Source organism: Erythrolamprus reginae, chromosome 7 (assembly GCF_031021105.1).
Source record: "Erythrolamprus reginae isolate rEryReg1 chromosome 7, rEryReg1.hap1, whole genome shotgun sequence".
In the NCBI taxonomy this organism is placed as follows: Eukaryota; Metazoa; Chordata; class Lepidosauria; order Squamata; family Dipsadidae; genus Erythrolamprus; species Erythrolamprus reginae.
In genome coordinates this window covers 24,754,081-25,037,104 of record NC_091956.1, presented here as the reverse complement: position 1 = coordinate 25,037,104, position 283,024 = coordinate 24,754,081, and the positions used below count along the sequence as shown (strand labels likewise).

Here is a 283,024-nt window from a genome sequence, read left to right as displayed (position 1 = left end):
AACTGGGCATAGCTAGTTTAATGAAAAGGACTAGAGGAGACATGACAGCAGTGTTCCAATATCTCAGGGGTTGCCACAAAGAAGAGGGAGTCAGGCTGTTATCCAAAGCACCTGAGGGGAGAACAAGAAGCAATGGGTGGAAGCTAAACAAGGAAAGAAACAACTTAGATCGAAGGAGAAATTTCCTGACAGAACAATTAATTCGTGGAATAGTTTTGTCTCCAGAACTTGTGACTTCTCCAACATTGGAAGTTTTAAAGAAGATGTTGGACAACCATTTGTCTGAAATAGTGTAGGGTGTCCTCCTGCATAAGCAGGGGGTTGGACTAGAAGACCTCCAAGGTCCCTTCCAACTCAGTTATTCCGTCCTATCCTATCGTAACAAGGAATTCTCCAGCACTGCAGGCCAAATAAATTTTGGGTTCAATTGTTCTCATAAATCAGGGACTACCTGTAGACAAAGGAGGCCTCTTCTAACCACAAATATTAAATATCATCAATGAGATTATGTTGAATTTACACTGTTATTATTCTATATTTTTTCTTCCCAGCATAAGATGAGATGCTGTGGGATTTTTCATCTCATATTTAGCCTCCTCCTCCCTCCCTCCCTATCTATCTCTCATCTATCCATCCATCTACCCATCCATCCATCTATCTATTGCATTTATATGCCACTCACTCCAAACGGACTCTGAGCGCCTAACAACAGGTAATAAATACAATTTAAGTAAAAAACCAATTAAAAATCACTAAAATCACATGCATTATAAAACCATACTTGCAACAATCAGTCTTAATTCCAGGCCTGCAGGGAATTTAATAATAATAATATTATTATTATTATTATTATTATTATTATTATTATTATTATTATTATTATTCAAAAAGAGGGCAGTGAAAATATTTACTGACCCCTCACGTCCTGGACACAAATTGTTTCAACTCCTGCCCTCAAAACGTGGCTACAGAGCACTGCACACCAAGACAACTAGAGACAAGAACAGTTCCTCCCCCCACCCAACACCATCACAACAAATAATTCCCTCAACACTGTCAAATTTTTTATTAAGTCTGCAGTTCTGGTTTCTTCTCATCATTCCTATCATCCTTTTCCTCCCCCTTAGGACTGTATGTAACTTGTTGCTTGTATCCTAATATTTTTATGAACATTGATTGTTTCTTCATTGCCTATTTGACTCTGTGACAATGATTAAGTGTTGTACCACATGATTCTTGACAAATGTATCTTTTTCTTTTGTGCACACTGAGAGCCTCTACACCAATGACAAATTCCTTGTGTGTCCAATCACACTTGGCCAATAGAAGAATTCTATGAGGAAATAATTCAAAAGAATTTTATTACCTGACGTAAATAATAGCCTCCCACGCCTTATTTTTTCCACACGCGCGTGGCTCCCACAGCGGTTGGAGGGCGGGGCGGCGGGCGGGAGGCGGAGCTGCCCAGTCGGCGCCTTCCTCAGCTCCGGGAGATTTAAAAAGTGGGAGCGTTCTAAGTCTCCCCCCCCCCCCTCCAAACCGTCGCGAACGAGCGGCAGAGCGGCGGGTCGAGGAGACGAGAGGCGCCACGAGGGGGCCCAGCGCTTGCCGGACCCGGCCGGAGCAGCTCCCCTGGCCCGCGAACGGCCACAGCAGCGGCAAAGCCCGTCACCTCAGTGGGAGGAAAGCCGGTCCTGGGACGCCTTGGTTGCTGCTCGCGCTGCTGGCTTGTTTTGGGGTGAGCTCCTGCAGAGGTAAATAAGGGGGGAGGGGGGACAGAGTCCCTGGAAATTCATTTTAAACAGAAGCCGCAGCAGAAATAAATCTTCAATAGAACTAGGATATAGGATTTCTTCACATAACGTAGGGATTATAGCTTTGAGATACCAAGTGGGTCAAGCAATTGGTATTTTCTTTTCTAAATATTCTCTCCCTTCTCTCCCTCCTTTGATCCATAGAGACATGCTTGGAGGAAGGAAAGGGGGGAGGGAGGTAGCAGGAAAGCCTAAAAATCAGGAATTGGTCGGTTGGAATATATGATATTCCCTGATTAGAACTTTCTGTATATAGTAATTAAACAAACGCACAAATAATAAATTCCTAGGGGCAGCTTCCACAGCAGATTCAACAGACTTAGACAAAATTATATGTTGATTTAATAAATACCCATTTCCCAAATTTGATCAGAACGCAGGAGGCAATAATTAATAGGCGGGAACTACATAAAGCAATGCCTCATCCTTTCTACATATACTAATATATTCCTACAACCCCCCTCAGTTATTTTTGAAGTCAGATTTATTTCCAGTCTTGGTAGCCAGCTAAAACAATAAGATGAATTTTTGTTGTATTTGTATGTTTGTTCATCAGTGAAGACTCTTCAGGGGAACAGTAGAATCTCCTCTTGTCCATGATTTCTCACTCCTCTGCATTTATTTTATATGGTTCAATTTCCTTCATTTTCTTAAAGCAAACTAAATTTGGCCTGAATTTTGAAAACAAAATTCCTTTGTTTTAAAAAGTTTTGATCCAAAATAGGGACCTGGTAGAGGCTCTGTCAACTTTTTAACACAAAGATCTTCAGAACAATAACTCTATGTTAACATCTATGTAGTTTATAATACAGGTATTCATAAATATAGAAGTTTTCCAAGGCTGTTTTTAATAAAATGAGTTTGGCTTGAAGAAATCAATAACTTTAAGCCAACCATCAAGTCTCAATTTACACCACAATGCAATATATATTTATGATTGACTTAACATGAATAGGATGCCAAAGAAAATTATAGTGACCCTAATCTGGGAGAAGAAACACAATATTAACAACAAGCTTAAAGAAAGATTGATAGAAATAACTGTAAACTTCGACTTCACCCATAGTAACCAGAAAATATGGTCACCATTATGGAAACTAGGAGCAGTAAGTTTTACTTTCTGGTTAAATGTTTCTTTAGATCATGTGTGTGTGTGTGTGTCAAACTCAATTTCATTGCGATCTGCATCAGGATTGTATAAAATAAAGAAACTTCTTAAAAAATGGAAACTATTATTAGCATTAACTCATTCATTTTCTTAAATTGTTTATCATTACAGGGGCTGGCCAATTTAATGGACAAGCCGTGTGTTCTTCAGCTCAGTTTGGTAAATCATTATTTTAGAAAAAAGTTTTATTTTAAAAATAATGTTAAGATTAGCCTTCATTATTCAATATCTTTGTGAAAAATGAGAGCATATAAAAAAACTGAACATTCCTTCAGAACTGAAGAAGATTCTTGGATGAGAAGCAAAATGTCTTCAAAGAAAAAGCACCTTGGGACAACCGTGACTGAGAATATCCAGAGTTTTAAAAAGCAATATAAATTCTATTTCTACAGGTAAAACATCATAAAAAAGATGAAATGTTTCCCCCCTCATTTCAGTCCTCTACTACTATATTTGGCTAGTGTCTTCAACAGTTGCCCTATTAATGTACAGTACTTCCCCTCACCCAATAAATGACAAAAATATCTAGCACTGTAATAGTCCCTAAAATTGTAAAATTTTTGGAACAATTTGGGAAACATCTGACCTATGAGTTGAATGGCAAGGCCATCTCCTGTTAATAAATTAAATTAGCCAAAGATTTTTGTGCCATTGCAGCTATATAAGCTATATAATTGCAGCTTAAAATAAACCACTCTAAACTCCACTGCAAGAAATATGACGTTAGTAACTGAGTAGTTGATGCATGGAACTTACTACCAGACTCTCTAGTATCATCACCTAACCCCAAAAACTTTACCCTTAGACTATTCACTCTTGACCTCTCCTGATTCCTAAGAGGTGAATAAAGGGTGTGCATAAGTGCACCAGAGTGCCTTCTATCCCCTGTCCTAATGTTTCTCTTTTACTAGAATCAGGTATATAATATTATTATATCTCGGTATACCACCAATACGTACATGAAAAAACAAACAAATAAAAATAAACAAACAAATAAATAAATGTGAGGTTGCCTATGGGTGATTATCTACCTCAGTTGGTCTAGGGCAGTGATGGTGAACCTTTTTTGGTTCATATGTGTGTTTGTGTGTGTGTGCGCTAGCACGCACGCACACATACCCACACCCCTTCCCTTCATGGTGCCCTTGCGCATGCGCGCAATGCCCCCATTTATTTTTCTTCGGATACATTTCATGTATTCAATTCATGTTTATACTCATGTAGTAGCTAATAATTGGTTGACAAAAATAAGCAAATAAGTAAAGATCGCATGAAGAGTTAGTACCACTTTAATATGCCTTGGTAAGACCACATTTGGAATACTGCATCGAATTGTGATGGACATGATACAAAAAAATGATCTTTAGACTCTAAAAAGAACACAGAGAAGAACAACAATGATTAAGGGTGGACTGGAGGCTAAAACATAGGAAGAATGGTTGCTGGAATTGGGTGATGTCTCATCTAGTGAAAAGAAGGACTAGATGTGACATGATAGATGTTCCAATACTTAAGGGGCTGCCACAAAGAAGAGAGAGTCAATCTATTCTCCAAAGCACTTGAAGGCAGGACAAGAAGCAATGGGTGGAAACTAATCAAGGAGAAAAGCAACCTAGAAATAAGGAGAAATTTCCTGACAATTAGAACAATTAGTCAGTGGGTTGACTTGCCTCCAGAAGTTGTGGGGATTTTAAAGAAGAGATTGGACAACCATTTGTCTGGATTAGAATAAGGTTTTCTGCCTGAGCTGGGGTTTGGACTGGAACAGTGATGTCGACCATTTTTTGGCCTACACCCATAATTGAATTTAATTGAATTTATTTGACTTCTATGCTGCCCAATCCCGTAGGACTTAGGGCGGCTTACAAAAATAATGCAATGTCCACCCCTTGCATGCGCACAACACCCCCTCCATGCTGAGCTACACATATGCGCCCAGGCCTCACTGAAGCCTCCGGACTTCTGCTAGGCCCATTGGGCTGTTTTTCGCTCTCCCAGAGTTCATGAAAGCTTCCTGTACGCTTGGGAGGGCAAAAAAGGGCCAATGGGCCAATCGTAAGTTTACTTCTGGCCTTGAAAACATAGATAATTCTAGAAGTACTTATTTGGTCTCCTTATGCCTGAATATTTCTTGTTGGGGCATAACAATATAATTATTTTTTGAATTAAATTCTTTTCATGGTAGCTTAATTGACTATCAGAACAATATAGTTGTTATGAGTAGGTATCTTTTTTTCTTGTTTCTTCATTTGACTTTATTTAAATAACATTAAGATGCCATTTCAAAATCCTACATACATCTGTTTCTCCAGAGTCTAGTGACTTTATGAAATTAATAAGCAAGAAATTATGTAGGATATGATACAATTCTGGGGCTTTAATATTAAAGTGCTACTTATCCACTTAATTTTGAATAGTAAATTCAAACAAGAAATACAAAATGAGAGCTTCAACAGAGGCATACTTATCTGCATTCTGGATAAAACTTTTCTGTGGAATAACTTGTGTTTCAATTTCTAGTCATTGCTACAATTTATTGCAAAAAAAAAAAACCAGAAATGGAAAGCAATAAATATTTAGAATAACTGGTAAAGTACTTTCATACATGTTCACATTATTTGGCAAGCATCTATGTCTACCAATTAACACTTTAACTATCTTGACATCTTTTTTTGGTAATCTCAGATTTATTTTATACATAACACAATAGAGTGTAGCCTTAAAATATGGATTATTTATCTTACTTAGCAAAAGAGATTGTTATTACTATTTTCCTCTTTCCACAGATCAGTGAAGGCGCAGAGTGTATATTTATTCCAAAACGGCTATTTCTGGAAAAAGCAACTGCTAAATCCTGGCAGACAGCATTACCGTTGTTCAGCAGTTACCCCACAGAGAGTATGATCCAGGAGAGTTACAACTTACAGCAAATGTGGAACAGTTACAAGAGGAAACTTATTAAAAAGCGCCTTAAATGGCATCAAAAGTAGCAATGGCTGGTAAATATTTATTTATTTTATTTATTTATTCTATTTTTATGCCGCCCTCCTCCTTAGACTCAGGGCGGCTTACAACATGTTAGCAATAGCACATTTTAACAGAGCCAGCATATTGCCCCCACAATCCGGGTCCTCGTTTTACCCACCTCCGAAGGATGAAACGCTGAGTCAACCTTGACTTGGTGATGAGATTTGAACCACTGACCTACAGATCTACAGTCAGCTTCAGTGGCCTGCAGTACAGCACTCTACCTGCTGCGCCACCCCTGCTCTGATATATATATATATATATATATGTGTATATATGTTACAAGCCAACCGTTTCTCCTGATAAGAAAATAATTGTTTGTGAAAATATAACTTGTGGGAAGTTAACACCCTCCTGGAAAAATGAAATATCCTAGGAAATATTAAAAAGGAAGGATATTATATAGAATATCCCTGGAAACATGCTTTTAGGCCAGTGGTTCTCAACCTGAGGGTTGGGACCCCTTTTTGGGGTCGAATGATCGTTTCACAGGGGTCGCCTAAGACCAGGGGAAAAGACAAATTTCCCATGATGTTAGGAATTAAAGCTTCTATTCTGGCATCTTGGAACATAGTTTTACAATTCGACCAATCAGGCGTTTACAGTGGGGTTGTCCGTCTGACCTTAAAGCTCTGTTTGTAGAATAGGTGTTGATTGCTTACCTGAACGCCACTTCTCGTATGCTGAACGGGTACAGCAGTCACGTGGGTTGCTCACTGTCCAATCCACATAGGACCGAGCCTGTCTTTAAAAAGATTGCTGGATCCTCCCCTTCCCCAGAATTTGCGAATCCGTAGACTTAGGCTCAAAAAGTGGTGGCTCAAATAGTGCTCTATTCTCACAGATAAGAAAATAAGGAAAAAAAGGCACAACCATAGTCAGAAGTACATAGGGAGGGAAGTGACTGCTGTTCCCGCTCAGCGTACGAGAAGAGGTGTTCAGGTAAGCAATCAACGCCTATTCTCCGTACTGAAAGAGCGGGTCCAGCAATCACGTGGGACATACCCACTAGATGTGTCCCTAGGGAGGCTATCATGAGAGATAATGGACTGGAGGACTTTTCTGCCAAAGGCAGCATCCGCTGAAGCGTAAGAGTCAATTTTACAGTTCTTATGAAGGAGTTGGGAGAGGCCCATTTGGCCACCTTGCAGACATTTTCCAAGGGTGCTTGAGTTGCAAGCTGCTGTTGTAGCTGCACTTCTTGTAGAATGTGCCATGAAACCTTGTGGAACATTGAGGGATGCTGACTCATAAGCTTTGGAGATTGTCCCTTGGATCCAACGGCCTAATACAGTGGACGAGACCTTGGCCCCCAGAGATCTGGGCTGGAAGGCTACGAATAAGGCTTCTGACCTACGAAAGGTCCAGGTTCATTGGATATAAATCCGCAGAGCTCTAGTGAGATCCAAAGTGTGCCATTTGATGGAGAGATGGTGGTTTTGGTTGGAGCAGAAGGAAGGCAATACAATGTCCTGGGATCTGTGGAACAAGGAACTGACCTTTGGTAGAAAGGTGGGGTCGAATCAATGCACTACTTTGTCCGGATGAAACTGGCATAAGTCCTGGCAAATGGAAAGAGCCGATAACTCAGAGATGCGGCTGGTGGAGGTGATTGCCACCAGGAATGCTACCTTGTAGGACAGGTGTCTGAAGGAATCGGAACTTAGCGTTTTGTATGGTGCTTGAGTAAGAGAGTGCAGTACTCGAAGTAAGTCCCAGGATGGATATCTGTGGACAGTGGTAGGCCTGAGATTTGAGATGCCTCTTAACAGCTCTTGTATTTCAGGGAAACTACATAGCGGTTGTCTTCGGGGTCCTGCCAGGATTGAGGATAAGGCTGCTAGGTGCCGCCGGATAGTGTTGGCTGAGAGACCTAGATGAAAGCCTTTCATGAGGAAGGACACGATCCTGTGAATGGGGATACAGAAGGGAGAGAGGCAACACTGGTGGAATTTAGACCAGGTATGGTTGTAGATCCTGTTGGTAGATATTCTTCTATATTTTAGGATCACTTCCACGACATCTGGGTCATAATCTGGAAGGTCTAGGTCAAGCCTGATAACAGCCAAGCGGTGAGGTGGAACCACTCCAGGTCTGGATGGTGAGAGACCTCCTGCTCCCCGAAACGGGGAGTCACCAGGGGCCTGGATGGATAGCCACTGAAGGTCTATGAACCAGGGCCAGCGAGGCCAGAGAGGCTATCACTATCACCTGAGCCTGCTGGAGGAGAATCTTGTGGATTAGGTCTAGCAGGATTGGAATTAGTGGGAAGGCGTATAGGAGACCTGGAGGCCAAGAAGTTCTGAGTGCATTGGTTGCTTCTGCTCCCGGGAACAGGAATCTGGAATAGAACAGAGGGACCTGAGCGTTGGTCGCAGTCGCGAACAGGTCTAGTGACGGGTGATGGAATTTAAGGCAGATCTGCTGGAATAGGTCCACATGGAGACTCCACTCTCCTGGGTCCAGAGTTGAGTGGGAGAGCCAGTCGGCCTGCATATTGAGGATTCCCGATATGTGGTTGGCCGACAGAGAGTGCAGATGTCTCTCTGCCCAAAGACCCAGTTTCAGTGCTTCCTGCATCAGGCCCTTGGACCGGGTGCCTCCTTGCTGCACATGTGGCTCTTTATAGCCATATTGTCCATTAGGATCAGGACATGTCGGTTGAGGATGTGTGGTTTGAACCTCTTGAGGGCTAGCAACACTGCTTTCAGTTCCAGCCAATTGATTGGCTTGGTTGACTCCTCCGTTGACCACGTGCCTTGGGCTATCAGGCCCGGAGCGTGAGCTCCCCAGCCCACCAGACTGGCATCCGTGGTGATTGTAAACTGGTCTGGAATCCTGAATAGGGATCCTTTGTCCAGGGTGGAGGAGTTCCCTGGCATGGAGACGTGCCCAGGGAATGATGCCAATACAGGACACCATCTTTCCCAGTAGGGAAGACAGGGAGGCGATTGAGACCTTTCTTTGGTACCTAATTTGAGAGATAAGCTCTTTGATTCTGATCTTCCTTTCAGTAGAAAGGAAAACCTGAGATAGGTGGGAATCTATGACTGGCCTCAGGTGCTGAAGGGAACTGGAAGGATGAAGCTGACTTTTTTTGATATTGATGGAGAAACCGTGCTCCTGTAGGATAGACATGGATAACTGAAGATCTGTATGAGTGCCTTCCTTGTAGGCACCGTGAACTAAAATGTCATCTAAATAACACAAAATATGAATGGGGGTAGACCGGATATGAGTCGCTAAGGAGCCCAAGAGCTTAATAAAGACTCGAGGGGCCGAGGACAGGCCGAAAGACATGGCCCTGAACTGATAGTGTTTTCCCTGAAAGGCAAAGCAGAGGAATTGTCTGTGGCCCTTTAAAATGGGTATATGGAAATAAGCCTCCGTAAAGTCCAAGGAAGACATGAAGTCCCCTGGGTGAATGGATGCCAGGATAGAAGATAAGGAATGCATCTTGAATTTTATCTATTTAATGTAGTGGTTCAATCTTTTATGATCCAAAATGGCTCTCCATCTTCCGGGGGTCTTACGGACCATGAAGAGGATGGAGTAGAAGCCATGTCCTCTCTGAGAGGATAGAACCGGCTGGTCAGCTCTGATAGTAAGCAGATGTTGGATCGCTTCCTCCATGCGGAAACGGGAGGAAAGGGATCTAGGAGAAGGGCAAGAGATGAAATGTTTGGGGGGAATGGAGATGAACTCCAATTCAATTCCCCATTCAACTGTGGAAATAACCCAGGGGTCCTTACAGGTATGGCGCCAGCTGGAAGCGAACCAGGTCAAGCGCCCCCCAATGGGGATTGAGTGGTCATTAGCACCTGGACCTTTTTGAGGCCCTCGAGGAGGAGGAGCCTCTTTGATATCGAGACTCTCTGCCCCTGGGAATCCTGTCTGATTGGGGACAAAAGCTGGAATTATACTGACCTGAGTTCCTTTGAAATGCGAACCCCTGATTTTGTTGGCAATTTGACTGCCAAAAGGGCTGAAGCATTTTAGTAGCCTTCTTGGTAGTAGTACCCAGGATTTTCTTCTTATCAGTGGTTTTTGTAAGTAGAGGATCAAGTAAATCACCAAATAATAGCTTACGATTTAGAGGACCCAACGAGAGCTGCCACTTCTGCCTCACTCCCGCTTGCCAACGGCGGTGCCAGAGGCAGCCACCGATTTTGCCGCAAATCTAGAGGATTGCAGGGTGGCGTCCGCTACATACTGGGCCACTGCGAAGACCTTGTTGAGGTCCTGCTGGCCCCTCAAGTCATCGGGAGGAATATGCTATTGAAGTTGTTGTAACCACAGAAGCATTCCCTGAATAGTTTAGGCATGGGGATGACCTCAGTATCTTCCTGCTCCTCCAGGAAGAAGAGGAGATTTTCCTCTTGTGGAGCTGCAGAGGTCGGTGCAGGTTTGTACTGGCCTGTGGCTGCCCTGGCTTTGAGCAGTAGAGACTGAAAGGGAAAAATAGTAGAGGATGGGGGAGTCTTGATTTGTGATTCTTCATCCTCAGACAGGCCTTGGAAGGGGTCATCCCTGTCTTCAGGACCGTCATCATCCTCATTCTCCTTGGAGGATTCAGAGTCTGGTTCTTGTGGGACACTGTAGGTTGAGAAGGAAGTCATGGGTCTGAAACAAGAGTGACTACGAGGATGGGGATGCACATTGATGGCCTTGAATTTGGTATCAATAGCTTGAGATAAGACATAAAACATAGATTGCAGCTCAGGAAGGTTAGGAATAGAAGCAGGTAAATCAGAGGGAACCCTGTGGGCCCTGGAAGGTTCAGGCTCTAAGGGACCCTGATTCAAATGGACTGGTACCTCTGGACCTAAGCCCCATAAATTAGGTTGGGGTCTATTTAGGTTTGGCTCATCCAAGCGCGGGGCCTGGACGGCGGGCAAGCATCGGGAGGGCCTCACCGTTGCCTAGCCGGGGAAAAGTTCCCCTCCCCGCAATCTGGGACGGCGTGGCCATTAACAAGTTAGTGCGCGGGGGGGGCCTGATGGCTTGTTTACTGTCCCCTCCAGACGCTCTTGCAGGGCTTCCAGGCTTCCCGCGGGGCAGCGAAGAAGCAAAAAAACAGCACTCTCCCGCTCTCTCTCCCCCTCTCTTTCTTGCTTTATTTCTCTCTCTCTCACCCCTTTCTATCTCTCCCTCTTTCTCTCTCTCTCTCTCCCTCTCCGCTGCAGACCCCCCCCACGCCAAAAGTGCCCAAACGTGCGCAAACCTCACCGGGGGGGGGGGGGGAGAAGCAAAACGGCACTGGAGGGACCAAGACGGTCTGCAGCTGAGCGTCTGGAGGAGGAGGAGGCGGAAAGCCAGGGGGCGGGGAGGGAAGCAATTGGCCAAATTCTTTCTTGCCTTTAGGGAAAGGAACTGTTGCTGCTCTGCCATAGGGTGCTTTCCTCCCCGCCCCCTGGCTTTCCTCTTCCTTGCCGCCGCCAGACGCTCAGCAGCAGAGTGGAGGGGAGATTCGGGAACTTAGTATATAGATGGTAAAATCTCGTACGCTGCCGCGGGCCGGGCAAATGGCCTCAGCAGGCCGCATCTGGCCCACGGGCCGTAGTTTGGGGACCGTTGGTCTAAAACCAAAATTTGAGAGAAGCAATAGTCTAAACCAATTGATTCTCAAGAGGAAGGGGACCCAAGCTCCTAGGCCAAAGAGCGTCTGCCACTCAAAGACAATCTGGATCAATCCTGGGTACCTCTGGTTGAGGAGCCTAGCACAAGACTAAAATCATGAGACTGTCACAGCCTACTCTGGGTCGCACGGTGGACTGTAAGGTGCCAAACGGCCTGTGTGTGAGTGGGCTGCTGGTGCCGGTGTTACTGGACGCTGAGGGCCTTCACGCCAAGAAAACTCAATAAAGAGTCAGACTAAGTCTAGGGGACAAAAAAAGCGCCCTTGTAAAACATCCCACTCCGCAGGAGGTAGCAGAAGCAAACACTAGTCAATTAGTAATAAAAACCTCCCAACGGGGCAGATTTAGCAATAGATAAACTCAGCCGGCTGCAGCGATGAGGCAAAGCAATTGCGCAATTAACTAAAAGCCTCATTATGTCTTCTCCTCTCAGAGTTGAGCCCAGGAGGGCTGGCTGGAAGCCAAACTGCTTTGATTACCGATAAGAACAAACTAATTACTTATCTTTTCTGTTGATTTTAGGGGGAAGAAGAAAAAGGGAAGCTGTTTGGAGAGGAGCTGAGCCACCACGCAGCCTGCCGGTAGGAGGACCAAGCGAATTCTGGGGAAGGGGCGGATCCAGCAATCTTTTTAAAGACAGGCTCGGTCCTATGCGGATTGGACAGCGAGCAACCCACATGATTGCTGGACCCGCTCTTTCAGTACGGAGAATTGGTGCTAGACTTGTGGTTGGGGATCACCACAACATGAGGAACTGTATTAAGGGGTTGCGGCATTAGAATTTATTTATTTATTAATTATTTAGATTTGTATGCCGCCCCTCTCCGCGGACTCGGGGCGGCTCACAACAAGACACAACAAATCGTAACAAATCCAAATAAATTTAAATATTTTAAAAAGTTTAAAAAGAATGCTTGAGAACCACTGTTTAAACAGAAAAAAAGACTCACTCTTAGTAGCTCCCACCTTTGTCAATGTGCCATTAAGGAATGGTGCAGCTCACTCATTCCCCACACCTTTGTTAATAGCCTGGACCAGTCTATTCTACATAACAAAGATCTATCTCCTTCAGCTAGCCATATATTAGGAATTGCCCAAAGCCCTTTCATTACATCATCACCCAGCAAGGCTCAGCCTACAGAGTTACCCCTACCAGACTACCACATGGGAGTCTGACAGCCAATCACTGCTTTTCTTGCCCAGGAGCAGCAGGGCCCAAGAATGGGCATAAAACAAAGAACTCTCAGCATCTCTTCCCTTCTTTCTCTCCTTCAACATACTTGAAGCAGGTGATCTATCTTGTCCTTCCCCGGACTTCAGACCATGTTGCCCTGCTGTCCTCTATTTAACCATCCTTCCAAACGGACCCATGCTTCCAGTGTCTTTTATTGCCACTTGGAACCAAACCCAGAAAGATATGCATGTATGAGTGGATGTGTTTTACGATACTTCTACGAGGGTTATCTGGAAAGTAAGGTTACAAGGCACATAGTTCTCATGGGGATAGACTATCCAGAAAGATAGTCCTTACAAAAAACTATGTTTTTTAAAAAAAACATATTTTAGTTTCTTTTCTATATTGTAAATGGGTTGTTATTCACTGGTGTTATTACAGTATATCAGTTTTTGAGATGTTGGTAAAAATATCTTTAAAAGATCTAAGGGGTGCACATTGGCGTAAGATGTGCAATTATTAATTTATGGTAGAAATAAGAGTTAGAAATATTTTTTTTCTGTGTATATGAAATATAAAGAGAAATCTCTGGAATCCATTGGGATTATGTCATATTACGAGGGTTATCCAGAAAGTAAGGTTGCAAGGTATATAGCTCTCGCGGGGAATGTTTGCGGGGGAAGTTGGTATTACTATCGTGTTGCGGGAAGCCAGCAGAAGAGAACGAGCAGTGCCAGTGGTCAGTAGATCATCGACTAGTGTTGTGGTGGAGGTTAGAGATGAAGTATTCACATCAATTCCCATCAATGTATGTATTATTTCCACTACTAAGCTTTGTGATGCTGCAGTTTTTCTTCTTCCTATCACTAATATATCTGAAAAAGGTTTTATCTCCCTTCTTCACAGATTTGGCAATTTCTTCCTCTTTTGAGGCTTTAGCAGCATATATTATCTGTTTCGCCTCCTTCTGTCTCATTTAATACATTGTCAGAGTCTGTCATCTACTTCCAGACTCTTTATACCTCCTATAGGCAGACTTTTTTTCATTGACCTTGCATCATTTTTAACCATAGCGGTTTAGAAACATAGAAGACTGTGAGGGTAGAAAAAGAACTCATGGTCCATCTAGTCTGCCCTTATACTACAGTAGAGTGATCCCTCGGTTAGCGCGGGGGTTACGTTCCAAGACCTCCCGCGCTAACCGATTTCCGCGTTATACTGGATGCGGAAGTAAAAACACCATCTGCGCATGTGCGCCATTTTTTTCATGGCCGCACATGCGCAGATGGTGGAGTTTGCGTGTGGGCGGCGGGGAAGACCAAGGGAAGGTTCCTTCAGCCGCCCAACAGCTGATCTGCTCCGCAGCGCGGAAGCAGCGAGGAGCCGAAGATGGGGTTTCCCCGTTGCCGCGCTGCGGAGCGGATAAGGTGTTGGGCGGCTGAAGGAACCTTCCCTTGGTCTTCCCGCCGCCCAGGCAAAGGGGAAACCCCAAGATCACTTGCCGCTTGCCGCTTGCCAGTCCACGCCCCCCTGGATGAGCGGCCCCGCATGGCCCCAGCGCCGGACTCCGTTGCCGAACGCCGAAACCGGAAGGGGCGAGGTGGGAGGGGGGGAGAACGGGAGGCTCAGCATTCCGTCAGTCGCAGCGCTGGCTGTCAACTTTTCTTTTTAGCACTGGGGAGGCAAGTCAGCTCCTGCCCAGTTTTAAAAAGAAAAGTTGACAGCCAGCGCTGCGGCTGACGGAATGCTGAGCTTCCCGTTCTCTCTCCGCCCCCTCGCCCCTTCGCCCCCCTTTGTTCCTAGGAGAAGTGCTGGTGAGGAGCAGAAGGTCTGTCTTGCCTCAATCCCCAGCACTTCTCCTAGGAACACAGGGAGGCGAAGGGGCGAGGGGGGGGGGAGAGAAAACGGGAGGCTCAGCATTCCGTCAGTCGCAGCGCTGGCTGTCAACTTTTCTTTTTAGCACTGGGGAGGCAAGTCAGCTCCTGCCCAGTTTTAAAAAGAAAAGTTGACAGCCAGCGATTGTTCCGCTGCCGCCAGCATGGCCTGGCTGGCAGCGGAAGATGTAACGGAGCCCACGGGGGATTCGCCTTCCTCCCACCCGCAGCCGAGACTGATCGTGGGCTCCTTCGCAACCTCGGAGAGCTTCCAGGGCATGAAAGCTCACGAAAACCAGGAAGCTCTCCGAGGTTGCGAAGGAGCCCACGATCAGTCGGCTGCGGGCGGGAGGAAAGCGAATGCCACGGGGCTGGGCTCGGCTCCCCCCTCGGCTCCCCCCCTTACCAGCCCCGCCGCGGAAGGCTCCATTCTGTTCCCTGCCGGCCCGATTGAGCGGCCGGCGGTCTCCATTCAGGGAACAGAATGGAGCCTTCCGCGGCGGGGCTGGTAAGGGGGGGAGCCGAGGGGGGAGCCGAGCCCAGCCCCGTGGCATTCGCTTTCCTCCCGCCCGCAGTTGACGTCCACCCCCTCCTCGGTGTCCCCGGCACCCAGCGTCCCCACGCCGCCTCCACCTCCCGGTAATGCGCCCGACCTCTGCCTCTCTCTTTCTCTCTCATATACCACGCCGGCAACAGGGAGAGAAAGAGAGAGAGAACTAGCGTGGACTTATTTTTTATTTTTTAATATTTTATTTTTTTAATTAATATTTTTTGAAAAACCCTGTTGCAGCGTTTCGCGCTAATCGAGACCGTGCTAATCGAGGGATCACTGTAGTCCCTCCCTTCACCTACTGCGGCTTCACTTCATCGCGGGTTTCTGAGGAAGTCGATCGGCAGATTTAAACAGCCCGCCGAACTCGATCGGCAGGTTTTTCAAAAAAAAAATTAAAAAATCTTAAATTGTAAATACAGTGGTACCTCAAGATACGAACCCCTCGTCTTACGAACAACTCGAGATACGAACCCGGGGTTCAGAAAAAATTTACCTCTTCTTACGAACTTTTTTCATGTTACGAACGCCAAACCCGAACTTCCGGGTTGGCTTCGGGAGGTTGCTCAGCCCCCCAGCCCGGCTGTCACCTTTTAAATCAGCCGTGCAGCTCCCCAGCAGTCTCCGAAAGCGGTTTGCTCTCCATGTGTCCCCAACCTTTCACGGAGGGTTTTCCACCTCTCCTCTTCCCAGTTTGCTCTCCATGTGTCCTCAACCTTTCACGGAGGGTTTTCCACCTCTCCTCTTCCCAGTTTGCTCTCCATGTGTCCCCAACCTTTCACGGAGGGTTTTCCACCTCTCCTCTTCCCAGTTTGCTCTCCATGTGTCCCCAACCTTTCACGGAGGGTTTTCCACCTCTCCTCTTCCCAGTTTGCTCTCCATGTGTCCTCAACCTTTCACGGAGGGTTTTCCACCTCTCCTCTTCCCAGTTTGCTCTCCATGTGTCCCAAACCTTTCACGGAGGGTTTTCCACCTCTCCTCTTCCCAGTTTGCTCTCCATGTGTCCCCAACCTTTCACGGAGGGTTTTCCACCTCTTGAAAGGTTGGGGACATATGGAGAGCAAACTGGGAAGAGGAGAGGTGGAAAACCCTCCGTGAAAGGTTGGGGACAGAAGCTGCCCAGAAGCTGAGAGGGAAAGAGCGAGAGGGAAGGAGAGAGAGAGGAGGAGAGGAAGAGAGAGAAACAGATAGAAAAAAGAGAGGAAGGAAAAGAGAAAGAAAAAGAATGGGAGTAAGGAAGAGAGAAAGAAAATCAAAATCTAGTTTGAAACTAGCTCAACTATTTAAGCGGCATTTTGATATTGATAGAGTTGCCCTATTATGAGCTCACTGTTATAGACACACAGTACAGTATTTTATTTTGAAATTCTCTGAGGCAAAACAGGGTGGGTTTTTTATTTGTTTGTTTGTTTGTTTGTTTATTTATTATTTCTGTGCCGCCCAGTCCCGAAGGGACTGCCGCTCAGACACTATACTTTTCTGCCCACTCCCCAAAAAAATTAGAGGCAACACTGGTGGGAGGCACTGTTCTCCAGTGGTTCTCCTCCTACCTCTCCGGTCGGTCGCAGTCGGTGTTAGTGGGGGGTCAGAGGTCGACTCCGAGGTCTCTCCCTTGTGGGGTGCCTCAGGGGTCGGTCCTCTCCCCCCTGCTATTTAATATCTACATGAAACCGCTGGGTGAGATCATCCAAGGGCATGGGGTGAGGTATCATCAGTACGCTGATGATACCCAGCTTTACATCTCCACCCCATGTCCAATCAACGAAGCAGTGGAAGTGATGTGCCGGTGTCTGGAGGCTGTTGGGGCCTGGATGGGTGTCAACAGACTCAAACTCAACCTGGATAAGACGGAGTGGCTGTGGGTTTTGCCTCCCAAGGACAATCCCATCTGTCCGTCCATTACCCTGGGGGGGGGGATCATTGACCCCCCCGGAGAGGGTCCGCAACTTGGGCGTCCTCCTCGATCCACAGCTCACATTAGAGAACCATCTTTCAGCTCTGGCGAGGGGGGCGTTTGCCCAGGTTCGCCTGGTGCACCAGTTGCGGCCCTATCTGGACCGGGACTCATTGCTCACAGTCACTCATGCCCTCATCACCTCGAGGTTTGACTACTGTAATGCTCTCTACATGGGGCTTCCTTTGAAAAGTGTTCGGAAACTTCAGATCGTGCAGAATACAGCTGCGACAGCGGTCATGGGCTTACCTAGGTATGCCCATGTTTCACCATCGCTCCGCAGTCTGCATTGGCTGCCGATCAATTTCCGGTCACAATTCAAAGTGTTGGTTATGACCTTTAAAGCCCTTCATGGCACTGGACCAGAATATCTCCGAGACCGCCTTCTGCCGCACGAATCCCAGCGACCGATTAGGTCCCACAGAGTGGGCCTTCTCCGGGTCCCGTCAACTAAACAATGTCGGTTGGCGGGCCCCAGGGGAAGAGCCTTCTCTGTGGGGGCCCCGACCCTCAGGAACCAACTCCCCCCAGAGATTAGAACTGCCCCTACTCTCCCTGCCTTCCGTAAACTCCTTAAAACCCACCTTTGTCGTCAGGCATGGGGGAACTGAAACACCTCCCCCGGGCATCTACAATTTATGTTTGGTATGTTTGAGTGTGTGTTTGTTAGCAAAATGGGGTTCTTTTTAAATATTTTAAATTATATTTGGATTTGTTATGAATTGTTGTGTTGTGCTGTGAGCCGCCCCGAGTCTGCGGAGAGGGGCGGCATACAAATCTAAATAATAAATAAATAAAATCTGAGTTCTTTAAAAACTCTGGGGTGGATGCTATCTGGACCCATTGCCTTATTTATCTTTAATCGTTCACGTTCTTCTAAGACATTGGCTTCTAAGATCACTGGAGCTGAATCCGTACTGCTGGAAGCAATGCTATATCCATCTATAGTATTATATTGTAAGGTGTCTTTTGAGAAAACTGAACAGAAGTAGCTATTCAAATGGTCAGCGATCTCCTTATTCCCATCAATGCATGTATTATTCCCGGTACCAAGCTTCGTGACGTTGCAGTTTTTCTTCTTCCTATCACTAATATATATATCTGAAGGTTTTATCCCCCTTCTTTACAGATTTGGCAATTTCTTCCTCTTTTGAGGCTTTAGCAGCATATATTATCTGTTTCGCCTTCTGTCTCATTTTATACACCTCTCTATCAGCTATATTTCCAGACTCTTTACACCTCCTATAGGCAGCCTTTTTTTCATTGACTGTAGCCCTTACATCATTGCTAAACCATAGCGGTTTGTTCTTCCTTTTACCTTTAATTATTTGCCTTACATACAGTCCAGTAGCTTTTAAGATGGCCTTTTTTAATACGGTCCACTGGGTGCTCGCTCCTGCCATTTTATCCCTCCTCTTTAATTCATTATTTAAATATTCCCCCATTGCATTAAAATTAGTTTTTCTGAAATCCAATACTTTGGTTGCAGTATAGGATTGTTCACCATCAGTTTTTACATCAAAACACAAACATAGATGGTCCTTTTACCTTTAGTTATTTGCCTTATATACAGTCCAGTGGCTTTTAAGATGGCCTTTTTAATACAGTCCATTGGGCACTTGCTCCTGCCATTTGATCCCTGCCCTTTAATTCATTATTTAAATATTCCCCCATTCTATTGAAATTTGTTTTTTTGAAATTCAATTCTTTGGTTGTAGTATAATGAGATATGACCAGAGATCAGCTGTTGCAATGAATAGTTTTATTTTAGGAAAAAATCTGTAGAAAAGGAGGGCAAATTGAAGGCTTAGAAAAATTTGAGAAAAGTCCATAAATATTGCACTTTCTTCTAATACTAGAACTTGAAGCAGTGTATTTTTTACTGCTACCAGTTGTATGTACACCTGGAAGAGTTTTGAGGAAACAATTCAAGTGAGTCGGTTTTGATGAAAAGATTGAAGTATGACAGCCTTGGTTTTGACTTCAAGTAATATTGTAGAGAGAGGGTGGGTCAAGGAGTTTTGTTTTTTTTATTATTGCAGGGTGAGGGTCGGTCAAGGAATTGTTGCAGTTCTTCCAACTGCTCTGGTGGTCTTTCTGCAGCTCTTCTCCATAAATAAGCCCCATGGGGAAAGTTCAAGTCAGGTTCTTGGCTCTCGAGGAAGCACCATAACCAGCTGGTTCCTCGGGTCAGTGTTCAGTCCAGGTATTCTTTTCTGGAGAGACCTAGTAGAACCAGCTACTAGATTCCCCATCCCCGACTTCCACTCTGATCACCAGGCATCAAGCCACAGGTGACAAAGGCTATTGATGATGTTTCATGTGTGATGCCAGGTGATCAGAGCGGGAGAAGGACTGGTCGCACAGGTGGCAGTGTAACTGGAAATGGCCAGTGTGTTGTTGGTAATGGGCTCGCATTTCCTCAGGGCAGGAAAACCTCATTCGGCAGCCTTGAAAATTACAATAGAACATATCTGTTTGGGGAGAAGAGGGGAAAGAAAATGATATGAGTGACCACAAGACCTGGTCCTCCTTCTTAAGGGATCTCTCATTTTAATTTGCTAAAACGAGGCCTTACCCTTGTGCGCCTTGAGATGAGAGCTCTTCTTTGTTTTCCCGCAGCCATGTGTTTCCACTGGGGAGGAAGGTGGGGTGATGGGGATCCTGGAGGGAGAGGCTAGGTCTTCGTCGGGGTCGCCCAATTCAAACATACTTCCTGTGCGCGCCGTAGAAGGCCTGGCCGGCGGTGGAGACCATTTGTTGGGGCGAACCAAAGGCTCCAGCTGCGCAGGCCTAAGGTTTTTAAGTCTCCATAAAGACTCCCCGCCCGGTTTACCCGGGGGTGGCCTGGGTGTTAAGCCCCGGGAGTTTTCCATGTAGACAATAACAATCCAAGGAAACGTAAGTTTCTTTTGGTGCTCGCGATACCTCTCCTACTCGCCTCTAGGTATCAGATGGCCCAAACCCAGACGGGGCAGGACATTTATACACTCACCCCATTATCCCCCTCATCCCCCTGGCTCATTTTGATCTTGAGGGGACAAAAGGTGATGCCACAGGCGCGATTGTCTCCTCTTGGGTTACAGGGGAGCCCAGCTAGTCCTGGGGAGGTTAAATCCTGGACCAAAAATGGTAGTAAAAGCTGCTTATTGGACATGGAGTTAATCAGGATTTGCAGACTGCTAAGATCTAATAAAGTCAACTCCAGGTTACTACAATATTAGTCGCAAGGTGAAAATGTCATAGAAGAAGTAACTTTATAAGCCAAATTATTATTTTCTCCCAAGCCCACAAAAGAGTCTCTTGAAGATTAAGCTTCAGGAGTTTATTACCTTTCTGATGTATATGTCCAAAAGCAATATATCCTTTGAGACTTCACACAATATTAAAATAAGCGCTTCCATTTAATACATGTGTATAACATATTGTTTCTTCCAATTTGTTTTGAAAAGGGTAGTTTTATTTTTAATGTACTGGAATATTTTGTTGTTGTTTGCTATATTTTAGTAGACATCATTGTAAAATATTGTTAACCATATTAGTTCTGTTGTTTTAATCAGTTTGAATATCTCGAGCAGCTTCTTAAATATGTTTATAGTTTTATTTTTTATCATCGAGGGCTAATTAAAGAAAATGAATCCATTCACATCTAGATAGGGAAATTCAAAGACAATCACCAGAAATTGGGAAAATGTGATCCAGGAAGATACTGTCATCTCACACTAAGAGGACAACATGAAGCAACATTTTTAACAACGAGTCCTGTTGGGTGACATTTTTCCCTTCTAACTGAGTCCTTGGCAGACTCCCAACGCTTTTATCAAAATGATGGAAGCAATGTCATAGCACAAAACCTGCCTTTTTCATACTTATATGTAATGTCATGATGCTCATGCAAGGGCAGAACCTATCACATCAAGTCTCCCAAAGCCCTTTACAGATTTGCTATATATGTAGCTTTCAGGATGGGCGCAGTCACTGAGGCGATTCCCATATAGAACAATATGATCTTTAATAAGTTAATACAACAGTAACTTTGATAATACATATAACATGAACTGAGGCAATTCTTGTTGACAGCTCGCTTATATAGGCGGCAGGCAAACCCCCCATAACTAATCACAAGCTCTTATGGGGACAAATCAAAGGATCAAGCTGTGCGGGCCTTGGGTTTTTCAATCGCCGCAAAACGTCCCCGCCTGGTTTATTGGGGGGGGGGGGCTGAGGTGTTAATCGGCGGGAAATTTCCATGTAGATTCAATGAAACACAAAGTTTCTCTGAGCTCATGTAAAGCGATACCGCTCCCACTCGCCTCTAGGTATCGGATGGCCAAAACCCGGGTGGGGCGGGACACTTATACACTTACACCATTATCCCCCTCATCCCCCCGGCTCATTTTGACCTTGGGGGGACAAAAGGTGATGTCTTTGAGCCTCCCAAAAAACGCCGCTGAAGGGATTCCTACTACGTTCTGTGCCCAAACTCTCTTCAACATGCCCCTGGATTCCTGCTACGTTCTGTGCCCAAACTCTCTTCAACATGCCCCTGGATTCCTGCTACGTTCTGTGCCCAAACTCTCTTCAACATGCCCCTGGATTCCTGCTACGTTCTGTGCCCAAACTCTCTTCAACATGCCCCTGGATTCCTGCTACGTTCTGTGCCCAAACTCTCTTGAACATGCCCCTGGATTCCTGCTACGTTCTGTGCCCAAACTCTCTTCAACATGCCCCTGGATTCCTGCTATGTTCTGTGCCCAAACTCTCTTCAACATGCCCCTGGATTCCTGCTACGTTCTGTGCCCAAACTCTCTTGAACATGCCCCTGGATTCCTGCTACGTTCTGTGCCCAAACTCTCTTCAATATGCCTCTGGATTCCTGCTACGTTCTGTGCCCAAACTCTTTTTAACATGCCCCTGGATTCCTGTTACGTTCTGTGCCCAAACTCTCTTCAATATGCCCCTGGATTCCTGCTACGTTCTGTGCCCAAACTCTCTTCAATATGCCTCTGGATTCCTGCCAGTAGGAAATAGGGAAGGCGATGGAGACCTTTCTTTGGGATCTGAACTGATATTAGTTCTGTTGTTTTAATCAGTTTGAATATCTCGAGCAGCTTCTTGCTGTTTAGTTAAATATATGTTTATAGTTTTATTTTTTATCATCGAGGGCTAATTAAAGAAAATGAATCCATTCGCATCTAGATAGGGAAATTCAAAGACAATCACCAGAAATTGGGAAAATGTGATCCAGGAAGATACTGGTGGTGGTGGGGAAGAGATAGTTATTCTCCACTGCACTGGGAAGGAGAGTCCAACATGGGTAATTACCAATCCTATTGGTAGAGACTGAGTTAATTTAAATATTTAAATGCGAGGTAATCACCGCCCCTTAGCAGCCCCCAATACCTCAGTTTTAAAAACTCAGTCTAAGAGTAGAGACTTGAGTTTTTTCCTCTGTTAAAATAGTAGTAATTGTTTAATAATTATTTGAATAAAATAACCTGTTTAATGTTGTTTTTCTCTCTTCCACTACAGATCTCAAGATTGAAGAGGAAAATGTGACAGGGGTCTCTGTCCTCCGTGGACACCACCCCCATCGGTTTTCTCCCTGGGCTTCCCTTCCCTCAGCGGGTACAATGCCGATCAGGGAGCGACCCAGCCTGGGGTCACTGGCCTCAGTGGCCAAACCTGGCTGGCAGCCGAAGGTGAGGGGGTCCGTCCCCCTCACTGGGAGGCTTGTGGAGCGGCTTCGCTACGTTCCGGAAGGACTTGGCGCGGCGCCAGCGCCTCTCAGCTGTTCGGCGGTGAGGAATAAAGCCGCCGCCGCGCCGCTGTGATCGCCGTCCTGGGAGCCTTGAAAGCCGCTCGGTTCGGCGAAGAAGGCATTTGGAGTCAGGACGGTGGGCTCTCTCTCCCTCCATTGGGGGCAGTGATTAACCCCGAAGGGAGAAGGCGGCGAGATCGCGGGACCGCCATTTTAGGCGATGTTTTTCCCGCGCCCGCCATTGCTGCAAAGAGACGGTTGGGCCCGTCCAATCAGCAGGCTGAATTGAGGCTGCAGGGCGCATGTCTGATTGGCTGAGGTGCTTGGTCACCATTTTGTGAGAGTTAATTGTGAGCAGTAGGTGCCCTCCGTGACTCTCAAGGCTCGTTACTAACGTTAACAACTGTTAATTGTAAGTAGCCATGGAAGATAAAATCTCTGAGAAAGCATCTTCCCCCAGCGTGGTGCCCAAGGATAAGGGCAAGCCAAAGCCCAAAGAGAAATCCAAGACTTCATCTTCATCTCTTAAAGAGGCAGAGAGAAGAATTAGGGCACTAGAACAGAGGCTGGAGGCAGCCATTTTAACACCAAAAATAGCCTCGCCTCTCCCTGCGCAGTTGGGGCTCCAGGCCAGGGATTTCCAAATTCCTCCCCCTGGGATGAGACCAGCAGAGACCTTGTCTGAGAGGGATTGGTCCCCAGAGAGACAGAGCCCTTTTATGTCTCAAGCTGTCCATTCAGCCTCAGGCCTTAATCAACCTAGGCCTGCTTCTGCTACGCATTCCTTAAAAAGTGGGCCTACAGCAACATTTACACCCACTGCGGCTGGACTCAGGGTACACCCTGACACCTGGCAACAGATGTCCCCAGCTTTGCAGGAGCTTGTTACGGATGCATATTCGCAGGGGATGGCAGCAAAGGTGCAGACCACGCAACATTCTTGCCCAGCCAAAAATCCTTGGTCAGTACCGCCCCTCTCGGGTATGGGGTCCTGGATGGAAGAGCCTTCCCAGATAGAGGACACCGAGAAGGAGTATGATTTCTCGGATGACGAGACCGCTCCTGAACAACCAGTGGTAGCGGGTCTCTTCAAGGCATCCTTTTTTAAGGTTCTACTTCATAAGGCAAAGCAAACGGCCGACCTGCCAGGTCCTGCCAAAGCTACAGATTCCACTGATGATCCTAAACCATCCACAGTTCTCTTTAAAGAACCCCAGCCCGAGACTGACCATGTGCCATCCTCGGAGATTTTTAGGCAAAGTATTAAGCGCCCCTGGCAGACTCCAGCAGCAGCTCAAGGTCCTTCGGTGATGGAGAGGAAATTCTACACTCTGGATGACGATATGGAAAAGCTGTTGGAGTTTCCGCCGATTGACCAGCCGGTAATGACTCTGATTTCAAAGGCTTTGGTTCCCTCTGAGTCTGGTGATAGTTTGAAGCCAGAGGACAGAAAGGCGGAGATTTTATTGCGTAAGTCGCATCAAATGGCCAGTTGGGGGTTTCGGGCAGCCGAGGCTGCCTCCTTTTTCAATCGTGCCTCCATTATATGGCTGCAAGAGGTACAGGCCCGTCTAGGCCCAGAGGATGGCCGATTACGACAGGACATCAGTAAGCTATTAGCGGCAGCAGAATTCTCTGCGGATGCTACCCTCCATGCAGCGAAGTTTTCGGCTCGAGGGATGGCGACTTCCCTGGCTTCCAGGCGACTCCTTTGGCTAAGAAACTGGCCAGCGGACCTGAAGTCCAAGTGGAACCTGGCTTCTTCCCCATATCAAGGAGAAAAACTGTTCGGGGAAGCTTTGGAGCCGGTCCTCATTGAGGATAAGGACAAACGTAAGTCCCTCCCCCGAGCATACAGGCGACAAGAACGGCGGGCTAACCCCTATAATCGTTGCCAGACATTTCGTTGGGATTCCTCTTCGTCGGTGGGTCAGAATGTCAGGCCATTTCAACAAGGCCAATATGGTCAGTTGGGATTTCGGAGTGACCGTCAGGCCCTTCAAGACCGCCCGAGGGGATATCAACAGGCAAGACGACCCTTTAGGGGAAACCAAAGGGGCTTCAAGCGCAACTCTAAGTGACTTGGCTTCGCTAGCGCCCATAGGAGGCAAGCTAAGACTTTTCAGTGCCTCCTGGAGAAGTATCTCCACCGACAAATGGGCGATAGCCACAATATCTCAGGGGTTGCGTCTGGAGTTTCTTCAGCCCCCACCGCATCGGTTTGTCCAATGTCCATCAACACGAGATCCGCTGAAAACACATCATTTGCAGCAGGAGATAGACCATCTTTTGAGTATCAAGGCGATAGAGAGGGTGCCCGAACATGCCAAAGGCACGGGGTTCTATTCTATCGTTTTCCTCGTGCCAAAGGCATCAGGAGGGTACAGGATGATCCTGAATTTAAGATCCCTGAATGCCTTCATCCGATATCGGAGATTTCAAATGCACTCTCTCCAAACGATTCTCGCCGCTATTCGTCATCACGACTTTCTAACGTCAATAGACCTGAAAGATGCTTACCTGCACGTTCCTGTCTGGCCGGCCCATCGTCGCTTTCTCAGGTTCTGCCTGCACGGTACCCACTACCAGTACCGGGCGATGCCGTTCGGTCTGTCCTCAGCGCCTCGGACATTTACAAAGCTGATGGACATCTTGACGGCGCATCTCAGGGCCCAGTCTATACGGGTGATGGCATACTTGGACGACATCATCGTTATGTCCAAGTCACTGCCCCAGGCTCAACAGGATTTGACTCTTGTACGGCACGTCCTGGAGCGACATGGCTATACCATCAACGAGGAAAAGAGTCACCTTTTTCCTTCTACAAGCATCCAGCATCTAGGGTCTATTATAAATACCACACAGGACACGGTGTCTTTGACACCGGAAAGGCTCCTCAATATTCGGCGATTGGTCAGCAATCTGTGTCGACAACATCATACATCGCTGTCCATGCTGTCCAAGGTACTTGGGACGCTCGTATCATCCATAGGAATCGTACCGTGGGCTCGACACCACATCAGGAGTCTCCAATGGTTCCTACTGCCGTACCAAAAGATCAAGGTGAGCCATTCACACCGGCAGGTGAGGCTTCCACCATACGTCAAACAAGCACTGAGATGGTGGTTGTCCCCAGCGTTGTTCCGGGGTTCCCCGCTCCACAGTCACGAACGTTTGGTTCTGACTACAGATGCAAGTCTGTCGGGCTGGGGGCTCACATGGGTCCTCATATGGCCCAGGGACTATGGTCTCAGGACGACCTGTCTCCTATCAACATCAATTTCCTGGAGCTCAGGGCAGTGTTTCTGGCACTTCGAGCGTTTACTTGCTGGGTTCAGGGCAGAGATGTACTGGTCTTAACAGACAATGTGGCGACCAGGGCCCACCTCAATCATCAGGGGGGCACAAAGTCAAAGCGTCTCATGCTGGAAACTACGGCTCTTTTCGATTGGGCCGAACTTCACCTGGCTTCATTGACGGCGGAGCACATTGCAGGGACCAGCAATGTGCAAGCGGACTGGCTGAGCAGAGCGACCTTGGATCCGTCGGAATGGCGACTCGCTCCGGTTATCTTCAACAGCATAGGCCGCCGGTTCGGGGTTCCATCAGTGGACCTCTTTGCAACCCCGGACAACGCCCAATTGCCCAGGTTCTATACCAGGCTTACAATGCCGGGGGCGGAAGGGGTCAACGCCCTGCTGTCTCCCTGGCCCAAGGGTCTGCTTTACGCATTTCCACCAACATGCCTTATTCAAAGAACATTGGACAAGATGGTGCAGGAGGGAGCAGAGTTGATCTTGATGGCTCCCCACTGGCCGAGACGCCCTTGGTTTGCAGACCTGGTGGCTTTCTCTGTGTCTCCCCCGTGGAGGATTCCGGATTCCGTAATATCGTTGAGCCAGGGGTCAGTGTGCCATCCGAACCCTCAATGGTTCCAGCTGACCGCCTGGCACTTGAGAGGGTCAGGTTGAGAAACCAATGTATACCGGACAATGTGGTATCTACTATGCAGGCTGCTCGTCGTTCGTCTACAGTACGAATTTACCAGGCTACATGGGCGGCCTTTTGTAAGTTTTGCTCAGAGCATTGTTCTGACCCTCAGCAAGCTTCGGTTATTCTGGTGTTACAGTTCCTGCAAGCAGGAGTTGATAGAGGTCTAGCACCAAACACCTTGAAAAGACAAATAGCGGCTCTCGCGACCATTGTACATGTGCCTCAATCTCGTTCGTTAGCACAACATCCTTGGGTACGGGATTTTATTAAAGGAGCAGTCAACTCCCACTCACCTCGGATACACAGGTTTCCGACTTGGGACTTGTCTCTTGTACTGAAGGCTCTTACTGCACCTCCCTTTGAACCGCTAAGATCTATTCCACTTCGTCTGTTAACATTTAAAACGGCATTTCTTGTGGCAATCACATCTGCGCGCCGAGTGTCCGAATTGTCGGCCCTGTCTACTCGATCTGACCTGTGCGTGTTTCACTCCGACAGAGTGGTGCTCAGACTGGACCCGACCTTTATACCCAAGGTCAACTCTGGTTTTCACAGATCGCAGGAATTGGTCCTTCCTGACTTTTGTACACACGGCCAACATCCTTTGGAGTTGAGATGGCACAAGGTGGATGTTAGGAGGGCCTTAAAGATTTATATCAGAAGGACTGCTGAGTTCAGGAAAACTGACAGGCTGTTTGTGTCATTTGCTCAAAGATCTATGGGACTTGGGGTCTCATCTAAATCCATTAGTCGCTGGCTTAAGGATTGTATTGCAGAAGCTTACAAAGCTAGGTCTCAGTCGCCTCCGACAGGCATAACTGCGCATTCCACCAGAAGTGCGGCTGCGTCTGCCGCATGGAATACCCAAGCATCTATTGAAGACATTTGCAAGGCAGCGACTTGGGCTTCGGCTACAACCTTCATCCGTCATTATAAACTGGACTCGGTTGCTTCGGCTGAAGCTTCCTTTGGGAGACGTGTGTTACAGAGGGTGTGTTCCTCTCCGTCGACCGTGGCACAGCCTTTTCCCTCCCAAGGGATGTGAACTTTGGTATATCCCATGTTGGACTCTCCTTCCCAGTGCAGTGGAGAAGAACCGTTGTACATACCTGAACGGTCTTCTCGATGCACTGGAAGGAGAGTCCAAACCCACCCGGCGTAGTTGCCAGGTCGCCGGAGTATTTGGGTTGCGAGGTTTCTACGTTAATTGTTATATGATTGAAGTTCAATAAATTGTGTTACCTCTATACTGTCTTCGTTTTTAAAACTGAGGTATTGGGGGCTGCTAAGGGGCGGTGATTACCTCGCATTTAAATATTTAAATTAACTCAGTCTCTACCAATAGGATTGGTAATTACCCATGTTGGACTCTCCTTCCAGTGCATCGAGAAGACCGTTCAGGTATGTACAACGGTTCTTCCCCCCATGCCTGGCGACATAGATGGATCTTCAACAGAGTTGAGAGTTTGGGCACAGAATGTAGCAGGAATTAATTAATTCCTCCAAGTATTAAAGATTATATTGTTCTATATGGGAATCGCCTCAGTGACTGCGCCCATCCTGAAAGCTACATATACAGCAAATCTGTAAAGGGCTTTGGGAGACTTGATGTGATAGGTTCTGCCCTTGCATGAGCATCATGACATTACATATAAGTAGGAAAAAGGCAGGTTTTGTGCTATGACATTGCTTCCATCATTTTGATAAAAGCGTTGGGAGTCTGCCAAGGCCTCAGTTAGAAGGGAAAAATGTCACCCAACAGGACTCGTTAAAAATGTTGCTTCATGTTGTCCTCTTAGTGTGAGATGACAGTATCTTCCTGGATCACATTTTCCCAATTTCTGGTGATTGTCTTTGAATTTCCCTATCTAGATGTGAATGGATTCATTTTCTTTAATTAGCCCTCGATGATAAAAAAATAAAACTATAAACATATTTAAGAAGCTGCTCGAGATATTCAAACTGATTAAAACAACAGAACTAATATGGTTAACAATATTTTACAATGATGTCTACTAAAATATAGCAAACAACAACAAAATATTCCAGTACATTAAAAATAAAACTACCCTTTTCAAAACAAATTGGAAGAAACAATATGTTATACACATGTATTAAATGGAAGCGCTTATTTTAATATTGTGTGAAGTCTCAAAGGATATATTGCTTTTGGACATATACATCAGAAAGGTAATAAACTCCTGAAGCTTAATCTTCAAGAGACTCTTTTGTGGGCTTGGGAGAAAATAATAATTTGGCTTATAAAGTTACTTCTTCTATGACATTTTCACCTTGCGACTAATATTGTAGTAACCTGGAGTTGACTTTATTAGATCTTAGCAGTCTGCAAATCCTGATTAACTCCATGTCCAATAAGCAGCTTTTACTACCATTTTTGGTCCAGGATTTAACCTCCCCAGGACTAGCTGGGCTCCCCTGTAACCCAAGAGGAGACAATCGCGCCTGTGGCATCACCTTTTGTCCCCTCAAGATCAAAATGAGCCAGGGGGATGAGGGGGATAATGGGGTGAGTGTATAAATGTCCTGCCCCGTCTGGGTTTGGGCCATCTGATACCTAGAGGCGAGTGGGAGAGGTATCGCGAGCACCAAAAGAAACTTACGTTTCCTTGGATTGTTATTGTCTACATGGAAAACTCCCGGGGCTTAACACCCAGGCCACCCCCGGGTAAACCGGGCGGGGAGTCTTTATGGAGACTTAAAAACCTTAGGCCTGCGCAGCTGGAGCCTTTGGTTCGCCCCAACAAATGGTCTCCACCGCCGGCCAGGCCTTCTACGGCGCGCACAGGAAGTATGTTTGAATTGGGCGACCCCGACGAAGACCTAGCCTCTCCCTCCAGGATCCCCATCACCCCACCTTCCTCCCCAGTGGAAACACATGGCTGCGGGAAAACAAAGAAGAGCTCTCATCTCAAGGCGCACAAGGGTAAGGCCTCGTTTTAGCAAATTAAAATGAGAGATCCCTTAAGAAGGAGGACCAGGTCTTGTGGTCACTCATATCATTTTCTTTCCCCTCTTCTCCCCAAACAGATATGTTCTATTGTAATTTTCAAGGCTGCCGAATGAGGTTTTCCTGCCCTGAGGAAATGCGAGCCCATTACCAACAACACACTGGCCATTTCCAGTTACACTGCCACCTGTGCGACCAGTCCTTCTCCCGCTCTGATCACCTGGCATCACACATGAAACATCATCAATAGCCTTTGTCACCTGTGGCTTGATGCCTGGTGATCAGAGTGGAAGTCGGGGATGGGGAATCTAGTAGCTGGTTCTACTAGGTCTCTCCAGAAAAGAATACCTGGACTGAACACTGACCCGAGGAACCAGCTGGTTATGGTGCTTCCTCGAGAGCCAAGAACCTGACTTGAACTTTCCCCATGGGGCTTATTTATGGAGAAGAGCTGCAGAAAGACCACCAGAGCAGTTGGAAGAACTGCAACAATTCCTTGACCGACCCTCACCCTGCAATAATAAAAAAAACAAAACTCCTTGACCCACCCTCTCTCTACAATATTACTTGAAGTCAAAACCAAGGCTGTCATACTTCAATCTTTTCATCAAAACCGACTCGAATTGTTTCCTCAAAACTCTTCCAGGTGTACATACAACTGGTAGCAGTAAAAAATACACTGCTTCAAGTTCTAGTATTAGAAGAAAGTGCAATATTTATGGACTTTTCTCAAATTTTTCTAAGCCTTCAATTTGCCCTCCTTTTCTACAGATTTTTTCCTAAAATAAAACTATTCATTGCAACAGCTGATCTCTGGTCATATCTCATTATACTACAACCAAAGAATTGAATTTCAAAAAAACAAATTTCAATAGAATGGGGGAATATTTAAATAATAAATTAAAGGGCAGGGATCAAATGGCAGGAGCAAGTGCCCAATGGACTGTATTAAAAAGGCCATCTTAAAAGCCACTGGACTGTATATAAGGCAAATAACTAAAGGTAAAAGGACCATCTATGTTTGTGTTTTGATGTAAAAACTGATGGTGAACAATCCTATACTGCAACCAAAGTATTGGATTTCAGAAAAACTAATTTTAATGCAATGGGGGAATATTTAAATAATGAATTAAAGAGGAGGGATAAAATGGCAGGAGCGAGCACCCAGTGGACCGTATTAAAAAAGGCCATCTTAAAAGCTACTGGACTGTATGTAAGGCAAATAATTAAAGGTAAAAGGAAGAACAAACCGCTATGGTTTAGCAATGATGTAAGGGCTACAGTCAATGAAAAAAAGGCTGCCTATAGGAGGTGTAAAGAGTCTGGAAATATAGCTGATAGAGAGGTGTATAAAATGAGACAGAAGGCGAAACAGATAATATATGCTGCTAAAGCCTCAAAAGAGGAAGAAATTGCCAAATCTGTAAAGAAGGGGGATAAAACCTTCAGATATATATATTAGTGATAGGAAGAAGAAAAACTGCAACGTCACGAAGCTTGGTACCGGGAATAATACATGCATTGATGGGAATAAGGAGATCGCTGACCATTTGAATAGCTACTTCTGTTCAGTTTTCTCAAAAGACACCTTACAATATAATACTATAGATGGATATAGCATTGCTTCCAGCAGTACGGATTCAGCTCCAGTGATCTTAGAAGCCAATGTCTTAGAAGAACGTGAACGATTAAAGATAAATAAGGCAATGGGTCCAGATGGCATCCACCCCAGAGTTTTTAAAGAACTCAGATATATGATTGCTACCCCCCTGACTGATTTATTTAACCAATCCCTGTTAACAGGAGATGTTCCTCAGGATTGAAGAGTGGCCAGTGTTGTGCCTATCCACAACAAGGGCAGTAGAGAAGAAGCTGGTAATTACAGGCCCAACTTTCTTCCAAAATGCCCCGCAGTTGCTGCTACTTTCACTGCCTGTTCTCTCTCTTCTCCAATGCCTTGGCCATGATCGTAGCAGAAGGGATGGGGGGGTGTAGACCCTGCATGGCAAAGCCTGGTTCCAGTTCCCTTGTCATCATCAGAGTGTCCAAACTTAAAAGCGCTTGTTTTGGCTGCTGCTCGCAGCAGCAGTAGCCGGGAGAGAAGCGAGGTTTCGCAAGAAGAAAATGGTTCGTGAGATGAGGCAAAAAAATCCTGAACGCCCGGTTCGTATCTCGAGAAGTTCGTATGAGGAGGTGTTCGTAAGACGAGGTGCCGCTGTATATAAATTTCTACTGAGATACAAAATTGAAGAGGAGGTTGTTAAAGAAACAATGATCAAATGGGAAAAACATTTTAGATACAATATAGAATTGGAGAAATGGGAAAAAATGTGGGTAACATATATAAAATTAATAATTTATTTATTTATTTATTTATTAGATTTCTAAGCCGCCCTTCTCGAGGCAACTGAGGGTGGTGATAATGTTGACAGTATTCAAGGATATTGTGAATAGGCATTGATTGCTCACCTGAACGCCTCTTCTGATACACTGAACGGGTACAGCAATCACATGGGTTGCTCGCTGTGCAATCTGCATAGGACCAAGCCTGTCTTTAAAAAGATTGCTGGATCCGCCCCTTCCCCAGAATTCACGAATCCATAGACTTAGGCTCGAAAAGTGGTGCCTCGAATACTGCTCTACTCTCATAGATAATAAACGAAGGAATAAAGGTACAAGCATAGTCAGAAAGACATAGGAAGGGAAGTGACTGCTGTACCCGGTCAGCGTACGAGAAGAGGCGTTCAGGTAAGCAATCAACGCCCATTCTCCGTACTGTAGGAGCAGGTGCAACAGTCACATGGGACATATCCAATAGATGTGTCCCTAGGGAGGGATTAGTTGGCTATCGTGAGTGATAACGGATTGGAGGACTCTCCTGCCGAAGGCAGCATCCACTGAAGCGTAAGAGTCAATTTTATAGTGCCTTATGAAAGAATCGGGAGAGGCCCATGTAGCCGCCTTGCAAACTTCCTCCAAGGGCGCTTGAGTTGCCCAGGCTGCTGATGTGACTGCACTTCTTGTAGAATGTGCCGTGATGCCTTGTGGGACATTGAGGGATGCTGACTCATAAGCTTTGGAGATTGTCCCTCGAATCCAACGGCCTAATACGGTGGATGAGATCTTGGACCCCACAGACCTGGGGTGGAAAGCTACGAATAGGGCTTCTGACCTACGAAAGGTCCTAGTACGGTAGAGATAAATTCAGAGAGCTCTAGTAATGTCTAAAGTGTGCCATCTGACAAAGAAATAGTGGTTTTGGTTAGAGCAGAAAGAAGAAATATAATATCCTGGGATCTGTGAAACATGGAGCTGAAGTTTGGTAGAAAGGTGGGGTCCAACTGAAGGACTACTTTGTCCAGATGAAATTGGCATAAGTCCTGGCGAATAGAGAGCAACGCCAGCTCAGAAATGTGCCTGACGGAGGTGATTGCCACCAGGAATGCTACCTTGTAGGACAGGTGTCTGAAGGAAGCAGAATTTAGCGGTTCGTATGAAGCTTGGGTAAGAGAGTGTAGAACTCGAGGTAGATCCCAGGATGGATATCTGTGAACAGTGGAGGGCATGAGGTTCGAGATGCCTCTTAACCGTTCTTGTCTTTCAGGGAAACTGCCAGGACTATGGATAAGGCTGCTAGGTGTCGCTGGATAGTGTTGGCTGAGAGACCTAGGTGAAAGCCTTTCATGAGGAAGGAAACGATTATCTGCATGGGAATACACAAGGGGGAGAGGCCTTCCATAAGAACACCACTGGTGAAATTTAGACCAGGTATGGTCGTAGATCCTATTGGTAGATATTCTTCTAGACTTTAGGATCACTTCCACGGCGTCTGGGTAATAACCTCGGAGGTCTAGGTCACGCCAGGTAACAGTCAAGCTGTGAGGTGGAACCACTCCGGGTCTGGATGGTGAGAGGCCCCCTGCTGCAACATATCCTCCAAAGCGGGGAGTCACCAGGGGGCCTGGACGGATAGCCGCTGGAGGTCTGCGAACCAGGGTCGGAGAGGCCAGTGAAGGGGGTATCAATATCACCTGAGCCTGCTCGAGGAGGATCTTGTGGATCACGTCTGGCAGGATTGGAATTGGTGGGAAGGCATATAAGAGACCTGGAGGCCAAGGGGTTTTGAGTGCATTGGTTACTTCTGCTCCCGGGGATGGGAATCTGGAATAGAACCGAGGGACCTGAGCGTTGGTCGCGGTCGTGAACAGGTCTAGCGACGGGTGACCGAATTGAAGGCAGATCTGCTGGAATAGGTCCGGATGGAGACTCCGCTCTCCTGGGTCCAGAGTTGAGTGGGAGAGCCAGTCGGCCTGCACATTGAGGATTCCCAATATGTGGTCGGCCGACAGACTGCAGATGTCTCTCTGCCCAAAGACCCAGTTTCAGTGCTTCCTGCATCAGGTCCTTAGACCGGGTGCCTCCTTGTCTGCAGATGTGGCTCTTCGTAGCCATATTGTCTGTTAGGATCAGGATATGTCAGTTGAGGATGTGTGGTTTGAACCTCTTGGGAATATGGAAATAAGCCTCCGTAAAGTCCAAGGAAGATATGGAGTCCCCCGGGTGAATGGATGCCAGGATTGAAGATAAGGAATGCATCTTCAATTTTATGTATTTAATGTACTGGTTTAATCTTTTAAGATCCAAAATGGCTCTCCATTCTCCGGAGGTCTTAGGGACCATGAAGAGGATGGAGTAGAAGCCAAGTCCTCTCTTAGAGGATGGAACTGGCTGGATAGCCCTCATAGTAAGCAGATGTTGGCCGCCTCCTCCATGCAGAAACAGGAGGAAAGGGATCTAGGAGAAGGGCAAGAGATGAAATGTTTTGGGGGAATGGAGGTAAACTACAATTGAATCCCCCATTCAACTGTGGAAATAACCCAGGGGTCCTTACAGGTATGGCGCCAGCTGGAAGCGAACCATTGGGGATTGAGTGGTCATTAGCATCTGGACCTTTTTGAGGCCCTCGAGGAGGAGGAGCCTCTTTGATATCGAGACTCTCTGCCCCTGGGGATCCTGTCTGATTGGGGACAAAAGCTGGAATTATACTGACCTGAGTTCCTTTGAAACGCGAACACCTGATTTTGTTGGCAATTTGACTGCCAAAAGGGCTGAAGCATTTTAGTAGCCTTCTTGGTAGTAGTACCCAGGATTTTCTTCTTATCAGTGGTTTCTGTAAGTAGAGGATCAAGTAAATCACCAAATAATAGCTTACGATTTAGAGGACCCAACGAGAGCTGCCACTTCTGCCTCACTCCCGCTTGCCAAGGGCGGTGCCAGAGGCAGCCACCGATTTTGCAGCAAATCTAGAGGATTGCAGGGTGGCGTCCGCTACATACTGGGCCACTGCGAAGACCTTGTTGAGGTCCTGCTGGCCCTATCGGGAGGAATATGCTGTGGAAGTTGTTGTAACCACAGAAGCATTCCCTGAATAGTTTAGGCATGGGGATGACCTCAGTATCTTCCTGCTCCTCCAGGAAGAAGAGGAGATTTTCCTCTTGTGGAGCTGCAGAGGTCGGTGCAGGTTTGTCCTGGCCTGTGGCTGCCCTGGCTTTGAGCAGTAGAGACTGAAAGGGAAAAATAGTAGAGGATGGGGGAGTCTTGATTTGTGACTCTTCATCCTCAGACAGGCCTTGGAAGGAGTCATCCCTGTCTTCAAGATCTTCATCATCCTCATTCTCCTCAGAGAATGACTACGAGGATGGGGATGCACATTGATGGCCTTGAATTTGGTATCAATGGCTTGAGATAACACATAAAACATAGGAATAGAAGCAGGTAAATCAGAGGGAATGCTGTGGGCCCTGGAAGGTTCAGGCTCTAAGGGACCCTGATTCAAATGGACTGGTACCTCTGGACCTAAGCCCCATAAATTAGGTTGGGGTCTATTTAGGTTTGGCTCATCCAGAGACAAGACAGATACACCTGAGGGAGACAGATCAAGGGGATCTGGGGGTTCAGGTGAGCTAACATGTACTTGGGCCTGCACTCTTAAGCGTTTAACTGATTGTTCATGAATTTTTAGAGTGCTTTATCCCTTCTTTTATCAGCTTTCGTGGGCCTGGCCATTGGGGGAGGTGCAACTGAGGAGGACGAGGCCTGAGGAATGATTTCAATTTCATCACCAGTAGGCCTAAGGTCCTGAGTATTTCTGGAAAAAGTGCCTCTCTTGGGAATAGAAGAAGCCACGGACTGAACAAATTACAGGGACAAGGTCTAGAGCCAAAATTTGGGAGAAGCAATAGTCTAAACCAATTGATTCTCAAGAGGAAGGGGGCCCAAGCTCCTAGGCCCAGGAGCGTCTGCCACTCAAAGACAATCTGGATCAATCCTGGGTACCTCTGGTTGAGGAGCCTAGCACAAGAGTAAAATCATGAGACTGTCACAGCCTACTCTAGGCCACGCAGTGGACTGTAAGGTACCAAACGGCCTGTGCGTGGGTGGGCGCTGGTGCCGGTGTTACTGGACGCTGAGGGCCTTCACGCCAAGAAAATTCAATAAAGAATCAGACTAAGTCCAGGGGACAAAAAAAACACCCTTGTAAAATGTCCCACTCTTCAGGAGGTAGCAGAAGCAAACACAAGTCAATTAGTAATAAAAACCTCCCAGCGCGGCAGATTTAGCAATAGATAAACTCAGCCGGCTGCAGCGATGAGGCAAAGCAATTGCGCAATTAACTAAAAGCCTCGTCATGGCTTCTCCTCTCGGAGTCGAGCCCAGGAGGGCTGGCTGGAAGCCAAACTGCTTTGATTACCGATAAGAAGGAACTAATTACTTATCTTTTCTGTTGATTTTAGGGGGAAGAATTAAAAGGGAAGCTGTTTGTTTGGAGAGGAGCTGAGCCACCACGCGGCCTGTCGGTAGGAGGACCAAGCGAATTCTGAGGAAGGGGTGGATCCAGCAATCTTTTTAAAGACAGGCTCGGTCCTATGCGGATTCGACAGCGAGCAACCCACGTGACTGCTGGACCCGCTTTTTCAGTACGGTTAATTGGTGCTAGACTTATGGTTGGGGATCACCACAACACGAGGAACTGTATTAAGGGGTTGCGGCATTAGAAAGCTTGAGAACCACTGTTTAAACAGATAAAAGATTCACTCTTAGTAGCTCCCACCTTTGTCAATGTGCCATTAAGGAATGGTGCAGCTCACTCATCCCCCACACCTTTGTTAATAGGCTGGACCAGTCTATTCTACATAACAAAGATCTACCTCCTTCAGTTAGCCATATATTAGGAATTGCCCAAAGCTCTTTCATTACATCATCACCCAGCAAGGCTCAGCCTACAGAGTTACCCCTACATGGGCAATCACTGCTTTTCCTGCACAGGAGCAGCAGGCCCCAGGGGCAGGGCCCAAGAGTGGGCATAAAACAAAGAACTCTCAGCATCTCTGCCTTCTTTTCTCTCCTTCAACATATTTGAGGCAGGTGATCTACCTGCTCCCTCACTGAATTTCAGACCATGTGGCCCTGCTGTCCTCTATTTAACCATCCTTCCAAATGGCCCCATGCTTCCAATGTCTTTTTTTCCCACTTGGAACCAAACCCAGAAAGATATGCATGTATGAGTGGATGTCTTTTACGATACTTCTACGAGGGTTATCCGGAAAGTAAGGTTAAAGGACACATAGTTCTCATGGGGATAGACTATACAGAAAGATAGTCCTTACAACAAACTATGTTTTTTTAAAAAACATATTTTAGTTTCTTTTCTATATTGCAAATGGGTTGTTATTCACTGGTGCTATTATATCAGTTTGGGAGATGTTGGTAAAAATATCTTTAAAAGATCTAAGGGGGGTGCACATTGGCGTAAGATGTGCAATTATTAATTTATGGTAGAAATAAGAGTTAGAAATATTTTTGTGTGTGTGTGTATATGAAATATGAAGAGAAATCTCTGGAGTCCATTGGGATTATGTCATATTACGAGGGTTATCCAGAAATAAGGTTACAAGGCACGTAGCTCTCATGGGGAATGTTCGCGGGGGAAGTTGGTATTACTATCGTGTTGCGGGAAGCCAGCGGAAGACAATGAGCAGTGCCAGTGCTCAGTAGATCTTCCTTTTACCTTTAGTTATTTGCCTTAAATACAGTCCAGTGGCTTTTAACATGGCCTTTTTATTAGTCCAGTGGGCGCTTGCTTCTGTTGTTTTATCTCTGCCCTTTAATTCATTATTTAAATATTCCCCCATTTTATTAAAATTTGTTTTTTTTTTAATCCAATACTTTGGTTGTAGTACAGAATTGCTCATTTAACCACAAACATAGGTGATCACTGCAACTGACGTTTTCTCCCACCTTAACCTCTGAAACCCAGTTCCCATTCGTAAAAACTAAATCTAGAATATTCTCCCCTCTAGCTGGTGTCTTAACCAGCTGTGCCAGAGCTGCTCCTGTAAAGGCCTCTACTATATTCTTACTTTTGCATGTAAGAGCACTAGGGATATTCCAGTTAATATCAGGCGTATTGAAATCACCCCTAATCACAATATCTCCCTTTACTGCCATTTGGGTAATTCCGTCCACCATCTTGTTGTCATAATCCTCATATTGCCCTGGAGGAGGCCTATAGATCACCCCAAATCTAAACGCAGAGTCTCCAGCTCTTTAACATGTATTTTGAATGAGTGTTGCTTTTAGACTTTCCTTAACATAAATGGCTACTCCACCTCCCCTTCTCTCTACTCTACCCTTCCCATACAATGCAACTGACCTCTTAGGAATCTGGAGAGGTCAACCATAGATAATCTAAGGGTAAAGTGTTGGGGGTTTGGGGATGACACTATGGAGTCCGGTAATGAGTTCCACGCTTCGACAACATGGTTACTGAAGTCATATTTTTTACAGTCAAGTGTGGAGCAGTTAATATTAAGTTTAAATCTGTTGTGTGCTCTTGTGTTGTTGTGGTTGAAGCTGAAGTAGTCGCCGACAGGCAGGACATTGCAGCATATGATCTTGTGGGCAATACTTAGATCTTGTTTAAGGCGTCTTAGTTCTAAACTTTCTAGGCCCAGGATTGACTCTTAACTCACAGAGCTTCTTGTTGACACTTCAAGCATTTGTGCACATTACCCGAAGAACGTTATTATCATTATTTGTTTGTCCCTTATCCTCAACAACTACATCTATTTCATTTACAGCTCCCTTTTCATAAATTTCAACAAACTGATTTATCCTCGTTGTCCGGGGACAGAAATCATCCACGTCGGTTACATCTCTGTCCCCTTTACCTAGTTTAAATACCTGTCCAAAAAAGTTCTGAACTCCTCACCAAGCACTTGGGTACCTCTGTATGATGGATGCAAACCATCCCCAAACCATCTCACTTCTCTTTTCCTCTCTTCCTCCCCACTGCTTTCCTATTTAAAATATTTAACAGATTAACAGAGTTGGAAGGGACCTTGCAGATCATCCCAATCAGGAGATCCTACACCTGCCTCGACCTAGGATCATTTATTTTTCTGTATTTTGGACCTTGTTTTATCTCATTTCCCCCTCCTCCATGTCTAATGGTCTCTCTGATGTAGTATTCAATTTCTTTCAGCTTTAGGCCAAAGAAAGCTTAGGTGTTCACACCCTGAGTGCCATCTACAGGACATACTGTATGAATACTTAACGTCTGACTATGACAGGGGTAGGCAAAGTTGGCTCTTCTATGACATGTGGACTTCAACCCCCAGAATTCCTGAGCTAGCATGATTGGCCCAGGAATTCTGGGAGTTGAAGCCCGCAAGTCATAGAAGAGCCACCTTTGCCTACCCCTGGAGTATGAGATCTGATTTTCCTTTCTCCCTGAGATTTTCCTGTACTCCATCAGCTTCTTAGCTAGTGATCAAAATAACAGATTCCACTTTTGATGAGATATGACCACAGATCAGCTGTTGCAATGATTGGTTTTATTTTAGGAAAAAAACTGTAGAAAAGGAGGGCAAATTGAAGGCTTAGAGAATTCTGAGAAAAGTCCATAAATATTGCACTTTCTTCTAATACTAGAACTTGAAGCATTGTACAATGGTTTTACTGCTAGCAGTTGTATCTACATCAGGAAGAGTTTTGAGGGTGCTACCAAAATAGCTATCAAGTAAACTAAACATGAGACTCAAATTATAGACTTGAGAGTTTTGCTACCGAGCTCTGTTCTACGGTGCAGCTGAGACATTGGTTGAACCACAAAGCAGCTTTAAGGCAAATGTTGTTCACCTCCTCAATAGACTCTCAGCAAATGGCTTTTAAATAAGGGTGAAAGACACATCAATGCAAATGCTTTATTTTAGAAAAGTCTTTTTAAAAAAAACAGTTTTCAGAAAATATTTATTTAAAACAAAAGAATAGGTAGAGGGGGCAAAAACATATTTTATCTCCTGTTTATAGTCCAACTTCAGTATTTCTAGTAGAGTTTAAGGCACACTTTGAGTGTATAGCATAGTTTTGGCATGTTCTCAAAGAACGTCCTGTCCACACTTCTGTCTGGGTTTTTGTTTTTTTTTGGAACTCGTTTTCACAGTCATAAATAGTCTTTTCTCCACCCTATAAATAATTCTCGGCACAATTCAAGTGAGTCGGTTTTGATGATAAGACCGAAGTATGACAGTCTTGGTTTTGACTTCAATATTGTAGAGTGAGGGTCGGTCAAGGAATTTTGTTTTTTTGTTATTGGAGGATGAGGGTCGGTCAAGGAATTGTTGCAGTTCTTCCAAGTGCTCTGGTGGTCTTTCTGCAGCTCTTCTCCATAAATAAGCCCCATGGGTAAAGTCCAACACAGGTTCTTGGCTCTCGAGGAAGCACCAGAACCAACTGGTTCCTCGGGTCAGGGTTCAGTCCAAGTATTTTTTTCTGGACAGACCTAGTAGTACCAGCTACTAGATTCCCCCCATCCCCGACTTCCACTCTGATCACCAGGCATCAAGCCACAGGTGTCAAAGGCTATTGGTGTTGTTTCATGTGTGATGCCAGGTGATCAGAGCGGGAGAAGGACTGGTCGCACAGTTGGCAGTGTAATTGAAAATGGCCGGTGTGTTTTTCGTAATGGCCTCTCATTTCCTCAGGGCAGGAAAACCTCATTGCACAGCCTTTCCAATTACAATAAAACATCTTCTCATCTGTTTGGGGAGAAGAGGGGAAAGAAAATGATATGAGTGACCACCAGACCTGGTCCTCCTTCTTAAGGGATCTCTCATTTTAATTTGCTAAAACGAGGCCTTACCCTTGTGTGTTTTAAGGTACGCCTTGAGATGGGAGCTCTTCTTATATGTTTTCCCGCAGCCATGGCACCTGTGCGTCGCCGTCTGTTTGTGTGTTTCCACTGGGGAGGCAGGTGGGGTGATGGGGATCCTGGAGGGAGAGGCCTGCTACTAGATTCCCACCGGCCCCGACACCTACTCTGATCGCCAGGCATCAAGCCACAGGTGTTAGAGGCTACTGGTGTTGCTTCATGTGTGATGCCAGGTGACCAGAGCAGGAGAAGGACTGGTCGCACAGGTGGCACTGAAATCGACAATGGTTGGTATGTTGTCGATAATCACGGGTCATTTCCTCACAGCAAGAAAACTTCCATCCGCATCCTTCCCAGTTGCAATAATAGAGTTTTTCACCTGTTTGGGGAGAAGAGGGGAAAGAAAATGATAAGAGTGACCATCAGACCTGGTCCTCCTTCTTAAGGGATCTCATTTCTCTCTTTTTAATTTATTAAAATTATGCCTTCTAAATGTATTTGTAAATGAGCCAAGGTAGCACAATGAGTAGAGTGCAGTACTGCAGGCCACTAAAGTTGACTCCTAGATCTGTCGGACAGTGGTTCAAATCTCACCTTCCAGTTTGACTTAGCCTTCTATCCTTCTAAGCTGGGGAACATGAGGATCCGGATTGTGGAGGCAATAAGCTGGCTATGATAAAAAGTGCTGCTGCTAACATGCTGTAGGCCGCCCTGAGTCTAAGCAAAAGGGTGGCATTAAATAATTGAATAAATAAATTGAATAAATAAATCTACCTTGCTCTCTATAGGAAAGGCAGCCAAAGCATTGTTTCTGTAAAGGTCAAAAATGCCTGTGGCTTTTTGACAGCTGTATGCCTCACATCTGTCCATGTGATGTGCTCCCCTCCTGCCATGTACTCCCACAGGGCAGGTGAAATACCCCTTTTGAACTCAGCTGTACCAGCTTCATGGAAATAAATACATGGCCAAACTACTTCCCAGTCCGTTGGGTTCAAATCCTTGCCTTCCTTTTCCCTCCTTAGACACAATAAATTGATTCCTTACCCTTCTGTGTTTGAAGGTGCGCCTTGAGATGGAAGCTCTTCCTGTAAGTTTTCCCGCAGCCATCATAAGTGCACCTATGTGTCGCAGAGCCTCATAGGCGACCACTTTGGGCGAGGCAATGCCCATGAAGTAATAGCCTTCCAAGCCGCAGGACAATTGCTGGGAGAGGAGAGGAGAGAAGTGGCCACTGGTTAGTGGTTCAACCTGAGACACTGGCCTGACCCGGAGAGGGGTCAGGGTTTTCGTCTCCCCCCCCCCCCCCCAAAAAAAAAAAAAAGAATTCACGTCACGAAAATTAACCTCACAAAGGAGTGAGGGACAACAGAGGCCACCTTCCCATGAGACCCCCCTCCCCGCTCTCGAGTTGAGTGGAGAACCCCCCGAAGGCAGGGGGGATGCAAAGCTTCCACGCTGCCCTTTTCCCCATCTCCCGAAGCAAGCAGCGCTGCCTCTGAGCACATGCAGAGCGTGCACCGTTCCACCCACCCATCCACCCAGCATCCTACCGTCTGTGGGGCCGACTCACCTGGCAAGATGGGCGGCTGTCCGCCTTGTGGAAAGAGGCAAGGGATGGTAAACGGGGGGCTATGTCTGCCTCGGAGTTGCCCAATCCAAATAGACTTCCCGGCAGTGCCGTAGAAGGCCTGGCTGGTGATGGAGAGCATTTAAATTGTGCCGAGCTAGCGTGCAGGCCAACAGCGCGACCTGATGGGATATGTCTCCGAGGCAGTGGGGTGTCGCTGGGGGGACGTAGAGCGATGACGCCTGCCTCTTTGAGGAGGCATAAATTCAGCTCTCCTAGAAAAGGAGGAGCGCCAGAGTTAGGGTGGCCCTGGTCTTCAGGTGCTGGCGAATCTCCTCGCCATCAGCGGGGAGTCCATCCTTCCAAATGGCCCCATGCTTTCAGTGTCTTTTTTCCCACTTGGAACCAAACCCAAAAAGATATGCATGTATGATTGGATGTGTTTTACGATGCTTCTACGAGGGTTATCTGGAAAGTAAGGTTAAAGGGCACATAGTTCTCATGGGGATAGACTATCCAGAAAGATAGTCCTTACAAAAAACTATGTTTTTTAAAAAAACATATTTTAGTTTCTTTTGTATGTTGTAAATGGGTTGTTATTCACTGGTGCTATTATATCAGTTTGTGAGATGTTGGTAAAAATATCTTTAAAAGATCTAAGGGGTGCACATTGGCGTAAGATGCGCAATTATTAATTTATGGTAGAAATAAGAGTTAGAAATATTTTTTTAATATGAAATATAAAAAATACTTTGAGTGTACAGAATAGTTTTGGCATGTTCTCAAAGAACGTCCTGTCCACACTTTTGTCTGGGGTTTTTTTTTTTTTTTGGAAGTCCAGTTTTCACAGTCATAAATAGTCTTTTCTCCACCCTATAAATCATTCTTGGCACAATTCAAGTGAGTCAATTTTGATGATAAGACCGAAGTATGACAGTCTTGGTTTTGACTTCAATATTGTAGAGTGAGGGTCGGTCAAGGAATTTTGTTTTTTTGTTATTGGAGGATGAGGGTCGGTCAAGGAATTGTTGCAGTTCTTCCAAGTGCTCTGGTGGTCTTTCTGCAGCTCTTCTCCATAAATAAGCCCCATGGGTAAAGTCCAACACAGGTTCTTGGCTCTCGAGGAAGCACCAGAACCAACTGGTTCCTTGGGTCAGGGTTCAGTCCAAGTATTTTTTTCTGGACAGACCTAGTAGTACCAGCTAGTAGATTCCCCGCCGCCGTCCCCCACTCTGATTGAAAGGCATCAAGCCACAGGTGTCAGAGCCTACTGGTGTTGCTTCATGTGTGATGCCAGGTGACCAGAGCGGGAGAAGGACTGGTCGCACAGGTGGCACTGAAATCGACAATGGTTGGTATGTTGTCGATAATCACGTAGAAGTAGAAAATGGCTGGTATGATTTTCATAATGGCAGGTCATTTCCTCAAAGCAAGAAAACTTCCATCCGCATCCTTCCCAGTTGCAATAATAGAGTTTTTCACCTGTTTGGGGAGAAGAGGGGAAAGAAAATGATAAGAGTGACCATCAGACCTGGTCCTCCTTCTTAAGGGATCTCATCTCTCTCTTTTTAATTTATTAAAATTATGCCTTCTAAATGTATCTGCAGGTCTGTGGTTCAAATCTCACCTTCCAGGTTGACTCAGCCTTCCATCTTTCTAAGGTGGGTAAAATGGGGACCCGGATTGCGGAGGCAATATGCTGGCTCTGATAAAAAGTGCTGCTGCTAACATGCTGTAGGCCGCCCTGAGTCTAAGGAAAAGGGTGGCATTAAATAATTGAATAAATAAATTGAATAAATAAATCTACCTTGCTCTTTAATCCTAAGAACGTCCTGTCCACACAGTTTTCACAGTCATAAATAGTCTTTTCTCCACCCTATAAATCATTCTCGGCACAATTCAAGTGAGTCGGTTTTGATGATAAGACCGAAGTATGACAGTCTCGAGGAAGCACCAGAACCAACTGGTTCCTCGGGTCAGGGTTCAGTCCAAGTATTTTTTTCTGGACAGACCTAGTAGTACCAGCTACTAGATTCCCCCCGTCCCCGACTTCCACTCTGATCACCAGGCATCAAGCCACAGGTGTCAAAGGCTATTGGTGTTGTTTCATGTGTGATGCCAGGTGATCAGAGCGGGAGAAGGACTGGTCGCACAGTTGGCAGTGTAATTGAAAATGGCCGGTGTGTTTTTCGTAATGGCCTCTCATTTCCTCAGGGCAGGAAAACCTCATTCTGCAGCCTTGCCAATTACAATAAAATATCTTCTCATCTGTTTGGGGAGAAGAGGGGAAAGAAAATGATAAGAGTGACCACCAGACCTGGTCCTCCTTCTTAAGGGATCTCATTTCTCTCTTTTTAATTTATTAAAATTATGCCTTCTAAATGTATTTGTAAATGAGCCAAGGTAGCACAATGAGTAGAGTGCAGTACTGCAGGCCACTAAAGTTGACTCCTAGATCTGTCGGTCAGTGGTTCAAATCTCACCTTCCAGTTTGACTTAGCCTTCTATCCTTCTAAGCTGGGGAACATGAGGACCCGGATTGTGGAGGCAATAAGCTGGCTCTGATAAAAAGTGCTGCTGCTAACATGCTGTAGGCCGCCCTGAGTCTAAGCAAAAGGGTGGCATTAAATAATTGAATAAATAAATTGAATAAATAAATCTACCTTGCTCTCTATAGGAAAGGCAGCCAAAGCATTGTTTCTGTAAAGGTCAAAAATGCCTGTGGCTTTTTGACAGCTGTATGCCTCACATCTGTCCATGTGATGTGCTCCCCTCCTGCCATGTACTCCCACAGGGCAGGTGAAATACCCCTTTTGAACTCAGCTGTACCAGCTTCATGGAAATAAATACATGGCCAAACTACTTCCCAGTCCGTTGGGTTCAAATCCTTGCCTTCCTTTTCCCTCCTTAGACACAATAAATTGATTCCTTACCCTTCTGTGTTTGAAGGTGCGCCTTGAGATGGAAGCTCTTCCTGTAAGTTTTCCCGCAGCCATCATAAGTGCACCTATGTGTCGCAGAGCCTCATAGGCGACCACTTTGGGCGAGGCAATGCCCATGAAGTAATAGCCTTCCAAGCCGCAGGACAATTGCTGGGAGAGGAGAGGAGAGAAGTGGCCACTGGTTAGTGGTTCAACCTGAGACACTGGTCTGACCCGGAGAGGGGTCAGGGTTTTCGTCTCCCCCCCCCCCAAAAAAAGAATTCACTTCACAAAAATTAACCTCACAAAGGAGTGAGGGACAACAGAGGCCACCTTCCCATGAAACCCCCCTCCCCGCTCTCGAGTTGAGTGGAGAACCCACCGAAGGCAGGGGGGATGCAAAGCTTCCACGCTGCCCTTTTCCCCATCTCCCGAAGCAAGCAGCGCTGCCTCTGAGCGCGTGCAGAGCGTGCACCGTTCCACCCACCCATCCACCCAGCATCCTACCGTCTGTGGGGTCGACTCACCTGGCAAGATGGGTGGCTGTCCGCCTTGTGGAAAGAGGCAAGGGATGGTAAACGGGGGGCTATGTCTGCCTCGGAGTTGCCCAATCCAAATAGACTTCCCGGCAGTGCCGTAGAAGGCCTGGCTGGTGATGGAGAGCATTTAAATTGTGCCGAGCTAGCGCGCAGGCCAACAGCGCGACCTGATGGGATATGTCTCCGAGGCAGTGGGGTGTCGCTGGGGGGACGTAGAGCGATGACGCCTGCCTCTTTGAGGAGGCATAAATTCAGCTCTCCTAGAAAAGGAGGAGCGCCAGAGTTAGGGTGGCCCTGGTCTTCAGGTGCTGGCGAATCTCCTCGCCATCAGCGGGGAGTCCATCCTTCCAAATGGCCCCATGCTTTCAGTGTCTTTTTTCCCACTTGGAACCAAACCCAAAAAGATATGCATGTATGATTGGATGTGTTTTACGATGCTTCTACGAGGGTTATCTGGAAAGTAAGGTTAAAGGGCACATAGTTCTCATGGGGATAGACTATCCAGAAAGATAGTCCTTACAAAAAAACTATGTTTTTAAAAAAAACATATTTTAGTTTCTTTTGTATGTTGTAAATGGGTTGTTATTCACTGGTGCTATTATATCAGTTTGTGAGATGTTGGTAAAAATATCTTTAAAAGATCTAAGGGGTGCACATTGGCGTAAGATGCGCAATTATTAATTTATGGTAGAAATAAGAGTTAGAAATATTTTTTTAATATGAAATATAAAAAATACTTTGAGTGTACAGAATAGTTTTGGCATGTTCTCAAAGAACGTCCTGTCCACACTTTTGTCTGGGGTTTTTTTTTTTGGAAGTCCAGTTTTCACAGTCATAAATAGTCTTTCCTCCACCCTATAAATCATTCTTGGCACAATTCAAGTGAGTCAATTTTGATGATAAGACCGAAGTATGACAGTCTTCGTTTTGACTTCAATATTGTAGAGTGAGGGTCGGTCAAGGAATTTTGTTTTTTTGTTATTGGAGGATGAGGGTCTGTCAAGGAATTGTTGCAGTTCTTCCAAGTGCTCTGGTGGTCTTTCTGCAGCTCTTCTCCATAAATAAGCCCCATGGGTAAAGTCCAACACAGGTTCTTGGCTCTCGAGGAAGCACCAGAACCAACTGGTTCCTTGGGTCAGGGTTCAGTCCAAGTATTTTTTTCTGGACAGACCTAGTAGTACCAGCTACTAGATTCCCCCCGTCCCCGACTTCCACTCTGATCACCAGGCATCAAGCCACAGGTGTCAAAGGCTATTGGTGTTGTTTCATGTGTGATGCCAGGTGATCAGAGCGGGAGAAGGACTGGTCGCACAGTTGGCAGTGTAATTGAAAATGGCCGGTGTGTTTTTCGTAATGGCCTCTCATTTCCTCAGGGCAGGAAAACCTCATTGCACAGCCTTTCCAATTACAATAAAACATCTTCTCATCTGTTTGGGGAGAAGAGGGGAAAGAAAATGATATGAGTGACCACCAGACCTGGTCCTCCTTCTTAAGGGATCTCTCATTTTAATTTGCTAAAACGAGGCCTTACCCTTATGTGTTTTAAGGTGCGCCTTGAGATGGGAGCTCTTCTTATATGTTTTCCCGCAGCCATGGCACCTGTGCGTCGCCGTCTGTTTGTGTGTTTCCACTGGGGAGGCAGGTGGGGTGATGGGGATCCTGGAGGGAGAGGCCTGCTACTAGATTCCCACCGGCCCCGACACCTACTCTGATCGCCAGGCATCAAGCCACAGGTGTTAGAGGCTACTGGTGTTGCTTCATGTGTGATGCCAGGTGACCAGAGCAGGAGAAGGACTGGTCGCACAGGTGGCACTGAAATCGACAATGGTTGGTATGTTGTCGATAATCACGGGTCATTTCCTCACAGCAAGAAAACTTCCATCCGCATCCTTCCCAGTTGCAATAATAGAGGTTTTCACCTGTTTGGGGAGAAGAGGGGAAAGAAAATGATAAGAGTGACCACCAGACCTGGTCCTCCTTCTTAAGGGATCTCATTTCTCTCTTTTTAATTTATTAAAATTATGCCTTCTAAATGTATTTGTAAATGAGCCAAGGTAGCACAATGAGTAGAGTGCAGTACTGCAGGCCACTAAAGTTGACTCCTAGATCTGTCGGTCAGTGGTTCAAATCTCACCTTCCAGTTTGACTTAGCCTTCTATCCTTCTAAGCTGGGGAACATGAGGACCCGGATTGTGGAGGCAATAAGCTGGCTCTGATAAAAAGTGCTGCTGCTAACATGCTGTAGGCCGCCCTGAGTCTAAGCAAAAGGGTGGCATTAAATAATTGAATAAATAAATTGAATAAATAAATCTACCTTGCTCTCTATAGGAAAGGCAGCCAAAGCATTGTTTCTGTAAAGGTCAAAAATGCCTGTGGCTTTTTGACAGCTGTATGCCTCACATCTGTCCATGTGATGTGCTCCCCTCCTGCCATGTACTCCCACAGGGCAGGTGAAATACCCCTTTTGAACTCAGCTGTACCAGCTTCATGGAAATAAATACATGGCCAAACTACTTCCCAGTCCGTTGGGTTCAAATCCTTGCCTTCCTTTTCCCTCCTTAGACACAATAAATTGATTCCTTACCCTTCTGTGTTTGAAGGTGCGCCTTGAGATGGAAGCTCTTCCTGTAAGTTTTCCCGCAGCCATCATAAGTGCACCTATGTGTCGCAGAGCCTCATAGGCGACCACTTTGGGCGAGGCAATGCCTATGAAGTAATAGCCTTCCAAGCCGCAGGACAATTGCTGGGAGAGGAGAGGAGAGAAGTGGCCACTGGTTAGTGGTTCAACCTGAGACACTGGCCTGACCCGGAGAGGGGTCAGGGTTTTCGTCTCCCCCCCCCCCCCCCCAAAAAAAAAGAATTCACGTCACAAAAATTAACCTCACAAAGGAGTGAGGGACAACAGAGGGCACCTTCCCATGAGACTCCCCTCCCCGCTCTCGAGTTGTGTGGAGAACCCCCCGAAGGCAGGGGGGATGCAAAGCTTCCACGCTGCCCTTTTCCCCATCTCCCGAAGCAAGCAGCGCTGCCTCTGAGCGCATGCAGAGCGTGCACCGTTCCACCCACCCATCCACCCAGCATCCTACCGTCTGTGGGGCCGACTCACCTGGCAAGATGGGCGGCTGTCCGCCTTGTGGAAAGAGGCAAGGGATGGTAAACGGGGGGCTATGTCTGCCTCGGAGTTGCCCAATCGAAATAGACTTCCCGGCAGTGCCGTAGAAGGCCTGGCTGGTGATGGAGAGCATTTAAATTGTGCCGAGCTAGCGCGCAGGCCAACAGCGCGACCTGATGGGATATGTCTCCGAGGCAGTGGGCTGTCGCTGGGGGGACGTAGAGCGATGACGCCTGCCTCTTTGAGGAGGCATAAATTCAGCTCTCCTAGAAAAGGAGGAGCGCCAGAGTTAGGGTGGCCCTGGTCTTCAGGTGCTGGCGAATCTCCTCGCCATCAGCGGGGAGTCCATCCTTCCAAATGGCCCCATGCTTTCAGTGTCTTTTTTCCCACTTGGAACCAAACCCAAAAAGATATGCATGTATGATTGGATGTGTTTTACGATGCTTCTACGAGGGTTATCTGGAAAGTAAGGTTAAAGGGCACATAGTTCTCATGGGGATAGACTATCCAGAAAGATAGTCCTTACAAAAAAACTATGTTTTTTAAAAAAACATATTTTAGTTTCTTTTGTATGTTGTAAATGGGTTGTTATTCACTGGTGCTATTATATCAGTTTGTGAGATGTTGGTAAAAATATCTTTAAAAGATCTAAGGGGTGCACATTGGCGTAAGATGCGCAATTATTAATTTATGGTAGAAATAAGAGTTAGAAATATTTTTTTAATATGAAATATAAAAAATACTTTGAGTGTACAGAATAGTTTTGGCATGTTCTCAAAGAACGTCCTGTCCACACTTTTGTCTGGGGTTTTTTTTTTTTTTGGAAGTCCAGTTTTCACAGTCATAAATAGTCTTTTCTCCACCCTATAAATCATTCTTGGCACAATTCAAGTGAGTCGGTTTTGATGATAAGACTGAAGTATGACAGTCTTGGTTTTGACTTCAATATTGTAGAGTGAGGGTCGGTCAAGGAATTTTGTTTTTTTGTTATTGGAGGATGAAGGTCGGTCAAGGAATTGTTGCAGTTCTTCCAAGTGCTCTGGTGGTCTTTCTGCAGCTCTTCTCCATAAATAAGCCCCATGGGTAAAGTCCAACACAGGTTCTTGGCTCTCGAGGAAGCACCAGAACCAACTGGTTCCTTGGGTCAGGGTTTAGTCCAAGTATTTTTTTCTGGACAGACCTAGTAGTACCAGCTAGTAGATTCCCCGCCGCCGTCCCCCACTCTGATTGAAAGGCATCAAGCCACAGGTGTCAGAGCCTACTGGTGTTGCTTCATGTGTGATGCCAGGTGACCAGAGCGGGAGAAGGACTGGTCGCACAGGTGGCACTGAAATCGACAATGGTTGGTATGTTGTCGATAATCACGTAGAAGTAGAAAATGGCTGGTATGATTTTCATAATGGCAGGTCATTTCCTCAAAGCAAGAAAACTTCCATCCGCATCCTTCCCAGTTGCAATAATAGAGTTTTTCACCTGTTTGGGGAGAAGAGGGGAAAGAAAATGATAAGAGTGACCATCAGACCTGGTCTTCCTTCTTAAGGGATCTCATCTCTCTCTTTTTAATTTATTAAAATTATGCCTTCTAAATGTATCTGCAGGTCTGTGGTTCAAATCTCACCTTCCAGGTTGACTCAGCCTTCCATCTTTCTAAGGTGGGTAAAATGGGGACCCGGATTGTGGAGGCAATATGCTGGCTCTGATAAAAAGTGCTGCTGCTAACATGCTGTAGGCCGCCCTGAGTCTAAGGAAAAGGGTGGCATTAAATAATTGAATAAATAAATTGAATAAATAAATCTACCTTGCTCTTTAATCCTAAGAACGTCCTGTCCACACAGTTTTCACAGTCATAAATAGTCTTTTCTCCACCCTATAAATCATTCTCGGCACAATTCAAGTGAGTCGGTTTTGATGATAAGACCGAAGTATGACAGTCTCGAGGAAGCACCAGAACCAACTGGTTCCTCGGGTCAGGGTTCAGTCCAAGTATTTTTTTCTGGACAGACCTAGTAGTACCAGCTACTAGATTCCCCCCGTCCCCGACTTCCACTCTGATCACCAGGCATCAAGCCACAGGTGTCAAAGGCTATTGGTGTTGTTTCATGTGTGATGCCAGGTGATCAGAGCGGGAGAAGGACTGGTCGCACAGTTGGCAGTGTAATTGAAAATGGCCGGTGTGTTTTTCGTAATGGGCTCTCATTTCCTCAGGGCAGGAAAACCTCATTCTGCAGCCTTGCCAATTACAATAAAACATCTTCTCATCTGTTTGGGGAGAAGAGGGGAAAGAAAATGATAAGAGTGACCACCAGACCTGGTCCTCCTTCTTAAGGGATCTCATTTCTCTCTTTTTAATTTATTAAAATTATGCCTTCTAAATGTATTTGTAAATGAGCCAAGGTAGCACAATGAGTAGAGTGCAGTACTGCAGGCCACTAAAGTTGACTCCTAGATCTGTCGGTCAGTGGTTCAAATCTCACCTTCCAGTTTGACTTAGCCTTCTATCCTTCTAAGCTGGGGAACATGAGGACCCGGATTGTGGAGGCAATAAGCTGGCTCTGATAAAAAGTGCTGCTGCTAACATGCTGTAGGCCGCCCTGAGTCTAAGCAAAAGGGTGGCATTAAATAATTGAATAAATAAATTGAATAAATAAATCTACCTTGCTCTCTATAGGAAAGGCAGCCAAAGCATTGTTTCTGTAAAGGTCAAAAATGCCTGTGGCTTTTTGACAGCTGTATGCCTCACATCTGTCCATGTGATGTGCTCCCCTCCTGCCATGTACTCCCACAGGGCAGGTGAAATACCCCTTTTGAACTCAGCTGTACCAGCTTCATGGAAATAAATACATGGCCAAACTACTTCCCAGTCCGTTGGGTTCAAATCCTTGCCTTCCTTTTCCCTCCTTAGACACAATAAATTGATTCCTTACCCTTCTGTGTTTGAAGGTGCGCCTTGAGATGGAAGCTCTTCCTGTAAGTTTTCCCGCAGCCATCATAAGTGCACCTATGTGTCGCAGAGCCTCATAGGCGACCACTTTGGGCGAGGCAATGCCCATGAAGTAATAGCCTTCCAAGCCGCAGGACCATTGCTGGGAGAGGAGAGGAGAGAAGTGGCCACTGGTTAGTGGTTCAACCTGAGACACTGGTCTGACCCGGAGAGGGGTCAGGGTTTTCGTCTCCCCCCCCCCCCCAAAAAAAGAATTCACGTCACAAAAATTAACCTCACAAAGGAGTGAGGGACAACAGAGGGCACCTTCCCATGAGACCCCCCTCCCCGCTCTCGAGTTGAGTGGAGAACCCCCCGAAGGCAGGGGGGATGCAAAGCTTCCACGCTGCCCTTTTCCCCATCTCCCGAAGCAAGCAGCGCTGCCTCTGAGCGCGTGCAGAGCGTGCACCGTTCCACCCACCCATCCACCCAGCATCCTACCGTCTGTGGGGCCGACTCACCTGGCAAGATGGGTGGCTGTCCGCCTTGTGGAAAGAGGCAAGGGATGGTAAACGGGGGGCTATGTCTGCCTCGGAGTTGCCCAATCCAAATAGACTTCCCGGCAGTGCCGTAGAAGGCCTGGCTGGTGATGGAGAGCATTTAAATTGTGCCGAGCTAGCGCGCAGGCCAACAGCGCGACCTGATGGGATATGTCTCCGAGGCAGTGGGGTGTCGCTGGGGGGACGTAGAGCGATGACGCCTGCCTCTTTGAGGAGGCATAAATTCAGCTCTCCTAGAAAAGGAGGAGCGCCAGAGTTAGGGTGGCCCTGGTCTTCAGGTGCTGGCGAATCTCCTCACCATCAGCGGGGAGTCCATCCTTCCAAATGGCCCCATGCTTTCAGTGTCTTTTTTCCCACTTGGAACCCAACCCAAAAAGATATGCATGTATGATTGGATGTGTTTTACGATGCTTCTACGAGGGTTATCTGGAAAGTAAGGTTAAAGGGCACATAGTTCTCATGGGGATAGGCTATCCAGAAAGATAGTCCTTACAAAAAAACTATGTTTTTTAAAAAAACATATTTTAGTTTCTTTTGTATGTTGTAAATGGGTTGTTATTCACTGGTGCTATTATATCAGTTTGTGAGATGTTGGTAAAAATATCTTTAAAAGATCTAAGGGGTGCACATTGGCGTAAGATGCACAATTATTAATTTATGGTAGAAATAAGAGTTAGAAATATTTTTTTAATATGAAATATAAAAAATACTTTGAGTGTACAGAATAGTTTTGGCATGTTCTCAAAGAACGTCCTGTCCACACTTTTGTCTGGGGTTTTTTTTTTTGGAAGTCCAGTTTTCACAGTCATAAATAGTCTTTCCTCCACCCTATAAATCATTCTTGGCACAATTCAAGTGAGTCAATTTTGATGATAAGACCGAAGTATGACAGTCTTGGTTTTGACTTCAATATTGTAGAGTGAGGGTCGGTCAAGGAATTTTGTTTTTTTGTTATTGGAGGATGAGGGTCGGTCAAGGAATTGTTGCAGTTCTTCCAAGTGCTCTGGTGGTCTTTCTGCAGCTCTTCTCCATAAATAAGCCCCATGGGTAAAGTCCAACACAGGTTCTTGGCTCTCGAGGAAGCACCAGAACCAACTGGTTCCTTGGGTCAGGGTTCAGTCCAAGTATTCTTTCCTGGACAGACCTAGTAGTACCAGCTACTAGATTCCCCCCGTCCCCGACTTCCACTCTGATCACCAGGCATCAAGCCACAGGTGTCAAAGGCTATTGGTGTTGTTTCATGTGTGATGCCAGGTGATCAGAGCGGGAGAAGGACTGGTCGCACAGGTGGCAGTGTAATTGAAAATGGCCGGTGTGTTTTTCGTAATGGCCTCTCATTTCCTCAGGGCAGGAAAACCTCATTGCACAGCCTTTCCAATTACAATAAAACAGCTTGTCATCTGTTTGGGGAGAAGAGGGGAAAGAAAATGATATGAGTGACCACCAGACCTGGTCCTCCTTCTTAAGGGATCTCTCATTTTAATTTGCTAAAACGAGGCCTTACCCTTATGTGTTTTAAGGTGCGCCTTGAGATGGGAGCTCTTCTTATATGTTTTCCCGCAGCCATGGCACCTGTGCGTCGCCGTCTGTTTGTGTGTTTCCACTGGGGAGGCAGGTGGGGTGATGGGGATCCTGGAGGGAGAGGCCTGCTACTAGATTCCCACCGGCCCCGACACCTACTCTGATCGCCAGGCATCAAGCCACAGGTGTTAGAGGCTACTGGTGTTGCTTCATGTGTGATGCCAGGTGACCAGAGCAGGAGAAGGACTGGTCGCACAGGTGGCACTGAAATTGACAATGGTTGGTATGTTGTCGATAATCACGGGTCATTTCCTCACAGCAAGAAAACTTCCATCCGCATCCTTCCCAGTTGCAATAATAGAGTTTTTCACCTGTTTGGGGAGAAGAGGGGAAAGAAAATGATAAGAGTGACCACCAGACCTGGTCCTCCTTCTTAAGGGATCTCATTTCTCTCTATTGGTGTTGTTTCATGTGTGATGCCAGGTGATCAGAGCGGGAGAAGGACTGGTCGCACAGGTGGCACTGAAGTAGAAAATGGCTGGTATGATTTTCATAATGGCGTGTCATTTCCTCAGGGCAGGAAAACTTCATTCCGCACCCTTGCCAATTGCAGTAATACAGCTTCTCATCTGTTTGGGGAGAAGAGGGGAAAGAAAATGATATGAGTGACCACCAGACCTGGTCCTCCTTCTTAAAGGATCTCTCATTTTAATTGATTAAAATTATGCCTTCTAAATGTATTTGTAAATGAGCCAAGGTGGCACAATGAGTAGAGTGCAGTACTGCAGGCCACTAAAGTTGACTGCTAGATCTGTAGGTCAGTGGTTCAAATCTCACCTTCCAGGTTGGCTCAGCCTTCCATCCTTCTAAGGTGGGTAAAATGAGGACACGGATTGTGGAGGCAATATGCTGCCTCTGATAAAAAGTGCTGCTGCTAACATGCTGTAGGCCACCCTGAGTCTAAGCAAAAGGGTGGCATTAAATAATTGAATAAACAAATTGAATAAATAAATCTACCTTGCTCTCTATAGGAAAGGCAGCCAAAGTATTGTTTCTGTAAAGGCCTTCCATCCTTCTAAGGTGGGTAAAATGAGGACACGGATTGTGGAGGCAATATGCTGCCTCTGATAAAAAGTGCTGCTGCTAACATGCTGTAGGCCGCCCTGAGTCTAAGCAAAAGGGTGGCATTAAATAATTGAATAAATAAATTGAATAAATAAATCTACCTTGCTCTCTATAGGAAAGGCAGCCAAAGCATTGTTTCTGTAAAGGTCTTTTTTTCTGGACAGACCTAGTAGTACCAGCTACTAGATTCCCCCCGTCCACGACTTCCACTCTGATCACCAGGCATCAAGCCACAGGTGTCAGAGGCTATTGGTGTTCCCTCATGTGTGATGCCAGGTGATCAGAGCGGGAGAAGGACTGGTCGCACAGGTGGCAGTGAAATAGAAAATGGCCGGTGTATTTTTGGTAATGGCGAGTCATTTCCTCACAACCAGCAAACTTCGATCCACACCCTTCCCAGTTGCAATAAAAGAGTTGGTCATCTGTTTGGGGGGAAGAGGGGAAATAAAATGATATGAGTGACCACCAGACCTGGTCCTCCTTCTTAAGGGATCTCATCTCTCTCTTTTTAATTTATTAAAATTATGCCTTCTAAATGTATCTGTAGGTCAGTGGTTCAAATCTCACCTTCCAGGTTGACTCAGCCTTCCATCTTTCTAAGGTGGGTAAAATGGGGACCCGGATTGTGGAGGCAATATGCTGGCTCTGATAAAAAGTGCTGCTGCTTACATGCTGTAGGCCGCCCTGAGTCTAAGGAAAAGGGTGGCATTAAATAATTGAATAAATAAATTGAATAAATAAATCTACCTTGCTCTTTAATCCTAAGTAGGAAAGGCAGCCAAAGCATTGTTTCTGTAAAGGTCAAAAATCCCTGTGGCTTTTTGACAGCTGTATACCTCACGCCAGAGTCGGGACGGCCCTGGTCTTCGGGCCCTGGTGAATCTCTGCCCGCCATCAGAATAGAATAGAATAGAATTTTTATTGGCCAAGTGTGATTGGACAAACAAGGAATTTGTCTTGGTGCATATGCTCTCAACGTACATAAAATAAAATATACATTTGTCAAGAATCATGTGGTACAACACTTAATGATTGTCATAGGGGTCAAATAAGCAATGAAGAAGCAATATTAATAAAAATCTTAGGATATACGCAACAAGTTACAGTCATACAGTCAACATGGGAGGAAATGGGTGATAGGAATGATGATAAAAACTAGTAGAATAGAAGTGCAGATTTAGTAGAAAGTCTGACAGTGTTGAGGGAATTATTTGTTTAGTAGAGTGATGGCGTTCGGGAAAAAACTGTTCTTGTGTCTAGTTCTCTTGGTGTGCAGTGCTCTGTAGCGACGTTTTGAGGGTAGGAGTTGAAACAATTTGTGTCCAGGATGTGAGGGGTCAGTAAATATTTTACCCGCCCTCTTTTTGACTCGTGCAGTATACAGGTCCTGAATGGAAGGCAGATTGGCAGCAATTGTTTTTTCTGCAGTTCTGATTATCCTCTGAAGTCTGTGTCGGTCCTGTTGGGTTGCAGCACCAAACCAGACAGTTATAGAGGTGCAGATGACAGACTCAATGATTCCTCTGTAGAACTGAATCAGCAGCTCCTTGGGCAGTTTGAGCTTCCTGAGCTGGCGCAGAAAGAACATTCTTTGTTGTGCTTTTTTGATGATGTTTTTGATGTTAGGTGACCATTTTAAGTCTTGAGATATGATAGAACCTAGAAATTTGAAGGTCTCTACTGTTGATACTGTGTTGTCTAGTATTGTGAGAGGTGGAAGGGTGGAAGGGTTTCTCTTAAAGTCTACCACCATTTCTACGGTTTTGAGTGTGTTCAGTTCTAGATTGTTCTAGTCACACCACAAGGATAGTTGTTCAACTTCCCGTCTGTATGCGGATTCATCATTGTCTCGAATGAGTCCGATCACTGTTGCATCATCTGCAAACTTCAGTAGTTTAACAGATGGATCGTATGAGATGCAGTCATTAGTGTATAGAGAGAAGAGGTCTTGTTGCCCATGGTGAGGCAAACCAAAGGCTCTAGCTGTGCGGGCCTCAGGTTTCTTAATCTCCGGAAAGACTCCCCGCCTGGTTTACCTGGGGGTGGCCTAGGTGTTAAGCTGCGGGAGTTTTCCTTGTAGAAGATACAAGGAAACGTAAAAGTTTCTTTTGGTGCTCGTCTGAAGAGATATTACGATACCTCTCCCACTCGCCTCTAGGTATCCGATGGCCAAAACCCGGACAGGGTTTGTGTCGTGGTCCGTTTGTGGGATGAAGAGCGCTGTCCTTTCGATTTGGTTTCCCACATTTCCATTGGGGAGGCAGTTGGGGTGATGAGGATCCTGGAGGCGGAGACCTGACGGGACGCTCTGGTCAAAGAGTCCATTAGGAGAGGGTCCATGGGGGTACTGAAGCTGCGGAAAGGGGGTCGTTGGGGTCTTCCACTTGATGTTCATACAATTCTGGGACTGGCCTAGGTCAGGCAGAGCTCATAGGTGTCCACTGGGCGAGGCAATGCCCATGAAGTAATAGCCTTCCAAGCCGCACGACCTCCCACGACGCCCCTTTTTTCCCCCATCTCCCAAAGCAAGCAGCACTGCCTCTGAGCGCGTGCAGAGCGTGCACCGTTCCTCCCACCCATCCACCCAGCATCCTACCGTCTGTGGGGCCGACTCACCTCGCAAGATGGGCGGCTGTCCGCCTTGTGGAAAGAGGCGAGGGATGGCAAACGGGGCTATGTCTGCCTCGGGGTCGCCCAATCCAAATAGATTTGCCGGCAGTGACATAGAAGGCCTGGCTGGTGATGGAGAGCATTTAAATCGCACCGAGCTAGCCGCAGGCCAACGGCGCGACCTGATGAGATACATCTCCGAGGCAGGGGGGTGTCGCTGGGGGAGACGTAGAGCGATGACGCCTGCCTCTTTGAGCAGGCGTAAATTCAGCTCTCCTAGAAAAGGAGGAGCGCCAGAGTTAGGACGGCCCTGGTCTTCAGGCACTGGCAAATCTCTGCCCTCCATCAGCAGGGCCTTGTTGCCCGTGGTGGGGCGAACCAAAGGCTCTAGCTGCACGGGCCTCAGGTTTCTTAATCTCTGGAAAGACTCCCCACCCAGTTTACTCGGGGGTGGCCTAGGAGCTTCTTCCGATTTAGGGTAGTTTTATTTTTAATGTACTGGAATATTTTGTTGTCGTTGGCTATATTTTAGTAGACATCATTATGATATATTGTTAACTATATTAGTTCTGTTGTTTTAATCAGTTTTAATATCTAGAGCAGTGTGAAACACTGAGCTTCTTTGCTGTTTAGTTAAATATACGTTTATACTTTTATTTTTTATCATCGAGGGCTAATTAAAGAAAATGAATCCATTCACATCTAGATAGGGAAATTCAAAGACAATCACCAGAAACTGGGAAAATGTGATCCAGGAAGATACTGTCATCTCACACTAAGAGGACAACATGAAGCAACATTTTTAACAACGAGTCCTGTCGGGTGACATTTTTCCCTTCTAATTGAGGCCTTGGCAGACTCCCAACGCTTTTATCAAAATGATGGAAGCAATGTCATAGCACAAAACCTGCCTTTTTCCTACTTATATGTAATGTCATGATGCTCATGCAAGGGCAGAACCTATCACATCAAGTCTCCCAAAGCACTTTACAGATTTGTTGTATATGTAGCTTTCAGGATGGGCGCAGTCACTGAGCCGATTCCCATATAGAACAATATAATCTTTAATACGTTAATACAACAGTAACTTGGCTAATACATATAACATGAACTGAGGCAATTCTTGTTGACAGATCGCTTATATAGCTGGCAGGCAAACCCCCCTCAACCAATCACAAGCTCTTATGGGGGCGAATCAAAGGCTCGAGCTGCGCGGGCCTTGAGTTTCTCAATCGCCGGAAATACTCCCTGCTTAGTTTACCGGGGGTGGGGTGGGCTTAGGTGTTAATCGGTGGGAATTTTCCAGGTAGATACAAAGAAACGCAAAGTTTCTCTGAGCTCGTGTGAAGCAATATCATAATACCGCTCCCACTCGCCTCTAGGTATCGGATGGCCAAAACCCGGGCGGAGCGAGACATTTATACACTCACCTCATTATCCCCCTCATCACCCCGGCTCATTTTGACATTCGGGGGATAAAAGGTGACATCTTTGAGCCTCCCCAAAAAAACGCCACTGAGGGGAGAGGAGTCCCCTATACGTCACAGGCGCGATTGTCTCCTCTGGGTTAAAGGGGCGCCCAGCTAGTCCTGGGGAAGTTAAATCCTGAACTAAAAATGGGAGTAAAAGCTGCTTGTTAGACGTGGAGTTAATCTGGATTTGTAGACCACTATGTATTTTACCAATAAAGGAGGATATTTGTTCCTCAGGGGTTGAAATAAGCTGCAAATTTCAACCGAGCACTTCAACAACTGTCGCCTCGAGAAGGGCGGCATAGAAATCAATCAATCAATCAATCAATCAATCAAATAAATAAATAAATAAACTGCTTTGCCTCCAAAAGTTGTGAATGCTCCAACCCTACAGAGTATTTAAGATGAGATTGGATAACAAGTGGTCTGAAAGATATCTTGTAGATGTTGTATCTTATTTAACAGAAATTCATTTTTAAAATGTGAGAGAAAATAGCACCAAAGACTTTTTGTCCCTTTGCCGCCGCCGTTGACATTCCGCCCGGCAACCCATTTACTGGCAGCCGCAGCATCTTTTTACTATGAGTATATCTTCTCTAACCTTCATTATGTATTTTACTATGTGTATACCCACTAAAACCCTCAGTGTGTAATGGACAAAATTAATAAATTAATAAATAAATAATTTTTTGGGCAGCGGCTGTCGCACCGTGTGAGCACCCACACAGCCTGCCCCGCGCACGGCCGCTCCAACCGCCTCAGCGAACATTCCTCTTGAGAGCTACATGTCTTGTAATCTTACTTTCTGAATAATCCTTGTAAAAGCATCATAAAACACATCCATCATCCATGCATTCATATATATACCAATAATTTTCTGTACTTGAATGTAGGATTCATGTCTGCTCATTGTGCCCAGTACTGCACAATGGATTTATTCACTGGTGCTATTATATCAGTTTGTGAGATGTTTGTAAAAAATATCTTTAAAAGATCTAAGGGGTGCACATTGGCGTAAGATGTGCAATTATTAATTTATGGTAGAAATAAGAGTTAGAAATATTTTTTTTATATGAAATATAAAAAAAACTTTGAGTGTACAGCATAGTTTTGGCATGTTTTCAGAAAGAACGTCCTGTCCACACTTTTGTCTGGTTGATTTTTCTTTTTGGAAATCCAGTTTTCACAGTCATAAATAGTCTTTTCTCCACCCTATAAATCATTCTCGGCACAATTCAAATGAGTCAGTTTTGATGATAAGACCGAAGTATGACAGTCTTGGTTTTGACTTCAATAATGGAGGATGAGGGTCGGTCAAGGAATTGTTGCAGTTCTTCCAAGTGCTCTGGTGGTCTTTCTGCAGCTCTTCTCCATAAATAAGCCCCACGGGTAAAGTCCAACACAGGTTCTTGGCTCGCGAGGAAGCACCATAACCAGCTGGTTCCTTGGGTCAGGGTTCAGTCCAAGTATTTTTTTCTGGACAGACCTAGTAGTACCAGCTACTAGATTCCCCCCCGGCCCCGACACCTACTCTGATCGCCAGGCATCAAGCCACAGGTGTTAGAGGCTACTGGTGTTGCTTCATGTGTGATGCCAGGTGATCAGAGCGGGAGAAGGACTGGTCACACAGGTGGCACTGTAATTGAAAATGGCCGGTATGTTTTTGATAATGGCCGGTCATTTCCTCACAACCAGAAAACTTCCATCCGCACCCTTCCCAGTTGCAATAAAAGAGTTGGTCATCTGTTTGGGGAGAAGAGGGGAAAGAAAATGATATGAGGAAAGGGTCCATGGGGGTCAGGCAGAACCTCATAGGCGCCCACTTTGGGCGAGGCAATGCCCATGAAGTAATAGCCTTCCAAGCCGCAGGACCATTGCTGGGAGGGAAGAGGAGAGAAGTGGCCCACGGTTAGTGGATCGACCTGAGACACTGGCCTGACCCAGGGAGGGGTCAGTGTCGTTCCACCCACCCATCCACCCAGCATCCTACCCTCTGTGGGGCCCACTCACCTGGCAAGATGGACGGCAAGGGATGGCAAACGGGGCTATGTCTGCCTCAGGGTCGCCCAATCCAAATATACTTCCTGGCAGCGCCGTAGGCCTGGCTGGTGATGGAGAGCATTTAAATCGCGCAGAGCTAGCCGCAGGACAACGGCACGACCTGATGAGATACATCTCCGAGGCAGGGGGGTGTCGCTGGGGAGACGTAGAGCGATGGCGCCTGCCTCTTTGAGGAGGCGTAAATTCAGCTCTCCTACAAAAGGAGGAGCGCCAGAGTTAGGGTGGCCCTGGTCTTCAGGCGCTGGCGAATCTCTGCCCTCCATCAGCGGGGTCTGGTTGCCCGTGGTGGGGCGAACCAAAGGCTCTAGCTGCATGGGCCTCAGGTTTCTTAATATCCGGAAAGACTCCCCGCCCAGTTTGCTCGGGGGTGGCCTAGGTGTTTCTTCCAATTTGTATTGAAAAGGGTAGTTTTATTTTTAATGTACTGGAATATTTTGTTGTCGTTGGCTATATTTTAGTAGACATCATTGTGATATATTGTTAACTATATTAGTTCTGTTGTTTTAATCAGTTTGAATATCTAGAGCAGTGTGAAACACTGAGCTTCTTTGCTGTTTAGTTAAATATACGTTTATACTTTTATTTTTTATCATCGAGGGCTAATTAAAGAAAACGAATCCATTCAGATCTAGATAGGAAAATTCAAAGATAATCACCAGAAATTGGGAAAACATGATCCAGGACAATACTGTGATCTCACACCAAGAGGACAACATGAAGCAACATTTTTAACAATGGGTCTTGCCAGGTGACATTTTTCCCTTCTAATTGAGGCCTTGGCAGACTCCCAACGCTTTTATCAAAATGATGGAAGCAGTGTCATAGCACAAAACCTGCCTTTTTCCTACTTATGTGTAATGTCATGATGCTCATGCAAGGGCAGAACCTATCACATCAAGTCTCCCAAAGCACTTTACAGATTTGTTGTATATGTAGCTTTCAGGATGGGCGCAGTCACTGAGGCGATTCCCATATAGAAACAATATAATCTTTAATACGTTAATACAACAGTAACTTGGCTAATACATATAACATGAACTGAGGCAATTCTTGTTGACAGATCGCTTATATAGGTGGCAGGCAAAAACCCCTCAACCAATCACAAGCTCTTATGGGGGCAAATCAAAGGCTCGAGCTGCGCGGGCCTCGGGTTTCTCAATCGCCAGAAATACTCTCCGCCTAGTTTACCGGGGGGGGGGCCTTAGGTATTAATCGACGGGAATTTTCCAGATAGATACAAAGAAACGCAAAGTTTCTCTGAGCTCGTGTGAAGCGATATCGCAATACCGCTCCCACTCGCCTCTAGGTATCGGATGGCCAAAACCCGGGCGGAGCGAGACATTTATACACTCATCTCATTATCCCCCTCATCACCCCGGCTCATTTTGACATTCGGGGGATAAAAGGTGACATCTTTGAGCCTCCCCAAAAAAACGCCACTGAGGGGAGAGGAGTCCCCTATACGTCACAGGCGCGATTGTCTCCTCTGGGTTAAAGGGGCGCCCAGCTAGTCCTGGGGAAGTTAAATCCTGAACTAAAAATGGGAGTAAAAGCTGCTTGTTAGACGTGGAGTTAATCTGGATTTGTAGACCACTATGTATTTTACCAATAAAGGAGGATATTTGTTCCTCAGGGGTTGAAATAAGCTGCAAATTTCAACCGAGCACTTCAACAACTGTCGCCTCGAGAAGGGCGGCATAGAAATCAATCAATCAATCAATCAATCAATCAATCAAATAAATAAATAAATAAACTGCTTTGCCTCCAAAAGTTGTGAATGCTCCAACCCTACAGAGTATTTAAGATGAGATTGGATAACCAATGGTCTGAAAGATATCTTGTAGATGTTGTATCTTATTTAACAAAAAATTCATTTTTAAAATGTGAGAGAAAATAGCACCAAAGACTTTTTGTCCCTTTGCCGTCGCCGTTGACATTCCGCCCGGCAACCCATTTACTGGCAGCCGCAGCATCTTTTTACTATGAGTATATCTTCTCTAACCTTCATTATGTATTTTACTATGTGTATACCCACTAAAACCCTCAGTGTGTAATGGACAAAATTAATAAATTAATAAATAAATAATTTTTTGGGCAGCGGCTGTCGCACCGTGTGAGCACCCACACAGCCTGCCCCGCGCACGGCCGCTCCAACCGCCTCAGCGAACATTCCTCTTGAGAGCTACATGTCTTGTAATCTTACTTTCTGAATAATCCTTGTAAAAGCATCATAAAACACATCCATCATCCATGCATTCATATATATACCAATAATTTTCTGTACTTGAATGTGGGATTCATGTCTGCTCATTGTGCCCAGTACTGCACAATGGATTTATTCACTGGTGCTATTATATCAGTTTGTGAGATGTTTGTAAAAAATATCTTTAAAAGATCTAAGGGGTGCACATTGGCGTAAGATGTGCAATTATTAATTTATGGTAGAAATAAGAGTTAGAAATATTTTTTTTATATGAAATATAAAAAAAACTTTGAGTGTACAGCATAGTTTTGGCATGTTTTCAGAAAGAACGTCCTGTCCACACTTTTGTCTGGTTGATTTTTTTTTTGGAAGTCCAGTTTTCACAGTCATAAATAGTCTTTTCTCCACCCTATAAATCATTCTCGGCACAATTCAAATGAGTCAGTTTTGATGATAAGACCGAAGTATGACAGTCTTGGTTTTGACTTCAATAATGGAGGATGAGGGTCGGTCAAGGAATTGTTGCAGTTCTTCCAAGTGCTCTGGTGGTCTTTCTGCAGCTCTTCTCCATAAATAAGCTCCACGGGTAAAGTCCAACACAGGTTCTTGGCTCGCGAGGAAGCACCATAACCAGCTGGTTCCTTGGGTCAGGGTTCAGTCCAAGTATTTTTTTCTGGACAGACCTAGTAGTACCAGCTACTAGATTCCCCCCCGGCCCCGACACCTACTCTGATCGCCAGGCATCAAGCCACAGGTGTTAGAGGCTACTGGTGTTGCTTCATGTGTGATGCCAGGTGATCAGAGCGGGAGAAGGACTGGTCACACAGGTGGCACTGTAATTGAAAATGGCCGGTATGTTTTTGATAATAGCCGGTCATTTCCTCACAACCAGAAAACTTCCATCCGCACCCTTCCCAGTTGCAATAAAAGAGTTGGTCATCTGTTTGGGGAGAAGAGAGGAAAGAAAATGATATGAGGAGAGGGTCCATGGGGGTCAGACAGAACCTCATAGGCGCCCACTTTGGGCGAGGCAATGCCCATGAAGTAATAGCCTTCCAAGCCGCAGGACCATTGCTGGGAGGGAAGAGGAGAGAAGTGGCCCACGGTTAGTGGATCGACCTGAGACACTGGCCTGAGCCAGGGAGGGGTCAGTGTCGTTCCACCCACCCATCCACCCAGCATCCTACCCTCTGTGGGGCCCACTCACCTGGCAAGATGGACGGCTGTCCGCCTTGTGGAAAGAGGCAAGGGATGGCAAACGGGGCTATGTCTGCCTCAGGGTCGCCCAATCCAAATATACTTCCTGGCAGCGCCGTAGGCCTGGCTGGTGATGGAGAGCATTTAAATCGCGCCGAGCTAGTCGCAGGACAACGGCGCGACCTGATGAGATACATCTCCGAGGCAGGGGGGTGTCGCTGGGGAGACGTAGAGCGATGGCGCCTGCCTCTTAGAGGAGGCGTAAATTCAGCTCTCCTACAAAAGGAGGAGCACCAGAGTTAGGGTGGCCCTGGTCTTCAGGCGCTGGCGAATCTCTGCCCTCCATCAGCGGGGTCTGGTTGCCCGTGGTGGGGCGAACCAAAGGCTCTAGCTGCATGGGCCTCAGGTTTCTTAATATCCGGAAAGACTCCCCGCCCAGTTTGCTCGGGGGTGGCCTAGGTGTTTCTTCCAATTTGTATTGAAAAGGATAGTTTTATTTTTAATGTACTGGAATATTTTGTTGTCGTTGGCTATATTTTAGTAGACATCATTGTGATATATTGTTAACTATATTAGTTCTGTTGTTTTAATCAGTTTGAATATCTAGAGCAGTGTGAAACACTGAGCTTCTTTGCTGTTTAGTTAAATATACGTTTATACTTTTATTTTTTATCATCGAGGGCTAATTAAAGAAAATGAATCCATTCACATCTAGATAGGGAAATTCAAAGATAATCACCAGAAATTGGGAAAACATGATCCAGGACAATACTGTGATCTCACACCAAGAGGACAACATGAAGCAACATTTTTAACAATGAGTCCTGTCGGGTGACATTTTTCCCTTCTAATTGAGGCCTTGGCAGACTCCCAACGCTTTTATCAAAATGATGGAAGCAGTGTCATAGCACAAAACCTGCCTTTTTCCTACTTATATGTAATGTCATGATGCTAATGCAAGGGCAGAACCTATCACATCAAATCTCCCAAAGCACTTTACAGATTTGTTGTATATGTAGCTTTCAGGATGGGCGCAGTCACTGAGCCGATTCCCATATAGAAACAATATAATCTTTAATACGTTAATACAACAGTAACTTGGCTAATACATATAACATGAACTGAGGCAATTCTTGTTGACAGATCGCTTATATAGGTGGCAGGCAAAAACCCCTCAACCAATCACAAGCTCTTATGGGGGCAAATCAAAGGCTCGAGCTGCGCGGGCCTCGGGTTTCTCAATCGCCAGAAATACTCTCCGCCTAGTTTACCGGGGGGGGGGGCTTAGGTATTAATCGAGGGGAATTTTCCAGATAGATACAAAGAAACGCAAAGTTTCTCTGAGCTCGTGTGAAGCGATATCGCAATACCGCTCCCACTCGCCTCTAGGTATCGGATGGCCAAAACCCGGGGGGAGTGAGACATTTATACACTCACCTCATTATCCCCCTCATCACCCCGGCTCATTTTGACATTCGGGGGATAAAAGGTGACATCTTTGAGCCTCCCAAAAAAACGCCACTGAGGGGAGAGGAGTCCCCGATACGTCACAGGCGCGATTGTCTCCTCTGGGTTAAAGGGGCGCCCAGCTAGTCCTGGGGAAGTTAAATCCTGGACTAAAAATGGGAGTAAAAGCTGCTTGTTAGACGTGGAGTTAATCTGGATTTGTAGACCACTATGTATTTTACCAATAAAGGGAGATATTTGTTCCTCAGGGGTTGAAATAAGCTGCAAATTTCAACCGAGCACTTCAACAACTGTCGCCTCGAGAAGGGCGGCATAGAAATCAATCAATCAATCAATCAAATAAATAAATAAATAAATAAATAAACAAACAAACTGCTTTGCCTCCAAAAGTAGTGAATGATCCAACCCTACAGAGTATTTAAGATGAGATTGGATAACCAATGGTCTGAAAGATATCTTGCAGATGTTGTATCTTATTTAACAGAAATTCATTTTAAAAATGTGATGAGGACTTTTTGTCCCTTTGCCGCCGCTGTTGTCATTCCGCCCGGCAACCCATTTACTGGCAGCCGCGGCATCTTTTTACTATGAGTATATCCTCTATAACCTTCATTATGTATTTTACTATGTGTATACCCACTAAAACCCTCAGTGTGTAATGGACTAAATCAATAAATTAATAAATAGATAGTTTTTTGGGCAGCGGCTGTGGCGCCGTGTGAGCACCCACACAGCCTGCCCCGCGCACGGCCGCTCCAACTGCCTCCGCGAACATTCCTCTTGAGAGCTACATGTCTTGTAATCTTACTTTCTGGATAAACCTTGTAAAAGCATCATAAAACACATCCATCATCCATGCATACATATATATACCAATAATTTTCTGTACTTGAATGTAGGATTCATGTCTGCTCATTGTGCCCAGTACTGCACAATGGATTTACCAAACACAGTTCAGCTATTACTTAAGCAAAAACCTCAATTAATCTGTCTACATTGAGAAAAGATAAAAGGTGTAATTTCTTGACTTATAAAAATGGTTACTTAAATTGTAATATATACTATGCCCTTCTTTCTCTCTTACCTTTGTGAAAAACCACTGATTAATTAAATGGCAAGTAATTCACATTTGCATGACTATTTCTCTTTCAAAATTATGTAAATATAAGTTATACTCTAGCCTTATTTATTTTATTTTATTTGTTAATTTATTTACTGTCTACCTTTATTATTATTATAATTACTGTTATTCCAGAACTCTTCACCCCAGCCTACAATTTGTTTTTTTCTCTTGATTATAATTTGGTTATAACCCATGCTAAATTATAAATCTGTTTCCATAATTGATGATACTTCCAGCACACAATGACCATTGACTAATTATTTCCATCTGGAAAGTTACCATTCATAATTTCCAATCCTTGTTTTTTCCCCCCAAAGTAGTAATTTAATAAACATACAAATATAAATATGTTATTGGCAATAATCCCAATTATATGCAGTTTTTATTCAACTATTAAATAAACTGCTATTTATTATAAACTTGATGTCTTCTGAATGTATATAACGCATTAACTAAGATTGGGGAAAAAAGGTTTTGCTAACTGAGAATTGTGTTCAAACGGCAAACATATATTTAGCACATAAAAAGCTTATCCCATATATCAGGGGTGTCAAACACAATTTCATTGTGGGCCACATCAGGGTTATGTTTGTTCTCAGAGGGACAGGGGTGGTGATGGGGTGTGGCTAGTGGTGGCCATGATCGCGATGGGCATTTGACACTTTTTCCCCCCTTTGCATTCAAAACAACTTGTATCACAAGGACAATTGTAGTATTTGTTTTATATTCTCATCTGTAGTGTCCATATGATTTGGTCAATATCTGGCAGCCCCTCCAAAGAAGAAGGGAAGGTATTTTCTCTCCAAGGGGCCTTCTGTTCCCTAATCATCCATAATAGTGACTTGAAGGGTAATACGCAGCGGTGGGCTACAAGCTGGAATTGCTAAACTAAATTGTTCTCGCTGCCGCAGCTCATAAGTACTTGCAGGGCCAGTACGATTTTGCTTCTGCATCTGTAGAGGTAGCAAAATTGCGCACGGAGCCACAGGTGCGCCCATGTTTCAGGGAGGGTTTTTTTGCTTCCGTGCATGCCAAAACATGGGTGTCCCTGCGGCTCCGTCCGCGATTTTGCTACCTCCACAGGTGCAGAAGCAAAATCGTGTTGGCCCCACAAGCACTTATGAGCCGCGCGGCGAGCACAATTTAGCGTTCCAGCTCGTAGTCCACTGCTGGTAATACGGTTATTTCCTTGATGTTTTGCTGGGGTTCCCTATCACAGTTTGGCAAGGAAAGTCTTTTCATTCATTATTTTGCTATTGTGCCATTTGCTGTGCAAAGTGCCATTGACTGAAAGCTGACACAGACTAGAACCATTGTGAAAGCCTAGTATTCATTCATTCATTCATTCATTTATTAGATTTGTATGCCGCCCCTCTCCGTTGACTCGGGGCGGCTAACAACAATAATGAAACAACATATAACAAATCTAATATTTAAAACAATTAAAAGACCCTTATTTTTTTTTAAAAAAACCGAACATACACACAAACATACCATGCATAAATTGTATAGGCCTAGGGGGAAGGGAATATCTCAATTCCCCCATGCCTGACGACAAAGGTGGGTTTTAAGGAGCTTACGAAAGGCGGGGAGGGTAGGGGCAATTCTGATATCTGGGGGGAGTTGGTTCCAGAGGGTTGGGGCTGCCACAGAGAAGGCTCTTCCCCTGGGTCCCACCAAACAACATTGTTTAGTCGACGGAACCCGGAGAAGGCCAACTCTGTGGGACCTAACTGGTCGCTGGGATTCATGCGGCAGAAGGCGGTCCCGGAGATATTCTGGTCCAATGCCATGAAGGGCTTTATAGGTCATAACCAACACTTTGAATTGTGACTGGAAACTGATCGCCAACCAGTGCAGACTGCGGAGTGTTGGTGTAATATGGGCATACTTAGGGAAGCCCATGATTGCTCTCGCAGCTGCATTCTGCATGATCTGGAGTGGTATACCAGTGATGGTGAACCTTTATTTTTTCGGGTGCCAAAGGGGTGCATACATCCACACCCATAATGCCTCACACACATACACACACACACCATGCATGCTCATAGGCCTCACTGAAGCCCCTGGAGTTCAGGGAGGCCCATTGGGCTGTTTTTTGTCTTCCCCAGGCTTCAGGAGAGCGAATAACGACCCAACGGGCCTACCAAAAGTTTGGAAACGAACTTCTGGTAGCCCCATTGAACTCATTTTTTTCCATCCACAGTCTCCGAAGACTTTCCTGAATCCTGGGGAGGGTAAAAATGGCTGCCCTCCGCCCTCCGTAAGCCCAAAAATCAGCTGACGCGCTGGAGCTCATATAGCGCAACACCTCACACGCCCTGTTATGAATAGAATAGAATAGAATTTTTTATTGGCCAAGTGTGATTGGACACACCAGGAATTTGTCTTGGTGCATATGCTCTCAACGTACATAAAATAAAATATAGATTTGTCAAGAATCATGTGGTACAACACTTAATGATTGTCATAGGGGTCAAATAAGCAATGAAGAAGCAATATTACGGTAATAAAAATCTTAGGATATACGCAACAAGTTACGGCTTGTTATGGCTCCACATGCTACCTGTGGCACGCGTGCCATAGGTTCGCCATTATGGTGGTAGACCATCAGCATAGCTTTGCTAGGAGTTCAACCATTTTAGGAAATCAATATCAGAATGATGGCAGATGAGGCTGTCTGGTAGCCAGAAGGGAATGGGCTGGCCCACGGCTGCTTGAAATGGTCAATATGGACTACTATGAGCCCACACGTTATTCGTCAACTGATTTTGCTATGGGGGAAGCATAACAAATTTTAACAATCCCTTGTAGCTGCCACTGAATGCTTTTGGCTTTGGGGGATGGGGAAACTGTTTCAATGGACGTGGAACAAGTTGAAAAGACAGTTATATGATATGGCTAAGAAAAGTTGCCAGGGCATATTGGTATCATGGCAGGGTCAAAGTGGGAAAACCCAAAACTTATGCTATACATCTACTGGCATGGGGTTTTTTTAAATTTCATAAGCCAAGTAACAGCACAGAATCTTGAAATGGTGGGTGGATATATCTCTTGCATGTGAAGAAAAATAACTTGAAATCCTAACTTTAAAATAAACCATTTGAAATATTATCCTCAGGCTGTTTTTGGTTTTCCAAAAGTAATCAAGTCCCATATGACAATTCTTCCAAATCACCTGAAGTTGTTAACCGATACCCCTGATTTAAGCCACTCTTTTGCCTGGGAGGTTTTGTTTTATTTAGCTTTCTCTTTAGAGAGAGATTCCGAAGTTAAAAATGAAGAATGGGACTGAATTTGATCCAAAATAGTTCTGTGCAAGTGATTCGATTTAAACTGTGAGACAGTGAGAACTATTTGTTAATATATGAGCAGAGTAATCCTTCTTTACCAAGGTACTCTGTGAGTCCCCCCGAGTTTTCAGAGAGGGGCGGCATACAAATCTAATAAATAATAATAATAATAAAAGGTTGTGCACGCACAGAAACATTTAAATTGAGATTAGTTGTGAATAACTACTCAGCCACACACAAATGTATTAACTTGAATTAAAGTTTACCTTGAGAAATAACATATTCAGATAAACAGTCTGAATATGTTATAAGTCTCCAATGTATTTAAATATATAAATGTATATAAACATTATATCTCTGTATACCACCAATATGTACTTGGCAAAACAAATAAATAAAAATGAATTTTTTAAAAAATATCTTTCTTACCCGTTGTCTTTGTCATAATCAGCAAACAAAGATATCAAACCTAAAAACATTTTAGCTGTAATATATAACTAAATACAAAGATTGCAGAGCTAATCTATCAGTGAGTAGCCATTAACAGGGAGTAGCCATACAAAGAGAAATAGCTCCCTCTTGTGGCAATCTGCAACACTTGCAGTCAATATATTGCCAACCCAACAGTTATGGACAGAGTCCTAACACTTAATGGTGGAATGGCTTCTCTTCAGATGTGGGTGAAATTGGGGAGCTGTTTGTGTAGCGTGGTATAAGGGTTCCTTGCTTGAGCAGGGGAATGGACTAGAAGACCTCCAAGGTCCCTTCCAACTCTTATTCTGAACTGAATACATTACTAGAGGTGGGTATCCTCCATGAAGTTTAAAATTGCAGTTGCCTTCTTTGCAATCACATTAGTGCTATTATTCAGTTTGCAATCAATCACTTCTGAAATCTTTATTCATCAAGGAAAGCTCCATTCTACAACTGTGCATTTGACTTCTCTTTCCGAAGAACCAGTCTTTTATTAACTTTTCATTAGTGAGATTGTTCCTTGTGGCATATCATATAATTCTACCCCCTTTTGGAAAAATTCAGTCCTCCCTTATTTTAATTCAGATACCCTCTATGACAGGGATCCCTAACCCGTGGACTACGGCCCACTAGTGCAGGGGTCTCCAACTTTGGCAACTTTAAGCCTGATGGATTTCAACCCCCAGAATTCCCCAGCTAGGGGATTCTGGGAGTTGAAGTCCGCCAGGCTTAAAGTTGCCAAAGTTGGAGACCCCTGCACTAGTGCACTGTGAGGGGTTTGGAACACGCACATCCTCACTTGCTCAAACACGGGTTAGCACTCATGCACGCTCCTTTTAAGTGAGCCACAGATGTGCTTGCACGCCACATTAACAAATGGAACTGTGCATGTGTGCACTTGCCATTTGCTTGTGCGGAATCATTTCCTGGAAACTTTGGGGAACTCTGCTCTACAATACTGCCAGTGAAGGACTACCAATTTTTTTACTACCACACTGTGGCCGTGGCTTATGCAGGATGCCCTGCATTTTCATTCAACATCTTTCAGTGTAAGTTGGGTGCTCTGGGGTGGAGTTCGATTTTCACTACCCATCTGGGCAGTAGCCCACTCCTGAATATTTCTATTTCTGATACCTTTTAACAATCTCCTTCCTTATCTTTATTTTCAACAACCGATATCCTTCCTTTGCTATAATAATAATAATAATAATAATAATAATAATAATAATAATAATTCATTAGATTTGTATGCCGCCCCTCTCCAAGGACTCGGGGCTATATTCAGATGGTGAAAGTTATCCCACCGCGTCCCTTTCATATCTTTTTAATTAATCTTGCTTTCCAGTACCAGAACTTCAAGTTCGTTTTGATTTTTTTCCCTGTTCTTTGAGCACTAACCTAGACAAGAACGTTCTTGATGAAAGCCAATATTCTATTTTTATTTCTCATGTGGTATAAGAGGCTCCATTTCAGCCACATTTCTATTTTTTACGGGGCATAAATCATTATTTTGCTTCTTTGGTTTTCACGCTTATGATGAGCTCTCTCCTCTCATATCCTCTTGCAGCGCTTCCTTTCTTTCAACCGATGAGTCTTCATCCTTTCTCATCAGCTGAAGTGTGGTCACTCATTTCCAATCCATTGACTGTTTCTTCAAGCACTTTTAATGTTTGCTTATACTCAGTGGTGGCCTGCCACCGGTTCGGACCAGTTCGAGTGAACTGGTAGCTCCAATGATTAATTGCCTGCTCCCACCCCTACAGTATCCTGTCCTATATTTCCTTCTTTCTGGCTCAGCTGATTCGCGTGGCACAGGTGATTTCTGCGCCTCTGCTGTTCTACTTACCGTGGCTGCCTTAAAAGATAGGCAGCTGAGCTTCAGTGGTACCTCTACCTAAGATCACCTCTACTTAAGAACTTTTCTATATAAGAACCGGGTGTTCAAGATTTTTTTGCATCTTCTTAAGAACCATTTTCTACTTAAGAACCCGAGCCCGGAAAAATTTCCCAGGAAATTTGAAACCGGCACGAAGGCCCGACTAGTTTCCTACCATTCCCCCTTTAATCCCTGCCATCTTGGGCTTTTCTGGGCTGCCAGAGGAGCCTTTTGGTGGCTTAAGGAGGCTTTGGCAGTCCAGAGTGAACAAAGCATTTTCCTTTCTCTGGGCGCTTAGAGAGGGAGTAAACCTCTGCCAGTGCCCAGAGAAAAGAAACGCTCCCTTCGCTCTGGGCAGCGACTGTCCTCCTCTTCTTCCTCTTCCTCCTCCCATCTAAATTCCGAGCTTTTATTTCTTTCCTAATGGGTTTATACGCATAATTTGCCTGCCCCAAGTCTTCAGATAACGGTGGCATACAAATCTAATTTATTATTATTATTATTATTATTATTATTATTATTATTATTATTTGTATTTACATTGATTCCTATGGGAAAAAATTGCTTCTACTTACAACCTTTTCTACTTAAGAACCTGCTCACGGAATGAATTCAGTTCTTAAGTAGAGGTACCACTGTATTTTGAATGCTGCATTACAAGGCAGTGGTGGGCTGTTACCAGTGTGGGCCACTCTATAGAGTGGTAGTAAAACTGAGGATGCGTGTGCATCTGCGTGTGACCAACGGGCCATAGCTTGGAGACCCATGAACTAGACTCTCCATGTTTACCAACCAGATATTCCATGCCCTCATTCTTACCTTCCTGCATTCAGTGACTAATTGATTGCCAGTATATTTTGGAAACCAGAGCTGCAACAGCAAAGGATGTCTGGCTACCTGGTTGTTGACACATCTGGAGAGGGACTGCGGGGAAGTGTGGTGGTTGGGTCAAAGCTGTTTGTTGGCACATGTTCTGCCTTTATGCTATTTGGGTGCATAGCTGCCTTGCTATCTCAGCCTTTCATAGAGTGGCATTCAAGTTGTAAATAAATAGTTCATTTTACATTGCATTTTGGTACAATATTTAGTTTTAAAAAGGTCTGCCAAAAAGGGATCGGAAATAAAATATTTAGGGATTTGCCTAACAGTGAAATGCTCTACAATTAAGGAAGATTATTACGAAAACTTACAAATCTCACTCTTAGGAAGGATCAATATGATTAAAATGAACATGAATAATTCCAAGAGTACTGTTTTTGTTTCAAGTTATTCTAATCAAATTAGGCAAAGACTTTTTCAAAAAATTAAATAAATTACGGTAGTCACCAAATTTATATGGCAAAGGGAAAAAATTCAGGATTAAATTAAAGCTCTTGCAGGACACCAAAGATAAAAGAGGATTGGCTTTACCGGAGTGGGAAATGTGTTACAATGCAGCTACTTTAATTTGGCTTAAAGTTTGGATCTAACTAAAAAATAAAAGAATATTAGTTATAGAGGGCCATGATCTGCAAACGGAATGGCACACATTTTTATATGATGAGAAATATAAAACGCAGTTATTTCCAAAGACATATAATACGAAACACTATTTTACAGACCTGGGAAAAAATAAAAAAGAATCACTATATAAAAATCCCAATGTGGATATCACCAATTGAAGCAGTGATGTCCAAATTTAATAGCCATTGACAAAATGATTAGATATAAGGATTTGTTTAAATGAATAGATAGTGTATTTTTCAGAGTATAAGATGCACTGGAGTATAAGACACACCTTAATTTTTCGGGAAGGAAAATAGGGAAAGAATAATCTGCCTACCAGTTATTCATCTGACTAGTCTTTAGTCTGGTCAGCTTCAGCACACTAGTTTGCTGATTTTGAGCCTACATGCTTTTTATTCAGTTTTTAAAACACCTCTCTTCAAAGAGAAACAATGAGAAAATCAGGCAAACAACGCTTGTTTTGCTAGCAAAGCACAGGAGATCACTTCATTTGTTAGCACCTTATTAGGGCTGAAAAAAAGTGGAAGATTGCTTGTTAGCAAAGCACGGAAGCTCAGCTGATTGTCAGAGAGAGCAGCCATGAAAGAAGCAGACAAAGGAAGATAGCTTAGCTAGTAAAGTACGGAAGATCACGTTAGCACTTCCTTAGGGCTAAAAAAAAGAGAAACATTAGTAAAAGAGAAACATTAAGATCGGATGGAAGGCATTCTGGTGCACTTATGCACGCTCCTTACTGAACTCTTAGGAATCGGGAGAGGTCAACAGTGGATTGTCTAAGGGTAAAGTTTTTGGGGTTAGGTGATGATACTACAGAGTCTGGTATGATTTCCAAGCATCAACTATTCCGTTACTAAAGTTCTTTTCCTGCAGTTGAGTTTAAAGCGGTTTACTTTAAGTTTGTATCTGTTGTGTCTCCTGTATTGTTGTGCTTGAAGCTGAAGTAGTCATTGACAGGAAGGACATTGTAGCAGATGATTTTATGGGCTATGCTTAGGTCATGTTTATGGTGATATAGTGCTAAGCTTTCTAAACCTAGGATTTTAAGTCTAGTTGCATAGGATTCAAAGTATAAGATGCACCACTATTCACTGTAAGCTGTGCGCATGCGCATGCGCCCCCCAAATACCCCCCACGCACCCTTTTTCACGGGCGCGCACTCCCCATCTCCCTGCCAGCCTGCGGGGGGGGAGGCGCCGGCAGTAGACATGGGTGGAAGGAAAGGGAGCCGCGGCTGCCCCTGCCTCCCCCACGGTGCCTCTGGCCCCCTCACGCCCCTGGCCTCTCGCCGCTGTCCCCCGCCCGATCCGCCCCCTCTCAGGCTTTCTCCTCCTCCACCTCCTGCCTGGGGCGCTACTTCTCCTGCGGCGGTCGCTGTAGCGGCTGCAGCTTCTCCTCTTCATCCGCGCTCCCAACCAGGGGGCTGCGAGAGAGGGTTTTCTCCACGCGCTTTGGGAATGCCCGCCCCGCCCCTCTCGCAGCCCTTTTGCTGAGAGCACTTTCGTCCTGGACTTTCAGCAAGGGGGGCTGCAGTAGAGATAGGGCAGGCGTTCTCACAGCGGAGACCGGCAAAGGTGATTTTCAATGTCAGGCGCATGGGTGCGCGCGCTCCCCATCCCCCTGCTAGCCCGCTCGGAAATATTAAAAATAAGAAAAACCTTTCGGCCTTATTTTGGCCTCATCAGCTAGCCATATCCACTGGGACTTGAACCTGCAACCTTTGCCTTGTAAGGCAGAGAATTATCCTCTAGGCTACAGTATCCAATTCCTTCAGCTCTGCACCAGGGAAGGGTTACATATTTTTGTGTCGAATCACCCTGGTGTATTGAAGGAACATCACAGCTCCTTTTTTGCCTCTCGGCCCAACCCAGGGCCATTTCCATATGCCGCCCAGTCCCAAGGGGACTGCCGCTAAGACACTATACTTTTCCGCCCACACCAAAAAAAAATTAGAGGGAACATTGAGTTGCACCCAAATTTTCAGCCCCTTTTAGGGGGTAAAGAGTGTGTCTTATATTCCGAAAAATAAGGTTAATTTGAAAACAAAACAACAATTGGAACACAATCTATGCAGAAGAGTAGATTGGTGGACATATACCCAAATCCAATCTAAATTTAAAGAGGACAAAAGATTATATAAAAGTCAGAAAGATCAGCAAGAATTGGATAAAATTATACAAGGAACTGAGGAAAAAATAATTAGTGAAATATATAAATTTCTTCTGAGGTACAAAATTGAAGAGGAGGTTGTTAAAGAAACGACGATCAAATGGGCAAAACGTTTTAGATACAATATAAAATTGGAGAAATGGGAAAAAATGTGGGTAACAAATATAAAATTGATAATTTATTTATTTGATAGATTTATATGCCGCCCTTCTCAAGGCGACTCAGGGCGGTGATAACGTTGGCGGTACTCAAGGATATTGAGAAACACATTGCAGCAAAGTTTGACAGCTAACAAAACCAGAATGGTAGGATTAGAACAAGCAGCGCTTCACCCAAGATCCAACACAGGACGAAAGCCATTAGCTACAATAGGAATTGCCAACACCCTATTAGAAACACAAAGCACATATTGCACAAATCCCAAACTTCAAAGTTACAGAAACTATAAACATCCATCCACCTATTCAGCTAGTTGGTCAGCTGTCCCAGAACCACACACTGCTGGTGTTCTGTTTCATCAATAAAACAACCTTCTTTCCAATCATAAGTGCATAAGGGCGTACATAAGTGCACTGGTGTGCCTTTTGTCCCCTGTCCAATTGTCTTTCCTTTCTTTCACCTATCTTATATATTCTCTTCCTTTCATATATCCTCTCCTCTAAGTTCACTTTCACCCTCTTTTATATTATCACATGTCTATTTTCTTCCTATGTATTTATGTATTGGAAAAATGAATGAATGAATGAATAAATAAATAAATAAATCAGCCTCCATGTTCTTTCCTGCGTCTTTCTCCCAGCTTAGAACTGAACCAGATGAATTTTCCTTCCAACAAGAGGAAATACCAGCAAAAAACAACAAAATCCCACCTCACCAGCCGGTTTTTTTCATAAACAAGTCTATAATGTGCTACTGCCCATGGATAATTTTTACTTAAGAAGATCAAAAATTATTCGTGCAGAACCACTTTAATATACTGAAATATGCTTGATAACCAAGTGGCCAAAGCAGATTTATTTATTTATTTTCCCAAAATGCAAAACGGATAAAATTTGTATTCAAAGCTGTAAAGAGCTGATCTAATAAATAAAGTCATCTCCAAGTTACTACAGTATTAGTCTCAAGGTGAAAATGTCATAGAACAAGTAACTATATAATATAGTACAGTGATACCTCATCTTACAAACCCCTCGTCATACAAAGTTTTTGAGATACAAACCCGGGGTTTAAGATTTTTTTGCCTCTTCCTCCAAACTATTTTCACCTTACAAACCCAAGCTGCCGCCACTGGCATGCCCCGCCTCCGGACTTCTGTTGCCAGCGAAGCGCCCATTTTTGCGCTGCTGGGATTTCCCTGAGGCTTCCCTCCATGGGAAATACCACCTCCGGACTTCCGTGTTTTTGCGATGCTGCAGGGGAATCTCAGTCTACGGAGAGGGGCGGCATACAAATCCAATAAATAAATAAAAAACGGGTGCTTCGCTGGCAACCGAAGTCCGTAGGTGGGGTTTCCCAGCAAGGGGAGCCTCAGCAAAATCGCAACATCACAAAAACACGGAAGTCCGGAGGTGGAGTTTCGAGGACTTCTGTGTTTTTGTGTTGCTGCAATTTCATTGAGGCTCCCCTCGCTGGGAAACCCCACCTCCGGACTTCCGTTGCCAGCGAAGCATCCGTTTTTGTGCTGCTGGGATTCCCCTGCAGCATCATAAAAACATGGAAGTCCGGAGGTGGGGTTTCCCATGGAGGGGAGCCTCAGGGGAAACCTAGCAGTGCAAAAACGGGTGCTTCGGCTGGCAAAAGGGGTGAGTTTTTGGCTTGCACACATTAATCGCTTTTCCATTGATTCCTATGGAAAACATTGTTTCGTCTTACAAACATTTCACGTTACAGACCTCGTCCCGGAACCAATTAAGTTCGTAAGACGAGGTATCACTGTATATTTATTTATTTATTTATTTATTTATTATTTGGATTTGTATGTTACTATGTAACTATATTATTATTTTCAACCGAGCCCACAAAAGAGTCCTTGAAGATTAAGCTTCAGGAGTTTATTACCTTTCTGATGTATATGTCCAAAAGCAATACATCCTTTCAGATTTCACACGATATTAAAATAACTGCTTCCATTTAATACATGTGTATAACATGATGTGTCTTCCGATTTGTATTGAAAAGGGCAGTTTTATTTTGAATGTACTGTACTGGAATATTTTGGTGTTGTTGGCTATATTTTAGTAGACATCATTGCAATATGTTGTTAACTATATTAGTACTGTTGTTTTAATCCGTTTGAATATCCAGAGCAGCTTTTTGCTTTTTAGTTAAATATTCATTTACACTTTTTCTTTTTATCATCGAGGGCTAATTACAGAAAATGAATCCATTCAGATCTAGATAAGAAAATTCAAAGACAATCACCAGAAATTGAGAAAACGTGATCCAGGAAGACACTGTCATCTCACACCAAGAGGACAGCAATATTTTTTTAACAATTAGTTCTGCTGGGTGACATTTTCCCTTTCTAACCGAGGCCTCGGCAGACTCCCAACGCTTTTATCAAAATGATGGAAGCAATGTCATAGCACAAAGTCTGCCCTTTTCATACTTATATGTAATGTCATGATACTCATAAGCAAGGGCAGAACTTATGTCACAACACTTTCATAATTCTTCCTCACATCAAGTCTCCCAAAGCCCTTTGCAGATTTGCTGTATATGTAGCTTTCAGGATGGGCGCAGTCACTGAGGCGACTCCCATATACATAAGTATAATCTTTAACGGTTAACACAACAGTAACTTGGCTAATGCACATAACATGAACTGAGGCAATTCTTGTTGACAGCTCGCTTATATAGCTGGCAGGCAAAAACCCCTCAACCAATCACAAGCTCTTATTGTTCCCGCTCCTAGAGCAGCCCCTGGTGGCCTTCTGGTACATAACATGATTGTTCTTCCCAGTTGGACAGTAGAAGTCATTTGTTACAGCAACGTCTGCACTCAAATGAACTAGTTGGCCTCTTACATCATGGTGGCATGGTGTGTGTGTGTGTGTGCCTTTTGCCCTCCCTTGCCTCTGGATGCTTTTCTCGAGCCTCCAGGAGGGCAAAAATTGCCTCTCCAGAGTCCAGAAGCAGTGTTCGCCCTCCCGAAGGCTTGAGAAAAGCATCCCGAACTTCTGGTAGGCCTGTTTTTTGCCCTCCTCGAGCCTCCGCACACGCCTTCACTTTCCTGCATCCAAAATGGGCCGCATGGGGACTCCTGGGAGGGGGTGGGTTGGATTGAGCCAGCCAGGAGTAGGATTTGGGGGTTCTCCGAACTGCACAAAATCTTACCTGACAGTTCTCCCGAACGCCTGTGAACCCCCAGCAGCCCATCCCTGATTAAAACTGTTGGAAGATGTTCTCTAAATTAAAATTCAGAGATCTGCAGTTACAGAGTCGACATTTTTTCTGGTCCAGTGTTGGCGAACCTATGGCACAGGTGCCACAGGTGGCACGTGGAGCCATATCAGCTGGCACGCGAGCCATTTCCCTAGCTCATCTCCAACCTGCATGTGTGTGCCGGCCAACTGATTTTAGGCTCGCACAGAGGCTCTGAGAGGGCATTTTTGTCTTCCAGAGAGCCTCCGGGGGATGGGGGAGGGCTTTTTACCATCCCCCGGTTCCAGACCCTGGGTAGGGCAAAACACGAGCCTATTGGGCCCACCAAAAGTTGGGAAACAGGCCACTTCTGGCCTCCAGGGGGTGGGGGGAAACTGCTTTTGCCCTTTCCAGGCATTGAATTATGGGTGTGGGCACTCGCACATGTATGATAGCGTGCACATAGGCTCTTTTGGCACCTGAGGACAAAGGTTCACCATCACTTTCCTTGGAGCTCATCTGCTGGGTTGGAGGCTATGTAAAGGATTCTCTTTGTCTTCATACAGCAAACGATTGTCATGTTCATTGAATATTATTTGCTGTCTCCTGAAAAGATGGAGATAGCTGATTAATATCATAATCAGCTTCATTTTGCCAGACAGTTCTTTTGTTGGTTCAGGAAGACCATGTGTAGGAATGACGTTGCTTTTTACTGGGGAGATAACCGGCAGGCCCTGTGCCTTTGCAAGGGATTCGGCAATGTGATTCAATGGAACAACTAAGAATTTGTGATGCATATAGAACAGGGGTGTCAAACTCAAGGCCCGGGGGGGCGGATCTGGCCTGCAGAGTGCTTAGATCTGGTCCGCAAACCTTCCCTGGAAACATCTGTCCTCCCGAGTTTCTATTTTTCTGACAGAGGGTTGCAGGAGGCCATCACAGCCAAAAACGGAGTTTGGGATCCCATTTTCACCGGCAGAGCACTCAGGTCACCAGAGGTGCCCCTACAAGTGATATCAAGCTGGCCATGCCCACCCTAAACCCACGAAGGCAAACAACCCTGATGTGGCCTCCAATGAAATCAAGTTTGACACCCTGATATAGTAGGACCCTCCCAGTAGCATTAGGTAACCAGTAATGAGAAAAAGTTATGCCTAAGACTAAGAGCTTGCAGGACGCAGGCAATACTTGGACGGTGCAACTCAGTGATTGTTTTTTTTAACTCAGGTGTCAAAAGGCCATGTGTGTGTGTGCAATAGAGCATGTGCACATGCTTACACCCATAATGCAATGCCCACCCATCCCTGCGCATATGCGCACAATCCCCCCTGTGCGCTGTCCCCCATGCATGTTTGCAGGCCTCACGGAATCCTCTAGACTTCCAGTTGGCCCACTGGAGCATTTTTTGGCCCCCCTTCAGGCTTCAGGAAAGCCTCCAGAGCCTATGTTGGCAAAAAAATGAGCCAGCGTGGCGAAGCAGGTAGAGTGCTGTACTGCAGGCCACTGAAGCTGACTTGTAGATCTGAAGGTCAGCGGTTCAATTCTCCACTGCATCTGGAAGGAGAGTCCAACATGGGTATTTAACCAATCCTATTGGTAGAGACTGAGTAAAAAATTAGCATAATAATAGGTACCGCCCCCTTGCAGTCCCCCATGAGCTCAGTTTTAAAAACTCAGTCCCAGAGTAGACATACTGAGTTTTACTTAAGAAATTTGACTGTTGTTTACCAGTTTAATCTTGTTTCTTTTGTCTCCTTACAGATTTGATCAGCGTTGGAGGAAGGGGTCTCTGTCCTCCGCGGACAACACCCCCAACGATCTCCTTAGGGGCTGCTTCCCCCCGAGGGAACTGCCCCCAAGAGGAGCACCTCAGCCCGGAGTCCCTGGCTCCAGCGGTCAAACAAGGGCTGCGAGCCGAAGGTGGGGTGGTCCGCCCCCCCCCCCCACTGGGAGGCTCGAGGAGGACAATTGCCCCCGGAGGGGTTTTCGAACAGCGCCGGAGCCCGGATCAGCTGTTAAGCGGCGAGAGGGAAAAGCCGCGGAGGCTACCGCCGCCGCCGCAGCCGCCAGAGCTAAAATCGCCGCGGCTGGCCTGTGAGAGGTCCATCGAGGACCAGACAACCGAGAACGGGCTGGGTGAGCCCGAATAGGCGGCGAAAGCGGGGGGTAAGCGCAAAAAGCCCACGAAAACGCTGGGCAGCGCCATTTTGGAAAGACCCCCCCACGGAGCGCAAAGGCGCCAACCGGAAGGGCTTCCGGCAGCTGAGAGGCACAAATTGGGCTTCGGCTCTACTGCGCAACCGCAAGGGTGAGACCAGCAGCAGCAGCCATTTTTACTATTAGTGACGAAGCTGCTGAGAGGCAATTTTCTGGGCAATTCATCTGATACAACCACCGGAGCTGTGAGTACAATGGATGATAAGCCCAGTGCCGAGAAAGCCAGCTCCCCATTGGTGAGCAAGGAAAAGGCTAAGGGGAAGGATAAGGAGAGGTCAAAGCCCTCCCAGTCCCCTGCTTCGGTGGCCTCATTGAAAGAGGCAGAAAAGCGCAGAAAAGCGCTGGAGAAGAAATTGGAGGCAGCATTACACCCCTCCCCCTCGCCAGTACCATTGGCTCAGAGGCAGGCAACCACACCTGAACCTATGACTCCACAGTCAGCCTTTGGACACATGGGGCCCCTTCAAGAGGGTGACTGGTCCCCAGAAGGGCAGTTCATGACATTGCCACAGGCCCCATCTCCAGCATTGTCCTGGACTAGACCTGAACCTTCAGGGCCTCCAAGAAGGGGCGCCCAGGCACCTTCGGCTACGTTTACCCCTACAGCGGCTGGGCTGCGATCCCAGACTGGTTCATGGCAACACATGCCTCCAGATCTACAGGAGATGTTCACGAATGGCTATGCTCAAGGAGTGAATGCCGGGGCAGGTCAGCATGTGAACCGTCCACAGACTCAAGCAAGAAACCTTTGGCCAGTACCGCCCCCCTCGGGCTTGGGGTCTCTTTCAGAGGATCTGGATTTTGGCGAGGACAGTGACAAAGAGTACGAGTTCTCAGAGGATGAGAACACCCCAGAGCAGCAGCCAGTGGCTGGCCTGTTTAAACCTACACTGTTTCGGACCCTACTTTTCAAAGCAAAGCAGGTAATGGACCTGCAGGGAGCTGCCAAGACACCTGAAGCAGAGACCGGCAAGACATCAGCTTCCCTTTTAAGAGAACCCCAACCCGAGTCGGACCACATCCCAGCCTCGCACATTTTTGTTGAGGGAGTTAAAAAGCCCTGGCAGCACCCCGCAGCGGCCCAGGGGCCTTCGAATTTGGAGCGAAAGTTCTACACATTCGACGAGGAGGTGGAAAAACTTTTGGAGTTTCCCCCCATTGACCAGCCGGTAGTCACGCTGGTTTCTAGTGCCCTGGTACCGTCAGAGACGGGGGAAAACTTGAAACCAGAGGTCAGGAAGGCGGAAACCCTATTGCGCAAGACCCACCAGATGGCGGGCTGGGGTTTCCCAGCGGCTGCCGCGGCCTCCTTCTTCAACAGGGCCTCTATCATGTGGCTCCAGGAACTGCAGTCACGCCTCGGCCCGGAGGAGGCCAGACTTCGCCAGGATATCAGTAAACTGCAGGCCGCAGCTGAGTTTTCCGCCGATGCCACCCTACACGCAGCTAAGTTTGTCAGTAGAGGCATGGCTACTACACTGTCGTCACGCCGACTGTTGTGGCTAAGAAATTGGCCAGTGGACTTGAAATCAAAATGGCGCCTGGCATCAGCCCCGCTGCAGGGATCAATGCTCTTCGGCGACATTCTGGATAAAGTCCTCATTGAGGACAAGGACAAGAGGAAGGTCCTCCTTAAGTCCAATAGACGCCAGGACCGTCGCTTTACTCCCTACACTAGACGTCAGAACCCACGTTGGGATTCTTCTACCGGACAGGGACAGGCGCAGAGAGGTTTTCACCAGAACCAATATTCCCAACAATCGTTCAGGAGTGATCGTGGATCCTATCAGGATCGTCCAAGAGGTTTCCAGCAGTCCAGGCGGCCCTTTCGGGGAGGCAACCAGAGGGGATATCGTCGTTCCAAATGACTCATCCAGGCTCCTACCATTAGGGGGGAAGCTGCAACACTTCAGCCCCTCCTGGCTACTCACTTCCTCGGACAAGTGGGTACTAGCCACCATATCGGAAGGACTTCGTCTGGAATTCATGGGACCTCCTCCTCATCGATTTGTAAGTTGCCCGAGGCTTCGGGACCTGCACAAGAGACAGCAGATCCACAAGGAGATTGCCCATTTATTGGAAATACAAGCCATCGAACAGGTACCTCGGCAAGAAGTAGGCAAGGGATTTTATTCCAGGATCTTCCTGGTACCCAAGTCTTCAGGAGGATACCGGATGATACTGAATTTGAAACAACTCAATATCTACATCAAATACAGGAGATTCCACATGCACTCCTTACAGACTATTCTTCCCTCGATACGCTCCAGGGATCTGTTGACTTCAATAGATTTAAAGGAGGCCTACCTCCACGTGCCTGTGCACCCGACACACCGGGAATTTCTCAGGTTCTGTTCAGAAGGCGTCCATTACCAATACAGGGCAATGCCCTTCGGCCTTTCCTCGGCCCCACGGACTTTTACCAAGTTGCTGGACGCCCTGACGGCCAACCTTCAGTCTCATTCCATCAGACTGATGGCCTACCTGGACGACATAATTATCTTGTCCAGGTCCCCCGGGCAGGCCAGAGAGGACCTAGCCAGAACAATACGGACATTAGAAGCACATGGCTTCACTATAAACGTGGAAAAAAGCCAGCTGTCTCCGGCAACCAGACTACAACACCTGGGTTCCATCATCGATACCTTATCAGGCAAGGTAACCCTTTCTCCCGAGAGACAGGAGAATATTCATCGCCTGGTTTCCAACTTGGTCCGCCTCAGACGGGCCCCACTGGCACTGTTGTCAAAAGTGCTGGGAACGTTGGTGTCGACCATAGGTATAGTTCCCTGGGCCAGGCACCATATAAGAGGCCTCCAGTGGTTTCTCTTACCAGCTCAGAGAGCCAAGGTCAGTCACTCACAAAGGACTATCAACTTACCAAAGAGAGTCAGAGAGTCGTTGAAGTGGTGGCTTACCGAAGCAATTCAGGAAGGCTCCCCCTATCGCACTCAGGACCGTCTCATTCTCACCACAGACGCCAGTTTATACGGATGGGGTGCCCACCTGGGACGACATATGGCCCAAGGACAATGGACGGTGGAGGAACTGGCTTCGGTCAATATAAACTTCTTAGAACTAAGGGCAGTGTTTCTAGCCCTACTGGCCTTTGCCCCCATAGTGGAGGGCAAACACATACTTATCTTAACAGACAATGTAGCGACCAGGGCCCACCTGAATCACCAAGAGGGCACAAGGTCACAACGACTTATGGAGGAAACTACGATGCTTTTCAACTGGGCCGAGACCCATTTAGCATCACTGACCGCAGAACATATCGCAGGGATCAGCAATTCCACAGCGGATTGGCTCAGCAGGACTACCCTGGACCCATCAGAGTGGCAACTCGATCCAGACCTGTTCTATCAGTTGACCCAGAGGTTCGGGGTTCCCTTAGTGGACCTATTTGCCAGCAGCCAGAACACCCAGCTCCCGCGGTTTTTCACACGCTTTCCGGACCCAAAGGCAGAAGGGACCAACGCTCTACTGTCACCTTGGCCCCCCGGCCTCCTGTACGCCTTCCCTCCCGTGAATCTCATCCCGAGGGTGGTGGAGAAGATTCTTCAGGAGGAAGCGGAAGTGATCCTACTAGCACCGCACTGGCCACGTCGGCCGTGGTTCGCGGACTTGGTGGAGCTTTCAGTGTCACCCCCGTGGAGAATCCCGGATCAGATCATCTCGCTGAGCCAGGGGAATCTGCAACACCCAGATCCCCAATGGCTGCACTTGACAGGCTGGCACTTGAAAGGCATAAATTGAAGCAGATGGACTTACCGGAGAAGGTCATAGATACCATGCAGGCTGCCAGGCGCCCATCGACTTCACGGATTTATCAGGCAACCTGGGCAGCATTTTGTAACTTTTGCAACAAAGATTTACGTGACCCTAGGGAAGCTTCTGTAATTACAGTTTTGGAATTTTTACAAGCAGGGGTGGAGCATGGCCTAGCCCCTAATACCTTAAGAAGACGGGTGGCAGCCCTAGCCACCATGATTCAAACCCCAGAGTCTCGTTCATTGGCTCAGCATGCTTGGATTAGAGACTTTATTAAGGGAGCCATGAATAAACATTCCCCGCCTGTCAGGAGATTTCCATCCTGGGACCTCACGTGGGTACTTAAGGCCTTAACTAAACCTCCCTTTGAACCGTTGAGGTCTATACCAATTAGGTTACTTTCCATCAAGACAGCCTTCCTTGTGGCTATTACATCTGCACGCAGGGTGTCGGAGATATCGGCCCTATCTGTGAGACCTGACCTCTGTGTCTTTTACCCAGATAGGGTGGTCCTTTGGTTGGACCCCACCTTTGTGCCAAAAGTGAACACGGCGTTCCACAGGAAGCAGGAACTAATTCTCCCGGATTTCTGTACTCATGGGAGTCATCCGTCGGAGCTGCTGTGGCATAAGGTGGATGTCCGAAGGGCTCTAAAGATTTACATTAGAAGGACGGAGGAGTTCCGTAAGTCTGAAACTCTCTTTATTTCATTTTCTGAATATAGGAAGGGACTTGGACTATCGGCAAAATCCATTAGTCGTTGGATTAAGGACTGTATTTCGGAGGCCTACAGGGCCGGAGGACACACAGTTCCGGAAGGATTGACAGCGCACTCAACCAGGAGTGCGGCGACCTCAGCGGCTTGGTCTACTCAAGCATCAATAGAGGACATTTGTAGGGCTGCAACCTGGGCAGCCCCTACGACGTTTATTAGACATTACAAGTTGGACTCCTTTGCTTCAGCGGAAGCAGCCTTTGGCAGGAGGGTTCTTCAAAGAGTTTGTGTTTCTCCTAAGTCCCTAGCTAGACCTTCTCCCTCCCATGGGCTTTAAAGATCTTTGGTATATCCCATGTTGGACTCTCCTTCCAGATGCAGTGGAGAAGACCCGTTGTACCTACCTGAACAGTCTTCTCGATGCACTGGAAGGAGAGTCCAAACCCACCCGGTAGTTGAAGTTCAGGGACACCGGAGGTTGGGTTGGTTTATGAGTTATTGAATTGTTCAATAAAAGTTGGTTATCCTCTTAAGTGCCTTTCATTTTTAAAACTGAGCTCATGGGGGACTGCAAGGGGGCGGTACCTATTATTATGCTAATTTTTTACTCAGTCTCTACCAATAGGATTGGTTAAATACCCATGTTGGACTCTCCTTCCAGTGCATCGAGAAGACCGTTCAGGTAGGTACAACGGGTCATCTCATCACCGGCTCAAGGTTGACTCAGCCTTCCATCCTTCCAAGGTAGGTAAAATGAGGACCCGGATTGTGGGGGCAATAGCCTAGCTCTGTTAAAAAAAGTGCTATTGCTAACATGTTGTAAGCCGCCCTGAGTCTAAGGAGAAGGGCAGCATAAAAAAATCGAATAAATAAAACAGGCCCCATGAACTTCCAGTAGGCCCATTAGACCTGTTTTTCACCATCCACAGGCTCCGGAGGCTTTCCTGAAGCCTGGGGAGGGTGAAAATGGCTTATTCCCACCCTCTGGAAGGGAGAAAATCAGCTGGCCAGCTTTCACATATGTGCTGGAATTGACTTAGGGCGATTTATTTATTTATTTGTTTGGATTTCTATGTCGCCCTTCTCTGTAGACTCCGTAGGCTTTGTATGTCCTCAGATATGGCTCTGAGTGCCATCTGTCGCACGCGTGCCATAGGTTCGCCAACACGAACATAACTGATTTGATACAAGGCAATTTTTTTCCCCACTGCCTGGCAAAATGTTAATTGGTGTAATGAGGCCTCAGCAAAAAACCATATTCTTTTCCTGGTTACAATCTAAATATGGCTCAGCTTGACGCAAGATATAAACAACGTGCCTTAGTTATTGGACAGCAGTATTGACTTCCATTCTATAGTAGCTCTTTGCAGTGGATAAATAAGAAGCATTCACACTTTTGAAAATTAAGAGGAAAAAATATTCTACTTGAAAAAAAGGAAGATACGTATGAAGAACACTTGAGAGGCAGATTTGGCTGATACTATTGATGTAAACCGGCATAGAAAGTGTTTTTTATAGACTTGCCTTCCATTATTACAATAAAAAAATCAATATACAGTGGTACCTCGAGATACGAGTTTAATTCGTTCCGGACCTGGGCTCTTAAGTCGAGCAGCTCTTATCTCGAACGACTTTTCCCCATAGGAATTAATGTAAATAATTTTAATTGGTTCCAGCCCTCAAAAAACTCACAAAGTTAGTCTAAATTATGCAGAAAGACATGTTTTTAATGAAGAAATGTACATGTACATATAAATGAATAATGAAGTTTCTTTCACTTAACTTGTAAACTTTCTTAAACTTTTAAATTTACATATGTTCAACTTCTCTGCCACCCAATCCTGTAGGACAGAGGTCCCCAACCCTTTTTGCACCAGGGACCGGCTTTAAGCGATCAAGAGAGGAATGGGTGAATGAATGGACGGAGGGTGGGAAGGAAGGAAGGAAAGAGGGAAGGGACAGGAACAGAGGAAGGAAGCAAGGAAACTTATGAAAGGGGAGAGTAAGAGAGGAATGAGTGAAGGGAGGGAGGGAGGGAAGAAGGTGGGAAGGAGAAAGAAAAGAAGAAATAGAGGAAGGGAAGGTAAAAGAGAGAAAGAAAAAGAGCAAGAAAGAAAGAAAGAAAGAAAGAAAGAAAGAAAGGGGGAAGGGACAGGAACAGAGGAAGGAAGCAAGGAAACTTATGAAAGGGGAGAGTAAGAGAGGAATGAGTGAAGGGAGGGAGGGAAGAAGGTGGGAAGGAGAAAGAAAAGAAGAAATAGAGGAAGGGAAGGTAAAAGAGAGAAAGAAAAAGAGCAAGAAAGAAAGAAAGAAAGAAAGAAAGGGGGAAGGGACAGGAACAGAGGAAGGAAGCAAGGAAACTTATGAAAGGGGAGAGTAAGAGAGGAATGAGTGAAGGGAGGGAGGGAAGAAGGTGGGAAGGAGAAAGAAAAGAAGAAATAGAGGAAGGGAAGGTAAAAGAGAGAAAGAAAAAGAGCAAGAAAGAAAGCTGCAAGCACCCCCCCGAGCCCCCCAGGCCGGCTGCAACCTTTTAAAACACGTGCGCCGCTTCGAAAGCTGTCTCCTGAAGCCGAACGCGTAAGTTAGCGTTTGGCTTCAGGAGACAGCTCCTTGGCGCTTGTATCTCGAATTTGGGCTTGTAAGTAGAACAAAAATATCTCTCCCCTCCCAGCTCTTATCTCGAGTTGCTCTTAAGTAGAGCAGCTCTTATGTCGGGGTTCCACTGTACAGTGGTACCTCTACCTAAAAACGCCTCTACTTACAAACTTTTCTAGATAAGAACTGGGTATTCAAGATTCTTTTGCCTCTTCTCAAGAACCATTTTCTACTTACAAACCCGAGCATCCTGGGAGGAAACAGGGCCAGAAAAGGTGGGTAGAAGCCTCATGTGGGGCCTTTCTAGGTAGGAAACAGAGCCTCCACTCTCCCTTTCCCTAATCGCACACATTATTTGCTTTTACATTGATTTCTATGGGAAAAATTGCTTCTTACAAACTTTTCTACTTAAGAACCTGGTCACAGAATGAATTAAGTTCATAAGTAGAGGTACCACTGTATTAATGTTTGCCGCTCACTGTCTGCATAGGACATGAGAGAATGCCATTCCGTTTTTCCCCGTTACATTACTGTATATCAGCGGGTGGTTGCTCCCACTTTGGACCGGTTCTTAGAACTGGTAGCGATGGCAGGAGGCTCAGCCCTCTTGGCCGAGACGCTTCTGCGCATGCTCAGAAGTGTTGCACATGAATGCAAGCGTGTGCACAAACCAATAGCAAAATCATTTACAACCACTACTTCTGTATATGTCTACTTGATTGCGGAAGTTTGGCTTACACGATGCTTTACTTGCGACATCAAAATTTTAATATAATTCTATCTATCCTTTTTCATGTTCATTAATAAACTCTTCTTACGGCTGAAATAAAAAGGGAACACCTTCTCCCTGGGCCCCCTGGATATGACAAAGTCCGGTTTTTCCATTGACACAATCCTATCAAAAGCTTTTCTCTTCTGACAATAAAACTTCCCAATCCCTTCCTTGCTGAAAGGAATAGAGCATTGCTCGCCTTAAAGCAGGCCGAATAAAATAGGAGAACATTAAAATGAAGATCTTGACCCAGTTATTCAGGAGTCATTAACTAGGCAAAATCTGATGAAGCATTTTTTAAAATCCAAAATGAAATGACATTCAGGAGGAGCTCAATGAGACTTGCAAAATCAATGTCTCCCCGATTAGATCAGCAATTCTCAATTATTTTATGTTACACTCCCTCTAGGAAGAAGTAAACATTTCGCCCTCCCAACTCTCCGCTGTGAATGTAAATAGTCCTCAAATTGCGCCCCACCACGAGACGCACATCCTACCTGACACTTGTATCAGTGTCGCATTCCTTGGCGTTGTATCCAGGGAAGCCTGTTCTAAAAGAAAACATATTGGAATATTCATTTCTCCAATGGACGCCAGAAATTTTTTTTTTAAGAAAGTTTGTCAGAAGTTGGTATTGAAACAGGGCAAATTTGCTTAATAATTTGATTCAAAATACCAGTTATCCTGGTAAAACAGAAATCAATAGGGATGATTTTATTAGATGTGAACAATTTACCTCATTTCCTGTTAATTTAATTATATGCCTTCTCCCTGTACCCCTAATTTTGTATATCCTCTAATTATGGAAGAAGGGCCATGGTTTCTGGTAATATGGAGGGATATCCTGTACCCATTAATGGGCCGCATTGAGAGAACTACACTGTTGTCGGTAAAGGATGCAAGTATAGAGTGTGTGGTACATCAAGTTTCCAAATAATGATTTGGGTCTGTGCCGACTGTGATATAACCAGACCAGAATATAATTATTGTTGTTTTTCTTTTCTAAGTACATGGTTCACCATTCTTCCCAACGCCTCCTGTCTAAGGAAGAAAGCAATGACCATACCAAAGTGTCCATTACCAATATCTGTCTCACCAAACATACGGTCATATTTTGTATATTGTGTGGGATTATTTTGCACCTGTATTTGTAAGTAGTAGACAATTGTCATGGAGCGCACAAAAAAGTGCTGTCTTGTGTGGGGCGGTGGGCATAAGAACTGAGGTGATTCAGAAGTTGCCTTGAACATAATTTTAATTCCTTAACAACAGCAACAACTGGGAACAAGAACACCTGACAGAAAACTGAATGCCGTTACTGGTAGGGGACAGTGCACTGATAGTGGCCACACAAAAATTGCACAATCTGGAGGTCGCTACTGGTGCACCTTCCCCTATCGTACCGGTAGCAACCTACCATTTGCACAACCATTTTTCTGAAGTGATAGAGGGTTTCCTGCCTAAGCAGGGGGTTGGACTAGAACAGGGGTAGGCAAAGTTGGCTCTTCTATGACGTGTGGACTTCAACTATAAAGCCCTTCATGGCACAGGACCAGGGTATCTACGAGATCGCCTTCTGCCGCATGAATCCCAGCGACCGGTTAGGTCCCACAGAGTGGGCCTTCTCCAGGTCCTGTCATCAAAACAATGTCATTTGGCGGGGCCCAGGGGAAAAGCCTTCTCTGTGGCGGCCCCGGCCCTCTGGAACCATCTCCCCCCAGAGATTAGAATTGCCCCCACCCTCCTTGCCTTTCGTAAGCTCCTTAAAACCCACCTCTGCCGTCAGGCATGGGGGAACTGAGATATTCTTTCCCCCTAGGCCTTTACAATTTATGCATGCTATGTTTGTTTGTAGGGATGTTTGGTTTTACAATAAGGGTTTTTTAGTTGTTTTAGTATTGGATTTATATGTTTTTTATTACTGTTGTTAGCCGCCCCGAGTCTACGGAGAGGAGCGGCATACAAATTCAATCAATCAATCAATCAATCAACTCCCAGAATTCCTGAGCTAGCATGATTCTGAGAGTTGAAGTCCACAACTCATAGAAGAGCCTACTTTGCCTACCTCTGGACTACAAGACTGCCAAGGTTCTGTTCTGTTCTGTTCTACTCTACTCTATTCTATTCTATTCTACTCTAAATACTATTTTTCAGTAAAAGCTCAACCACATTTGAGATCTAGTTTCCATGAAATTCAGAGTTCCGATGCTTAGCAATCACACCGAGATTCCATAAGGGAGATTAGGGCATGTGCTTTGGTGTCTGGCTGGGTTTAATTCCTTCATGCAATTAATTTGCAGATCATGCAGGAATAAACACATCCTTATTAAAAGGATATTTCCAGTTTTAGATTGCTCATTTTGAGTGCTGATTTTTTGTGGCTTAAACAGACACAATCCTGGCAGATTCTGACATTGATCTTATTTTTCAAATCTATGTTGGTTTTTTTTTTTAAAAAACGTTGCCAGTATATTCTTGGGGGATTGTGAGGGATCACACCACAGGATTAGGGTTCTCTAATAGCTCTTCTGAGCTCCATATATCTATAAGAGAAGAAAAATACAGACAACACATTGCAAAAAGTGAAACTGACCAGGCTTTTCTGGTGTCCCAAAGTCAGATGCAGGAACCACTAGATAGCAATTTCTTGATGCCCCTGCCTGTTACATTATCCTCTGTAGACAATTATGTAGAAGCCTATGCTGTATACTTCTACAATGTTCCAATTTCCTATTTACCCCTATGCCCACCCCTGCACCTACCCCATTGCCACGGTTCCTACAACTTACTTGTTTATAAAATGTTTCCTAGCCCACACGGCTAAGCTTGCCTCTGTTAATTAAATTTGCCTGCTATCTGGAGATAGTCAGCAATAAAATAAGAATCTGCCCTATTTTTGTATAAACTTATTTATTTATTTATTTGATTTCTATGCCGCCCAGTCCCAAAGGACCCAGGGTGGCTTACAACAATATAAAAAAAATACAAATTACAATAATAAAGAAGTCAAATATAAATATTAAAACAAAAAACCCTTGTTATAAAACCCACAACTCAAACAATCCAATCAAGACACAAACATACCATTCAATACGATTCGGCAATGACAGATGTAAATATTCATCGCCCCCAGGCCTGCCGGCAAAACCAGGTCTTCATGCCCTTTCGGAAGGTCACTTGTTGTTGTTGTTAGTTGTGAAGTCTTGTCCGACCCATTGTGACCCCATGGACAACATTCCTCCAAGAGATCCTCTGGAGTCCATTTAAGCTCACGCCGACTGCTTCAGGGACTCCATCCATCCACCTCATTCTCCGCAGTTCCCTTCTTCTTTTGCCCTCAATCTTTCCCAGCATTAAGCTCTTCTCCAGGGAGTATAAACTTACTCCTGCTTTATAAATTTACTCCTGGTTAAGAAACTGGTAGAACCCATAACAATGCCAAGTTGGTGGCATTTCTATCCACATGTTTTTATCACTGGGAAGACTGACTCAAGCAAACATGAGGCATGGAGTTTGCTTACTGTATATAGGCAGTCCTCGACTTACGATCACAAATGTCAATTCTGTTGTTAAGTGAAAAAATTGCGAAGTGAATTTGTCCCATTTTATAACTTTTCTCACCAAAATGTGTTAAATGAATCACTGCAGTTGCTAAATTAGCAACCATATTAAATTAGCAACTGCAGTAATTCACTTAACAAGTGTGGTGAGAAAAGCCATGAAAATGGCATAAATTCACTTCACAAATGGTTATTAAGCAAAATTGGGATCTGCATGGAATTTGCTCATCAGACGGTCGCAAAATGACTCCTGAACACTGCAACCGTCATAAATATGGGTCAGTTGTCAAGCATCTGAATATAAATCAGCATGGGGATGCTGCAATGGCCATAGGTATGAAAAGCCACTAAGTCACTATTTTATTTTATTTTATTTTATTAAGTTTTTTAAAAAAAAAATATTTATTGAACATTAAAAAAGAACATTAAAAATACACAATATAACAATATGAATTGTACAGAAAAGACAATAAAGATTAGAAATAAAGAAAATAAAGTAGGAAAATTAAAGAAAATAAAAGATTAGAGAGAAATAGAGAGAAATATTATGTCAACTATGTAGATGACATTTCAATCACATCAACCTATAATTTCAGTTGTATGGTAGCTGTAGATTTCTCCTCAGTTTTAGTTATTTGTAGTAACATTTGTTGGTTAGATTTAGTGTGTAGGTATAATTTTTAAATGTTAATTATATTTTATCTAAGTAAATGGTATTTTGGGGTCACTATTTTCAGTGCTGAAATTTCAAACCAGCGATGGGTTTCTCCCAGTTCTGACCAGATCATCTGAATCATTAGCGATCCACTGGTGACATAATTTTGGTGTCAGGGGTCTGATTCTTTCTTTGACGGCCCATAATCATCTTTTTTCCTGAATTTTCAGCTGATGTTACTGTCTTTTGATGGCTTCTCTTCATTTTGTGCTGTGAAAAAAGCCCTCCTGCCCACCCCCGGGTTAATACTGACCTTTACGTCTACATTTAGGCAAGGAAAACAAAATGCACAGGTACAACATATGGGATACCTTGCTCAACAGTAGTAACTGTGAAAGGGATCTTGGAGTCCTAGTGGACAACCATTTAAATATGAGCCAGCAGTGTGCAGCAGCTGCCAAAAAGCCAACACAGTTTTAGACTGCATTAATAGAGGGATGGAATCAATATCACGTAAAGTGTTAATACCACTTTATAAGGCCTTGGTAAGACCACGCTGGGTATACTGAATTCACGATGCAAAAAGGATGTTGAGATTCTACAAAGAGTGCAGAGAAGAGCGACAAAGATGATTAGGGGACTGGAGGCTTAAACATATGAAGAACGGTTGCAGGAACTAGGTATGTTTAGTTTAATGAAAAGAAGGACCAGGGGAGACAAGATAGCAGTGTTCCAATATCTCAGGGGTTGCCACAAAGAAGAAAGAGTCAACCTATTCTCCAAAGCACCTGAGGATAGAACAAGAAGCTGAACAAAGAGAGAAGCAACTTAGAACTAAGGAGATATTTACTGACAGTTAGAACTGTTAATTAGTGGAATAGGTTGCCTCCAGAAGTTGTTAATGCTCCAATGCTGGAGGTTTTTAAGAAGATGTTGGATGGCCATCTATATGAAGTAGTGTAGGGATTCCTGTCTAGGCAGGGGATTGAACTAGAAGATCTCCAAGGTCCTTTCCAACTCTATTATTGTTATTTCTTCGTAGAGGTACCACTGTACGTTGTTATAGTTGACCTAAATAGTCTAAAAAGGAACGGGTGGTACAAGATGAGGAATACAACGGTTTGCTTTCCAACTTAATAAATAAGGAATAGGGTTGTTTTTGTTTTTTTAAAAAATTGAATCATAAAGGTCGAAAGTGGAAAGCCAGGCAGATATTTGAAGCATGACAACAGCCGGTGACTTATCATTTCTCTGCCCTTTGGAAGATGTTTTGTACTAATTTGTTGACTAAACTGGCACTGATGGGGGCAAATGCTTCTCGGCCTTGATTTTGCCCTAGAGTAAAATCCATCTATCGACAAGGCAGATACAACTCATTACATGGAGGGTTTCAGGTTTCCTGGTAGTTCTCCGGGACTGAAGACTTGAAATGGCATGACCTTTTCAAAGAAGGCAAAAAGATGCCACTAAAACTGGGATGGCAGTGTAAGAGATGGGATGAGGAAAAGTCATACAGTGGTACCTCTACTTAAGAACTTAATTTGTTCCGTGACCAGGTTCTTAAGTAGAAAAGTTTGTAAGTAGAAGCAATTTTTCCCATAGGAATCAGTATAAAAGCAAATAGAATAGAATAGAATAGAATTTTTATTGGCCAAGTGTGATTGGACACACAAGGAATTTGTCTTGGTACATATGCTCTCAATGTACATAAAATAAAATATACATTTGTCAAGAATCATGTGGTACAACACTTAATGATTGTCATAGGGGTCAAATAAGCAATGAAGAAGCAATATTAATAAAACTCTTAGGATATACGCAACAAGTTACAGTCATACAGTCAACATGGGAGGAAATGGGTGATAGGAATGATAAAAACTAGTAGAATAGAAGTGCAGATTTAGTAGAAAGTCTGACAGTGTTGAGGGAATTATTTGTTTAGTAGAGTGATGGCGTTCGGGAAAAAACTGTTCTTGTGTCTAGTTGTCTTGGTGTGCAGTGCTCTGTAGCGACGTTTTGAGGGTAGGAGTTGAAACAATTTGTGTCCAGGATGTGAGGGGTCAGTAAATATTTTACCCGCCCTCTTTTTGACTCATGCAGTATACAGGTCCTCAATGGAAGGCAGATTGGCAGCAATTGTTTTTTCTGCAATTCTGATTATCCTCTGAAGTCTGTGTCGGTCCTGTTGGGTTGCAGCACCAAACCAGACAGTTATAGAGGTGCAGATGACAGACTCAATGATTCCTCTGTAGAACTGAATCAGCAGCTCCTTGGGCAGTTTGAGCTTCCTGAGCTGGCGCAGAAAGAAAATTCTTTGTTGTACTTTTTTGATGATGTTTTTGATATTAGGTGACCATTTTAGGTCTTGAGATATGATAGAACCTAGAAATTTGAAGGTCTCTACTGTTGATACTGTGTTGTCTAGTATTGTGAGAGGTGGAAGGGTGGAAGGGTTTCTCTTAAAGTCTACCACCATTTCTACGGTTTTGAGTGTGTTCAGTTCTAGATTGTTCTGGTCACACCACAAGGATAGTTGTTCAACTTCCCATCTGTATGCGGATTCATCATTGTCTCGAATGAGTCCGATCACTGTTGTATCATCTGCAAACTTCAGTAGTTTAACAGATGGATAATAATAATAATAATAATAATGATTGTTGTTGTTGTTTATTAGATTTGTATGCCGCCCCTCTCCGTAGACTCGGGGCGGCTTACAGCAATGATAAAAACAATATATAACGACAAATCTAATAGTAAGAATCTAAAATAACAATAATACATTTAAAAAGTCTAAAAAACAAGAAACCCCAATATATTAAAAAAAAAACAAATATACATATATTTATATCATACACAGAAAACTACATAGGCAGGGGGAGATGTTTCAGTTCCCCCACGCTTGACGACAGAGGTGAGTTTTAAGGAGTTTACGAAAGGCAAGGAGGGTGGGGGCAGTTCTAATCTTTGGAGGGAGCTGATTCCAGAGGGTCGGAGCCGCCACAGAGAAGGGTCTTCTTCTGGGTCCCGCCAAACAACATTGTTTAGTTGACGGAACCCAGAGGAGACCAACTCTGTGGGACCGAACCGGTTGCTGGGATTCGTGCAGCAGAAGGCGGTCTCGTAGATACCCTGGTCCGGTGCCATGAAGGGCTTTATAGGTGATGACCAACACTTTGAATTGTGACCGGAAACTGATCAGCTGTTATCCAAAGCAGCCAAGGGTAGAACAAGAAGCAATGGGTGGAAGCTAAACAAGGAAAGAAACAACTTAGAACGAAGGAGAAATTGCCTGACAGTTAGAACAATTAATTCGTGGAACAGCTTGTCTCCAGAACTTGTGACTTTTCCAACATTGGAAGTTTTAAAGAAGATGTTGGACAACCATTTGTCTGAAATAGTGTAGGGTTTCCTCCTGCGTAAGCAGGGGGTTGGACTAGAAGACCTCCAAGGTCCCTTCCAACTCAGTTATTCTGTCCTGTCCTGTCCTATCCTATCCTATCTTAACAAGGAATTCTCCAGCACTGCAGGCCACATAAATTTTGGGTTCAATTGTTGTCATAAATCAGGGATTACCTGTACACTAAGGAGACCTCTTCTAACCACAAATATTAAATATTATCAATGAGATTATGTTGAATTTACACTGCTATTATTCTATATTTTTTCTTCCCAACATAAGATGAGATGCTGTGGACTTTTTCATCTCATATTTAGCCTCCTCCTCCTCCCCCTCCCCCTCCCCCTCCTCCTCTTTCCTACCTACCTACCTATCTATCTATCATCCATCCATCCATCCATCCATCCATCCATCCATCTATTGCATTTATATGCCGCTCACTCCAAATGGACTCTGATACAACAGGTATAAATTCAATGTAAGTAAAAAAACAATTAAAACATCACTAAAATCACACGTATTATAAAACCATATTTGCAACAATCAGTCTTAATTCCTGGCCTGCAGGCCTGCCAGAAAGCCAGGTTTTAACTCCTCCTCCTCCTCCTCCTCCTCCTTATTATTATTATTATTATTATTATTATTATTATTATTCAAAAAGAGGGCAGTGAAAATATTTACTGACCCCTTACATCCTGGACACAAATTATTTCAACTTTTTACCTCAAAACGTTGCTACAGAGCACTGCACACCAAGACAACTAGACACAAGAACAGTTTTTTTCTCCTGAACACCATCACTCTGCTAAACAAATAATTCCCTCAACACTGTCAAACTTTTTACTAAGTCTGCAGTTCTAGTTTTTTCTCCTCATTCCTATCATCCTTTTCCTCCCACTTAGGACTGTATGTAACTTGTATGTTGCTTGTATCCTAAGATTTTTATGAATATTGATTGTTTCTTCATTGCTTATTTGACCCCTGTGACAATCATTAAGTGTTGTACCACATGATTCTTGACAAATGTACCTTTTCTTTTATGTACGTTGAGAGCATATGCACCAAGACAAATTCCTTGTGTATGCAATCACACTTGGCCAATAAAGAATTCTATTATTTGTTTGTTTGTTTGTTTGTTTGTTTGTTTGTTTGTTTGTTTATTTTTGACCAATACACAATGAGGGTTTTAGTGGGTACATATATATATACACACACACACTAAAATACATGATGAAGGTTATAGAGGAGATATTCATAGTAAAATATATCTAAGAAAGAATAGAAAAGAAACGAAGATATAGTAATAGAACATATCAATGAAAGAATAGAAGAAGAGATATGGGAATAGAAGAAAGGTATAGGAGATATAGGAGAGCAATAGGACAGGGGGCGGAAGGCACTCTAGTGCACTTGTACTCGCCCCTTACTGACCTCTTAAAAATCTGGATAGGTCAACCATAGATAATCTAAGGATAAGGAAATCTGAGGAAAGAATTCAAAAGAAAGAATTTTATTACCTGACGGACATAATAGCCTCCCACGCCTTATTGTTTCCACACGCGCGTGGCTCCCACAGCTGTTGCAGAGCTGGGCGGCAGGCGGGGGGCGGAGCTACCCAGTCACAGCCTTCTTCAGCTCCGGGAGATTTAAAAAGTGGGAGCTTTCTAAGGCCGCCGCTTCCAAACCATCGCGAACGAGCGGCAGAGCGGCGGGTCGAGGAGACGAGAGGCACCATGAGGGGGCCCAGCGCTTGCCGGACCCGGCAGGAGCAGCTCCCTTGGCCCGCGAACGGCCACAGCAGCGGCAAAGCCCGTCACCTCAGTGGGAGGAAAGCCGGTCCTGGGACGCCTTGGCGGTTGCTGCTCGCGCTGCTGGCTTGTTTTGGGGTGAGCTCCTGCAGAGGTAAGTGAGGGGGGAGGGGAGAGTCCGTGAAAACTCATTTTAAACAGAAGCCGCAGCAGAAATGAATCTTCAATAGAACGGGATGTAGGACCAGGATCTAGAATAGAATAGAATAGAATATGGAAGAAATAGAATAGAATAGAATATGGAAGAAATAGAATGGAATGGAATGAGGAAGAAAGAACAAAACAGAAGGAGGGAGAAAGAATGGAATGCAATGAAGAAGAAAGAATGGAATAGAATAAGGAAGAAAGAATAGAATAGAAGGAAGAAAGAAGAAGAATAGAATAAAATATGGAAGGAATAATAGAATAGAATGTGGAAGGAATGGAATGGAATGAGGAAGGAAGAAAGAATAGAACAACAGAACAAGGAAGAAAGAATGGAATGCAACGAAGAAGAAAGAATAGAATAGAGTAGAATAGAATGTGGAAGGAATGGGATGGAATGAGGAAGAAAGAATAGAATAGAATAAAGAAGAAAGAATAGAGTAGAAAGAAGAAGAATAGAATAAAATAAAATAAGGAAGAAAGGATGGAATGGAATGAGGAAGAATGGAATTGAATTGAACAGAGCAGAACAGAACGAGGAAGGAAGAATGGAATGGAATGAGGAAGAAAGAATAGAACAGAACAGAACGAGGAAGAAAGAATGGAATGCAATGAAGAAGAAAGAATAGAATAGAATAAGGAAGAAAGAATGGAATGAAATGAGGAAGAATGGAATGGAACAGAACAGAACAGAATGGGGAAGAAAGAATGGAATAGGGTAGAAAGAAGAAAGAAGAAGAATAGAATAAAATAAAGAAGAAAGAATGGAATGCAATGAGGAATAATAGAATGGAATGGAACAGAACAGAATGAGGAAGAAAGAATGGAATGAAGAAGAAAGAATAGAATAGAATAGGGAAGAAAGAATAGACTAGAAAGAAGAAGAATAAAATAGAATAAGGAAGAAAGAATGGAATGAGGAAGAATGGAATAGAATAGCATAGAATTATTAAGCGGCCAAATGTGATTGGACACACAAGGAATTCGTGATTTGTGAGTTCAAAAAAAGAAAGCCTGTAAGATTCGGGGGGGGGGGGGGAAGGGGGGGAATGATGATGGTGATGACAAGAATTCTGAAGTTGGGACATCTGTAGTACTATCAATCATGGATCTTGGGAAAAATAGATATGGAATAAGAAAAATGTGATAGAAATGGGAATGGAGATAGGATAACCTCAGAAAAAGACATTGTATAAATATATTAAAACTCCTTCCAACAGAACGGATGGAGGGTAAATATAAGGGGTTTTTGAATCTGCCTATTTAGTTGTCTTTGACAGGGAAAATAGAATTCTTTATTGGCCAAGTGTGATTGGACACACAAGGAATTTGTCTTTGATGCAAATGCTCTGTGTATATAAAAGAAAAGATATTTTTCAAGAATCATGATGTACAACACTTAATGATTGTCATAGGGTACGAATAGCAATCAGGAAACAATATTAATAAAAATTGTAAGGATACAAGCAACAAGTTACAGTTGTACAGTCATAAGTAGGAGGAGATGGGTGAAAAGAAAGCTGAGAAGACCAATAGTAGTAGCAATGCAGCCTTGGTGAATAGTTTGATAGTGGTGAGAGAATTATTTGTTTTAGCAGAGTGATGACTTTTTTTGGGGGGACACCCGTTCTTGTGTCTGAATTGTTCTGGTTTTTGTTCAAGCATCCCTTCCTTTCAATCTTATTCAAACTTTACTTTTCTTGCTTCAGGCTTTAAGGCAGGGGTCTTCAAACTTGGCAACTTTAAGACATGTGGACTTCAATTGCCAGAATTCTCCAGCCAGCATAGCATTCTGGGAATTGAAGTCCACAAGTCTTAAAAGTTGCCAAGTTTTGGGACCCCTGCTTCAAGGCAATTGTAAAAGTTTGCTTTCACTCCCGCTCCCCTTCCCTAATTTCTCCAGGATTTTAATACATGAAGTTTTCCTTAGCTGTTGGGCTAGAATCCTCAATCTGAGTATTGCATTGGCAGTTCTGTGTTAACAAAAACTTCAGAAGAGAAGGATTTAGGGGTAGTGATTTCTGACAGTCTCAAGATGGGTGAGCAGTGTGGTTGGGCAGTAGGAAAAGCAAGTAGGATGCTTGGCTGCATAGCTAGAGGTATAACAAGCAGGACGAGGGAGATTGTGATCCCCTTATATAGAGCGCTGGTGAGACCACATTTGGAATACTGTACTGTGTTCAGTTCTGGAGACCTCACCTACAAAAAGATATTGACAAAATTGAACGGGTCCAAAGATGGGCTACAAGAATGGTGGAAGGTCTTAAGCATAAAACGTATCAGGAAAGACTTAATGCACTCAATCTGTATAGTCTGGAGGACAGAAAGAAAAGGGGGGACATAATCGAAACATTTAAATATGTTCAAGGGTTAAATAAGGTTCAGGAGGGAAATGTTTTTAATAGGAAAGTGAACACAAGAACAAGGGGACACAATCTAAAGTTAGTTGGGGGAAAGATTAAAAGCAACGTGAGAAAATATTATTTTACTGAAAGAGTAGTAGATCCTTGGAACAAACTTCCAGCAGACGTGGTTGGTAAATCCACAGTAATTGAATTTAAACATGCCTGGGATAAACATATATCTATTGTAAGATAAAATACAGGTCTTTTTCTGCCGTCAGTCTTCTATGTTTCTATGTTTCTATATCCCGAAATACATAATAAACAAGGCAAGTGACTTACCTATTTTCTTGATAAAGGGCTGTTAAGGGGGCTCCTTGTCACCCTTGAGCTACAAATATTCCCTTTTATTAGGGTTAATTTTATGCATTGCAGGAAGCTGCTTTTCCTACACTGTAACATATTCAAAGTTACCCCAAAATTCAAAAGGTGTGTTTCATTTTGCACCAATCAAATTTGGCTGTGGAATTCTGGGAACCCAATTTAAAGTTGCCAAGGTTGGACTCCCATGATCTAAATTGGAATACTTCTGTTTCCAACTCAGGTCTACGTCTTAGGAGTTTCTTAACAATTGTAAAAAGTTATGCTCTGGTTTCGTTTCTTTCTTTCTCTTTATTATGCAGAGCTTTAGAGTCAAATCTGGGGACGGCTCCTTGTCATAATTATAGCAGTAAGAATGTAATTTCAATTTTTAAAACTCCGTCACATGTGTAGTTTGCTTCTAGCAACAAACGTCATTTCCAACACAAAGTTACTTGTTATCAAATTGTAAGGAATGGTGCCATTTTTAGGTCAAATAATAAATCAGCAAACTACTGAATTTTCATATAATAGTTGACATAATAAAGAATGTGATACCAATGAATATTATACACTAATTTTAAATAGAAGCCACAGCAGAAATAAATCTTCAATAGAACAGGATAGGATTTCTTCACACAATGTAGGCATTATAGCTTTGATATTCCAAGTAGGTCAAGCAATTCATATTTCCCTTTCTAAATATTTTCAAGTACTGGTATATAGAATAGAATAGAATTTTTTATTGACCAAGTATGATTGGACATACAAGGAATTTGTCTTGGTGCATATGCTCTCAGTGTACATAAAAGAAAAGATACATACATCAGGAATCATAAGATACAGTACATTGCTTAATGATAGTCTATAAATAAGCAATCAAATCATATTAGAAACCAGTCAATATAAATCATAAGGATACAAGCAATAAAGTTAGTCATACCATCATTAGTTGGAGGAGATGGGTATGGGAACTATGAGAAGATTAATAGTAGTGCAGACTTAGTAAATAGTTTGAGGTTGCTTCACTGATGTAACAAAAGTGACAGCACTCATCAAAGAACACAAAGAAATACAATTATATGAAATGTTCATATTTAATATCATCTAGTCTCATCTGCATTATTTGCTTTGTAGTTCTAAGTGAAATTATGTTCATATAAACAACTTCAAAATATGAAAACCTAAAAATGAAAATATAATGAAGAGAATGTGAATAATGGCAAAACCTTGTTTGTATCTTTTCTAAGTGTTTGTGCATCTGCCCAAAATTTTAACTATGCATATACACATTGCCCGGTTAGAATTTTAATGTGGTCCCTAGCTCCAGATCCTATTTGTGCAGTTCCCTTCCATTTCTTCATTGCTTCGTTGTTCTGTGACTTAAAAAAAACCAAAGCAGAAATACCGTATGTAGAATACTTTTTTTTAAAAAGAATCTTTATTAATTTTTCCATTAAAAAACTACTTGTGTGTGTGTATGTGTGTGTGTATGTATATATATATATATATACACACACACATATACATACGTGTGTGTGTATATATATATATATGTGTATACCGTATATGTTTTTGTACATTTTCACGGGCATATGTATGTAGATTGTTCTGAGTTCGGGTTTTACCCCGTGTAATATTTTGAGTGTCTAGGCGACGTTTCGGTGAAATCACATTCACCATCATCAGGCTGAAGTTGTTAGCTTTGTGCTGCTTTGAATATACAGTAGTTGAATATATAACTACAGTATATTCAAAGCAGCACGAAGCTAACAACTTCAGCCTGATGGTGGTGAATGTGATTTCGCCGAAACGTCGCATAGACACTCAAAATATTACACGGGGTAAAACCCGAACTCAGAACAATCTACACACACACACACACAAAAACAGAGAGAGATACAAAAAAAAGAACGAAAAAAGAAACATATAACAAACTAACAATATATAACAACAGCATTCAAGTGTAGGTGCTGGCATCCATAACACAATGCATGAGCAACAGCCCTCCCCACACCCTGCCTTCACACATTTGTACTTGCTCCCCCCACCCCGTGCATTCGAGTGCGCCCCCACATTGCTCCTGTGCAGTGAAGGGCTACCAAAATTTTTACTACCACGCTGTGGGTGTGGCTTATGCAGGACACCCTGCATTTTCTTTCAACATCTTCCAGTGCAAACTGGGTGCTCTGGGGTAGAGCTCCATTTTCACTACCCCACTGTGTTCCCCCCCGTCTGGGCAGTAGCCCACCCCTGCTCCCGTTCATTGTGCGATCAGCCTGCTCCCCCTGCGCATTAGTGCATTCCCTCATGCTGCCTCCACTCCCTATGCACAGGTGACACCTCTCCCCATGATTCCCCTGTGTAGCAAATGCAACCGCCTGTGCTGCCACTCCCCTGACCATGCGTGCACCACCACCCTGCTCACATGGGGTGGCAACCTCTTAAATATTGATATATTCAAGAATCTTCTCCTATACAGTAGTCCCTCACCTATTGCTGGTGTTACGTTCCAGACCTGGCCGCGATAGGTGAAATCCGCAATGGGGAATTTATCGACTGATAGTACTTATTTAAGTATTTATATGGTAATTGTTTGGTAAGTTTTCATTGTTTTAAGTGTTTATAAACCCTTCCCACACAGTATTTATTTTAGATACAGTATTTAAATACAGTATTTACAATTTTAGATATTTTTTTTTTTTGAAAAACCTGCCGATCGAGTTCGGCGGGCTGTTTAAATCTGCCGATCGCCTTCCTCAGAAACCCGCGATGAAGTGAAGCCGCAGTAGGTGAAGCGCGGTATAGCGAGGGACTACTGTACTCAAGTTCAAAGGCGTGAATGTTTTTTCTAGCCTGGGTCTTTACAGTCCAACTCTCACGTCAATAAATATGTGAAGGAAATACCGTGGCTTATGCAATTCAGATCTTCGTAGGTGTAGACCCATCATGGCATTTTAATATATTTTCCAAGGCCATCATGGATACTCTAGGACAGTGATGGCGAACCTTTTTTTCCTTGGGTGCTGAAAGAGCATGCACACATGCTATTGTGCATGCGCGAGTGCCCTCACTCATAACTCAATGCCTGGGAAGGGCAAAAACAGCTTTCCCCGCCCACCGGAGGCTCTCTGGAAGCCGGAAATGGCCTGTTTCCCAACTTCTGATAGGTCCAGTAGGCTCGTGTTTTGCCCTTCCCAAGCTCCCAAAGCTTCCCTAGAGCCAGGGGAGGGTAAAAATTCCCTCTTCCATCCCCCAAGAGGCTCTCTGGAAGCCAAAAACGCCCTCCCATAGCCTCTGTGCAAGCCAAAAATCAGCTGAACACCACACACATGCATGTTGGAGCTGAGCTAGGGCAACACCTTGTGTGCCAGCAGATATGGCTCCATGTGCCACCTGTGGCACCCATGCCATAGATTCGCCATCACTGCTCTAGGAAATGTTAATCTATAGTGTATTTCTTGTCTGATGTTTCATATGTTCTTGATTCCTTATAAATAAAGAACCATAAAAATTCCTTATTCATAAATAATTGAAATATTAACTGATTGAATAATATGAAATGATTGAGTGTTGAATATAAGTCATTTAAGAGAGTGAAAGAGACAGAAATACTGTACATACCTATTCTCTATCTAATATCATTTCAAAAAATACCTGAGTATGTTGTATTGTATTGTATTGTATTTGTGTTTATTAGATTTGTGTGCCGCCCCTCTCCGAAGACTCGGGGCGGCTAACAACAATAAAAAAGACAATGTAAACAAATCTAATATTAAAAATAATCTAAAAAACCCCAATTTAAAGAACCAATAATTCATACAAGCATACTATGTATAAATTCTATAAGCCTAGGGGGAAGGGAAAATTTCAATTCCCCCATGCCTTACGACAGAGGAGGGTTTTAAGGAGCTTGCGAAAGGCAAGGAGGGTGAGGGCAACTCTGATATCTGGGGGGAGCTGGTTCCAGAGGGTCGGGGCCACCACAGAAACGACATTGTTGAAATCACATCTAGATAGTGGGAACACTGCCTAATTTAAAAGAATGAAAAGTTTTTCATTCAAATATATGTAGATATTTATGGGACGGATCACATTTCAAACTCAATATTGTTAGGATTAGGGATTAAAATAAAATGTGTTTGAAAACATTTGTTTCACATAATCCAATGTGTACTGCTACGCAGCTCAGATTCAAAAGTGTAGAAATTTCAATTTTTTTGACATTGAAATTAATGAGAAGCATGACAAAATAATGACATAAGCATATAATATTTCATGTCACGGCATAAATCAGTCCTGAAGTGAATTGTTGTTAGATTCCGAATGTTTGCCTAGGTCACTCTGTTTTCTGAGTAACAGTATTTGTTTCTTGAGTGACATATTCATAGTTGGTGATCTTGGCATAGTTGGTAATATCATAAATAGAAAATTTAAATCCAGATCATTTTTCCCCTCTTATTTCCAGGTGTACCAGTGATGTCCCATGTTCTCCAAGGCGAAAAAGTATGGAACGAGGTACCAAACAGTAGCCCTTGTGTTGCTTCTTTCAGGGTTGTTTTATTTAACATAAAGGGTGTACCCAGTGGTGAAATCCATTTTTTTTATTACCAGTTCTGTGGGTGTGGCTTGGTGGCGTGATGTGGTGTGGCTTGCTGGGCGTGGCTTGGTGGGCATGGCAGGGGAAGGATATGGCAAAATCCCCATTCCCACCCTATCTGAAGCTAGCCGCTGATTGATTTCTGCTACTGGTTCTCCAGAACCTGTCAGAACCTGCTGGATTTCACCCCTGCATGTACCTATGCCATTTGCACTATAAGTGTTTTTTTAAAGAAAACCATGGAGAATTCTAATGGGGAACAGACATATACTTTATTTGTAATACTCAACCAAAAAAACCCTAAATTAATTGCATTTTTGTTCAGTTGAAAACATTACTGAATCTACTTTCTTCTCAATCTCGATAGATAGATGATATGTGTTCTGCTATCCCAGCTGGAGACACTCTGCCTCGGGTCAGTTGAATTTAACATTTTAAATAATGCAAATGTGTTGATTTTTTTTCCCAGGAGGATAATTTGAGTTCATTAATCTAGTCCAGTGATGGCAAACCTATGGCATGGGTGCCACAGGTAGCACATGGAGCCATATCTGCTGGCACACGAGCCATTGCTCTAGCTCAGCTCCAGCGGGCATGTTTGTGCCAGCCATCTGATTTTTGGCTTGCACAGAGGCTCTGGGAGGGAGTTTTTGGCTTCCAGAGAGTCTCCAGGAGGATGGGAGAGAGTGTTTTTACCCTCCTTGTGCTCCAGTAAAGCCTTTGGAGCCTTGGGAGGGCAAAAGACGAGCCTACTGGGCCCACCAGAAGTAGGGAAACAGGCCATTTCTGACCTCCAGAGGGCCTCTGGGGGTGGGGGAAGCTGTTTTTGCCCTCCCCAGGCATTGAATTATGGGTGTGGGCACTCAATTTCCCAGTTATTGGGTGAACAATTGGACTGCATTTAACCTGTGCCTTGTGTGTACCAGAAAATCCCTTTGACATTTAAAAAGGGAGCTGTTTCTGTTTTTCTGTTTATAAAAACTTTTAGGTTTTCCTTTTATCGTGTGGTGTGTGTCTTCCTGGACTTAATTACCCTGTAATTACGGGCGGTTGAGACACGCCGGCAGAACAACTGGGCCCACCAGAAATTGGGAAACAGGCTGTATCCGGCCTCAGAGGGCCTCTAGGGGGCAGGGGAAGCTGTTTTTGCCCTCCCCAGGCATTGAATTATGGGTGTGGGCACTCGCGGGTGCGTGATAGCACTCCTGCACACTCTTTCGGCACCCAAGGAAAAAAAGGTTCACCATAACTGATCTAGTCTCTCTTTTTTTTAGTCATCCCATGCACTAGAAGAATTTTGCTTTACGATTCTGGAATTTCTACAAAAAAGCAAGGTAATAACAGTTACCACTCTATTTTTTTAATATGGTAGTCAGCTTCTTCTGTTCACATAGTCTTTATTTTATGACCAACTGTTTAGTAACTGCTCAAAGTTCTGACAGCCCCTCCCAATATGGTACCTAACATCCAGTTTTTAAGTTCCAACTGCTATTCCCCGGTCACATGACCTCATTTCTAATGCTTAGTAACCAGGTTACATTTATGGCCATTTGCAGTGTCCTGTGGCTACACAACCACAATTTTTGACAAATATGATGCTTGCTTCCAGTTTTCAGAAAAAGTACACCCTATAGTGAACAATGAATTATTTTAACAACTGCCGCAAAGGTCACAAAATTGATCATGTGATGATCCACTGGATCTTGAGTTTGACATCCCTGGTCTAGAAAGAAATTGTGCCCTGCTGCCAAAAGCAGCATAATTGTTTCCAGTTTTCTTTTTTAAAATAGTTTTATCAGTTTGTTTATTTATTCGATTTTTATGCCGCCCTTCTCCTTAGACTCAGGGCGGCTTACAACATGTTAGCAATAGCACTTTTTAACAGAGCCAGCATATTGCTCCCCACAATCCGGGTCCTCATTTTACCCACCTCGGAAGGATGGAAGGCTGAGTCAACCTTGAGCCGGTGATGAGATTTGAACCGCTGACCTTCAGATCTACAGTCAGCTTCAGTGGCCTGCAGTACAGCACTCTACATGCTGCGCCACCCCGGCTCTGTTCCTGTTGTATTTATATGTTCTATGATATCCATGCTGGTTTAGCAAGGAAACCAAAAAAGACAACACTACTAATGTAAAGATAGTTCTACCATGATACGTTTTGTGAATGTTTATAGGACCCTACTTTGTTGCATGAACTTTTACAGGCATTCTAAACAAACAAATAAATTTATAACAAACATTCTTAAGAAATAAGAAATAAACTGTAACAAACAAGAGGAATTTTATTCTGTATAAATCTCATACCAAAGTCCTAAGCATCAACAAAGAAGAGGGAGTCAAACTATGCTCCAAAGCACCTGAGGGTAGAACAAGAAGCAATGGGTGGAAACTAAAAAAGGAGAAAAGCAATTTAGAACGAAGAAGAAATTTTTGACAGTTAGGACAATTAATCCACAGAACAGCTTGCCTCCAGAAGTTGCGAATGCTCCAACACTGGAGGTTTTTAAGACAATGTTGGATAACCATTTGTCTCAAGTGGTGTAGGGTTTTCTGCTTAAACAGGGGGTTCAACTAGAAGACCTCCAAGAAACCTTCCAACTCCTTTCCTATTCTATTCTTATTCTACTCTATTCTATTCTAACAAGGAATTCTACAGCACGGCAGGCAACAAAAAGTTTGGGCTCAATTGTTGTCATAAGTAAAGGACCACCTGTAGACTAAGGAGGCCTCTTCTAACAACAAATATTAAATATTATCAATGAGATTATGTTGTATTTACACTGTTATTATTCTATATTTTTTCTTCTCTGCATAAGATGAGATGTTGTGGAACTTTTCATCTTACATATTTAGCCTTTAGTTCTGTGCATCATGTTAAAACTTTATTTTATTTTATTTATTTATTTATTTATTGGATTTGTATGCTGCCTCTCTCTGTGGATTCGGGGCGGCTAACAACAGTGGTAAAAACAGCATGTGACAATCTAATAGTAAAACAGCTAAAAACCCTTGTTATAAAAACCAATCATACATACAAACATTCCATGCATAAATTGTAGAAGCCTAGGGAGAAAGAATATCTCAGTTCCCCCATGCCTGGCGACAGAGGTGGGTTTTAAGGAGCTTGCGAAAGGCAAGGAGGGTGGGGGCTATTCTAATCCCTGGGGAGAGTTGGTTCCAGAGGGTCGGGGCCACCACAGAGAAGGCTCTTCCCCTGGGTCCCGCCAAATGACATTGTTTAGTTGACGGGACCCGGAGAAGGCCCACTCTGTGGGACCTAATTGGTCGCTGGGATTTGTGCGGCAGAAGGCGGTCCTGGAGATAATCTAGTCCAGTGCCATGAAGGGCTTTATAGGTCATAACCAACACTTTGAATTGTGACTGTAGTCTGGCCTGGAAGATATTTATTATGCAGATCTCTGCTGTGCTTACAAGAGTCTGTTTTAGGAGAGGGACTTTCTCCCAGACTCAAGCTAGAATCTCACTGCCGTCCACGTGTCTCTATTCCTATTTTCTTAGTCATTGGTCACACATCCGTTGCTGCCAATTGTTCCCCAACTTCAAGTCAGGCGGCAGAAGAGGTACAAAGTGGACGTACGTAACTTCTAAATTATACTTCATGTGTCTTTCTCATCTTTTTTTTAAAGCTTCTATTTCTTCTATTTCTGTTTAGGCAATAAAAACAAAATGCACAGGTACAGTATGAGTGGTACCTTGCTCAACCATAGCAACCGTGAGGGGGATCTTGGAGTCCTAGTGGACAACCATTTAAATATGAGCCAGCAGTGTGCAGCAGCTGCCAAAAAAGCCAACACAGTTCTAGGCTGCATTAACAGAGGGATGGAATCGAGATCACATGAAGTGTTAATACCACTTTATAAGGCCTTGTAAAGACCACACCATTCAGTTTTGGTCGCCATGATGCATGAAGGATGTTGAGACTCTAGAAAAAATGCAGAGAAGAGCGACAAAGATGATTAGGAGATTAGAGGCTAAAACATATGAAGAACGGTTGCAAGAACTGGGCATAGTTAGTTTAATGAAAAGAAGGGGATACATGATAGCAGTGCTCTAATATCTCAAGGGTTGCCACAAAGAAGGAGTCAATCTATTCTCCAAAGCACCTGAGGGTAGAACAAGAAGCAATGGGTGGAAACTAAACAAGGAGAGAAGTAACTTAGAATTAAGGAGAAATTTCCTGACAGAACAATTAATCAGTAGAACAAGAAGTTGTGAATGCTCCAACACTGGAGGTTTTTAAGAAGAGATTGCACAATCATTTGTGTGAAGTGGTGTAGGTTTTCCTGCCTAAGCAGGAGGTTGGACTAGAAGACCTCCAAGGTCCCTTCCAACTCAGTTATTCTATATTCTAAAACTGAGTTTATATATAATTGGAGGTTTTTCCTGCCACAATGGGATTGATTCACACAGAGAAATACATTTATATTTATTTTATATCACACTAAGCCTGAAAGAAAGAAACTATTTTATGTTTCTTGTGTAGGATACTTAATTTTTGTGAGCCGAACAGCAAATTTGTACATTGTACTTTGTTTTGTTGTTGCTGTGAGCCACCCCGAGTCTACGGAGAGGGGCGGCATACAAATCTGATAGATAGATAGATAGATAGATAGATAGATAGATAGATAGATAGATAGATAGATAGATATTCTAAAACTGAGTTTATATATAATTGGAGTTTTTTCTTGCCACAATGGGATTGATTCACACAGAGAAATACATTTATATTTATTTATATCACACTAAGCCTGAAAGAAAGAAACTATTTTATGTTTCTTGTGTAGTGCATATGAACTACAGTGATCCCTCGAGTTTCGCGTCCTCGAGCATCGCGAAAGGGCTATATCGCGAGTTTTCAACCCGGAAGTAAACAACACCATCTGCGCATGCGTGCCCTTTTTTTCTATGGCCACGCATGCGTAGATGGTGGAGTTTCCCCAGCTGGGAAGCAATAAGAGCAACGGGGTGGGCGGGGGAAGGCCGGGCGGCGCGCGCGCGCGGGGGCCGCTTCCCAGCTGGGAAGCAATAAGAGCAACGGGGTGGGCGGGGGAAGGCTGGGCGGCGCGCGCGCGGGGGCCGCTTCCCAGCTGGGAAGCAATAAGAGCAACGGGGTGGGCGGGGGAAGGCCGGGCGGCGCGCGGCGGGGGCCGCTTCCCAGCTGGGAAGCAATAAGAGTAACGGGGTGGGCGGGGGAAGGCCGGGCGGCGTGCGCGCGGGGGCCGCTTCCCAGCTGGGAAGCAGTGAGAGCAACGGGGTGGGCGGGCGAAGGCCGGGCGGCGCGTGCACGGACAAGCGGCAGCAGCGAGGCGGCGGGGAAACCTCAATCTTCGGCTCCTCGCTGCTGCGGTGGAAGTAAAAACACCATCTGCGCATGCGCAGATGGTGTTTTTACTTCCGCACCGCTACTTCGCGAAAAATCGATCGTCGCGTGGGGTCCTGGAACGGAACCCTCGCGATGATCGAGGGACCACTGTATATCTGAAAGTACTCATGTAAACATTTTACCACAAAGAAAATGAAAGAAAAGTAAGTGAAATTGGACTTACACTGCTCTTCATAATTAAGGACTTTTTATCAAAACATTCTGATGAGGGTGTTATAATCACCTCACAAAGTGGTGATGTAAATATTCCCTATTTATGGCAGGTGGGAGTATCCACTCATTAAACTTGATTGAGATGGTTTGTAGGAGCAAAAAGGTATTACGATGTGGAAAAGGATGAAAACAGGTCTTTGTTACTTTGCCAGCATGTTTTGGGGGATTTTGAAATCTGTTCTTTTTTTTAGGAAGAACTTCGAATACCTGGAGGAGTTGAAAGCAGAGGGTACTTTATGTTCCGAGTAGGTCAATATGTGTTTGTTTCTGGCTCAGGGCTATATTACAAGACAATAAACAGAACCTATGCTGAGAATTGAAATTATTCTTTGGGGATAGTCTTTTGACTGGCCAATACATTACAACTACCAATAGATGATGCAGCCGATTTTATATATCCAGTATAATTTTTTTCCCCTTCATATGCTTTAATACAATGCCAAATATCTTCTAATTCCAGTACAATAAAATGCAGTATTTTGTTAGTAATTCTTATATAATCCCAGAAAAAAACTCATAGTTCAGAATTGTTAATTCCTCTATAAATCCTTTCTCCCTTATTGCAATCTTTTTTCTAATCTTGTCCTCCAGCAATCACAATCATCATGTATTACATTTCCTCATTAATGTTCCCTCAAATATATACTAACAAATAAACAATATTTCTAACATTCTAATTAACTGCTTAGCCATAGTGCCTCCTATTTCTCTTTACACATTTTACTTAAATTTTAAAAAACCCTATACAGTCTATCAAATCATAAATATTGAAAATACGAAAAAAAGAAAAAAAGAAGAAACACAACCAAGTTCAATTTTTTTTCAGTACAACATAAATCATCTGTTAATCACTAATTCCGATTTTATATATATTCAAGGCTCTGCTTTAAATACACAATACAACCAATTTAAGAGGCATGGAGTACGTAGGATGCTTAATTTTTCTGAGCCGAACAGCAAATTTACCCTTAATTTTACCCAAAACTTTATCCTTAGGATCTGGAACCAATTCCCCCCAGAGATTAGAATAGCCCCCACCCTCCTTGCCTTTCGTAAGCTCCTCAAAACCCACCTCTGCCGTCAGGCATGGGGGAACTGAGATATTCTTTCCCCCTAGGCTTCTACAATTTATGCATGGTATGTTTGTATGTATGACTGGTTTTATAACAAGGGTTTTTAGCTGTTTTAGTATTGGATTTCTACATGCTGTTTTTATCACTGTTGTTAGCCGCCCCGAGTCCACGGAGAGGGGCGGCATACAAATCCAATAAATAATAATAATTATTATTATAGTTATTATTATTATGTCAGTACAACACAGCAAACGAGATCACTATGCTGGATTTCATATTTCATCACCAGTCGGGCGCTTCCCAAGCACTTAGGCCTGCGTGATGTAGCAGCGAATTATGTTTGCCCATCCCAGTAAAGCGGCCTTTTGCAATTGACAATTAATAATTTGCAATTATTATTATTATTATTATTATTATTATTATTATTATTAATTTATTATTATTTATTAGATTTGTGTGCTGCCCCTCTCCGAAGACTCATTATCCATTGTTGACCTCTCCCGATTCCTAAGAGGTCAGTCTAGATTGGCCACTGAGGTCCCTTCCCTCTCTATCATTCTCTAAGTCTCCTGAATGAGAAGTGGGGTCAGACTAGATGGCTACTGAGGTCCCTTCCCTCTCTATCATTCTGTAAGTCTCCTGAATGAGAAGAGGGTCAGACTAGATGGCCACTGAGGCCCCTTCCATCTCTATCATTCAACTGAGCAAACTGTCCCATTCTTTCCTTCCAAAAGTAGCATTTTGTAACAACCGTTCTGATTGGATGGTGGCGAAGTGTCCCATGTGGCCAAAAGGCTGTGGCTGAATGTGGATTTTTGTGACCAAAAGGCTGGGGCCAATAGCTAAGGGCCTTTGGGCGAGGGAGAGAAGGCAGCGGCCGATCAGCTGCTGCGGAGGAAAGAGCTTCGTCCAACTGGCAGAGGCAAAAAGTCCCATCCCCCATTAAGGAGCATGCATAAGTGCGCCAGAGTGCCTTCCGTCCCCTGTCCTAATGTTTCTCTTTTACTAGTATCATATATATATAAATATTATATCTTTGAATAGCACCAATACGTACTTGACAAAACAAACAAATAAACAAAGCTTGAACAAGTTTGTTCTCCTTCAACATTCAACTATTTCTTTTGCCTTTATTAATTTCTCGGTTGGACAAATTCCAGTTCTGTATGTGTGCATGTACACAAAAAAATGCACACAGCAGGATAGGACAGGATGACCTAAATAAAGAAATATCCAAAAGTGGAAGAGGGTCAGTTCGGTCAATGTAGTAGAGCACTGAAATGCCATACTTCCAGAACTTTCTGAAGAGACCAGGGGAAAACACTGAAAATGAAGACGTACAGATGGATTTGTTTGGTTTCTTGTTATCTACCAGAGAATAATCCTGCAGTCCTCAGCTATAGATTATCATTACTACCCTCCAGCATTACATATACTGTATTCTGGTGAATATGTCAGTATAAATGCTTGCAGGTTAAATCAATGAGTCAGGCATACTTCATGGTTTATATACGCCCCTAAGGCAACTTTTAGTCAGAAGTTTTAGTTTAAGGTAAATAAAGGTCAATATTTTTTGCTAATTTTTCCTACTTTTCCTTTATTATTATTGAAACTCTCAAATCCCTTCTCTAATATTCAGCTGTAATTAAAACATAAGAGCGATCTGAAAAAAAAATCACAAACATGTTAGAACTTTGTTTCAATTCACAAATCTCAAGAAGTGAGTTTATAATTCTCACAGAAGCATTCCCAAAGATATTAATTATCCATCCTTTTCTCTTTTTTTTGTAGCCACGTAATGGAAGGAGATCAGCTGCTTTCTATTGAAAAGGTTTCTAATCTTACTTTTTGTTTCAAATAATGTTTTATTCAGTTGGAATGCCTGGGGAAAAAGTATAAAAATTATCTTTCACCAAATCTTACAAATGTTATATTTTTAAAATAAAGTTTTCAAGTTTCCAGTTACGTTTTAAAATAAAGTGTGTGGATGCATGTATTATAGATAAGTAGAGTGCAGTATTGCAGGCTACTTCAGCTGACTTCTAGTTGCAGTTCGGCAGTTCAAATCTCACCGGCTCAAGGTTGACTCAGCCTTCCATCCTTCTGAGGTGGGTAAAATGAAGACACTTTTTACAAACTTCAAACTTGACAGCTTTAAGACTAATGGACTTCAAACACTATTGCACCTGCACAAGTGCCCATGGCTATAATTCAATGCCTGGGGAGGGGGGAAATTGCCTCCCCGGCCCTCTGGAGGCCAGAAACAGCCTCTTTCCCAACTTCTGGTGGGCCCGGTAAGTCCGTATTTCACCTTCCTCAGGCTCCACAGGCTTCCTTGGAGCCTGGGGAGGGCGAAAATACCCTCCTCCTCCCCTCAGAGGCACTCGAGAGGCAGAAAACACCCTCCCTGAGCCTCCATACAAGCTGAAAATCTGATGTCCAGTGTGCAAAAGTGTGCTGCAGCTCAGCTAGGGCAACAGCTCGCGTGCCGGCAGATATGGCTCCACGTGCCATCTATGGGACCCGTGCCATAGGTTTGTCATCACTGCCCTAGTGAGTTGTTTATTGGAACCCAGCTGAAAAAGGTCGCAAATGGCACTCGTACGACCTTGGAATGCTCTGGATGCTGCGATGGTTGTAAGCCTGAGGACCACTCACAAAGTCACTTTTTGTCAATGCAAATTTGAGTCACTGCTCAACAAATTACTATAAGTCAAGGATGATCTGTCTGCCTTTTTTCTACGCTGCTGCAAACCAAAGTACATGGATGGGCCTTCCAAAGTCACCAGGGGTCAAAGTTTGATTGAAAGGCAATTATCTTTTTTTTTTTAACCTGATCCAGAAGTTGACCCTAATTTTCTCTAGCATGGCAAGAGTTGTGGATGTGGTTTTCTGGGACCGTATGAAGAAACCCACTTTCCTTGGACATCTTCTAGACTTCAGTGCCTAACAGGCCACCTTCAGGCTTGCATTGTTAGGCTCATCCCGACAATAATGGGAAACCCAAATTGTGAGCCAAGAGATAAAATTCTACCTTATACAGCAATACCAAATAATCCATTCCCTGATAAATGTGCCTCAAAAGTCCCTGAGGCCCACCAAGGAAAGTTGTGAAAGGCTTAGCAACTCTTTAAAGTGCCAGCTGCTGGGGCCTAGAAGTGGAGCTCTTTCCTCCCAGGAGGCAGATGTAGGATCTCCTGCTTGGGTAGAGGGTTGGACTAGATGTCCTACAAGGTCCCTTCCAACTCTGTTAATCTGTTAAAACAGTGAAAGTCAGGGATCATGAGGCTAAAGCGGTTTGTCTTTGTACCAAACCATATAAATAGCCTCATTTTTACAAATTAAGATAGGTAGTAGTAAGTTTTTCCTATATAATCCAGGATTGTTTTCTGTCTTCTATGGCTGTCGCTGGGTTTGAGCACAGATGGAGGGGACAAACATTGAGACTGCAAATACAAAATCAGAGACAATGTTACCTATAATGCTGTTAAGAAATCTGGAAATTACATCCTCAGCTAGCACCGGCTGATAAAATGATCAATGGTACAGTTTTAGAAAGTGCCCACAGGAAATAAAATTCTGTGCAATCATAGAATTCATGTGGATTTGCTTCCAAGTAAGCATATACACAGCCTGCACAAATATACAGCCTGCATCATTTGTGCAATGATATCATGTTTGCGCATGACCCCAGCTTGACCCATTGCTGCTGGTAACCATGATTGTACCTATTTTGATCTATCACAGGAAGAAAAAAAGTTTGTTAAAGCCAGCTAATATAAAAGCATAATGAACTTATGTTAAGATTAAGAGATATTTTTTTTAGAGTAGACAGCCAGATAAGACATCTGGCGTTTTGGCCTTCTCCCAGTCCCCAGAATCACTTTGCAGGCCTTCCAAATCCTCTGTGCACCCCGCTTTTTGCATAAACAGGCCCATTTTTCACCGATTTTGCAAAAAAGAGAGTGCATAGAGGGTTTGGGAGGCCTGCAAAGGGATTCTGGGAGCTGGGAAGGACAACAACATTCTTTTCTTACTTACCGCTTCGAAATAATAATAATTAATAATTTTATTATTATTATTATTATTATTATTATTATTATTATTATTATTTAGATTTGTATGCCGCCCCTCTCCGAAGACTCGGGCCGGCTCACAACAATAATAAAAAACAATATTATAGCAAAATCATCTTATAGTCCAAAAAATACAGTACTGTACTTTGTAGTTTTTTTATTAACCTCCCTTTTTAATGCATAGGGCCGAGGCTTATCCGAAGCATAATTGCTAGTGAGAAGTAAATGATATTTATTTACATCTAGCAAAGAGATATTTTTAAGATGTTTGAAATAATTCTCTACTTCCTCTACATTCAGAGTAATTAACTGCAAAAAAAAAGATTCTTCAGCTTTTTTTTGGGGGGGGGGGAGGGAAACTTACCAAACTTCTTTCCTTCCTTAGTTGCGCCTGTCATTTTAATCTTGGCAACTTCGAAGAAGTCCTTTATTTCTCTATCATACAAACGTGATAAATAATCCATATAGTTCTTTCAAAAAACAAAAAAAAAGCAGACATGGTTGGCTCCAAGAGAGAATACAAACAGTTTCATCTGTTTTTACATCCATACATTTAATTTTGACAAATCAGCATGTGAACAGCAATGAAGTTATTGGAACAAAAGACAGAAGGAAGAAAAAAGCTTACAGTGATACCTCATCTTACAAATGCCTCATCATACAAACTTTTCGAGATACAAACCTGGGGTTTAAGATTTTTTTGCCTCTTCTTACAAACTATTTTCACCTTACAAACCCACCGCAGCCGCTGGGATGCCTCGCCTCCGGACTTCTGTTGCCAGCGAAGCACCCGTTTTTGCGCTGCTGGGATTCCCCTGAGGCTCCTCTCCATGGGAAACCCCACCTCCGGACTTCCGTTGCCAGCGACGCACTTGTTTTTGCGATGCTGGGATTCCCCTGCTGGGATTCCCCTGCAGCATCGCAAAAACACAGAAGTCCAGAGGTGGGATTTCCTATGGAGGGGAACCTCAGGGGAATCCCAGTAGCGCAAAAACGGGCGCTTCAGCTGGCAAAAGGGGTGAATTTTGGGCTTGCACACATTAATCGCTTTTCCATTGATTCCTATGGGAAACATTGTTTCGTCTTACAAACATTTCACCTTAAGAACCTCGTCCCAGAACCAATTAGGTTTGTAAGACAAGGTATCACTGTATTTCTTTTATCTTCAGTCTAGGTCCACGATGGTGAACCTATGGCATGCAACGTTCTCTCTGTGGACATATGAGCCATCGCCCCAGTTCAGCTCCGCCACACGTGGGCTCACACTTCCGCCAGCCAGAAGATCATCAGATCTCTGCTGCTCATGTGCAAGGGTTGTGAGGGGCCTCAAGCACTTTCGCAGGGCACATGTCCAGGGGCTGTGTGTGTATATGCGGGAGGCATGAACGAGGGACACACATACATTTTATTTGGGGGTTCAGGCGCATGCACATGCACTTTGGCCCTTCAGTCCTGAAAAGGTTACCCCTCACTGGTCTAGGTCCATGATGGCAAACCTATGGCACGGGTGCCACAGGTGGCACGCGGAGCCATATCAGAGGACACACGGGTGTTGCCCTATATCAGTTCCAACACGCATGCAAGAACAAGCCAACTGATTTTTGGCCTTGGAGAAGACTATTTCACCCTCTGGAGGCTTCAGGGAAGCTTCCCTGAAGCCCCAGAGGGTGAAAATACTGCCCAATGGGCAAACAGGAAGTCCGCTTTTCTTTGCCCATTTGGCCATTTTTTCACTGTCATTTTGGTCTGTGTGCATAAGTGGGGACGGAGGGGATTATGCACATGGGCAGCGTGAGGTTGCACATGTGTGGGGAGAATGTGCATTCATTCTTTCATTCATTCATTCATTTATTCATTCATTCATTCATTCATTCGATTTTTATGCCGCCCTTCTCTTTAGACTCAGGGCGGCTTACAACATATTAGCAATAGCACTTTTTAACAGAGCCAACATATTGCCCCCACAATCCGGGTCCTCATTTTACCCACCTCGGAAGGATGGAAGGCTGAGTCAACCTTGAGCCGGTGATGAGATTTGAACCGCTGACCTACAGATCTACAGTCAGCTTCAGTGGGCTGCAATACAGCACTCTACCTGCTGCGCCACCACGGCTCTTGCTAGCACAGACACACACATTTTTGGCACATGACCCCCCCCAAAAAGCCATATCTGGTCTAGGTTATAAAACAATACATTTTATAAACACGCCCACTGCTCACGTGACCTGGACCGCTGGTCTAGAGGTTGCAGATGTGAACAAAGGTCTTCGGTTTTTGCAAGAGTGCAAAAATTGCATCTCCTAATTTCGCTCTTTGCGTGACTTACCTTCGTCAGCCCTTCGTATTTCCCATAGTCTGTGTTCTTTAACCACTCCATAAGTTTGGCATACCGGAGCAGGTCTCGGTGAAAAGGGTGGTGATTTGGCAAGGTCAGCTCAACCGAGTGCTGAGCGAGAGTGGAGCTCTGGTCGTGGCCCTTTGCGGAAGGAAGCAAAGAGACGGAAGCTGCTTGAATAAATGATAGCGGTTAAATCTGCCAGGCCAGACACATGGGCCATGTAATCATAGAAAAGAGGCTCTGCTTGTCATTGGTTAGTTAGGCCTTCCTGCTGTTCTGTGAAAAGCAATGACGGCTGTAACGTTCAGAAACAACATAAAAGACAAAATAAAGACTGGATTACAGATACAACGCATCCTTCTTATCAGGAGTTGCTCCTTCTGCCGAAAAGTTCAAGCTGGCCCTCATGAAACTTGTAATTTGATAAATTAATATTAATTTATATAAATATACGAGGGTTTCAATGATCGGTGAGGTAAAAATTAACCTGGATGTGCAATCTTTGCCTCGACTCATACTCTTCGATCTTGTCAAGAACATTTTGTAAATAAAATTCATTACAGGTGGTCCTCGACTTACAACAACAACTGAGTCCAAAATGGATGGTGATAAGTGAGGGGTTTGTTAAGGGAATTTTGCCCTGTTATACCACCTCTCTTGTCACTATTGTTAAGTGAACCACTGCAGTTGTTAATACAGTGATACCTCAAGATACGAACCTAATTGATTCCAGGGGGAGGTTCGTAAGACGAAAGGTTCGTAAGACGAAACATTGTTTCCCATAGGAAACAATGTAAAGTCAATTAATCTGTGCAACAACAAAAAAAAACCTGCAAAAAAATGCTGCCGCCCGGCTGTCACCTTTTAAAACAGCCGGGGGGGCTTCCCAGCAGCCTCCTAAACCCGAAAGCCAAACCTGAACTTCCGGGTTCAGCGTTGGGAGGCTGCTGAGAAGCCCCCCGGCTGTTTTAAAAGGTGACAGCCGGGCGGCGGGGCTTCTCAGCGAAAGTTCAGGTTTGGGAGGCTGCTTTTGGTTTTTGGCTGGGGGGGAGGCAGGAGGTCTGGCCTGACACCCCCACCCCAGCACTTCACCTTCCCCCCCAGCCACAAACCCAAAGGTCCCCACTACAGCACCCGCTGCAGGAGACTTAGCCTCCCGATCCTCCCCGCCCGTCACCGGTGGCCTCCCGAGCACTTTTGCCTGATGGGAAGCGAAGCGCTGGGGTGGGGGTGTCCTGACAACTCCCACCCCAGTGCTTTGCCTCCCGCCGGGCAAGAGCGATCTTCTGCCGGCCATGGGCAAAGGGCGGGGAAGCCTCTTGCACCAGCTGCTACAGCCGCTGGGTTCCCCGCCCTTCGCCCATGGCCGGCAGAAGATCGCTCTTGCCCGGCTTCCCCGCCCTTCGCCCGTGACCAGCAGAAGAGGGGCGGGGAAGAGGGGGCTGTAGCAGCTGCTGCTGGGGGGGAGGGAGTTAGGAAAGTCCACCTGCTCCCCCCCCAGCCAAAAACCCAAAGGCAGCCGCCGGCTTGAGTCAGGAGGCATTCAGGGCAAAGTGCGTGCCTGCTTCTCTCTCTCTCCTTCCTCGCGCCGCTGCTCCGCTTGGTCAGCTGCTCCAGAGAGGCAGGAGCCAGGCGCTGGCCTGCCTTTTGTCACCCGCCACCGCAGCGGGGGACATCAGTGCGGGAGGAAGGAGAGGACCGGGCGACTGGAGCAGCAGCGGCGCTGCCACGCCCGGCTCGGCTTCCCTGGCTGCCGCAGGCACCGCGCGCCATGATCTTCCGGGCCGGCCAGGCTCAGCTGCTACGAGAGGCATTTTACTTTCCCTCCCAGCCAAAAAGGCTGGACTTCGGGGATGAAGGGGCAGGACTTCCCAGGCGGAAAGCGTGCCCCTCTCTGCAGCTCCTTTTTGGCTGGGAGGGAAGGAGAAATGCCGGTGGCTGTAGCAGCTGCTACGAGAGGCATTTCACTTTCCCTCCCAGCCAAAAATGCTGGACTTCGGAGATGAAGGGGCAGGACTTCCCAGGCGGAAAGCGTGCCCCTCTCTGCAGCTCCTTTTTGGCTGGGAGGGAAGGAGAAATGCCAGCGGCTGTAGCAGCTGCTACGAGAGGCATTTTGTTTACCAGGTGTGGGCTGGAGTCTTTCCGGGAGAGCAAGCAGCCCGAAGCCGAAAGAAACGCGTGGAGGCTGGTAAACAAAAGGCAGAACTTTTGGCTTCTGGGTGGATGGGAGGAGCTAAGCAGCCGGAGATGTTGCCAGCCCAGCGGCATTTTACATTGATTCCTCCGGCCGCTTAGCTCCTCCCATCCACCCAGAAGCCGAAAGTTCTGCCTTTTGTTTACCAGCCTCCACGCGTTTCTTTCGGCTTCGGGCTGGACAGGAGAAGCTAAGCAGCACGGAGACGTTTCCAGCCCAGCGGTGTTTTACATTAATTCCTCTGACCGCTTAGCTCCTCCCATCCATCCAGAAGCCGAAAGAAAAGATCAGAAGCTGGGGGAATCGGGGTGTGTGGAAGAGGTCCATGGGAGAACTAGGGGGAGCTGCGGTGCCTAGACATCCGCCTGCAGCAAAACCACCCTGCGACCACCACCTTTGCCCCTAGGGCAGGGGTAGGGAACGTTGGCTCTTCTATGACTTGTGGACTTCAACTCCCAGAATTCCTGAGCCAATCATGCTAGCTCAGGAATTCTGGGAGTTGAAGTCCACAAGTCACAGAAGAGCCAACGTTCCCTACCCCTGCCCTAGGGGAAAGACCCCAGCCCATGCCTGCTGCTTGCTTTCCTGGGACAACGCAAAGACCACCTTCAGGAGCTTCCCAGCTGGGTCCCTTCCACGGAGCGGTGGCTGCGGTTCCCCCCAGTTCTCCCGTGGACCTCTTCCACACACCCTCGCTGCCCCCAGCCTCTGCGCCGCCGCCCGACTGTCAACTTGTAAAGAAGTGAGAAGACAAGGAGGAGCTGGGTGCCGATGGCGGCGGAGGAAGGCGAATGCTGCCTGAAGGCTGGGAGGGAGGCGGAATACAGGAGGAGGAGGCGGAAGAGGAGGGAGGCAGGGAGGAAATTCCAGAAATGACAGTCACAAGGCAGGGAAATCCCTGCTGCAGTAAGAGAGCACAAGGTAGAGCGCATGCGCAGTAGGAGAGCCCATGCCCCCGGCTCGGGTTCGTAAGGTGAAAATGGTTCTTAAGACAAGGCAAACAAATCATGAACCCCGGGTTCGTATCACGAAATGTTCGTAAGACGAGGGGTTCGTATCATGAGGTACCACTGTATATTATAGTTAATATACTTTGCTTGTCAGAAGGCCGCTAATGGGGAATCACATGATCTGGGACGCTGCATCCGTCGCAAGTATGAACAGTTGCCAAGCGACTGAATTTGGATCATGTGACTTTGGGGATGCTGAAGTAGTCGTAAGGGTGAAAAACAGTCACAGATCCTTTTTTTTCAACATTATTGTAACTTTGAAACGATCACTAAATGAACTATTGTAAGTCGAGGCCTGCCCGTATAAGCGTTTGATGGGCAACTCCAGACAAGATATTAACACAAAGCAGCGCTACTTAACAAACACCATTCATGTACATGTAAGCCATACGGTTGACCTATTATTTTTGTACAGGGGAGGAAAATATGACTTTATCAATGTGGTCCAACTTCTTAATTGCTGGGCTTGATAAACTTGAAATTTGATAGACCCAACACTGATATGTAGAATTTATATCTACAAGGATAGTCAGTTAATTTACATATTTACTTATAGCTTGTCAGATTTCCTGCTTTTTGGTCCGATGCCTTTGCCACTAGACCCTTGATGGCGAAACTATGGAAATAAACTTCCGGTTAAGCAGTTGGGCCATGTTTCAACCTCCCCAGGCTTCAGGAGGCTTTCCTGAAGCCTGGGACGGTGAGAAAACGGGCCAACCAGAAGTTCATTTCCAAACTTCTGGTTGGACTGTTGGGTCTGTTTTTCACCATCAGCAGGCTCCAGAGACTTTTCTGAAGCCTGGGAACGGTGAAAAATGGCCCAACCAGAAGTTAGTTTCTGAACTTCTGATTTGGCCGTTGGGTCCGTTTTTCACCATCCACAGGCTCTGGAGACTTCCCTGAAACCTGGGAATGGTGAGAAACAGCCCAACGGCCCAACAGGAAGTTCGTTTCTAAACTTCCGGTTGGGCCATTGGATCCGTTTTTCGCCATCCGCAGACTCCAGAGACTTTTGTGAAGCCTGAGGACGGTGAAAAATGGTCCTACTGGAAGTTTGTTTCTGAACTTCCGGTTGGGCTGTTGGGTCCATTTTTTACCATTCACAGGCTCCAGAGACTTCTCTGAAGCTGGGGACGGTGAAAACAGCCCAACGGCCCAACAGGAAGTTCATTTCTGAACTTCGATTGAGCTATTAAGTCCATTTTCCGCCATCCACAGGCTCCAGAAGCTTTTCTGAAGCCTGGGGAGGACAAAAATGACCTCACCCCACCCTCTGGAAGGCCAAAAGCAAACTGGAATCCATTTTTCGCCATCCACAGGCTCCCAATGCTTCAGTGAGTCCTGTGCGCATGCACAGGGGGCAGCGGGGGTTGCGTGGCCATGACCGGGTATGCGCAGGGAGAGGGCATTGCAAAATGGGAGTGCACACCCTTTTGGCACCTGAGCCAAAAAAGCTTCATCATCACTGCACTCGACAAAAATGGGTCTACAAGGAGTTACTCGTTACTACCAGTATTATCATAACAGTAATTTTAGTGGGAGCCTCAGCAATAAGCTTTCAAAATTTCCACGCTCCTTCTTGCAAAAAAAAAAAAATTGCCCATATTTGTTCTAGTAAACCTATTTTCCCAGGGTGCAAGTCAAAAATCCATTCACAAGATGGAAGGCTTTTGGGAAAAACCATGTTTTGCAAGAAAACAAATGTATCAATTTTAAAAAATCCTCAATTGGACAAAAGTCTCAAATGTGTCAATGAGAACCAAACATAAACCAGCTTCTAGGGAGAGGATAAGAAGGACACTATATATAATTTAGTAATTGGGAAGAATTATCTAATGGGGAATCTATTCATTATGATAGCGCTAATAAACTAGTGAATCCATGTGTAATTCTCAAACAAAACACTTCGATGCACTTTAACCACACATTTCATATTAATCATATATTTTAATCGTCGTCCATCTAAATTCAATATCTTCTCATCTAAGATATACTTCTTTACCAGGCGCTCAAAACGTGAAAGATTTAAAGATTTAAAGAAGACGTAGCAATGACAAAGACTTATGCTTCAACTCATAAGCCGTATTTTCAATTTTAGAGAGGCAACACTGCAAGAAATAGTTAGGTTTAGCAAGCTTGTTTTAAAAAGAGGCCGAGTAGGATTCAAGCAGCTTGATTCAAACTCTATACTCACAGAAACTGAAAGATAGTAGGACCTGTTACTGAGACCCTTCTCCAGTTCAATAAACTATTTGGAGATAAAATACAGGGATAAAAAAACACAGAGAACTGAATAGATTTGCCCAAATACACACACACACCCAGCTTGAATGGTGAATGTAACACTTTAAGATGAATTGCTTTGGAATAAATGTACAATTGCAGGGCCATCTAAAGATAACTATTGTCACGCTGAATATTGACAGCCCCAGAGACATTTAGTAATTAAAGAATTAACTGTGTGTGTGCTTTACTAAGATCCTCCTATTATGATGTAATACCCTGCCACATCTAACATCACTTCCTTCTTCTTCATGTTAAAACTCCATTCTTATTCTAACCTCCATCACGTAAGACGTATTTGTTATGTTGTCCATCGAGACATGTTTATTTTTATACTTTTATAATAAAAAGAAATCTTGCTTTCAACAAATGACTGGGCTTCCATCTATCGCCTCCACAGTGATTAAGAGTCTAACGGACTTTAATAACTTACAAACTGTGACAACTATAAACTCACTTGTATATCTATACTAGCTCAATACCCATTCTCCACTATGAAACTATGTGACCGGACTTGATAAATCGGCACATACAGCTTGAAAATTAATGAGTGGTTATTATTGGCCTCTCCTCTGCCCTTCTCTCCCTCAGCCTTGCTGGCTTAGCTCAAATGTTTTGTAGTAAAGCTGTTAGTTCTGTGAAAGTAAAACTGAAACCGAATCTCCTCTCCTCTGCTTGTGTTTGGCATTTGGAACAGATTTATTTTGAGGTGGGAAGGGGAAGTAGAACTCCTTAGCATCAGAGCACGTTAATAATAATGTAGGAAATACTAATGATCTGATGGTGATTTTGAAAAATCCTTTTTCAGTGAGCGCCTAGAAGTCAAGAGGAACATAGGTGGCAAATTTCAAGTTTGTAGCCTGTACAGTTCTAGAGATTTTGTGAAATGCATGAATGGCATTTTGCTTTTATATACATATATGTATGTAACACATTTCAGTTAACAATCAGAAACATTGTCCCATATGGTATAATTATAAATTATATAATCCAGAACATGATACAATGGTCTCTCGAGACTGAAGGTCGCCAATGTAATAATTATTTTCAAACTTGCTGCAAAAGAAATTCCATTCTTACCTACACCTGTTATGTTAAACCTGCCAAATCTTTTTAAAAGAATGGATGCTTGAATTGCCTGCATTTTAGAATGGCAGGCAGTGTCTGTTGATTTAAACGTACACTGGAAATCAATTGATTTTGCATAAAAGTTACCAGCAACAAGAATAATTAATTCTGTTTTGCATTCTATTCCAAATTTCGTTATGGAGAAGTGTGAAAGAAGATGGTTAAGGAACAGCTTTTATCGGGAAAATAATTCCCTGAAAACTCTGAAAACTGAAGTGAGGAACCAACTACAAAGTGGGAAAAGAGCAAAGCATCACCTGTTGGACAAAGACATTGTTGAGGTGGCTGGCTAGCCTCCGTGCAAACAGCTCACGCAGGTCGCCAAATCGCTGCTGCTGTTGATTGACCGCATGAAGCAATTCGTGTCCTAGGATCAGCAGATGGAAAGAGGTTTTGAACGCATAATCATTACAGGTATGTCATTCTGGGAGGGAGGCGGGCAGTTTCAAAATGTGATAGATAAATGAAATAATTCAGGACAATTTGAATTGGTTGGTCTCCTCTATTGCCAGATCTACAGAGAACCTGCAGAACAGTGGCACCTCTACTTACAAACTTAACTCCTTCCGTGACCAGGTTCTTAAGTAGAAAAGTTTGTAAGAAGAAGCAATTTTTCCCATAGGAATCAATGTAAAAGCAAATAATGCATGCAATTGGGGAAAACACAGGGAGGGTGGAGGCCCTGTTTCCTCCCAGGAGATTCCTAGAGAGGCCCCACGGAGGCTTCTCGCTACCTTTTCCAGTTACAGTTTCGGAGGCTTGGGTTTGTAAGTAGAAAATGGTTCTTGAGAAGAGGCAGAAAAATCTTCAACCCCCAGTTCTTATCTAGAAAAGTTCGTAAGTAGAGGCATTTGTAGGTAGAGGTACCACTGTATAAGAGATTCCTATGCATGGGAATGTGATTAGGAAAATATTAGAATATGCAGAAATGAACACCTTAACATTTGCAATCAAATAAAGGGAATAAACTGAATATTATATCATATGGGAACTATTCTACCAATGGCTAGAGAATAAATATCAAGAGCCGGGGTGGCGCAGTGGTTAGAGTGCAGCACTCTACAGCTAACTGCTAGCTGTAGTTCAGCAATTCAAATCTCACAACTGGCTCAAGGTGGACTCAGCCTTCCATCCTTCCGAGGTGGGTAAAATGAGGACCCAGATTGTTGGGGGCAATACACTGATTCTGTAAGCCGCTTAGAGAGGGCTGTAAAAGCACTAGGAAGCAGTATATAAGTCTAAATGCTATTACTATTGCTAAATACAAAAGGTAGAAATAAAAGTAGATTAGTGAAATATAAAAAAAATATATCAATAAAATTAAATAAGCTAAGAAGAGGATTGTTATAGTATTAGACATGCTATGTACAGTGGTACCTCTACTTAAGAACTTAATTCGTTCCGTGACCAGGTTCTTAAGTAGAAAAGTTTGTAAGTAGAAGCAATTTTTCCCATAGGAATCAATGTAAAAGCAAATAATGCATGCAAATCCATTAGGAAGGAAATAAAAGCTTGGAATTTGGGAGGAGGAGGAAGAAGAAGAGGAGGAGGACAGTCGCTGCCGAAGGAAGAAGGTGAGGTGAGGGGAATAAAAAAAAATCCAAAACTTATACTAGTTATAACTACTTTTCTTTTTTCTATAATATCACCTTTTCCTTATTAGATATTTTTGTATTAGTAGCATTGAATTACGCATTTAATCATGTATTCCTTTTTTTGTATCTGCATTTATACTTTTAAGAAAAGCGGGGATGGTACATCCCCACAGTCTATGTTAAATGTTTGTAAGTCTGTATGTTATTTTAAGAAAATTAATAAAAATATTGGGGGGGGAAATAAAAAAATTAAAAAAAAAAATCCAAAACTTTAAGGCTTAAAAAAAAAGAGGGACTCTGAGGTGGCAAGGAGGAGCATGCGCCTCCCATACACCCAGCGCGAAGCTGCCCCCATACACTGCGCAAAGAGAGAGAAACCCAGGTGGGCAAGAGGGGGGAACCTCCCGTTCCTTTGACTGAAAGGCAGATGCTGCTGCTGCTACCTGCTGCCTCTTCCTTCCCATGCTGAAGGGCTCCCCTCTCACTCGCTCGCTTTGTAGCCGGTGCCTTTCCTTCACTATGGTGACTCCTCGGTTTGGCTGAAGCCGAGTTGATCCGGCTGGGACGAAGCGCCCCCTTTTGCCTTTCTGCACCCAGATGCTCCGGGACACAACCTCGCGCCAGGTTTATGGGAGGCAGTGCGAGGAAGTCACCACAGCAAATGGTTTATTCCCTCTCCAAGCGCCCAGAAAAAGGAAAACATTCCGTTCGCTCTGGGATGCCCAGAGCAAAGGGAGCATTTCTTTTCTTTGGGTGCTGGCAGAGATTTATTCCCTCTCCAAGTGCCCAAAGAAAGGAAAATGCTTCGTTCGCTCTGGATTGCCATAGCCTCCTTAAGCACACCTGAAAGTCTCCTCCGGCAAAAAAGCCCGAGATGGCCGGGATTAAAGGGGGAATGGCAGGAAACTGGCCGGGCCTCCATGCCGCTCTAAAATTTCCGGGGAAATTGTTCCGGGCTCGGGTTCTTAAGTAGAAAATGGTTCTTAAGAAGAGGCAAAAAAATCTTGAACACCCAGTTCTTATCTAGAAAAGTTCTTAAGTAGGTAGAGGTATCACTGTATATCGATATTGTTTAGAGTAGACAAATAATGAATATGGCTGTAAATTTTAATTGTTATTGCACGAGATATTTGCACCGCGATGACACACTGTTTAATGGAAGATGGATTGTTCGTATTAAAACAAAATTAAAATTATTTTTTTTTAAAGATTGACCTGATTTATTTTATTTTTTAAAAAACTTAAAGAAAGCAGAACTAGGATCTGGTGACGATAGACACAGGTGTTGTTGTTTTCCTTCTCAATGCTTACCTGGCTGAAGAGCTACATTCATGCACTGTAAAAGTGCATCGGCGGCATTTGTGCAGGCCTCAATGCCGCGTGAAGAGGAGAGGTCTCCTTCCTGGAGGGCCTTGATGTGACCTTTGGCCAAATCCATGTGGTTCTGCAACAACGGGGACCAAACTCTCAAGCACAAATTGTATAACTTTCCTTCATTTATAAAAACAAGCCCAATTATCTTTTTTTCCCCTCACGTGTTTTAATAAGACCATTTAAATCACAGTTCCTCAAACTTGAGGACGCTGGGCGGCATATAAATTAGACAGACAGACTATCACCATCCAGATATTGTCCTGAATTACAACGGGTTTCCAACCAGAGGTGGTATTCACGTACCTTCCCTACTGGTTCGCAAATGTGAACCACTTTCTGCGCATGCGCTGTGCTCTCATGCACAGCTTGCACACATATGTGCGGCTTCAAAACAGAATATCTCTGGGACCGCCTTCTGCTGCACGAATCCCAGCGACCAGTTAGATCCCACAGAGTGGACCTTCTCCGAGTCCCGTCAACTAAACAATGTTGTTTGGCGGGACCCAGGGGAAGAGCCTTCTCTGTGGCGGCCCCAGCCCTCTGGAACCAGCTCCCCCCAGAGATCAGATTTGCCCCCACCCTCCTTGCCTTTCGTGAGCTCCTTAAAACCCACCTCTGCCGTCAGGCATGGGGGAACTGAGAAATTCCTTCCCCCTAGGCCTATACAATTTATGCATGGTATGTTTGTGTGTATGTTTGGTTTATAATAAGGGTTTTTTAGTGGTTTTAAATATTAGATTGGTTACATGCTGTTTTTATTGTTGTTGTTAGCCGCCCCGAATTTACGGAGAGGGGCGGCATACAAATCTAATAAATGAATGAATGAATGAATGAATGAATAAATAAATAAATAAACAAACAAATAAATAAATAAACAATTAAAGAAATAAACAATTAAATAAATTAATAAATAAATAAATGAATAAATTTTAAAAAACGACAAAGAAACAAGGATATATGAAAATTAGCATTGTTAAAGGTCTTTTTTCCCCCAAATTTACTAGATGTGTAAAAGTAGTTGATCAATGTATTAGCTAATGGTGTTGCAAATTTCATTAAGGGTGTTGGAAAATTTTATATATGATTTTTTTCCAGGTGACAAAACAAAAGGAGGCAGCACTTGCGAGAAGATAAATACCAAGAGTAAATGGATAATTATTGTATTGTAATACAGATGGAAAGTATATGATATTGTACGTATATGTTTTTTTTAGAGGAAAAATAAAGAAAACTTAATCCCCCCGCCCCCAAAAAACCATGCAGAAATAGGATGGCATAGAGCCGGGATGGGTGGGCAGGCCCACTTGCAAGTCACCACTACTGGTTCACATGAATCAGTCCAAACCATTAGGGACCGTCTTCTGCCACACGAATCCCAGTGACCCACTAGGTCCCACAGAATTGGCCTTCTCTGGGTTCCGTCGACAAAACAATGTGGTCTGGCAGGACCCAGGGGAAGTGCCTTCTCTGTGGCGGCCCCAACCCTCTGGAATCAACTTCCCCCCGGAGATTAGGACTGCCCCCACCCTCCTTGCCTTTCATAAACTCCTAAAAACCCACCTATGTCGCCAGGCATGGGGAAATTGATATACTGTATACCTCTCAGCTATTCCGCTTTATGTATGATTTGTTTGGATTGCATGACTGTTCTTAATAAGGGTTTTAAATATTGTTTTTAATATTGGATTTGTATATTGTATTATTATTATTATTATTATTATTATTATTATTATTATTATTTGGATTTGGATGCCGCCCCTCTCCGTAAACTCGGAGCGGCTAACAACAATGATAAAAACAACATGTAGCAATCCAATACTAAAACAACTAAAAAACCCTTATTATAAAACCAAACAAAAATGCAAACATACCATGCATAAATTGTATAGGCCTAAAGGATGCGCACACATACAATAGCAGGAGCATGTGTGCCCATGCCCATAATGCAACGCCTTCCCGCCATGTATGTACAAAACCCCCGTCCTGCCCCACGCTCATGCGCACGTTGGGCTGTTTTTTGCTCTACCCAGGGTTCAGGAAAGCCTCCTAAACCCTTGGGATGGTGAAAAACAGGCTAATGGACCAACTGGAAGTTCATTTCCAAACTTCCGTTTGGTCCATTGGGCTGTTTTTGCCAAACCCAGGCTTCAAGAGACTTTTCTGAAGCCCGTGGAGAGCAAAAATGGCTGAAAAGAAGGCTGAAAATCAGTTGACATAAGACAATATTTCGCATGCTCACAGATAAGGCTCGGTGTGCCACCTGTGGCATGCATGCCATAAGTCTGCCATCATTGCTCTAGGACAGTGATGGTGAACCTATGGCACGGGTGCCACAGGTGGCACGTGGGGCCGTATTTGTTGGCACACGAGCCATTATCCTAGCTCAGCTCCAACGTGCATGTGTGTGCTGGCCAGCTGGTTTTCGACTCACCCAGAGGTTCTGGGAGGGCATTTTCGGCTTCTAGAGAGTCTCTGGGGGGATGGAGGAGGGCATTTTGCCCTCTCCATGGTTCAGAGAAGCCTCTGGAGCCTGGGGAGGGTGGAAACTGGCCCTACTGGCCCAGCAGAGAATGGAAAATGAACTGTTTCTGGCCTCCAGGGGGCTTCACCAATTTTTACCCAAATATCGCTGCCACAAGAACGTCAATGCGAGATTTTGGCTGCTGCACATGCGCAGCAGCCAAATCTCGCTGCGGTGCCTAGAGCAGCAGCTGGGGCCAACAAGCAACAGCCCCCTGCCCAAGCTTCGGACGGGTGGCCTACTCTCTGCTGTCCCGCGCCACAGAAATCTCTTGGCGCATGTGGGAGAGCGGAGAACTCGGGGCCACCCTGCCTGCTCCCTATGCCATGGCCCATCGACCAGGAGATCAAAGGTAAGAGCCGTGGCGCGGTGGAGCAGGCAGGCCGCTCGTGGCGACGTCAGGGGTGGGGGGTGGCGGGGTGGCAGTAGCTGGCAACGTGGCGGGTGGATGGGAGCAGCCAGCTCCCATCGCACGTGCCGTCACAGGGGGGCGGCGGCTGGCAGTGCAGCAGGCGGATGTGAGCCGGCAGCTTCTCCATGCATGGAAGCAAAATCTCATGCGCATCTTCGTGTGAGATTTGGCTTCTGCACATACGCAGAAGCCGAATCATGCACTGAGCAGGGCACACGCCAGGGGCGCGCTGGACGCACCGGGCACACACATAGGGGCGCGCTCTGGGTGCATTCCAGTAGGGCTAAAATTGGTAGCCCACCCCTGGTCATAAGTCACTTTTTCAGTGCTGTTGGAATGGTCACTAAGCGAACTGTGGCAAGTCAAGGGCTACCTGCACTGGTATTATGTTTTGGTTCTGATAAACAAGCAGACCCATAAAACATGAAAAGTGCATCACTCCAAATATTTTGAACGGATAATACATGGAATTAAGAATATTTAAATGCTTACAACGAGGAACTCTATCTCCGACAGCAGTTTTAGGTTGTTCGTGTTGCTAAGGTGGATTAGATGGTTGCTTTCCGAAATCTGATCCATTTGTTCTTTTACGCTCCGGAGCATGTCTTGGTAACTGCTCAGCTTCGATTCGATTTGATCCACTTCTTTCAGGGCCTCATCCAGCAATTTCATCAAAGTGTTCACCTGTTTCTCAGAGGCCATAATCGACTGGATGTTTGCCTAGGCACAAATTTATGTAAATCCTATCGTCAAATTGGAAGTAAACACAACGGGTGACTGCAACAGCAACTGCTGGCAGCAGGACTTTTTTTTTTTAAAAAAAAATGTGATTATAACACAAAAGACAAAAACAAACATACAACAGCTATTAGGGTTACAGTAGTCCCTCGCTATACCGTGCTTCACCTACTGCGGCTTCACTTCATCGCGGGTTTCTGAGGAAGTCGATCGGCAGATTTAAACAGCCCGCCGAACTCAATCGGCAGGTTTTTCCAAAAAAAATATATATCTAAAATTGTAAATACTGTATTTAAATACTGTATCTAAAATAAATACTGTGTGGGAAAGGTTTATAAACACTTAAAACAATGAAAACGTACCAAACAATTACAATATAAATACTTAAATAAGTACTATCAGTCGATAAATTCCCCATCGCGGATTTCACCTATCGCGGCCAGGTCTGGAACGTAACACCAGCGATAGGTGAGGGACTACTGTATTTACAACCCCTTTTTCATCAGAAGTTACAGGGTGTCCAGGAAGAAAGCATTTTGAAATTCCCTGATACAGTAGTACCTCTAGATACAAGCTGCTCTACATGCGAGTATTTCAAGATACGAGCCATGAGGGGTGAGACATTTCTGTTCTAGTTCCGAGCTGAAATTCGGGATACGAGCCGAGCGTCCACTAGGTGGCGCAAGAATCCTTGCTTTTGGTTATCTCGGAGGGGAAAAACAACTTGTTCCAGATACGAGTGCCTCGAGATACACGCTCCCTTATGGAATGAATTATGCTCGTATCTAGGGGTACTACTGTATTTCCCTGTAACTTGCGATCTAGTTAAGGCACGGTCGTAGATGACATCATACCAAAACGGCTAAGCCGTGGAGAAATATCGGTAGCTGAGGAAGCAAGTTGTTGCCACAGTTAGGCTCATTTTTGCTTGATTCTGCCAGGCAACACAATCCGTTTTTTTTAAAAACATGATTTTTCCCTGACTTTTAAACATTTTAATACTGTTTGGTTTATTTCCCGATTTTTCCAGTTTTTTATGAATTCCCTGATAATTCCCTGGTATTTCCCAAACAGCCAATTTCCCTGATAATTCCCCGATTTCCCTGTTTTTCAGGTTTGCTGGACATCCTGAGTTATTGTCAGAGATGTTGGAGGAATTATTGTCTACCACTTACACATTTTTACATTCCTTTGTTCTTCTTAGGACTAGCATTTCTTATACTATGTACACTTACTACATTTTTAAAATACTGCGCAAATGTCTCTATAATTTAGTTTCCTTCACCATTTCTCTCTTCTAACTGCTTATAAAATTTTTCCCATATTTTATAGTACTGACCACTTTCAACCTCCTTGTCATCATATCTATTTTTGAGCAATCTGTAGATTTTTTATCTCTTCTTCTTTGGGGACTTTGACTTTTTTATTCATTTATTTGGAAATTTACTGCCTACTTGCTCATACTAACTCAAAGTAGCTTAAAACAGGAGTCTCCAACCTTGACAACTTTTATTTATTTATTTATTTTGTTTGTTTATTTTGTTTGTTTATTTTGTTTATTTATTTTGTTTATTTATTTTGTTTATTTATTTGTCAAACAATTATAGGGTGATAACTTGTACATATAAAACATTAGATAAGTAATGATAAAAAGTAGACAATAGGACAGGGATGGTAGGCACAATGGTGCACTTAGGCACGCCCCTTACAGACCTCTTAGAAAGGAGGCGAGATCAATTGTAGATAGTCTAAGGTTAAAGGTTTTGGGGTTAGGAGTAGAAACCACAGAATCAGGTAGTGCATTCCAGGCGTTGATTACTCTGTTGCTGAAGTCGTATTTTTTGCAGTCAAGTTTAGAGCGGTTGACATTTAGTTTAAATCGATTTCGTGCTCGTGTGTTGTTGCGGTTGAAGGCGAAGTAGTCGTTAACAGGTAGGACATTTTGGTATATGATTTTATGAACTATAATTAAGTTAGAACGGAGACGACGGAGTTGTAAGTTGTCTAAACCAAGAATTTCAAGTCTGGCGGAATAAGGTATTTTGTTGTGAGAGGAGGCATGAAGGACTCTTCTTGTGAAATATTTCTGGACTCTCTCAATTGTGTTGATGTCAGATATGCAATGTGGGTTCCATACAGGCGAGCTGTATTCTAGGATTGATTAAGACTCGTGGACTTCAATTCACAGAGTTGCCAAGGTTAGAGACCCCAGCTTAAAACATAATACAGTGATCCCTCGATTTTTGCGAATGTTGCGTTCCCAGACTGCCCGCGAAAGTAGAATTTCTGCGAAGTAGAGATGCAGAAGTAAAAACACCATTTTTGGCTATGGACAGCCAAAAACTACCCCCGTGCACCCTTTTCCAAGGCTGCGCAAGGAGCCGGGCTTGAAGTTGGGGGCGGAGAGTGATGAAAGCGCCGAGGCTGGCAAAGATTGAATGTCGGCTGCCCCCACCCCCCCCAGCGCCTCCGGCCCACTCGCCGCTATCCCCCGCCTGCCCGATCCACCCCTCTCACCGGCTTTCTTGGGGCACGGGTCCTCCTGCAGCAGCGCTGGCGGCTACGGCTTCTCGTCCTCCTCATTCGGCTGCTAGCCGCTCTGAGCGCTTTGAGAATGCCCGCCCCGCCCCTCTCGCAGTCCCTTAGCTGAGAGCGCTTTCATCCCAGCTGTCAGCGAGGGGGCTACAGGAGAGGCGGGGCAGGCGTTCTCACAGAGAGAGAGCAACAGACAGAGCGAGATAGAGAGAAGAGAGGCAGAGAGAGAGTGAGAAAGAGAGAGAGAGAGGGAGCAAGAGGGGGGGAGAGTGGAAGGTAGAGAGAGAGAGAAAAATGATAGAAAAAAGGGGAGAAAAAAAGAGAAATGAGAAAATGATTGAAGCAGAGAATGACAGGAAAGAGAGAAAGAGAGAGAGAAGTGACTCTTGGTGATGACGTATGACGTCACCGGGTGGAAAAAACCGTGGTATAGAAAAAAACCGCGGAGTATTTTTAATTAATATTTTTTGAAAAACCGTAGTATAGCCGTTTCGCGAAGTTTGAACCCGCGAAAATTGAGGGATCACTGTATAAAAGAAATAAACAAACTAAAATAATAATTTAAAAAACCCCACATCAATGGTACAAAAGAAGACAGACATACCCCATCAAGAACTTGTAGTTCTCTAGATAACTTATCTGCAAAAGCTTCTGCATTAGAGATGGCATATTCACAGCCTTCCATCATTATTTCAATATCTTGCTCTTCTCTAGCATTTAATTCTTGATATTCATCCACCACCTCTTCATCTGTTCCTGCCACATTCTGATTTTCACCACTGGGAACAGATTCTAAAGGAGGGAAAGAGGTGGTTGTAATTTATGAAAAATGAATTCAACTCCACTGGCCAGCAAAATCATTCTTGATCATTCTAATTCTAATAAAGGTAATAAAGGAAATACCCATGTTATATAAGTTCACTGCAAAGTCAAATATACTGCTCAAAAAAAATAAAGGAAACACTTAAACAACACAATATAACTCCAAGTAAATCAAACTGTCCACTTAGAAAGCAACACTGATTGACAATCAATTTCACATGCTGTTGTGCACATTCAACTTTGTACAGAACAAAGTATTCAATGAGAATATTTCATTCATTCAGATCTAGGATGTGTTCTTTGAGTGTTCCCTTTATTTTTTTGAGCAGTGTACATTAAATAGGTTCTTTAATCTAACATTGCGTAGCATAAAGATATTCTGCTTAAATTTCACCCATGTGCTTAATCTGATACTGAGCTATTAATACATTGAAAATTTACAATGCTCTATGATTTTTAAACAAATTGCAAAAAAAACCCTATTCCTCTTGTATCAGGAAGAAAAAAAAAACAGATATTAACAATGTTGGAAAAACTTAGAAAAATCTGTGATTATTTCCTTTAGTTGATAACAATGTCACTATTTAGAGTGATAATGTTGGAAACATTTACACTAGAAACAATGAAACAAAGCAGTAACAAGGATGCATAGCAAGATTCGGTGACAATAATATATATACAGGACATTTCTCTGCAGTATCTTCTTTCAGGCAGTTATTTTCATCTGCATGTTATTAAAATATAGCTCATAAATTAATACTTCTCATAATTAAGGATTAGGAAGCATAACACTTAATTTTGGAACCGATCCTGTTTTTCGTTTAAATGTAATATTGTTGAAAAATAAGGCCAAGCTAATTTTGGAACCTATCCTGTTTTTCGTTTAAAAGTAATACTGTATTGTTGAAAAATAAGGCCAATATTGGCCTTATTTTTCAACAATGTTACATTTAAACGAAAAATAGAATAGGTTCCAAAATTAGCTGTTATGCTTCCTAGTCCTTAATTATGAGAAGTAATAGTGCCTTATTATTCCAGCTTCTTGATACATCCTCTCTTGAGCAACAATCTTTCAGACACAAAGTTAAATCTGGATTCATAATTATTTTTAGGATGAGTCATTTTTAAGAAGCATGGATTAATTACCCATTTATAGTGTGCTTTTTAATCCAACTCTCTGAAATATGGTGTGTAGTATAATCAGTCTCTTTAGGGCAATGGTTCTCAACCTGGGGGTCGGGACCCCTTTGGGGGGTCGAATGACCATTTCACAGGGGTCACCCAAGACCCTGGGAAAAGACAAATTTCCCATGGTGTTAGGAACTAAAGCTTCTATTCTGGCGCCTTGGAACATATTTTTACAATCCAACCAATCAGGCATTTACAGTGGGAGTGTCCCTCTGACCTTTCTGCCAATCAGCTTAAAGATCTGTTGGGAGAATTGGTGCTAGACTTATGGTTGGGGGTCACCACAACAGGAGGAACTGTATTAAGGGGTCACGGCATTAGAAAGGTTGAGAACCACTGCTTTAGGGGGAAAAACTGTTCGGCTTTATCCTCATTCGTTCTCCGAAAAATAAAGGGGTGTAAGAGTTGAATAAAGATTTGCAAGACTCTGTTAAAGTTCATGTAACTTTTTTATGAGGAATAGGGAGGGCTATGCCTTAGAATGCCTGCTGGGGGAATGCTGAGTAGGAGTTGAAGTCCGCACATCTTAAAATTGCCCAGTTTGGAAAACACTATTCCAGATTTACTGCTCCCCCAAGTCTGTATTTGTTGTTCCGTTTTTCACGCTGCCCCTTTTAGGAAAGACCCGGAAGCGTTCAAATGTTAACTTTCCTAGCTTTCATTTACTAAAGGTATTTTGATTATTGTTGCTTTCCTACCTCATTGGACTCTTTGTCCCCTTGAGTAGGTAGTTCTTGATTTACAACCAATTGCTCAGAGGCCGTCCAAAGAGAAGACTCTGATAAAGGGACTTACGACCCAGATTCAGAGCTCCATCATCTGTCCCAACCCCACTCGCCACCTCCCTGTGGCCACCTGATCACATTTTGGCAACCAGCTTGTGTTCATGACTGTTTGCAGTGCCCCACAATCACAAGCAATGTTCCCTCTAATTTTTTTTCGGTGTGGGCAGAAAAATATAGTGTCTGAGCGGCAGTCCCTTTGGGACTGGGCGGTATAGAAGTATAAATAAACAAACAAACAAATAAATAATTCCCTTCTTTTTTATTAAAAGAAATTAATAATAAAACAAAACCAAAATCTATTACTATTATTACTATCTTCTCCTCTTTTTCCATCCCTGTCTCCTCCTGCCTTGTGTGTGTGTGTGTGTGTGTGTGTGTGAACTCTTGAACCATTTCCAATAACAGGTGAGCTATTGGAAATGGTTCAAGAGTTCACACACACACACACACACACACACACAATCGGCTGGGGGTTTTTTTCTTTGTTATTATTTGGGTGTTTTTTACCATATGCTTTAAGAGAGAGTCATTTCTCTCTCTTTCTCATTCTCTCTCTCCCTCTTGCTCTCTCCCTCTTTTTCTCAGTTTCCCTGTCCCTCTCCCTCTCTCTCTTTCAGCGAGGGGGCTGCGAGAGCGCTTTCTCCAAGTTCTTCGGGAAGGCCTGCCCTGCCTCTACTGCAGCCCCCTTGCTGAAAGCTCGGGAGGAAAGCACTCCCAGCGAAGGGGCTGCGAGAGGGGTGGGGCGGGCATTCCCGAAGCGCGCGGAGAAAACTCTCTCTCGCAGCCCCCTGGCTGGGAGTGCAGGAGGCGGAGGAGGAGGAGAGGGGGCGGATCGGGCGGGGGGCAGGGGCGCGAGGAGGCCGGAGGCATGGTGGGGAGACAGGGGCGGCCACGGCTCCCTTTCCTTTTACTGCCGGCGCCTCCCCGCCCCCCCCCCCCCACGGGCTGGCAGGGGGATGGGGAGCGTGCGCCCGTGGAAAAGGGCGCGCGCGGGGGTATTTGGGGGTGCGCACCTGCTCACGGGCGCAGCTTACGGGGGATGGTGATCACAAGACCACAATTTTAAATCACTTACTTACTTTCTGTAAGTGGCTTAGGGCCTGACTATTTACCAGACCGTCTCCTGCCACATACCTCCCAGAGACCTATTAGATCACACAGAATCGGTCTCCTCCGGGTCCTGTCAACTAAACAATGTAGGTTGGCGGGACCGCAGGGGAGGGCCTTTTCTGTAGCCGCCCCGGCTCTCAACTCCCCCCACCCCATCGTTCGCACTGCTCTCAGTCTACTGGCCTTTCGAAAAGCTGTCAAGACCTGGCTTTGCCGACAGGCATGGGAGCCGTGAATCTTAACATCAGGCACGCCCGAACCATGATTGATTGGTATGTATGTTGCTGTTAGATTGGATTTCGGGATTTTATAGAGGGTTATTTTAGTATGAGTTTATAATGGGGTTTTATAATTATTATTAATATTTGACTTCTTTTTATTATTGTATTGTTTGTATTGTTGTCCTGAATCCTTCAGGATTGGGCGGCACAGAAGTCGCATAAGTTAAATTAAATTAAGTGTTCTCCTTAGAATCTTACCACATATGACCTATGATGGCAAACCTTGGCAAAGAGGTGGCACGTGAAGACATAGCTGAGAGCACGCGAGGCGTTGCCCTATGTAAGCTCCAGTCCACATGCGCGCACTGGCCAGCTGGTTTTCAGTCTTGGGGAAGGCCGTTTTTACCTTCCGTAGGTTTCAGGAGGCTTTCCTGAAGTGGGAAAAACAGCCCAACAGGCAAACCGGAAGTTCGGAAAAACAGACTTCCTGTTTGCCTGTTCGGCCATTTTTCGCCCTCCGGAGGCTTCAAGGAAACCTGAGGGTAAAAAACAGCCCAACGTAGGGGCGCATGCACAAGGATGCATACATGCTCAGTGTGGTGCATGTATAGGGGTTGTGTGAGTCCACAGAAGGGCAGCAAAGAAAGAAAGAAAGAAAGAGAGAGAGAGAGAAAGAAAGAGAGAGAGAGAGAGAAAGAAAGAGAGAGAGAGAGAGAAAGAAAGAAAGAAAGAAAGAAAGAAAGAAAGAAAGAAAGAAAGAAAGAAAGAGTGCAAAAATAAATGTAGCAAAAATGCTACAAAAATGGTGGAAGGTCTTAAGCATAAAACTTATCAGGAAAGACTTCATGAACTCAGTCTGTATAGTCTGGAAGACAGAAGGGAAAGTGGGGCAGGATCGAAACATTTAAATATGTTAAAGGGTTAAATAAGGTTCAGGAAGGAAGTGTTTTTAATAGAAAAGTGGACACAAGAACGAGGGGGCACAATCTGAGGTTAGTTGGGGGAAAGATCAGAAGCAACATGAGAAAATATTATTTTACTGAAAGAGGAGTAGATGCTTGGAACAAACTTCCAGCAGACGTGGTTGGTAAATCCATAGTAACTGAATTTAAACACACCTGGGATAAACATATACCCATCCTAAGACAAAATACAGGAAATAGTATAAGGGCAGACTAGATGGACCATGAGGTCTTTTCCTGCCATCAATCTTCTATGTTTCTATGTATGTAAGTAAGTAAGTAAATAAATAAATAAATAGTGTGTGCATGCACTCCCTTTTTTAGCACGCAAGAAGAAAAAGATTCGCCATCTATGGAGAGGGGTGGCATACAAATATAAATCAATCAATCAATCAATCTCCAATACATGCAAATGCCTTCCATGAGACTTGTGATTTTAGCAAGCAATCACATTGTTCTGCAATTATGTCTTGCCCAATTTTAAAGAGGTGTGCTCAGTTATGCCTAGTTGAACCTGTATATAAGAACTTGTAAGATGGCTTTCAGCCCTTTCATCGAAATGAATGGCTGAGAAACTTGTGGTACTCTGGATATTACTAAACCACAATTTCTAATATTTCTCTTGTTTCACAGACTAAAAAAAAGACACTGCTGGGAAATCTATTTCGGCAATGTTCTAAGTTCATCACCCCGCATCTGACTGTAGAATATATGTTAGCTTATTTCTGAGCTTATTTATGGAATAGCAATTTATCTCTCCAACAGGTACTTTTATTTAAAGCATTGGGAAAACCCACTGGAGACCAGTACAAAACAAATAATCACTCCCTCTGGTGCATGTATTTCATAAAACTGGAAAGGTTCATTCATTCATTCATTCATTCATTCATTCATTCATTCATTCATTCATTCATTCATTCGGTTTTTATACCGCCTTTCTCCTTAGACTCAGGGCGGCTTACAACATGTTAGCAATAGCACTTTTTAACAGAGCCAGCATATTGCCCCCACAATCCGGGTCCTCATTTTACCCACCTCGGAAGGATGGAAGGCTGAGTCAACCTTGAACCGGTGATGATTTGAACCGCTGACCTACAAATCTACAGTCAGCTTTAGTGGCCTGCAGTACTGCACTCTACCTGCTGCGCCACCTCGGCTCTATAATATAAGATTTTACTTATCTTCGCTACCGGTTCGGGGTCGCACCCGAAGTGTGTCTGTTTTGTACATGCCTGTGAGCGTAGCAAGCCAAGTCTTCCGTCACTCCAGGATTAAACTCATCTGCGCATGCTTTACAAATGACCAAAGGGTTATTTTCTCATAAATTTGGCTCCAGTGGACGGATTTCAAGCTGGAGGACCGGTTTGGAGGGGTGTCCAGCCAGCCATTACTGCCAGTTCGATGAGCGGGAGGAAATTGCCACTACCAGTTCTACAGAACCAGCAGAAAACCACCTCTGAACCAGGGTCTCTCTGTTTTTAAACTTTAACCAAATATATACCATACTAGTCCTCACCGCCACCTCATCCTCATCCCCTACTCCATGTATACGTGTCTGTGTGTATGTTCCATTTTAGGCAATTCCAGTCTCTCTAGACTCAATTCAGTCCAATAAAATTTATTCCCAATTTTGTGGGCTGTAGTTTCATATAGTAACTTAAGTGTAGGATGTGGGTAGAGTATTTTTAAGGCACACAAACAAATCATTTAAGATGCTTTTAGCAGCAATTTACCTCCAAGGAGCATGATGAAAGTGGTCTGATTAGAGATTGTAAGCAAAATATTGAGTTTCAAGCAACTTTGGGTGAACAAAGAATCAAATACTTACTTACTTACTTACTTACTTACTTACTTACTTACTTACTTACTTACTTACTTACTTACTTACTTACTTACTTACTTACTTACTTACTTTATGCTGTCCTTCTTGAAGCGGCTTATTTACTTGTTAACCAAACTTTCCAGCAAAAATCTAGTCTCAATTTACACAAAAAGTCAATTCTATGTTGTACTGAATTGTACTGAAAAGTCAGACTCTGAAAATTCTCATCAAAAAGTATTTAAGTGATTAGTTTTGCCCTCTATCTTCATACTTAAATTCTGTTCCACTGCTCATTGCTTAAAAACCTCTGAACCATATTTTTATCTAAATTTGCAAAGTATTTTGGAGAAAAACCTGAATGAAGTATCTGCTTAACAAAGTGTTGTACACAGTTTTAGAGCAAAAGCAACTGAATTGAGTTACACAGAAAAAGAAATACGGAAGGAAAAGGTGTTACGCACCTTCAGCGACTTTAGGAAGCTCTGGAGAATTGAAAGTGTGAGAAAAGCAGAGGAGAAGAAGCAAAGAATATTAGCTAAGCAGTCAAGAACACAATTTTTTTTTTCATTCAAATGGCAACAATTTGTTTCGGTTACAAACTTTTTGAAAACTTAGAAGAACTTTAAACAAACTACAAAGAAGATTTCTTTGCAGCTATGTTGTAACTCCTGAATGATCAAATGAATTATTATGAAGTTTAAGATTATAACTATCTTAGAAGTTTAGTAATTAAGACTATCCTCAGTACAACAAAATTGTGTTCAGCTATTGTGCAGAGGAAACAGGTTAAGCCTGCCAACCTGGGTGTATTACAAAGCAGATCTGATAAGTTGTTATAAGTGCTGTATTTAATTTGCCAAAAATCTCCCAAACCAACTAGACAAGCATGTCTATACCATGAGGTTTGACTTAGATTTAACATAATCAAATTCCCAAGACATAAATGATACAATTCATACTGCATATAGAAGTAGAATTTCCCTACAATAGGATACACCAGAAAAAAGGCTTCATATGTAATTTTATGTCTAAAGTTTACACACATAGAGCCACAATAAAGTCATAATTAAGGGGCAGATGTGTTATGCAAAAGTACCTATTCCTTGATATAAGTGAACTGGGATAGGAAAGATTTGTTTAAGATTGAAGTTGGCTTAAAGCTGAGACTCAGTAGTGTCGGGGAATTTACTTTCACAGATTCTAATTCAGAAATCCCTTCATTATATCAAATGAATAAAGTTTGAATATTGTGAAAGTGACAAAGAATGTAACCCCCATGGAAATTATTTCATGTTCTGAAATGATCAGCATCAAGTTAAACAAGACTTGAAAGTCAAGTAAACTACTTATATTAGCAATAAGAAAAATAAGAGCGACAATATGAATTTTCTAACTATTTAAACAAATGCTAAATTTAAAGACAGCATAGCAAGGATTCAGCTAAAATCTTTACCTTCCAGAAGCTGAGAACTAACATTGATGAAGTCAATCTTCTTTCTAATATACCGCTGATTGAGTTTCCAAATACACGAAATAAAAATATTCTTTTCTGCTATGCTGCTAGCAACCCATTTGTATACTTTGTCAAAATGCAGATCAAACTCAGAACTTTCCTGAAAAACAGAGATGACACAAATTTATTTATTTATTTATTTATTTATTCATTCATTCCATCATTCATTCATTCATTCATTCAATCATTCATTCAATCAATCATTCATTCATTCATTCATTCATTCATTCATTCATTCATTCATTCATTCATTCATTCATTCATTCATTTATTGGATTTATAAGCCGCCCCTCTCTGAGAACTCGGGGCAGCTTACAACATATAAAAAGAAACTATAAAATACAGCAGGCTAAATCCAATTCATTAAAATTAAGTAAACTACTCTAAAATCCTTAATTATATTAAAAATCAATCATACCCATTCAAACAACAATCATACATAACATTCATCGACCAGGGGGCTAAGGTCTAAGGTCTAATCCTCCCAAGCCTGGCAGCATAAATGAGTCTTAAGATTCTTATGAAAGGCAAGGAGGGTGGGGGAAGTGTGAATCTCCGGGGAGAATTGATTCCAGAGGACCGGGCCCCCCACAGAGAAGGCCCTTCCGCTAGGCCCCGCCAATCGACATTGTCTAGTTCAGTGTTTCCCAACCTTGGCAACTTGGGGATATATGGACTTCAACTCCCAGAATTCCCCAGCCAGCATTTATTTATTTATTTGATTTCTTTGCTGCCCTTTTCCTCAGACTCAGAGCGGTTCACAACAAAATTAAATACAAAACATGTAGAAATCTAAAATTAAAATATATTTCTAAAACCCCAATTTCTTACAACCAATCATCTACATCCGTTCTATCATACATATAAATTCATTCATCGGCTGAGGCTAGATGTTAAACTTTGTGGTCCCAAGCTTGCCAGCAAAGATGAGTTTTTAAGGCCTTGCGGAAGGCAGGGAGGGTGGGGGCAGTACAAATCTCTGGAGGGAGTTGATTCCAAAGGGCCAGGGCCACCACAGAGAAGGCTCTTTCCCTAGGTCCTGCCAGATGGCATTGTCTGGATGACAGGACCAGGAGAAGGCCTGGAACCTGACCAGCCGCGGAGATTCATGAGGCAGAACATGGTCCTGTAAGTTATCTGGTCCGATATACCACTTCATAGTTCTTTACAGCCCTCTCTAAGAGGTTTACAAATTCAGCATATTGTCCCCAACATAATATCGATCCTGGAAGGATGGAAGGCTGAGTTAACCTTGAGCTGGTCAAGATCAAACTCCATTTTTTTAAAAAATTAAAAATAAATTTTATTTATAAACAAACACATACAACAAGACAAACAAAACATTAAACAATTGGACAATTTGTGACGTGACCTGCATTACAATTCTAATAGTGTTTCTTTCCCATTACACAAGTCATATTTGCATAATACACCGAATCCTAGCAATGATCTTAATCAGGTATACCTTTTTTTTAAATTCCCTTTTATATCCAAAACTATGACTTTTACTTTCCAAGTTTTTGCTACTTATTAGCTCTCTTTTTTTCTTTCTTCCCCTTTTCCCCATCCAACTATAAAATTTATCCCAGCAGTTAGAAACATAGAAACATAGAAGACTGACGGCAGAAAAAGACCTCATGGTCCATCTAGTCTGCCCTTATACTATTTCCTGTGTTTTATCTTAGGATGGATATATGTTTATCCCAGGCATGTTTAAATTCAGTTACTGTGGATTTACCAACTACGTCTGCTGGAAGTTTGTTCCAAGGATCTACTACTCTTTCAGTGAAATAATATTTTCTCATGTTGCTTTTGATCTTTCCCCCAACTAACTTCAGATTGTGTCCCCTTGTTCTTGTGTTCACTTTCCTATTAAAAAAACTCCCCTCCTGAACCTTATTTAACCCTTTGACATATTTAAATGTTTCGATCCTGTCCCCCCTTTTCCTTCTGTCCTCCAGACCAGTGTTTTTCAACCAGTGTGCCGTGGCACACTAGTGTGCCGCGAGACATGGTCAGGTGTGCTGCAAAGCTCAGAGAGAAAGAAAGCAAGAGAGAGAGAAAGCAAAAGAGAAAGAAAGCAAGAGAGAGAAAGAGAACAAGAGAGAGAGAAAGAGAACAAGAGAAAGAAAGAGAGAGCAAGACAGAGAAAAAGCAAGAGAGAGAGAGAAAGAGAGGGAGGGAAGGAGAGAGAGAGAAAGACATGGAGGTAGGGAGGGAGAGAGAAAGAGCAAAAAAGAGGAAGGAAGGGAGAGAAAGAGGGAGGGAGAAATAGAGCGAAGGGGAGGGAGAGAGAAAGAATTTTTTTGTCCAAACTTTTTTTAGCCCCCCCCCCCCCGGCTCAATGTGCCCCAGGGTTTCGTAAATGTAAAAAATGTGCCGCGGCTCAAAAAAGGTTGAAAATCACTGCTCCAGACTATACAGATTGAGTTCATTAAGTCTTTCCTGATACGTTTTATGCTTATGACCTTCCACCATTCTTGTAGCCCGTCTTTGGACCCGTTCAATTTTGTCAATATCTTTTTGTAGGTGAGGTCTCCAGAACTGAACACAGTATTCCAAATGTGGTCTCACCAGCACTCTATATAGTGGGATCAGTTAATAAGCAGTTAATAAATTCTTCCTCGTCTCTATTTATTTTTTTAGTAAGACTGTCCATTTCCGCACATGATATTATTTGTTCGATAGTGTCTTCTTCTGTGGGTATAGTTTCATTTTTCCAGTTTTGTGTGATCACTATCCTCGCAGTTGTTGTTAGGTGGAGAATTAAATACAATTGATCTTTATCAAAGTGTTCGTGAGCTATACCTAGTAAGAATAATCCAGGCTTCTTTTCTACTTTTCTCCGTAATGTGTCTTCTAACCGTAGTTGAATAGTTCAAAACAAAAAAAAAGATCGAACTCCTGTGCAGTGAGCAGAGTTTATTTATTTATTTATTTATTGGATTTGTATGCCGCCCCTCTCCGTAGACTCGGGGCGGCTAACAACAATGATAAAAAACAACATGTAACAATCCAATTAATAAAACAACAAAAAACCATTACAGTGTTCCCTCGATTTTCACGGGGGTTGCGTTCTGAGACCGCCCGCGAAAGTCGAAATTCCGCGAAGTAGCGATGCGGAAGTAAATACACTATTTTTGGCTATGAACAGTATCACAAGCCTTCCCTTAACACTTTAAACCCCTAAACTGCAATTTCCCATTCCCTTAGCAACCATTTAGATTATTACTCACCATGTTTATTTATTAAAGTTTATTAAAAAAATATATTTATTAAAGGCGGACGAAAGTTTGGCGATCACGTATGATGTATAGGGTAAAAAACAGCAAAGTATTTTTTAATTAACATTTTTGAAAAACCGTGGTATAGCCGTTTCACGAAGTTCGAACCCGCAAAAATCGAGGGACCACTGTATTATAAACCAGACATACACACAAACATACCATGCATAACTTGTAATGGCCTAGGGGGAAGGAATATCTTAACTCCCCCATGCCTGGCGGCATAAGTGAGTCTTGAGTAGTTTACGAAAGACAGGGAGGGTGGGGGCAGTTCTAATCTCCGGGGGGAGTTGGTTCCAGAGAGCCACAGAGAAGGCTCTTCCCCTGGGGCCCGCCAAACGACATTGTTTAGTCGACGGGACCTGGAGAAGGCCAACTCTGTGGGACCTTATCGGTCGCTGGGATTCGTGCGGTAGCAGGCGGTTCCGGAGGTAATCTGGTCTGCAATGCTACATTCTAACCACTGTGCCACCATGAAAGGATAAAAGCGAAACAAATATATTCAGGTGATAGTCTACTTATGCTTTGTACAGTGAAGATGGATCATTGTATTTTAGACATACCTTGATGGCATCCTTGGCGTCAACAGTAGTGAGATCCCGAAGCTCCCAGGCAATCTGCCTTTTGTAGAAATCGCCTTTGTCAGATTTTTTCACCTTGATCACCTTCACCTGCACTGGCCGTTCAGTTGTCACTGTTTAAGCACAACAGATTGTTAAGCTCTCAAGAAAATAGACATTTTCCCACAAATAAATTTGGGAAGTGTGTGTGGGGGAGAATCAGCACTTAAACACGTACTTTTCCCAAGTTGCTTTAAAGCAGCGGTTCTCAACCTTTCTAATGCCGCGACCCCTTAATCCAGTTCCTCATGTTGTGGTGACCCCCAACTATAAGTCTAGCGCTAATTCTGCGCTGAAATGGATATGATGACAAACGTTTAAATGATCAAGAAGATACTAAGTTCTACGAAACATGGAACAAAGTTTATAAATGGATAGATAAGAAAAAATAAGATATACAGTGAACCCTCGAGTTTCGCGTCCTCAAGGATCGCGAAAGGGCTATTTCGCTAGTTTTCAACCCGGAAGTAAACTCCACCATCTGCGCATGCGTGCCCTTCCACGCATGCGTAGATGGTGGAGTTTCCCCGCCGGGCAGAGGCTTCCCTGGGTCTTCCCCCTCTTGCCCCGGTAAGACCCCAGCGGCGGTGGGCTGGAGCGCGAGCTTGGGGCAGCCGGCAACAGCGTGGGCGGGCGGGCGGCGGCGCGCGCGAGCTTGGGGCAGCCTAGCTCCGCTTCCCAGCTGGGAAGCGGAGCCGGCAACAGCGTGGGCGGGCGGGCGGCGCGCGCGAGCTTGGGGCAGCCTAGCTCCGCTTCCCAGCTGGGAAGCGGAGCCGGCAACAGCGTGGGCGGGCGGGCGGCGCGCGCGAGCTTGGGGCAGCCTAGCTCCGCTTCCCAGCTGGGAAGCGGAGCCGGCAACAGCGTGGGCGGGCGGGCGGCGCGCGCGAGCTTGGGGCAGCCTAGCTCCGCTTCCCAGGTGGGAAGCGGAGCCGGCAACAGCGTGGGCGGGCGGGGCGGCGCGCGCGAGCTTGGGGCAGCCTAGCTCCGCTTCCCAGCTGGGAAGCGGAGCCGGCAACAGCGTGGGCGGGCGGGCGGCGCGCGCGAGCTTGGGGCAGCCTAGCTCCGCTTCCCAGCTGGGAAGCGGAGCCGGCAACAGCGTGGGCGGGCGGGCGGCGCGCGCGAGCTTGGGGCAGCCTAGCTCCGCTTCCCAGGTGGGAAGCGGAGCCGGCAACAGCGTGGGCGGGCGGGCGGCGCGCGCGAGCTTGGGGCAGCCTAGCTCCGCTTCCCAACTGGGAAGCGGAGCCGGCAACAGCGTGGGCGGGCGGGCGGCGCGCGCGCGAGCTTGGGGCAGCCTAGCTCCGCTTCCCAGCTGGGAAGCGGAGCCGGCAACAGCGTGGGCGGGCGGGCGGCGCGCACGAGCTTGGGGCAGCCTAGCTCCGCTTCCCAGGTGGGAAGCGGAGCCGGCAACAGCGTGGGCGGGCGGGCGGCGCGCGCGAGCTTGGGGCAGCCTAGTTCCGCTTCCCAGCTGGGAAGCGGAGCTAGGGTTTCCCCAAGCGCGCGCGCACCCCAGGCGCGAGCAACGGGGTGGGCGGGCGAAGGGCGGGCGGCAGTGGAAGTAAAAACACCATCTGCGCATGCGCAGATGGTGTTTTTACTTCCGCACCGCTACTTCGTGAAAAATCGATCATCGCTTGGGGTCCTGGAACGGAACCCTCGCGATGATCGAGGGTTCACTGTATAATCTATTTTTAGTTAACTTGTTGCACTTGTTTTTACTTGGGTAATATTAGTACTAGTTAAATTTATTGTTTAAGGATTATGGTAGAATTAGTTTATATATAAGAATTAGTTTATATATAAGTAATATAGTAAGAATTTTGGTTTTATATATATATTAGTAAAAATGTGAAAAACTTTAATTCAAAATTTAGCAAAAATTTTAATATTCAACACATATTTAACTATGTATTCTTTTTCTGTATTTGAATTTATACTTTCAAGACAAGCGGGGAAAATGTATCCCCATTTTGTGTTTAATGTTTGTATGTTTGTTTGTCTATTTTATGAAAATCAATAAAATTTATTAAAAAAAAAAAAAAAGTCTAGCGCCAATTCTCCCAACAGAGCTTTAAGCTGATTGGCAGGAAGGTCAGATGGACACCCCCACTGTAAAATGCCTGATTGGTCGGATGGCAAAAATATGTTCCAAGGTGGCAGAATAGAAACTTTACTTCCTAACACCATGGGAAATTTGTCTTTTCTCATGGTCTTAAGGCGACCCCTGTGAAACAGCCGTTCGATCTCCAAAGGGGTCCCGACCCCCAAGTTGAGAACCACTGCTTTAAAGGAAAAGTAAAGCTCCCAGGATGTGTACGAAGTCATTCATAATGGACAAGGTAGAAAAATTACTCTGTGGATTAAATCAAGCAAGAGAGCCTCTTCAAAACACCCTCAGGTTAACAAATATTTCATAACCGTCAATTCAGAAGTAACCATGAGAACAAACTAGATGACCAATGTGAGCCACCAGAGTGTTTTTAACCCAAAAACCTGCAGAAATAAATAATCTAAAACCTCTAACAACAAAACAGTTGCTGTTCTCTCTGGAATGAAAGCAAACTAATAAGAGTTGATAGGTTGGTGGCAGGTAATTAGTAAATCAAATCCATGCAAGTAAAACTAGAAGTGAGTATCCACAACATATAATTGTCCTCAACACATATTTGTGAATTTAGCTGTGAATTGCTAGATTCAAGTTTTTATATATGAGATGCTTTCTATGATTAATAGAGACAAATATACCAGCTTTTGGAAATTACTCCTTAGATATGTTTTAGCCATTGATCTTAAGATCTAAAGCAAAACATTTTGGGGTAATACGTAGCAATGTACAATGGCTTCTTCCAAAAGAAAATTCAAACTGTTTTGTTTTATACAGTGTCACCCATGTACATAGTATGTAATCATCTTTACATCACACATGGTAACAAATAAAACATTGTTCCCAAATTAAGTTATCCTAGTATACCTCACTATCCAATGAACTAATGACAATTTTTTACCTATTATTTAAAATTTGCATACCTGTAGCACATAAGAAACAGTTTCTCTTTTTTTTCCCTGCTTTGCAAACGTTAACAATGCTCAGTAAACGCTCATCATTTGGAGTGAAAATATCCCTCTGTAAGGCATGCTTGATGGCCGTCATTTTCTCCAAGCTGTAAGAAAGTGGGTAAAGTTATTGCATGCCTCATCAGGGTCATTCCTAGTTCCTCTAGCTTTGTACTAAGTGTAACCACGATATAACACATGTGGTGGGCCTACAGAAATTTATTTATTTATTTATTTATTCATTTGTCCAATACACAATACATATAGAAGAGAATAGACATGAAGTAATATATATCTAAAGATAATATGTAAAAATAGAGGAGAAGATATATGAAAGGAAGAAAATATATATGATATATGAGATAAAGGAAAGACAATTGGCCAGGGGACGAAAGGCACACTAGTGCACTTATGTACGCCCCTTACTGACCTCTTAGGAACCTGGAGAGGTCAATTGTGGATAGTCTAAGGGAGAAATGTTTGGGGTTAGGGGTTGACACTATTGAGTCCGGTAATGAGTTCCAGGCTTCGACAACTCGATTGTTAAAGTCATATTTTATACAGTCAAGTTTGGAGAGGTTAATATTAAGTTTGAATCTGTTGCGTGCTCTTGTGTTGTTACGGTTGAAGCTGAAGTAGTCATTGACCGGTAGGACGTTGCAGCATATGATCTTGTGGGCAATACTTAAATCGTGTTTTAACTCACAAATTTGCATTGTGTTATTCAGACATATAAAAGATCTGTCCTACTAAATGGATAACACAATTTTTTTTTCATAATTATTCTTTGAGATAAAATGCATTTTAAATAAAAGCTTGTCGTAACAAATATCGTCTACTTTCACACTAGCTCATAATGGTATTTTGATAGTATTTAGGCAATGGTGCATTTAAAATCAGTCAATGTTTGACATAATTGCAGTAGTTCATTGTGACTCAAACACACACGTATCACAAAAATGGGACTCTATATAATGTATTTAATGTTACATATCGGAATAGCAGCAACAATCACTTATGCACAACATTAGAAAGACCCCCAGATACCTTCAGACAAAGAAATCATCAAAAAAATTTACAATTGTGTGGAAATGACCAAATTAACAATGGAACTGAATGACTAGAAAGAATGATTATCATAATGTATGGACCAAATGGTATGAATGGATTAAAATAAAAAGACTAAGAGTTAAGAGATGGATGTGGAAGGAAAAATAAACAGGGAGAAACAATGTAAAATATATATAAATTATACAAGCACCATTACCAATGTATATACACAGGTGTGGATCCACTTGGAAATGTAGATACAAAAATGTGAAAATTAATAAAATTTATGGTTAAAAAAATGATACTCTATATGAATCCCAGGCCACTTAACAGAATAATCAGAGCTAGTAATTTATGAAAGAGATCTATAGCAGTATATATCTTTAAGTATAGATCTACAGCAGGACCAACCCTCTTCTTACTATATATAAATGACATTTGTGATAACATTACAAGCAACTGCGCTCTCTTCGCCAACGATGTAAAACTTTTCAACACCAATAACACAGCTACTCTCCAAAAAGACCTTGACTTTATGTCTGAATGTCAAATATCTGGCAACTCCAAATCTCAACCCAAAAATGCTCTGTCCTACACATTGGCAAAAAGAATCTGAACACCAAATACAAGCTGAACAAACAAGACCTTACAGCCCTTGGGATGCTCGTATCAAATGACCTAAACGTCAAAGCCCACTGCAACAACATCGCCAAAAAAGATGTTAACCTAATCCTGCGCAACTTCTGCTCTGGTAATCTCACACTATTAACCGGAGCATATAAAACTTTTGCCAGACCAATCCTTGAATACAACACTTCTGTCTGGAACCCACATCACATTTTGCGCATAAACACTCTAGAAAATGTCCAGAGATACTTTACTAGAAGAGCCCTCCACTCCTCCACTCGCAACAGAATATCCTACGCAACTAGGTTTATAATCCTAGGTTAGAAAGCTTAGAACTATGTTGCCTTAAACACGACTTAAGCATAGCCCATAAAATCATCCGCTACAACGTCCTTCCTGTCAATGGCTACTTCAACTTCAACCACAACACACAACAAATGCAAACCTAAAGTAAACCGTCCCAAACTTGACTGCAGGAAATACGACTTTAGTAACGGAGTAGTTGATGCATAGAACTCACTACCAGACTCTGTAGTTTCGTCACCTAACCCCTAAAACTTTACTCTTAGACTATCCACTGGTGCATTTAGGCAAGTCCCATACTGACCTCTTAGGAATCGAGAGAGGTCAACAGTGGATAGTCTACAGGTAAAATTTTACAGTTTAGGTGATGAAACTACAGAGTCTGGTAGTGAGTTCCATGCATCAACTACTCAGTTACTAAAGTCGCATTTCCTGTAGTCGAATTCGGAGCGGTTTTCTTTTAAGTTTGTATACAACGTTTATATATACATAATACTAGTAAGAGAAAAACATTAGGACAGGGGACTGATGTCCTGTCCTAATGTTTCTCTCTTACTAGTATCATGTAAATAATAATAATAATAATAATAATAATAATAATAATAATAATAATAATAATAATAATAGTGGAAGAAGAGAAGCATGCATTAGCTGACTACGTGAAGGAGAGCAAAGAGTCAGTGTTGATGGCAGTCAACAATAGGAAACTTCTCAAGGTGAAGCAAACTAAGGACCAGTACAGAAAAACTGTAACTCAATGTCCTATGGACAGTTGGCGGAACAAAGCATTGCATGGCCAGTTCTTGGAGAAGATTGAAGGCAAAGTGGATAAAGAAAAGACCTGGTCATGGCTTACAAGTAGAACACTCAAAAACGAGACAGAAGGACTAATACCGGCGGCACAAGAACAGGCCGTTAGAACAAATGCTGTCAAAGCCAGAATTGAAAAATCAACAGACGACCCAAAGTGCAGACTCTGTAAAGAAACAGATGAAACAATCGATCACATACTCAGCTGCTGCAAAAAGATCGCACAGACTGACTACAAGCATAGACATGATGCTGTGGCACAGATGATCCACTGGAACTTGTGCCGGAACTACCATTTACCAGTGACAAAGAACTGGTGGGATCATAAGCCCGAAAAAGTGGTTGAAAATGAGCAAGCAAAACTACTGTGGGACTTCCGACTTCCGACTGACCGAATTCTGAAGCATAACACACCAGACATCCTGATTGTGGAGAAAAAGAAAGTATGGATCATCGACATCGCAATCCCAAGAGACAGCAGAATTGAGGAGAAGCAGCTAGAGAAATTAGTGAAAAACAAAGATCTAAAAATCGAGCTGCAACGACTCTGGCATAAGCCAGTGAAAGTGGTCCCAGTGGTACTTGGCACGCTGGGCACAGTGCCAAAGGATCTCAGCGGACATTTGAAAACCATCGGAATTGACAAAATCTCCATCTGTCAATTGCAAAAGGCCACTTTACTGGGATCGGCAAACATAATTTGCCGCTACATCATGCAGTCCTAGGTGCTTGGGAAGCGCCCGACTGGTGATGAAATATGAAATCCAGCATAGTGATCTCGTTTGCTGTGTTGTATTGACATAATAATAATAATAACAACAATTTATTAGATTTGTATGCCACCCCTCTCCATATCCCACCAATAGGTACTTGACAAAACCAAATAAATAAAAATAAAATAAAAGTATGAAATCCTGGTATGTCTGAACAAAAATTGGAAAGTACAAAATGTATGTGGAGATTCTAAAACTAAATTCTAAAGGGATCTCACAGGTCATATAAGCACTTCCATTTAATGGGCCCCAAAAGCAGGGACAGGCAATTTTTATTTTTATTTATTATTTAGATTTGTATGCCGCCCCTCTCCGTTTTGAGCCTGATGGGCACAGCCATAAAATACCATAACTGCCAGGAGCATCTTGCCCATTGCAAAAATGCTGTCAATAGAGAGAGAATGGCATATCACAACCCATCATGATGGATTCAGGCTCCATCAAGCGGCCGTCCGGAGTTTTGTAACCCAGATCCAGCCGCCCTTTAAGAAAAAGAGGAGAAAAACGCCGGCGGCAGCAGCGCGTTACCAACCGATCTTTCCCCGCGTCTCCCTTTCTTGACCCGGCGGCCGGACGAGTCTCCCTCACAAGCCTTAGTCGCTCCGGCAAACCTGTCACTCCCAGGCTCTCAAGTCCCGCCTTTCTCCATCCCGGGCCGAGCTTCCTGCTTCGATCACGTGACAGAGGTGGAAGCGTTCCGGAAAAGGCTTGGACAGCGAGAGGGAAGCGGGTAGAGAGGCGCGTTGTTAAGCGTGAGTCTCGGCTCCTCCCCCCCCCCTTTCCCCCCCTCTTCGTTGCTCTCTTGCTCAGGAGTTTCTGCAACATTGGCGACTCTAAGATTTGTGGACTTTGCTTTGCTGGCTGAGGAATTCTGGGAGTTGAAGTCCACAAGTATTAAAGTTAGCAAGGTTGTAGGTTTGTTTGTTTGTTTGTTTGTTTGTTTGTTTGTTTCTGTTCTGTTCTCTTATGTTGTTATTTGTTTATTTAAACTGCCCTGAGTCCCACTGGGATTGGGCGGCATAGAAGTGAATTAAATTTTTTAAAAAATTATTTATTTATTTACTTACTTATTTATTTATTTATTTATTTATTTTGTCAAGCATGTATTAGATAACAGATGAAAGAGGAACTCAATAGGCACAATGGTGCACTTATGCACGCGCGCCCCTTACAAACCTCTTAGAAAAGGGGAGAGGTCAACTGTAGATAAATCTAAGGTTAAAGATTTGGGGGTTTGGGGAAGAAATCACAGAGTCAGGTAGTGCATGCCAGGCGTTGATCACTATTGCTGAAGTCATATTTTCTGCCAGTCTAGTTTGGAGCGCTTGCAAGGTTGCAGACCCCTGCTCTTGTCGTCCTACGGACTCTCTTCTGATTCCTTTATTGCAGGAGTGGCGAAACCATGGCCCTTTTGTGACTTGTGCACTTCGACAAGGGATTTTAAAAAGGAGCATAAATAACATAACTGGTTTCCGCGAAGGCTTCATACAGTGATGGTTGGGGATGAAGGACTCTTAGCCTTGATGGTTCTCCCCAAAGGCCATCTACTGGGAGACCGGTGGGCTTCCTTGGGTGCTCGGTGGGCTGATGGAGTAGATAAGGCTTTCTTAAATTCAGCAACTCTGGGTGGATTTCCCAACTCCCAACATTCTGCAGCCAGCATGTTTCGATGGGTGGACTCCAACTCCCAGAATTCCTGCTGGTTGGAGAATTCAAGGAATTGAAGTCCACCCCTCTCAAAAGTGGCCAATTTTGAGCAATCCTTACTTGGCCCTGGCTACATGCACTGTTGGCTGTTTTCTCCTCCTTGCCAATGTTTTGTGCTATTTCTGAACACTGAGGGTCAAAATCTGAAAAAAAAACCTCGAGGATTTAAGTGTGCAAGCTAGTCTTATTAAATTGCAAGACAAATTTATTTATTTATTATTATTTTTAATTTGTTTGGTCAAGTACGTATTGGTGGTATATAAAGTTATATAAATGACACGGGTAAGAGAGAAACATTAGGACAGGGAATAGATGAATATATAATATGAAATTATTAAATAAAAATAAAAATAATTTGTCTTGCAAATTAAATTGCAATCAAGAAAAGAAAAATCGGATGGGTGTGGGTGACATGATAGTAGTAATCCAGTATTTGAAGGGCTGCCACAAAGACGAAGGGGTCAAATTATTCTACAAAGCACCAGAGGGCACAATAAGAAATAATGGTTGGAAACTAATCAAGGAGAGAAGCAACCTAGAACTAAGGAGAAACTTCCTGACAGCACAATTAATCAGTGTCACAACTTGCCTCCAGGTGTTGTGAATATTGCAATAGTGTGGTCGGGCGGTAGGAAAAGCAAGTAGGATGCTTGGCTGCATAGCTAGAGGTATAACAAGCAGGAAGAGGGAGATTGTGATCCCCTTATATAGAGCGCTGGTGAGATCACATTTGGAATACTGTGTTCAGTTCTGGAGACCTCACCTACAAAAAGATATTGACAAAATTGAACGGGTCCAAAGACGGGCTACAAGAATGGTGGAAGGTCTTAAACATAAAACGTATCAGGAAAGACTTCATGAACTCAATCTATATAGTCTGGAGGACAGAAGGAAAAGGGGGGACATGATCGAAACATTTAAATATGTTAAAGGGTTAAATAAGATTCAGGAGGGAAGTGTATTTAATAGGAAAGTGAACACAAGAACAAGGGGACACAATCTGAAGTTAGTTGGGGGAATGATCAAAGGCAACATGAGAAAATATTATTTTATTGAAAGAGTAGTAGATCCTTGGAACAAACTTCCAGCAGACGTGGTTGGTAAATCCACAGTAACTAAATTTAAACATGCCTGGGATAAACATATATCCATTGTAAGATAAAATACAGGAAATAGTATAAGGGCAGACTAGATGGACCATGAGGTCTTTTTCTGCCGTCAGTCTTCTATGTTTCTATGTTTCTACTGGAAGTTTTTTTTAAAGAAGAGTTTGGACAACCATTCGTCTGAAATAGGACTTTCTGCCTGAGCAGGAGGTGGAGTAGAAGACCTCCAAGGTCCCTTCCGACTTGGTTATTCTGTTATACTATGAGTTCTAATCCCACCTTAAGCACAAAGCCATCTTGGTGTTTCTCTCTACCAGCCCTAGGAAGGAGGCAAAGAAAACCCCCTTCAAAATATCACAACAAGAAAATTACAAGGACTTGCTCAATCATCAGGAATCAATATTGACACGAAGGTTAAACAAATATGTACATTTGTATGTGTGTGTGTGTATGTAATGTACAGCAATAGCACATACTGTTTTGTTGCCAAGATTGTTATGGCAGTATATACCAATGTAGGATTTTTCTACCAATGTACCTCTCCTCTACCTTGAGGAGGAAAGTACATTGGCATTGCCAAATAGAGCAGTGTTTATCAATCCAGGGCGATTGCAATTCAACTCCCAGAATTCCCCAGCCAACAGATGTTGAAGTCACACATCTTAAAATTGCCCAGACTGAAAACACAGTTCTACAATGATGCATTGGTAGGAAAGGAAGGAAACTGTTGATTTGATGGGTGACTAGAGGCTCAATAAAACTGGTGCTGGACAACCCTTGGGGATCAAAATTATATTTGCACTAATTAATTCAGAGCAAGCACCTCTTTCTCCAACTAATTAAATTACTGTATTATTTGGAGGATAAGATGCATCTCCCCCCCCCCAAATGAGCCTGAAAATTTGGATGTGCCTTATACTCTGTTGTGGTTAGCTCTGGCCCAGCTCCTGCCCCAAGGAATGTGCAAGTGGATGTGGGGGAAACATCCACATACCGTAGGCCTGTTTGGCTCCCGATAGAATCTTCCGATGAAGCCTCCTCTGACCAATGAAGCGTGAGTGACAGGGAAAAGAGGAGTTTGGCAGACAGCCCAGGAGGAGATCAATCATCTGTATCATCCTTGGATTCTGAACAAGAATTAATGAGACATCCACGCATGCGTAGAGTGATGCATAGGAGACAACAACTGAAGGATTATTACAAGAGAAAATGAGGCCACCTGTGGTTGGGTGGGGCTGCTGTAATTAGTGCTACAGATAAAAGTGCAACCTGGTGTTTTAGCCTCATGGCAGTTTATCTGCTTCATTGTTTCGTCAAGATAGTGGTTTTTGTGCTGTTCAAGATTGTGTGTGAACTCTCTGGACTTTAGAATTCAACTCAATTTCTGAGTTATTGGGTGAGCAATTGGATTGCATTTAACCTGTGCCTTGTGTGTACCAGAAAATCCCTTTGACATTTAAAAAGGGAGCTGTTTCTGTTTTTCTGTTTATAAAAACTTTTGGGTTTTCCTTTTATCGTGTGGTGTGTTTCTTCCTGGACTAATTACCCTGTAATTACAGGCGGTTGAAACACACCGGCAGACATATTCCAAATGTAGCTTTTTCAAAGCTTTTTTACCCCAGCCATAACAAGGTGCTAACAATCTTCCCGACTTTTCCTGTCTTGCAGGCTTGTTTTCATTGCTACTCCCTCAGAAAAAGGTTTTTTCAGCCTTAACCAGGGGATAAAATAATGTGCTGAAGTTGACCAGAGTAAAGACACTAGCCAGATGAATACCTGATAGGTAAATTTCTCTCCCCCACCCCCATTTTCCTCTCCCAAAACTAAGGTCTTATACTCTGGTACATCTTATACTCTGAAAAATATGGTAGATAACTTTGTTAATTATTTTTACAGGACCAACATAGGCAGCAATTAACCAAAGCAATCTCCATCCTCATTGCATTATCCTGCAATATTTACTTTGTCTAAATGTGTGCTTTGGTTTTGTGGGAATGAAGCTTAGGTGTTTTTATTTGACTGTGTTTTGTGTACTTGTCTAGGTTGCTTTATCGAAAGGAACACAGAGTTGACACAAATGTAGCAAAAGGTATATAGAAATCTCTTTTTAATGGCTTTTTTTCAACTCATTCTGGAACCGCATCATAGCAGCAAACAGCATAGCTAAGTTTATGAGAAGTTCTAGCTAAATGATTGGCATTACCAAAAAGATAATAGTAAAATCTTAACAGAAATCTATCTCTGTCAATTAAAAATATTTTTTTCAAAATATATTTTTGTATACCGTATTTTGTTAACTGAATAACTCACAACTTTGTTTTATAATGGAAGCATATAAAGCTGATAACATGCAATCCGAACACAGTACAGCAGCCATATTTTGGGATTTTCAACCAAGCTAAACCTAATGGTTTGTAGTTTCAGATAGGGCACACACAAAATGTTCAATCTTAGTGAAGATTGAAGAACAAAATTGGTAGGTTAGAAATTATGCAAGCTTGTGTAAGCTAGTTCTCCCAAACAGCTATTATTATTATTATTATTATTATTATTATTATTATTATTATTATTAATTAGATTTGTATGATGCCCCTCTCCAAAGACTCGTTACATATGCGTTATATTTTGGTTCCTTCAAAGACCAAAACATTAGTCATTGAGGGTGATAAAATGCAGGCCGCGACTTCATAATGCACATAGCATGAGTTCCTTGCTTACATCAGAAGCTGAGACGCGAGCAGTAATGGCCAGCCAAAAATTTTACTGCCACATTGTGGGTATGGCTTATTTTGTGGGTGTGGCTTAATGGTCATGTGACTGGGTAGGCGTGGCTTGCTGGTCATGTGATCAGATGGGAGTGGCTTGAACGATCATCAGCGTTCAAGTGAACTGTTAAGTCCTTGACTTATAACGTAACCAGTGTCACTCGCTGGGGTGACAATTTGCTTCACGTTTCCCACGCTCTCCTTCCTGGGTAACCCCCTACCTGGGTAGTTAGGCGAACGGGTGCTGCCAGAAACATAAATGCTACCAGCGCCTCTTCCACCACGCCTTCTGTTTGCATCTCAGGTGGAGGTGGCCACGTGAGACTGGAGGGGAGCCGGGCAGGAGAGAGGGAAGCCAGGAGGGAGGAAAGAGGAAAAAAGCAAGGAGCATAGACACACCAGCAGCATGGGAAAAAACGAGAGTCGAGCCGAGACCAGTAATCCAGGAAATGACAGCCGCCGATCAGCTGGAGCTGCACACACATCTTCATTTCCGCTGGTGGAACTGTGTTCCACCCCGTTCTACCTGCTACCCAACCCTGGATGCGAATATGCAAAGCCATAATTCATTTCATGATTTCACTATGGATGTAAAATGCATCACTATGCATTTTGGCGTCATCGCAACTTGCTGCAGAATCATTGGACCAAAGGCAGTGGAAATGTTTTTATTCAAAATTCCAGAAAATTATTGCAAAAAAAAAGAGCAATTAAACTCCACAGAAATTCACGGCATGCATAGTTACAGAGGATTTATATATTGTGTGCAAGTCTTTTATTGGAAAGTCGGGGAAATAAGTACATCAAAGGAAATACATATCAGAGCGTTGTGTAGCTTTGCAGCCGAAATATATAAATGGCTGCTGAGAAGCAAGCCAGATAAGTTCAGTGAAGTTTATGATTAACCTGACCATGCATTGTGATGCTGAAAAATATTGGTTACAGGAAATTGGCACTTAAACCTATTATCAAGACTGAAAGAACAATTGGCTAAAAATGTTACGAAAATTGAAACCCTGATATTGTACTGAATGCAGTGATCCCTCATTTATCGCGGGTGTTACATTCCAGGACCACCCGTGATAAACGAAAATGAAGCAGGATTTTTTTTCTCTCTCTCCCCCACACATTGTCCCTCACTTACCCCCCTTCCCCATCTTTACCTCTCATCTCTGCCTCCATGTCTCTCTCTCCGGGAATCCTCGCTAGGGGCTCCCAAAGGCTCCGCTCTGCACCCAGCAGCAAAGCATCGCCTTGGCAGGGACAAGGCAGGCGCGCGGCTGGGTTAGCTGGTCCTGGTAGAGGTGATAGCGGCAACTTGCTGAGGCGGCTCCAGTGGCTTTCCTCCCGGCTAACTCAGCGGCACGCTTTCCTTGTCCCTGCCAACGCGACGCTTTGCTGCTGGGTGCGGAGCAGAGCCTCGGGGAGCCCCTCGCGAGGATTCCCTGAGAGAGAGAGGCCGAGGCAGAGAGACGAGAGACGAGAGATAAAGAGACAGGGTGGAAGTGAGGGACACTGGGTGCATGCGGGGAATCCACCTCGCGAGGGGCTCCCAGAGGCTCCGCTCCGCACCCAGCAGCAAAGCATCGCCTTGGCAGGGGCAAGGCAGGTGCGCGGCTGGGTTAGCTGGTCCCGGTGGAGGTGGCGATGGCAACTGATGAGGCGGCTCCAGTGGCTTTCCTCCCGGATAACTCAGCAGCACGCCTGCCTTGTCCCTTCCAAAGCAACGCTTTGCTGCTGGGTGCGAAGCAGAGCCTCGAGGAGCCCCTCGCGAGGATTCCCTGAGAGAGAGAGACCGAGGCAGAGGGGCTCCCGGAGGCTCCGCTCTGCACCAGGTTAAGCCCCAGCAGCAACCCACGATGCACTGAAGCCATGAAAGGTGAACCGCGAAGTAGCGAGGGATCACTGTATCTAGCTTTTTGGTAGCCGTATCCAAATCTGGGTGTGGCTACAACCGTCAAACTGGCAAGGGACACAGAGATAGACACACAAGATTGAAGGCATAAAAACAGATTCTCATCATTACTAAGCAATCCCCATTATTTGATGACCAGAGTGCTGCCTCGTTAATGTAGGTAAAATCAAAGTTCACGATCTTCAGATCCTTTTGCAGGTACATCTCATTCAGTTGGCTTAATATTCTTGCAAAGGCGTATTTAGATGCACAGCTGTAGGCTTCCCAAGTGTAAACTTGCTTGAAATGCATATCGAACCATGGATTGTCCTAAAAGGGGGGAAAAAATGTTTTATTGGCTTGCCTTTCTGCGCAGAAAAGAAGATTCAAACTAATACAGAATTTAAAATAACATGCAGCTATAAAAGTAGCATCCATAAGTTTATAGCAGTGTTTCCCAAGCTTGGCAACTTGAAGATATTTGGACTTCAACTCCCAGAATTCCCCAGCCAGCATTCGCTGGCTGGGGAATTCTGGGAGTTGAAGTCCAGATATCTTCAAGTTGCCAAGCTTGGGAAACACTGCTTTATAGCCATCGTAGCCAACAGGTCGATCGCTAAGACAGTTGTTAAGGGAGTTTTGCTCCATTTTCCAACTTTTCTTGCCACTGTTGTTAAGGAAATCACTGCAGTTATTAAATTAGTAATACGATTGTTAAGTGAATCTTTGCTTCCCCATTGCCTTTGCTTGTCAAGTCACAAAAACAAATCACATGACTCTGGGACATGTGATCTGTTTTTGAGGGCGGGGCGATGAGTCCCGATATAAAAGGGGACGGCTCGCCATTCCCCGCCGTCTTTGGAATTGATCGTCGGCCCTGTTTGCAGGCACCCGCCCACCCTCCCCTTAGCCACAGTGTGACTAGTGGTGGCCTTTGGGGTCCGAGTAGGAATTTTTGGCGGTTGTAACACCTTTTATGTTTCGGCTGTTTTTTCGCCTACTCCACACTGGGAGCTGGGGACGGGAAGGTTAGGGGGCAGTGTTCCCTGTAATTTTTTGGGGGGGTGGGCGGAAAAGTATAGTGCCTGAGCGGCAGTCGCTTCGGGACTGGGCGGCACAGAAATAATAAATAAACAAACAAACAAACAAACAAATAAATAAATAAAAAACCCACCCTGTTTTGCCTCAGAGAATTTCAAGATAAAATACTGTACTGTGTGTCTATAACAGTGAGCTCATAATAGGGCAACTCTATCAATATCAAAATGCCACTTAAATAGTTGAGCTAGTTTCAAACTAGATTTTGATTTTATTTCTCTTTTCCTTCCTCTCTTTTTTCTCTCTGTTTCTCTCTCTTCCTCTCTTCCTCTCTCTCTCCTTCCCTCTCACTCTTTCCCTCTCGGCTTCTGGGCAGGTTTGGAAAACTCTGAGTTGATGATGATTTTTAAGTGAGCGATTGCTCACTGCTCAGCTTAGAGGGAACTATGTTAGGGGGTGTCCGGCAGGTTACACAGTAGAACTAGATTAATTGGCTTAAATCCCTTTGGTCACTAGGGAAGGTGGTACGGGGCGGAAAATGGGGCTAACAGCAACTACGTGATCTCTTTTGGGTACCTTTTGGAAAGTGATGGGTTGCCACTTTCCAGAAACTCAAGGTTGACCCGGCCAGGGTGGAGGGGGGGTGCCTTTGGGGCTCACCTACCGCAGGCCTACAGGCGACAAACTGGGGGTGAGCCTTCCCACATGCCTTGGGCGTGGCAGAGAGCAAGGGAAGGTCAAGACCAAGGTCAAGGACACCCTTCTCTTGCTCAGTAATGGAGCTTCACCCATAGTTGACCAAGAATGTTTGGAACAGAAGTTCCACCTCCTTTTGGTTTCCTCTGCAGGTCCAGATTTGACTTAATAAAGTTACCCATAAATCCCAGCTCTGTGGTCAGTGTACTTATTCTGCATCCGTTGCATGCAAATTGTCAAATGTCCAGTACTCTTATGATCCCCTGACCATGGAGATGTTGATAGTTAAGTGTGAAAAAGAGACTGGCTACATTTTTCCAGTGCCACTGAAACTTCAGTCATGAAATGAATGATTGCAACTCAAGGGCTGTCGGTAAAATGTACTACACAGCAGGAGTCACCAACCTTTCGGACCTCAGGGACCACAAAATTCATAATTTAAAATCCCACGGAACATTTATATGAGCTACCTAATGATCGGCTAGGTGGGTGTGGCCAGGTGGTCATGTGACTGAGTGGGTGTGGCCAACTCTATGTCACTCATGTCAAGGGGTGCTTCACCGGCCTCTATTGGACCCTCCCCTCCCAGCCACTCCTCTCCTGCTGACCCGGGCTCCTTAGGACCCCAACAGGAAGCAGTTGGAGCTAAACAGCCACCACGAGAACGAGTTGGCAAAACAGCTGCATTCAAATTGGATCTGATCAAGAAGAAGGCTCAGTAGAAGGCAATGAAGGGCAGCTGCACGGATCGAAGGGAGATGCCATCCGGGTAGTGGAGAATTATTTATTTATTTATTAGATTTGTATGCCGCCCTTCTCCGAAAGCTCCGAAATGGAGCTGTGCACACAGTTCCAGCTGCCCGGCGGTTGGGTGTCCGTGGCCAGCGTGAGATTTGCTTCCTGTGCATGCGCAGGAAAAGAAATCTCATGTGAGGATCCGTGTGGCCGTGAGATTTTGACGTTTTTCACCTTTTTCTGCTTCTGCACGCAGAAGCAAAACCCCCGGCAAAAAATGCCGAAATCTCGCAGTCGCGCACATGCTCATGTGAAATCTCATGCTAGGCATGCGTACCTGACCCGCGACGTTGACCATCACCCATGGGACCACGACCGCCGCCTGCCCATCCATGCCCGCCGCTGGCCCAGAGGCATCCCGGCATAGAAAGGTAAGTGGCAGAAGGACCTCACTGAGGACTACAAACATAGGCTTTCCAAGCAGAGGAAAGACCTGCGGGAGTGCAAGGCCAGGTACTGGCGTCTGGAGGTTCAGTAGACTGAGATGGTCAGCCAGTTCCAGGCCATGATGCAGTCCCATTGGAACAAGGTCCTCCAGCTCTTCGCCACCAACTGCACTTCCCTCCAGCCTTTGCCTAAAGCCCCATACCAGGAGACCAAAGCAGACCCCAAGTTGGAATTTCTGCCCCCTTCTGATCCACGCAAAATCTGCAGCAACACAAATGTTCATTGCACATATCCAGCTTAGGGGCCGTAGTTTGAGGATCCTTGATTTAGTGCAATAATAAAAAATGCGAATAAATTTTTTGCAGACCACCAAAATTTTCTTGAGGAACAGCAGGGGTCCACAGACCAGTTGGTGACCACTGCTATAGAAAACTACTGCCCTTTTAAGACCTGGGGTGGAAAATTGTGTTGTTTGTACTTCTTAAAGCAGCGTAGAGACAAAAAGAGCTCTTATCTGCATGCAAAATAAGGAAGAATTTGACCGAAGTGGCAAGAGAGATGATTAGAATATCAGATCAATTGTGGTTGGAAACCAACTGCCAATTAATGAGATCTTTTAGTAAGGCATGCAGTCTAACTACGATGTTTTGGGAGTTTTCCCAGGATAGCTTCAAATAGAGCAACAATTAACAATCAACCAAGGATGTGGCAAAGACAGCATGAGTAATAACTTGCTACTATAGGGATGCTGAATTTATAGTGTCAAAATAGGCACATTCATGCCTATTCACATTAATTTTCCGTTCTTCCTTTTGCAACATAAAGCCCTATAAAGCCCTACATGGCATCAGACCAGATTACCTCCGGAACCACCTTCTGCCGCATGAGTCCCACAGAGTCAACCTTCTGCAGATCCTGTCAATTAGACAATGTCGTTTGGCGGGACCTAGGGGAAGAGCCTTCTCTGTGGGAGCCCCGGCCCTCTGGAATCAGCTCCCTCCGGAGATTCACACTGCCCCCACCCTCTTTGCCTTCTATAAAAGCTTAAAGACCTATCTTTGCCACCAGGCTTGGGGCCATTAGACCTTAGCCCTCTGGTCGACGAGTGTGTATGTTTTGCTATGTGAATGGTAATGAATGGTTTTATATCTTATTAGAGTTTTTAAAAGTTTTTTTAGTATATTAATTGGATTTTAAGATATGTATATGGTATGTTGTTTTTGACATGTTGTGAGCCGCCCCGAGTCCTCGGAGAGAGGCGGCATACAAATCCAATAAATAAATAAATAAATAAATACATGAATGAATGAAAGAATGAATGAACGAACAAATAAATAATTTAATAATTAATTTTCAATTGCTTTATTTATTGTTAGTGATTCAATTGCTTTGCCTGGACTGTATAACCTGCTACTTCCTAGTGTCCTGACTTCAAATGGGGGCAAAATCTTCTTGGAACTGCTGAAAGGACCTCTGTTGTGCCCCTGTTGGAGCCTGAATCTGAGATGAAAGATGAACAGCTGACAAAGAGCGGGTAAATGGTTCCGTTGGCTATGGAGGAAACTTGGGAAGGGCAAAGTCAGGCTGGGCAGAGCAGGGCAGAGGTATAACAAGGGAGAGGGAGTTCAGATGAAGACTAAGCCTCAACTCCTCCTCATCCTAGGCTGCGCAGGGAAGAACGCAGAAGAAGGCAATATGGGTTGCATGGCTTATGAGGAAGGAAAGGGCCCCCATTCCCTTCACAAGGCACACCTGGGGATGGAGTTTAAAGGAGAGGCAGCTGGACAGATTAAACCCTTAAGTGATCTAAAGAGCTTCCGGGGAGAGTACTAACAACCAGACAACTGCAGAGAAATATGATCCTTCCAATTTCCCCCCAATCTGGTCAGAACTCATCCAGTAGCGGGTTCCTACCGGTACGGTCGACACCATTGTACCGGTGGCGAAAATGGAGCTGAACGCGCAGCTCCATGTCTCTGGTGTGTGCACGTGTCTGAGTGTGATTTTGCTTCTGCGCATGCACAGAAATCTAGTGAGGGGGTGCACGAGAGAGGTTTTGGCTACTTTTAGCTTCTGCGCATGCGCTGAACCAAAAAAATCATTGAAATCTCTCGCGCGCGCACCCCTCCCCTCACAATATTTTACTTCTGCGCATGCGCAGAACAAAAAAAATCATTGAAATCTCTCTCGCGTGTGCCCCTCCCCTCACAATATTTTGCTTCTGCGCATGCGCGGAACAAAAAAAATTGAAATCTCTCTCTCTCGCGCCCCTCCCCTCACAATATTTTGCTTCCTGCACATGCGCGGAACAAAAAAAAAATCATTGAAATCTCTCTTGCGCGGGCCCCTCCCCTCACAATATTTTGTTTCTGCACATGTGCAGAACCAAAAAAATCATTGAAATCTCTCGCGCGCGGGCCCCTCCCCTCACAATATTTTGCTTTCTGCGCATGCGCGTAGGCAAAATCTCACTCATATGCACACACTCGTGCTGGGGACGTGGCATTGTGCGCACAATGCACCAGTAATGGTAGGAGTGGCATGAACTAATCCTCCCCTCACTCGCACCATCCTGCCCAAACGGATGAAGTTTCTGGGATGAGAAGCAAAACGTTTTCCTCTAGGAAAAAAACAGTCCGACTGCCTCTTGAAAAATCACCTTTGAGACAACTATGACCTGGATGACTGAGAACCTCCACAGACGTTTACATTCTAGCTACCGTATTATATCATCATCGGCACAGTATATGCTTTATAATAAAATGCAGCACTTACAGAATCTGCCTCTTTTCCATCTATCATCTCCAAATCATCTAGAAGCCATTTTTCAGATATTTCATAGTTCTCATCAAGACCAGTTCTGTAGTGTTTGACCACGGATATCTGTACTTCTTCACCTTTTGACACTGCAGGATGAACATTTGACAATATGTTTTCATACAGAATGAGAAAATAAAATCTATATTAAGAAAAGAAAAATGCCTTCTGGTAAAATTTGGTGAGTTAGGCCAAGCATTTCTAAGATTCAGCAATTGCTGTTGCTTTTACGAGGGTTGCCCAGAAAGTAATGCACCACATTTTTTTTCTTCAACAATTATTTATTGAACACAATGAAACTTACACACAAGAAAGAATGATGCTCCCTATTTTTCCCCGTAATCTCTGTCCCGTTCTATGGCCTTCCTCCAGCGAGAGACAAGGGCGTGTATGCCCTGTCGGTACCACTCCTTGTTCTGGTCAGGAAGCCATTTCCGCACTGTGCGAATCACCGCTTCGTCATCCTTAAAATGTCTTCCATGAATGGCATCCTTTAATGGCCAAACAAGTGGAAGTCTGAGGGAACTAGGTCAGGGCTGAACATTCACAAACATTTGTGAATGTTCCCAACAGTTTCTTTCTCTGCACTGAGAAATTCAATGATGACACACTGCTTGTAACATACATCACTTAAAGACACCATTTCAAAACACTGCTGTAGCTACGCTATTTGTCTGAAGAAACACAAAATTTACACACCCACTCCTGACAATTCAAATAATGTATATCTAAAGTTTCGCATTTGTACCATTACTGTAGGCTGAGGGGAAAAAAGTTGGTGCATTACTTTCTGGGCGACCCTCGTAGCATTCATGCCTTTTAAACTAATTCAAACCTAATTAATTAAGGCATATCTATGATATCAAAATGTACGTAATTAAATAAAATATACAAACTGTCCATATTTAAACTTGAAATGGCACTGCACTGGTTGCCGATCAGTTTCTGGTCACAATTCAAAGTGCTGGTAATGACCTATAAATCCCTACATGGCATCGGACCAGAATACCTCCGGGACCGCCTTCTGCCACATGAATCCCAGCGGCCAATTAGGTCCCACAGAGTTGGCCTTCTCCGGGTCCCGTCGACTAAACAATGCCATTTGGCGGGACCCAGGGGAAGAGCCTTCTCTGTGGTGGCCCCGGCCCTCTGGAATCAACTCCCCCCCAGAGATTCGAATTGCCCCTTCTCTTCCTGACCTCCGCAAGATGTTGAAGACCTATCTATATCGCCAGGCATGGGGGGAATAACTATCTTGTCCCCCCAGCACCACCTTTTTTCTGACTGTAATATATGAGAATGGTATGATTGTGCAGTAATGATGGTTTTTTTAATATTTATGGGGTTTAAATTGTTTTTAACTTATATTGGTCTTCGGAGAGGGGCGGCATACAAATCTAATGAAACTAAACTAAACTAAACTGCCGCTGATGTAGGGAAAGGACAAATCACAAGCTCTAAACTTTCCAATTACAGTACGTATACAGTATTTTATTTATACGGAGAACTGATACATGCCTCAGACTCCGAAGTGTTTTCATTTGAATATTTGGAAGAAAATGGACATTAGAAAAAGAAGCCAAGCCTTACTGGGGAGTATAAGCTGTGCTTTAGTTTTTTACACCTGGTCTTGCCCTTAAGTCAACTCAGCCTCTGGGGTACACTAGGATCTGAAAGTCCAAGAGCCTTGCAGAAGGAGGTAATGGCAAACCATCTCCAGTCTCTGTATTATTTGCCAAATAAACCTTCATCCAAGTAATTTTAAAAGTGACTTTACGACATTTAAAAACTGTTGGTGCTCCTACAAATAATAGCCTTGGATTAGATCCAGAATACATTAGCTCTACTTAGTTCCTGTTAAAATCAATAGACCGAGCTAGCACATGACTTAATTAAGCGCCAATATGATTTTTATACGTAACTGCCTTGCTTCATTTACAGAACTTTCCTAGATCCAGATGCCGATGTTTTCCCAGTAATTTTTCCTTGTATTTTTCAGATTATTGTTTCAACCACAAAATATACAGTAACTAAGGGTCTGATTTCACTAAAGATTATAAATTCAATTAATTTAAGTTGGAATCGAAATTAATGATTTTGAAAAGTTTACTAAGTAAACTGTTCTGGATTTGCGCATCCACCTCAAACTGCAGCCACTTTTGCGATTTGAAAGTCTACATCAAGAAGTTCCAAATTTTATAATGATTTAGTGTGGAGTTCCTTTTTAAGGATGAACTGCCAGGAGGAGGTCTTGCTAGGTATCCCTAAAATTCTGCTACTTGTTCCAATTCATTGGAATTATAACAAAAAATATGAATAATATTTTGAGAGGTTTTTGAATATTTATTATAATCTCTCAAATGTCCTAGGATGGTCAAGAAATTCAAGAGAACAGTTCATAGAAAAGATATCTCTACATGGGGCTACCTTTGAAAAGTGTTCAGAAACTTCAGATCGTGCAGAATGCAGCTGCGAGAGCAATCATGGGCTTTCCCAAAAATCCCATGTAACACCAACACTCCGCAGTCTGCATTGGTTGCCGATCACAATTCAAAGTGTTGGTTATCACCTATAAAGCCCTTCATGGCACCGGACCAGGGTATCTATGAGACTGCCTTCTGCCGCACAAATCCCAGTGACCGGTTAGGTCCCACAGAGTGGGCCTTCTCCGGATCCCGTCAACAAAACAATGTCGTTTGGCGGGGCCCAGGGGAAGAGCCTTCTTTGTGGCGGTCCCAGCCCTCTGGAACCAACTCCCCTGGAGATTAGAATTGCCCCCACCCTCCTTGCCTTTCGTAAACTCCTTAAAACTCACCTCTGTCGTCAAGCGTGGGGGAACTGAGACATCTCCCCCTGCCTATGTAGTTCTAGTGCATGATAGAACTGTATGTATGTTTTATATTGGGGTTCCTTGCTTTTAGATTTTTAAATGTATAATTGTTATCTTAGATTTTAATTATTAGATTTGTCAGTATATATTGTTTTTGTCACTGTTGTGAGCCGCCCCGAGTCTGCGGAGAGGGGCGGCATACAAATCTAATAAATAATAATAAATAATAATAATAATAATATCCGAACATAAAGGTGTGTATTTGTTATTCTTAATTTCAGTTTGGGTGAATTTCTTTTGTTGTTGTTCATGTAACTCTGTTAATAGCAGTACAACTTTTATAAATTGATTACGTTAATGCACTCTTAGGGAAATGGTGTTATTGTACACTGCTCAAAAAAAATAAAAGGAACACTTAAACAACACAATATAACTCCAGGTAAATCAAACTCCAGTGAAATCAAACTGTCCATTAAGGGAGCAACACTGAATGACAATCAATTTCGCATGTTGTTGTGCATATTCAACTTTGTACAGAACCAAGTATTCAATGAGAATATTTCATTCATTCAGAACTAGGATGTGTTATTTGACTGTTCCCTTTATTTTTTGAGCAGTATATTTTAACAATGTATGTGCTACATTATTTTTTTACTATCTAGTAAAGATTACTATCTAATAAAGATTAATGACTGCCTTCTGTAGATAGATAAATAATGCTGTATAAGAATAAAGGAACAAAATTTCTCTTGATCACCACAAATTTGAAGATAATTAAAAGCACAAAAAATTCTCTCACAGGTTCATTTTCTTAAAAGGAGGCTATCTACAGTCGATCTATCACCATTATATTTTATATTTTGGTATGTAGGTGTTGCATGGTTTTTAATTGTTGGGGTTTTATATATCTTTCTCTTTTAATATTAGATTTGTTGCAATTTTATATTGTCTTTGATTATTGTTGTGAGCCGCCCCGAGTCTTCGGAGAGGGGCGGTGTTAAATATTCATTGAAGCAATGTAAATAAGTTGAATGTGGATTGAGCATTTTGATTGGTTGAAACAATGACAGTTGAGTTTAGACGGGAAAGTAAAAGTATATAAGGAGCGCTCTGAGCTGAAGTCACTTTCTAAAAAGAGCTTTCTCCTGCTGAGCCAAATAAAGAATTTAAAAGAACCGACTGCCTACCATCCCTATCCTACTGTCCTATTGCCTAATTTACCTGTACCTACTGTACTTTGCTAATGATCTTAGGTACAGTATGTTATAAAGTGTTCCTCACAGTATCTTGAATTTTGTTTGAATTAATTTAGTTTAGTTTCTGACAAACAATTGTGATTTATTTCTTACCGATTTTTACATATATTTTGCACTTTACTTTACAAAACAGGGGATGTAGGACATCCAGTCAGTTACCCTTGAAGTAGCATAAGATCCTTGCATATCAAACAATCTTGATATACTGCTCAAAAAATAATAATAAAGGGACCATTCAAAGAACACATCCAAGATCTGAATGAATGAAATATTCTCATTGAATATTTTGTTCTGTACAAAGTTGAATGTGCACAACAGCATGTGAAATTGATTGTCAATCCTAAGTAGACAGTTTGATTTCACATAAGTTTGATTTACTTGGAGTTATATTGTGTTGTTTAAGTGTTCCCTTTATTTTTTTGAGCAGTGTATAACCTACAAATGTACAATCTGAATGTGCAGTGTTTCTGAGACTCTGTGTAAATAGTGTGGAAGCACACACACACGCATACAAATCTTTATGGTATGTTCAAATGGGATATGTAATACATCTTCCCCTAAGCTGTCGGAAAGAAACAGAGATAATATGATATGATATATCATAATAGGTATATAGCCATGATGGCAAACCTATGGCACGTTCCACAGGTGGCACACGGAGCCATATCTGCAGGCATGTGAGCCATTGCCCTAGCTCAGCTCCAGCGCGCATATCCGTGCCGGATAGCTGATTTTTGGCTTGCGCGGAGGCTCTGGGAGGGCTTTGGGGGGGAGGCCTGAGGAGACTGAAAAATGGGCCTACCTGAAGTCAGGAAAGCGGGGAGTGTGGGGTCATGTGCAGTAGTGAGCAGAAGTCAATGCGCACCGGTGTGCAGCTCCGGTAAGAAATGTTGAGATGCATGCGCAGCTGCGCGCCCCCTGACGCATCCCTGCACGAGATTTGGCTTCTGCGCATGCCGGCAGAGCCAGGTTTTTATGGCTTTCTGGAAGGCCAAGAGTGTGGGGGTGGTTGGAATCCCCGGAGGCAGCTGGTTTCAGAGAGCCAGAGCCACCACAGAGAAGGCCCTTCCATGCAGCCCCGCCAAGCGGCACTGTTTAGCCGATTGGACCTGGAGAAGGCCAACCCTGTGGGCTCTAATTGGTCTCTGGGAAGTGTGAGGCAGGAGACGGTTCCATAAATAATCTGGCCTAAGCCATGTAGTGATTTATAGGTGATAACTAGGGGTGCGCTGCTGCCCGGATGGTGGGGGGAACGCAGTGGGTAGCAAAAATGGAGCTCCACCCTAGAGGACCCAATTTGCACTGAAAGATGTTGAAAGAACATGCAGGGCATCCTGCATAAGCCACAGCCACAGTGTGGTAGTAAAAATTTTGGTAGCCCTTCACTGGTGATAACCAACTGTAAATTGATTGATTGATTGATTGATTTCATCCAATACACAATGAGGGTTTTAGTGGGTATACACATAGTAAAATACATAATGATATATTTTACTATGAGTATAGAGGATATACTCATAGTAAAATATATCTAAGAAAGAAGAGAAGATATAGGAATAAAATATATCAATGAAAGAATAGAAGAAGAGATATAGAAATAGAAGAAAGGTATGGAATTGTGTCCGGAGACTGACTGGAAGCTAGTGCAGCTCACGGTGTATTGGTATTATATGGGTGTACTGAGGCACACCCACAACAGATTGTGCAGCTGCGTTCTGGACTAATTGTAGTCTCTGAACGCTCTTTAAAGGCAAAAGGAAGGAACCAACAGGGCAACCATGACTTGGAAGGATGGGCAGATATCTTGTGTGATGTGCTCCCTGTGGGAAGACTGTTTGTGATGAGTTTCATCATGACTCCACATGTCTGAGGAGTCGGAATATAGTGGCCAAAATTGTGGAAACCTTTTGGGAAAAATGTGTTTTTGAGGCTGGGTGGCTAATAACACAACTTTTTTTCAGTAGTACCATCAAATTTGGGGACCCCGGCTTTGGACTACTGAGAGATGCTAAGGTGCATCCCTGTGGTTGTTAAGTGACACAGTTGTTAAGGGACTCTGGCTTTATTTGTCAGACGGTCGCTAAAGAGATCACATGACTCAAAATACTGCAATGGTCATAAATATGAATCAGTTGCCAAGTGTCTAAATTTTTATCACATGACCCTGTGAATGTTGGGTCGTTAAGTGTGAAAAATGGTCATGTCACTATTTTCACTGCCACTGTAACTTTGAACAGTCGCTAAACTCACAATTGTAACTCAAGGACCAATCTGGCTACAAAAATGGTGGAAGGTGTTAAGCATAAAAATTGTCAGGAAAGACTTCATGAACTCAATCTGTATAGTCTGGGGACAAGGGGGGACATGATCGAAACATTGAAATATGTTAAAGGGTTAAATAAGGTCCAGGAGGGAAGTGTTTTTAATAGGAAAGTGAACACAAGGACGAGGGGGCACAATCTGAGGTTAGTTGGGACATGATCGAAACATTGAAATATGTTAAAGGGTTAAAGGGTTAAACATTGAAATATGTTAAAGGGTTAAATATGTTAAAGGGTTAAACCTCACAATCTGAGGTTAGTTGGGACATGATCGAAACATTGAAATATGTTAAAGGGTTCAATCGAAACATTGAAATATGTTAAAGGGTTAAATAAGGTCCAGGAGGGAAGTGTTTTTAATAGGAAAGTGAACACAAGGACGAGGGGGCACAATCTGAGGTTAGTTGGGGGAAAGATCAGAAGCAACGTGAGAAAATATTACTTGACTGAAAGAGTAGTAGATGCTTGGAACAAACTTCCAGCAGACATGGTTGGTAAATCCACAGTAACTGAATTTAAACATGCCTGGGATAAACATAGACCCATCCTAACATAAAATTCAGGAAATAGTATAAGGGCAGACTAGATGGACCATGAGGCCTTTTTCTGCCATCAATCTTCTATGTTTCTGTTAACCTGCACTTAAAAGCCACATGTAAAAGCAGCAATGGAGTCACATAAAAGTTGATTGCTGCAAGAAGCAATTACAGTATTATTATTATTATTATTATTATTATTATTATTATTATTATTATTATTTATTGGATTTGTATGTCGCCCCTCTCCATAGACTGGGGGTGGCTAACAACAGTGATAAAAAACAGTATGTAACAATCCAATATTAAAACAACTAAAAAAAACCTTATTATGAAACCAAACATACATACAAACATACCATGCATAAATTGTAAAGGCCTAGGGGGAAAGAGTATCTCAGTTCCCCCATGCCTGATGGCAAAGGTGGGTTTTAAGAAGCTTACGAAAGGCGAGGAGGGTGGGGGCAATTCTAATCTCTGGGGGGAGTTGGTTCCAGAGGGCCGGGGCCGCCACAGAGAAGGCTTTTCCCCTGGATCCTGCCAAATTACTTCAAGAAAACCAGTTCTCAGACAGAAACACACAAAATTGTCAGAAATGGTTTAGGGTCTCCTGTTTGAGCAGGGGGTTGGACTATCAACACTGTATGACAAGCCTGAATAGGAATTTTTTAAAAAAAATGGTTTTATCCTGTTTCAGATGCTGGACTAATTGATAGTTCTTCATGGTTTTAGATTGGAGGCATGCAAAAAAATCCCTACATACTTTCTTAAACAATAAGAGATCCGCAGCATCCTATCTAGGTATGTGCAATATTCATCTCAATGATTTGTCAAAGATATTGACAAAATTGAACGGGTCCAAAGACGGGCTACAAGAATGGTGGAAGGTCTTAAGCATAAAACGTATCAGGAAAGACTTAATGAACTCAATCTGTATAGTCTGGAGGACAGAAGGAAAAGGGGGGACATGATCGAAACATTTAAATATATTAAAGGGTTAAATAAGGTTCAGGAGGGAAGTGTTTTTAATAGGAAAGTGAACACAAGAACAAGGGGACACAATCTGAAGTTAGTTGGGGGAAAGATCAAAAGCAACATGAGAAAATATTATTTTACTGAAAGAGTAGTAGATCCTTGGAACAAACTTCCAGCAGACGCGGTAGATAAATCCACAGTAACTGAATTTAAACATGCCTGGGATAAACATATATCCATCCTAAGATAAAATACAGAAAATAGTATAAGGGCAGACTAGATGGACCATGAGGTCTTTTTCTGCCGTCAGACTTCTATGTTTCTATAGGCAGCACATAGCTAACCTTGGTTGATTTCAGAATCTAAATAAGGTTGGCCGGGGTTAGAATTTGTGTGGAGAAATCACATAGAAATTCTAAAGCTGTAGGATAGACTGGCCCAATGTGATGGGGAACCTTTTTTCTTCTTGCATGCCAAAAATGGGTGTGGGAGGGGGGGTGTTTGCCCATTGGGCCGTTTTTCACACTCTGGAGGGGTCAGGAAAGCCTCCTGAAGCTTAGAGAGGGTGAAAACGGCCTTCCCCAAGGCCGAAAATCAGCTGGCTAGTGCGCCCATGCGCGCTGGAGCTGTCATAGGGCAATGCCTCATGTTCCCTCAAATATGGCTCTGCGTGCCACTTGTGACATGCGTGCCATAGGTTCACCATCCCAGGATTGAGGAATCAAAAACAAAACCAACAACAACATCCATTCCAGTCCAAGGCAATGATAATCCTTTTGCTGGAATATTGCCGCCCCCAAAAAATCTGCTTGGATGAAGAAATAAAAAGTCAAGTTTGACTTAAGGGTGTATTTATTTTTCGTGCACATTTATCTACTTTCAAGCAGTGTTCCCTCTAATTTTTTGGGGGGTGGGCGGAAAAGTATAGTGTCTGAGCGGCAGTCCCTTCGGGACTGGGCAGCACAGAAATAATAAATAAATAAATAAATAAACAAACAAACAATAAAATACTGTACTGTGTGTCTATAACAGTGAGCTCATAATAGGGCAACTCTATCAATATCAAAATGCCACTTAAATAGTTGAGCTAGTTTCAAACTAGATTTTGATTTTCTTTCTCTCTTCCTTACTCCCATTCTTTTTCTTTCTCTTTTCCTTCCTCTCTTTTTTCTATCTGTTTCTCTCTCTTCCTCTCTTCCTCTCTCTCTCCTTCCCTCTCACTCTTTCCCTCTCGGCTTCTGGGCAGGTTTGGAAAACTCTGAGTTGATGATGATTTTTAAGTGAGCGATTGCTGACTGCTCAGCTTAGAGGGAACTATGCTTTCAAGTAAATAAAGCTATAGCTGCCATTTAGCATTATTATGTTGAAGCAAAGGGCAGAACATGCCGAGGGCAATTTTAATGACTTTAGTTTCCTTTTTTCAAAAGTAGCATGAAATACTTTAAATATATATATATATTAGAACATAAATCCTTTTGATACGTGAACCAGTGTAATGTAGTGACTGACAGTGGTTTTCAACCTTTCTAATACACTTTAATACAGTTCCTCATGTTGTGGTGACCCCCAACCATAAGTCTAGTGCCAATTCTCCCAACAGAGCTTTAAGCTGATTGGCAGGAAGGTCATAGGGACACCCCTACTGTAAACGCCTGATTGGTTGAATTGTAAAAATATGTTCCAGGGCACCAGAATAATAATAATAATAATAATAATAATAATAATAATAATAATAATAATTTATTAGATTTGTATGCCGCCCTTCTCCGAAGACTCGGGGTGGCTCACAACACGATAAAAACAGTATTATACAGGCACAAATCTAATATTTTTTTTAAAAAACCTAAAAACCCTATCATAATTAAAAACCAAACAGCACATACATACCAAACATAAATTATAATAAGCCTGGGGGAAAGGTGTCTCAAATCCCCCATGCCTGGCGGTATAGGTGGGTCTTAAGTAGTTTACGGAAGACAAGGAGGGTGGGAGCAATTCTAATCTCCTGGGGGAGTTGATTCCAGAGGGCCGGGGCCGCCACAGAGAAGGCTCTTCCCCTGGGGCCCGCCAGACGACATTGTTTTGTCGACGGGACCCGGAGAAGGCCAACTCTGTGGGACCTTATCGGCCGCTGGGATTTGTGCGGTAGCAGGCGGTTCCGGAGGTATTCTGGTCCAATGCCATGTAGGGCTTTAAAGGTTATAACCAACACTTTGAATTGTGACCGGAAAGTGATCGGCAGCCAATGCAGGCCACTGAGTGTTGTAGATACGTGGGCGAATCTGGGAAGCTTTAGTTCCTAACACCATGGGAAATTTGTCATTTCGCATATTCTTAGGCGACCCCTGTGAAACGGTGGTTCAACTCCCAAAGGGGTCCTGACTCCTGACCCCAGGTTGAGAACCACTGGTAATGGATAAGGCTAGAAACCAGGTGACTGTGAGTTCTAGCCCTGCCTTAGGCACAAAGTCAGCTAGGTGACCTTGAGCCAGTCACTTTCTTCTAGTCTTAAAAAAAAAAGACAATGGCAAATCATTTATGTAAGAACGCTTCCAAGAAAACTACGGAGACTTTCCAAGCAGCCTTTGAGAATCAGGTACAAGGGAATAGGGGGGGTAAAATGGGCCCAAATCTGGTTTTTACTCTAATTTAGCAATTGCTTAGATTCCTTTCGAAATTAGTTTGTGGAAATTTACGTAGGTCCTCTCTGAGCAATTCAATGATCGATCAGATCGATTGGAACTGAGTTTCTTCTAAAGTGAAAGGAAATGAGATGAGAAGGGAGTGAACCCAAGAATAGATTTCAGAGAGCAAGACAGATTCTTAGTTTTGGAATGATTTCCCCCTAATATTTGTTCAGACTTTGTTTCAAACAGCAAATCTGCTTGGATGCACATAAAAAGGGAGGCATCCAAAGGATGAAGGTCCTTTTTCCAATGGGTAGCTTGACAATGTGTGTGTGTGTCCCAAAGAAAATGAAGCAATATTAAATTTTAAGAAATCATTCACCCACAGATGCATACCAGTTTTTGTGTGTTAACTTGGAAGAACTTTCTTATTTTTTTACGCATGACTTTCTTCAGAATTAATAACAATTTCCTATCAGGTTTTTAACTACAGACAGAATGGCACAATTCCACCCTCCCACAATTTTTCCCATTCTTTGAAAAACAATCAATTTATCTAATTCTGTCCTTTGCTTCATTATATGTAATGTGAAGTTATATATTATCTTATCCTCTTTTAACATTCCAAGCCCAAATTCTGCACCAATCATCTATTACTGCTTTGGATACAGTACTGTACTTTTAGTGATATTATTATAGGGGCTCCTTCAATAGTTTAAGGAGGAGAAATCATCCTTCTGTATCCCAGCGACCAGTTAGGTCCCAAAGAGTTGGCCTTCTCCGGGTCCCGTCGACTAAACAATGTCATCTGGCGGCACCCAGGGGAAGAGCCTTCTATGTGGCAGCCCCGACCCTCTGAAACCAGCTCCCCCCGGAGATTAGGATTGCTCCCACCCTCCTTGCCTTTCGTAAAATCCTTAAAACCCACCTCTGCCGTCAGGCATGGGGGAACTGAGTCATCTCCCCCAGGCCTATATAGTTTATGCATGGCATGTTTGTGTGTATGTTTTGCTTTTTAAATAAGGGTTTTTTAGTTACTTTTAATATTAGATTTGTTATACATTGTTTTATTATTGCTGTGAGCTGCCCTGAGTCTGCGGAGAGGGGCGGCATACAAATCTAATCTAATCTAATCTAATAAATAAATCAATATATCTACATTCTCTGCATATTCTGCACTAAGAAATATTTAGCAATGTAAAAAGTTACAGTCAGTACCTCCTCTTATTAATTAATCCTTACTTAACATGTTATTCAGTGAAATCAAAATGGCAAGCCTAGATTTTCTTAATACCCAGTTTAGGACTTACAAAGCTCTTATTTTAAAATAGTGATAATATATCATGAAAAATAAAAATCATTAAGTCGAAACAATGGAGTACTCTAAGCAAAAATACAGAGGTTTCTTGGCTAAGATATATTTTCTAAGATAGTATGAGATATTTTACATAGATGGAAGTACTGTAATATATTGCTTAATTATAAAAATGGGCCAATAAGTGATATTAGATTGGCAAAATAAGCTATGAGCTATTGCACTCTAAAATATTAATGCTGAAATAAGAACTTACAGTCTTATTTATGTTAGAAGCAAAAATAAGAGAAAAGGGTTATTACATTATATAAGTAAAAATGCTCAAACTAACCATTTTTAAAGCCACAAATGAAATGTGTTTTATTAACATCTAACTATATTTTCGCTGTTTCTCTTTAGAAAGATTTAGTTTGCCTGCTTTCTATGGAAAAATAAATTTTCTTCTAATTCAAAAATTATCAATGTGGTCCTTTTCAAGTAAGAAGTTAACAAAATAGACATTTCAATCCTATATTGATCTAAAATTACTGAAATGTGAATTACTTGCAGACAGCACTTGAGGAAATTCATTTTCTCAAGCATAGTATACTTAATCCATAACCTTAGCAATAAGAATTTACCGACTACACATCTAAAGCATTTATTGAAAAAATTAATCACATCAAATTTGGGGGGGAAGGGTACTGTCTAATACTATATAAGTGATTGTACTATGAATTTAGATTATTAATACAGCATTTTAAATCCATGCTTATGCAGTTGATTAGCCTTTTAATCTTTAATATTAAGAGCCTGATACCAGCCAGCTGCTTGGAAGGAAACTATTGATTTCAATAGATCTTAATTCTAAGTACATACATTTAGGTTTACTGTCTTTTTTTAAAAACTGCTATGACATTTATTGAAAATCCTTATAAATACAGCTATCAGATGTAGATCCTGTCAGCTTATAATACTTAACTACTTTAATACGTTCAAAATATCAAGTATATTTAAAGCATCTCATTTGCACCATTATGCAATCACACGCACATCAATATATTTCCTCTCTAGCAGATAAAGGAACTGAGGCTAATAGAATAGTATTTTTTTCTTAGAACACCAAGTTAGTTAAGGGCTAGAATCAATTTTGAATCAGGAAAATACTCTTACAGTATAATGAATGGATAGAAAACAACTAGAGACAGTTAACTTTCCTTATGTCCCAACCCCATTTACCTGAAGCACAGAGATAAAACCGATCTTGGCCTGAACACTCAATTTCAATGAAGCCATATAACTTTTGCCCTATAGATCTGAATAGCTTCTTGTTGAGATCCTCTTTCAACAGCGATGACATTGCCTTGGTTTGTGTCTAAGTTAGGGATGCTTTGTTTCCACTCCCTTTCGCTTCTTCTCCGGTGTGGATTCCTCCAGAGGTTAGAAAGTCAATTCTGTGACCAAACCATCAAACCACCAGGTTCCAGTTGTCCAGCTTGCTGGCTAGAGAAAGAGCAGTAGCAATAGCTCCATTCAGTGTCCGGTACATCCAAAGTTCCTCTGCTCTGCCATAGTCTATTGATGGAAATAAGTATCTGCTCCTATGGGATTTAGCAGCCCGCTGGCTCTCCTGGGGCAAAAGCATTGTTAACCGAAGTAACAGAAAAGCCCCATTCGCGCTAACAACATTTTGCTTCCGTTTATCCCATAGCTGCCTGGAGGTATTGATTGAGAGGATTTTCCATTTAGAGTTAAGACTATTGGCGGGAGACAGGAGCAGGAGTTACATATACTCACAACGCCCTCATCTGCAGAACTGCCACTTATCCTGAACACTTATCTTTTCCCACAAGTGTATGTGCATCATTTCGGAGGAAAAGGAAAGCCAGCCAATTCCAAACCCTCCACTTTGTTCAGGGGGGAAAAAATGGGTTGATATTATATCTAAGTCTCTACTCTTAGGCACACAGGGGGAAAAATCTCTATTATCCAGGTTAGAGAACTATGGGAAGTAACCCTTTCCTTGCTAGTATTTTATCATAGTAATGTCAGCATTATAAACTTTCCAAGTCTGATAATTCATCTCCTTCAATGTTATCTAGAATACAGTGTTCATTCCTCTATGAAGATATGATGTCTTTATTCTACATGGCCCTGGTTTTCTACTTTATTTATTACTAAACTGTTCTTATATAAAACAATTCACCCCCTTGTTTAGAAGGGTGAAAAGGAAAAAAAAAAGACCAGAAAGTGTTAAGACTAGCAAACTACTCAGCTACCCAATGCTGGAAAAAGAATCTCGGTATCTTGTTGATATTTAATAAATCATTAAACATAATTAACTATCCATTATCAATATAATTAATTCATTTTGGTGCTCGCTAACTGTTATTTTTCCGCCCTTATATTCACTTCAGCTTTCAAAAACAATTAGTAGCATAATGCCATTAAAGCCTCTTTTTACAATTGATATTTAAATCAACTTTGTATTTCATTTGTGCCATAGGAAATGTAAGTCAGTAAAATACTAACTGTAAGTAATTCTGTTACATTTGCCATTCGGTGTACAAGAATTTTAAAGGTAGTGTAACTGCAGTTTTATCTATGTCTGTCTGGGAATAACTCTCAATCAGTTCAGTAGATTCTATTCCCTGGTAAGAATTCAAAACTTTACAGCCATGGTTGGAATTCCAAATAATTAATACAGAATAAGCTCACCATAGTTAAGTTAAATGCAGTTTCATTTAGCTTATTAAAATATTGTGGCAGATGATTGGCTTAAATAGCAATAGCACTTTCACAGTACTATAAGATTCTCTGGTTATTCATTTACTCAAGCATGTATTAGATAACAGATAAAAGAAGAAGACAGTAGGACAGGGATGGTAGGCACAATGGTGCACTTATGCATGTCCCTTACAAACCTCTTAGAAAAGAGTAGAGGTCAACTGTAGATAATCTAAGGTTAAGATTTTGGGGTTTGGGGAAGAAACCACAGTCAGGTAGTGAATTCCAGAAGTTGATCACTCTATTGCTAAAGTCATATTTTCTGCAGTCTAGCTTGGAACAGTTTACATTTAGTTTGTATCTATTACATGCTTGTGTGTTGTTGCGGTTGAAGGTGTAGTCACTAACAGGAAGGACATTTTGGTATTTGATTTTATGAACTACAGTTAGATCAGATCAGAGGTGATGTAGATTTGATTATCTTTGAATCCATAATTCCTTGTTCACACGTGTACAATCTAAAACTGACCAACCATAATTTTGTTGCAAGAACTGTGCATAGATTGTATAGTTAAGTTTTGAATTCAGCTTGTTATGTGACCACAGAAAATTGGATTACAACAGTTTAATAATAATAATAATAATAATAATAATAATAATAATAATAATAATAGTTGAGTTTGTTAGGTCCCACAGAGTTGGCCTTCTCTGGGTCCCGTCGACCAAACAATGTCGTTTGGCGGGCCCCAGGGGAAGAGCCTTCTCTGTGGCAGCTCCGGCCCTCTGGAACCAACTCCCCTGTCGCCAGGCAGGGGGGAGTTATCTTTTCCCCCTAGGCTATTACAAGTTATGCATGGTATGTTTGTGTGTATGTTTGGTTTTTTATAATAAGGGTTTTTTAGTTGTTTTTGTTAATTGGATTGTTCATGTTGTTTTACCACTGTTGTTAGCCGCCCCGAGTCTGCAGAGAGGGGCGGCATACAAATCCAATAAATAATAATAATAATTTTTGCCCATCCCAGGCTCCAGTGAAGCCTCTGGAGACTGGGGAGGGTGAAAAACTGGCCTACTGGGCCCACCAGAAGTTGGGAAACAGGCTGTTCCTGGTCTCCAGAGGGGCAAGGGAGGCAATTTTCACCCTCCTCAGGCATTGAATAATAGGTGTGGGCACTCACACAACTGCAATAGTGTGTGCGCACACGCTTTCGGAACCCGAGGGGAAAAAGTTTCATCATCATTGAACTATGCATTGCATTCATGTATTCAAGCATTCACTCAAGCATTCACTGCTTGAGTGAATAAAGAGTGAGTTTTATTTCTAAGAAGTGATTTTTCCGGGATTGGAATTTATCACAAAGCCTGTGAACAGAACAATAGATAGATAGATAGATAGATAGATAGATAGATAGAGAGAGAGAGAGGGAGAGGGAGAGGGAGAGGGAGAGGGAGAGGGAGAGAGAGACATACAGACAGACAGACATATGGAAACTGTGGAGAGAAAAAATAAATTTAAAAAATGATTGATAGCTGGAGAAGAATCCTGTGCTGGTGTCACCACCACCTAATACTCCTAATCTCAAAACCTTTAGCCTTAGACTATGTACAATTGACCTCTCCCTTTTTCTAAGAGGTCTGTAAGGGGGTGCATAAGTGCACCACTGCCTACCGTCCCTGTCCTATTGTCTTCTTTTGTTACTTTTTATCATTACTTATCTAATGTTTTATTTGTACAAATTACCACTCTATAATTGTTTGACAAAATAAATAAAATAAAATAAATAAATAAACTCCAATCTCCAGCCCATCTGGGACCCTTCAATTGAAGAGCTGCCTCCATGTCGACCTCCAGCTCAACCCCCTCAGACACACACTCACGCACACACCCTTATCCCGGCCAGGGTCACCGGCAGGCAGAAACCCAACAGATGTAGCACCGCCACCCAGCCACCCCCCAAGTTTCCATGGGGAGTAAAAGCCGCCAAGCTCCGCTTGAATGCCCGTCTTTGAGCGCTTGTTTGCGGTTCCCGCCGAGAAGAGAAAAGAAGGCAGCGACTTTTTTTTTATTTTCCCCCGGTCCGGGTGTGAAGCTACCAACCCGGGGTTGGCAGGGCGAGGTCAGCTATGGACGCCTCGGCCTCCTCCGGCTCCCCTTCCCTCTGTCAGGACAAGGCTCGAACGGCTTCGCCGGTCCGGCGCCGCTTCCGCCGAGCCGCCCTCGCCGTCGCGCATCTCTGCGGCCTGGTTTTGCGCGGGAAAAGGTAAAAAGGAGGACGCCGCGGCGCCGTTTTGTGAGGGAAAAATTGGGAAGGAAGGCCCGGAAAGCTCGAGGGAATCTCGCCCGGGGCTTCTTTCAGGGATTGGAGCCTGGAACTAAAGGGGCCTTTTGATTCCCCCGCGCGCCCCACTCCCCTTGTAGGAGGGCAGTTGTAGCGATTAGATTGTTGGGATTAGACCAGGCAGGACTCGGGTTGGGAAAGACTGGCCCAAGGTCACCCAAATGGCTTTGTGCAGAATGGAATGGATTTGAAATAATTGGAATGGAATGGAGTATAATAGAATAGAATATGAAATTATTAGAATGAAATGGAATAGAATAGAGTAGAATATGAAATAATTAGAATGAACATAGAATAGAATATGAAATAAATGGAATGGAAAGAAATAGAATAGGAAATAAATGGAATGGAATAGAGTAGATTATAAAATAATTAGAATGAACAGACTAGAATAGATTATGAAATAATTAGAATGGAATGGAATAGAGTAGAATAGGAAATACAATTAGAATGGAATGGATTAGAATAGAATAGGAATGGAATGGAATAGTTGGAAGGGACCTTGGAGGTCTTCTAGTCCAGTGTTTCCCAACCTTGGCAACTTGAAGATATTTGAACTTCAACTCCCAGAATTCCCCAGCCAGCAAATGCTGGCTGCGGAATTCTGGGAGTTGAAGTCCAAATATTTTCAAGTTGCCAAGGTTGGGAAACACTGTTCTAGTCCAGCCCCCTGCTAGGCAGGAAACCCTACCACTTCAGACAAATGGTTGTCCAATCTGTTCTTTAAAACTTCTGGAGGCAAGTCTAGATTAATTGTCCTTAACTTTCAGGAAATTTCTCCTTCATTCTAATCTCCTTGATTAATTTCCATCCATTGCTTCTTGTCCTTCTTCCAAATGCTTTGGAGAATACCTTGACTCCCTCTTCTTTGTGGCAAGCCATGAAATATTGCAACACTGTTATCATGTCACCCCTAGTCCTTCTTTTCATTAAACTAGACAGACCCAGCTCCAGCAACTGTTCTTTATATGTTTTAGCCTCCAGTTCCCTAATCATTTTTGTTGCTCTTCTCTACACTCTTTCTAGAGCCTCAACATCCTTTTTACATCGTGGCAACCAAAACTAGATGTAGTATTCCAAGTGTGGCCTTACCAAGGACTTATAAAGTAGTATTAACTCTTCACGTGATCTTGATTCTATCGCTCTGTTAATGCAGCCCAGAATTGTCTTTTTAGAAACTTTAAGGAACTGGTTTGTATTTATGATCATTGCTGTATCCAGAACTGATGTTATTCCCGTCTTGCAGAGCTAAGTTAATGGAAAGCCAAATTCATTTAACAACTAGGTTACTTACTTATCAACTGCCATTATTCGCTTAACAACTTTGGCCAGGAAGGCCATAAAATGAGTCAAAATTCATTTAACAACTATCTCGCTTAACAATAGAAATTTTGAGCTAAGTTGTGGTTGTATGTCAAGGACTATCTGTAAATAGATTCAAGGGTTAAACAATGGTAATTGGGGGAAAAAATATTAAGGAAGAAAGCAGCGCCAAACCACTTTCATATTGTGGGCAAGGAAAATGCATGTGTCCACAAAGCAGGTGTGAGTTCCTCCCGGTTCAGACCAGTTCGCCCTCTGGTGACATCACAATGACATCACTGAACCAGATTGGTCAGTGCCACCATCTTTTTGAATTTTTTCTAATTTGAATTTTTTTAAAAATTTCCTTCCTAGATGCGCAGAAGCCGAATTCTGGCATCTTTTATATGTCTTTGTTTTATTAATTACTATTTTTTCATTTTTCATTTATGTGCATGCGCACAATGCACTCGTGCCCATGAGGCATGCCCACAGAGTGCCGGAGGGAGCAAAAGGCAGCAAGGTAAGTTGGAACCCACTCCTGCCACAAAGTTAACAGAAGTTGGGTCACAACTGAGAGGAAACCAACTTTTTACATAGATTGTGTTCATCTGGTATTTTTGAACAATTTTGGAAGGTTGGATTATTAAAATATGTTCTGATATGTTTTTGCAACGATGATTTATTGAAAAAATATATAAGAAATATGTTATATGTTCTGTAGTTCTCTATCTAACATTCCTTTTTTTCTTCTACAGATATATTGAACAAAGTCCATTTATGCAGTGGGCAATATTTGAGATGCAGATGAATATCAGAGGTGATCTTTCGTTCAATATTAGGGATTATTCTAAAGAAAAATTTGTGAGTATTTTTAATGTTGTCTATTTTTGTTATTTATTAATTTCTGGTCCAAGATCAAACGAAGAACCCAATAAAATCCATTCAGCAAATTTAAACAATCGTTTGTAATTTATATAAAAGCAAAGACAATCAAAGCTGTGAGATAATTGATTCTTATGGGCTAAAGCTACAGATAAAAATTTAGCCCCCACCCTGGGACGTTTAAAAAATGACCCCTTAAAATGAAAACAATGATTTTCTCATTACGATGGAAACTTTGCAATAATTTGAGTTATCAATTTTAATCATCATTTTTAATAAAATTGACATTTTAATAGACTGTGTGCGATATAGATTCAATCTCCTTATCTGAAGATATACCAGAACAAATATGATTTTCCTAGGAAGGTTGAAATATATTCCAGTTCACCTTAATGCCTAGTATATAAATTTGGGCAAAAGAAGAAAAATTTCCTATGTGGAACATTCATATTTTTAATATATTTTTGATTGCTTTTACCCATACTTATTTTTTATAAATACCTCAAGGTGGTGAACTTATCTAATATTCCTCTGGCCCATTTCTCAGCTGTATTGGCCTGTGGGTGTCTGTTATGTGGTGTTGCCCAGTTGTTATTTTATGTTATATATAGTTTCAACTTACCGGTACTGTTTTTATTTGGTTTATAATTGTTAGGACCCTGGTCATGCATTTGAGATGGGGAGATGCACATTTAGTAAACAAACAATCAAACAGTCATGTTTCAGTTCTGGAGACCTCACCTACAAAAAGATATTGACAAAATTGAACGGGTCAAAAGATGGGCTACAGGAATGGTGGAACGTCTTAAGCATAAAACGTATCAGGAAAGACTTAATGAACTCAATCTGTATAGTCTGGAGGACAGAAGGAAAAGGGGGGACATGATCGAAACATTTAAATATATTAAAGGGTTAAATAAGGTCCAGGAGGGAAGTGTTTTTAATAGGAAAGTGAACACAAGAACAAGGGGACACAATCTGAAGTTAGTTGGGGGAAAGATCAAAAGCAACATGAGAAAATATTATTTTACTGAAAGAGTAGTAGATCCTTGGAACAAACTTCCAGCAGACGTGGTAGATAAATCCACAGTAACTGAATTTAAACATGCCTGGGATAAACATATATCCATCCTAAGATAAAATACAGAAAATAGTATAAGGGCAGACTAGATGGACCATGAGGTCTTTTTCTGCCGTCAGACTTCTATGTTTCTATGTTTCTGGAAAATTGAAGCACATCATTCCAAAAAAGCATTATATTAATCACTATCAAGAAATAAGATAAAACAATATTAATATATTTTTAATATATTAAAAATAATGTACTGATGTATCTGAGGAAGGTGGGTGGTTATGAAATCTAAAAAATAAAAAATAAATGTTGCTTTTCCTAGATAATTTAATTTATATCTCATTCTTCAATCTAATAGTTCAACGATTATTTTGATTCTAATCCAGAAGCTGATAAGTACATTAGCGGAAAACATTAAGCACACCCCATCTTTCTTTGGCAACACGGTGGTCAGAGTGAAGCTTGAAATTGGATGTGCTTCTAATAAACTAATTGTGGCCCATTTCCAGATACTGGAGAGCACTTTCCTGTAAAAGAGATCTCTAAGTATAGCTCCCCATAAAGTAACCATACACAGTTCCAAGGCATTTTCTGACTCCTGGGAATGGCTCTTGAGAGAGTCAGAAATGGAAAAAAATGGAAAAAGTAGTGGAAGTAGAAAAAATATACATGTTGTTAAATGAAATTCGACATGTTCAATTTAAATGAACTTGTTCAGAATAATGCTGATATTATTATCAAAATTATAATGTCAGCAAAAGCAATACACTTACCTTTAAGTTCAATCTTATACATAGGGGGAAAAATAGTTGTGTAGCATTTGAAAGCCTGCTGATATACAATGGCATAACTACCTAGAGCCCCTTTGTGAGGGAGATTTATTCATTTATCTATCTATCTATCTATCTATCTATCTATCTATCTATCTATCTATCTATCTATCTATCTATCTATCTATCTATCTATTTGACTTCTATGCTGCCCAATCCCGAAGGATGGGTGAAGGATTTGAACCAGATGGTGGTTCAAATATGTGATCGATAAATGTGATGGCTATCTTGATCTTTTTTATTATACTTTACAAACATCTCAATGTCACATATTAATTAAAATATGTATTTATATAAAAACTACAGTACAAAAATAAGGGTTGAGAAACCTACTTAAAGGATATAAATTAAATACTATAATAATTCATAATAGTAATACATAATCATATACTGTATGCTTAAAGTCATAAGCAAAATCAGATTTGCTATGAGAATGCGATTGGTAGCATTTTTTTGAAGTCTTGTTGATATACTGTAGATTTTTAACCATTAAAACATAGGCAAAACCATTTGTTGTTTTATTGTAACAATGTTTTTCATCTACTTTGAAAATCACTTCCACTGGGCTATAGACTTAAGTTTTACTATATGGATATTTAAATGATATATGTTTTACTTTAAAAATAAAATAAACCTGTTGAAATTATTGTACATCTACACCCGGTATATATATAAAAAATACCCCAACACACACCCTTGAAATATTTATTTTTATTTATTTATTTATTTTGTCCAATACACAATGAGGGAGTGTGTGTGTGTGTGTGTGTGTGTGTGTATGTATATATATATATATATATATATATATATATATATATATATATATATCAAGAATAGTCCTAAAAATGCGAGTTCCAGGTATGTGTGTGAATGATGAGGCAGCAGCCATCTCGATCACCGGAACATAGAAACTTTAATAAAACCACTTAGCTTTCGTTAGCGTGCTGCTAACTTCGTCAGAGTATTAAAATGCCCACAGAGTGGCATTTTCCAGGGAACTGAGATTCTGGCGCGAGATGAAACCAAGGGAGGTCGCCTCCTAAAAGAAGCCTGGTTCTCTAATGAAAATTCTTTAAATAGACATATTGATATGCCATCGGCATACCAGGCCTTAAGGCACCAGCAACGACTTAAAGGGGATAGGTCATTAGGATTGGATAAAGCCCCTAACAGAATTCCCCAGGCCGGGCATAGAAACCAGCTAAATGAGGGTAGAGCAACCCCCAACGGGAAGCAAGGGAACATACTGGAGCAACATGGAGGTAGAGGGGGAGGGGCACAATGCAGTTCCAACACAGGGGACAAGGGGGGATTAGAACAGTGCAGACCTAAGACGAGGGCATGGGCAAAAAAATTGCAAGAGCAGACATGTACCACTATAGAAAGTAACAACGATAATGGGGGGGGAAAAGTAATACCAAACACCTCCGAAGTATTGCCTCATAACTCCACCTCCTCCCTTGGGGAGGGAAAGAGGCAACAGACACGAGTAAAAGCGGTAGATCCCTCTTTAGCCAGCATGAGCAAGCCCACAATTAGGCTTGCCGCAGAGGGGAGGGAAGGGTGTGGCCCTATGACGCGGGCAATGAGCAGACTGAATAATGCTTTATAAAGGTGATTGTCTCCCATGGCATTTTAATACTCTGACGAAGTTAGCAGCACGCTAACGAAAGCTAAGTGGTTTTATTAAAGTTTCTATGTTCCGGTGATCGAGATGGCTGCTGCCTCATCATGCACATATATATATATATATACACACACACACACACACATAGTAAAATACATGATGAAGGTTATAGAGGAGATACTCATAGTAAAATATATCTAAGAAAGAACAGAAAAGAAGATAAAGTAATAGAACATATCAATGAAAGAATAGAAGAAGAGATATAGGAATAGAAGAAAGATATAGGAGATATAGGTGAGCTATAGGATAGGGGACGGAAGGCACTCTAGTGCACTTATACTCGCCCCTTACTGACCTCTTAGGAATCTGGATAGGTCAAGTACTGTGTCCAGATCTGTTTATTATGATACAAAAAACATACTGAGGCTCTAGATAGAAGGATGTAAGGAAGAGTAACAAAGATAATAATGAGTCTGGGGGCTAAACCATAGGATGAACAGCAAAGGGAACTAACAAACCTAACAAAGAGAAGGATTAGGGGGTCACATTAGCTGTCTTCCAGTATTGAAGGGCTGTCACAGGAAAGAGAGTGTTGATTTATTTTCCACAGCACTGAGAGCAGAACAAGAAGCAATGGGTGGAAACTTGTCAGAAGGAGATTCAACCTGGAAATAAGCCAGAATTTCCTGATAGCAAGAATGATGAATCAAGGGAATAGCTTGCCCTTTAGAGTTGTGGGTGCTCCATCACTGGAGATTTTCAAGAAATCTGGGATGCAGTAAGGTTTCCAGCAGCGGGACAGTCAAAATGTTTCCCTACTGGTTCTGTGGGTGTGGCTTGGTGGATATGGCATTGGACCAGAGTACCTCCGGAACCGCCTGCTACCGCACAAATCCCAGCGGCCGATAAGGTCCCACAGAGTTGGCCTTCTCCGGGTCCCGTCGACTAAACAATGTCATCTGGCAGGCCCCAGGGGAAGAGCCTTCTCTGTGGCGGCCCCGGCCCTATGGAATCAACTCCCCCCGGAGATTAGAACTGCTCCCACCCTCCTTGTCTTCCGTAAACTACTTAAGACCCACCTATACCGCCAGGCATGGGGGATTTGAGACACCTTTCCCCCAGGCTTATTATAATTTATGTTTGGTATGTATGTGCTGTTTGGTTTTTAATTATGATAGGGTTTTTAGTTTTTTTTAAATATTAGATTTGTGCCAGTATAATATTGTTTTTATCGTTGTTGTGAGCCGCCCCGAGTCTTCGGAGAGGGGCGGCATACAAATCTAATAAATAATAATAATAATAATAATAATAATTATTATTATTATTATTATAATTATTATTATTATTATTATTATTATTATTATTATTATTATATGGCAAGCAAAGGATACTGCAAAATATTTATTCTCACCCCACTCCTGGGGGAAGGATATTACAAAATCTCCATTCCCTCCCCACTCTGTGGCCAGCCAGAGGTGGTATTTGCCAGTTCTCCGAACTACTCAAAATTTCTGCTACCAGTTCTCCAGAACCTGCTGAATTTCATCCCCGGTCCCCAGTCTTGGGCAGGTGGCTGGACTACAAGATTTCTAAGGATCCCTCCAGTCCTGTGATTCTATGACTGTAGCAGTGTTTCTCAAATAGTGCCTCCCCGGGGGGGGGGGCGCAAAGCGATGCCACGGAAGGCGTGTGACCCCCGGGGAATGCCCTTTTTGTTACCAAAGGGAGTAGTGATTTTTTTTGCACTGAACAATAGCACACAGCACAGAGTAGGAGATATGAAGTGCATATAACAAACCCTTAAGAGACACCCTGAAAAAATATTGAACAGGGATGAAAAGAAAGGAGGAGAGAGATGGAGATAATGAGAAAGCCCAAAAACCAAAATGAAGAAATATGATGAAGCATATGTATCGATTGGCTTCACTGTGACTACGGTGGGAGATGAGGAAAGACTGGTATGTTTACTTTGTCTAAAAATGTTAGAAGCAGACAGCATGAAGCCAAATAAATTAAGACGTCACTTAAACGAATCCCAGCGACCGATTAGGTCCCACAGAGTTGGCCTTCTCCAGGTCCCGTCGACTAAACAATGTCGTCTGGCGGGTCCCAGGGGAAGAGCCTTCTCTGTGGCGGCCCTGACTCTCTGGAACCAGCTCCCTCCGGAGATTAGAACTGCCCCCACCCTCCTTGCCTTCCGTAAACTCCTTAAAACTCACCTCTGCTGTCAGGCATGGGGGAATTGAGGCATTCCCCCCTCCCCCGGGCCTATACAATTTATGTATGGTATGTCTGTGTGTATGTCTGGTTTAATCATGGGGTTTTAAATTTTTTTAAAAATTTATTAGATTTGTTGTGAATTGTTTTATTGTATGTTGTTAGCAGCCCCGAGTCTACTGAGAGGGACGGCATACAAATCTAATAAATAAATAATAAATAAACAATAAATAAATAAATAAACACATTACACACCAATTACACTGATAAGTCGCTTGAGTTTTTTTAGCTGAAACATGCTGAATATTGCAAACAATGGTCCCGGCGGAGAGTTGTGGGGTGTGTGCGAAATGTTTACTTCTTCCTGGGGGGGGGGGGGGGGGGTTGTAACAGAAAATAATTGAGAAACACTGTCCTATAGTATGCCATTATTTATTCCTTGAATATAGTCAAACCAAGATAAACAGACCTAGAACTAGCTGTGACTGCAATGCATATTTTTGTATTGTTCATACTCTCATGTCACTAGGGGAACTGTTTAGTTACTGTAAATGCCCTGAACAATGTTTGCATTTTCTTTATGTAGCAAAATAAAGATTTTGAAAGACTTATACATCTGTTACGTATATGTCCAAATGAAAGAACACCGAAGGACATTCTGCAGGTAAGTGCTAACTACGAACACTTGTTTGATTGATAATTTTGAACACAATAATATGAAAAAAATGTGTAGACAATTATTGCTTATACCAATATTTGAATTAAGTCATTCAACTTAATTTTAACATTTGTTTAAAAAGGTAGTAACCGTTATTGTATGTAAATGTTGAATCATATTAAATTCATTTATTAAATGAAACATCATGCACTCCCAACAATACCTATGCTAATTTTTTTATCTTTCAATTGTGGCAAATTGATGCTTCCATCCAAAAGAAAAAGAGGGTTTTATTTATAGCCAAGAAATGTTATGTCTTCATAGTAAGCTGCGTGTAAATTATTTCATTCTTGTTAATGATAATTCTGAAATGATTTCTCTAACAATGAGAGTCTGTTGTTACAAACCTTTATAAATAATGGTACAGCATTATGGTAATGGATGTCAGAGGCTTTTTAAATTCTTTACTCTATTTCTATGCCTAAATCAAATAAATAAAGAAATAATAAATGTGTGTGTATGTACAAAACTCATTCCACTTCACAGAAACTATAATGAAACAAACCCTACTATCCAGCGACCTTCTCGTGAGCTTCCATGTCATATCCCTGTTCACCAAAGTGCCTATTAAAGAAGCCTTGACAGCTATCCAAAACAAATACCCCCCCCCCCCGAAGCACATCTTAGATCTGACCAACCACTGACCAACAAACACATACTTCATCCACAATGGGCAAAGATACAAACAGAAGGAGCCCCCATGGGATCACCCCCTCACCTGTCATCGCACACCTATACATGGAATATTTTGAAACCAATGCCTTGGATAAATCTGAACACAAACCCATACTCTGTCTTAGATAAGTAGATTACACCTTCATAATTTGGCCACAAGGGAAAGAAAAACTGGACAACTTCCTCACCCATCTCTACAGCCTACATCCCAAAATACAATTCATGGAAATAGAAGCCAACAACTAACTTGCCTTTCTGGACATCCTGATCTACAAAAAATCCAATGGCTCCCTAGGACACCACTATTTACCGGACAAAGCCACACAACAACCTCTACTTAAATGCATTTATACTTATAGGCCACTCGACTCCTTCCAGACTCTGGACAGCCTACGGCATATAAAAGCAGTATAAAATAATCTGAAAACCCATTAAAAACATTAATCCTTTAGTGGCCGGATCCAGATGGTATTAAATTTATTCATGGCCCCAGCAGGATCCCACCACTCTATATATGCTGCGCTGGCTGCAACTTGCAGGGCACATTCTATACAACAAGAGAAATGCTTATTGTTTTCCATTTGACCGAGAAATAAGAGGGGATATTTGATTTTAGAGAATCCAATCTTTGATTTTGGAAGGCGTTAAATTTAGGAAATCCTCTGGCATTTGGGATACTATCCAACAAACCTAGCTTTTGTAGTTTTAATAGGCTATGTAATTACTTTCATGTGCTACTATATAAAGACACATTTTGTTAACTCTCTGTATAATAGGCAGGCTTTTAGATCTCATAGATTTTTTATTTAAGTGTTTCAATATAAAAGCTTTTCTGTAAAGCTGATAAATATTGACAAGCGTTTTATCTTTTAACATTAAATTATGAAATGTAACTTTACATATTGGGGCATTAACCGACAAGCTATGGTCTGTTTATATCAAAACCTATGCCAGAGATTTGTTTGACTCAATAAATATCTGATTTATAAATCATTATTTCTTGAAGCAGTGACAATATTAGTAAAGTAAAACTATCCATCAGTTAATAATCGGCCTTGCTAATGTAATTATTTGAATTTTTCCATTGGTAATTTGTCCAAGGAAATCATTTTAAAGAAATGATTCCCTGACTGGGAGTTCCTTTACAATAAAAACCGCAACTGTCAAATTAGAAGTCTCTTTCTAAAAAAGCTTGTGAAAATAAAATCTATAGTTTTTTTTCATATCTATTTTCTTTATTCACACATGTCTTGAGATTCTGTACATGTTAGAAACTCAAGAAATTTTTTTTTTCCATAAGAGATGAGTTAAGGCTTTAATTTGTTTAAAGATACTGCTTTAGTTGCATTATGATAAACTTTCCCTAAGTTGTTGCAAAAAATCTAATTCCCTGCCTTCCAACAAACTAGAATATTTTATTAGACACAAGGAATTCTGGGAATTCTGATCAAAACACATCTGGATTGTGACTGATAGTGGAGTTTATATCTGATTTCTGCTTTTTGGAGACTTTGAATTATCCTGGTTCAATTCTTGTTTTGTTTTGTTTTTATTAATAATTATAATTTATTCTGCTGAACTAAACTTTTCACTAGAAAAAGAATATCTTTTCTCAACCTCAGTGCTGTATTGTACAAACCATCTGTTTACAGAAGTGAAATCAAAACCTTCAAGAAGCAAACTATAGCTTTTGTGATTATTTTATATTCTTGAAAGGAAGCTCCCATTCCATAACAACAACAACAACAACAACAACAGAGTTGGAAGGGACCTTGGAGGTCTTCTAGTCCAACCCCCTGCTTAGGCAGGAAACCCTACCCTACTTCAGAAAAATTATTATCCAACATCTTCTTAAAAACAGGAAATTTCTCCTTAGTTCTAAGTTATTTCTCTCCTTATTTAGTTTCCACCCATTGCTTCTTGTTCTATTCTCAGGTGCTTTGGAGAATAGGTTGATTGCTAGTAGATTGCTAGATTCTTTTTTACAAACTTTGAAGATTACCATATAAATCAGAGTCTTAGCATGCAAGATAGACCACAAAATTGAATAAAAATAAAAGGTTTAATTGAATTTTTATCAAAAAGCAACTGGATTTTCTGGTTTTTCTTTGAAGATGCTGAAGAAGCTTCTTGGATGAGAAGCGAAACATCTTCAAAAGAAAAAAAACCAAGGAAGTCCAGTTGCCTCTTGGAAAAAGCACCTTTGGGACAATCATAACCTGGATCATTGAGAATCTCCATAGCTTTTATTGAAATTTATTTGAAATCTTGCATTTCAAGTGAGAATGACTAAATCTCACCAGATTTTGAGCAATATATCTTAGAAAGCTAATGCAGAGCCAGTTTCATGAACAGAACACAGTTGGGATATATTATCTTGTTATCCTAGAACAATGATTCTATTAAACATTGTTCCTTGAATTGAATGTGTCATTTGGGATATGTCACAGAGTGCTTGCTACTCCATTAAAACAGGCTTCCGCTTAGACAAGAGAAAAGAGACGACAAATTAAAAGTAGACAAAGTACTGTATTTTTTGGAGTATAAGACGCATCTTAGTTTTGGGGGAGAAAAATAGAGGGGGGGGGGGAAATCTGCTTACCAGGTATTCATCTGGCTAGCGTCCTTAGTCTGGTCAGCTTCAGCACATCATTTTATCCCCTGGTTAGGGCTTTAAAAACCCTTCTTTGGAGAGAGTAGCAATGAAAACAAAAGCCTGCAATCCAGTAATTGCTGAGATCATTAATGCCTTGTTAGGACTGAAAAAAGCTTCCAAATAAAGAGCTACATTCAGAGTATAAGATGCACCCAAATTTTTAGATGTATGCAGATACAATTATTGTCATTAGTGAAGGATTGCCGGCTCCCGCTGCTACCTTTATTTATTTATTATTTATTTATTTATTTATTCATTTGTCCAATACATAAATACATAGGAAGAAAGATAGACATGGGATAATATAAAAGAGGGTGAAAGTGAACTTAGAGGAGAGGATATATGAAAGGAAGAGAATATATAGGATAGTTGAAAGAAAGGAAAGATGATTGGACTGGGGACGAAAGGCACACCAGTGCACTTATGTACGCCCCTTACTGGCCTCTGCACACCGCTCCACATTTCCAGTAGACGTGCGTGTGTGCCTTCACGAGATTTTGCTTCTGCGCATCCTCAGGGAGCAAAATCTCGCGAGGGGACATGTACACTTGTGAGATTTTGGTGGGGGTTTTTGCTTTTGCATGTGCATGGAAGCAAAAAAATTGCCAAAAATTGCCAAAATCTCGTGCTCCCGTGTGTTCTCTCACAAGATTGTGCTTCCTGCACATGCGCAGAAGCAAAACTCCGCTCGGGCGCAAAGGTTTGCTTCTGTGCATGTGCAGTCACCCAGAGCTGCCGGCACAGCTCTATTTTTGCTACTGGAATGCCGCCCTCCCCCATCCAGGTAGGAACCCAATATTGATTGCCATGCCTCCAAACTGCAGAATTCTTTAGCAGACAGAGTAATAAAGCACAAAGAACAGGCTTTTTTTTTAGTAGTCCTCAATGTACAACAGTTCATTTAATGAACATTCTAAGTTACAATGGCACTGAAAAAAAGTGATTTACAACTGTTTTCATAGTTACGACCAGGGGTGAAATCCAGCAGGTTCTAACAGGTTCTGGAGAACCGATATTGGACATTTTGAGTAATTCGGGGAACCAGCAAACACCAGCTCTGGCTGGCCCCAGAGTGTGGAGGGAATGGAGATTTTGTAATATCCTTCTTCTGAGACAACCACAAAACCACGCCCACCAAGCCATATCAAGCCCACTAAGCCACGCCCACAGAATTGGTAGTTTATTAAAAAATTGGATTTCACCACTGGTGGCGACCTTTGAAGCAGCCCCTGAGTCCAGGGAGGGCAGAAACGCCCCCTGTCCCCAAATAGGCCAAATAGGCCACGGCCACCCAGCAACTGGGCAGAGAATTCCTAAAAATTTTGAATCTGACCCCTATGCATTGTGATATGCAATCTCACACTACTCACCAGAGCTTACAAAACTTTCGCCAGACCCATCCTTGAATACAGTTCATCTGCTTGGAACCCATACCGCATATTGGACATTAACACCTTTGAAAATATCCAGATACTTCACCAGAAGAGCCCTTCACTCTTTCACCCGTAACAGAATACCCTACGAAACTAGACTTTCAATCCTGAGCCTTGAAAGCCTTGCACTCCGACACCTTAAATGTGATCTAAGTATTGCTCACAAGATCATATGCTGCAACATCCTACTGCCAACGACTGCTTCAGTTTCAATCACAACAATACAAGAGCTCACAACAGATACAAGTTCAATATTAACCGCTCCAAATTTGACTGTAAAAAATACGACTTTAGCAATCGAGTTGTCAAAGCGTGGAACTCATTACCGGACTCTGTAGTGTCATCCCCTAACCCCCATCATTTTACCCTTAGACTATCCACGGTTGACCTCTCCATATTCCTAAGAGGTCAGTAAGGGGCGTACATAAGTGCCCAAGCGTGCCTCCTGTCCCCTGTCCTAATGTCTCTTCTATAACTCTCTATCTTTTTCCTCTATCACTCTACAATATCTCTTTCTTCTAATACTCTTCCTATGTTTTATATTATCCATTGATTGATGTACTATGTGTATATCCCCTGTAACCTCATTGTGTTTGGGACAAAATAAAATAAATGAATGAATAAACAAACAAACAAATAAATAGTGATACATTGATAGTGCCTGGCCTTCGATACCCGGATTGCTATAAACTACCTTCTCCCCCTGCCTCTGCAGATTCAATTGTGTTTGGAGACAAACAGAACCTTTTACAGCTTCCCCAGCAATGTACAACAGAAACTCTGCCAAGCTTTCATCTATCAAAAGTAAGTAAGGAGCCTGGGTGATACTATTGGAAGCGAATGAGATCCACTCCATGAGCTCTCTTCAGAAAGCTAGGTCAGAAGGTGAACGTTTTTCAAGAAAGCTGAATTTCCACCCCGATTAAATATTTATCATTCTTTAGAAATGACCTGCCCCATTAAAATAAAATATTGACGGATGCAAGCTACATAATATTACTTTGGTATTCCGCGATTCAACAGCCGCCTTCTAATGGAGAGCTTCTAGACCTTTGGTGACTAAGAAAAATACAAATGTATAGATAGATGGCTTTACTTTGAAAGATAATGTATAAAGCTCATTAAAGGTGTGTATTGTTTTTTCCTAGCTGGCACTTTGCAGCTTGTCTATAAAGTTTCCAACAAATCTTCATTTAGTAGAGTGAACATTTTCAAGCTGAGGACAAAAATTAGAGGAGACTCTTTAGCTATGGCTGCGATGACGAACCTATGGCAACCGTGCCAGAGGTGGCACGCAGTGCTCTCTCTGGGGGCACGCAAGCCGTTGCCCCTGTTCAGCTCTGGTGTGCATGTGTGCATGCCTCTTGCCGGTCAGCTGGTTGTCAAATATCTGCCGCACATGTGGGGGGGGGGCGCACAGAGAGGCATGTATGTGGGGGGGGCACATGCATGGGGCAAAGTGCATGTGGAGGCATGCACACATGCACGAGGCGGGGCGCATACATTGGGGCCACGCATATGGTTGGACACTCGGTCCAGTAAAGGTTAGCCATCACTGAACTATGGCATCAAATTTTGTTTGCATAATCCACAGTTGTATCTGTTGGCCCAGTCATCGGATACTTCATATACCCTCTAAAAAATAAATGAATTCAAGCACTTTTTAAAATTTGGCCTTTACTATTTTTAAGTGGATTTTTTAAAAAAAAAAAAAGATTCAGAAATATTTTAGCTATATGGCAGGACATTGCTTTTCTAAGTGTAAGGAAGGAAATACGTTTTTTCCAAAGATGGATCCTCTTGATTAATATGATAAATTGATACTTTTTCAGATTAGAAGCAGAAAATATAATTTGGAAGCAGTGTTGGCACTTCCTGAAAGAAGCTGTGCTGAAATATATTTGAACAGATGGAAGTAACCTTGCTGAAATCAGATATGGGACACTAGCAAAAACACTTAGACTTATATACCACTTCACAGTGCTTTACAGCCCTCTCTTAAGGCAGAGTCGGCCTATTGTCCCCGACAATCTGGATCTTCATTTTACCAACCTCAGAAGGATGGAAAGCTAAGTTAACCTTGAGCTGGTCAGAATCAAACTCCCGACCTGGTGGCAGTTGGAAGTCAGCAGAATTAGCCTGCAATACTCTGTTCTAACTATTGTGCCACCACAGATCTTCACGGCAAAGCAATGCAGTTCATGAATATTTCATATCAAGATTGTGCCATTTTTAAAATTGCAAAAAAATATGATTTTCCACTTAATAAAGGAAAAGCCCTTCTAAATATTACTGTAATAATGCCTTAATACAAATAGGACGTCCCCTGTCCTATTGCTCTCCTATATCTCCTATACCTTCTATTCCTATATCTCTTCTTCTATTCTTTCATTGATATGTTCTATTACTATATCTTATTTTCTATTCTTTCCTAGATATATTTTACTATGAGTATCTCCTCTATAACCTTCATCATGTATTTTACTATGTGTATATAGATGTATACCCACTAAAACCCTCATTGTGTATTGGACAAAATAAATAAATAAAAATAAATAAATAATATCAGAGCAATTATTTTGCTAGGATTCCTTGCATTGTATCCATTCAAAAGCAAGAAAAATCTTTACAGAGGGATGCCAAAAAGAGATGCCTTTAACATATCTATGCATTCTTTGTGGCTTTTTACAAGCGTATTTATTGTCCTCTAAAAATCAAGGAGACTAAATGAATCTGATAAGGTTCTATATGCAAATTAGTAAATCATCTGCAGAAAATAAGAATTCTTTATTGGTCAAGTGTGATTGGACACACTGGGAACTTGTCTTTGATTCAAATGCTGTCAGTGTACATAAAAGAAAAGATACATTTGTCAAGAATCATGAGGTACAGCACTGCATGATTGTCATGGGGTATACAAATAAGCAATCAGGAAAGTCTTCCAGATTGCACGCATACTTAAAAATGTCTGCTTCTAAACGTATACTGAAATTCATGAAGCAGTAGAATTAAGTACTTTAGTTCTTTGATGATAAGAACCATAATACAGTGATACCTTGTCTTACAAACTTAATTGGTTCCGGGACGAGGTTCTTAAGGTGAAAAGTTTGTAAGACGAAACAATGTTTTCCATAGGAATCAATGGAAAAGTTATTAATGCATGCAAGCCCAAAATTCACCCCTTTTGCCAGCCGGAGGGCCCATTTTTGTGCTGCTGGGATTCCCCTGAGGCTCCCCTCGATGGCACCTCTGGACTTCCATTGCCAGCGAAGCACCTGTTTTTGCGCTGCTGGGGTTCCCCTGCAGCATCACAAAAACACGGAAGTCCGGAGGTGGGGTTTTCCATAGAGGGGAGCCTCAGGGGAATCCCAGCAGCACAAAAACGGGTGCTTCGCTGGCAACGGAAGTCTGGAGGCGGGGCATCCCAGAGGCGGCGGTAGGTTTGTAAGGTGAAAATAGTTTGTAAGAAGAGGCAAAAAAATCTTAAACCCCGGGTTTGTATCTCAAAAAGTTTGTATGACGAGCCGTTTGTAAGACGAGGTATCACTGTATTTTATTCCATTGCTTGTATCGCAGGTCAGGACATATTTGTAAGGTACAATACTCAATTTCTATTGAGTAAACCTAAGGAAACTACATAATATAGTGTTCCCTCGATTTTTGCGGGTTTGAACTTCGCGAAACGTCTATACCACGGTTTTTAAAAAAGTATTAATAAAAAAATACTTTGCAGTTTTTTTCCCTATACCACGGTTTTTCCTGTCCGATGACATCATATGTCATTACCAAACTTTCATCTGCCTTTAAAAAACATTTTTTTAAATAAACTTTGATAAATAAACATGGTGAGTAATAATCTAAATGGTTGCTAAGGGAATGGGAAATTGTAATATAGGGGTTTAAAGTGTTAAGGGAAGGCTTGGGATACTGTTCATAGCCAAAAATAGTGTACATTTACTTCCGCATCTCTACTTCGCGGAAATTCGACTTTCGCTGGTGGTCTCGGAACACATCCCCCGCGAAAATCAAGGGAACACTCTATTTAGAACAGGATTGTAGGATTCTTCTATGATCATATAAAGAAGGTACAAAAGTACTGAATATTTAAAATATTTAAAAATGATTCATATTTACATATACCTAAAATATTTATCATATACTCCATACAAGGATATCCCTTCTTAAAAATCAGATGGTGATTACATTCTAAGTATTGTAGAAATGACTTGTAAAATATTTATTCTTATAGGTACATAACTGGAACAGTCATTATGAAACAAGGACATGAGGCAACTGAATGTTACTTACTATTGTCTGGCAAGCTGAAATTTACGATAACTGATGAAAAATGTGAAAATGGGATTTTAGCCTACGAAGTACTGTATGAACTGGAAGGAGAAGATTTCATAGGGGTAACCATTTTCCTGTTTATAAAATAAAATAATTTGCACAGATGCCAATTCTTAGCGTACAGAGTTAAAAAAGATGAAAGAGAAATGTGTCAAGAATAATTTTAAACTTACATTAAGAAAGTAAGTGCAGGGCAATTGATTACTAGGGTTTTATAATGTTTCCAATAAATAATCCCATTTCTATGGCAGTGTAAATCATTTTCATGAACGAAAGAAGAAACCCAATGAGAACAGAACCATGGCAAAATGAATTCCCAACCCACCTAGGAAGGCCAATAAGATACCATGGCCAATAGTATCAAAAGTTACCAAGTTTCCCTTCATTCAGGTCCCAACATAAACCATTCAGGAGAGTGACTAATGTCGCCTTTGCATGGGTTTGAACCTAGACTGGGGAAGGATCTAAACCAGTGATGGCAAACCTATGGCGTGCGTGCCACAGGTGGTACGTGGAGCCATGTCTGCCGGCACATGAGCCATTTGCCCTAGCGCAGCTCCAGTGTGCATATGTGAGCTGGCTAGTTGATATTTGGCTCGCACAGAGCTCTGGGAGGGCATTTTAGGTTTCCAGGAGGGCCAGGGGGTTGTTTTTGCCCTCCTCAGGCTCCAGGAAAGCCTCTGGAGCCTGTGGAGGGTGAAAAAATGGGTGTACTGGGCCCACCAGAAGTTTGGAAATGGGCTGTTTTGGGCCTCCAGAGGGCCTCTGCAGGGGTTAGGGTGGCCATTTTCGCCCTTCCAGGCATTGAATTATGGGTGTGTGGGCATTTGCACATGTGTGATAGTGTGCGCGCACAAGCTTTTGGCACCCAGGAAAAAAAGTTCATCATCTAAAACATTCATTTATATAGAACTGTGCAGCTGATTAGCTTCACCAATCTCAGGGCCCTTCTCCAAAGAGGAGACATTGGATGCAAAATGCTAAGAGTAATTTTGATATAACTGACTAATATGCTTTTGTATATTTTTCTTAGTAAATTGACAGAAAGGCAGGCTAAAACTACCCTTGTTTTTCAAGGAAACCTGTCTGTTGACCAACATGAGACGTCCTGCTTCAGTTATTTGTAAATCTGACGCCGAACTTCTTGTGATTGACAAAAAGGTATGGGGTATAGACTTCTTTTCCTCACCAAATATTTTGGATTTGGCAGTGGTAACATTTGGTTGGAGAGCTCCGTTCTAGCTGTGACACTGATGTACACAATATCACTACCTAAAGTTTGTTTTTCTATTTCTGAAAAGTTGGTTTCTTGCAAGAGCAACAACAAAAAGTTGTTTCGTAGCACGCATGAGTTAAATCACAAATTTTTGCAGGCCCTTTTCATGCAATAGTTTAACTCAGGAGTAGGGAACATTGGCTCTTCTATGACATGTGGACTTCAATTCCAGAATTCCCGAGCTAGCATGATTGGCTCAGGAATTCTGGGAGTTGAAGTCCACAAGTCATAGAAGAGTCAACATTCCCTACCCCTAGTAAGGAAAGGAAAGGAAATTCAGAGGTGAATAATGATGAGTAAGACATCTGTTTGTGATAATGCTAATTGTAGGATTTTTATTTTTAAAAAAATGAAATTGCTGTGGAGAAAAAGGGCATGAACGCTGCTGCGATGGGTGCCCAAGATTTGTGCGCAATGGATGCCCAAGATTTTTCTCGCCGATTGCTGAAGTTTGAATTTTTTGGCTGGAGGAGAATGGGTATGGTGCCACTGCATTGATTGACATTTGCTTTCTGGAGTATGGTGATAAGCCAAAGTTTCATCTCCTGTCACTTTACAGCGGAGAAAAGCCTCACCTTCAATCTCGAAATGGTCAAGAAATTCTCGGGCGGCACTGACTCTGTCAATTTTTTGTGCTTCAGTAAACATCTTGGGCACCCATCACAGCAGCATTTGTGCCCTTAGCATTCAGGTAGCGTATTACAGCGCGTACTTCGCACTTGGAGGGAAACGGAATGAGGACGCTCATCTCTAACCTTCACTACAACGCCAGTCGATGATCTGAATAAACAAATTCTCACAGCCAACCCACACTCAGTAAAAGACCTTGGAATACTAATATCAAATGACCTAAGTGCTAAAGCTCACTGCAACTATATCGCCAAAAAGGCTTCTAGAGTTGTTAACCTGATCCTACGTAGCTTCTGCTCCGGAAATCTCACACTACTCACAAGAGCCTACAAAACTTTTGCCAGACCCATCCTTGAATACAGCTCATCTGTCTGGAACCCATGCCACATCTCGGACCTCAACACCCTTGAAAACGTCTAAAGATATTTCACCAGAAGAGCCCTTCACTCCTCCACTTGAAACAGAATACCCTACAAAAATAGACTAACAATCCTGGGTCTAGAAAGCTTAGAACTACGGCGCCTAAAACACAATTTAAGTATTGCCCACAAGATCATATGCTGCAACGTCCTACTGGTCAATGACTACTTCAGCTTCAACCACAACAACACAAGAGCACGCAACAGATTCAAAATTAATATTAACCGCTCCAAACTTGACTGTAAAAAATATGACTTTAACAATCGAGTTGTTGAAGCGTGGAACTCATTACCGGACTCAATAGTGTCAACCCCTAACCCCCAACATTTCTCCCTTAGACTATCCACGATTGACCTCTCCAGGTTCCTAAGAGGTCAGTAAGGGGCGTACATAAGTGCACTAGTGTGCCTTTCATCCCCTGTCCAATTGTCTTTCCTTTATCTCATATATCATATATATTTTCTTCCTTTCATATATCTTCTCTATTTTTACATATTATCTTTATATATGTTACTTCTTGTCTATTCTCTTCCATATGTATTGTGTACTGGACAAATGAATAAATAAAATAAATAAAAATAAATCTACTGACCACTTGCACTGCTTGTTCTTTTCTGCTGGCTTCCATTTATACGATAGTAATGCTAACTTCCCCCGCGAACATTTCCTGCAAGAGCTACGTGCCTTGTAACCTTACTTTACAGATAATCCTTGCATAAGTGCCCAAAGCAAAAAGGCAGAATGTGTGAGATTAATTACATTAATTAATTATTGAAAACGCTGTCCTCATTTATGCTTTCACTGCAAAAGGAGTAATGTATGAGCCAAAACATCTGCATCGTTGCTGGTTCCTCTTTCAGACTTGCCCATCTTGTTTAGCCTCTAGGTTCTTTGTGTTCAAAGTGTCCATCCAGTGGGCGTCTCCTGATTCCTAGGTATTAAATGTAAGGTGGTATGGCATAAATTAAAATTTACATGTGGAAGGCAGTATTGCACTAATAGACTTTCCCCGTAACAGTACATCAGATCAACATTTTTCTCTCGTGTGAATCAGTGGGTTCCACTTAACTTCCCTACCAGTTCGCATTGCGTCAAAAGTGCGTGTTTTGTATCACATCGGGGAAACGACCTTTGGCGCATGTGCAGAAGCCTTTGTGCATGTGCAGAGGGTTCTTTGCCAGCTGCTTTGAAGGAGTGGAGGATCAGTTCGGGAGCATGGGCAGCTGGCCATTGCTGCCAGTTCGTTGAGTGGGGGCATATTTCCGCCACTGGCTTGGGCAAACCAGTTCGAACCGGCAGCAAGACATCACTGCAATAATGGGCTGCTGGTTACGCGGACTGGTGCGCAGCTCCAATTAGATTAGATTAGATTAATTGGATTTATATGCCGCCCCTCTCCGCAAACTCGGAGCGGCTCACAACAATAATAAAAAACAGTACATAATAAAAATCCAATGCCCACCAATCTAATTACAATTTAAAATTAGTAATTTCCTAAAACAATCCCAATATATATAAAAAACAGGCACACAGTCAATCAATCAACAACATAACATGGGCAAGGGGGAGGTGTTTTAGTTCCCCCATGCCTGATGGCAGAGGTGGGTCTTAAGGAGTTTACGAAAGGCAAGGACGGTGGGGGCAATCCTAATCTCAGGGGGGAGCTGGTTCCAGAGGGTCGGGGCCACCACAGAGAAGGCTCTTCCCCTGGGTCCTGTCAGACGACATTGTTTAGTCGACGGGACCCGAAGAAGGCCGACTCTGTGGGACCTAACCGGTCGCTGGGATTCATGCGGCAGGAGGCGGTCCTGAAGATATTCTGGTCCGGTGCCATGAAGGGCTTTATAGGTCATAACCAATACTTTGAATTGTGACCGGAAACTGATCGGCAACCAATGTAGACTGCGGAGTGTTGGAGTAATATGGGCATACTTAGAGAAGCCCATAATTGCTCTCGCAGCTGCATTCTGCACGATCTGAAGTTTCCGAACACTTTTCAAAGGTAGCCCCATGTAGAGAGCATTACAGTAGTCGAGCCTTGAGGTGATGAGGGCATGAGTGACTGTGAGCAATGACTCCCGGTTCAAATAGGGCCGCAACTGGCGCACCAGGCGAACCTGGGCAAACGCCCCCCTCGCCACAGCTGAAAGATGTTTCTCTAATGAGAGCTGTGGATCGAGGAGGACGCCCAAGTTGCGGACCCTCTCTGAGGGGGTCAATAATTCCCCCCCCAGTTGGAAAAATGGAAAAATGGGAGCTGCGCGCACAGCTGTGCATTCCTAACACATGCACCCACGCGAGATTTGGCTTCTCCACATTCATAGCAAGCAAAATCTCGTGTGAAAGCGGAAGCGAGATATTAGCGATTCTCACTGATTTTTTGCATGCACGGAAGCAAAAATATCAGTAAAAACCACTGAAATCTCGCTCGTGTGTGCATCCTCACACAAGATTTTGCTTGCTGTGCATGTGTGTGCACCCGACAGATGAATGTGTGCCTGCAACAGCCATGGAGGGTGCACTGCTAGCATCGAAGATGAGTGGCCCTTCACTACATCACTGGTATGAATATTCATGACAATAACAGCCGTGCCTGTTACAGCTAAATGAATTATCAATCATAGTTCTCCTTGAGCAGCAAAACGAAAGAATAGGCTCCTGTGAGATTTTAGATGTAAGATAGAAAAGATCTTTGTGGTATTTTACACTATAATCTTCAGCAATTAACTTCAAGTTTTTCCTCTCAGTTACAGGTTTAACATTAACTGCTGTAATCAAAATATATTTCTAATTCATTAACAGTGTAGATTTTATAATATCTTATTTTACAATCATAGTAAAAGAGTGAAGCATATGATAGGAAATCTGGATTTTTTTTCATTTGCACTTTTTTGCTTAGCATAATCAATATAGACTTCATTTTTAGTCATTCCTACCAACACGAAGACCTGAACTGGAATAATTTAGGAACCACTTTATTAATTTATTTTTGAAGAACAGATTTTAAAGTAACAATGAAACTGATAATTTATTTCATTGCATAACCAGCATACCAGATGTTGATACTGTATTCTGTTACACTAATCCACAAAACTTTTATATAGCTAATGTGCTTTTATTTAGCAGTTGTGGCCTGGGTTGTTGACACATTAGGGAAGAATTTGACACGTGCAAATTCAATTTAATTAAACAACACTTTTGCCGAAGTTATATTGAGCTGTTGGTATATTAAAGATTTCTTGACATGGCAATAAAAATATTCTTCTAGTTATCTCCAAGGGCTAAATTATGGATCTGTGTAATACTGTAATATAATTTTATGTGTGTTATGTTGCAATAAGACAGTGAAAAACCTCATTCTGAGAAAATAAGAGTTGTAATTTGTTGCTCTAGTCTTTAATTCTATTCTGGTCTAGATCCAAAATGCATTTTAACATACTAGAAGTGAAAATTGATGGTTCCTATTTTGCATGTGGGTACATTTATGATCCATTAGCTTGCCATATTGTTCATATATTTCTGTAATGATTCTCATTAGAGAAGGTTCTGCAGAAGTGCAAATGGGAATGGCGAAATAACATTGCGCTCTAATTCTTTAATCCTTAAAACAACACAAATATTATATTTATCATTCAATCTCGGCATTTGCAGAAGAATTTTCTTGTGAGAATAACAGCATGGAAGATGAGATAAACTTTGCAAGAATCTTCATAGTCATTTTTGCTGATATGCCTTCCTGACTGATAATCAGGCGATGGCCATATGTTTCAGGCAGTTATATGTTTGTTAATAAATTTGTCCATAAAATTGAAAGTAAGTGGTTAGACAGAATTTATGAGATCTGTGATGCTGAGTATTTTGATCTTTGTGCATTTGGTTAAGACGGTCATCTTTCTGGGATGGTTTAGTGAATCCTGCATGGAACAGGGGGTTGGACCAGATGACCCTGGAGGTCCCTTCCAACTCTATGATTCTATGATTCGCAAATAATGGGGTGCGCGTGGGGCAATGCCAGGGGGGGGCGTATGTTACCCCTGGGAACATGTGTGGTCCCTCTCGATCAATTCCCCCAGAAGGAGAAGAAATCCCACTCCTAACTAGAACCGATGATGTTACCTAGCTTGGCAATGAAATGTCTACAAGGAAACAACCAACTCAGAGAGCACCAAGAAGCCCTCCTTTCAACCTTGAGGCTACAAATACAGTGGTACCTCGGTTCTCGACCACAATTCGTTCTGGAAGTGTGGTTGAGAACCAATTTGGTTGAGAACTGAAACAATTTAAGATAAATTCCCCTCCTCAGTTGTCTCTCCCTCTAGCTTGCCTGCTAGAGTTTGCTGTCTTCTGTCTTTAGTTCTCTCGATCGCCCGCTTCTGTCCCTGTCTCTGTGTGTGTGTGTGTAATTTGCCGGCTTCTGTCTTCAGTTCTCTCGATCGCCCGCTTCTGTCCTCGGCTCTCTCTCTCTCTGTGTAGTTTTCCGGCTTCTGTCTTCAGTTCTCTCGATCGCCCGCTTCTGTCCCTGTCTCTGTGTGTGTGTGTGTAATTTGCCGGCTTCTGTCTTCAGTTCTCTCAATCACCCGCTTCTGTCCCTGTCTCTCTCTCTCTCTGTGTAGTTTGCCGGCTTCTGTCTTCAGTTCTCTCGATCGCCCGCTTCTGTCCTCGGCTCTCTCTCTCTCTGTGTAGTTTTCCGGCTTCTGTCTTCAGTTCTCTCGATCGCCCGCTTCTGTCCCTGTCTCTGTGTGTGTGTGTGTAATTTGCCGGCTTCTGTCTTCAGTTCTCTCAATCACCCGCTTCTGTCCCTGTCTCTCTCTCTCTCTGTGTAGTTTGCCGGCTTCTGTCTTCAGTTCTCTCGATCGCCCGCTTCTGTCCTCGGCTCTCTCTCTCTCTGTGTAGTTTGCCGGCTTCTGTCTTCAGCTCTCTCGAGTGTTCGAGTTCCAAATACAGTGATGCCTCATCTTACAAACGCCTCGTCATACAAACTTTTCGAGATACAAACCTGGGGTTTAAGATTTTTTTGCCTCTTCTTACAAACTATTTTCACCTTACAAACCCACCGTCACCGCTGGAATGCCCCGTCTCTGGACTTCCGTTGCCAGCGAAGCACCCGTTTTTCCCCTCCCAGCAAGGGGAGCCTCAGTGAAATCGCAGCATCGCAAAAACACAGAGGTCCGGAGGTGGGGTTTTGAGGACTTCGGTGTTTTTCCGATGCTGCGATTTCACTGATGCTCCCTTCGCTGGGAAACCCCACCTCTGGACTTCTGTTGCTGGCGAAGCGCTCGTTTTTGAGATGCTGGGATTCCCCTGCTGAGATTCCCCTGCAGCATTGCAAAAACACAGAAGTCCGGAGGTGGGGTTTCCCATGGAGGGGGGCCTCAGGGGAATCCCAGCAGTGCAAAAACGGGTGCTTCGTATGGCAAAAGGGATGAATTTTGGGCTTGCATGCATTAATCTCTTTTCCATTGATTCCTATGGGAAACATTGTTTTGTCTTACAAACTTTTCACCTTAAGAACCTCATCCAGGAACCAATTAAGTTTTTAAGACAAGGTATCACTGTATTTGTTCGGATTTCAGGGCAAAAGTTTCTTAAATTTCCTGTCGAATACCAATTTGTTCGAACTGAGAAGCGTTCAAAAACCGAGGTACCACTGTAGTTTATCGATAGTTACTTTGTCAGAAATATACCAAAGACACACTGCACTGACTTGTGTGTTATAAAATTGGCGCTACAGAAAAAACAGTTTTTTATTTTTGTTTCACATTCTGGAATGTGAGGAAATCATGTAATTTAATGTACAGTGATACCTCGTCTTACAGACGCCTCGTCATACAAACTTTTCGAGATACAAACCCGGGGTTTAAGATTTTGAATTTTGGGCTTGCATGCATTAATCGCTTTTCCATTGATTCCTATGGAAAACATTGTTTCGTCTTACAAACTTTTCACCTTAAGAACCTCGTCCCGGAACCAATTAAGTTTGTAAGACAAGGTATCACTGTATTTTAAATGTTTAATTCTCAGAGGAAACAATCCCTTTAAGCAGGTGAACAAAAAAAAAGAAAAGAAACCACACTTTTAGGACACGGCCTGTGTTGAAATAAATGCCTACAGAATGAAATAGTTTAGAATTTCTCTTACATTTTTAATACGTTCTAGCTTTGGTAGCTGAATATGTAATAAACGAAGATACAAGGGGATGAGTCATCAGGCTGATAATCCTGCCAGCATCAGACATTAACTTTAAATATTTATGTTTTTTTCCATGATAAAAGTTGTGACATGCACTTTAAAGGATGGAGCAGATTCTCCCTGTTCAAGACTTTATCACCTGGCATTGTGGCAGAAATTGATAGAGGTGGAAATATTCTTTCTGCAGTGGTTTCCAAATTCAGAGTGTTAATTGTAGTTTGGCAGTTTGCTTGACCTTTTCACCAATACTTTCGTAAACTACTTAAGACTCACTTATACCGCCAGGCATGGGGGAGTTGAGACACCTTTCCCCCAGGCTTTTTTAATACTTTGTTTTATGTTTGGTATGAATGTTGCTGTTTGGTTTTTTAAATAATGATAGGGTTTTATATGTTTTTAATATTAGATTTGTTCCACTGTTATATTGTTTTTATTGCTGTTGTGAGCCGCCCCGAGTCTTCGGAGAGGGGCGGCATACAAATCTAATAAATAATAATAATAATAATAATAATAATAATAATAATAATAATAAGAGATTGAGGAGAGTAACAGAAATAAATTGGCCAAAAGGGGTGTACAGATTTCCCTAAAGATTGTGAAATGAATACAGAGAAGTTTTAAGAATAATGGTTACAATTATTGCAATAAGTACAATCTTGTTTAGTATGGTGTCTTGTGGTTAATTTCTGATGAGTAAGTTTAAAATCCTAATTTTTGTTTATGTTTTTCATCTTTGAAACAGACATATTAAGCAGTTTTTGAGATAATGTCCTCCCTTAAATTCTAGGCTGTATTCCATGGCAGTATAACCATTTCCTTGTTTTCAGATTTGTCCACATCAACATTAATGTACACCTTTAAATTCAAATGTGAAACCAGTCAACTCTGTTATTTTTAATATATATAATATTATTATTATTATTATTTATTGGATTTGTATGCCGCCCCTCTCCGCAGACTCGGGGCGGCTCACAACAGAATAAAAACAGCATGCAAATCCAATACAAAACAGCTAAAAAACCCTTAATTCTAAAACCAAACATACATACAAACAATCATACCATGCATAAATTGTAAAGGCTTAGGGGGAAAGAATATCTCAATTCCCCCATGCCTGATGGCAGAGGTGGGTTTTTAGGAGCTTGCGAAAGGCGAGGAGGGTGGGGGCAATTCTAATCTCCGGGGGGAGTTGGTTCCAGAGGGTCGGGGCCGCCACAGAGAAGGCTCTTCCCCTGGGCCCCGCCAAATGACATTGTTTTGTTGACGGGACCCGGAGAAGGCCCACTCTGTGGGACCTAACCGGTCACTGGGATTCGTGCGGCAGAAGGCGGTCTCGTAGATAATCTGGTCCGGTGCCATGAAGGGCTTTATAGGTGATGACCAACACTTTGAATTGTGACCGGAAATTGATCGGCAACCAATGCAGACTGCGGAGTGTTGGTGTGACATGGGCATTTCTGGGAAAGCCCATGATTGCTCTCGCAGCTGCATTCTGCACGATCTGAAGTTTCCGAACACTTTTCAGAGGTAGCCCCATGTAGAGAGCATTACAGTAGTCGAGCCTCGAGGTGATGAGGGCATGAATGACTGTGAGCAGTGACTCCTGGTCCAAATAGGGCTGCAACTGGTGCACCAGGCGAACCTGGGCAAACGCCCCCCTCGCCACAGCTGAAAGATGTTTCTCTAATGTGAGCTGTGGATCGAGGAGGACGCCCAAGTTGCGGACCCTCTCCGAGGGGGTCAGTAATTCCCCCCCGAGGTTGATGGACGGACAGATGGAATTGTCCTTGGGAGGCAAAACCCACAGCCACTCCGTCTTATCAGGGTTGAGTTTGAGTCTGTTGACACCCATCCAGGCCCCAACATCACTTCCACTGCTTCGTTGACTGGACACGGGGTGGAGATGTAAAGCTGGGTATAATCAGCGTACTGATGATACCTCACCCCATGCCCTTGGATGATCTCACCCAGCGGTTTCATGTAGATATTAAATAGCAGGGGGGAGAGGACTGACCGACTATTAAAATATACATCCATATTGGGTGTGAACAGAGTTGGTTCTGGGCATCATTCATATTAATGCAATTCACAATAACAGTATTAATAATCTCTATCACATTTATCAAATTTAAGTAATTCTCATATTGTTCAAACCTACATGAACAAAAAATGCATCTATCTTCATCTATATCTTTTTTGCTCAATTTAAACATTTCTCTATTATATATGAAGAAGTTTAACTAAGTATCATTCATAATTCACACTAATGTTAATAATCTATATCACATTAATCAAATGTATGTAATCCTCATTATATTATTTGACCATAAAAGAAAAATGCCTGACATCTATAAACTTATAATCTTTCTATTATTTTTATTCATTCTATTAAAAAATTATGTTCTAATATTTCCCCTATCTGCCTCCTTAGCTTACTTAGCTTTATTTCTGCATCCTTAACTTATAATCAAGCTACCTTAATATTTAGTTTATATACTTTAATATTTAAAGGGCAGTTTTTCTATCCATCATCTCTTCTCCTTTTTAGTGCTTCAATTCTTTTGTTCAATCTAAACATTTCTCCCAGTGCAATCGTGTGCTGCCAATTCTTCCCGTTGTCTGCCCATATCCCAATCTCCTTATCAAAGGTATCTTCCTGCTCCTCCAAATGTTGATTAAGTCAACTCTGTTATTGAGGATTAATCTTTCCTCAAACTTTCTTGCCGCAGGTGGCATGTGGAGCCATATCTGCCAGCACACAAGCCATTGTCCTAGCTCAGTTCCAGGGCGCATGAGTGCGCTAGTCAGCTGATTTTCAGCTCACATGGATGCTCTGGGAGGGCGTTTCCGGCCTTCGGGAGGTGAGGGAGGCCATTTTTGCCCTCCCCAGACTCCAGGATGCACTGGAAGTTGGGAAAGGGGGGAGTGGGAAGGTTGTGCATGCATTGTGGGGGCATTGAATTATGTGTGTGGGCACGCATGCACATGCAATAGCATGTGCACACACTTTCGGCACCAGAGGAAAAAAAATATTCCCCATCACTGATTTATGCTATAGTGAGGGAGACTATTGTGAAGCACAATATAGCTGCTTATAAACAGATTTGTTGTTTCTTCTTCATTTAACAGGTTTTTGAAAGTGCTCTTGCCAGCATAAGGTATGAACAATACCATGCAACTTGCCGATTTTTAAGGTAACTGCTTTTTTTTAAGTCCATGTTTTAGATAAGAGACGAGCAGCCCCGGATTTATAAAAGTAACTTTATTATTTTCCAAATTGTTGAGATTAAGCATTCAGACTAGATTACAGTATCTGTGAGTCTTGTGTACGAAATATGTGCATTTGATAGGCACGAATCTTAATTTCAGATAAGTTTAGAACATATATATTAATATATCAGTCACAGCACTTAAAATGCTATAAAATAAAATAAAAATCATTGAAAATAAAGGAAAGACAGTAAAAAAACTGAACCATAATAATGGGAAACATAAGTTCGCTTACTTTAGTACAATTTCTGATATTAGTTGTATTTGGAAGACACACTGAGCAAAATAAAATTTTAAAAAACCTTGAAAATGTCTTTCTTGTCATAAATCACCTTGCAAAACACTGCCAGGTTGATGGTTATTTTGGGCACTGAGGGGAAATAACAATAATCATCTTTAATTTTCACTTCTTCTGTGGAGTAAACATCACGCCCCCCCCTTAATAATTGGCCTTCTTAAACGGAAAAATTGTTTAGAAATAGAATAGAACGCAACAGAACAGAATTCTTATTGGACAAGTGTGATAGGACGCAAAAGGAATTTGTCTTTGGTGCGTATGCTCTCAGTGTACATAAAAGAAAAGATATATTTGTCAAGAATCATGAGGTACAATATTAATATTAATAAAAATCTTAAGGATACAAGCAGCAAGTTACAGTCATACAGTCATAAGTGGGAGGAAATGGGTGATAGGAAAGATGAGAAAAAACTAGTAGAAATAGTAGTGCAGACTTAGTAAATATATGCTTCTGTGATTCTATAGTCTCCGTATTATATTGCTTCTGTGAATATTACAGTACTTCTGTAAATATTGATTCCGTACTTGTGGATTCTGCTTTACAGTATTGTATATTGATTTAATGGGTTATAATATTTATAAAGAGAAGTTAATTGGGTCCTGCTGAGTTCATTTACTTGTGTGTGCTTGTTGTATGTGCTGCAACAAACTGACGAAAAGGGTGCGTGTATTCTCAAGATCTAAAGATAATTAGGATTCATAGATATTTACACGAATTGTATTTAGTGTGCTTTCTGTATGAATTCACTTTAAGGAAAAAGACTCAGTTGAAAGTATTCACTGCTCACAGTCACTCATTCCATCATCACCTCGAGGTTCGACTACTGTAATGCTCTCTACATGGGGCTACCTTTGAAGAGTATTTGGAAACTTCAGATCGTGCAGAATGTTGCTGCGAGAACCCCGACCCTTTGGAACCAGCTCCCCCCAGATATCAGAGTTGCCCCCACCCTCCTAGCCTTTCGTAAGCTCCTTAAAACCCACCTCTGTCGTCAGGCATGGGGGAATTGACATTTTCCCTCCCCCTAGGCGTATAAAATTTATGCATGGTATGCTAGTATGTATGATTGGTTTCTAAACTGGGTTTTTTTAAATTAACTTAAATATTAGATTTGTTTACATTGTATTATTGTTGCTGTGAGCCGCCCCGAGTCTGCGGAGAGGGGCGGCATACAAATCTGATAAATAAATAAATAAATAAATAAATCATGGGCTTTCCCAGATATGCCCATGTCACACCAACACTCCGCAGTCTGCATTGGTTGCCAATCAGTTTCTGGTCACAATTCAAAGTATTGGTTATGACCTATAAATCCCTTCATGGCATTGGACCACAATATCTCAGGGACCGCCTTCTGCCGCACGAATCCCAGTGACCGATTAGGTCCCACAGAGTTGGCCTTCTCCGGGTCCCGTTGATGAAACAATGTCATCTGGCAGGGCCCAGGGGAACAGCCTTCTATCTAGCGGCCCCGACCCTCTGAAACCAACTCCCTCTGGAAATCAGAACTGCCCCCGCCCTCCTTGCCTTTCGCAAACTCCTAAAAATCCACCTCTGCCATCAGGCATGGGTAATTTGATTCCCCCGGGCCGTTTCATTTTATGTATGGTTTGTTTGGGATGCATGACTGTTTTTATAATAAGGGTTTTAAACTGTCTTTTTTTAACCATTAGATTTGTACTATGTATTGTTGTAAGCTGCTCTGATTATCCGGAGAGGGGCAGCATACAAATCTAATTAATAATAATAATAATAATAATAATAATAATAATAATAATAATTCACAATCCTTCCCTTATGTTCATTCTGGAAATTGAGACCCGCTCTCTAAGAAATGCTGGTTGAATAATAAGATCAAATAATACCAAGTGGTAAAAATTTGGCAACTGGATAGGGGAGTGCAGATAGAATAGAATTCTTTATTGGCCAAGTGTGATTGGACACACATGGAATTTGTCTTTGGTGCAGATGCTCTCAGTGTACATAAAAGAAAATATACAGGGGGTGGACAAAAAATGGGACACACTTGACTTTTTGGCATCATGTTTGAACATGTTCAAATCAATCAAAACTTGACATATTTTAATGTTTTTTTTAAATTCTGTTATTTGATATGTTTTTTAAACTATCTTTTTTAAAACAGAAGTTTAAGGAAATTGGTTATAACCTTCTAAAAATGGCAGACCTCTCAGACTTTCAAAGAGGCCAACTTGTTGGTGCTCGAATGGCAGGCGCTAGTGTAACAGAAAGTGCCCGGATGTTTGGCGTTTCAAGAGGTAATGTCTCAAAAGTAATGACTGCTTTTGAAAGAGAAGGGAAAAACGTCCTCAGCCAAGCACAGGTCTGGTCGAAAGTCGAAGTTGTCTGAGAGAGACCGTCGGACTCCAAAGTGAATTGTTAGAGTGGATCGCAAGACCACAGCTCCTAAAATCATTGCAGAGCTCAATAGACACGTACAGAAACCAGTTTCCACAAAAACTATTCGAAGGGAGCTTTACAAATCTGGATTCCACGGAAGAGCTGCAATTAGAAAACCTCTGCTCTCAAAGACAAATGTTTCAAAGCATTTAGAATGGTGTAGAAACCACCAGAAATGGTCCCTCGAGCAGTGGCAAAATGTGATTTTCTCTGACGAATCATCGTTTACCATTTTTCCGATCTCCAGACAGGTTTAGGTTTGGAGACAGCCAAAAGAATCATTTCATCCAGACTGCCTTCTCCCAACCGTCAAACATGTCGGGGGTTCAGCGATTTCTGGGGTGCTATTTCTTGGAAATCCACCAGGCCAATGATTTTCCTTCATGGAAGAATTAACAGCCATCACTATTTAGGAATTTTGGCCGACCAAATTCATCCTATGGTTCAAGAACTGTTTCCAGAGGGGGATGCCGTCTTTCAAGATGATAATGCACCAATCCATAGAGCAAGAATTGTTAAAAAATGGCACGAGGAACATTCTAATGAAGTTCAGCATCTCATCTGGCCATCACAATCACAAGACCTCAACATTATTGAGCATTTATGGTCGTTTTTAGAGATTCAAGTAAGAAGTCCATTTCCACCACCATCGTCTCTAAAAGAACTGGAGGGTGCTTTAACTGGAGAATGGGCTAAAATTCCTTTGGAAAAAATTCTCAATTTGTATGAATCAATACCTCGGAGAATTGAGGCTGCATTTGCCAAAAAGGTGGATCAACACCATATTAAAAGGTATTTTGATGATTTTTCAAGGTGTTTCCATTTTTATGTCCACCCCATACATTTGTCAAGAACCATGAGGTACAACACTTAATGTTTGTCACAGGGGTTAAATAAGCAATCAGGAAATAATCAATATTAATAAAAATCTTAGGATACAAGCAACAAGTTACAGTCCAACAGTCGTAAGTGGGAGGAGATGGGTGATAGGAATGATGAGAAAAAACTAGTAGTAATAGTAGTGCAGACTTAATAAATAGTTTGCCAATGTTGAGAGCATTATTTGTTTAGCAGAGTGATGGCATTTAGGAAAAAACTGTTCTTGTGTCTAGTTGTCTTGGTGTGCAGTGCTTTATAGCAACATTTTGAGGGTAGCAGTTGAAATAGTTTATGTCCAGCAATGTTCCCTCTAACTTTTTTTCGGTGTGGGCGGAAAAGTATAGTGTCTGAGCGGCAGTCCCTTTGGGACTGGGCGGCATAGAAGTATAAATGAATGAATGAATGAATGAATGAATGAATAAATAAATAAATAAGAAAAAAATTCCATCCTTTTTTATTTAAAGAAATTAATAATAAAACAAAACCAAAATCTGTTACTATTATTACTATCTTCTCCTCTTTTTTCATCCCTGTCTCCTCCCCCCTTGTGTGTGTGTGTGAACTCTTGAACCATTTCCAATAACAGGTGAGCTATTAGAAATGGTTCAAGAGTTCACACACACACACACACATGGCTGGTTTTTTTTTCTCTGTTATTATTTGGGTGCTTTTTACCATATGCTTTAAATCAAGAGTCATTTCTCTCTCTTTCTCTCTCCCCCTCTTGCTCTCTCTCTTTCTCACTTTCACTCTCCCTCTCTTTCTATCTCTCTCGCTTTCTTCCTCTCTTTCTTCCTCTTTCTCTCTCTTTCTCTCTCTATTGCTTTCTCTCTCACTCACTCTTTCTTTCTATCTCTCTCTCTTTCTTTCTTTCTCTTCTCTCTCTTGCTATCTCTCTCTCCCCCCTTTCTCTATCTCTCTCTTTCTCACTTACTTTATTTCTCTCTCCCTCTCTCTCTCTCTCTCTGTGTCAGCGAGGGGGCTGTGAGAGCGCTTTCTCCGAGCGCTCCGGGAATGCCTGCCCTGCCTCTACTGCAGCCCCCTTGCTGAAAGTCCGGGATGAAAGCGCTCCCAGCGAGGGGGCTGCGAGAGGGGCGGGGTGGGCATTCCTGAAGCATGCGGAGAAATCCCTTTCTCGCAGCCCCCTGGCTGGAAGCACGGAAGAGAAGGAAAAGAAGCCGCAGCCACCGGCGCTGGAGAAATCGCGCCCCAAAGCAGGAGGAGGAGGAGAGGGGGCGGATCGGGTGGGCGGGGGGCAGCGCCGAGAGGCCAAGGGCGCGAGGGGGCCAGAGACACTGTGGGGAGGCAGCGGCGGCCGCAGCTCCCTTTCCTTTAACTGCCGGTGCCTTCCCGCCCCTGCAACCCCCCCCCCCCCCCGCAGGCTGGCAGGGGGATGGGAAGCGCCTGTGGAAAAGGGTGCGTGGGGGGTTATTTGGGAGCGTGCGCATGCGCACGCGCGCAGCTTACGGGGAACGCTGATGTCCAGGTCAGTAAATATTGTCACCACCTTCTTTTTTACTCGTGCACTATACAGATCCTCGATGGAAGGCAGGTTGGCAGCAATTGTTTTTTATGCAGTTCTGATTATCCCCTGAAGTCTGTTGGTCTTGTTGGGTTGCAGAACCAAACCAGACAGTTATAGGGGTGAAGGCTCAATGATTCCTCTGTAGAACTGTATCAGCAGCTCCTTGGGCAGTTTGAGCTTCTTGAGTTGGTGCAGAAAGAAAGATGGAGAGAAAATACTACCAAACCAATATAAAGTCCTAATTTAGGAACTGCAGTTGAGACCAGCGATTCTGTAGGTTAAACAAAGTGAGCACTTTATTCTCCTTCTTAAGTGGGATTAGATGACTTCTAAGGTCTCTTCCTATCCTATTCAGTTTGGTTCGGTTTGGTTCTTCCACTAAGTGTAACCACAACTGTGCTTATGATCTCACTTCAGTTTTCCTTTGTTTTATAGACCTGCAAGGTCACGAAGTTACTTTTTCATCACCGTTCAAATGCAAAGGGTCACTAAACGTGGCACTTGCTAAACAGGGTGACCTGTACTGTACTCTATAACTTATGAGTTATAGAGATTTTTTACTGCCAATTTTATTAAAATAATTTCGGATTCCAGTCTTTCCTGGAGAAAAGAGCTATGTATTAAGAGGGAGAAAAAAATTAAAAGAGATAAAATTTGATTCTGTATGTCTGTTCTAAACATAATAGGTGTTAAGTGATTTTTAAAAAGGAAAACAGATCTTTGGCTTCACCTAGGAGTGATCAGTCATTCTGCCTTGGGTTTTTGCAACCATGTCAAACTTAAGCCCTTTTGTAGATCAGGCTCTACTCTTCTGCTCTGTTTAATATTTCATACGTATCTAGATTATTTTTGCTTCAAGACTCAAAGCCCATAATTAATATATGCATTTAGCTGTAAAGTATCTCAGATGTCCTTACATCCAACAGTGGATATCGACAAATGCATAATGAGATCATTCTTATTTAAATGTTTACTAAAGATACATACAGTGATACCTCTACTTACGAATTTAATTCGTTCTGTGACTGGGTTCTTTTTTATTATTATTATTTTTTAATTTTTTTTTACATAGATAATAAACCAAACAACAAATAAACAGAAAAGAGGGGGGAAAACACAATACAATAAATATGACATAACAGTAAATTATAAACAAAACATATGCATACAACATTTGGGAAATAAAAGTTTTCCCACTTCTTTTTTGAGTGTTCAATCAGATAATTTTCCTTTGTCTGTGACCAGGTTCTTAAGTAGAAAAGTTCGTAAGAAGAAGCAATTTTTCCCATAGGAATCAATGTAAAAGCAAATAACGCGTGCGATTGGGGAAACCACAGGGAGGGTGGAGGCCCTGTTTCCTCCCAGGAGAGTCCTAGAGAAGCCCATGGAGGCTTCTCCCCGCCTTTTCCTCCCAGGAGATTCCTAGAGAGGCCCCATGGAGGCTTCTCCCCCATCTTTTCCGGCCCTGTTTCCTCCCAGGAGATTCCTAGAGAGGCCCCACGGAGGCTTCTCCCTGCCTTTTCTGGTTACAGTTTCAGAGGCTTGAGTTCGTAAGTAGGAAATGAGAAGAGGCAAAAAAAATCTTGAACACCCGCTTCATATCTAGAAAAGTTCGTAAGTATAAGGGGCCGTAGGTAGAGGTACCACTGTACTTCATAAGTCTGTATCCAAAGTCCTTCAAATAGTTCCACATATTAATAAGGGCAATATATATTGAAACCTTCCTGCTTTATTTAGGCTGGTATATCTGTGAAATAAAAAGATGGCCAAGCTGTGATTTTCATCAGAGATAGGTGGGGCCCAACGGAAAGCCAGAAAGATGACAGCTAGTGGGGTGTTATTTCCATTAGTTGTCCTTATTTAATCATTGTTACTAAATACAACAGACTAATGTGTCTTTTATCACCGGCAGATTATATCCCATAATCTGCACCTTCCACAATATTTGCCACAGTTCTTCCATTGGAGTGAAACAGTTCAGACCATTGGTCCAAATTATTGAACTGTATTATCGATACTAATTGGCAGCAACTCTCCCAAAATTTTAGTCTGATTTTATCTTTTTAGGCTGGGAATTTCTGGAGATGCTAGAGCAGTGATGGCCAGCCTTTTTTCCCTCGGGTGCCGAAAGTGCACATGCGTGCACTATTGTGCATGTGTGAGTGCCCACACCCATAATTCAATGCCTGGGGTGTGCTAAAACAGCTTCCCCCTTCCCCCGGAGACCCCCCAGAGGTCAGAAATGGCAACTTCTGGTGGGCCCAGTAGGCTTGTGTTTCACCCTCCTCAGGTTCCAAAGGCTTCCCTGGAGCCAGGGGAGGGTAAACTCGCGCTCCCCCATCCTCCTGGAGACTCTCTAGAAGCCAAAAACGCCCTCCCAGAGCCTCTGTGCAAGCAAAAAATCAGCTGGCTGGCACACACATGCATGTTGGAGCTGAGCTAGGGCAACGGCTCATGTGCCAGCAGGTATGGCTCCGCGTGCCACTTGTGTCACCTGTGCCATAGGTTCACCATCACTGCTAGAGCAAGGGTGTCGAACTTAATTTCATTGAGGGCTACATCAGAGTTGTGTTTGACCTTGGGGAGCTGGGTGGGTGTGGCCAGGGTGGGCGTGGCTTACTCAATATCACTCGTATTGTGGGCGCCAGTAGCGTCCCAAGTTCTCTGCCAACGTAAACAGACTCCCGAGCTCCGTTTTCGGCTGTGATGGCTTCCTGAAATCCTCTGCCAGTGAAAAAGGAGCTTGGGAGCCCTCTATTTCATTGGCAGAGGCACCACGGGCTAGATCTAGGCACCCCGTGAGCCGGATACGGGCACCGGGCCTTGAGTTTGACATCCCTATGCTAGAGAAACTGAATCCTGGGCTTTAGGCACACATATTGTGTTTTCTGACAACAAATCATAAATCTGTATTTGAAGTTTAGTAGATCGCTGATTGCAAAAACTTAAGCACAGTCTGGCCTGATTACTATCTACATGGAAAATTACCAGAAAATTATTTTATTTTAAAATTATTTTATTGCATGTTATACTACTGAAAGCCTTACAGGTTCGTAAAGACAGAAAACTTTCAGGAATGTAATGTTCTTTTTTTCCTTTCCGAGGTCTAACTGTTCTCTTCATTAGATAGCTGTCCACTAGAGGGCACTAGATACCAGATTATAAAAAAATATTTCCGCTAGAAGAGGAAAGACTAGAGGCAAAGGATCTAAATAATCCTCAACATATGACTACAAGGGAACCCAAACTTCCTGTTGCTAAGTGAGACAGTTGTTAAGGGCATTTTGCATCATTTTATAGCCTTTCTTGCCACAATTGTTAAGAGAATCACTGCAGTTGTTAATAGCAATAGCATTTAGACTTATCGTATTTTTCAGAGTCTAAGACGCACTGGAGTATAAGACGCATCTTAGTTTTTGGGGAGGAAAATAGGGAAAAGAATCTGCTTACCAGGTAGTCATCTGGCTAGCATCCTTAGTCTGGTCAGCTCCCCTGGTTAAGGCTTAAAAAAAAGCTTTATTCTGAGAGAGTAACAATGAAAGAGCTTGCAAGCCAATAAGAGCTGGGAACATCATTAGCACCTGGAAAGAAACAGCCAGAGCAAGTACAGAAATAAAAAAAACTGCAAAGATTTAGGGCTTGGAAAACATTCTTCTTCGTAGAGAGTAACAATGAAAGAGCCTGCAATGTAAAAGCTGGGAAGATTGTTAGCATCTGGTTAGGGCTAAAAAGAAAAAGCTACATTCAGAATATAAGAGACACCCAAATTGTCAGCCTCTTTTTGGGTGGAAAAATGTGTGTCTTATATACCGAAAAATACAGTATATACCGCTTCACAGTGCTTTACAGCCCTCTCTAAGCGGTTTACAGAGAGTAAACATATTGCCCCCAACAATCTGGGTCCCCATTTCACCAACCTTGGAAGGATGGAAGGCTGAGTCAACCTTGAACCTACTGAGATTGGATCTGCCAAACTGCTGGCAGCTGGTGATCAGCAGAAATAGCTTGCAGTACTGCACTCTAACCACTGCACCACCGAGGCAGAGTTGTTAAGTGAATCGGATTTGCCTATTGACTTTGCTTGTCAGAAGTTGCAAACGGAAACTTCTAAACTGCCTCCCAATTGCTGACCCCCTTTCCATGACGAATCGGGTTCAAGCAAGATGTTTTCAGAACAGTCACTGCAAACCTAAGTTGGTATCAGGCAGTGGCAGCGGTGGGCTGCTATGGTGGAACAGTGATATGTGCTTGCCCCCGTGGCTCTGAATGCTAGCAAACTCCAGCACAATTCTGCTACCGCCTGCTACCACACGAATCCCAGCGACCGATAAGGTCCCACAGAGTTGGCCTTCTCCGGGTCCCGTCGACTAAACAATGTCATTTGGCTGGCCCCAGGGGAAGAGCCTTCTCTGTGGCGGCCCCGGTCCTCTGGAACCAACTCCCCCCGGAGATTAGAACTGCCCCCACCCTCCCTGTCTTTCGTAAACTACTCAAGACTCATTTATACCGCCAGGCATGGGGGAGTTGAGATAGCTCTTCCCCCTAGGCCATTACAAGTTATGCATGGTATGTTTGTGTGTATGTTTGGTTTTATAATAGGGGTTTTTAGTTGTTTTTAATTATTGGATTGTACATGTTGTGTTTATTGTTGTTAGCAGCCCCAAGTCTGTGGAGAGGGGCGGCATACAAATCCAATAAATTATTATTATTATTATTATTATTATTATTATTATTATTATTATTACTGCAGCTGTGCAGATAGCAGAATCGCGCGCAGAGATGCAGGTGCGCCAGTATTTCAGTGTGGATTTTTGCTTCTGCCTGCGCTCTGGGCAGGGGTTTCTACTTACCCCTGCTACTGGTGCAATGTGCGCGCAGCTCCGGATGATCGACGGGCAGGCAGGCACATCCAAGTGAGATTTGGCTTCTGCGCATGCACAGGAAGCGAAATCTTGTGAGAGGCCGTGCAGCCACACGAGATCTTTGAGGGTTTTTTTGCTTCTGCACATGCGCAGAAGCAAAAAAATGGCGAAATCTCACACACGTTTGTCATCTTGTGAGATTTCTCTTCCTGTGCGTGTGCAAAAGCCAAATCTGACAGGTGCGCATGCACTCCGGTGACCCAGCTCCATTTTCACTACCTGTACGCAGTGTGGCTGTTTGGATTTGTTTTGGAAGATTTGTTTGTTGTGTTTCATATCCAGGAGACTGTTAGACTTTAATTTATAGCCTTGTGACTGGCAGTTCCCAGCCTGGCAATTATCCAAGGAGCTGATAGGTCTCTACATCAGTTTAACGCTTGGAAGGATGATTGCCTGGACTTTTCTGTTTGTGAATGCTATGAATTTATTTATTCATTTTTTTTTAAATTATTATTTCTTTATCAAAACATGTACAAGATAGCAGGTATTGGTATGAACATAAACATTAGCAAAGTAGGAACAAGTAAATTAGGACAATAGGACAATGGTACGCTTATGCACACCCCTTACAGACCTCTTAGGAATGGGGTGAGGTCAACTGTAGACAATCTAAGGTTAAAGTTTTTGGGGTTTGGGGAAAAAAATCACAGATTCAGGTAGTGTATTCCAGGCATTGAGAACTCTGTTGCTGAAATCGTATTTTCTGCAGTCGGGTTTCAAGCGGTTTTCATTGAGTTTGAATCTATTGTGTGCTTGTGTATTGTTGCGGTTGAAGCTGAATTGTTCATTGACAGGTAGGACATTGTGGTAGATGATTTTATGAACTACATTTAGATCAGATCGAAGATGGCGTAGCTCTAAGCTATCTAAGCCCAGAATTTCAAGTCTGCTGGAATAAGCTATTCTGTTGTGAGTAGAGGAGTGGAGGTCTCTTCTTGTGAAATATTTCTGTGACACCTCCCCTGGGCTCCATTTTCAATACCAGAGGGTTCCAGGATGCCATTTTCACTGGCAGAAGGTTGCAGGAAGCCATTGCGGCTGAAAACAGAGCTCGAGAGGCTTGTAGCCGGCCGTCCCAAGCTTCATTTTTGCTGGCAGAGGCTTGCAGGAAGCTGTTGCAGTCAAAAATGGAGCTCAGGAGCCCGTTTTTGATGGCAGAGCACTCAGGCCACCAGATGCGCCCCCGACACGAGTTAGGTCAAGATGGTCATGCCCATCCTTGCCACTCCCTCCCCAGTCCCCAAGATCAAACACAACCTTGATGCAGCCCTTTATAAAATTGAGTTTCACCCGTTATACAGTATAGCTGTCTTGATTTTTAATTTTATGAAGGCTTAGTATGTAGAGACACTTATATATATTTTATTATTATTATTATTATTATTATGATGATGATGATGATGATGATGTCAGTACAACACAGCAAATGAGATCACTATGCTTGATTTCGTATTTCATCACCAGTGGGGCGCTTCCCAAGCACCTAGGACTGCGTGATGTAGCAGCGAATTATGTTTGCCGATCCCAGTAAAGTGGCCTTTTGCAATTGACAGATGGAGATTTTGTCAATTCCGATGGTTTTCAAATGTCCGCTGAGATCCTTTGGTACTGCGCCCAGCAGTATTATTAATACTAATTTTTTTATTTTATTATTATTATTATTATTATTATTATTATTATTATTATTATTATTATTATTATTAATTAGATTTGTATGCCGCCCCTCTCCGCAGACTCAAATATTAATAAATACATCTTGGAAAAATGTGATAGCAAAGCATTTAACACAATAATTTCTGATACTTACTCTTCATCTTCCTATAATTCTGCATTTATCACCATATCAATGTACATTCTTAACCAGCAGGTGTCAATGTATAGTAGTACCGGTATCTTTTTATTTAAAATTAATTACATTGCGTCGCGTAATCCATTGATAATAGCTAAGATGCACTGGGGCAGTCTAGGATGATTAAAGCTAATGTAGCCCTCAGCCCAATTAAAAATTTCAGATTAGATCAAAAAAGTATCCTGAAGCAAAACACTCTCAGATGAATGAGTGATCTCACCAAGAACTAAGATTTGACTAACTAGAGAGTCATCAAAGCTTCCTGCTGCCAAATGTAGATTTGTTTTACAAATATTTCATTAGCAATTCTAATATATATTTGCCTTGTTTTTCTGCAGGAAACTCCCACTGTTCTCTACTTGGCCATCAGAAAAAATAGATTTGATCATTCATTGTTCTCTGCAGAAGTTATACAGGTTGTTATTAATAACATATATCATGCTAGAACCATTAGTAATAAATGGCAGATTTTCTACAGGTTCAACAGTGGTGGGATTCAAAAATGTTAACTAGCGATTTTGTGGGCGTGGCTTGGTGGGCGTGGTGTGGCTTAGCGGGAATGGCTTGGTGTGTGCGGCAGGCGACAGATACTGCAAAATCTCCATTCCCCCTGCGCATGCGCAAATGCCTTTGCACATGCACAAAGGGTTATTTGCCAGACGCTTTCATGCAGCGACGACCGGGGAACAGGTTTGGGGACGTAGAAAGCCGACCTTCACTACCGGTTTGGCAACTGTGGCCAAATTTTCACCACTGGTTTATGTGAACCGGTAGCAACCCACCATTGATTAGGCCACCATGCTGCTCTCTCTATATGGAAGATTAAGTGTGTGCAATAGGTTATGAAGGGGAAAGACTGCCATTGTTACTTTTAATAGGAAAGTGAACACAAGAACAAGGGGACACAATCTGAGGTTAGTTGGGGGAAAGATCAAAAGCAACATGAGAAAATATTATTTTACTGAAAGAGTAGTAGATCCTTGGAACAAACTTCCAGCAGACGTGGTAGATAAATCCACAGTAACTGAATTTAAACATGCCTGGGATAAACATATATCCATCCTAAGATAAAATACAGAAAATAGTATAAGGGCAGACTAGATGGACCATGGGGTCTTTTTCTGCCGTCAGACTTCTATGTTTCTATGTTTCTATGTTTCATTAAGAGTAAAAAAAAAATTTTTTTTTCAAAAAATATGATAAAGTTCCGATTTTTAATAAAGTCTATACTATTCAGGAGATTTTGAAGAAACTAACCAATTAGGTATTATGTAGACTTTGGATAGAATCGCTGTTACAGCTAGTACTAATGGCAAACCTCTAAATTGATCAAAATACCTATCAATCTTAAGCAAAATATTGTTGTAATTTATTTGAGGAATGAATATCATATACAGTGGTACTTCTACCTACAAACACCTCTACTTACAAGGCAGGGAGAAGTCTGCATGGGGCCTCTCTAGGAATTTCCTGGGAGGAAACATGGATGGAAAAGGCGGGGAGAAGCCTCCATGGGCCTCTCTAGGAATCTCCAGGGAGGAAACAGGCCCGGAAAAGGTGGGGAGATGCCTCAATGGGGCCTCTCTAGGAATGTCCCGGGAGGAAACAGGGCCTCCACTCTCCCTGTGGTTTCCCCAATCACACACATTATTTGCTTTTACACTGATTCCTACAATTTCTTCTTACAATTTTTCTACTTAAGAATCTGGTCACGAAGTGAATTAAGTTCGTAAGTAGAGGTACCACTGTATTCTATGAGAAGACTTCATCATGGTTTACCATTAAAATTTCTAAGGAAAAGGCAGTAAGCATTAAAATAAAAACATCAGTATTCTAAATGAAACAGCAATTGAAATTCAACACTGTTTTTAGCATATTTCAAATAACTTTCAGATCACCGCATGAGTTAATGAGCATTTTGAGTAAATGCCTACTTACCAAAAAAGCTCTGATACTCTCTTTTTCTCTGTATTTATAGAGCAGGAACAACTATTATAATGGACAGCTTGAATTCTAGCTTCATTGTTATTGTAAAATCAGTAAGTATCTTAAAAAAGAAAACAAGAACAGTGTTATTAATGGATTACTTTATTTCCTAAAATTGACTAGAGCAATTTATTGACCTTGAATACTTTAAGCTGCTTGCTGGGGAGTTGAAATCCATATATCTTAAATATGCTTGATAGAAATTTTTATTACAATGAGAAATTGAAGTTTAACGCAACTTGTATAGGATGTAGGTTGGATCAGAAGATTGGCGTTATAGTTCAGCTAATTGGAAGTGACTGAAGACATCGATTTTTTATTTTATTTATTAAATTTATATTCTGCTCCCCTTACTATCCAAAGTAACTCTGGGCAGCTTAGAATAAAATCATAAATATTAAAATTAACAAGTTTAGAAAGTTAACTAGAAAACCAGTAGAATGCTGTGGTGATTTTGTTTGGTAGAAAAATGAAACTGGATACATATAATATTTGAATTCAAAATCAGTTTTTCTCACATTATGGAACATAACTAGGGTAATCAAACTATTCAAATTCTGGTTTTGGTCCAGTATATTTTAAACACATGCTCACCGTATTTCCGCTGGAATTTATTTATTTATTTGTTTATTTCTTTGATTGATTTTTATGCCGCCCTTAACAGAGCCAGCATATTGCCCCCACAATCCGGGTCCTCAGTTAATGAGATATCTTAACTATTACATTTGTTTTTAGCTAATAAAAAAGAATAAAGGTGAAAGATAAAGAAACAAAACAAATAATAAACCTTTTCTATGAGTTTATAGGGCCATTGCACAGAGGCAGCAAGGCTGGACCCAAGGATAATTAATACACAAGATGGTAATTGTTTTAATTTAATCACTTCCTGAATGACATTCTTGAAACAGATGATATGTTGAATTATGCACAATCAAATTCAGTGGCTAAGTGGCTCAGTGGCTCAGTGGCTAAGAAACTTATTTATTTATTTATTTATTTATTAATTCATTCATTCATTCATTCATTCATTCATTCAATTTTTATGCCGCCCTTCTCCTTAGACTCAGGGCGGCTTACAACATGTTAGCAATAGCACTTTTTTAACAGAGCAAAGCTATTGCCCCCACAATCTGGGTCCTCATTTTACCCACCTCGGAAGGATGGAAGGCTGAGTCAACCTTGAGCCGGTGATGAGATTTGAACCGCTGACCTTCAGATCTACAAGTCAGCTTCAGTGGCCTGCAGTACAGCACTCTACCTGCTGCGCCACCCCGGCTCAACTTAGCTAGTTGATTGAAAGGTCGACAGTTCAGCATTTCAAATCCCTAGCGCTGCATAACAGGGTGACCTCCCATTACTTATCCCAGCTTCTGCCAACCTAGCAGTTCAAAAGCACATAAGAAATGCAAGTAGAAAAATAGGGATTACTTTGGTAGGAAGGTAACAACATTCCGTGCGCCTTCAGCCTTTAGTCATGCCAGCCACATGATCACGGAGACGTCTTTGGACAACGCTGGCTCTTTGGCTTTGAAACGGAGATGAGCACTGCCCCCTAGAGTCAGGAACGACTAGCACATATGCGCGAGGGGAACATTTTTATCTTTATAAGCTTTGGAACTATTTTCTAGGTCAAACATTGGTTTGTACATGCAATTTGCTACTGTTATTTCCTAGCATTGAACCTTTCAAATGTATTTTGCCCTATAATTTGAAACTTTGTTGATAAATTACCAAGATAATGAATAATTTCAAATGCATTTACACAGATCTGTGGCCATAGTTACAATTTGTAGCTTAGTAATCAGGATTTTTGTTAGCTAACACGAAGCAGATTTTACAGGCGCTTCCGATTTGGCACAACAATGCATCTTGAATGAATCAACTGTGTTTCCTGTGATTCTTTTCTTCTTTTTTCTTTTTTATAATTAAAATCATATTTAGCCAAAATCTACAGGTGTCGTGAACTGACTCCTGCAGGCTTCATATTAAAATCTGTTAGTGTTTATAGAAGAAAGAAAGAAAGAAAGGAATAGAATTTAATTCAAAAATTGTATGCTTTTAGATGTATACTTTAAAAGACTATATACATGTCCATGCGAATGGGTGTGTACACAATTTTAGATAAATAATATTTTTTAAATATTTAAATATAAAAAGTAGTTAATTTCAACGTACACATTTTCAAAAGATTACTACGCCTGTTCTTAGAAGCTGTTCATAATTGTTTAATTGTGATCTCCATCTTTTTGGTCATCCAATAAAGCTACAAGGGAAATGACACCTAAATCCAAGCCTGAGAAACAAGGAACACAGGTAGGACAATACGTTATGGATGGATGTGTATATGCTACTAGGATGTTCGGCAATCATAGTTTGTTATCTTGTGGTGGAAAAAGTTAAGACACAACAGACAGTATTTAATGATAATGTTAGGAAAGCTGGGAAGTTACAGTAAGAAAATGGTCTCCTATTACTAAAAGCAAAATCACCAGAGATTTATCAATTGACTTTTATATATGGTTATAGTGATTGAAAATGCCTTGCATGTGCATATACCTAAAATAAAGAGCTATAAGTATAGAAAATAAGGCCGCAAACTATAATAGGGAAAAATGTTCCATTTAACACCCTTTTTTCTTTTCAATGCAGGTAGCTTCCTTAGTTTTCCGGCTGCTAAAGATAAGAACTCTTCAGCAAGGTGATATTTTTGTGAGTATTAGAAATGTACAAGCTGGTTGAACTAGAAACATATGGATATGTTTTTTTAAATAGTGCAGATGTAAAGAAAATCTAATTATGTAACATGCATGTAGTTAGAAATTAACATCCAGTCCAAAAGTTGTTACAGGTGGTCCTCAACTTAGGACAACAAATGAGCCCAAAATTTGTGTTGTTAAGTGAGAAATTCATTAAGTGAGCTTTGCCCCATTTTACAACTGTTTTGCCAGATTTGTTAAGTGAATCAGTAGAGCTGTAAAATTAGTAACATGGTTGTTAAGTGAATCTGACTTCCCCATTGACTTTGCTTGTCAGAAGGTCACAAAAAGGGATCACGTGACTCCAGGACACTGCAATGGTCACAAATGTGAGTTAGTTGCCAACGGTCACAAATGTGAGTTAGTTGCCAAGTTAGTTGCCAACTAACATTGTTAGTTGCTGAATGTAAATAACATGAGCATATGCATGCTACAATGGTCATGTGTGACTAATGGTCATAAGTCACTTTTTTAATGCGAACTGTTGTAAGTTGAGGACTACTTGTATAGAAAATAAAAATCTGAACAGGACTTCTGCTGTCTTCTAGCTTTCTTTTGGATGATCTGACCTCATGGAGCAGGTTAGATATTTATTTGGCTGCTTTTCCTTTGGCATTTCAAAAGGCAAGGAAACCATTTTTTAATGCAGTCTTCAATAGTTAAGTTGAAGGTAACCAGCCTATTTAACTATGCTAAAGGAGAAACTTCCTGACAGTTAGAACAATTAATCCATGGAACAGCTTGCCACCAGAAGTTGTGAATGCTTCAATGCTGGAAGTTTTTAAGAAGATGTTGGATAACCATCTGTCTGAAGTAGTGTAGGGTTTCCTGCCTAAGCAGGGGGTTGGACTAGAAGATCTCTAAGGACCCTTCCAACTCTGTTATTCTATAGTGGTTCTCAACCTTTCTAATGCCACAACCCCTTAATACAGTTCCTCATGTTGTGGTGACCCCCAACCATAAGTCTAGCACCAATTCTCCCAACAGAACTTTAAGCTGATTGGCAGGAAGGTCAGAGGGACACCCACACTGTAAATGCCTGTTAGGTCGGATTGTAAAAATATGTTCCAAGGCCCCAGAATAGAAGCTTTAGTTCTATTTGTCTTTTCCCATGATCTTAGGTGGCCCCTTTGAAACGAATGTTCAACCCACAAACGGTCCTGACCCGCAGCTTGAGAACCAATTCCTAGTGGTATAGTTTAGAATAGTATAGAATCTATAATCTATATACTCTACTATTCTAAAACTGACTTTTAGGAATTGGTCGGTTGGAATATATGATATTCCCTGATTAGAACTTTCTGAATGGACTATATAGTAATTAAACAAACACACAAATAATAAATTCTTAGGGGAAGCTTCCGCAGATTCAAGAGACTTAGACAAAATTACATATTGATTTGATAAATACCCATTTCCCAAATTTGACCAGAACGCAGGAGGCAATAATTAATAGACGGGAATTAGATAAAGCAAGCCTCATCCTTTCTACATATATTAATACATTCCTACAAACCCCCTCAGTTATTTTTGAAGTCAGATTTATTTCCAGTCTTGGTAGCCAGCTTTCATTGAGGATTGTGTAAAATAAAGAAACCATTCTTAAAAAATGGCAACAATATTATTAGCACTAACTCATTCATTTTCTTAAATTGTTTGTCATTACAGGGGCTGGCCAATTTAATGGACAAGTCGTGTGGTCTTCAGCTCAGTTTGGTAAATCATTATTTTAGAAAAAAAAGAAAATTTGTTTTATCCTACTTTAAAAATAATGTTAAGATTAGCCTTCATTATTCAATGTTCTTTGTGAAAAATGAGAGCATATAAATAAACTGAACGTTCCTTCAGAACGGAAGAAAATTCTTGGATGAGAAGCAAAATGTCTTCAAAGAAAAAGAAAATCTAATTGCCTTTTGAAAAAGCACCTTTGGGACAACCATGATTGAGAATCTCCAGAGTTTTAAAAAGCAATGTAAATTTATTTCTATAGGTAAAACATCATAAAAAAAGATGAAACATTTCCCCCCCTCATTTCAGTCCTCTCCTCTACTACTATATTTGGCTAGTGTCTTCAACAGTTGCCCTATTAATGTATATTAATTCCCCTCACCCAGTAAATGACAAAAATATCTAGCACTGTAATAGTGCCTAAAATTGTAAAATTTTTGGAAAAGTTTGGGAAACATCTGACCAATGAGTTGAATGGCAAGGCCGCCATTTATTTTTATTCGGATACATTTCATGTATTCAATTCATGTTTATACTCACGTAGTAGCTAATAAGTGGTTGACAAAAATAAGCAAATAAGTAAAGATCGCATGAAGAGTTAGTACCACTTTATCATGCTTTGGTATGACCACATTTGGAATACTGCATCCAATTGTGGTCGACACAATACAAAAAAAATGATCTTGAGACTCTAAAAAGAACACAGAGAAGAACAACAATGATTAAGGGTGGACTGGAGGCTAAAACATAGGAAGAATGGTTGCTGGAATTGGGTGATGTCTCATCTAGTGAAAAGAAGGACTAGATGTGACATGATAGATGTTCCAATACTTAAGGGGCTGCCACAAAGAAGGGGGAGTCAATCTATTCTCCAAAGCACTTGAAGGCAGAACAAGAAGCAATGGGTGGAAACTAATCAAGGAGAAAAGCAACCTAGAACTAAGGAGAAATTTCCTGACAATTAGTCAGTGAGATGACTTGCCTCCAGAAGTTGTGGGGATTTTAAAGAAAAGGTTGTACAACCATTTGTCTGGATTAGAATAAGGTTTCCTGCCTGAGCTGGGAGTTGGACTGGAACAATGATGTCGAACCTTTTTTGCCCTACACCAATAATTGAATTGAATTGAATTTATTTGACTTCTATGCCGCCCAATTCCGTAGGACTCAGAGCGGCTTACAAAAATAATAGAAACATAGAAACATAGAAGTCTGATGGCAGAAAAAGACCTCATGGTCCATCTAGTCTGCCCTTATACTATTTTCTGTATTTTATCTTAGGATGGATATATGTTTATCCCAGGCATGTTTAAATTCAGTTACTGTGGATTTATCTACCACGTCTGCTGGAAGTTTGTTCCAAGGATCTACTACTCTTTCAGTAAAATAATATTTTCTCATGTTGCTTTTGATCTTTCCCCCAACTAACTTCAGATTGTGTCCCCTTGTTCTTGTGTTTAATGCAATGCCCTCCCCCTGCATGCGCACAACACCCCTTCCATGCTGACCCACACATATGCACCCAGGCCTCACTGAAGCCTCCGGACTTCCGCTAGGCCCATTTGGGTGTTTTTTGCTCTCCCAGGGTTCATGAAAGCTTCCTGAACCCTTGGGATGGTGAAAAACGGGCCAACCGTAAGTTCACTTCTGAACTTCCAGTTGGCCTGTTGGGCCATTTTTTGCCATCCCCAGGCCTTGGGAGGTTTCCCAGAAGCCTGGGAAGAGCGAAAACAGCTGAAAAGAAGACTGAAAATCAGCTGGCCAGTGCAAGCTTGCACACTGGAGCTGATATAAGGCAAGGCCTCAGGTGCCCTCAGATATGGCTCTGGGTGCAGCCTGTGGAACGCGTGCCATCACTGGACTAGAAAAACTCCAAGATCCCTTCCAATTCTATTATTCTTTTATTCCGTTTGTACTATTTATATTACAAAGAAATTTGGAATTCAGGCTACACTACGTGCATCTGTGATCAGGCTACTCTACTTGAATTTGTAAAATGAACATTTTATATTAATAATAGATTATGAGATCACAGAGCAGTGCTAGTTTTTCTTCTTTTCTTATTTGCCATCTAAAATGTGTCTTCAGAAACACATAATGTACAAATCAATTACCGTAAATTGGAACTGTTGCTATGAAACAACGTGGTTTCATATATGTATATTTGGGTGGTGTTATTCCCTAATTAATATCAGCCCTAAATAAATTTTAATTTTAATTGCGAGTTAGAAATAGCAGACACGAAGAGTGCATGTCTGCTAAGTCATTTATTGGACAATAATATTTCCTCTGATAGTCTCTTCATTTTATTTGGAAATTAGAATATATTGTTCTTTAGACAAACCATTATCTTAATAAAAATTCTCATATTTGGATAAGATTACTCTTCATCTTAATAGTTAAAAAAACCTCTTTCCTTGTAAGCTAAATTTAAATAAGTATTCTTCTTTTGGCAAGCATCTATGTGTACCAATTAATACTTTAACTATATTGACATCTTTTTTGGGTAACCTTACTTAGCAAAAGAGATTGTTACAACTATTTTCCTCTTTCCACAGATCAGTGAAGGCGCAGAGTGCATATTTATTCCAAAACGGCTATTTCTGGAAAAAGCAACTGCTAAATCCAGGCAGATAGCACTACAGTTGTTCAACAGTTACCCCACAGAGAGTATGATCCAGGAGAGTTACAACTTACAGGAAATATGGAACAGATACAAGAGGAAACTTATTAAAAAGCACCTTAAATGGCATCAAAAGTAGTAATGGCTGGTAAATATATATGTATATATGTTGCAAGCCAACCATTTCTCCTGATAAGAAAATACTTATTTGTGAAAATATAACTTGTGGGAAGTTAACCTCCTCCTAGAAAAATGAAATATCCTAGGAAATATTAAAAAGGAAGATTATTATTATTATTATTATTATTATTATTATTATTATTATTATTTATTAGATTTGTATGCCGCCCCTCTCCGTAGACTCGGGGCGGCTCACAACAACAATTATATAGAATATCCCTGGAAACATGCTTTCAGGCCAGTGGTTCTCAACCTGAGGGTCAGGACCCCTTTGAGAGGTCGAATGATCGTTTCACAGGGGTCTCATAAGACCAGGGAAAAGGACAAATTTCCCATGGTGTTAGGAATTAAAGCTTCTATTCTGGCATCTTAGAACAGTGATTTTCAACCTTTTTTGAGCCGCGGCACATTTTTTACATTTACAAAATCCTGAGGCACACCACCAACCAAAATGACACAAATCAAATCAAATCAAATAAATAAATAAATAAATACATACATACATACATACATACATACATACATACATACATACATAATCCCCTCGTATATACAATCCCATGTAACATCCCCTTATAAATACAGTCAATCATCAATCATCCCTACTCAAATTTATATCTCATTTCTGGGTACTTCTCCTGTCTTTCCCCCTTTTCTCTCTCATGTTTGTCATTTCTCTCTCTTCCTCCCTTTTTCCCTCATTCCTTTTCCCTCTTACTTCTCCTCTTTTTCCATCTCTGTCTCTCTCCCCCCCTTATGTGTGTGTGTGTATACACACTGGAACCATTTCCAAAACCAGTTGAGGGCTGGGGGTTTTTCTCTTTTATTCTTTTCAAAAACAGGTGTGGGCTGGGGGGGCGTTTCTTATTATTTGGGTGCTTTTTACCATATGCTTCAAGAATCACCCCTCTCTCTCTCTTTTGTTTCTCTCTCCTCTCATTCTCTGCCTCAATCATTTCTCATTTTTTCTCCCCTTTTTGTTCTCATTTCTCTCTCTCCTTTCCTCTCCCTATCTGTCTCTCTTGCTTTCTCTCTCTCTCTCTTGCTATCTCTTTTTCTCTCTTATTTTCTTTCTCTCTCTCTTGTTCTTTCTCTCTCTCTTTCTCTCCCTCTTTCTCTCTCTTTTTCTCACTTTCTCTCTCTTGTTTTCTCTCTCTCTCTCTTGCTTTCTCTCTCTCTCTCTCTCTCTCTCGTTTTCTTTCTCACACTCTTTCTCTCTCTTGTTCTCTCTCTTGCTATCTCTTTCTCTCCCCCCTTTCTCTCTCTCTCTTTCTCACTTTCTCTCTATCTTGCTGTCTGTTGCTCTCACTCACTCTCGTTCTCTCTCCGTTCTTCTCAGTGGAGGCTGGCGAAGGTGATATTCAATGTCGGGGGCGCGCGGGCGGTTGCGCGCGCTCCCTACCCCCCTGCTAGCCGCTCGGAATATTCAAAATAAGAAAAGCCTTCACCGGCGAAGGTTTTTCTTATTTTGAATATTCCGAGCAGCTAGCAGGGGGGTAGGGAGCGTGCGCAACCGCCCGCGCGCCCCCGACATTGAATATCACCTTCGCTGGCCTCCGCTGAGAGAATGCCTGCCCCGTCTCTCCTGCAACTCCCTTGCTGAGAGCCCGGGACGAAAGTGCTCTCGGCAAAGGTGAGACGGGCAGGGCGTGCGTTCCGGGTGCGGGAGGAGCCACGCCGAAAGGCAGGAGACAGCGGAGGAGGAGAGGGGGCGGGCGGGGGGCAGCGCCGAAAGGCTGAGGGGGCTGGAGGCACCGTGGGGAGGCAGGGGCGGCCGCGGCTCCCTTCCCTTCTGCTGCCGGCGCCTCCCCGCCCCCCCCGCGGGCTGGCAGGGGGATGAGGAGCGCGCGGCCGTGAAAAAGGGTGCACGTGGGGGTATTTTGGGGTGCGCACGCGCGCACACGCGCAGCTTTCGGGGAAGCGACGAGAAGCCATGGGCGCGAGGGGGCCAACTTTCAAAGCAACCTTTGCCGGCCTCCCGCGGGAGGGTGCCAATAGCGGCGGCGGGGGGCAATAGCGGGGGGGGCCGAGCCGCCTCGCGGCACACCTGACCATGTCTCACGGCACACTAGTGTGCCGCGGCACACCGGTTGAAAAACACTGTCTTAGAACATAGTTTTACAATTCAACCAATTGGGCGTTTACAATGGGGGTGTCCCTGACCTTCCTGCCAATCAGCTTAAATCTCTGTTCAGAGAATTGGTGCTAGACTTATGGTTGGGAATCACCACAACATGAGGAACTGTATTAAGGGGTTGCGGCATTAGAAAGCTTGAGAACAACTGTTTAAACAGAAAAAAGACTCACTCTTAGTAGCTCCCACCTTTGTCAATGTGCCATCAAGAAATGGCCCAGCTCACTCATACCCACAGCTTTGTTAATAGTCTGGACCAGTCTATTCTACATAACAAAGATCTACCTCCTTCAGTTAGCCATATACAGTATCTCATCTATATTATGCGCAATAATCAAATCTGTTTTCAATTTGTTTATTTATAAGCCATTAAATTTTCTCCTCTTATGCTTGTATATTTGTGTGTGTGTGTGTATATGTATATATATATATATAAGCTCCCATAAGGTTAAAATATTAAAAAATCTAATTCATTAAGTATACAGTGATCCCCCGCTCGTTGCGAGGGTTCCGTTCCAGGACCCCCCGCAACGAGCGGGTTTTCGCGAAGTAGCGCTGCGGAAGTAAAAACACCATCTGCGCATGTGCAGATGGTGTTTTAAACTTCCGCAGCGCTAGCGAGGAGCCGAAGATTGGGGGGCGGCGCGGCTGTTTTAAAACGTCGCCGCCGACATGGGGGGCTCGCTAGCACCCCCCCGAACCCCCAACCCGTGTTTGGGGGGGTGCAAGCAAGCCCCCATGTCGGCGGGAATGTTTTAAAACACCCGCGCGGCTTTCCAATGAGTCCCGAAGACAAACACGGAAGTTTGCCGTTTGTCTTCGGGACTCATTGGAAAGCTCCGATCGTTTTAAAACAGTTGGGCCGTTCTCCGCTGACTCCTGGCGAACTTCCCCGCTTTAGGAGTCAGCGGAGAACGGCGCGCCTGCTTGGCTTCGCTCGCCGCTGCAGCCAACACGCGCTACGATCTTCCGGGCCAGCCAGGCTCAGTGACGGAAGGCAGCCGCTTGGCCCGGGATGCTGGGCCGAGAGGAGCCGGGCTTGATCCGCTGAGCCTGGCTGACCCGGAAGATCGTAGCGCGCGTTGGCTTCAGCGGCGACGACATTGCTGCCAGCTTGGCTTCGCTCGCCGCTGCAGCCAATGCGCGCTACGATCTTCTGGGCCAGCCAGGCTCAGCGGATCAAGCCCGGCTCCTCTCGGCCCAGCATCCCGGGCCAAGCGGCTGCCTTCCGTGACTGAGCCTGGCTGGCCCGGAAGATCGTAGCGCGCGTTGGCTGCAGCGGCGAGCGAAGCCAAGCCGGCAGCAATGTCGCCGCCGCTGCAGCCAACGCGCGCTACGATCTTCCGGGCCAGCCAGGCTCAGTGACGGAAGGCAGCCGCTTGGTCCGGGATGCTGGGCCGAGAGGAGCCGGGCTTGATCCGCTGAGCCTGGCTGGTCCGGAAGATCGTAGCGCGCATTGGCTGCAGCGGCGAGCGAAGCCAAGCTGGCAGCAATGTCGTCGCTGCTGCAGCCAACGCGCGCTACGATCTTCCGGGCCAGCCAGGCTCAGCGGATCAAGCCCGGCTCCTCTCGGCCCAGCATCCCGGGCCAAGCGGCTGCCTTCCGTCACTGAGCCTGGCTGGCCCGGAAGGTCGTAGCGCGCGTTGGCTGCAGCGGCGGCGACATTGCTGCCGGCTTGGCTTCGCTCGCCGCTGCAGCCAACGCGCGCTACGATCTTCCGGGCCAGCCAGGCTCAGTCACGGAAGGCAGCCGCTTGGCCCGGGATGCTGGGCCGAAAGGAGCCGGGCTTGAAGATCGCAGCGCGCGTTGGCTGCGGTGGCGAGGGCTTGCGATGGAGGGTGGAGGAAGCGGCCATGGGAGGGCGAGCTGCCTCAGGGAGGAGGATCGGGCGGGACCAGGTGGGGGCTGGAATTTCTCCGTTGGGAAGAAGCGGCCAGGGCGAAGGGCGGGCGAGCGGCAAAGGGCGGGCGAGCAGGTGCTGGGGAGGGCTTCTCGCCCTCCCGCCAGCAAGAGGGGGAGCGAACGGCGTGGGCAGGCGAAGGGCGGGCGAGCGGCAGCGAGGAGTTTGCGTGGGCGGTGGGGAAACTCCTCGCTGATGCCAGCAAGAGGGGGAAGACCCAGGGAAGCCGCCCAGCAGCTGATCTCCCGGTTGCCATCTACGCATGCGTGCCCATAGGAAAAAAGGGCACGCATGCGTAGATGGTATTTTGACTTCCGGGTTGAAAAATCGCGAATTACCCTGTTCGCAATGGTCGGGGACGCAATAATCGGGGGATCACTGTACTCAATTCTTTTTCTAATTTATAACTTTGTAAGAACAGAGAAAAGAGAAAAGAAGGTGCTAATATCTTTTAGTAACTTTTAAATATTCTTACACGTATTTTAATTTTAATTTTCTTAAAGACATTTAATTCTTAAAAGTATTTAATTTCAATTAATATTATTAAATGTAATTTCAGTCAAATCAATCAATCCAATTAGATCAAAATGTAATTTCAGTCAAATCAATCAGTCCAATTAAATCTAATCAATTCAAACCAGTTAATTCAGTTCAAATAATTTCATCTTGACTTCTTTAATGCATTGGCTGGTCATTCTTCTCTAGAATACTGTATTTAAAAACCAGTAGCAATCGGCTATATTTCCTCTGGCCATACAATATCGCTAGGTGATCAATTCTCCAAGTCTTCTCTATGTAGCTCTAAATGACTCTTTTACTGTAGCTTCCTGTTTCGTACTTCCTGTCTTACGGTGTTCTTTTTTTAATCTCTGCCCTTTAATTCATTATTTAAATATTTTCCCATTTTATTGAAATTTGTTTTTCTGAAATCCAATACTTTGGTTGAAGTATAGGATTGCTCACAATCAGTTTTTACATCTAACCACAAACATAAGTGATCACTGCAACTGACGTTTTCTCCCACCTTAACCTCTGAAACCCGGTTCCCATTGGTAAAAACTAAATCTAGAATATTCTCCCCTCTAGTTGGTGTCTTAACCAGCTGTGCCAGAGCTGCTCCTGTAAGGGCCTCTACTATATTCTTACTTTTGCATGTAAGAGCAATAGGGATATTCCAGTTAATATCAGGCGTGTTGAAATCACTCCTAATCACGATATCTCCCTTTACTGCCATTTGGGCAATTTCATCCACCATCTTGTTGTCATAATCCTCATATTGCCCTGGAGGTCTATAGATCACCCCAAATCTAATGACAGAACCCTCTTTAGTTTGCATGCAAACACAGAATGTCTCCAGATCTTTACATGTATTTTGAATGAGTGTTGTTTTTAGACTTTCCTTCACATAAATGGCTACTTCACCTCCCTTTCTACTCTATCCTTCCTATACAATGTATATCCTGGTATGGATATTTCCCATTCATTGAAGTCCTTAAACCATGTCTCAGTTATGGCAACCAGATCCAAATTATCTCTTGATATTATGGCCATTACTCACAGACCTTGTTGTTCAAGCTTCGAGCATTTGTGCACATTACCCGAAGAACATTATTATCATTATTTGTTTGTCCCTTATCCTCAACAACTACATCTATTTCATTTACAGCTCCCTTTTCATAAATTTCAACAAACTGATTTATCCTCGTTGTCCGGGGACAGAAATCATCCACGTCGGTTACATCTCTGTCCCCTTTACCTAGTTTAAATACCTGTCCAAAAAAGTTCTGAACTCCTCACCAAGCACTTGGGTACCTCTGTATGATGGATGCAAACCATCCCCAAACCATCTCACTTCTCTTTTCCTCTCTTCCTCCCCACTGCTTTCCTATTTAAAATATTTAACAGATTAACAGAGTTGGAAGGGACCTTGCAGATCATCCCAATCAGGAGATCCTACACCTGTCTCGACCTAGGATCATTTATTTTTCTGTATTTTGGACCTTGTTTTATCTCATTTCCCCCTCCTCCATGTCTAATGGTCTCTCTGATGTAGTATTCAATTTCTTTCAGCTTTAGGCCAAAGAAAGCTTAGGTGTTCACACCCTGAGAGCCATCTACAGGACATACTTTATGAATACTTAACATTGGACTATGACAGGGGTAGGCAAAGTTGGCTCTTCTATGACATGTGGACTTCAACTCCCAGAATTCCTGAGCTAGCATGATTGGCCCAGGAATTCTGGGAGTTGAAGCCCACAAGTCATAGAAGAGCCACCTTTGCCTACCCCTGGAGTATGAGATCTGATTTTCCTTTCTCCCTGAGATTTTCCTGTACTCCATCAGCTTCTTAGCTAGTGATCAAAATAATAGATTCCACTTTTGATGAGATATGACCAGAGATCAGCTGTTGCAATGATTGGTTTTATTTTAGGAAAAAATCTGTAGAAAAGGAGGGCAAATTGAAGGCTTAGAGAATTCTGAGAAAAGTCCATAAATATTGCACTTTCTTCTAATACAGTGGTCCCTCGATCATCGCGAGGGTTCCGTTCCAGGACCCCTCGCGATGATCGATTTGTCGCGAAGTAGCGGTGCGGAAGTAAAAACACCATCTGCGCATGCGCAGATGGTGTTTTTATTTCCACCGCAGCAGCGAGGAGCCAAAGATTGGGTTTCCCCGCCGCCTCGCTGCTGCTGCTTGTCCGCGCGCGTGCCGCCCGCCCCCCCCCCCCGGCGCGCGTGCCGCCCGCCCCCCCCCCCCGCGCTGTTGCTGGGGCCGCTTCTCAGCTGAGAAGCGGCCCTGGGGTTTCCCCGCGCGCGCGCGTGCCGCCCGCCCCCCCACGCTGTTGCTGGGGCCGCTTCTCAGCTGAGAAGCAGCCCTGGGGTTTTCCCGCGCGCGCGCGTGCCGCCCGCCCCCCCACGCTGTTGCTGGGGCCGCTTCTCAGCTGAGAAGCAGCCCTGGGGTTTCCCCGCGCGCGCGCGTGCCGCCCGCCCCCCCGCGCTGTTGCTGGGGCCGCTTCTCAGCTGAGAAGCAGCCCTGGGGTTTCCCCGCGCGCGCGCGTGCCGCCCGCCCCCCCCGCGCTGTTGCTGGGGCCGCTTCTCAGCTGAGAAGCGGCCCTGGGGTTTCCCCGCGCGCGCGCGTGCCGCCCGCCCCCCCCGCGCTGTTGCTGGGGCCGCTTCTCAGCTGAGAAGCGGCCCTGGGGTTTCCCCGCGCGCGCGCGCGTGCCGCCCGCCCCCCCGCGCTGTTGCTGGGGCCGCTTCTCAGCTGAGAAGCGGCCCTGGGGTTTCCCCCGCGCGCGCGCGTGCCGCCCGCCCCCCCCGCGCTGTTGCTGGGGCCGCTTCTCAGCTGAGAAGCAGCCCTGGGGTTTCCCCCGCGCGCGCGCGTGCCGCCCGCCCCCCCACGCTGTTGCTGGGGCCGCTTCTCAGCTGAGAAGCAGCCCTGGGGTTTCCCCGCGCGCGCGCGCGTGCCGCCCGCCCCCCCGCGCTGTTGCTGGGGCCGCTTCTCAGCTGAGAAGCAGCCCTGGGGTTTCCCCGCGCGCGCGCGTGCCGCCCGCCCCCCCGCGCTGTTGCTGGGGCCGCTTCTCAGCTGAGAAGCAGCCCTGGGGTTTCCCCGCACGCGCGCGTGCCGCCCGCCCCCCCGCGCTGTTGCTGGGGCCGCTTCTCAGCTGAGAAGCGGCCCTGGGGTTTCCCCGCGCGCGCGCGTGCCGCCCGCCCCCCCGCGCTGTTGCTGGGGCCGCTTCTCAGCTGAGAAGCAGCCCTGGGGTTTCCCCCCGCGCGCGCGTGCCGCCCGCCCCCCGCGCTGTTGCTGGGGCCGCTTCTCAGCTGAGAAGCGGCCCTGGGGTTTCCCCGCGCGTGTGCCGCCCACCCGCCCACGCCGTTGCTCGCGCCTTACCGGGGCAAGAGGGGGAAGACCCAGGGAAGCCTCTGCCCGGTGGGGAAACTCCACCATCTACGCATGCGTGGAAGGGCACGCATGCGCAGATGGTGGAGTTTACTTCCGGGTTGAAAACTCGCGATATAGCGTTTCGCGAAGATCGAGATCGCGAAACTCGAGGGACCACTGTACTAGAACTTGAAGCATTGTACAATGGTTTTACTGCTAGCAGTTGTATCTACATCTGGAAGAGTTTTGAGGGAGCTACCAAAATAGCTATCATGTAAACTAAACATGAGACTCAAATTATAGACTTGAGAGTTTTGCTACCGAGCTCTGTTCTACGGTGCAGCTGAGACATTGGTTGAACCACAAAGCAGCTTTAAGGCAAATCTAGTTCACCTCCTCAATAGACTCTCAGCAAATGGCTTTTAAATAAGGGTGAAAGACACATCAATGCAAATGCTTTATTTTAGAAAAGTCTTTTAAAAAAAAAACAGTTTTCAGAAAATATTTATTTAAAACAAAAGAATAGGTAGAGGGGGCAAAAACATATTTTATCTCCTGTTTACAGTCCAACTTCAGTATAGAACTATTTACAATTCCGGTCCAAAGACAAGTTTATTTACAGAATCTGTAATCCAGTAGTAGTTCTAGTAGACTTTAAGGCACATTTTGAGTGTACAGGATAGTTTTGGCATGTTCTCAGAAAGAAAGTCCTGTTCACACTTTTGTCTGGTTTTGGGGGGTTTTTTGGAAGTCCATTTTTCACAGTTATAAATATTCTTTTCTCCACCCTATAAATCATTCTCGGCACAATTCAAGTGAGTTGGTTTTGATGATAAGACCGAAATATGACAGTCTTGGTTTTGACTTCAAAAAATATTGTAGAGTGAAGGTGGGTCAAAGAATTTTGTTTTTTTGTTATTGGAGGGTGAGGATCGGTCAAGGAATTGTTGCAGTTCTTCCAAGTGCTCTGGTGGTCTTTCTGCAGTTCTTCTCCATAAATAAGCCCCATGGGTAAAGTCCAAGTCAGGTTCTTGGCTCTTGAGGAAGCACCAGAACCAGCTGGTTCCCGGGGTCAGTGTTCAGTCCAAGTATTTTTTTCTGGACAGACCTAGTAGAACCACCTACTAGATTTCCCCCCCCCCCCCCGACCCCCACTCTGATTGACAGGCATCAAGCGACAGGTGTTAGAGGCTACTGGTGTTGCTTCATGTGTGATGCCAGGTGATCAGAGCGGGAGAAGGACTGGTCGCACAGGTGGCACTGAAATCGACAATGGTTGGTATGTTGTCGATAATCACGGGTCATTTCCTCACAGCAAGAAAACTTCCATCCGCATCCTTCCCAGTTGCAATAATAGAGTTTTTCACCTGTTTGGGGAGAAGAGGGGAAAGAAAATGATAAGAGTGACCACCAGACCTGGTCCTCCTTCTTAAGGGATCTCATCTCTCTCTTTTTAATTTATTAAAATTATGCCTTCTAAATGTATTTGTAAATGAGCCAAGGTGGCACAATGAGTAGAATGCAGTACTGCAGGCCACTAAAGCTGACTGCTAGATCTGTAGGTGAGCAGTTCAAATCTAACCTTCCAGGGTGACTCAGCCTTCCATCCTTCTAAGGTGGGTAAAATGAGGACCCGGATTGTGGAGGCAATATGCTGGCTCTGATAAAAAGTGCTATTGCTAACATGTTGTAAGCCGCCCTGAGTCAAAGGAGAAGGGAGGCATTAAAAAAATTGAATAAATAAATCTACCTTGCTCTTTAATCCTAAGTAGGAAAGGCAACCAAAGCATTATTTCTGTAAAGGTCAAAAATTCCTGTGGCTTTTTGACAGCTGTATACCTCACACCTGTGATGTCCTCACTCCTGCCATGTACTCCCACAGGGCAGGTGAAATACCCCTTTTGAACTCAGCTGTACCAGCATAACTATCCCTCCTTCTGTGTTCACCTCTCCAAAATTGTGTGCAAACCTCAGGGGGCGGATGGGGTGATGGAGTGTGTTTAGCAGACTCCTCTGAAACTCCCTCCTATGACGCAATAAAGCGATGCCTTACCCTTGTGTGTTTGAAGGTGCGCCTTGAGATGAGAGCTCTTCCTGTACATTTCCCCGCAGCCATCATAAGTGCACCTCTGTGTCGTGGTCCGTTTGTGGGATGAAGAGCGCTGTCCTCTCGATTTGGTTTCCCACATTTTCATTGGGGAGGCAGGTGGGGTGATGATGATCCTGGAGGGAGAGGCCTGACAGGGGAGGATCTGGTCAAAGAGTCCGTTAGGAGAGGGTCCATGGGGGTACTGAGGCTGCAGAAAGGGGGTCGGTGGGGTCTCACACTTGATGTTCATGCAATTCCGGGACTGGCCCAGGTCAGGCAGAGCCTCATGGGCATCCACTTCGGGCGAGACAATGCCCATGAAGTAATAGCCTTCTAAGCCACAGGACCACTGCGAGGAGAGGAGAAGTGGCCCGCGGTTAGTGGATTGACCTGAGACACTGGCCTGACCCGGGAAGGGGTCAGGGTCCTCCTTTCCCCCCCAAAAAAGAATTCACATCACAAAAATTCACCTCACAAAGGAGTGAGGGAGAACAGAGGGCGCCTTCCCATGAAACCCCCCTCCCTCTTCTCGAATTAAGCGGGGTCCCTCAGGTTTGAGTGGAGGACCCCCCCCCCCTGAAGGCGAGGGGAATGCAAAGCTTCCATGCCGCCCCTTTTCCCCCCGCCTCCCGAAGGAAGCGGCAGTGCCTCTGAGCACGTGCAGAGCGCGTGCCGTTCCAGCCACCCACCACGCTCTCTACGGTCTGTGGGGCCAACTCACCTGGGAAGATGGGCGGCTGTCCACCTTCTGGAAAGAGGCGAGGGATGCCAAACGGGGCTATGTCTGCCTCGGGGTCGCCCAATCCAAATAGATTTCCCGGCCACACCGTAGAAGGCCTGGCCGGCGGTGGAGAGCATTTAAATCGCACCGAGCTAGTGCACAGATCAACAGCTCGACCAGATGAGATATGTCTCCGAGGCGGGGAGGTGTCACTCGGGGGATGTAAAGCGATGACGCCTGCCTCTTCGAGGAGGCGTAAATTCAGCTCTCCTAGAAAAGGAGGAGCGCCAGAGTTGGGACGGCCCTGGTCTTCGGGCCCTGGTGAATCTCTGCCCGCCATCAGCGGGGTCTTGTTGCCCAGGGTGAGGCGAACCAAAGGCTCTAGCTGCGTGGGCCTCAGGTTTCTTAATCTCCGGAAAGACTCCCCAAGTGCATTATTTTACATTTGGAAACATTAAATTGCAGTTTCCATTCCTTTGACCATTTATCTAGTAAAGCTAAATCATTTACCATATTACAGACACCTCCAAGAATATCAACCCTATTGCACACTTAGAGTCATCAGCAAATAGGCAAAACTTCCCTTCCAAACCTGGAACTGTATCAAAAGCTTTGCTGAAGTCCAGATAGGCAATATCCACGGCACCACCTTCATCCAACACCTTTGTGACATAGTCAAAGAAATCAATGAGATTAGTCTGACATGATTTGCCTTCAATAAAGCCATGCTGATTTGGGTCCAATAAGTTATTGTTTTTTAAGTGCTGATTTATCCTCTTTTTGAGTAGAGTCTCCATCGTTTTAACTACAACTGATGTCAAGCTAATTGGCCTGTAGTTACCAGCTTCTTCTCTACTGCCATTATTGTGGATAGGCACAACACTGGCCACTCTTCAATCCTCAGGAACATCTCCTGTTAACAGGGATTGGTTAAATAAATCAGTCAGGGGGGTAGCAATCATATATCTGAGTTCTTTAAAAACTCTGGGGTGGATGCCATCTGGACCCATTGCCTTATTTATCTTTAATCGTTCACGTTCTTCTAAGACATTGGCTTCTAAGATCACTGGAGCTGAATCTCTACAGCTGGAAGCAATGCTATATCCATCTATAGTATTATATTGTAAAGTGTCTTTTGAGAAAACTGAACAGAAGTAGCTATTCAAATGGTCAGCGACCTCCTTATTCTCATCAATGCATGTATTATTCCCGGTACTAAGCTTCGTGACGCTGCAGTTTTTCTTCTTCCTATCACTAATATACATCTGAAGGTTTTATCCCCCTTCTTTACAGATTTGGCAATTTCTTCCTCTTTTGAGGCTTTAGCAGCATATATTATCTGTTTCGCATTCTCTCTCATTTTATATACCTCTCTATCAGCTATATTTCCAGACTCTTTATACCTCCTATAGGCAGCCTTTTTTTCATTGACTGTAGTCCTTACATCATTGCTAAACCATAGCGGTTTGTTCTTCCTTTTACCTTTAATTATTTGCCTTACATACAGTCCAGTAGCTTTTAAGATGGCCTTTTTTAATACAGTCCACTGGGTGCTCGCTCCTGCCATTTTATCCCTCCTCTTTAATTCATTATTTAAATATTCCCCCATTGCATTAAAATTAGTTTTTCTGAAATCCAATACTTTGATTGCAGTATAGGATTGTTCACCATCAGTTTTTACATCAAAACACAAACATAGATGGTCCTTTTACGTTTAGTTATTTGCCTTATATACAGTCCAGTGGCTTTTAAGATGGCCTTTTTAATATAGTCCATTGGGCACTTGCTCCTGCCGTTTGATCCCTGCCCTTTAATTTATTATTTAAATATTCCCCCATTCTATTGAAATTTGTTTTTTTGAAATCCAATACTTTGGTTGTAACATAATGAGATATGACCAGAGATCAATTGTTGCAATGGATGGTTTTATTTTAGGAAAATATCTGTAGAAAAGGAGGGCAAATTGAAGGCTTAGAAAAATTTGAGAAAAGTCCATAAATATTGCACTTTCTTCTAATACTAGAACTTGAAGCAGTGTATTTTTTACTGCTACCAGTTGTATGTACATCTGGAAGAGTTTTGAGGGAACAATTCAAGTGAGTCGGTTTTGACTTCAAGTAATATTGTAGAGAGACGGTGGGTCACTCTGATCACCAGGCATCAAGCCACAGGTGTCAAAGGCTATTGGTGTTGTTTCATGTGTGATGCCAGGGGATCAGAGCGGGAGAAGGACTGGTTGCATAGGTGGCACTGAAGTAGAAAATGGCTGGTATGATTTTCATAATGGCGTGTCATTTCCTCACAGCAGGAAAACTTCATTCTGCACCCTTGCCAATTGCAGTAATAGAGGTTTTCATCTGTTTGGGGAGAAGAGGGGAAAGAAAATGATATGAGTGACCACCAGACCTGGTCCTCCTTCTTAAGGGATCTCTCATTTTAATTTATTAAAATTATGCCTTCTAAATGTATCTGTAAATGAGCCAAGGTAGCACAACGAGTAGAGTGCAGTACTGCAGGCCACTGAAGCTGACTGCTAGATCTGTAGGTCAGCGGTTGAAATCTCACCTTCGGCCTTCCATCTTTCTAAGGTGGGTAAAATGAGGACCCGGATTGTGGAGGCAATATGCTGGCTCTGATAAAAAGTGCTATTGCTAACATGTTGTAAGCCGCCCTGAGTCTAAGGAGAAGGGAGGCATTAAAAACTTGAATAAATAAATTGAAAAACTAAATATACCTTGCTCTTTAATCCTAAGTAGGAAAGGCAGCCAAAGCATTGTTTCTGTACAGGTCAAAAATCACTGTGGCTTTTTGACTGCTGTATACCTCACACCTGTCCATCTGATGTGCTCACTCCTGCCATGTACTCCCACAGGGCAGGTGAAATACCCCTTTTGGACTCTCAGCTGTACCAGCATAACTCTCTCTCCTTCTGAGTTCACCTCTCCAGAATTGTGTGCAAACCTCAGGGGGCGGATGGGGTGATGGAGTGTATTTAGCAGACTCCTCTGAAACCTTCCCTCCTATGACGCAATAAAACGAGGCCTTACCCTTGTGTGTTTTAAGGTGCGCCTTGAGATGGGAGCTCTTCTTATATGTTTTCCCGCAGCCATTGTAATTGCACCTGTGCGTCGCCGTCTGTGTGTTGAAGTGCGCTGTCCTCTGGATTCGGATTCCCCCATTTCCATTGGGGAGGCAGGTGGGGTGATGGGGATCCTGGAGGGAGAGGCCTGACAGGGGAGGATCTGGTTAAAGAGTCTGTTAGGAGAGGGTCCGTGGGGGTACTGAGGCTGCGGAAAGAGCATCGGTGGGGTCTCCCACTTGATGTTCATACAGTTCTGGAACTGGCCCAGGTCAGGCAGAGCCTCATAGGCATCCACTTCGGGCGAGGCAATGCCCATGAAGTAATAATAGCCTTCTAAGCCACAGGACCATTGCGAGGAGGGGAGAAGTGGCCCGCGGTTAGTGGATTGACCTGAGACACTGGCCTGACACCCCCCCCCCAAAAAAAGAATTCACATCACAAAAATTCACCTCACAAAGGAGTGAGGGAGAACAGAGGGCGTCTTCCCATGAAACCCCCCCTCCCTCCCTCCTCTCAAGTTAAGCGGGGTCCCTCAGGTTTGAGTGGAGGACCCCCCCTTGAAGGCGAGGGGAATACAAAGCTTCCACGCCACCCCTTTTTTCCCCGTCTCCTGAAGCAAACAGCAGTGCCTCTGAGCACGTGCAGAGCGCGTGCCGTTCCAGCCACCCACCCCGCTCCCTACGGTCTGTGGGGCCAACTCACCTGGGAAGATGGGCGGCTGTCCACCTTCTGGAAAGAGGCGAGGGATGCCAAACAGGCGGCTATGTCTGACTCGGGGTCGCCCAATCCAAAGAGGCTTCCTGGGCGCGCCGTAGAAGGCCTGGCCGGCGGTGGAGACCATTTAAATCGCGCCAAGCTAGCGCGCAGACCAACAGCGTGACCAGATGAGATATGTCTCCGACGCGGGGCGGTGTCGCTCGGGGGAGAAGCGCCAGAGTTGGGACGGCCCTGGTCTTCGGGCCCTGGTGAATCCCTGCCCGCCATCAGCGGGGTCTTGTTGCCCATGGTGGGGCGAACCAAAGGCTCTAGCTGCGCAGGCCTCAGGTTTTTTAGTCTCCGGAAAGACTCCCCGCCCGGTTTACCCAGGGGTGGCCTAGGTGTTAAGCCGCGGGAGTTTTCCATGTAGAAGATACAAGAAACGTAAAAGTTTCTTTTGGTGCTCGTCTGAAGCAATACCGCGATACCTCTCCCACTCGCCTCTCGGTATCAGATGGCCAAAACCCAGACGGGGTTTGTGTCGTGGTCCGTTTGTGGGATGAAGAGCGCTGTCCTCTCGATTTGGTTTCTCACATTTTCATTGGGGAGGCAGGTGGGGTGATGAGGATCCTGGAGGCGGAGGCCTGACAGGGGAGGCTCTGGTCAAAGAGTCCGTTAGGAGAGGGTCCATGGGGGTACTGAGGCTGTGGAAAGGGGGTCGGTGAGGTCTCACACTTGATGTTTATACAATTCCGGGACTGGCCCAGGTCAGGCAGAGCCTCATAGGCGTCCACTTCGGATGAGGCAATGCCCATGAAATAATAGCCTTCCAAGCCGCAGGAGCATTGCTGGGAGAGGAGAGGAGAGAAGTGGCCCGCGGTTAGTAAATCGACCAGGTTTTTTTTCTTTTTTTTCCTTCTGGGCTCTGGGTATGTTTTTCCTATTACAGTAAATGAAGTTGAATGTGTATAATTTTAGAAGTGTAGTGTGTTTGTTTGTGTACATACACTTTATATAGTAGATAATCGGGGTGGGCTACTGCCTGGACGGGGGAAGGGAACACAGTGGGGTAGCGAAAATGGAACTTCACTCCAGAGCACCCAATTTGCAGTGGAAGATGTTGAAATAAAATGCATAAGGCACGCCCGCAGTGTGGTAGTAAACATAAACATCTTGGTAGCCCATCACTGGGTGAGAGGAATAAAAAAAATCCAAAACTTTAAGGCATAAAAAAAAAAGAGGGATTCTGAGGTGGCGAGGAGGAGCACACACCTCCCATACACCCGGCGCGAGGCTGCCTCCTATACATGGCGCTAGAGAGAGAAATCCAGGGGGAATGGCAGGAAACTAGCCAGGCGTTCGTGCCGCTCTCAAATCTCCTGGGAAATTTTCTGGGTTCCGGTTCTTAAGTAGAAAATGGTTCTTAAAAAGAGGCAAAAAAAATCAATGAAAAAGCAAATAATGCGTGTGATTGGAGAAACCACAGGGAAGGTGGAGGCCCTGTTTCCTCCAGGAGATTCCTAGACAGGCCCCACAGAGGCTTCTCCCTGCCTTTTCCAGCCCTATTTCCTCCCAGGAGATTCCTAGAGAGACCCCATAGAGGATTCTCCCCACCTTTTCCAGCCCTATTTCCTCCCAGGAGATTCCTAAAGAGACCCCACCTTTTCCGGTTACAGTTTCAGAGGCTCAGGTTTGTAAGTGGAAAATGGTTCTTGAAAAGAGGCAAAAAAAATCTTGAGCAGGTTCTTATCTCGAAAAGTTCTTAAGTAGAGGCGTTCTTAAGTAGAGGTACCACTGTTTATATACTATTTATGTTTTCGTAGATTTTCATGGTTACAGCTATGTAGGTCTTGGTATATTCGGGTCTTTTCCTGTGTAAGATTGGTAAGAATCTTACATGCGGGGAAAACCCGAATCTGCCAAGAACGACACACTCAGACACAGACACACACACACTCACACATCAAACTTACAAAGAACTGAAAAAGAAAAAGGGAGACTACTATAGATCTATTTTGAGCTATTTAGCTCTCATCAGCTAGTCATACCCTTCTACGATTCAAACCTGGACTGCTTGCTTGGCCCCTGGAGTAGGGCTGAAAGGCAAAAGGAAGCAGTATGCACCCTCCCGTATTTGGGTATACTAGCTGACTCGACAGAAAAACAGACAGACAGACAGAATCAAAGACTACTGAAAGACTATTCAGCACAGGAATCAGCAGTGGGTTTTAAATCCTGTTGTGTGTGTGCTTGCCATCCCACCGTCTCTCTACAATATTACTCTCACCGCCGCTACCACTTTGTCGAACGGGGAGCAACCCACTGCTGGTGGGAATATATTTGCATTGGAACATTAGTGCAAATGTCACAAATTGATAGATTTGTGGAAAACGCTGAATGCAAGGAGTCCTCAACTTATAACCATTTTTTTAGCAACCATCCAAAGATACAACTTGAAAAAGTGACTTACGATTGGTTCCTTTCACTTAATAACCATTAAAGCATTCATACAGTCAATTGATCAAACTTTGGACACTTGGCAATTGGCAGCAGGGGTGGATTCTATTTACCTTCCCCACCGGTTCGCATTGCAACATTTTGCGCCACCCGACCATAGTCAGTAACTGGAATCAGCCGGAAACATAGCTGGGGACACTAATGGGCAGTCAACATTTTTACTGCCACACTGTGGGTGTGGCCTATTTTGTGTGTGTGGCTTAATGGTCATGTGACTGGGTGGGAGTGGCTTGAACGATCATCATCGTACAAGTGAACTGTTGAGTCCTCGATTTACAACCTTACCAGTGTCACTCGCTGGGGTAACAATTTGCTTCGTGTTTCCTGCGCTCTTCTTCCTAGGTCACCCCCCCCACCTCAGGCTGGGAAGCTAGGCGAACGGGTGCTGCCACAAGCATAAATGCTGCCAGCGCCGCTTCCACCCACGTCTTCTGCCTGCCCTTCAGGTAGGAGGTGACTGCATGAGGCTGGAGGAGAGCCGGGCAGGAGAGAGGGAAGCTCGTCTGAGGCCAGGAAGGAGAAAGAGGAAAAAAGCAAGGAATGCAGATGCAGCAGCAGGGGGAACAAGGAGAGCCGAGACCAGTAATTCAGGTGGCCACTGATCAGCTGGAGCTGTGCACGCATCTTCATTTCCGCTGGTGGAACTGTGTTCCACCCCGTCCTGCCTGCTGCCCACCCCTGACTGAGGAGCTGATCAGCTGTGCTTTAGGCAAAGGAATAAAGGTTATATTAACACGGGAAGGCCCTTTTTCAAGCAGCGGAACAGGGGAAACCTCCCAAACAGGAATGAAATTTGCAAAAAATTCAAAGATGGCGGTGTGCACAGACCAGCTCCAGCCGATCCAGTTCAGTGATGTCACCAGTCGGTCACTACCAGTTTGGGCCATCCAACCCAAACCAGGAGGAACTCACCTCTCATTGGCAGATATTTATGATGGTTGCAGATTCTCGGGTTCATTTGCAATCTTCCTAGACAGCTTCTGACAGGCAAAATAAATGGATCTGCTTAACAATCACATGATTCACTTAACTTTGCCCAGGGGGAGTCATAAAATTGGGTGCAATCACTTAATAATTACCTCACTTAGCAAATTTTGATCATGTAACCCATGAGGATGCTGCAAGGGTCCTAGGTGTGAAAAAGGGTCAACAATCACTTTCTTTGAAGTAAAGTAAGGAGAAGAAGAAGTAGAAAGGTAGGAGATCGAGGCTGGAGAGATTAGAGAAGGAAGGTGGAGAGAAAGTTAAAGAAAGTAGAAGGGTAAGGAGAAGAAAAAGGGAAAGGAAGGTTGGGTGAATAGAAAATGGAAGTTCAGACAGGCAGATATTGATAGTACAGTGGTATCTCTACTTAAGAACTTAATTTGTTCCGTGACCAGGTTTTTAAGTAGAAAAGTTTGTAAGTAGAAGCAATTTTTCCCATAGGAATCAATGTAAAAGCAAATAATGTGTGCGATTAGGGAAAGCACAGGGAAGGTGGAGGTCCTGTTTCATCCCAGGAGATTCCTAGAGAGGCCCCACGGAGGCTTCTCCCTGCCTTTTCCAGCCCTGTTTCCTCCCAGGAGATTCCTAGAGAGACCCCATGGAGGCTTCTCCCCGCCGTTTCCGGCCCTGTTTCCTCCCAGGAGGCTCTGGTTTGTAAGTAGAAAATGTTTCTTGAGAAGAGGCAAAAAAATCTTGAACACCTGGTTCTTATCTAGAAAAGTTCGTAAGTAGAAGCAATTTTTCCCATAGGAATCAATGTAAAAGCAAATAATGCGTGCAAACCCATTAGGAAAGAAATAAAAACTCGGAATTTGGGTGGGAGGAGGAAGAAGAGGAGGACAGTCGCTGCCAAAGGAAGGAGGTGAGGTGAGGGAAATCAAAAAAATTCAAAACTTTTAAGGCTTAAAAAAAAAGAGGGACTCTGAGGTGGCAAGAAGGAGCACGCACCTCCCATACACCCGTGCGAGGCTGCCTCCCATGCACTGCACCAGAAAGAGAAACCCAGGAGAATGGCAGGAAACTGGCCGGGCCTTCGTGCTGCTCTCAAATTTCCTGGGAAATTTTTCCGGGCTCGGGTTCTAAAGTAGGAAATGGGTCTTAAGAAGAGGCAAAAAAATCTTGAACACCCGGGTCTTATCTAGAAAAGTTCTTAAGTAGAGGCGTTTGTAGATAGAGGTACCACTGTATTTGGATTGAAGTCAAAGCAAGATATTTCTGGTGTTTTTTTAATTAATGTGTTTGGTTTATATGGATGTAATTATACAGGTCTACCAAAAAATATTGTTTGTAATTATCGCAGTTGATCTTGTACTTTTCCAAATCATTTTTTGTTTTGATTTCAAAAATTTATAGTTTCCACGGAGCAGCATCATTATTACAAAGAATAGGAATATATATATTTCTATTTGAAATATACCGGCAACATTAGAGAAGGCAGTACAGTGATACCTTGTCTTACAAACTTAATTGGTTCTGGGACGAGGTTCTTAAGGTGAAAAGTTTGTAAGACGAAACAATGTTTCCCATAGGAATTAATGGAAAAGCGATTAATGCGTGCAAGCCCAAAATTCAACCCTTTTGCCAGCCGAAGCGCCCGTTATTGCACTGCTGGGATTCCCCTGAGGCTCCCCTCCATGGGAAACCTCACCTCCAGACTTCTGTGTTTTTGCGATGCTGCAGGGAATCCCAGCAGGGGAATCCCAGCATCGCAAAAATGGGTTCTTCGCTGGCAACGGAAGTCCGGAGGTGGGGTTTCCAATGGAGGGGAGCCTCAGGGGAATCCCAGCAGGACAAAAACGGGTGCTTCGCTGGCAACGGAAGTCCGGAGGTGGGGCATCTCAGCGGCGGAGGTGGGTTTGTAAGGTGAAAATAGTTTGTAAGAAGAGGCAAAAAAATCTTAAACCCCGGGTTTGTATCTCGAAAAGTTTGTATGATGAGGCGTTTGTAAGACGAGGTATCACTGTATATACATATACATGGAAAATGTAGAAATAACGTTAATAACAAAAATGCGTCTATATCAGACACTTCTATGCAATAGAGCAAAACTAAGCATAATTTTGGAATCAGTACGTCATCAGAAAAACACAAACAAAGAATGTTCTTCCTGTGCCAACTCAGGAACCTCAAACTGTCCAAGGAACTGCTGATACAGTTCTACAGAGGAATCACTGAGTCTGTCATCTGCATCTCTTTAACTGTCTGGTGTGATTCTGCAACCCAACAAGACCGACACAGACTTCAGAGGATAATCAGAACTGCAGAAAAAACAATGGCTGCCAACCTGCCTTCCATTGAGGACCTATATACTGCACGAGTCAAAAAGAGGGCAGGGAAAATATTTACTGACCTCTCACAACCTGGACATAAACTATTTCAAGTCCTACTCTCAAAATGTCACTACAGAACACTGCACACCAAGACAACTAGACACAAGGACAGTTTTTTCCTGAACGCCATCGCTCTGCTAAACAAATAATTCCCTCAACACTGTCAAACTACTGTATTTACTAAGCCTGCACTACTATTACTACTAGTTTTTTGTCATCATTCCTATCACCCATTTCCTCAAACTTATGACTGTATGACTGTTTGTATCTTTAAGATTTTTATTAATATTGTTTCCTTATTGCTTATTTGACCCCTATGACAATCATTCATTATTGTATTTCATAAGTCTTGATAAATGTGTATTTTCTTTTATGTACACTGAAAGCATATGCACCAAAGACAAATTCCTTGTGTGTCCAATCACACTTGGCCAATAAAGAATTCTATTCTATTCTATTCTATCTCCATAAAATAGACATATTACCTTTGATGATCATTTTTGTGTGTGTTGACCAATGTTATTTGACTTATTGTGGAGAAAAATAAAAAATAAAATCTAAAAAAACCCCACTTTCTTCAGCACCTTTTAAACTTTGAATGGTCCCTCACTGAACTTTTGTAAGTCGAGGACTGGGGGAGGGGGAGGAATCATTATATTGGGGAGGGGAGAGAGCCCATTTTCCTTTTCAAAGCCTCATATATTTGGCCTCTGCTACTTCTGCCTGTCAAGCAAAAAAAGAGGAGAAGGATAAGACCCTTCTCTATGAAGAATGGTTGCAAGAACTGGGCATAGCTAGTTTAATGAAAAGGACTAGAGGAGACATGACAGCAGTGTTCCAATATCTCAGGGGTTGCCACAAAGAAGAGGGAGTCAGGCTGTTATCCAAAGCACCTGAGGGGAGAACAAGAAGCAATGGGTGGAAGCTAAACAAGGAAAGAAACAACTTAGAACGAAGGAGAAATTTCCTGACAGAACAATTAATTCGTGGAATAGTTTTGTCTCCAGAACTTGTGACTTCTCCAACATTGGAAGTTTTAAAGAAGATGTTGGACAACCATTTGTCTGAAATAGTGTAGGGTGTCCTCCTGCATAAGCAGGGGGTTGGACTAGAAGACCTCCAAGGTCCCTTCCAACTCAGTTATTCCGTCCTATCCTATCGTAACAAGGAATTCTCCAGCACTGCAGGCCAAATAAATTTTGGGTTCAATTGTTCTCATAAATCAGGGACTACCTGTAGACAAAGGAGGCCTCTTCTAACCACAAATATTAAATATCATCAATGAGATTATGTTGAATTTACACTGTTATTATTCTATATTTTTTCTTCCCAGCATAAGATGAGATGCTGTGGGATTTTTCATCTCATATTTAGCCTCCTCCTCCCTCCCTCCCTATCTATCTCTCATCTATCCATCCATCTACCCATCCATCCATCTATCTATTGCATTTATATGCCACTCACTCCAAACGGACTCTGAGCGCCTAACAACAGGTAATAAATACAATTTAAGTAAAAAACCAATTAAAAATCACTAAAATCACATGCATTATAAAACCATACTTGCAACAATCAGTCTTAATTCCAGGCCTGCAGGGAATTTAATAATATTATTATTATTATTATTATTATTATTATTATTATTATTATTATTATTATTCAAAAAGAGGGCAGTGAAAATATTTACTGACCCCTCACGTCCTGGACACAAATTGTTTCAACTCCTGCCCTCAAAACGTGGCTACAGAGCACTGCACACCAAGACAACTAGAGACAAGAACAGTTCCTCCCCCCACCCAACACCATCACAACAAATAATTCCCTCAACACTGTCAAATTTTTTATTAAGTCTGCAGTTCTGGTTTCTTCTCATCATTCCTATCATCCTTTTCCTCCCCCTTAGGACTGTATGTAACTTGTTGCTTGTATCCTAATATTTTTATGAACATTGATTGTTTCTTCATTGCCTATTTGACTCTGTGACAATGATTAAGTGTTGTACCACATGATTCTTGACAAATGTATCTTTTTCTTTTGTGCACACTGAGAGCCTCTACACCAATGACAAATTCCTTGTGTGTCCAATCACACTTGGCCAATAGAAGAATTCTATGAGGAAATAATTCAAAAGAATTTTATTACCTGACGTAAATAATAGCCTCCCACGCCTTATTTTTTCCACACGCGCGTGGCTCCCACAGCGGTTGGAGGGCGGGGCGGCGGGCGGGAGGCGGAGCTGCCCAGTCGGCGCCTTCCTCAGCTCCGGGAGATTTAAAAAGTGGGAGCGTTCTAAGTCTCCCCCCCCCCCTTCCAAACTGTCGCGAACGAGCGGCAGAGCGGCGGGTCGAGGAGACGAGAGGCGCCACGAGGGGGCCCAGCGCTTGCCGGACCCGGCCGGAGCAGCTCCCCTGGCCCGCGAACGGCCACAGCAGCGGCAAAGCCCGTCACCTCAGTGGGAGGAAAGCCGGTCCTGGGACGCCTTGGCGGTTGCTGCTCGCGCTGCTGGCTTGTTTTGGGGTGAGCTCCTGCAGAGGTAAATAAGGGGGGAGGGGGGACAGAGTCCCTGGAAATTCATTTTAAACAGAAGCCGCAGCAGAAATAAATCTTCAATAGAACTAGGATATAGGATTTCTTCACATAACGTAGGGATTATAGCTTTGAGATACCAAGTGGGTCAAGCAATTGGTATTTTCTTTTCTAAATATTCTCTCCCTTCTCTCCCTCCTTTGATCCATAGAGACATGCTTGGAGGAAAGAAAGGGGGGAGGGAGGTAGCAGGAAAGCCTAAAAATCAGAAATTGGTCGGTTGGAATATATGATATTCCCTGATTAGAACTTTCTGTATATAGTAATTAAACAAACGCACAAATAATAAATTCCTAGGGGCAGCTTCCACAGCAGATTCAACAGACTTAGACAAAATTATATGTTGATTTAATAAATACCCATTTCCCAAATTTGACCAGAACGCAGGAGGCAATAATTAATAGGCGGGAACTACATAAAGCAATGCCTCATCCTTTCTACATATACTAATATATTCCTACAACCCCCCTCAGTTATTTTTGAAGTCAGATTTATTTCCAGTCTTGGTAGCCAGCTAAAACAATAAGATGAATTTTTGTTGTATTTGTATGTTTGTTCATCAGTGAAGACTCTTCAGGGGAACAGTAGAATCTCCTCTTGTCCATGATTTCTCACTCCTCTGCATTTATTTTATATGGTTCAATTTCCTTCATTTTCTTAAAGCAAACTAAATTTGGCCTGAATTTTGAAAACAAAATTCCTTTGTTTTAAAAAGTTTTGATCCAAAATAGGGACCTGGTAGAGGCTCTGTCAACTTTTTAACACAAAGATCTTCAGAACAATAACTCTATGTTAACATCTATGTAGTTTATAATACAGGTATTCATAAATATAGAAGTTTTCCAAGGCTGTTTTTAATAAAATGAGTTTGGCTTGAAGAAATCAATAACTTTAAGCCAACCATCAAGTCTCAATTTACACCACAATGCAATATATATTTATGATTGACTTAACATGAATAGGATGCCAAAGAAAATTATAGTGACCCTAATCTGGGAGAAGAAACACAATATTAACAACAAGCTTAAAGAAAGATTGATAGAAATAACTGTAAACTTCGACTTCACCCATAGTAACCAGAAAATATGGTCACCATTATGGAAACTAGGAGCAGTAAGTTTTACTTTCTGGTTAAATGTTTCTTTAGATCATGTGTGTGTGTGTGTGTCAAACTCAATTTCATTGCGATCTGCATCAGGATTGTATAAAATAAAGAAACTTCTTAAAAAATGGAAACTATTATTAGCATTAACTCATTCATTTTCTTAAATTGTTTATCATTACAGGGGCTGGCCAATTTAATGGACAAGCCGTGTGTTCTTCAGCTCAGTTTGGTAAATCATTATTTTAGAAAAAAGTTTTATTTTAAAAATAATGTTAAGATTAGCCTTCATTATTCAATATCTTTGTGAAAAATGAGAGCATATAAAAAAACTGAACATTCCTTCAGAACTGAAGAAGATTCTTGGATGAGAAGCAAAATGTCTTCAAAGAAAAAGCACCTTGGGACAACCGTGACTGAGAATATCCAGAGTTTTAAAAAGCAATATAAATTCTATTTCTACAGGTAAAACATCATAAAAAAGATGAAATGTTTCCCCCCTCATTTCAGTCCTCTACTACTATATTTGGCTAGTGTCTTCAACAGTTGCCCTATTAATGTACAGTACTTCCCCTCACCCAATAAATGACAAAAATATCTAGCACTGTAATAGTCCCTAAAATTGTAAAATTTTTGGAACAATTTGGGAAACATCTGACCTATGAGTTGAATGGCAAGGCCATCTCCTGTTAATAAATTAAATTAGCCAAAGATTTTTGTGCCATTGCAGCTATATAAGCTATATAATTGCAGCTTAAAATAAACCACTCTAAACTCCACTGCAAGAAATATGACGTTAGTAACTGAGTAGTTGATGCATGGAACTTACTACCAGACTCTCTAGTATCATCACCTAACCCCAAAAACTTTACCCTTAGACTATTCACTCTTGACCTCTCCTGATTCCTAAGAGGTGAATAAAGGGTGTGCATAAGTGCACCAGAGTGCCTTCTATCCCCTGTCCTAATGTTTCTCTTTTACTAGAATCAGGTATATAATATTATTATATCTCGGTATACCACCAATACGTACATGAAAAAACAAACAAATAAAAATAAACAAACAAATAAATAAATGTGAGGTTGCCTATGGGTGATTATCTACCTCAGTTGGTCTAGGGCAGTGATGGTGAACCTTTTTTGGTTCATATGTGTGTTTGTGTGTGTGTGCGCTAGCACGCACGCACACATACCCACACCCCTTCCCTTCATGGTGCCCTTGCGCATGCGCGCAATGCCCCCATTTATTTTTCTTCGGATACATTTCATGTATTCAATTCATGTTTATACTCATGTAGTAGCTAATAATTGGTTGACAAAAATAAGCAAATAAGTAAAGATCGCATGAAGAGTTAGTACCACTTTAATATGCCTTGGTAAGACCACATTTGGAATACTGCATCGAATTGTGATGGACATGATACAAAAAAATGATCTTTAGACTCTAAAAAGAACACAGAGAAGAACAACAATGATTAAGGGTGGACTGGAGGCTAAAACATAGGAAGAATGGTTGCTGGAATTGTGTGATGTCTCATCTAGTGAAAAGAAGGACTAGATGTGACATGATAGATGTTCCAATACTTAAGGGGCTGCCACAAAGAAGAGAGAGTCAATCTATTCTCCAAAGCACTTGAAGGCAGGACAAGAAGCAATGGGTGGAAACTAATCAAGGAGAAAAGCAACCTAGAAATAAGGAGAAATTTCCTGACAATTAGAACAATTAGTCAGTGGGTTGACTTGCCTCCAGAAGTTGTGGGGATTTTAAAGAAGAGATTGGACAACCATTTGTCTGGATTAGAATAAGGTTTTCTGCCTGAGCTGGGGTTTGGACTGGAACAGTGATGTCGACCATTTTTTGGCCTACACCCATAATTGAATTTAATTGAATTTATTTGACTTCTATGCTGCCCAATCCCGTAGGACTTAGGGCGGCTTACAAAAATAATGCAATGTCCACCCCTTGCATGCGCACAACACCCCCTCCATGCTGAGCTACACATATGCGCCCAGGCCTCACTGAAGCCTCCGGACTTCTGCTAGGCCCATTGGGCTGTTTTTCGCTCTCCCAGAGTTCATGAAAGCTTCCTGTACGCTTGGGAGGGCAAAAAAGGGCCAATGGGCCAATCGTAAGTTTACTTCTGGCCTTGAAAACATAGATAATTCTAGAAGTACTTATTTGGTCTCCTTATGCCTGAATATTTCTTGTTGGGGCATAACAATATAATTATTTTTTGAATTAAATTCTTTTCATGGTAGCTTAATTGACTATCAGAACAATATAGTTGTTATGAGTAGGTATCTTTTTTTCTTGTTTCTTCATTTGACTTTATTTAAATAACATTAAGATGCCATTTCAAAATCCTACATACATCTGTTTCTCCAGAGTCTAGTGACTTTATGAAATTAATAAGCAAGAAATTATGTAGGGTATGATACAATTCTGGGGCTTTAATATTAAAGTGCTACTTATCCACTTAATTTTGAATAGTAAATTCAAACAAGAAATACAAAATGAGAGCTTCAACAGAGGCATACTTATCTGCATTCTGGATAAAACTTTTCTGTGGAATAACTTGTGTTTCAATTTCTAGTCATTGCTACAATTTATTGCAAAAAAAAAAAAACCAGAAATGGAAAGCAATAAATATTTAGAATAACTGGTAAAGTACTTTCATACATGTTCACATTATTTGGCAAGCATCTATGTCTACCAATTAACACTTTAACTATCTTGACATCTTTTTTTGGTAATCTCAGATTTATTTTATACATAACACAATAGAGTGTAGCCTTAAAATATGGATTATTTATCTTACTTAGCAAAAGAGATTGTTATTACTATTTTCCTCTTTCCACAGATCAGTGAAGGCGCAGAGTGTATATTTATTCCAAAACGGCTATTTCTGGAAAAAGCAACTGCTAAATCCTGGCAGACAGCATTACCGTTGTTCAGCAGTTACCCCACAGAGAGTATGATCCAGGAGAGTTACAACTTACAGCAAATGTGGAACAGTTACAAGAGGAAACTTATTAAAAAGCGCCTTAAATGGCATCAAAAGTAGCAATGGCTGGTAAATATTTATTTATTTTATTTATTTATTCTATTTTTATGCCGCCCTCCTCCTTAGACTCAGGGCGGCTTACAACATGTTAGCAATAGCACATTTTAACAGAGCCAGCATATTGCCCCCACAATCCGGGTCCTCGTTTTACCCACCTCCGAAGGATGAAACGCTGAGTCAACCTTGACTTGGTGATGAGATTTGAACCACTGACCTACAGATCTACAGTCAGCTTCAGTGGCCTGCAGTACAGCACTCTACCTGCTGCGCCACCCCTGCTCTGATATATATATATATATATGTGTGTATATATGTTACAAGCCAACCGTTTCTCCTGATAAGAAAATAATTGTTTGTGAAAATATAACTTGTGGGAAGTTAACACCCTCCTGGAAAAATGAAATATCCTAGGAAATATTAAAAAGGAAGGATATTATATAGAATATCCCTGGAAACATGCTTTTAGGCCAGTGGTTCTCAACCTGAGGGTTGGGACCCCTTTTTGGGGTCGAATGATCGTTTCACAGGGGTCGCCTAAGACCAGGGGAAAAGACAAATTTCCCATGATGTTAGGAATTAAAGCTTCTATTCTGGCATCTTGGAACATAGTTTTACAATTCGACCAATCAGGCGTTTACAGTGGGGTTGTCCGTCTGACCTTAAAGCTCTGTTTGTAGAATAGGTGTTGATTGCTTACCTGAACGCCACTTCTCGTATGCTGAACGGGTACAGCAGTCACGTGGGTTGCTCACTGTCCAATCCACATAGGACCGAGCCTGTCTTTAAAAAGATTGCTGGATCCTCCCCTTCCCCAGAATTTGCGAATCCGTAGACTTAGGCTCAAAAAGTGGTGGCTCAAATAGTGCTCTATTCTCACAGATAAGAAAATAAGGAAAAAAAGGCACAACCATAGTCAGAAGTACATAGGGAGGGAAGTGACTGCTGTTCCCGCTCAGCGTACGAGAAGAGGTGTTCAGGTAAGCAATCAACGCCTATTCTCCGTACTGAAAGAGCGGGTCCAGCAATCACGTGGGACATACCCACTAGATGTGTCCCTAGGGAGGCTATCATGAGAGATAATGGACTGGAGGACTTTTCTGCCAAAGGCAGCATCTGCTGAAGCGTAAGAGTCAATTTTACAGTTCTTATGAAGGAGTTGGGAGAGGCCCATTTGGCCACCTTGCAGACATTTTCCAAGGGTGCTTGAGTTGCAAGCTGCTGTTGTAGCTGCACTTCTTGTAGAATGTGCCATGAAACCTTGTGGAACATTGAGGGATGCTGACTCATAAGCTTTGGAGATTGTCCCTTGGATCCAACGGCCTAATACAGTGGACGAGACCTTGGCCCCCAGAGATCTGGGCTGGAAGGCTACGAATAAGGCTTCTGACCTACGAAAGGTCCAGGTTCATTGGATATAAATCCGCAGAGCTCTAGTGAGATCCAAAGTGTGCCATTTGATGGAGAGATGGTGGTTTTGGTTGGAGCAGAAGGAAGGCAATACAATGTCCTGGGATCTGTGGAACAAGGAACTGACCTTTGGTAGAAAGGTGGGGTCGAATCAATGCACTACTTTGTCCGGATGAAACTGGCATAAGTCCTGGCAAATGGAAAGAGCCGATAACTCAGAGATGCGGCTGGTGGAGGTGATTGCCACCAGGAATGCTACCTTGTAGGACAGGTGTCTGAAGGAATCGGAACTTAGCGTTTTGTATGGTGCTTGAGTAAGAGAGTGCAGTACTCGAAGTAAGTCCCAGGATGGATATCTGTGGACAGTGGTAGGCCTGAGATTTGAGATGCCTCTTAACAGCTCTTGTATTTCAGGGAAACTACATAGCGGTTGTCTTCGGGGTCCTGCCAGGATTGAGGATAAGGCTGCTAGGTGCCGCCGGATAGTGTTGGCTGAGAGACCTAGATGAAAGCCTTTCATGAGGAAGGACACGATCCTGTGAATGGGGATACAGAAGGGAGAGAGGCAACACTGGTGGAATTTAGACCAGGTATGGTTGTAGATCCTGTTGGTAGATATTCTTCTATATTTTAGGATCACTTCCACGACATCTGGGTCATAATCTGGAAGGTCTAGGTCAAGCCTGATAACAGCCAAGCGGTGAGGTGGAACCACTCCAGGTCTGGATGGTGAGAGACCTCCTGCTCCCCGAAACGGGGAGTCACCAGGGGCCTGGATGGATAGCCACTGAAGGTCTATGAACCAGGGCCAGCGAGGCCAGAGAGGCTATCACTATCACCTGAGCCTGCTGGAGGAGAATCTTGTGGATTAGGTCTAGCAGGATTGGAATTAGTGGGAAGGCGTATAGGAGACCTGGAGGCCAAGAAGTTCTGAGTGCATTGGTTGCTTCTGCTCCCGGGAACAGGAATCTGGAGTAGAACAGAGGGACCTGAGCGTTGGTCGCAGTCGCGAACAGGTCTAGTGACGGGTGATGGAATTTAAGGCAGATCTGCTGGAATAGGTCCACATGGAGACTCCACTCTCCTGGGTCCAGAGTTGAGTGGGAGAGCCAGTCGGCCTGCATATTGAGGATTCCCGATATGTGGTTGGCCGACAGAGAGTGCAGATGTCTCTCTGCCCAAAGACCCAGTTTCAGTGCTTCCTGCATCAGGCCCTTGGACCGGGTGCCTCCTTGCTGCACATGTGGCTCTTTATAGCCATATTGTCCATTAGGATCAGGACATGTCGGTTGAGGATGTGTGGTTTGAACCTCTTGAGGGCTAGCAACACTGCTTTCAGTTCCAGCCAATTGATTGGCTTGGTTGACTCCTCCGTTGACCACGTGCCTTGGGCTATCAGGCCCGGAGCGTGAGCTCCCCAGCCCACCAGACTGGCATCCGTGGTGATTGTAAACTGGTCTGGAATCCTGAATAGGGATCCTTTGTCCAGGGTGGAGGAGTTCCCTGGCATGGAGACGTGCCCAGGGAATGATGCCAATACAGGACACCATCTTTCCCAGTAGGGAAGACAGGGAGGCGATTGAGACCTTTCTTTGGTACCTAATTTGAGAGATAAGCTCTTTGATTCTGATCTTCCTTTCAGTAGAAAGGAAAACCTGAGATAGGTGGGAATCTATGACTGGCCTCAGGTGCTGAAGGGAACTGGAAGGATGAAGCTGACTTTTTTTGATATTGATGGAGAAACCGTGCTCCTGTAGGATAGACATGGATAACTGAAGATCTGTATGAGTGCCTTCCTTGTAGGCACCGTGAACTAAAATGTCATCTAAATAACACAAAATATGAATGGGGGTAGACCGGATATGAGTCGCTAAGGAGCCCAAGAGCTTAATAAAGACTCGAGGGGCCGAGGACAGGCCGAAAGACATGGCCCTGAACTGATAGTGTTTTCCCTGAAAGGCAAAGCAGAGGAATTGTCTGTGGCCCTTTAAAATGGGTATATGGAAATAAGCCTCCGTAAAGTCCAAGGAAGACATGAAGTCCCCTGGGTGAATGGATGCCAGGATAGAAGATAAGGAATGCATCTTGAATTTTATCTATTTAATGTAGTGGTTCAATCTTTTATGATCCAAAATGGCTCTCCATCTTCCGGGGGTCTTACGGACCATGAAGAGGATGGAGTAGAAGCCATGTCCTCTCTGAGAGGATAGAACCGGCTGGTCAGCTCTGATAGTAAGCAGATGTTGGATCGCTTCCTCCATGCGGAAACGGGAGGAAAGGGATCTAGGAGAAGGGCAAGAGATGAAATGTTTGGGGGGAATGGAGATGAACTCCAATTCAATTCCCCATTCAACTGTGGAAATAACCCAGGGGTCCTTACAGGTATGGCGCCAGCTGGAAGCGAACCAGGTCAAGCGCCCCCCAATGGGGATTGAGTGGTCATTAGCACCTGGACCTTTTTGAGGCCCTCGAGGAGGAGGAGCCTCTTTGATATCGAGACTCTCTGCCCCTGGGAATCCTGTCTGATTGGGGACAAAAGCTGGAATTATACTGACCTGAGTTCCTTTGAAATGCGAACCCCTGATTTTGTTGGCAATTTGACTGCCAAAAGGGCTGAAGCATTTTAGTAGCCTTCTTGGTAGTAGTACCCAGGATTTTCTTCTTATCAGTGGTTTTTGTAAGTAGAGGATCAAGTAAATCACCAAATAATAGCTTACGATTTAGAGGACCCAACGAGAGCTGCCACTTCTGCCTCACTCCCGCTTGCCAACGGCGGTGCCAGAGGCAGCCACCGATTTTGCCGCAAATCTAGAGGATTGCAGGGTGGCGTCCGCTACATACTGGGCCACTGCGAAGACCTTGTTGAGGTCCTGCTGGCCCCTCAAGTCATCGGGAGGAATATGCTATTGAAGTTGTTGTAACCACAGAAGCATTCCCTGAATAGTTTAGGCATGGGGATGACCTCAGTATCTTCCTGCTCCTCCAGGAAGAAGAGGAGATTTTCCTCTTGTGGAGCTGCAGAGGTCGGTGCAGGTTTGTACTGGCCTGTGGCTGCCCTGGCTTTGAGCAGTAGAGACTGAAAGGGAAAAATAGTAGAGGATGGGGGAGTCTTGATTTGTGATTCTTCATCCTCAGACAGGCCTTGGAAGGGGTCATCCCTGTCTTCAGGACCGTCATCATCCTCATTCTCCTTGGAGGATTCAGAGTCTGGTTCTTGTGGGACACTGTAGGTTGAGAAGGAAGTCATGGGTCTGAAACAAGAGTGACTACGAGGATGGGGATGCACATTGATGGCCTTGAATTTGGTATCAATAGCTTGAGATAAGACATAAAACATAGATTGCAGCTCAGGAAGGTTAGGAATAGAAGCAGGTAAATCAGAGGGAACCCTGTGGGCCCTGGAAGGTTCAGGCTCTAAGGGACCCTGATTCAAATGGACTGGTACCTCTGGACCTAAGCCCCATAAATTAGGTTGGGGTCTATTTAGGTTTGGCTCATCCAAGCGCGGGGCCTGGACGGCGGGCAAGCATCGGGAGGGCCTCACCGTTGCCTAGCCGGGGAAAAGTTCCCCTCCCCGCAATCTGGGACGGCGTGGCCATTAACAAGTTAGTGCGCGGGGGGGGCCTGATGGCTTGTTTACTGTCCCCTCCAGACGCTCTTGCAGGGCTTCCAGGCTTCCCGCGGGGCAGCGAAGAAGCAAAAAAACAGCACTCTCCCGCTCTCTCTCCCCCTCTCTTTCTTGCTTTATTTCTCTCTCTCTCACCCCTTTCTATCTCTCCCTCTTTCTCTCTCTCTCTCTCCCTCTCCGCTGCAGACCCCCCCCACGCCAAAAGTGCCCAAACGTGCGCAAACCTCACCGGGGGGGGGGGGAGAAGCAAAACGGCACTGGAGGGACCAAGACGGTCTGCAGCTGAGCGTCTGGAGGAGGAGGAGGCGGAAAGCCAGGGGGCGGGGAGGGAAGCAATTGGCCAAATTCTTTCTTGCCTTTAGGGAAAGGAACTGTTGCTGCTCTGCCATAGGGTGCTTTCCTCCCCGCCCCCTGGCTTTCCTCTTCCTTGCCGCCGCCAGACGCTCAGCAGCAGAGTGGAGGGGAGATTCGGGAACTTAGTATATAGATGGTAAAATCTCGTACGCTGCCGCGGGCCGGGCAAATGGCCTCAGCAGGCCGCATCTGGCCCACGGGCCGTAGTTTGGGGACCGTTGGTCTAAAACCAAAATTTGAGAGAAGCAATAGTCTAAACCAATTGATTCTCAAGAGGAAGGGGACCCAAGCTCCTAGGCCAAAGAGCGTCTGCCACTCAAAGACAATCTGGATCAATCCTGGGTACCTCTGGTTGAGGAGCCTAGCACAAGACTAAAATCATGAGACTGTCACAGCCTACTCTGGGTCGCACGGTGGACTGTAAGGTGCCAAACGGCCTGTGTGTGAGTGGGCTGCTGGTGCCGGTGTTACTGGACGCTGAGGGCCTTCACGCCAAGAAAACTCAATAAAGAGTCAGACTAAGTCTAGGGGACAAAAAAAGCGCCCTTGTAAAACATCCCACTCCGCAGGAGGTAGCAGAAGCAAACACTAGTCAATTAGTAATAAAAACCTCCCAACGGGGCAGATTTAGCAATAGATAAACTCAGCCGGCTGCAGCGATGAGGCAAAGCAATTGCGCAATTAACTAAAAGCCTCATTATGTCTTCTCCTCTCAGAGTTGAGCCCAGGAGGGCTGGCTGGAAGCCAAACTGCTTTGATTACCGATAAGAACAAACTAATTACTTATCTTTTCTGTTGATTTTAGGGGGAAGAAGAAAAAGGGAAGCTGTTTGGAGAGGAGCTGAGCCACCACGCAGCCTGCCGGTAGGAGGACCAAGCGAATTCTGGGGAAGGGGCGGATCCAGCAATCTTTTTAAAGACAGGCTCGGTCCTATGCGGATTGGACAGCGAGCAACCCACATGATTGCTGGACCCGCTCTTTCAGTACGGAGAATTGGTGCTAGACTTGTGGTTGGGGATCACCACAACATGAGGAACTGTATTAAGGGGTTGCGGCATTAGAATTTATTTATTTATTAATTATTTAGATTTGTATGCCGCCCCTCTCCGCGGACTCGGGGCGGCTCACAACAAGACACAACAAATCGTAACAAATCCAAATAAATTTAAATATTTTAAAAAGTTTAAAAAGAATGCTTGAGAACCACTGTTTAAACAGAAAAAAAGACTCACTCTTAGTAGCTCCCACCTTTGTCAATGTGCCATTAAGGAATGGTGCAGCTCACTCATTCCCCACACCTTTGTTAATAGCCTGGACCAGTCTATTCTACATAACAAAGATCTATCTCCTTCAGCTAGCCATATATTAGGAATTGCCCAAAGCCCTTTCATTACATCATCACCCAGCAAGGCTCAGCCTACAGAGTTACCCCTACCAGACTACCACATGGGAGTCTGACAGCCAATCACTGCTTTTCTTGCCCAGGAGCAGCAGGGCCCAAGAATGGGCATAAAACAAAGAACTCTCAGCATCTCTTCCCTTCTTTCTCTCCTTCAACATACTTGAAGCAGGTGATCTATCTTGTCCTTCCCCGGACTTCAGACCATGTTGCCCTGCTGTCCTCTATTTAACCATCCTTCCAAACGGACCCATGCTTCCAGTGTCTTTTATTGCCACTTGGAACCAAACCCAGAAAGATATGCATGTATGAGTGGATGTGTTTTACGATACTTCTACGAGGGTTATCTGGAAAGTAAGGTTACAAGGCACATAGTTCTCATGGGGATAGACTATCCAGAAAGATAGTCCTTACAAAAAACTATGTTTTTTAAAAAAAACATATTTTAGTTTCTTTTCTATATTGTAAATGGGTTGTTATTCACTGGTGTTATTACAGTATATCAGTTTTTGAGATGTTGGTAAAAATATCTTTAAAAGATCTAAGGGGTGCACATTGGCGTAAGATGTGCAATTATTAATTTATGGTAGAAATAAGAGTTAGAAATATTTTTTTTCTGTGTATATGAAATATAAAGAGAAATCTCTGGAATCCATTGGGATTATGTCATATTACGAGGGTTATCCAGAAAGTAAGGTTGCAAGGTATATAGCTCTCGCGGGGAATGTTTGCGGGGGAAGTTGGTATTACTATCGTGTTGCGGGAAGCCAGCAGAAGAGAACGAGCAGTGCCAGTGGTCAGTAGATCATCGACTAGTGTTGTGGTGGAGGTTAGAGATGAAGTATTCACATCAATTCCCATCAATGTATGTATTATTTCCACTACTAAGCTTTGTGATGCTGCAGTTTTTCTTCTTCCTATCACTAATATATCTGAAAAAGGTTTTATCTCCCTTCTTCACAGATTTGGCAATTTCTTCCTCTTTTGAGGCTTTAGCAGCATATATTATCTGTTTCGCCTCCTTCTGTCTCATTTAATACATTGTCAGAGTCTGTCATCTACTTCCAGACTCTTTATACCTCCTATAGGCAGACTTTTTTTCATTGACCTTGCATCATTTTTAACCATAGCGGTTTAGAAACATAGAAGACTGTGAGGGTAGAAAAAGAACTCATGGTCCATCTAGTCTGCCCTTATACTACAGTAGAGTGATCCCTCGGTTAGCGCGGGGGTTACGTTCCAAGACCTCCCGCGCTAACCGATTTCCGCGTTATACTGGATGCGGAAGTAAAAACACCATCTGCGCATGTGCGCCATTTTTTTCATGGCCGCACATGCGCAGATGGTGGAGTTTGCGTGTGGGCGGCGGGGAAGACCAAGGGAAGGTTCCTTCAGCCGCCCAACAGCTGATCTGCTCCGCAGCGCGGAAGCAGCGAGGAGCCGAAGATGGGGTTTCCCCGTTGCCGCGCTGCGGAGCGGATAAGGTGTTGGGCGGCTGAAGGAACCTTCCCTTGGTCTTCCCGCCGCCCAGGCAAAGGGGAAACCCCAAGATCACTTGCCGCTTGCCGCTTGCCAGTCCACGCCCCCCTGGATGAGCGGCCCCGCATGGCCCCAGCGCCGGACTCCGTTGCCGAACGCCGAAACCGGAAGGGGCGAGGTGGGAGGGGGGGAGAACGGGAGGCTCAGCATTCCGTCAGTCGCAGCGCTGGCTGTCAACTTTTCTTTTTAGCACTGGGGAGGCAAGTCAGCTCCTGCCCAGTTTTAAAAAGAAAAGTTGACAGCCAGCGCTGCGGCTGACGGAATGCTGAGCTTCCCGTTCTCTCTCCGCCCCCTCGCCCCTTCGCCCCCCTTTGTTCCTAGGAGAAGTGCTGGTGAGGAGCAGAAGGTCTGTCTTGCCTCAATCCCCAGCACTTCTCCTAGGAACACAGGGAGGCGAAGGGGCGAGGGGGGGGGGAGAGAAAACGGGAGGCTCAGCATTCCGTCAGTCGCAGCGCTGGCTGTCAACTTTTCTTTTTAGCACTGGGGAGGCAAGTCAGCTCCTGCCCAGTTTTAAAAAGAAAAGTTGACAGCCAGCGATTGTTCCGCTGCCGCCAGCATGGCCTGGCTGGCAGCGGAAGATGTAACGGAGCCCACGGGGGATTCGCCTTCCTCCCACCCGCAGCCGAGACTGATCGTGGGCTCCTTCGCAACCTCGGAGAGCTTCCAGGGCATGAAAGCTCACGAAAACCAGGAAGCTCTCCGAGGTTGCGAAGGAGCCCACGATCAGTCGGCTGCGGGCGGGAGGAAAGCGAATGCCACGGGGCTGGGCTCGGCTCCCACCTCGGCTCCCCCCCTTACCAGCCCCGCCGCGGAAGGCTCCATTCTGTTCCCTGCCGGCCCGATTGAGCGGCCGGCGGTCTCCATTCAGGGAACAGAATGGAGCCTTCCGCGGCGGGGCTGGTAAGGGGGGGAGCCGAGGGGGGAGCCGAGCCCAGCCCCGTGGCATTCGCTTTCCTCCCGCCCGCAGTTGACGTCCACCCCCTCCTCGGTGTCCCCGGCACCCAGCGTCCCCACGCCGCCTCCACCTCCCGGTAATGCGCCCGACCTCTGCCTCTCTCTTTCTCTCTCATATACCACGCCGGCAACAGGGAGAGAAAGAGAGAGAGAACTAGCGTGGACTTATTTTTTATTTTTTAATATTTTATTTTTTTAATTAATATTTTTTGAAAAACCCTGTTGCAGCGTTTCGCGCTAATCGAGACCGTGCTAATCGAGGGATCACTGTAGTCCCTCCCTTCACCTACTGCGGCTTCACTTCATCGCGGGTTTCTGAGGAAGTCGATCGGCAGATTTAAACAGCCCGCCGAACTCGATCGGCAGGTTTTTCAAAAAAAAAATTAAAAAATCTTAAATTGTAAATACAGTGGTACCTCAAGATACGAACCCCTCGTCTTACGAACAACTCGAGATACGAACCCGGGGTTCAGAAAAAATTTACCTCTTCTTACGAACTTTTTTCATGTTACGAACGCCAAACCCGAACTTCCGGGTTGGCTTCGGGAGGTTGCTCAGCCCCCCAGCCCGGCTGTCACCTTTTAAATCAGCCGTGCAGCTCCCCAGCAGTCTCCGAAAGCGGTTTGCTCTCCATGTGTCCCCAACCTTTCACGGAGGGTTTTCCACCTCTCCTCTTCCCAGTTTGCTCTCCATGTGTCCTCAACCTTTCACGGAGGGTTTTCCACCTCTCCTCTTCCCAGTTTGCTCTCCATGTGTCCCCAACCTTTCACGGAGGGTTTTCCACCTCTCCTCTTCCCAGTTTGCTCTCCATGTGTCCCCAACCTTTCACGGAGGGTTTTCCACCTCTCCTCTTCCCAGTTTGCTCTCCATGTGTCCTCAACCTTTCACGGAGGGTTTTCCACCTCTCCTCTTCCCAGTTTGCTCTCCATGTGTCCCAAACCTTTCACGGAGGGTTTTCCACCTCTCCTCTTCCCAGTTTGCTCTCCATGTGTCCCCAACCTTTCACGGAGGGTTTTCCACCTCTTGAAAGGTTGGGGACATATGGAGAGCAAACTGGGAAGAGGAGAGGTGGAAAACCCTCCGTGAAAGGTTGGGGACAGAAGCTGCCCAGAAGCTGAGAGGGAAAGAGCGAGAGGGAAGGAGAGAGAGAGGAGGAGAGGAAGAGAGAGAAACAGATAGAAAAAAGAGAGGAAGGAAAAGAGAAAGAAAAAGAATGGGAGTAAGGAAGAGAGAAAGAAAATCAAAATCTAGTTTGAAACTAGCTCAACTATTTAAGCGGCATTTTGATATTGATAGAGTTGCCCTATTATGAGCTCACTGTTATAGACACACAGTACAGTATTTTATTTTGAAATTCTCTGAGGCAAAACAGGGTGGGTTTTTTATTTGTTTGTTTGTTTGTTTGTTTATTTATTATTTCTGTGCCGCCCAGTCCCGAAGGGACTGCCGCTCAGACACTATACTTTTCTGCCCACTCCCCCAAAAAATTAGAGGCAACACTGGTGGGAGGCACTGTTCTCCAGTGGTTCTCCTCCTACCTCTCCAGTCGGTCGCAGTCGGTGTTAGTGGGGGGTCAGAGGTCGACTCCGAGGTCTCTCCCTTGTGGGGTGCCTCAGGGGTCGGTCCTCTCCCCCCTGCTATTTAATATCTACATGAAACCGCTGGGTGAGATCATCCAAGGGCATGGGGTGAGATATCATCAGTACGCTGATGATACCCAGCTTTACATCTCCACCCCATGTCCAATCAACGAAGCAGTGGAAGTGATGTGCCGGTGTCTGGAGGCTGTTGGGGCCTGGATGGGTGTCAACAGACTCAAACTCAACCTGGATAAGACGGAGTGGCTGTGGGTTTTGCCTCCCAAGGACAATCCCATCTGTCCATCCATTACCCTGGGGGGGGGGATCATTGACCCCCCCGGAGAGGGTCCGCAACTTGGGCGTCCTCCTCGATCCACAGCTCACATTAGAGAACCATCTTTCAGCTGTGGCGAGGGGGGCGTTTGCCCAGGTTCGCCTGGTGCACCAGTTGCGGCCCTATCTGGACCGGGACTCATTGCTCACAGTCACTCATGCCCTCATCACCTCGAGGTTTGACTACTGTAATGCTCTCTACATGGGGCTTCCTTTGAAAAGTGTTCGGAAACTTCAGATCGTGCAGAATGCAGCTGCGACAGCGGTCATGGGCTTACCTAGGTATGCCCATGTTTCACCATCGCTCCGCAGTCTGCATTGGCTGCCGATCAATTTCTGGTCACAATTCAAAGTGTTGGTTATGACCTTTAAAGCCCTTCATGGCACTGGACCAGAATATCTCCGAGACCGCCTTCTGCCGCACGAATCCCAGCGACCGATTAGGTCCCACAGAGTTGGCCTTCTCCGGGTCCCGTCAACTAAACAATGTCGGTTGGCGGGCCCCAGGGGAAGAGCCTTCTCTGTGGGGGCCCCGACCCTCAGGAACCAACTCCCCCCAGAGATTAGAACTGCCCCTACTCTCCCTGCCTTCCGTAAACTCCTTAAAACCCACCTTTGTCGTCAGGCATGGGGGAACTGAAACACCTCCCCCGGGCATCTACAATTTATGTTTGGTATGTTTGAGTGTGTGTTTGTTAGCAAAATGGGGTTCTTTTTAAATATTTTAAATTATATTTGGATTTGTTATGAATTGTTGTGTTGTGCTGTGAGCCGCCCCGAGTCTGCGGAGAGGGGCGGCATACAAATCTAAATAATAAATAAATAAAATCTGAGTTCTTTAAAAACTCTGGGGTGGATGCTATCTGGACCCATTGCCTTATTTATCTTTAATCGTTCACGTTCTTCTAAGACATTGGCTTCTAAGATCACTGGAGCTGAATCCGTACTGCTGGAAGCAATGCTATATCCATCTATAGTATTATATTGTAAGGTGTCTTTTGAGAAAACTGAACAGAAGTAGCTATTCAAATGGTCAGCGATCTCCTTATTCCCATCAATGCATGTATTATTCCCGGTACCAAGCTTCGTGACGTTGCAGTTTTTCTTCTTCCTATCACTAATATATATATCTGAAGGTTTTATCCCCCTTCTTTACAGATTTGGCAATTTCTTCCTCTTTTGAGGCTTTAGCAGCATATATTATCTGTTTCGCCTTCTGTCTCATTTTATACACCTCTCTATCAGCTATATTTCCAGACTCTTTACACCTCCTATAGGCAGCCTTTTTTTCATTGACTGTAGCCCTTACATCATTGCTAAACCATAGCGGTTTGTTCTTCCTTTTACCTTTAATTATTTGCCTTACATACAGTCCAGTAGCTTTTAAGATGGCCTTTTTTAATACGGTCCACTGGGTGCTCGCTCCTGCCATTTTATCCCTCCTCTTTAATTCATTATTTAAATATTCCCCCATTGCATTAAAATTAGTTTTTCTGAAATCCAATACTTTGGTTGCAGTATAGGATTGTTCACCATCAGTTTTTACATCAAAACACAAACATAGATGGTCCTTTTACCTTTAGTTATTTGCCTTATATACAGTCCAGTGGCTTTTAAGATGGCCTTTTTAATACAGTCCATTGGGCACTTGCTCCTGCCATTTGATCCCTGCCCTTTAATTCATTATTTAAATATTCCCCCATTCTATTGAAATTTGTTTTTTTGAAATTCAATTCTTTGGTTGTAGTATAATGAGATATGACCAGAGATCAGCTGTTGCAATGAATAGTTTTATTTTAGGAAAAAATCTGTAGAAAAGGAGGGCAAATTGAAGGCTTAGAAAAATTTGAGAAAAGTCCATAAATATTGCACTTTCTTCTAATACTAGAACTTGAAGCAGTGTATTTTTTACTGCTACCAGTTGTATGTACACCTGGAAGAGTTTTGAGGAAACAATTCAAGTGAGTCGGTTTTGATGAAAAGATTGAAGTATGACAGCCTTGGTTTTGACTTCAAGTAATATTGTAGAGAGAGGGTGGGTCAAGGAGTTTTGTTTTTTTTATTATTGCAGGGTGAGGGTCGGTCAAGGAATTGTTGCAGTTCTTCCAACTGCTCTGGTGGTCTTTCTGCAGCTCTTCTCCATAAATAAGCCCCATGGGGAAAGTTCAAGTCAGGTTCTTGGCTCTCGAGGAAGCACCATAACCAGCTGGTTCCTCGGGTCAGTGTTCAGTCCAGGTATTCTTTTCTGGAGAGACCTAGTAGAACCAGCTACTAGATTCCCCATCCCCGACTTCCACTCTGATCACCAGGCATCAAGCCACAGGTGACAAAGGCTATTGATGATGTTTCATGTGTGATGCCAGGTGATCAGAGCGGGAGAAGGACTGGTCGCACAGGTGGCAGTGTAACTGGAAATGGCCAGTGTGTTGTTGGTAATGGGCTCGCATTTCCTCAGGGCAGGAAAACCTCATTCGGCAGCCTTGAAAATTACAATAGAACATATCTGTTTGGGGAGAAGAGGGGAAAGAAAATGATATGAGTGACCACAAGACCTGGTCCTCCTTCTTAAGGGATCTCTCATTTTAATTTGCTAAAACGAGGCCTTACCCTTGTGCGCCTTGAGATGAGAGCTCTTCTTTGTTTTCCCGCAGCCATGTGTTTCCACTGGGGAGGAAGGTGGGGTGATGGGGATCCTGGAGGGAGAGGCTAGGTCTTCGTCGGGGTCGCCCAATTCAAACATACTTCCTGTGCGCGCCGTAGAAGGCCTGGCCGGCGGTGGAGACCATTTGTTGGGGCGAACCAAAGGCTCCAGCTGCGCAGGCCTAAGGTTTTTAAGTCTCCATAAAGACTCCCCGCCCGGTTTACCCGGGGGTGGCCTGGGTGTTAAGCCCCGGGAGTTTTCCATGTAGACAATAACAATCCAAGGAAACGTAAGTTTCTTTTGGTGCTCGCGATACCTCTCCTACTCGCCTCTAGGTATCAGATGGCCCAAACCCAGACGGGGCAGGACATTTATACACTCACCCCATTATCCCCCTCATCCCCCTGGCTCATTTTGATCTTGAGGGGACAAAAGGTGATGCCACAGGCGCGATTGTCTCCTCTTGGGTTACAGGGGAGCCCAGCTAGTCCTGGGGAGGTTAAATCCTGGACCAAAAATGGTAGTAAAAGCTGCTTATTGGACATGGAGTTAATCAGGATTTGCAGACTGCTAAGATCTAATAAAGTCAACTCCAGGTTACTACAATATTAGTCGCAAGGTGAAAATGTCATAGAAGAAGTAACTTTATAAGCCAAATTATTATTTTCTCCCAAGCCCACAAAAGAGTCTCTTGAAGATTAAGCTTCAGGAGTTTATTACCTTTCTGATGTATATGTCCAAAAGCAATATATCCTTTGAGACTTCACACAATATTAAAATAAGCGCTTCCATTTAATACATGTGTATAACATATTGTTTCTTCCAATTTGTTTTGAAAAGGGTAGTTTTATTTTTAATGTACTGGAATATTTTGTTGTTGTTTGCTATATTTTAGTAGACATCATTGTAAAATATTGTTAACCATATTAGTTCTGTTGTTTTAATCAGTTTGAATATCTCGAGCAGCTTCTTAAATATGTTTATAGTTTTATTTTTTATCATCGAGGGCTAATTAAAGAAAATGAATCCATTCACATCTAGATAGGGAAATTCAAAGACAATCACCAGAAATTGGGAAAATGTGATCCAGGAAGATACTGTCATCTCACACTAAGAGGACAACATGAAGCAACATTTTTAACAACGAGTCCTGTTGGGTGACATTTTTCCCTTCTAACTGAGTCCTTGGCAGACTCCCAACGCTTTTATCAAAATGATGGAAGCAATGTCATAGCACAAAACCTGCCTTTTTCATACTTATATGTAATGTCATGATGCTCATGCAAGGGCAGAACCTATCACATCAAGTCTCCCAAAGCCCTTTACAGATTTGCTATATATGTAGCTTTCAGGATGGGCGCAGTCACTGAGGCGATTCCCATATAGAACAATATGATCTTTAATAAGTTAATACAACAGTAACTTTGATAATACATATAACATGAACTGAGGCAATTCTTGTTGACAGCTCGCTTATATAGGTGGCAGGCAAACCCCCCATAACTAATCACAAGCTCTTATGGGGACAAATCAAAGGATCAAGCTGTGCGGGCCTTGGGTTTTTCAATCGCCGCAAAACGTCCCCGCCTGGTTTATTGGGGGGGGGGGCTGAGGTGTTAATCGGCGGGAAATTTCCATGTAGATTCAATGAAACACAAAGTTTCTCTGAGCTCATGTAAAGCGATACCGCTCCCACTCGCCTCTAGGTATCGGATGGCCAAAACCCGGGTGGGGCGGGACACTTATACACTTACACCATTATCCCCCTCATCCCCCCGGCTCATTTTGACCTTGGGGGGACAAAAGGTGATGTCTTTGAGCCTCCCAAAAAACGCCGCTGAAGGGATTCCTACTACGTTCTGTGCCCAAACTCTCTTCAACATGCCCCTGGATTCCTGCTACGTTCTGTGCCCAAACTCTCTTCAACATGCCCCTGGATTCCTGCTACGTTCTGTGCCCAAACTCTCTTCAACATGCCCCTGGATTCCTGCTACGTTCTGTGCCCAAACTCTCTTCAACATGCCCCTGGATTCCTGCTACGTTCTGTGCCCAAACTCTCTTGAACATGCCCCTGGATTCCTGCTATGTTCTGTGCCCAAACTCTTTTTAACATGCCCCTGGATTCCTGTTACGTTCTGTGCCCAAACTCTCTTCAATATGCCCCTGGATTCCTGCTACGTTCTGTGCCCAAACTCTCTTCAATATGCCTCTGGATTCCTGCCAGTAGGAAATAGGGAAGGCGATGGAGACCTTTCTTTGGGATCTGAACTGATATTAGTTCTGTTGTTTTAATCAGTTTGAATATCTCGAGCAGCTTCTTGCTGTTTAGTTAAATATATGTTTATAGTTTTATTTTTTATCATCGAGGGCTAATTAAAGAAAATGAATCCATTCGCATCTAGATAGGGAAATTCAAAGACAATCACCAGAAATTGGGAAAATGTGATCCAGGAAGATACTGGTGGTGGTGGGGAAGAGATAGTTATTCTCCACTGCACTGGGAAGGAGAGTCCAACATGGGTAATTACCAATCCTATTGGTAGAGACTGAGTTAATTTAAATATTTAAATGCGAGGTAATCACCGCCCCTTAGCAGCCCCCAATACCTCAGTTTTAAAAACTCAGTCTAAGAGTAGAGACTTGAGTTTTTTCCTCTGTTAAAATAGTAGTAATTGTTTAATAATTATTTGAATAAAATAACCTGTTTAATGTTGTTTTTCTCTCTTCCACTACAGATCTCAAGATTGAAGAGGAAAATGTGACAGGGGTCTCTGTCCTCCGTGGACACCACCCCCATCGGTTTTCTCCCTGGGCTTCCCTTCCCTCAGCGGGTACAATGCCGATCAGGGAGCGACCCAGCCTGGGGTCACTGGCCTCAGTGGCCAAACCTGGCTGGCAGCCGAAGGTGAGGGGGTCCGTCCCCCTCACTGGGAGGCTTGTGGAGCGGCTTCGCTACGTTCCGGAAGGACTTGGCGCGGCGCCAGCGCCTCTCAGCTGTTCGGCGGTGAGGAATAAAGCCGCCGCCGCGCCGCTGTGATCGCCGTCCTGGGAGCCTTGAAAGCCGCTCGGTTCGGCGAAGAAGGCATTTGGAGTCAGGACGGTGGGCTCTCTCTCCCTCCATTGGGGGCAGTGATTAACCCCGAAGGGAGAAGGCGGCGAGATCGCGGGACCGCCATTTTAGGCGATGTTTTTCCCGCGCCCGCCATTGCTGCAAAGAGACGGTTGGGCCCGTCCAATCAGCAGGCTGAATTGAGGCTGCAGGGCGCATGTCTGATTGGCTGAGGTGCTTGGTCACCATTTTGTGAGAGTTAATTGTGAGCAGTAGGTGCCCTCCGTGACTCTCAAGGCTCGTTACTAACGTTAACAACTGTTAATTGTAAGTAGCCATGGAAGATAAAATCTCTGAGAAAGCATCTTCCCCCAGCGTGGTGCCCAAGGATAAGGGCAAGCCAAAGCCCAAAGAGAAATCCAAGACTTCATCTTCATCTCTTAAAGAGGCAGAGAGAAGAATTAGGGCACTAGAACAGAGGCTGGAGGCAGCCATTTTAACACCAAAAATAGCCTCGCCTCTCCCTGCGCAGTTGGGGCTCCAGGCCAGGGATTTCCAAATTCCTCCCCCTGGGATGAGACCAGCAGAGACCTTGTCTGAGAGGGATTGGTCCCCAGAGAGACAGAGCCCTTTTATGTCTCAAGCTGTCCATTCAGCCTCAGGCCTTAATCAACCTAGGCCTGCTTCTGCTACGCATTCCTTAAAAAGTGGGCCTACAGCAACATTTACACCCACTGCGGCTGGACTCAGGGTACACCCTGACACCTGGCAACAGATGTCCCCAGCTTTGCAGGAGCTTGTTACGGATGCATATTCGCAGGGGATGGCAGCAAAGGTGCAGACCACGCAACATTCTTGCCCAGCCAAAAATCCTTGGTCAGTACCGCCCCTCTCGGGTATGGGGTCCTGGATGGAAGAGCCTTCCCAGATAGAGGACACCGAGAAGGAGTATGATTTCTCGGATGACGAGACCGCTCCTGAACAACCAGTGGTAGCGGGTCTCTTCAAGGCATCCTTTTTTAAGGTTCTACTTCATAAGGCAAAGCAAACGGCTGACCTGCCAGGTCCTGCCAAAGCTACAGATTCCACTGATGATCCTAAACCATCCACAGTTCTCTTTAAAGAACCCCAGCCCGAGACTGACCATGTGCCATCCTCGGAGATTTTTAGGCAAAGTATTAAGCGCCCCTGGCAGACTCCAGCAGCAGCTCAAGGTCCTTCGGTGATGGAGAGGAAATTCTACACTCTGGATGACGATATGGAAAAGCTGTTGGAGTTTCCGCCGATTGACCAGCCGGTAATGACTCTGATTTCAAAGGCTTTGGTTCCCTCTGAGTCTGGTGATAGTTTGAAGCCAGAGGACAGAAAGGCGGAGATTTTATTGCGTAAGTCGCATCAAATGGCCAGTTGGGGGTTTCGGGCAGCCGAGGCTGCCTCCTTTTTCAATCGTGCCTCCATTATATGGCTGCAAGAGGTACAGGCCCGTCTAGGCCCAGAGGATGGCCGATTACGACAGGACATCAGTAAGCTATTAGCGGCAGCAGAATTCTCTGCGGATGCTACCCTCCATGCAGCGAAGTTTTCGGCTCGAGGGATGGCGACTTCCCTGGCTTCCAGGCGACTCCTTTGGCTAAGAAACTGGCCAGCGGACCTGAAGTCCAAGTGGAACCTGGCTTCTTCCCCATATCAAGGAGAAAAACTGTTCGGGGAAGCTTTGGAGCCGGTCCTCATTGAGGATAAGGACAAACGTAAGTCCCTCCCCCGAGCATACAGGCGACAAGAACGGCGGGCTAACCCCTATAATCGTTGCCAGACATTTCGTTGGGATTCCTCTTCGTCGGTGGGTCAGAATGTCAGGCCATTTCAACAAGGCCAATATGGTCAGTTGGGATTTCGGAGTGACCGTCAGGCCTTTCAAGACCGCCCGAGGGGATATCAACAGGCAAGACGACCCTTTAGGGGAAACCAAAGGGGCTTCAAGCGCAACTCTAAGTGACTTGGCTTCGCTAGCGCCCATAGGAGGCAAGCTAAGACTTTTCAGTGCCTCCTGGAGAAGTATCTCCACCGACAAATGGGCGATAGCCACAATATCTCAGGGGTTGCGTCTGGAGTTTCTTCAGCCCCCACCGCATCGGTTTGTCCAATGTCCATCAACACGAGATCCGCTGAAAACACATCATTTGCAGCAGGAGATAGACCATCTTTTGAGTATCAAGGCGATAGAGAGGGTGCCCGAACATGCCAAAGGCACGGGGTTCTATTCTATCGTTTTCCTCGTGCCAAAGGCATCAGGAGGGTACAGGATGATCCTGAATTTAAGATCCCTGAATGCCTTCATCCGATATCGGAGATTTCAAATGCACTCTCTCCAAACGATTCTCGCCGCTATTCGTCATCACGACTTTCTAACGTCAATAGACCTGAAAGATGCTTACCTGCACGTTCCTGTCTGGCCGGCCCATCGTCGCTTTCTCAGGTTCTGCCTGCACGGTACCCACTACCAGTACCGGGCGATGCCGTTCGGTCTGTCCTCAGCGCCTCGGACATTTACAAAGCTGATGGACATCTTGACGGCGCATCTCAGGGCCCAGTCTATACGGGTGATGGCATACTTGGACGACATCATCGTTATGTCCAAGTCACTGCCCCAGGCTCAACAGGATTTGACTCTTGTACGGCACGTCCTGGAGCGACATGGCTATACCATCAACGAGGAAAAGAGTCACCTTTTTCCTTCTACAAGCATCCAGCATCTAGGGTCTATTATAAATACCACACAGGACACGGTGTCTTTGACACCGGAAAGGCTCCTCAATATTCGGCGATTGGTCAGCAATCTGTGTCGACAACATCATACATCGCTGTCCATGCTGTCCAAGGTACTTGGGACGCTCGTATCATCCATAGGAATCGTACCGTGGGCTCGACACCACATCAGGAGTCTCCAATGGTTCCTACTGCCGTACCAAAAGATCAAGGTGAGCCATTCACACCGGCAGGTGAGGCTTCCACCATACGTCAAACAAGCACTGAGATGGTGGTTGTCCCCAGCGTTGTTCCGGGGTTCCCCACTCCACAGTCACGAACGTTTGGTTCTGACTACAGATGCAAGTCTGTCGGGCTGGGGGGCTCACATGGGTCCTCATATGGCCCAGGGACTATGGTCTCAGGACGACCTGTCTCCTATCAACATCAATTTCCTGGAGCTCAGGGCAGTGTTTCTGGCACTTCGAGCGTTTACTTGCTGGG

At 43.6% G+C, this 283,024-nt stretch overlaps 5 protein-coding genes across 11 annotated transcripts; 2 read left to right on the top strand and 3 right to left on the bottom strand.

Annotated features, from left to right (window-relative positions):
• Window positions 1–96,741: 96,741 nt before the first annotated feature.
• LOC139170258 (exocyst complex component 1-like) lies at window positions 96,742–155,645 on the bottom strand. 6 transcript variants are annotated; one of them, XM_070757223.1, is made up of 12 exons: window positions 155,519–155,645; window positions 151,397–151,530; window positions 148,316–148,446; window positions 144,409–144,568; window positions 136,650–136,837; window positions 133,265–133,492; window positions 129,777–129,909; window positions 127,128–127,237; window positions 125,654–125,707; window positions 120,244–120,393; window positions 118,282–118,387; window positions 96,742–97,106 (listed from the first exon to the last, which is right to left on the bottom strand). In XM_070757223.1, exons 2-12 carry the CDS (start codon window positions 151,518–151,520, stop codon window positions 97,096–97,098), a joined length of 1,395 nt encoding a protein of 464 aa, XP_070613324.1. In that variant the 5' UTR covers window positions 151,521–151,530; window positions 155,519–155,645; the 3' UTR covers window positions 96,742–97,095. The 6 variants fall into 6 exon arrangements, with proteins under 6 accessions (XP_070613324.1, XP_070613320.1, XP_070613325.1 ...); XM_070757219.1 differs by lacking the exon at window positions 96,742–97,106 and adding an exon at window positions 114,952–115,164; XM_070757222.1 differs by lacking the exon at window positions 96,742–97,106 and adding an exon at window positions 115,082–115,723.
• LOC139170260 (neuromedin-U-like) lies at window positions 99,454–115,758 on the top strand. Its single transcript, XM_070757226.1, has 7 exons — window positions 99,454–99,797; window positions 107,018–107,067; window positions 107,517–107,564; window positions 108,424–108,483; window positions 110,671–110,745; window positions 112,960–113,013; window positions 115,633–115,758. The coding sequence occupies exons 1-7, from the start codon at window positions 99,629–99,631 to the stop codon at window positions 115,666–115,668; spliced, it is 492 nt and encodes a 163-aa protein (XP_070613327.1). The 5' UTR covers window positions 99,454–99,628; the 3' UTR covers window positions 115,669–115,758.
• Window positions 155,646–161,221: 5,576 nt separating the features above from the next.
• On the bottom strand, window positions 161,222–181,495 carry LOC139170255 (exocyst complex component 1-like). The gene is made up of 3 exons (XM_070757215.1): window positions 181,270–181,495; window positions 168,150–168,280; window positions 161,222–162,788 (listed from the first exon to the last, which is right to left on the bottom strand). Exons 1-3 carry the CDS (start codon window positions 181,388–181,390, stop codon window positions 162,522–162,524), a joined length of 519 nt encoding a protein of 172 aa, XP_070613316.1. The 5' UTR covers window positions 181,391–181,495; the 3' UTR covers window positions 161,222–162,521.
• A 3,294-nt stretch (window positions 181,496–184,789) lies between these two features.
• LOC139170254 (cyclic nucleotide-binding domain-containing protein 2-like) lies at window positions 184,790–256,709 on the top strand. 2 transcript variants are annotated; one of them, XM_070757214.1, is made up of 15 exons: window positions 184,790–185,015; window positions 187,154–187,259; window positions 193,613–193,690; window positions 199,224–199,312; window positions 202,758–202,920; window positions 203,936–204,019; window positions 214,503–214,567; window positions 226,874–226,951; window positions 228,514–228,574; window positions 229,328–229,382; window positions 230,785–230,834; window positions 231,171–231,230; window positions 232,946–232,993; window positions 235,561–235,773; window positions 255,930–256,709. In XM_070757214.1, the coding sequence occupies exons 1-14, from the start codon at window positions 184,879–184,881 to the stop codon at window positions 235,762–235,764; spliced, it is 1,278 nt and encodes a 425-aa protein (XP_070613315.1). In that variant the 5' UTR covers window positions 184,790–184,878; the 3' UTR covers window positions 235,765–235,773; window positions 255,930–256,709. The 2 variants fall into 2 exon arrangements, with proteins under 2 accessions (XP_070613315.1, XP_070613314.1); XM_070757213.1 differs by having other exon boundaries at window positions 255,906–256,709.
• LOC139170639 (Krueppel-like factor 3) lies at window positions 244,911–250,616 on the bottom strand. Its single transcript, XM_070758129.1, has 5 exons — window positions 250,314–250,616; window positions 249,577–249,742; window positions 246,530–246,799; window positions 245,773–246,141; window positions 244,911–245,086 (listed from the first exon to the last, which is right to left on the bottom strand). The coding sequence occupies exons 1-5, from the start codon at window positions 250,614–250,616 to the stop codon at window positions 244,911–244,913; spliced, it is 1,284 nt and encodes a 427-aa protein (XP_070614230.1).
• Window positions 256,710–283,024: the final 26,315 nt, after the last annotated feature.

What these genes read in the sequence shown, in the direction of transcription:
- LOC139170260 (XM_070757226.1), top strand. Translation starts at nt 99,629, where the DNA reads ATGAGGGGGCCCAGCGCTTGCCGGACCCGGCAGGAGCAGCTCCCTTGG. An exon ending in TGGGGTGAGCTCCTGCAGAG is followed by an intron (nt 99,798 to 107,017) that starts GTAAGTGAGGGG and finishes TCTTATTTCCAG; the next exon opens with GTGTACCAGTGATGTCCCAT. An exon ending in GCGAAAAAGTATGGAACGAG is followed by an intron (nt 107,068 to 107,516) that starts GTACCAAACAGT and finishes CAATCTCGATAG; the next exon opens with ATAGATGATATGTGTTCTGC.
- LOC139170258 (XM_070757219.1), bottom strand. Translation starts at nt 151,520, where the DNA reads ATGACGGCCATCAAGCATGCCTTACAGAGGGATATTTTCACTCCAAAT. An exon ending in CTGTTTCTTATGTGCTACAG is followed by an intron (nt 148,447 to 151,396) that starts GTATGCAAATTT and finishes GTGCTTAAACAG; the next exon opens with TGACAACTGAACGGCCAGTG. An exon ending in TAGTTCTCAGCTTCTGGAAG is followed by an intron (nt 136,838 to 144,408) that starts GTAAAGATTTTA and finishes TCCCTCCTTTAG; the next exon opens with AATCTGTTCCCAGTGGTGAA.
- LOC139170255 (XM_070757215.1), bottom strand. Translation starts at nt 181,390, where the DNA reads ATGTCATCGCTGTTGAAAGAGGATCTCAACAAGAAGCTATTCAGATCT. An exon ending in GTTTTATCTCTGTGCTTCAG is followed by an intron (nt 168,281 to 181,269) that starts GTAAATGGGGTT and finishes TTCATCCTGCAG; the next exon opens with TGTCAAAAGGTGAAGAAGTA. An exon ending in ATGGAAAAGAGGCAGATTCT is followed by an intron (nt 162,789 to 168,149) that starts GTAAGTGCTGCA and finishes CCCCCCTTTTAG; the next exon opens with GACAATCCATGGTTCGATAT.
- LOC139170254 (XM_070757214.1), top strand. Translation starts at nt 184,879, where the DNA reads ATGGACGCCTCGGCCTCCTCCGGCTCCCCTTCCCTCTGTCAGGACAAG. An exon ending in GATAATTAATACACAAGATG is followed by an intron (nt 229,383 to 230,784) that starts GTAATTGTTTTA and finishes CATCCAATAAAG; the next exon opens with CTACAAGGGAAATGACACCT. An exon ending in CTGAGAAACAAGGAACACAG is followed by an intron (nt 230,835 to 231,170) that starts GTAGGACAATAC and finishes TTTTCAATGCAG; the next exon opens with GTAGCTTCCTTAGTTTTCCG.
- LOC139170639 (XM_070758129.1), bottom strand. Translation starts at nt 250,616, where the DNA reads ATGGGCAACAAGACCCCGCTGATGGCGGGCAGGGATTCACCAGGGCCC. An exon ending in ACAGCCGCCCATCTTCCCAG is followed by an intron (nt 249,743 to 250,313) that starts GTGAGTTGGCCC and finishes CTCTCCCTCCAG; the next exon opens with GATCCCCATCACCCCACCTG. An exon ending in GCACCTTCAAACACACAAGG is followed by an intron (nt 245,087 to 245,772) that starts GTAAGGCATCGC and finishes CTCCCCAAACAG; the next exon opens with GTGAAAAACTCTATTATTGC.